This window comes from Lonchura striata, chromosome 6 (genome assembly GCF_046129695.1).
Source record: "Lonchura striata isolate bLonStr1 chromosome 6, bLonStr1.mat, whole genome shotgun sequence".
Lineage (NCBI taxonomy): Eukaryota > Metazoa > Chordata > Aves > Passeriformes > Estrildidae > Lonchura > Lonchura striata.
The window spans coordinates 919,503-1,200,093 of NC_134608.1; the positions used below are offsets into that span (position 1 = coordinate 919,503).

Sequence of the window (280,591 nt, forward strand, 5' to 3'; positions counted from 1 at the left end):
CATTGTCTTTATGGATTTTAATTTCCTTTTGTAAGGAAAAATTTAATTTAAAAGCCAAAATTAAATTTCCTTTAAAATCCATAAAAACTCCATGGTGCAAGGCGAGAAAGCTCCTGCACCTTGGGAATTGGGGAAGTGGCGCCTTGGGAAAGGAGAAAATCCTGCAGGATCACAGGAGATAAATTTTGGGGAGAAGGTTGGAAGCACTGGCTCCCAACACCACCTGGGGCCCACAAAGCCTCAATAATTGGTCAATAACTGGTCAATAACTGGTCAATAACTGGTCAATAACTGATCAATAACTGGAGCAAGTTGCCTTGGACAGGGAGAGCTCAGCTGGGAGCTGCAGGATCTGGGGAGCTCCTGGTGGAGCTGGGGGGCTGGCAGTGACCCAGGGAGCAGAGAGTCCTCGTTAAGGAACCCTTTTGTCTTTTATTGTACAATTTCTATTTCAGATTTGTAAATCTTCCCAGTTGCTTTCATCTCCTGCTGCAGGTTTCGAACATTTTGTCTTTTTGTTGCGCTTCAGAACATCAAATGGGCTTGCATTGGAGAGGAGGATGCAGATTTCCAGCACAAACCACACTTTTATGCTCACTTCTCCCTGAATCCCCTGCTTCAAAAAGCAATGCCTTAGTGCTGCTGTAAATTTCCTTTAAAATCCATAAAAACATAAAACTCCAGGTTCAAGGGAAGAAACCAAAAGCACTGTGTCGCCCTTCAGAAATAAATCAGACATAAACCCACAACTAAGTGTCTGAAATGAAGTCAAAAGGCTGCCAATGTTCCTGAAATTGGCTTGAAGTCGTGGGATCTAAAATCCTACTGCAACTCTTGGGACGTCTTGTTTTCTTTCCGGAATGTAAATCTTTAGGATGTGTCTTTTCAAGCGTGATGGGTTTGCTTTGGATCCAGAGCCACCTGTAAAGGTTTAGCGCACGGTGAGAAAGCTCCAGCACCTTGGGAATTGGGGAAGTGGTGCCTTGGGGAAGGAGAAAATCCTGCAGGATCACAGGGAGAGGTGGGGGAAACCAGAGCAAGGGAGAGGACATTTAATGGATTAAAGGGATTCTTTATTTCATACACAAGGAGGAGGTTTTTACAGTGAGGGTGGGCAGGCCCTGGCACAGAATTCCCAGAGCAGCTGTGGCTGCCCCTGGATCCCTGGCAGTGCCCAAGGCCAGGCTGGACACTGGAGCTGGAGCACCTGGGACAGTGGGAGGTGTCCCTGCCAGGGCAGGGGTGGGGTGGAATAGGATTTGAGATCCTTCCTACACAAGTCTGGGATTCCATATGGGAATTTGTTGTAAATGCAGGTGAACCCAGTGGGAAGAAATGCTGATGTCTGACTCCAGTTCAGAAGGTTGAACGATTTCTTTATTATAATTATACTATAAAACATTAATAGTCTATTTAAAGGATATACTAATACTACAAACCTACTTTTTGTAACTCCCATATCTAACTCACTCACAACTCATGACCCTCTCCAGAGTCCAGCCCCAGGTGGGTTGGATTGGATTGGATTGGATTGGATTGGATTGGATTGGATTGGGTTGGATTGGATTGGATTGGATTGGATTGGATTGGATTGGATTGGATTGGATTGGATCGGATCGGATTGGATTGGATTGGATTGGATTGGATTGGATTGGATTGGATTGGATTGGATTGGATTGGATTGGATTGGATTGGGTTGGATTGGGTTGGATTGTGTTGGGTTGTGTTGGGTTGGATTGGATTGGATTGAATTGGATTGGATTGGATTGGATTGGATTGGATTGGATTGGATTGGATTGGATTGGATTAGATTGGGTTGGGCTGGCTTGGGTTGGATTGGCCACCAGCTCAAACAATCCTCACCAGAATCCAACCAAGCAACACCCCAGGGAAACAATTCTCCAAACACATTCCACATGGGAAAACAAGGAGCAGAAATATAAATTGTTTTCTCTTTCTTCTCTCTGTGCACCTCAGTGAAAAATCCTGACAGAGAGAAGAATGTGCCTGACACAGGATGGAATGGAATGGAATGGAATGGAATGGAATGGAATGGAATGGAGTGGGATGGAATGGAGTATTTCTTCATGCCCAATCTGAGTCTCATTCCAGAGTGTTTTTCTGGATGCCCCCAGTGCCCTCCATGCCCAGGGTGCCCATCCCACACATTCCCTAACCACCGCCCCCGTTGCCCCCAGCCTTCCCCTCCCTGTTCCCTGCTCCCAGCACACAGCATTCCCACAACCCCCATTAATAAACTATTGCCTTTTTCTCATCATTTCATAATTACAAAATTAATTCAGCCCTTTAAAGCCTCGCTCTTCACCCGGCTTTGTTTTGCTCAGCTCGTTCCAGCAAAGCCTCTTCTCCAGGATTCCAGCAGGGTTGGCTTCTCCCAGCCTGCAGCTGAGGGGGAGCTGTAATTCCTGAGCCAATAACCATCTCACACCCGTACGTGCATAATTTCAAATAAAAATATTGAGCGCCCCGTGGCTGCCTACAAAGACGTAGATGAACTGCGAGCCTCATTTGTGCTGTGTGGATGCCCGAAAATCCCTTTTTAATTTGCTCTGTCACAGTTAAATATGATTGCTCAGACAGCACCGAGCATCTTTTACGGCGGGGAGACAAAGAAATCATTTGGATGAAAGAAGTGGGGAAACAAATTTCCAGCCAGATCTCGGCGCAAACGAAATCCCACTCCTGGTTCATGGTACATAATCAAGGTTTTATGAGTTCTAAATCAGCTCGTATGAATAGAGGGATAATGCAACCGCTGGGTAAAAATAGATTTTGGGGGAATTAACAGCACAAGAACACGGAGCTGCTGAAAGGAACAGCGCCCAAGGAAGGAAATGAAATCTCGTGGAGGTGAAAGCTGTGGGCTGCTGTGGTTGGTTCCAACAGGAGCTGGAGCTCGCCAGGAGCCCTTCCTGGAGCCTGGGCATGTCTGGGGTGAAATTCCCTGGAAATGCCAGCAGCAGCCCGGGCAGGGCCCTGCACAGGAGCAGCCGCTCTGCCCTCGCCCTTCCCAGGGAGCTGCACCAACAGGGAATGGCTTTAGAGCACAAGGGGGTCAGGTTAGGTGGGAGATTGGGAACTGGGAGTTCCTGGCTGGGCTGGCATTCCCAGAGCAGCTGTGGCTGCCCCTGGATCCCTGGCAGTGCCCAGGGACAGGTTGGACACTGGGGCAGCCTGCGACAGTGGGAGGTGTCCCTGCCCTGGCACTGGGTGGGGTTTGAGGTCCCTTCCCAGCCAAGCCATTCCATAATTCCCTCTTTCTTCCTCTGTCCCTACTTCCATCCATGTGACCACTTTGCTTCAGAGCCACAAACGTCACTGAAATTGAGACTGAGAGCAGCCACATTCCCTGTTCTCAGCATCCCAGCAGATCACAGCCCCTCTCCCCACACTCGTTTCCCCAGGGACACTTTTCCAGATGCCACCAAGGCTGCTGAGCGCCAGACACAGGAACAAATCCCTGTCCATGGCAAGGTGGGGTTGGCCATCAGCATTTTCCTTCCAGACCTCCCAAGAACCCTTGGATTTGAATTTCCTCGTAACAAATGACATTTTAACCAAGATTTTTAGATTCCAGATGAAATCTGGTCATGCAGAAGGTCAGGGGAGAAACACCCAGGCTTGCTCAGGTGTGGCACTTGGGGACATGGGGCAGTGGTGGCCTTGGAGAGCTTTTCCAACCTAAGCAATTCCATGATTCTTTAACCCCCACCACCATTAGCTTACAGTTAGATTTCTGTGTATATTAAGATATGTGTATAATCTAGATATAAAAAATTATATATATATACATTTAAATATATTTTATATTTATATATTTATTTATATTTTAATATGTATATATTTATATATTTTTGTATATATTTATTTTAATATAAAATATATTATATATTTAATATATAAATATGTATATATTTAATTTTTTTTTGTATCATATATAAATATAATATAGTCATTATAAATATAATCAATAAATATAAAGCTTATATATAGAGAAATGTAAATATCCTATTTTTAAAATGTAAATATATATAAATATCTATCAATCACAGTGAATGTTATTCTTGGAAACCAGGCCAACCATAACACCAGTTTTTCTCCTCTCCTTATGAAAAAAACTCCAAGGTAAAAGTTCTCCAAATTGCAATAATTCCCTGCCAAGGAAGTTCAAGGGAACGTTTGGAGCAGCCCCTGGGGCTCTCACACGGGAGAAATCCACACCTGCCTGGATTGGACAGGGATTTTTGAGGCTGTTGGATGGTTGGGTTTGGGATTTTCGCAGAACACATTCTGTAAAATCGTCTGGAAAGGCTGTCAGCTTTGCACATGGAGGATCTGCAGGATGATTAATTAAGATCAGCCTCCCCCCTGTTCCGTGGGAGCAGAAAAGATTGCAATATTTACACTGATCAAAGAGAACAGCCCCACATCCGTTTGCTTCTCCGGGCCCTTTCCAAGGGATTGAGGCACCAAGACTTGATCTGCTCCCACCCAGCCACTGCTCAAAGACAAAAATCCCTGAATTTTCACCCATTTGTACAGCCCAGAGACATTTCAGTGATGGTCTGGGCAGTGCTGGGTTGGTCTGGAGCTCCAGAAAGGAGGAAAATGGAGCAAAGACCTCGAATTGGCATGGAAAGCCCAGCCTGGAAAGAAAAAAACCTCTGGAAATGGGATGGGACAGGGCAGGAAAGCACAGAGAGGGGAAAAAAATCCCCTCTTGCTCAGGTTAGAGGTGATCCTGTGGAATGAAACCCTCTGGAAAAGGGATGGGACAGGGCAGGGATGCACAGAAAGAGGAAAAAATCCCTCCTGGCTCAGGTTAGAGGTGATCCTGTGGAATTATCAGGCACTGAGCTGAAAATAAAGCTGAAGGGGGAGTTAATCACAAGGTGCATAATTAGCTTGTGGAATTCACTCCTCCACAGAGCATTAGGGAAACCAAATCCTGAGGAGTTTCCAAAGGTCTGGACAAATGCAGGAAAAACAGATCCGTTGGTAGATATTAAATGATGCCATTGCCTTGAAATTCCAAGCAGCTGGGATGAAATGATGCAGGAAAATCCTTTTTTTTCTGTCCTCTTCAAATTTTCCTGGATTTTTTCCCTGCTGTCTGTGTGAGAACAGGGCCTGTGCTGGAAATATTCCTCAGGGATTTTTTTTCTCCTGGGAGCTGCTGCTGGGATCACTCTCCACCATCCCAGGGTGGAAGATTCCAGCCAGGAGCTCGGGGATGGATCAGGTTTGAGCAGCACAGGAGCTGCAGGATCCCAGCAAACCAGAGCCGTGGTGTTCCCTGGGGAAAACCCTGGTGCTGCTCACACAGACTCATCCCTGTCTCCTCTGTAAACAAAACTCGTCCCTTTAAAAAAATGAAAATTAATTATTTTCTTTAATTGATGACTTAGTTCCATACCTTTGCTTTCCAGGAGTGAATTTATATTTCTCACCATTAGAAATGGCAGATTTTTGAGGGAAAAATTACAAAAGCAAAAAAAAATAAAACCTAAAAGAGGTTCAGTTAATTATTCCAGCTTGTAAACACAGGATCATTAAAGTTGGAAAAGGTCCCCAAGGCCACAGGGTCCAACCTGTGCCCCATCCCCACCCTGTCCCAGCCCAGAGCTCTGATTCCACCTCCAGGAATTCCTTGGGCACCTCCAGGGATGGGCACCCCAAACCTCCCTGGGCAGTGGCAATGCTGATGAGTGTCCCAGAATTAAGGAAGCTTCTTTTTTTTTTCCAGGCATGCTCGTATTTTCAGTTAATAAATGGAATTATGTGGGAGCAAAGGCAAATTGCAGCGAGTTCTTAGGGATCCACATCAGCTGGTGATGGACAATTCACTTCCTCCCCCTGGGGGAACGCAGTGCCTGAATTTTTAGGAGCAGATGGAGCAGAAATAGCATTAAGAACAGGGAATTTTCCTAACCCAGAATGATTGTTCACTGCCAAAGGAAATCCTTTGACAAGCCAGGCCCGGCTCAAACAAGTGGAAATCAGGTGGAGATGCAGAACTTTGATTTCCACCTCCACGTTGGGATGTGCTAATTGTGCCCTCTGGGATCTGAGCCCTTTGAAGGCAGCATTTCTTCATCCATACATGAAATAATTCCTGGCTGTTTCAAACACAGCCTTTATGTCTGAGGTAAACATATGTTGATCAGTTATTTCTAGAATAATGCACCATCTGCTATTTGACAACATGTTCCTCTGAGTGTGGTGATTAGTGAGGGGTGAAAGGGAGCAAACATCTTCTGTGAAATTTTCCTTGCTCGCAGACATCTCGGGAAAGTTGGAATCTGCAAATATTAATCCTCCAGGAGGATCAAGAGGTTGTTTGATCCAGGCCATGGCACTGAGGCAGGAACACCCTGACAGATGATTTTAACCTTCTCTTGCAAACACAGCCAGGAGGACACACCAGAGCCCCCCCAGCATGCTCCTAGCCCAAAAATCTGAGAAGCTTTGTCTGTTCTGAACAATTTCTGTGGAAAAATAAATTGTCATTTTTTTTTCCCTGATTATTTTAGTAAAATATTACTGCAGTGAACATCAGCTGGGAAAGGAAGACACATTTTCTTGATGCTGCCCTGAGACCTCAGCTGGGCTTGGACACACCACAAAGAAAGTCCCCTTCACTCTCCTGGTGCATATGGGACATATTCCTAAAACAAAACCCCCTCACATGGGGGGTTTACTCGACATAATTTCAGGGGTTTATTTTGACATAATTTTAAGGTTTTATTTTGACTTAATTTCCTCCATCAGTGTTCCCAGAGCAGCTGTGGCTGCCCCTGGATCCCTGGCAGTGCCCAAGGCCAGGCTGGACACTGGGACAGCCTGGGACAGTGGGAGGGGTCCCTGCCATGGCAGGGGTGGGATGGGTGGGATTTAAATCCTTTCCAACCCAAACCATTCCATGATTTTGTGCAAAGCCCACAGTGGATGGCTGAACTCTCCCTGCAGGAAACTCAAAGGACTGCCCAAATCTTCTTCCCTTCTCTCTGGAAGTTCTGGTGGAACAGGCTGCTCCAGGAGGGACACTGGAAGAGCTGTCAGGGGTTTTTTTTCCACAAGTCAAGTTGTTTGAACATTATTTCAGATTAATCTGATGCCCGATTTAAACAAAATCGAATCATTCTGTGAAAGGGCAGAAAGATTGGATTATAACTGCAAGAAATGTTCCAACAAAATCCCATTCAAACTGTAAAGAATCAGTGATTTAATTTCACAAACACAGGAGCCAAGGATCACCAGCACCTGCCTGGAGAGCAGAGAGGATGGTTTTGAAAGCATTAGGTAAATAATCACTTCAGTTTTCAATGGAATAAATCACAGACAACTCTTCTCCAGGAAGAAATCCTGGAGCTTTCAGAGCAGAGTGAGAAAATGGGAGATAAAACACCCCAAATCTCCACAAAAGCACGAGCCAGCATGTTGGTAGATCATGAAAAGTGAGTGAAAACCTCCACCAGACCTGCTGGGGAACACTCTCTTCATTTTTCAACTACAAAACCACCTGAGCAGGGCCTCAAATCCCTTCTCCTTCTTCATCCTGGGGTGGAACAGGAACAAAGAGGGAAGGGCCGTGAGCCCTGAGCACAGCTCGGGGTGAAAGTGCTCCTCAGTGCCCAAATCAGGGATTTCAGCATGGGCAAGAGGAATTGGAGTGCTGGGAGCTCGTGCCAGCCCTGCTGCTCTCCTGAGGATGGAGAATGGTCCCCATTCCAGCCAGAGCTGTGGGAATCCAGACCAGATCCACTCCTGGCACCCCTCCATGGAAGTGGGGCTGGCTCCAGAGATGCTTTCACTCTTAATTTTCATATTTCCCAGGCTTTGCACTGCACTGGTGAGTAACTCTGAGCTCCACACAAGTGCCAGCAGCTCTGCTCACAGCTCAGCACACAGAACAATCCTGAACCAGCCCAGAACCAGCTCAGCACACAGAACAATCCTGAACCAGCCCCAGAACCAGCTCAGCACACAGAACAATCCTGAACCAGCCCAGAACCAGCTCAGGCACACTGAACAATCCTGAACCAGCTCAGCACACAGAACAATCCTGAACCAGCCCAGAACCAGCTCAGCACACTGAACAATCCTGAACCAGCCCAGAACCAGCTCAGCACACTGAACAATCCTGAACCAGCCCCAGAACCAGCTCAGCACACAGAACAATCCTGAACCAGCCCAGAACCAGCTCAGCACACTGAACAATCCTGAACCAGCCCCAGAACCAGCTCAGCACACAGAACAATCCTGAACCAGCTCAGCACACAGAACAATCCTGAACCAGCCCAGAACCAGCTCAGCACACTGAACAATCCTGAACCAGCCCAGAACCAGCTCAGCACACAGAACAATCCTGAACCAGCCCAGAACCAGCTCAGCACACTGAACAATCCTGAACCAGCCCAGAACCAGCTCAGCACACAGAACAATCCTGAACCAGCCCAGAACCAGCTCAGCACACAGAACAATCCTGAACCAGCCCCAGAACCAAGGACATGCTGCAGCTCCAGCCCCAAGAAGTGCAACCAGCAGGAATGGAGGAGAGCAACCTGGGAGGTGGGACTGCAGCACCTGGAGCTGGAATTGGACAATGAACCCCAGTGTGGAAAGGACCAAAACTCATAATGATGCCTCAGGTTTAGAATTTCTATTTTTCACACTCTGTGCTGCTTCAGTGTGTGGGTCTGGGCTCCAGATCAGGGGATGCTGAGCTCTGTGCACAGAGCAGGGACACAAAACAATTCCTGCTCCAGCTGGGCACCAAGGACAAATGATCCAAACCTCAGCCCAGCAGCACAAACAGCGTGGGCTGGAGAGAGAAAAACAAGCAGGGTGGGACTGATGGGCTGGAGCTGGAATGGGACAATGAACTCCAAGGTGCCAATGGAGCAGAACTGATCCCAGGGAGAGCCCCAGGAGCGCTCGTGCATTTTGGGACCATTTTGGGTCATTTGGGTGCAGCCCTGGCTGGGCTCTGGTGCTGCCCAAGGTGGATCCATGGAGGAGATCCTTTAATAAATCCTGATTTATTCTGTGACTCCATCCAGCCTCTGCTCCAGGGAGCCTCACAGGCATCACCAGAGCCTGCACGTCCCCAGTGTGCCACAGGAGCTTTTTGTGCCTGTCTTAGGCTGGAAATGTGGGTGTGTGTTCTGTCCCCGTCTGCCAGAGCTGGGGCAGCTCTCTGCTGCTCTTTGGGCAGTTTCTTTATCTCTGCCACAGCCAATCCTCCCTCCTGGAGATCTCTGCTGTCCATGGGCCATTAATTATTAATTATCTTCTGTTCATGGCCACTGAGTGTCCCTGCGTGGCTGAGAAAATTCCATCATCCATGGGGAGAGGCTCTGCCCAGGGGTGGAGCATGTCCCAGGGGTCAGGGCATGTTCTGACTCTGGCAGTGTTTGTTTTCTTTTTTGTACAATTCCATTTGTATTTTTAATTTCCCTAGTAAAGAACTGTTATTCCTATTCCCATATCTTTGCTGGAGAACCCCTTAATTTCAAAATTATTAGGGAGGGTTTTTACATTCTCCATTTCAGGGGAGGCTCCTGCCCTCCTCAGCACACACCTGGCTGTTCAAGCAGACAATTGAGCTGAGGTTCCCCTTCACCCCATCATCCCTCCCTCTTTCCCAGTCTTTTTCCATGTCCCTCACCTAACAGATTTTTGTTGGTTTTCTTAAGGTTATGATTAAATATGTGTGATGTATTTTTTGTTTGGATTCAGATTTTTATTAGTTTTTATTTATATTATAGTTTCACAAGTTGTGAGTTATATAACACTTTCATAAATTAAAAATGGAGATGTATTTCTTTTTTAATAAGGCTTTTAAGGCTAAGCTGTCTAATTACCAAATTACATTTAAATTATATTTATTTTTAACTTAATAATTAGCTGTTCGGGGTTTGTAATGTGGATTTTTCAATTTAATTACATATAAATATATTACAATATATTTATATAAATATATACAATATATAACAATATATTTATATAAATATATACACTATATATTACAATATGTTTATATAAATATATAATATATATATTATAATATATTTACATAAATATATTACAATCATATTTAAACCTATGAAGAAGAAGGTGAAGAAAAAGGTAAAGGAGAAGGACTGGTTATTGTCTTAAATTTTTAATTTTGTTTTATATAATTATATTTTAAAACTTTCAACTCTCTTTTATTATGTGATATTACATACTTTTATTTAAACTACACACTTATAATCTTAGTTCAATTATGTAATTCTGGCAGTTTTTTCTGTGGTTTCAGGTTAGATGCAGTGTTTTCCTGGGGGTTAGTGCCTGTTAGCACAGAAAGTTTGAAATTCTCGGTAGCCAGGGTGCAAACACTGCAGAGACCCTGGACCCCTCTCCAGGATCTCCACAGAGGGACACACTGACCACTGTGAACACTCAGATTCGATGGATTTGTATTTTGCATTTGATGTATTTTACATTTCTTATATCAAGGGATATCCACGCGTTGCCTCATCCTTAAATTTCCTCCCTCCCGTGTCCTGGGAGCGCCAGCCAAACTCGCTTTTCCCTGGAAGCACCACTGTGTCTCTATGGAAATGCTGCCCTGCCTTGCCCTGATAATTACCATCTTTCCAGAAGGGATTATTCCTTTCCAAGCTTTCCTTTTGTCCCCCACACCTGGAGCTGGCAGTGGCACAAAACTCTGGCCCTGTCCTCCCTCCCCTTCCCCTCGCCACCCCTCAGAACATGAATATCATATTTGAGGCACTGCCCTCTTCCCCATGACCATTTTACTCCATATTAACACATTTTGCAAAATACCCTGACAAATATCTCAGGTCCACATCCATTAATCTGCAGCAGAAGTCATTAAACAGCATTAAGTAACTTAAATAAGCAAACGTTTCTCACAGAGCAGGTCGGGTTGAAAGGATTTTAAAGCTCAGATCATTCTTGCCCCTCGCCACCCCTCCAACACCCTCCCCTCCCAGCTGGGATTTGCCTCCCCGCTCACAAGGACCTGGCTGGGAGATTTCCTGAGAATGAAAGCAGAGCGTGCAGGGACTGGGAAAAGCAGCAAAGCAGAAAAAAAGCGATTTTCTGGTTGTTTTTCCAGCTGGTTACACACAGACCTGCGGAGAGCGCTGCTGCAGGAGGGTTCAGGCAAGAGGCTGAAGGTAAAAGGAACATTTCCAGGAATAATGGCCCCTTCCCTCTCGGGTGGCTGGGAAGGTTCCCTGTGGTCACCCAGTGCTCTCCTCAATCCCACAGCTCCCCTTTGCTCTAAATGCTCTAAAATGGGAAATACTGGACATGGATCCCCATTGGATAATGTACAAAGAACCAGTTTTTGTGGGTAAAATCAGGATGTGCTGGACACACATTTTACAGAGACTGGGGTGGGAAACCAGAAAACTACTCCAAAAATACATAATATATTGTGTGTATATTAATATATTTTGTTTATTTTGATGAATGTATTTTATGTTTGATATATTCATATTTAATAGAATATTTCAGTTGCAAGGGACCTATAAGTCTCTGGTCACAGCTGGACAGGGCTTGGAGCAGCCTGGGACAGTGGGAGGTGTCCCTGCCATGGCAGGGGTGGCACTGGGTGGGTTTAAAGTCCCTTCCAACCCAAACCCTTCTGGGATTCCACACTGCTCATCTGCTCCAAATCTCTGATCCCCTCAGGGCTGCCCACAGCTCTTAAGGCCCCACAGGGGATTTTTGGGGTGTCTGGGAGTTGGGCTGGACCATCCCTGTGTGTCCTGTCCAGCTCAGGACATTCCTGATGCTGTGACTGTCCCAGTCTCGCCAGGCTTGGGACACCAAGCCCCTCTCCAGGGACTGTTCCACCTTCTCCCAGCCTAAAATCTGAGCTGGAGGGAGACAATCTCCACTCACCAGGGTGGGAGCTGCAGTTCTTGGGTCTCTTCACCATAAACTGTGGAGTCTTATCTTCTTTTCGCCAGGGTCGGGATTAAATGAGTGAGAAGGAATTTCTTGGGACTCAGATGTTTGTTAATTCATATCACTGTGACAGTCTCACAAACCCTGAGTTCTGCAGCACTTCAGCAAACTAAAAATGGAGCCCATCTCTCTCTGTAAAGCCTTTTAAGGATGAACTGTCCCATTAAGAAATTACACCTCGATTATTTTCAGGTTTAACCCAATAACCAACCACCTGTGCCTGCAATGGGGACTTTTTTATCCAATTACACAAAACCACCCAAACCCAGGGAGGAGAAGGAGAAGGAGAAGGAGAAGGAGAAGGAGAAGGAGAAGGAGAAGGAGAAGGAGAAGGAGAAGGAGAAGGAGAAGGAGAAGGAGAAGGAGAAGGAGAAGGAGAAGGAGAAGGAGAAGGAGAAGGAGAAGGAGGACCAGCCACTGCCCTAAAACCTCCATCTTGTTTTATATCTGTTACTATATTCTAAACCCTTAAACTCTGAGTTTCCCACCTGTGACATCACACACTTCTATTCAAACTCCACCCCCACAATCCCAGTTCTGTCATTCCATTCTGGAAGCTTCTCCACGGCCTCAGGTCAATGCAGAGTTCTCCTGGGGGTCAGTGCCTAAAAACACAGAAAGTCTGGAATTCTCAGTGACCAGGGCTCCAGCAGAAGGCTGCCAAGGACAGCAGCAGTGGCTCAGAGTGCCCAAGCCCTGTGGCAATACTGGGAGTCTGCAGGGAGCCAGGAGGCCGTGGAATCACGGAGCCGTTTCCCTTGGAATGGGCCATAAAGCACCCAGGAAAAGAACAAAACTCGAGGAGTGTGCCATGGCCAAATCAGGAGCAAAGTGTATCAAGTTTTATGCATTCCAAGAGTGGCCAGAGCATCCATTAATTAATCCCAAAAGGTTCCTGGGAGTCACTGAAATGACTGTGTAAAGTGTTAGTAACTCCTCAGTTATTATTTTCCTTGGTTTATTTGTTTCCACGACACATAAATGTTCTGATTGAACACTTAATGACCACAAAATACCTGAGCAGCACTTTTCCCCTAATAATGACACTTCCCATGCTCCTTATGGCCGTCAGCCCGGAGCTGCAAAAGGCTGGAACAATCCCAATATCTATTGCAGCCGTTTAGTCGCAGAAATGGAGCATGAAATAAACACTTGAGATGATTAGCCCTGCTACAGCAGGAGCTGCAATCACCCCTAATCCACCTGAAGCTGGGACACACCTCACCACAAACCCCTGAGGCTGCCGGGATCCAGCCTGGCAGAGCCACAGGTGCTCCAGGGAAAGGTTTTGGGAGCAAAGAGGCTGAATTTGGGTCCATGGGCACTGCCCTGTTCCTCTGCTGCCCTTCCCCAGGAGGAGAGGGAATGGCCTCAGGCTGGGCAGGGCAGGCTCAGGGTGGGCACAGCAGGAATTTCCCCATGGAAAGGCGGCTCAGGGATTGGCACTGCCCAGGGAGGTTTGGAGTGCCCGTCCTGGAGGTGTCCCAGGAATTCCTGGAGGTGGCACTCGGAGCTCTGGGCTGGGGAAGAGGCGGGCATCGAGCACAGCTGGGACTGGGAGGGCTTTTCCATCCTCAGGGATTGTGGGATTCTTTTCCCTGTTTTTATTGGATATTCCCCCATCTCACAGCGTGGTCCTTCCCCGGGAGGAGGTGATGGTACCACTGTCAGGGAAAGTCAGATTTATTGATGGAACAGGCACAAAACCGCCTCAGTTCATTAAAGCAAATGGAGGAAAACCAACACGTGAGAAAGGAACTGATTCCCACCAGGGACTGCTCCTCCCCCTCACTCCAGATTTTGGGAGGTGGCACAGAACCCTGGCTGGGCTGTGCCCGTAGCTGCTGTGGTGCCAGGTTTGGAGTCCCTGGCTTTGAGCAGTTCCCTCTTGCTTCATACCCACCTTTATTTCTCCTTTTTCTCCTTTTTTGCCATCCCTGGGTGTCGGTGGTGGCTGTCAGGGCACCCCACAGTCCCCACGTCCCCCGTGGGAGAGGAGGTGCCAGAACACCCAGAGCAGCCCGGAGCAGGGCTAATCCAGCCTGAAAGCTTTGTCTTCCTTTTTTATCATCTCTTGTTAACAATAACCCGGCAGTAATGAGAAAATTATATCTGCCACAGAGGCTGTTGGAGGCACTCCAGGACAAGAGAATATTTCAAAATGTGTTCAGCAAAATACATGCAAATGAGCTGCAGAGAGAACTCGACGTGCTCTGCCTTGCTGGGTGGAAAATGTGACAGCTTCCACTGAGGATGGCAGGGATGCACCTGGGACAGGGAATTCGGGATGTGTTCATGGACAGCTTGGTCAGGATGGAGAAAAGGAGGCTCGGGGAGCCCCTGGGCTCTGCACCATCCCTGACAGGAGGGGGGATCCCAGGGAATGGGGACAGGACAGGAGGGAACAGCCCCAGGGGAGCCTCGGGTTGGGATTTGGGAAAATTCCTTCCCAAAAGTGGCACAGCTGCCCAGGGCAGGGGTGGGGCCCCATCCCAGGAGGGGTTCAAAGCCCTGTGGATGTGGCACTTGGGGACACGGCCAGTGTGGCCTTGGCAGGGCTGGGGATGGTGGGACTCAATGGGCTCAGAGGGCTTTTCCAGCCTGACAATTCCACGATTCCATAAAGTTGTGGTTTTGTTCCACACTTGGCAGGAGCCAGACCTTCCCTAGAACTGGGGTTTAGGTGGGAGCCCAAATTTGGGTGCTGAGATCAGCCCTTGGCTGTTTGTTACTTCTTCCCCCAGACATCCAGCAAATCCCCTGGTGGAAATGAGGAATAAAGGCCAGTTTGGGGGAACACCCTGCCCCAGGCAGGGGCTCCATCTCCTGGAACAATTCCATGCCAAACCATGGAAAATGCAGCTCCTGTTCCCATGTTCTTTCCATCCCAGTACCCACTAGGGCAGCAAATGACCAAAAAAAAGGTGTTTAGGTCCCATTTTCCTCCCCTGCAGGCTCTCCCCAAAAGCCAAGGCTGATGTGTCCTGTGCCAAATTAAACAGGAGCTGTATCCAGCAAGGGAGAGGCAGCATTCCATGGAAGTGCCCCCTCTGGAGTGGAAGGGACCAGGGTTTATCAGCTGTGCAAAAAAGGCAACGTGGGGGGAGCTGCAAGGGGAGCTTTTCCACCTAAATGCTGAAGTGTCTCACTGGAAAGGAGGCACTGGCTCGAGATTTGCATCTTTTATTACCTGGATATTCCATTTCAATTAAAAATTCCTCAAACAAAGTGAATAATTCCTCTTAGAACAGGCAGGAATCATCTCCCAAGGAGGGGATGGATCCAAGAGCAGCAGCCCCAAGGACACACCAAGATTGCCCAGAACATCACATGGTGAGGCTTCAGCAAAAGCTGCCACACCCTGCAGAGGTTTTTGCTTCCAGCACAGAGCAAAGGATCTTCCAGGTCTGCCTGGGATATTCCAGCTGATTTTTCCATGAATTCCCTCATGAGCAGGATCTCCATATCTGTGTGCTCCACCCAACGAGCACCCAGGGGAGGGCAGAGGAGCACAGAGCCCGGGGAAGCAGGGGTTAAATGCAGGTTTTTGGGGTGGATCCCGAGGGCTCAGTGGGATTCCAGCCCAGTCCATCCCTGTGCAGCCCCATGATTCCCACCTCAGAGCAAAAGGCAGGGAAGGAAAGGGTAAATGATATTATACTGCATTTTTAAAGTGGAACCGTGCACGAGGAAGCAGAAAAAGGAGCAGAACCCAGCTCCTGGCAAACCACGAAAAGCTGTGGAGGACATTTGGTGGTGATTTCCCTTCTGAAGGGAAAACAATATTAGAGATCTGCAGGGCCTGAGATTTGCATCTTTCCCTTCCTCATCTCCGTTCCCCCTAAATCTTTTATGGGGATCATTAGGAAATGTTGTGCACTACCAGTGCCATCACAAATAAGCTTCTGCCCATTACCCAGTGCCTGGGGCGCTGCAGGGAGCCAGAGAGATCCATCAGAGCCTGGTGCACAGCAGAGCTGCTCCAGGGAGGGCAGGGCTGTGAGCACAGCCCGGGCTGAGGGAGGAATTCAGCCTTCCCTCCCAAAATTCAACTTCTCCCTGCTGTGCCTGTGACCCTCGGCTCAGCCCCATCGCCTCCTGCTCAATTACTGCATAAAAAACTAATTAGAGCTCAGTGCCCAGCGCAGGTGGGAGGAAACACACAATGCCAGAATGGTTTGGGATGGAATGGGGTTAAATCCCACCCAGGGCCACCCCTGCTGTGGCAGGGACACCTGCCACTGTCCCAGGTGCTCCAGCCCACCCAGCCTGGCTCTGCTGACCGCGGGCTGCACTTGGAGCCTGGGATCCTTGCAGGAGGAGTTTAGGGGCACCACAGGCTGCTGCAATCCCTGCCTGCCCCGTCGGATGCTCCCAAAGCCAAGCTGGGCTCTGTGCTGCTTTGATGAGCTCTGCCCCAGCTGAGCGGGGGGAGAAGCACCGGGATTTGTTCAGATCCTTGCAAACAAATCTTCATTAGCTACTGAAACTTGCAGATGGAAAATCCTCTTCCATCAAGTGCTGGGTGCTGTTTAATGAAGAGAAATGAGGCAGCCAGAACTGGGGCTGAGTGACTTCCTTCCCTGGGCAGTCGTTCCCTCCTCCCAGCTCACTGAGCAGCGTTTTCACACTCCTGCAAGCCACAGCCCATGGAATCATGGAATGTCCTGAGCTGGAGGGAACCCAGGGATCATCCCGGCCCCATCCCTGCCCAGCTCCCCAAAATCCCACCCTGTCCATCCCTGGCAGCGCTGCCTAAAGCTCCTGGAGCTCTGGCAGCCTCGGGGCCGTGCCCGTGCCCTGGGGAGCCTGGGCAGTGCCAGCACGCTCTGCTAATAAAAGATGGTCCCAGAACTCTGCCCAAAGCTGGCCCAGGTGATGCCCACCAGCCCCAGGGGCTTTGTGCTGGTCCCATAAATCCGTGGCTGCACCTTCCCCATGCCATGGCCTGGGGCAATCTGAACACCTGGCTCAGCTCCTGAGGACACGGAAGCCACAAGTTTGCAGCCAGCTTAGCATCCATCATCCAGAATAAAGAAAAAATCATGGCATTATCTTTGCCTCATTTTCAATGCAGCCGACAAGAGCGATTTCACTGCTCCAGGCCAAGCAAACTACACGCGATAGAGGATTGCAGATAAAATATTGGGCTGCATTCAAAATTCACTTTCAATTTTAATGCATTTGAGCTTGAGCTGGCAATTCATGGGGAAAGAAATAATAGAGCCGAGCAGCATGGTCGGATGTGCTCAGTGCAGAGCCTGAAGGGCTCTGCTTGGAGCTGCTCCTGCTCCCTCTGCTTCCCATGGAGCTCAGGAGAGCTCCAGGGCTGGAGCCCCTCTGGAGCCAGGCTGGAAGAGCTGGGAATGTTCTCCTGGAGAGGAGAAGCTCCAGGAGAGCTCAGAGCCCCTGGCAGGGCCTGGAGGGGCTCCAGGAGAGCTGGAGAGGGGCTGGGGACAAGGATGGAGGGACAGGACCCAGGGAATGGCTCCCAGTGCCAGAGGGCAGGGATGGGTGGGAGACTGGGAATTGGGAATTCCTGGCTGGGCTGGAACTGCCAGAGCAGCTGTGGCTGCCCCTGGATCCCTGGCAGTGCCCAAGGCCAGGCTGGACACCCTGGGACAGTGGGAGGTGTCCCTGCCAGGGCAGGGGTGGCACTGGAGGGGATTTGAGGTCCCTTCCACTCAAACCAGTCTGGGATGATGATTCTGTGATGGGAACCCTGTGTGGACAGGGGGGTACAAGAGCCCCACCCCAATGGAGCTGGAGTAAGGAGGAGAATTTTTGGTTTAAAATGTCCATGTTCCTGGAGCTCAGGCCAGTTTGGGACATTCCTTCATGGAGAAGATGAATAGGTTCCTGCCAAAACGATTTGGATTGAAAGGCATTTAAAATCCCATTGAACTCCACCCTCAGAGACACCTCCCACGGTCCCAGGCTGCTCCGTGTCCCAGGGTCCAGCCTGGCCTTGGGCGTGCCAGGGCTGGAATAATGCTGGAATGGTGGAGCCTCCATGGCATCACCACAGGAGGGTCTCCTGGGCTGTCCCCACCAGCCCCGAGCTGGGCTGGAGCAGCCTCCCCCCTCCCCTGCGCACAGCCAGCCCCGTGGCAGCCCTTTGATGAAGCTTTCCACTTTTTTAAATTGAAGTATTTCTCATGCCTGCTCACACACCTCTTCCAGAGCCCTGATATTTATCTAACATATTGAAAAATTATTTTAATTTTCGGGGATTTTTTTTTCCCCCTCCCTCCTTGGCAACCTGGCAGAGATAACAAAGCCATGAACAAGCCTCATTCATTTCATGCATTTCTGAACATCATGGCAACCACTGTCAGAAAATTTAATCATGTCGCTTTCATAACATTTATTTTGCATATTTCCGCCGTCGCTCCGCGGAGCGTGGCCGTGGCCAACACGGCATGCCCCAAGGCAAATGTGGAGATGGCCAAAAATTCATCCCAGGGTGGGCCTGGGTGAGCCTGCAGGGAAACATTCCCTGCACCCTCCTCATGGGCTGCCCTGATTTTTAAAAGTGTTTTTTTTAATAGTTCTTTTGAAAGCTTTCAAGTCCCCATAAAACTTCTTCAGCCTTCTGATAATGTTTACATGCTTGAGAGTCAGAGGTCCCACACAATTTCATGTATAAATAGAATAGTTTACATGTTTCTCTCTGGGTAGGGAGAAATGATGGATTGAGCTTCGGAGCAGTGTGGTTGCAGAGGTGGTAATTCCATCCTCCAACCCACGGTCACCTCTGGAATTGTATAAATACCAGATGTTTGAATAAAACTGGCTCTTTTTCTCATTTGAACTCACCAAGATTTGTGTGCTCATTTCATGTCCAATAGTCACATTCATGCTCTGCCCTGCACTTCATTTGAAGCTTCCCAGTGGTAAAGAGGTCGGAATTTGCATTTCCTGCAGGTGTGGGGAGAGGGGGAGTGAATCTCAAAAGTATCATGGAATCATGGAATGGTTTGGCTCCAAGGGGTCTCAAATCCCACCCAGGGCCACCCCTGATATGGCAGGGACACCTCCCACTGCCCCAGGTGGCCTCAAATCCCAGTGTCCAACCTGGCCTTGGGCACTGCCAGGGATCCAGGGGCAGCCACAGCTGCTCTGGGAATTCATCCCAGCCAGGAATTCCCAATTCCCAATCTCCCAGCCATCCCTGCCCTCTGGCAGTGGGAGCCATTCCCTGGGTCCTGTCCCTCCATCCTTGTCCCCAGTCCCTCTCCAGCTCTCCTGGAGCCCCTCCAGGCCCTGCCAGGGGCTCTGAGCTCTCCTGGAGCTTCTCCTCTCCAGGGGAACATTCCCAGCTCTCCCAGCCTGGCTCCAGCCCTGGAGCAGCTCCGTGGATTCCTCTGGATCACTCCAGCAGCTCCAGGTCCTGTGGCTGCTGGCTTCTCCAGAGCTGGATGCTGCATTCCAAGCTGGATCTCACCAAAACACCCCATGGACAAATGATTTGGGAATGAAAAAGTTGTCTGTTCACAAAAAAATAAAAAAGATGTTAATGCAAAAGAACAACTGTACAAAATCTCATTTTTGGTCTCACTGTGTCCAAGACCATTTTGTGGTTTAATGTGATCACTTATAATCTGAAGGCAGAAATCTCAAGCAATTTGATTTACATGAAACCAGTCAGAAATAAATTCTGCGGAGATGGAGAACTCGGAAATGTCAAACGCAAATGAATTGTCTCGAGGGGAAAGCGCTCTGGGAGTCAGGGTGGGACCTGCAGGTCCTCGGGGCTGCTCCACAGGGCTCCTCAAGATGGAATTTGTCAGGGTCTGGGACATCCCTCTGGCTGCCCTGGCTGCTCCAGACCCTGGCACAAAGTCAAAACCACCTGTGGCTTTCATTTTAGCCCGTGGAAAAAGTTGCCAACTCTGTGTGAGGAATTACAGACCACAGGGGTTTGAGCAGTGTGGGAGTTGAGTTAACACAGGGTGGAAAAGTAGAATTTTGGGTTTTTTTAGAATAGGGTTCAGGGGTACAAAATGGATGGATTTGGGCAAGTCCTGACCTTCCTCTCCTCCTCCTTGCCCTCCATGCCTTGCTGTGCTGGTGACACTTTTCTGTTGGTTTAAGGCACAGACACACTGCCCAGCACAAATGACAGATATTGGCACGTTATTGTAAACGTGGCACAGGCAGTTTTTGGTATAAAATGCAAACAGCCCTGAGGGCAGACAGAATGCCATGGCCGAGCTGCTGGCCAGAGCTCAGCAGGGCAGAGAGAGAATGTTCTGGAGAAGGGAAAATAAACACCCTTGAGAAGCTGATCCTGCACATTCAGACTCCTCCTTTGGCTGCAGGGCTGGAAACGAGGATTTTACACTCCTGGGGTCAGCCCAACACCCAGAGCCTGAGAGGAATTTGTTGGTGTTGCTGAGCAGGGTCAGGGCACAGGTGGAGCTGCAGACACAGAATATTCCTTTATTTCTTTCTGCTCACTTCAGGGGAGTGCAGCTGATTGAGGATCTGGGGCAGTTCCACAGCTGGAGCCAGGGCCAGCAGCTCCAGGAGAGGTTTCACCTCAGAGGAGCAGAGAGAGGCTCACAAGGACCTGGGGAGACAGGACCCAGGGAATGGCTCCCACTGCCAGAGGGCAGGGATGGGTGGGAGATTGGGAATTGGGAATTCCTGGCTGGGCTGGAATTCCCCGAGCAGCTGTGGCTGCCCCTGGATCCCTGGCAGTGCCCAAGGCCAGGTTGGACACCCTGGGACAGTGGGAGGTGTCCCTGCCATGGCAGGGGTGGGATGGGATGGGATTTAAGGTCCCTGTAACCCAAATTCCAGGATTCTCTCCTGGTTTTGGCACGGGGCTGCCTCCCCTGCCCTGGTCAGTGCTGGGGCTGCTCAGCCCAGGGATGCTCCCAGTGCCTGGGAGGGGCTTTGGGAGCTGCAGCTGTGGAGACAGGGCAGTCCTGAGCTCACACCTGGGGAAACTCCTCTGGTCAGCCCCAGGAGCACCTGGATCCTTCCCTGTGATCCAGGTGGGATCACCCAGTGCCACACCCAGGCCCAGTGACACAGTCCAGCCCCTGGATGCCCCAGTTCCCCTCCAGTCCAGGCTGCCTGAGGCTGCTCTGTTGCTGTTGTTTCCTTTAATTAGGCAGGAAAACATTTCCCTGAGCTGCAGGTAATTGGAGGAGCAGCCCGGGCACTTGGGAACTTGGGGAAAATAAATGCAGGAGGCTAAATTAGCTCCAGCATTTTTAAGTTGCAGAAGTGCAAAGACGAAATAAGAAAAAAAAAAAAAAAAAAGAAAAAGCCAACAGCAGCAGCAACAAATATTCCCAGAGAGCTCTGTTTGCTGGAGGCAGGGAGGGAGGAGGAGCTGGAATTCTGGATTCACAGCCAGGCCAGAGCCAGATCCCAAATCCAGGAGCTGCAGTGGGAATCTGCAGGCACAGCTCCAGACCCTCCTGTCCTCTGGGCACCTCCAGGGGCAGCTGCCGGGGCTCACCCTGGGTCAGGGGCTCCGTGTGGTGGAAATTCCCTCCTCCAACCCGAGCTTCCAGGGAAAGGCTCAGCAGCCTCTGTTGTACGGTCTCAAGGCAGTTTATTGCAAGTTATCTCAGAGATTTTCTTCTGGGGCTTGCTGTGGTTTGCTCAGAGCTCAGGCAGAGGCACACACACACCCTGACATCCTCTCTGACTCCTTCTCCTCTTCCTCTTCCTCTTCCTCTTCCTCTTCCTCTTCCTCTTCCTCTTCCTCTTCCTCCTCCTCTTCCTCCTCTTCCTCCTCTTCCTCCTCTTCCTCCTCTTCCTCCTCTTCCTCTTCTTCCTCTTCTTCCTCTTCTTCCTCTTCTTCCTCTTCTTCTTCTTCTTCTTCTTCTTCTTCTTCTTCTTCTTCTTCTTCTTCTTCTTCTTCTTCTTCTTCTTCTTCTTCTTCTTCTTCTTCTTCTCTCTCCCCGCCCAGGGCTGCTGCTCTCTTTTATATGGGACATTACGTGTGACATGGTTACAGTTTTCCCAATGCCTATTACCTATATTAAATGGTGATTTTCTATCTTTTATATGGCACATTACATGTTACATGTTTACAGTTTTCCCCAATGCCTATTACCTATATTAAATGGTGCTTTTCTACTCTAAACCAATCTGTGAGTGCCAACATCACCAAGAACATGGAGGTGAGGAAGGAGAAAGAGGGAGGACAGGGCAGGCCCAAATCCCTCCATCTTATACCCCTGAACCCCACTCTAAAAAACCCCAAAATTCTACTTTTCCACCCTGTGTTAACTCAACTACCACACTGCTCAAACCCTTGTGGCTGTAATTCCTCACACAGAGTTGGCAGCTTTTTCCACGGGCTAAAATGGAAGCCACAGGTGGTTTTGACTCGTGCCAGGGTCTGGAGCAGCCAGGGCAGCCAGAGGGATGTGCTGGGCTCCCCCAGGCAGCCTCTCCTGCAGGGCTGGGGGCTCAGGGGGCAGAGTCCCCTTTGTCACCCCCGTGTCTGGGACACCCCAAGCAGTGTGGATATGGGATATAGGATATAGGATATAGGATATAGGGGTACAGGCCAGGCAGGGAGGAGCTGCTGGGCCTCATCTGAGCCACTTCATTGTGCTTCCAGCGAGGCTGGACCCAGAGAGTCCAGGCTGAGTCCATTTGGCAGCGATCACATTGGGTTTTCAGTTTCATCATTCCCATGGCTGCTTTCCCCTGCAGGCAAGGAGAATCCCAGGATGGTTTTGGTTGGAAGGACCTCAAACCCCACCCAGTGCCACCCTGCCATGGCAGGGACACCTCCCACTGTCCCAGTGTCCAACCCGGCCTTGGGCACTGCCAGGGATCCAGGGGCAGCCACAGCTGCTCTGGCAATTCCAGCCCAGCCAGGAATTCCCAATCTCCCATCTAAATCCCTCTTCTTTCAACTTAAACCCCTTCCCCCTGCCCAGCCTCTGCTTTCCCTCACAGAAATTCCCTCTCCAGCCATGGCAAGATGCTTTCATGACTTCCAAAGCCACCGAGAAGCTTTGATTCCCAAGCTGAGCCATCAGAGCGAGCAGGCAGATTGCTTTTGTTCTCCTTTCCTGCAGATTTCCCCCAGAACAGACAGAAGCAGTGACACTGATTACTTGTTACAGCATTAATATTTAACAGCTTGCCGTAATAAAATATTTAAACTCAAATATATTGATTTTTAGCACGTTAATACAGTTGCAGCACAAACAGGATTAGCAAGGTCTCATATGCGGAACTTTAATTAAATCCATAAACCACACTTTTTTAATAAGGTCTCACACAAAACTTAACTTCAAATAAATGCTTTAAAATGGGCAGGGAGGCTCTGCAGGAGCCAGAGAGGTTTTTTGGACCCAAACATGTCCCACACTTCCTGATAGGAATTCCTGCCCTCCTGGGAACCTCAGTTGACATTTTCACCTGCTCTGAGCAACCTAAATGTTGTCTTCAAGAAAGAAATAGGAGTTTCTTCAATAAATAATAACGATTTGGCAGGTGGTGGGAGGAGATGGGCTTTAAGGTGCTTCCACCCCAACCCAATCTTGGATTTTATGGTTCCCCAGCACAAGGAATGGGGCTGGAGGGCTGGGAACACGCTCAGGGATCAGGAAAATATCATGAAAATAGCAATTTTCTACCTTTCTTGGAAGTTTTCCTGTGCTGCTCCCATAAGTGGATGCTCAGATACAAAGACAGCAGGCAGGTGGTGGCTGCAGCCACACTCAAATCAAACCATGAAGCTTCTGGGGGCAAAAAGGCAATTTTAGCACCCTGCACTTGCCTGTGGCCTGATGGACACACAGAGGTCACAGAAGAAGGTCAGGACCTTTCCCCTCTGTCCTGTTCCATCAATCCAATCTGCTAAGGGACCTTCCCAAGAGGTTTGCCATCAAACCTCCTCCCTGAAATCCTCGGCTCTTTGCAGTGCCTGTGCTGGGGGAATGTCAGATTATCCTGCAGGAGCAGAATCCCAGTCCCGGGGCTGAGATCCCATCAGGAGAGAGCTGAGTTTATCCATCCTGGGAAGCCAGGGAATGGCCAGGGAGGAGCCAGTTTGATGCCATCAAAGCCCAATTCCAGAGCCAGCCAACCTCCCTCCCTGCCCTGGAGCACCTGCACAGGGGATTCCTGCCTGGGATGTGCCTCTGGGATGCTCCCAGCGTTTTGGGAGAAGGAACAGCCCAGCCCCCACCACCCTTTGGAGCCCTTCCCATTGTTATCCCTGTTTTTAAAAAGCCCATCCTGAGCATTGCCACAGTTGTGTACAAAAGGGAGGGTCCAGGGTGGGGATAAGGCTCTGGGCCCATGGAACAAGGACAGGACGAGAGTGAAAAGCCTCAAGCTGCCCCAGAGGATGTTTAGATGCTGGGGAAATGCTTAGATATTAGATGTTTATTATTAGATGTTTAGACATTGGGGAGATTCCTTCATGGGAACCTTGTCCAGTCCATGATGGGTGAGGTGAACACCTCAAATCCCTGAATTCCTGCCTCACTTCTCACCAGCACTATACCAGGAATGTTATTTCTGCATTTCAGTTTGCATTTCCCAGTTGTTTATTTTTTTTTTTCTAATGAAACAAAACAGTGGGGGAAAATGACCTTTTCAGGTTTTAAATGTTCTGGAAATGGGAAAAAAAAAACCCAACTAAGTGATTCTGCTTTAAAAGCCATTAAAATGTTCCAATGGAGGAAGCTCAGGGATCCGTAATTATTTCCAGTGGCAGGGGTTATTTTTCCTGCTCTTGTTAGAACCTTCTTCACAACTAACAGCCTCCTTCCTGCCAAATGAGATCCTCTGCTTTGCCTCCAGGGCTTGCTGTGAGGAGAAGCAAATCCTTGCAGCTGAAAGGGGAGCCAGCTCCCAAATTCCTGAGGAGCACAGGCAGCCCTGGGTGCCCCGGGTGGAGGGGCTCAGCTGGTGGGACCCCAATTACCCAGCACCACCCCAGGTGGGCATTTCAAGGTTTTCCCCATAGTTTTCATGGTTTTTCCCATCATTTCCCCACAGTTCTCCTCCAGGACAGCAGGAATTCCTGCTGGACCCTGAGCCAGCAGCTCCCCTGGGAGCATTGCCAGGACCTGGCTGGACCTGCTGGTGGCCACTGCAAATCCTAATCCCTGCTGCAGCCAGGCCTGTGCCAGCACTGGGACAGCAGATCCCAAATAACCTCTTCCCTAAAGCTCTTTAAAACAGACAGGGGCTGCTGGAAATGCCTTTTCATGCCCCGGCACTTGTGGCTCTGGAAATCCCTTCCCAGTGCTCAGCTGTGAAATTGTAAATCTGCTTTAAGGGGATCAGGATTGTCACTGAACCCCCCGAGAGACCTCCAGGTAAATCCTGGCTCCTCGTCAGCAGCCAGTGTCATCAGTCTGGGATCCAGGCTGTGGATCTGCTCCAACAATCCAGGATCCAAGCTGTGGATCTGCTCCAACAATTTGGGATCCAGGCTGTGGATCTGCTCCAACAATTTGGGATCCAGGCTGTGGATCTGCTCCAACAATCCAGGATCCATGCCATGGATCTGTTCCAAAAATTTGGGATCCAGGCTGTGGATCTGCTCCAACAATCCAGGATCCAGGCTGTGGATCTGCTCCATCAGCCTGGAATCCATGCCATGGATCTGCTCCAACAATTTGGGATCCAGGCTGTGGATCTGCTCCAACAATCCAGGATCCATGCCATGGATCTGTTCCAACAATTTGGGATCCAAGCCATGGATCTCCTTCCTTGGTTCTGCTCCATCCATCTGGGTTCCATACCATGGATGTTTTCTCCTCAGTCCTGCTCCATCAAGCCAGGGCCCATGGTCATGGAACTCCTTCCCTGGTCCCACTCCACCATTCCCAGGTCCATCCCATGGATCTCCTTCCTCATTTCCCCTCCACCATTCCCAGGTTTTACCCTGGATCTCATTCCTCATTTCCCCTCCACCATTCCCAGGTTTTACCCTGGATCTCGTTCCTCATTTCCCCTCCACCATTCCCAGGTTTTACCCTGGATCTCGTTCCTCATTTCCCCTCCACCATTCCCAGGTTTTACCCTGGATCTCGTTCCTCATTTCCCCCCACCATTCCCAAGTTTTACTCTGGATTTCCTTCCTCATTTCCCCCACCATTCCCAGGTTTTACCCTGGATCTCGTTCCTCATTTCCCCTCCACCATTCCCAGATTTTACCCTGGATTTCCTTCCTCATTTCCCCTCCACCATTCCCAGGTTTTACCCTGGATCTCCTTCCTCATTTCCCCTCCACCATTCCCAGGTTTTACCCTGGATCTCGTTCCTCATTTCCCCCCACCATTCCCGGCTCCATCCCCGATCCCCCTCGCAGGGCAGCGTGGCTGCGCTCCCGCTCCTTTTCCCTCCTGGAAAGACGAGCGGGAAGCATTTTCGGGAGCTGGAGCCGCAGCGGTGGAGCTCTGCTACCACCTGCAGGAATCCTGCCCGCCGCTCCGCAGAGGTCTTGTTCTCCCTGCTTTCATTCCTGGCGGAACTCAAAATGTCCTTCAGACATTTTTGGAGGTTCCACGCCCATGTCAGAAGCATTTGAGACCCTGGCAGGCAGCTGGAAACAGCTGGGATTTTGGGTTTGAGACATGGAATGATTTACCAACTTTGAAGGTGGAACAAGCAGTCACAAAAGTTTAGATATTAGAGTAGAAGTAGTTACAAACTAAAGGGAAGATTGTTTTAGTATTGTACAGGGGTTTTTTAACACCTGTACAGGGGGGTTTTACTTTGTACATGGGGTTCAGAGGTTTTAAGATGAATTTGGGATTTGGGCCTGCCCTGTCCTCCCTCTTTCTTCTTCCTCACCTCCATGTTCTTGGTGATGTTGACACTCACAGATTGGTTTAGAGTAGAAAATCACCATTTAATATAGGTAATAGGCATTGGGGAAAACTGTAAACATGTAACATGTAATGTGCCATATAAAAGATAGAAAAGCACCATTTAATACAGGTAATAGGCATTGGGGGATAAACTGTAACCATGTCACACGTAATGTCCCATATAAAAGAGAGCAGCAGCCCTGGGTGGGAGAGAAGAAGCAGTCGGGGTCAGAGAGGATGTCAGGGTGTGTGTGTGCCTCTGCCTGAGCTGTGAGCAAACCACAGCAGCCCCAGAAGAAAATCTCTGAGATAACTTGCAATAAACTGCCTTGAGACCCAACAACAGAGACTGCTGAGCCTTTCTTTGGAAGCTCGGGTTGGAGGAGAGACTTTTCCACCACACGGAGCCCCTGACCCAGGCCGGGGTTCTGACATTCCCGGAGGTTTTCCCTCGCTCTGTGACCCCGGGCAGCTCCCACACCCCGAGCTGGCTTGGGAGTGGGAATGCAGGAGATGCTTTTCTGGTGCCCAATAGAGCCAAGGCCACGGAACAAGCCCAGCCCGGCCCTGCCCTGGCACCCCCAGCACCCCCAGCACCTCCAGCACCCCCAGCACCCCCAGCACCCCCAGCACTCCCGGCACCCCCAGCACCCCCAGCACCTCCAGCACCCCCAGCACCCCCAGCACCTCCAGCACCGCCAGCACCCCCAGCACCCCCGGCACCCCCAGCACCCCCAGCACCTCCAGCACCTCCAGCACCCCCAGCACCCCCAGCACCTCCAGCACCTCCAGCACCCCCAGCACCCCCAGCACCCCCAGCACTCCCGGCACCCCCAGCACCCCCAGCACCCCCGGCACCCCCAGCACCCCCAGCACCCCCGGCACCCCCAGCCCAGCCCTGCCGCTCCCCGCAGAGCCGCCCCCGGCCGCGGCACAGGGCAAGGAGCATCTCCAAGGAGATGGAGCACGCCGGGCTGGGATTCCCCCTTTCCCTTGGGAATGAGGGGAAGGACGGAGTGGCAGTGCGGCAGGGGGTGCCCAGCTGAGCTCAGCCGCACACCTCTGCCGTGCCCGGGTGCCCGCAGCCTCCCGGGCTGTCTGATCCTGATTCCCACCCGCAGGAGCTTCCCTCCCTGCACCAGCGGACAGCCCCGCCCTGCCCGGCGGCTCTGGCCGCCTTTCCCGAGAAATTCCCGGCTGGAAATCAGCCCTTCCTCCCGATCTGCTCCTGGCTGAGGACAGACCTCACCCTCCTTCCCCTGCAGCCCCAGCCCGACGGCGGCTGCGGGCAGCGCCCCCGGCCCGGATCCATCGGGGATCTCTCGGGGTCCGGGCTCCGGGGTGATGCCAGCCTGGGGGGCGAGGGGCTTTGCCCTGTGCGGGGCGGGAGCAGCGCCTCGAGGCGCTGGAGTGTCCCCGGCTGTCCCCGGCTGTCCCCGGCTGTCCCCGGGTCCCCCTCGCCCCTCGCCCACCGTGCCCGCATGAGGCAATTCCATGGCACAGACCGGGACAAACCGGAATGGGAATGGCTAAAAGGGAATTCCGGCGGCAGAGCCGACACCAGCGCGCACCTGCGGGCCGTATCCCCCGGGAACCGGAGAGGGAACGGAGGAGAGGGAGGCTCGGAGCGAGAGCAGCTGAGGAAAGGGACTGCCCTGGGGCTGGAGTGGGAATCACCGCTGGCATCATCCCTGTGCCCCGCTCCTGCCCCGCTGCATCCCGCTGCATCCCGCATCCATCCCAGATCCCACATCCCACATCCATCCCGCACCCACCCGGGATCCTGCATCCATCCTGGATCCCGCATCCATCCCAGATCCCACAGCCCGCATCCATCCCGCACCCACCCCGGATCCTGCATCCATCCCGGATCCCGTATCCATGCCGGATCCCGCATCCATCCCGGATCCTGCATCCCAGATCCCAAATCCGGCATCCCGGATCCCGCATCCTGTATCCATGCTGGATCCCTCACCCATCCCGCACCCACCCCTCACCCATCCCTCACCCATCCCTAACCCATCCCGCACCCATCCCTCACACATCCCTCACCCATCCCTCACCCACCCCTCACCCATCCCTCACCCATCCCGCACCCATCCCTAACCCATCCTTCACCCATCCCTCACCCATCCCTCACCCATCCCTCACCCATCCCTCACCCATCCCTCACCCATCCCTAACCCATCCCTAACCCATCCCTCACCCATCCCTCACCCATCCCTCACCCATCCCTCACCCATCCCGCACCCACCCCTCACCCATCCCTCACCCATCCCTCACCCACCCCTCACCCATCCCGCACCCATCCCGCACCCATCCCGCACCCATCCCGCACCCATGTGTGGGTCCCGGGGGCCGTTCGGAGCCCCCGGGCCCTCCTGCGGGCTGCTCCGAGCTCGCTGCGGGATTCCCTGACCGCAGCCCCGCCCGGGCTCGGTCACTTTATTCAGCACGATCTCCGCAGCTTTTATCCCTCAGCAGTGACCTTACGACAGTGCGCTAAGCCTACACACACAGCACTTGTAATTAATCTATTTCCATAAGATTAGCATGTCAAATGTCACAGGGATGCGTGGAAGATCCCTCCGGAGCCTCCGATCCTTCTGTCCGAGCAAACAGCGGCCGGGGCTCCCCACGGAGCCTCCCTGCCCCGGAGCCCTCGGCTCGGCCGGGGCTGCCCGAATCCGGGGCCGCTCCATCCCCCCGCGGGGCGAGGCCGCAGCGTGCTGAGGCTGCCCTGGCCGAGGGGACAGGCCCTGCGTGGCCGAGGTGAGGGTCCCAATGGATTCTCACCCTCCTTGACTCCCATCTGCCCCATCCCATCCCATCCCATCCCATCCCATCCCATCCCATCCCATCCCATCCCATCCCATCCCATCCCATCCCATCCCATCCCATCCCATCCCATCCCATCCCATCCCATCCCATCCCATCCCATCCCATCCCATCCCATCCCATCCCCTCTGCTCCAGGCTGCATCCTTTATAAACCAGCAGCAAAACGATGCCAGGGGGATCCGAGGGATTTGTTTTATCTTCCTCTGGCATGAAAACATCTTGTACTGAGTCCTTACCTGTCAGGAAAATCCCTTTTTTCTTCCAGCACCAGACATTTTTATGTTTAATTCCGTGTGTTCACCCAGAGGTTGGTGGGAAACACCCCAGATCCCACCAGGGCTCTGCTGGGAATTCTCTGCTCATCCCAACATTTACATTTCAGCTCAGCCACAGCTGATTTGGCAATTCCAGCCCAGCCAGGAATTCCCAATTCCCAATCTCCCACCCATCCCTGCCCTCTGGCAGTGGGAGCCATTCCCTGGGTCCTGTCCCTCCATCCTTGTCCCCAGTCCCTCTCCAGCTCTCCTGGAGCCCCTCCAGGCCCTGCCAGGGGCTCTGAGCTCTCCTGGAGCTTCTCCTCTCCAGGGGAACATTCCCAGCTCTCCCAGCCTGGCTTGGTGGCAAGAGGAAAAAACTCTTATTTCCTAAGCACCATCTTCCTCTCAAAAACTCCCCACTTTAATTGGGTTCTTTGTTGAGTGAAGCTCTTTCCTTTTGAGCAATTAAAAACGGTGACCTTTACTAATTAAATTTAATAATTAAAAAGTAATTTTGAAAGCAGGTTTCTCAAATAAGGCTATTTATGTCTTTTCATTCTGCAGAATAAAAGAATTTTTCTATCATCAAATCCTCACTGAGGCTGATTCAGGGGGGGAAATGCTCCTCTCTCATTCCAAGAGGGGGATTATCCCTGACCCTGGTTTCTGTCACCTCATCCAGCCCCAGGCCATGCCACGGACAGGCCAGGCCACCCACGGGCCACCTCTGTCTCCACTGTGTCCCCTGCCATGTCCCCATCCCAAATCGCCTCTTCCCATCCCTTTGCTTCCTCCTGGAACATCCCAGGGTAAATCCCATGGAATCCCACACCCTGTCCATGCCCAGGGTAAATCCCATACAATCCCACAGTGTGTCCATGTCCGGGGTAAATCCCATACAATCCCACACCCTGTCCATGTCCGGGGTAAATCCCATGGAATCCCACACCCTGTCCATGTCCGGGGTAAATCCCATGGAATCCCACACCCTGCCCATGCCCGGGGTAAATCCCATACAATCCCACACCCTGTCCATGCCCAGGGTAAATCCCATGGAATCCCACACCCTGTCCATGCCCAGTAAATCCCATACAATCCCACAGTGTGTCCATGCCCCAGGGCTGTCCCAGAGCTGCTCTGGTGCCCTGCAGACCCCCCCAGCTCCCTCCCAGGGCTGTCCCCAAGTTGCAGAGGATGCCAAGCTCAGTCCCTCCCGCTCCCCTCGCTGTCATTCCCCAGGGACCCCACAGCTCTGGGCACTGCCCTGGCACCCCCACAGCCCTTGGAATTCTCCCTGCCCCCATCCCCAGCATCCCTGTCTGGGTTTGAACAGCCAGGTGTGTGCTGAGGGAGGCAGGAGCCTCCCCTGAAATGGAAAATGCAAACCCCCTCCCTCTGAATTATTGTAATTTTGAAATGAAGGGGCTCTCAGGAAAAGATATGGGAATAGGAATAACAGACCTTTATTGGGAAAAAAATTAAAAATTAAAAAATATATAAAAATAAGAATGCAGTAATACAAAACACCACTGCCAGAGCAGCCCTGTCTCCTGTGGGTCAGGGAGTGGCTCAGCCCCATCCCAGGGGGGCTCAGCCCTCCTGCAGTGCCAGCTGTGCTTCTGCTGGAGCAGGATCTGCACAAGGGGGGAGTTTTCCTTGGAGCTCCAGGGCTGGGGGAGATGGGCCTGGGCTCCTCTGGGAATGCAGGGGGATGGAAGCTGCTCCTCTGGGAATGCAGGGGGAAGGAAGCTGCTCCTCTGGGAATGCAGGGGGAAGGAAGCTGCTCCTCTGGGAATGCAGGGGGAAGGAAGCTGCTCCTCTGGGAATGCAGGGGGAAGGAAGCTGCTCCTCTGGGAATGCAGGGGGAAGGAAGCTGCTCCTCTGGGAATGCAGGGGGGAAGGAAGCTGCTCCTCTGGGAATGCAGGGGGCAAAGGCTGCTGTGCTGTTCCCAGGTCAGATTGGATCCAGGTAGGAATGTTTGGCTCCTCCCCTGGGCAGAGCATCTCCCCATGGATGATGGAATTTTCTGAGCCATGCAGGGACACTCAGTGGCCATGAACAGAAGATAATTAATAATTAATGGCCCATGAACAGCAGGGATCTCCTGGAGGGAGGATTGGCTGTGGAGAGACAAAGAAACTGCCCAAAGAGCAGCAGAGAGCTGCCCCAGCTCTGACACACCCCCGGGTAAATCTTTCAACCCCAGACACCCCCAGAGCCTCCCCCAGCTGAGTTCCCCGGAGCTGCTGTCACGGTGAGGCTGACATGGAGCAGATCTGGCGCTGGTTCCACGTGTCCCAAATTCCCCCCATGTCACCACTCATCTCCAGCATCTCCAGGCAGTATTAAAATGCTTTTCTCTATCCCCATTTTCTTCCTCTCTTTCTCTTCCTGCTGCTGGAAATTCAGGATGACACAGTGCGATAAGCTCTGTCACTTGGAATTAAAGCAGCTGGCTGGGTTTATCTGCAGCAATGTGAATGCAGATAAAATGTGATATCTCTGGGAAGTGTTACACATTATAATATTGGCTTTTCCCAAACACTGAAATGGATCCTGTGTGTGCTGCCCCAGCACCTTTGCTCTCCAGGCACAGTTTGTATTTCTGCTGCCCACGGGGCTCAGTGCAGCAGCTGCTGTCCCTGTGCCTGTGTTAAAATGCCTGCTGGGATGGGATACCCCAATGGGCACAGGATGGGCACAGCTGGACAGATGTGCCCCCACAGCACTGCCCCTCTGCAGGCAGCGTGGGCCAGGGCCCAAACCCTGACAGTGATGGTAAAAAAGGACTGAAACCACAGCCCAGGCACCCACGGGCTCTACAGGAGCAGAGCCAGAGAGGAAATCCATGGGCAGCTCCTGGGCCATGGGAGCTGCTGGGGCAGGGTTTGCTGTGCAGAAGGGTCTGTGGGTGTGCAGCAGCTGCTGGAATGAAAAGGTGTTTGAGGGGTGTCCCCGAGGGTGCCAGGGTGCTCCTGCCTGAGGGCCAAGCTGCACCGGCCCTGACAACCTTTGCTCTGTGGGCTTTTCCTTTTCCTTTTCCTTTTCCTTTTCCTTTTCCTTTTCCTTTTCCTTTCCCTTTTCCCGGGAGCAGCCTGGGACAGCGGCTCTCTCCTCGGGAGCGCTGCCGCCGGCTCTGCTGCTCCCGAATTCCCGGCACTGAGGCGGGCAAGGCACGGACGGGCGGCTCGGAGGAGCCTCAGCCCTGCCCGGTGCTGCGGGGCCGGGGCACCGGCACCACCCGTGTCATCCCGGTACCACCCGGGTCATCCTGGTACCGCCCGGGTCATCCCGGTACCACCTGGGTCATCCCGGCACCACCCGGGTCATCCCGGCACCGCCCGGGTCATCCCGGTACCGGCACTGGCACCGCCTGGGCTGGGCGGGACGCGGGGCAGCTCCGGGCTCTGCCCGGTTTCCTTCCCCCGGGGATGGAGGAGCTGAAATCCCTTCTCCTGGCCCGGAATGTTCCCCTGGAGAGGAGAAGCTCCAGGAGAGCTCAGAGCTCCTGGCAGGGCCTGGAGGGGCTCCAGGAGAGCTGGAGAGGGGCTGGGGACAAGGATGGAGGGACAGGACACAGGGAATGGCTCCCACTGCCAGAGGGCAGGGATGGGTGGGAGATTGGGAATTGGGAATTCCTGGCTGGGCTGGAATTGCCAGAGCAGCTGTGGCTGCCCCTGGATCCCTGGCAGTGCCCAAGGCCAGTTGAATATTGGGACACTCTGGGACACTGGGAGGTGTCCCTGGGGTCCTCCTGGAGCCTTCTCCAGGCTGAACAATCCCAGTTCTCCCAGCCTTTCCTTGGACATGTCCCATTTTCCAGAGCAGTAATAAGAGTTAAAATCCCAGTGCTCTGCTCCTGTGTGTGCTACCCCCTGTGTGTGGTAAAAACCAGGATTTGATCCCAAACAACATGGAAAAGTGGGAGAGAAGGGGCAGCAGCCATGGAATGAGGAGATTCCATGGGAGGTGGGAGCAGCTCCAGAGGCTCCAGCACTGAGCACCAGACAAACCAGGATTTCCCAGGTTCATTTCATTAAAGAGCTTCACACCCAACGGAACCATCACAACAATGCTTGGAGAGCACCAGAACAACACCCTGGGAACTGGAATTCCCACATGGCTGGGTTCTCATCCCGTGGAACTCAAAGGCCACTTTTGTAGACAAAACAAAAACCACGATGTTACTGCTACAAAAATACATATAAATATTTACAGGTAAAACCACAAATCTACAGGGATCAGTTCTTACCCTCAACCAAAGCACTCTGGCCAAGCCCCAGTACAAAATTCCCTGTGCAGTTTTTACATCCTGCTAAAAATCTGAGTTTTCCTTGGGTTTAAAATACAGTACACTACATAAGGCAAAAAAAAAAAAAAAGATAAAAAATAGGAATTATCATGCAGTTCTTTGTGTTTCAGGTCAATGGAAAGAATTGAAGGCAATATGGGATGTTTTCCATAGTTTCCTACAGTGAATGGGGTCTTATGGATGGGAAGTTCACTGAAGCAATATTATCTCCCAGAAACAATATTTGTAACATGGACAAAAATTCCATCAGTTTCTGGAAGGGAAACATGCCTAGGAGGAGCTTGTATGTTATTATCTTTGACAAAGCAGAAATTCTGATCTGTATGGACACAAATAAATTCATTTAAACCATTGTAAAGTGCAATTAGAGAGAGAAGGAAGTGGATGAAAATGGGGAATTGTCACATCTCAGCTGCAGGTTGTGGTTTTGCAGCTCCCAGGCAGGCATTCCCAGGGGATCGCTGAGTTTTCCCTCAGCTTTACCCCAATTGTTGTGCCTGGTCTCCCTCTGCCCAGGCCCTGAAGGGACAGGACAGAAATGGGGATGGAGTGAATTTGAGGGACACCTGATCCCTCTCCAGGTAAGGAGCTCAGCAGTAACAGCAGGAAAACTCTTCAGGCATTTCTCCTGCAGAGTAAAAAACAGTTCCTGCTGCTCTCTCCAGTGAAATGTCACATCCACAGCACAGGATCAATCTGGGGGCATCATTCACCTCCTCTGACCCCATTCCAGGGAAAGGATTCCCCATGGAAAGGGGTGGAACAGGGTGGTCTTTAAAGTCCCTTTCACCCCAAACCGTTGTGGGGTTTTTCATTCCCACTGCCTGGAGAAAGGGAATGAAACATTTTGCAATTTTCAGTGCTTTGACTTCCATAAATGGAAGATGATATAAATAATTACCATAATATGGATTTTTTTGTTCTGATTTATAGGGTTTTTTAATGATGTTTTTGTTGTTTGTGGATTTTTTTGTTGTGATCCATCCCTGGCAGTGCCCAAGGCCAGTTGGACACTGGGGCTGGGAGCACCTGGGACAGTGGGAGGTGTCCCTGCCATGGCAGGGGTGGCACTGGGTGGATTGTAGGTCCCTTCCAACCCAAACCATCCTGGGATTCCATGATTCCTTCTCCTCTCCACACACACAAACATGGAAACACAGCCAAGGAGCCCCTCCTGTCCTGGAATAATGAAATCAGGCTTTTACTGCTGTCACTGGAATGAATCCATGTGGGTCAAATTAACAATTCCAGCATTTTCAGTGCAGTTTCTTTTACTGACATTTGAAGTCCTGCTCAGTTCCACCAAATCTGAAGGAGACCTGCAGGATTTTATGGTCTGTGCAATCACCTAGGATAGCTGAATGATGTTTTATGGTGACAACACCCCCCTGGAATGGTGAAATCTCAGTGGCTGGAATGGAAGAACTGGAGCAGCCCTGGCTGCAACCAGCTCTGCATGAATTCAGGACAAACCCAGAGCACTCAGCCCTCCCCACTCAGCAAAATCATAAAGAAATGGCTTTTAAAGCAGCTATTTCAAATATTATTGCACCTTTCAAAATAACACCGTGTGGGTTTGGAAAACAAACACCAAACATGTTAAAATAAAGGGAAAGAAAACTCAGGAGGCAAAAAAAATCCTTAGTACCAGGCCTGCCAACGGGCAGCCACCACAGAAATTTAAGGTAATTGAGATCAGAAGACAACCCAAAATGTGCTAAGTTAGTTAAATTCCACTTTAAATGATGGTTATAACACACAGCATCACTTTCTCTGTCCCAGTTTTCACTGGGCTCAGGGCTGTGTGATTAACCCAGTGGGACTGTGGTTAACCCCAGGACCTGCCCTCAGCAGGACACACGTTTGGGATGAGCCCTGTCTGCACTCCCTGCACTGGTGTGAAAGGCAGAACTGCCTGAAGAACCCGAGCTGGGATCTCCCCGTTTGTGAGAATGGGAACAATAACCATAAATCTGAAAAGCCCCACTAAATACCCAACGGGGAGCTCGTTCCACAGGGGTGAGACTGCAGAGCTGCAGGGGCATGGGGGATGGAGCAAAGAAGAAACCAAACCAGTGGAACAATCCAAACATGCTTTATGCACCGAAACCAGCAACAGCCTCGGGGGTACCCCTACATTTAGCACCATTGTGAGATGGGAACACTCAGAGGAAGCAATCATACAATCCTTGAAAAAAGGGGAACACGGACACACTCAGGAGGATGGGGTGGGATGGGATGGCTTGGAGGTTTGATTGGGAATCATGCTAGCAGTGCTGCTGCTGGGATTTCTCCTCGCATTCCAACTGAAAGCACACGGCAGGATGAAGTCAGTTCATCTAGCACTCGTTTCTCCAAGAGCGGAAAACAGAAGGGAAAAAGTTAAAAATGCAAATTCTCTTCGTCAGATCCAAAAATGTCCCGAGGAGGCAACAAATTTGCCTTGTAAATGTCTCCAAGGATCATCCCAGCCCTCCTACCAGGAAGCAGGTGACAAAGGAGAGTACAGGCAACATCCTATGGCATTTATTATGTACAAACCTTGAGATACAGAAACAAGGCAGCCCTTGAGTTACCGGTGATAAAAAACCCCGTGAAGCACCGGCGCTTTCCCGGGCACAGCCCCAGCCCTGGGGTCACCCCGCTGTGCCCACCCCGCTGCGCCCACCCCGCTGTGCCCACCGCGCCTCCCCAGCACAGGGAGCCCCGCGTCCCGGAGGGAAAACAGACCAAAGCTCTGCAAAGGGATGGACGGGCACGTCTCCAGCTGGATCCCAGCTCTCTTGGGGGCGCCGAGGGCAGCCGGGCGCTGCCGAGGATGGCGGCGAGGAGCGGCTCAGCCCCGGCCACGCCGGGCGGGCAGCGGCCTCAGAGGGCCGTGAGGCCGAAGTTGCAGCGGCAGTACATCATCCCCGCCGAGTCCAGCCACGAGTCCGAGATGGGCTCGTACCTCTGCACCGTGTTCAGGTAGGAGGAGCCCGAGTGTCCCCCCACCACGTACAGGTGGTTGTCGATCACCGCCGCGCCCACGCCTGCGGAGGAAAGCACCGGCGTCAACCCCTTGGGAAGCAGCGCGGCGTTGTTCCCACAGCCCCACACCCCCGGGCTGAGCCCGCGCTCCTCACTGCCCAGAGAAAAGGGCTGTAAACGAGGAGCCCCCTCTGCTCGGCTCTGACACCCCTTTTGTGCTGTTCTCATCCCCTTCCCTACAATGAAACTACCTCCCCCTGTCCCACTGCCCCATCAGGGAGGCTGTGGGACAGAACCATGGAATATCCCGAGCTGGAGGGACCCCAGGGATCATCCCAGCCCCACCCTCTCCATCCCTGGCAGCGCTGCCCAAAGGCTCCTGCAGCTCTGGCAGCCTCGGGGCTGTGCCCATGCCCTGGGCAGCCTGGGCAGTGCCAGCCCCTCTGGGGAAGAACCTTTCCTGATTCCAGCCTGAGCTGCCTGGCCCAGCCCCAGCTGCTCCCTGAACCCTGTCCCTGTCCCAGGGAGCAGAGATGGGAGCTGCACCACAGCCCTGCACCCCGAGTCTCCACACCCAACAGAGCAGTGAGCACAGAACTGCTGCAACTCATCACTGCTGAAAGCACTGAAAGAACAGGAGGCAGAATAGAACTCCTACTTCCTGTAATTTCCTTACAGCTCAGCATTAATAAACCGAACTTGGAGAAATCAAGATCCTTTTACAGGGAGGTGAAGTGACCCTCACCCAGAGCTGCAGTCCCTGCCACTCTCCCTGCAGGCTTTACCAGCTCAGAGGCCCATCTCTGCCATGTCCCACCTGTCCTGGGCTCCTTCATGGGCCGGCACACCGTCCACTGGTTCTGGTGGGGGTCGTACCTCTCGATGCTGGACAGGTGGGACACCCCGTTGTGTCCCCCCACCACGAAGATGAAGCCCAGCATGACCCCCACCCCAAAGTTTATCCGTTTGTCAGCCATGGAGGCCACGGTCTCCCAGGAGTTCTTGCTCGGATCGTAGCGCTCCATGCTGCAAAGCAAACACAGCAGTGAGCCCGGGAGCTGGGATGGGATTCACTCCTGGAGTGGCACAGGCACAGCAGTGAGCCTGGGATCTGGGATGGGATTCACTCCTGGAGTGGCACAGGCACAGCAGTGAGCCCGGGAGCTGGGATGGGATTCACTCCTGGAGTGGCACAGACACAGCAGTGAGCCTGGGATCTCAGGGATTCACTCCTGGAATGGCACAGACACAGCAGTGAGCCTGGGATCTCAGGGATTCACTCCTGGAGTGGCACAGACACAGCAGTGAGCCTGGGAGCTGGGATGGGATTCACTCCTGGAGTGGCACAGACACAGCAGTGAGCCTGGGATCTCAGGGATTCACTCCTGGAATGGCACAGACACAGCAGTGAGCCTGGGATCTCAGGAATTCACTCCTGGAGTGGCACAGACACAGCAGTAAGCCTGGGATCTCAGGGATTCACTCCTGGAATGGCAGACACAGCAGTGAGCCTGGGATCTCAGGGATTCACTCCTGGAATGGCACAGACACAGCAGTGAGCCTGGGATCTGGGATGGGATTCACTCCTGGAGTGGCACAGGCACAGCAGTGAGCCCGGGAGCTGGGATGGGATTCACTCCTGGAGTGGCACAGACACAGCAGTGAGCCTGGGATCTCAGGGATTCACTCCTGGAATGGCACAGACACAGCAGTGAGCCTGGGATCTCAGGGATTCACTCCTGGAGTGGCACAGACACAGCAGTGAGCCTGGGAGCTGGGATGGGATTCACTCCTGGAGTGGCACAGACACAGCAGTGAGCCTGGGATCTCAGGGATTCACTCCTGGAGTGGCACAGACACAGCAGTGAGCCTGGGATCTCAGGGATTCACTCCTGGAGTGGCACAGACACAGCAGTGAGCCTGGGATCTCAGGGATTCACTCCTGGAATGGCACAGGCACAGCAGTGAGCCTGGGATCTCAGGGATTCACTCCTGGAGTGGCACAGACACAGCAGTGAGCCTGGGATCTCAGGGATTCACTCCTGGAGTGGCACAGACACAGCAGTGAGCCTGGGATCTCAGGGATTCACTCCTGGAGTGGCACAGACACAGCAGTGAGCCTGGGATCTCAGGGATTCACTCCTGGAGTGGCACAGACACAGCAGTGAGCCTGGGATCTCAGGGATTCACTCCTGGAGTGGCACAGACACAGCAGTGAGCCTGGGATCTCAGGGATTCACTCCTGGAATGGCACAGACACAGCAGTGAGCCTGGGAGATAGGATGGGATTCACTCCTGGAGTGGCACAGACACAGCAGTGAGCCTGGGATCTCAGGGATTCACTCCTGGAGTGGCACAGACACAGCAGTGAGCCTGGGATCTCAGGGATTCACTCCTGGAATGGCACAGACACAGCAGTGAGCCTGGGATCTCAGGGATTCACTCCTGGAGTGGCACAGACACAGCAGTGAGCCTGGGATCTCAGGGATTCACTCCTGGTGTGGCACAGGCACAGCAGTGAGCCTGGGATCTCAGGAATTCACTCCTGGAATGGCACAGACACAGCAGTGAGCCTGGGATCTCAGGGATTCACTCCTGGCATGGCACAGGCACAGCAGTGAGCCTGGGATCTCAGGGATTCACTCCTGGAATGGCACAGACACAGCAGTGAGCCCGGGAGCTGGGATGGGATTCACTCCTGGAGTGGCACAGACACATCAGTGAGCCTGGGATCTCAGGGATTCACTCCTGGCATGGCACAGGCACACCTGGCTCTGCCAGGCAGAATTACCACACAGGAATAATGGAACACAGAGGAAAGGGCTGGAGCTGAGGGAATATTCCATGATGCAGTTGTTTGGTACAACCCAACAGCAGCACCCAGAAACTGTTATCACCTGGGAAGCATCAATCACATCCCAGGGCACTTCCACAACCAAAGCAGCCCAACAGTGTTGGCAAAATGCAGTTTTAACCTATTTTTATAATATACTCAGTCAAAGGTTGGGCTCAATGATCTTAAAAGGCTTTTCCATCCGAAATGGCTCTGTGATATTTCTCCCTGACACAACAACTGGTTCAGCCTCTCCCATGTCCTCCCTGTCCTGGATCTTCAGGTCACACCCTAATACCAAGAGGTTCCTCAGAGCTGAAAGCTCCTTCAGGATGTTGGGTGCAATTTTTAAAATGGGAATTGAAAATGTATATCACATAAATAACAATCTAGTAAGATAATAATCTATTAAAATAAAAATGTTGTGAAACTGAACACAACGCAGAGCTGAAGTGTATTTCTTTGGCTACACAGCAAAGCCAAAACTGCCTTAAGGTTGGCCTGAAAATAACATGCAGAGAGAAAAAGCATGTGGAGAGTGTATTTATATTCCTCAGGAAAAGCAGCAAAGAGGCTGCTGATCAAAACACTGAGGGCAGGAGAGGTTTCAGGATCAAAGGGAAATCAATTCTCATTATTAATATTTTTGATCACCATACAGATGGTCAGTCATTAACATCCTCATGGCTCAGAGCTGTTCCTGCCCAAGCATGGAGGGGCAGGAAAAAGGGGAAGAGGAGATCAGCAGCAGCCGCACAGAGTTTGGAAAAGGGGGTTCATTACCCAGTGTGAGCTTCATTTAATGCCAGAGCTTGCAGGAACCTGGTGCTGCTTAGTACTCACTCCTCCAATCATAATAAACCCAGGATTATTCACAGAATATGGAACACCCTGAGTTAGAAGGATCAAGAAGTCCAAGGATCCTTTTTCTAATAGAAAGAAGAACCTTTTCCTAAAAGAAGAACTTTTCCTGATATCCAACCTAAACCTCCCCTGACTCAGCCTCAAGTAAAAGAATCAATGCAATTCATTATTACAATGCCTGGTACCACCCTGTTGAACAATCACTGTGTCCCTTCCTAGGAACAGGAGTTTCATTCTTTTTTCAGCTCTTGCACTTGTAGTTTATTATTTTCCTTCCTGGAGGAACATTCAGCTGATTTGTTCCCATTTTAATGATGGAAACTGATTCCTTTGGATATAACTGGATGTCCCTGGACATCCGAAGGGAACAGAGGAGTTAAAGAACATGGTGGTAGCAGGAAAATTCCTTGGGAATTCCAGGTCTGAAACAACCCCTGGAGTCAGAGCAGTAACCCCCCTCCTCAATTCTGCTATGAGCAGCAACACTAACTCAAGATCCCACCAGAATGATGTATTTAATGTGTGTGTAGTGAGCCTGAGAATACTCCTATTCACCTCAAATCAGGGCTTTTGTGGCAAAACTCTGCACCCACCCTCAGATTTTGCAGGCTTGAGCTCCAAGGCTCAGTAATAGGCAGGCATGCCTTTGTTTTTACCATTTTGGTAAAATCACCTTTTCGGTGATCTAAAAAAGGGCCCAAACAAGGTGGAACGCACAAAGTGAAGCAAAAATAAAGATTTCCTGTTTGAATTATGGGACTGATATGACAGTACAGGGATTAATGAGGCCCAGGGTCTATTGGAGATAATTTAATTGGCTGCCCAGGGGGTTTGGAGGTGCCCAGGTGGATCACCCCAGCACGTACCTGTTTTTGTGGGCAGGGGAAGGATGTAAAAGGCTGCCTGTGGGGTTTGCTAGTGCATGTACCTGTTCTTGGGGGCAGGACAAGGATAAAGGAGGCTGCCCAGAGGGTTTGGAAGCACCCAGGTGGGTCACCCCCACCACATACCTGCTCATGTGGGCAGGGGAAGGATGTAAATGCTGCCTGTGAGGTTTGCTGGTGCCAGCTGGGCACAGCTCACCCCAGCAATACCCGCTCATGTGAGCAGGAAAGATTAATGAGGCTGGCCAGGGGGTTTTGCTGGTGCCAGCTGGGCACAGCTCATGCAGCACGTACCTGTTCATGTGGGCAGGGGAACAATTAGAAAGGCTGCTCGGGGGGTTTGCTGCTGCCCAGGTGGGTCACCTCCAGCACATACCTGCTCATGTGGGCAGGACAAGGATTAAAAAGGCTGCCCAGAGGGTTTGCTGGTGCCCAGCTGGGCACAGCTCACCCCAGCAATACCTGCTCATGTGGGCAGAGGAAGGATAAATGAGGCTGCCCAGAGGGTTTGCTGGTGCCCAGCTGACGCAGCACATACCTGTTCATGTGGGCAGGACAAGGATTAAAAAGGCTGCCTGTGGGCCCTGCTGGTGCCAGCTGGGCACGGCTGACGCAGCACGTACCTGTTCATGTGGGCAGGACAAGGATTAAAAAGGCTGCCTGTGGGACCTGCTGGTGCCAGCTGGGCACAGCTCACCCCAGCAATACCTGCTCATGTGGGCAGGACAAGGATTAAAAAGGCTGCCTGTGGGCCCTGCTGGTGCCAGCTGGGCACGGCTGACGCAGCACGTACCTGTTCATGTGGGCAGGCCCGTAGCCCCCGATGGCGTAGATCATGCCGTCCAGCACGGCGGCGGCGAAGCAGCTGCGTGTCCTGCTCATGGGGGCCACCAGCTGCCACTCCTTGACCTTGGGGATGTACTTCTCCACGCTGCGCAGGTAGGACTGGCCGTCGTAGCCGCCCAGGGCGTAGAGCTCGCCGGCCAGCACGGCCACGCCCAGCGTGCTGCGGCTCTCGAACATCCTCTCCAGGGAGCTCCAGGTGTTGGTGTCGGGGTCCCAGCACTCCACCGAGCTCTCGTGCTTCCTGTAGCTGATGCCCTGGCACACGTGGGTGGCGATGCCCCCCACCACGTACATCTTCTGCTCCAGCACGCACACCCCGAACTCGTAGCGGGGGATGCTCAGGGGGGCCAGCCCGATCCACGAGTCGTTCTGGGGGAAATACATCTCCATGCTGCAGGGGGAACGGGGAGCGGGTGAGCAAAGCCACAACTGGAAAGGCTGAAAATGTCACCCACAGGGAGAGGAGAAAACACAAAAAAACCCCACCAAACCAGCCACAGAAACGGGAGAGAGAAAAGCAAATTGGAGAGAGGGAAGCACACATCTGCATTTGCAAATACACGTTTAGAAACTACAGCTTGCAGTTTATAAATATGTATTTTACGTGCAGGCTGTAATTTAAACAAAACTTCAACGTAGCACAAACTAACCTGAAAAATATGTCCTTAAAACAACTTATTTCTTTTAAACAGCATTTTAAACCTTAAATCTATACCTTAAATCTATACCTTAAATCTAAACCTTAGTCCCAAACCTTAGTCCCAAACCTTAAACCCAAACCTTACACCTAAACCTTAAAATACCCTTTTCTTTTAATTATACTCGGTGCGAGAACACAGTGAGTCTAGCTTGCCCCATATAAAGTCTAGCCAATCTACCTGAATAGTTTAATTAATAAATTAGCTAAATAATTAAGAGGCTATCAGGTACAGAGGAAACGTGATCTGTTCAAAAACCATACAGGAGCAAGAGGCCCCTGGAGAGCAGACAGGCACTGAGAGCACAGAAACAGGATCTGCTGAAACACCAGAGAATGGAGATTAACTATATTCTAAGTAATTTGTTATCATGAAGCACCAAAAAACTGAAAATAATCCAAATTATAGAGATAGGCTACATTTTTATAATCACTGAAGAAGGTGGGAAAGAAGCAGAGCTGAATAGTATCAGGGAATTACCTTATTCACTCAAACACCTTTTATGAAGCACAAATCTCCCTTTACTTTTTAAGTCTAGAAACCCAACAATTCCTAGCTCAAACATCTGGTTTAATATCAGTGACTATCACTGGGAAAATCAACTCTAAATGACTTTGATGCCTCTGAACACAGGGAAAAGAACACACAGCTCTCCCCGGGTTTTTACATGTCTTTCTCTCTGCAAGCACAGAACTGTCCCAGAAAAGGAGATCCCAGAATATTATCCAGAATCCAGCTGTGGAACCAGTTCAGGCAGTCTGCCTGGGCACAGGGAGCACTCCTGGGGCTGCTCACAAAGCTCTGTCAGTGTAAGGATAAATGTATTAATGTATATCTGGACATAAACAGCCCACACACAGTTTAACCAGCAGCTCTGGGAATGTTAATCCCATGTTCTGAGCATGCCCAGCCACACCAGCTTGGGGCATAAAGCTGTTTTTCTCTCTTTTTTGTTCTTTCTGCTCCCAGGAGGAGCCTCAGGGATGCTCTCCAGGGGGTTCATTCTGGAATGCAGGTGAAGGAGGAGGGGCACCCACCTGCCCAGCAGCTGGGATTAAAGCCATGATCACATCATGGCCCAGAACTCCTTCATGAAATCCCAGGATCACTGAGGTTGGAAAAGAGCTCCAAGACCAGAGTCCCAGCTGTGCCCCATGCCCACCTTGTCCCCAGCCCAGAGCTCTGAGTGCCACCTCCAGGAATTCCTGGGACACCTCCAGGGATGGGCACTCCAAACCTCCCTGGGCGGCCAATTCAATTTTCCCTTGAAACAATTCCTCCTGAAAATATCCTATAATCCCTCAGTGCAGACAAAGGCAGAACTCAGCTCTATGCCTCTCTTCTGGATGGAAAAATCCAACAATTCATTCCCAAAATCTGGGAATGGCAGCCACTCAGTAACACGGGATAACTGCTGGGGAGACAACTCCTGCTCCCAGAGAGGAACTTTTTGTCCTGAATCACATCCCAGGATCATCAATGCAATGGAAAAACTGGACTGAAACCCAACCTGGCATTACTGAAATATGTTTAGATTAGATTGGGTATTTCATCAAAATCACCCAAAAATCTTATCAAAATCTTATCAGTGAGCCCTGAGCTGTAACTCCCAGGGACAATTTTCCATGGGGAAATTCCTGCTGTGCCCACCCTGAGCCTGCCCTGCCCAGCCTGAGGCCATTCCCTCTCCTCCTGTCCCTGTTCCCTGGGATGATCCCAAATCCCCTCCCCAGCTGTCTCCTCCTGGCAGGAGCTGTAGGGAAAAGTCTCCTTCACTCTGCTCTGATTAAGTCTATTTTAATTCCAAGAATTTTTTAATTATCAGGAAGCACATTTGTCAGATAGCAAGTTAATTTTTATGATTTGTTTGAAATAATCACAAATCAGGGGAAAATTAAATAAAATTTAAATACCTGGAAGGAAAAATAAGAACTGTACAAACTTAATTAACCATGTTATTAACTCAATCAACAGGATGAGAATTATTCCAGAGCTTTTTTGTTTGCACAAACAAATGTCTAGCACAAACAAAACCCCCTAACAGTGCAAATTACTCAGGAGATAAAAAAGCATTTTGAACTTGGGGCTCATCCTTGTTAAAAAAAGAAAACCTGCTGAAGAGTTTTTATGGAAGAACCTGGGGATCATCCCTGTTAAAAAAAAACCTGCTGAAAAGTTTTTATGGATAAACTTGGGGCTCATCCATGTTAAAAAAAAACCTGCTGCAGATTTTTTATGGAGAAACTTGGGGCTCATGCTTGTTAAAAAAAGAAAACCTTCTGAACATTTTCTATGGAAGAACTTGGGGCTCATCCTTGTTTAAAAAACCTGCTGAAGAGTTTTTATGGAGAAACTTGGGGCTCATCCTTGTTAAAAATAATCTGCTGAAGAACCTGGGGCTCATCCTTGTTAGAAAAAAGGAAACCTGTTGAACAGTTTCTATGGAAGAACTTACTTGGGGCTCATCCTTGTTAAAAAAACCTGCTGAAGAGTTTTTATGAAGGAACTTGGGGCTCATCCCTGTTAAAAAATGAAAACCTTCTGAACAGTTTCTATGGAAGAACTTGGGGCTCATGCTTGTTAAAAAATGAAAACCTTCTGAACAGTTTCTATGGAAGAACTTGGGGCTCATCCCTGTTAAAAAATGAAAACCTTCTGAACAGTTTCTATGGAAGAACTTGGGGCTCATGCTTGTTAAAAAATGAAAACCTTCTGAACAGTTTCTATGGAAGAACTTGGGGCTCATCCCTGTTAAAAAAATAAAACCTTCTGAACAGTTTCAATGGAAGAACTTGGGGCTCATGCTTGTTAAAAAATGAAAACCTTCTGAACAGTTTCTATGGAAGAACTTGGGGCTCATCCCTGTTAAAAAATGAAAACCTTCTGAACAGTTTCAATGGAAGAACTTGGGGCTCATGCTTGTTAAAAAATGAAAACCTTCTGAACAGTTTCTATGGAAGAACTTGGGGTTCATCCCTGTTAAAAAATGAAAACCTTCTGAACAGTTTCTATGGAAGAACTTGGGGCTCATCCCTGTTAAAAGAACCCCACTGAACAGTTTTTATGGAGGAAAGGAACGACCACACCCCCCAAACTCTGGTGGGACTCCCAGATCTCCTCCAGCTGCAGAGACTGGGGGGATCCCAGCTCCCAGAGCCCTGCCCAGGGGTGCCAGGCACTGCCCCAGGGCTGCTCCTCACCTCTCCAGGCAGGCGAAGAGCCCGGCCTTGCCCCCCACGGCACAGAGCACCTTGGGCGCGCAGCGGGGCCGCGTCAGCAGCATGGTCTGGTGGGACAGTCTGTGCTCGGGCATGAAGTGGTACTTGAGGGCCTCGTTGAGCAGGTGCTTGCAGGTGTGGTCGTCCCGGATCAGGTGGTTGGCCTCGTAGAGGCGCGTCAGGAACTTGACGCTGAGCAGGGGCAGGCGCACGCAGTGCAGCAGCTGCGCCAGGTACTTCTGGCGCTCCTGCACGTCGTACTTGATCCAGGACTCCAGGGCGTAGAACACCGTCTCCTCCGTCACCACGTTCAGGCAGTCGCTGGACACGATCTCGTCCAGCTCCGAGTGCGTCAGCTCGAAGAACTCCTCGGTCTGGCACACGTCCTCGAAGTTCTGGCAGATGAACTTGTTGGCCGCCAGGTAGAGCTCGTGGCAGCCGTAGGTCTCGGCGAAGCGCGAGATGCCGATGCAGTTGCCGGGGTCCAGCTGGCTCTCCAGGAAGGCGCAGCACTCCTTGACCACCAGCTTGACCTGCAGCAGGTTGGCGGCGGGCAGCAGCGACTCCACGGTGTCCTGCGAGATGAAGACGGTGCCGGTGTAGGCGTACTCCACGATGGCCTGCAGCGCCGCCTCGTCCACGCACTGGAACTCCACCTCGGCGTTCTCCTTCTCCGACAGGTTCCCGGTGAACATGGCCTTGAAGTAGGGGCTGATGCTGGCCAGCACCACCTTGTGCGCGTGGATCTTGGCCTCGCCCACGCGCAGCACCACGTCGCACAGCTCCTGGTGCTGCCGCAGGAGGTTGAGGCCCTGCAGGAGCTGCTCCGAGTGCAGGGGGGTCAGCTTGGCCAGCAGGAACGGCGGCGACGACGGGTCCATCTGGGGCAAACACAGTTTGGGAGGCGTCACTTCACCTTTATGTAACTGAGACGTGCCACACGCAACACTTAAAAGGTATTTTTCCATCTCGGCTTTTGACTTAATACGGTTTCTTACTTCCCAATTCCCTTTTCAACCCTTACCTGCTGCTCTTTTTCATGCAAGTGAAATCCAAGACCTACAAATGTTCATTAACAGTCTATGTTAGATTCAACTCTGAATTTAAAAAACCCACAACCATCACTATTTTTTTTTGTTCTGGAGTAAATGATCTGATTGTTGGGGTGCCTGTGCAGGGCCAGATTCTGGACTGATGATTCCTGTGGATCCCTTCCCATTCAGGATACTCTGTGATTCTACATCAAGGCTTTGAGAGAACTGAACAGTGGCTGAAATAGAAACAAACACAGAAAACTAAAGAATACAACTGGCTTATTTGAGACAAAGTTTTAAAAGTTCTTAAACTCCTTTCGTGCAATTCAATTCCTGGGGAGCAGCCCAGTCCTGCTGTGCCTTTCTCTGGCCAGGCTTTGGCAAGGAGCAGCTTCCCATTCCCATTCCCTCTGCCAACCACCCCCACGGAGCCAGTGGGGCTGGAGCAGATTCCTGTGCTGTGGATGCACAGAGGAGCACAGGGGAAATGGGGAGATCCTCACACCGTGCCAGGAAATCCCTGCTAGGGATGGCTCAGCCTCTGGAGAGCTCAGAGCTCCCCAGGTGAGCTCCCTGGAAGGAAATTCCTGCTGGGGACTTCTCAGCCTCTGGAGAGCTCAGAGCTCCCCAGGTGAGCTCCCTGGAATTCTCAGCACTTCCCCAGCGCTGGCAGCTGCCCACGCTCCCCAGGAGTGCAGAATCCTCACTCCTCCACACAACTCCTCTGCCCAAAGTCCCGTGCACATCGTGACACCAGAGCCCTGGGTAGCTGCCCTAATTAGAGGCACCTGCTCTAATTTCAGCTCTTTGTTCAGCCCCCAGCACTGCGCTGCTGAGAGGTGGAGGGTAGGAATGTGTCAGGATCCTGGGCCACAGGGAAAGAATCCTATTGTTCTCCAGGGAATTTTGATTTGCTAAATGATCTGCCAGATCTCGCTTCTTTTAGCTTAATAATCAGTTCATCGTTTGCACAGCTCCTTAAATGACACCTTGCTTGCAGGTGAGCCCACTTAAAAGTGCTTAATTTGAAATAATCAAACGGGTTGCCAACGTTCAAATAGAGAATACAATAGCAGTGACAGGGAAGGGAAGGGCCTGGAAAAACCTCTTACCCACGAAGAGATAAATAAGCTCTCCTATTATCACTCTACACTGGAAAAAATGACTGAAAGAAACTAACTTAAGTGCATCTGCAAAAGACAAGATCAGAGACAACAATATTTTCCCTATCGCCATTTTGGAGCACAAATTATACATGGAAGAATTAAAAAAAATAAAATAAATAATACAAAAAAGCTGTCCAGCAGCTAAAAGAATGTATTCCCCTTTTGTGCTTGTGTTCAGCTCCTAATTTGATCATATGAACACACAAAAAACAGGCAATGCAAGGCACCACCACAGGGAAACAGGAATGCTCCCAGTTCAGCTGCAAAACCTGACAAAACACCTGTAAATAACCGTATTTAAGGTATTCTGCAGCAATAAACCTTCGTGTACCGCCCTGGTAGAACCTCTCACACCCCTGCACGGCGAGGCTCGGCCATACCATGGATTTGCTGTTATTTATTTTACTGTTTAGCAAGAAGCCAGCAGCTGGAACACGAAGCAGCCCTGGAACTGCATCCCAGCGATCCGTGCTGGGGACACCAAACGGGCACCCCCGGGCTGCCGGGTCCTTCCAGCCCGTGGCTCAAACTTCTCTCCGACAGCAGCAGGGACTGCGAATAAGGAGGGAAACCGGCGCAGCGAGCAGCCGAGCTGCGGGAAGTGGGCGTGCTGGGAGGCAGCAGAGGAGCTGCGGGCTCTGCTCTGCTCTGCCCCGAGCAGGGACGGATTTGGGACGGGCAGGGGAGCGGCTCGGCTGGCCCGGAGAGCGCCCGCCCGGCCCCGACACCGGGGGAGGGCGGCAAAGCTGCCCCGCTCCTGCAAGCGCTGCTGTCCCCGCGGCCGTGCCCCAGCCCGGTGCCCCAGCCCCGCTCCCGGCCGCGGCCGGCGCTCGGAGCTCGCCGGGCTGACAGCGGGGTCCCTGCCCGGGGTCCCCGCGGCGCCGCCGCTCTCCCCGCGCCGGGCGGGCTCCCCGCGCACCCTGCCCGGGACACGGCAGCGCCGGGAGGCAGGTCCCGGACAGGTCCTGGCGGAGTCCCGGCCGTGCGCGGACAGGTCCCGCCGCCCCCGCTCCCACCTGTGCCGGGGTGCCCCGGGCCCGGCCCGGCCGCGCCGCCGCCTCGTTCCGCCGCTCCGCCGCCGCCCGTCCGTCACTTCCGGCCGCGCCGCCCCGCCAATCAGCGGCCGCGCCGCCTCACACACCCACACCGCCGGTGCCCCGGGCGGAACCACGCCGCGCACCGCGCGGGGGGCGCGCCGCGGCTTCGTTACGGCCCCGTCCCCGCCGCTCGCGCGACGCTGCTCTCCGCTGTTCTCCGTTTCTTCGCCACCGCGCCCCGTCCCGTCCCGCCCGCAGCGGCCTGAGGAGAAGTAGGGGAGGCAGGCGTGTGCCACCCCCCGCTCGCCGCGGCGTGGTCGGCCCCGCGGCGCGCGGCGCCCCCTGGCGACGGCGGCGTTGCCGGGCGGGGCCTGAGGCCGCCCATGGCCGCGGCCTCGGGCCATGGCGGAGCCGCCGCACAGAGCCGCCGCTCCGCGGGGCCGCGCCGGGCAGCGCCGCGGCTCCGCGCACTTCGCTGGGGACGGCACGGAGCCCTCCGGCTCGGGCACGGAGCCCTCCGGCGCCGCTTTGAACGGCTCGGGCACGGATGCCCTCGGCCCCTTTCACTACGGTCCGGGCACGGAGCCCCCCGCTAAGGACGGGCCGGGCACGGAGCCCCCCGGCCATGGTCACACCGGTTCGGGCACGGATGCCCCCGGCCCCGTTCACGACGGCTCGGGCACGGAGCCCCCCGGCCCGCAGGAGGACGCGGAGCCCCCCGGCCCGCAGGAACACGCGGAGCCCCCCGGCCCGCAGGAGGACGCGGCGCCCCCCGGCCCGCAGGAGGACGCGGCTCCCCCGGCGGGCGCGGAGCTGTCGCTGGTGCCGCCGGAGCTCCGCGCGCGGCTGCTGGACCGGCGGGACTACCGGGGCCGCGCGCAGGCCGTGGAGCAGCTGCGGCGGGCGCTGGAGGGCTGCAGCCCCGCCGCGCTGGGCGCCGCGCCCGCCGCCGCGCTGCTGGGGCTGATCGCGCTGCTGGACGCGCTGCTGCACGACCCCAACTTCGCGGTGGCGCGGGGCGCGCTGGAGGCCACCCGGCTGCTGGCGCTGCGCCTCGGCCGCCGCGTCCCCGCCGTGCTGGCCCCGCTGGTGTGCGCGGCCGCCCGGGCGCTGGGGGACGCGCAGCCGGCCATGCGGCGGGACGGCGGGCGGCTGCTGCTGCGGCTGATGGCGGCGGCCGGCCCGCGGGCCGTGCTGCGCCTGCTGCTGCAGGAGCGGCTGCTGCGGCACCGCAGCGCCCGGCTCCGCGAGGAGCTGCTCAACACGTGCACCGCCGCGCTGCTCGCCTTCCCCGCCGCCGAGCTGGACCTGCCCCAGCTGGCGGCCGCGCTGGCGCCGGCGCTGCTGGACGCCAAGCGCCGGGTCCGGCACGCTGCCATGGAGGCGTTCGCCGCGCTGGCCGCGGCCCCGGGCCCCGGCAACGCGGGCGCGCTGCTCCGCGCCCTGGACGCGGTGGAGCTGCGGGCCGGCGGCGCGGGGGTGGCGAGCGCCGTGCGGGCGCGGCTGGCCAGGAAGGTGCTGCCCCGGCTGGGCGAGCGGGCGCTCGTGGAGTACGGCGTGCCCTTGCCCTCCTCCGGCCGCTGCCGCTGGACCTGCCCGCCGCCCGGCGCCGACACCGAGTGGCTGCTGATGGGCAGCAGGAGCCGGAGCGCGCACGGCCGCTGCGGGCACCCCGCCTGTGCCCCGCACGGCCCCGCCGGTGCCCGGCGCGGGGCGAGCCCCAGGAGAGTCCTGAGCGCCGGCAGAGCGCTCAGAAACAAGCTGCCCTGGGAGAACGAGCCGGCTGCGGACAGCGAAGGCGGCTCGGGGGTGAGGATGCCCGTCACGAAGGGTGTGGAGCAGGTACGGGACTCCCTGGGTGCCTTGGTCCTTCAGGCATTTCCAACGGGAGGATGGAGAGTTGTCGGGGGCGTGTTAAGTGAGAGATGTGCGGGATCTGTACATGGATCTGTACACTCAGATTGCTCTGGGAAGGTAAATTTGGGGATTTGTTATGTCAGATTCAACCAAGCAATCTACCCAATTGACCAGACTACTTATCGCTTACGAAAAAATATATTAATCTTTTCTCGAAGTTGGCTGGACTGCCTGAGACTCTCCTTAGGTCTGACAGCAATGACATGACTCTGGCATGTCAACAGTGACAGGTGGTGAGCACAAAACTGGGGAAAACAGCCTTTATTTGTATGTTTATGTTTGGAGGCGTGGGACTGACTGCACAGAGTTTCCTGTTTGGGGGAAAACTGAACAACTCCTTCAGCTCAGGCTCTGAAGGCAGAGCTGCGGGATGGGGCTGAGCCAGGGCTCTTTGGGATAAACCTGGTGGCTGCCAAGTGCCTGTGTGGCTCTTGCTCCTTGGGCTGATCCAGCCAGGAAAAATGTAGGTCAGGCTGGAATAACGATTCTGGCTGAGTTTGGGTGTAATCATTTACTGACCACGTCGGCAGCTGAAAAGAGGAGGACCTGTGGAAAACTGTCCAGGTTCTTTTTCCTTTGCCAGTGGTTCTCTGATGTGTATTGGATACCACACATGGGGGTGTATCTCTTTGTGGTATTTTTTTTCTGTTGTGTTTTTTTTTTGGGTTTTTTTGGTTTTTTTTTTTTAAGTGGACACGTTTGTTTTATCAGAACTTGATCTCCTGTGAGGAAGCTGAAGCAAACAGAGCTCCTCAGGAAATCAGAGGCTGTGCAGAGCAGATTCCTCAGTGCCACATTTGCGTACTGGGATTTTAATTCTCAGTTGCTTGGTAACTTGTTGCTGGGCTGGATGAGGTCATGGACAGTGAGTGCTCCTCTGCAGCCTGGCTGTGGGGCAGGTCCTTAACCAAATAAACTCAGTTTATGTTTCTGTACTGTCAAACCTTGAAGTTCATGCCTAGACTTGAGTGCTCATCTCTTTCCTTGGTGGCTGTGGTAGCTCTCCTGAGGCTCCTGAAGGCATCTGTGTCTTCCTGAGCTGGTGAATCAGTTCCCTTGGGGTATCTGCAAGCAGGGTTGGAACAACAAGATGTGTAGGAAACACCTCTGGAGCAAGAGGGGTTTCCTTTTTGGAGCAGTTTTTCAGTATTAACTAATACAGCTTGTTAAAAAAGCCCAAAAAACAGTGCCAGTGTTCTCTTGGGAGGTTGGACAAAGCCCTGTGCTGCTGCTGTTTTTCTGCAGCTGTGAACAAAAAACAACACAGGCAGCAACTCCTGGCTGGGGCTTGGAAAGGAGGAAAATTCCCTGCCTAGGACAGCCCCTCTCCAAGGAAGTCAGGGAGGGGCTCTGGAAATGGTCCTTTTCTGAAAGGAATGAACCCCTTGTACATGTGGTTGTGTTTATCTCTGTAACGTGGGAGGAGTTTCCAGCCCTGCAGAGGGAGAGAAAGCAAGGAGCTGATGGGTTCTCTTTGGTTGGTGTGTAAAGTGCCTTTGGATAAATTACCAATTCCTGGAATGCTTTGGGTGGGAAGGGACCTCAAATCCCACCCAGTGCCACCCCTGCCATGGCAGGGACACCTCCCACTGCCCCAGGCTGCTCCAACCCCAGTGTCCAACTGGCCTTGGGCACTGCCAGGGATCCAGGGGCAGCCACAGCTGCTCTGGGAATTCATCCCAGCCAGGAATTCCCAATTCCCAATTTCCCATCCATCCCTGCCCTCTGGCAGTGGGAACCTGATTGGGCACAGGATGAATTGGAGTCCTGTTGGCCAGACCCCCATTACTGCAAAGGAAACTTAAAAGACTGGGGTGGTTTAATAGTGGAATATTTACCTGATTGCTGTAGTTGATACCTTTGCTGCCCCTTCTTCACTTCCTGATCCTTTGTCTCATCACATCTGACTGAAGCTCTCCTGGGCACGGGACACTGTCCTGTGATGCTGCTGACCAGAAAGAACAGCTGGGGCTGAGCCAGGGGGAATTTAGGTTGGATTTCAGGAAAGGCTCTTCCCCAGAGGGGCTGGCACTGCCCAGGCTCCCCAGGGCATGGGCACAGCCCGAGGCTGCCAGAGCTGCAGGAGCCTTTGGGCAGCGCTGCCAGGGATGGACAGGGTGGGATTTTGGGGATCTGGGCAGGGACAGGGGTTGGGGTGATCCCTGGGGGTCTGTCCAGCTCAGGATATTCCATGGATCTGACTTGGATGCAGGAGGTGAATTGTGTTTTCAGCCTGGGAATGCAAACCTGGCTGGTGCTCCCTGGGCTGGAGACATTCCAGGAGCTGTGTCAGGCTCCTGTCCCTGGGCCATGCTGCAGTCAGCATCTGCGTGGGCAGTTAGCCCTGGGCCTGCCCTTAGCTCCCTCCTTAAAGAAAATGCATTTATTGTGCATAAATCTCAGGTACTCGACTGGTTTCTGGACATCTCAAATATTAATTATTAATTCAGACATTCCTTTGAAATGAATTTGCTTAAAAATTAACTTATGGAGTCATTCTGTGGCTGAAGGGATGCATGGAAGTAGCTTAATGTTTAAAGCTGTTTCCCTGCCAGATTTTTAGGGTCCTGTTACAGGGTGGTTGTCCAAGGCTGCGTCTAGACTTTCCTGATCAGATAAGGTGTGAGTAAAACATGTGTAAGTTAATGTGTGCTAAAAATAAAAGGTAGATAAGGCACACTGACCTCAGGGGTTTGTCTGGCAGCCTCTCTGCAGAGCTGTGGGCTCTCCATCCCTGCAGTGTCCAGGTGTTCAAGGGCAGGTTGGAATATTGGATATTGCAGGGTGGAAGTTACCCCAGGGACACACAGACCCTGCAGGCCCTTCTCTGCTGCTGAAGGAACCTTTTGGTGCCAGAGGCTCCTTTTGGGGGGAAACAAAAACATTTGAACATTTCACTGGACATTTAAGCCCTTCCACAAAGTTCATGCGAGCTGTGGGATCTCCCCTCACTTCGAGTGGAATCTTCTCATTTCCATATTGATCTGATAACTGGAGAAGGTGATAGCTGGGCTTTGTGGAGTGGTCAAATGACCTGGGAATCTGATTTATGGAGCAAAAACTCTTTGTTTTCCAAGAGGGACACAGACGGTGACCAGTGTGTGGGATAAAGGTGTCCCTCTGGGACCTGAGCCCTGGTTTTTCTGGAGCTGGGAGAGGATTTTGGGGAGAGATTGTTCTGTCTTTGTGTGGTGATGGTCTCTTCCTGGGAGAACATTGCTGATGCTGCTGGTGGTGGATGAGGAGCACCTTTGGTGTCTCCCAGTGGCACAGCTCCACAGGGAGGGAATGTTTGCTGTGAGTCCAGCTTGGACACTGGGACTTGGAGCAGCCTGGGGGATGGGATGGGATGGGATGGGATGGGATGGGATTTAAGGTCCTTTTCCACCCAGACCATCCCAGGATTCCACCATGGGTCCCTCTCAAGGGTTGTGCTTTGATAACCAAGTTACCAATTCCTGTGGTGGATGGATTCATGTATTTCCCATCATTTGTGGAATTTGAAGGGATCGGAGCCCTTTGGAGAAATCCCTTTGCTTGGATCTGTTATCTGCCCCAGGGAAACATCTGGCAGCTTTGGGTTTGATGTATTTCCCACCACCAAGCCTGTGTTTAGTGAATTTGCAATGCTGTAATTATAATTTGGGTACAAGAAAGCAGAGTTTTCACTCCTGGGGCTGGGATGGGAGCAGCTGAGCAAAGCTGTAGAGTCATGGCAGTGTTGGAATTCATTCCTTCTGCATATGCTGCTTCATCTGTGTGGAAAAATGGGATGAAAGTTTATCCTGCACCAGCTCCTAAGCAGGAAATTCCCTCTATCCCAGCTGAAACCAGGCTGTGGTGATTTGCACAAGGAATATTTCTTTATGGACTGAAGGATCTGTGAATGGGATGATGTTTAGTGATTTCAGGAGTGGGAATGTCAAGGTCTCACATCTTTTTTCCCAACTTGTAATAACCTGGAATAAACCACTTCAGCATTTTCCTGCTCTTCTTTTCCTCCTGTGTCCCTCAGAAATGAGAAGAGAGTAAATACAGCTTGAGAATTATTTAAATCACTGATTTTGCTAATTAAATCAGAATCTATTTAAAGCATGACCTTTTCTTCGTTAAATATTGGTATTATTGAGATTTTCTCCCTACCTGTATCCAGTTCTCAGTAAAAGCTGCTGGTGTTGCCAGGCACAGTTTTAGACTGGAGTGTGTGGTTTGCAAGAAACTGTTCCATTCTGGGATTTTGGGTTTCTCCTGTCTATTTAAACACTTCCCTGTCTAAAGCACGTAATTCAAATGCTCAATGTTTAATCTTTGAAATTTAATTTTTAAAATAGTTCAATTCTCTACCAGTTTATTTTGTTGAGCTTTTTCCCCTTTCAGTGTGAAAGGGAAAACCTTTAACCTGTATTTTAGTAAGACCAGGAAAACAGCTAAAATGCTTTCTAATGCTTAAAACATTTGAACGTTGGGTCGGTGTGGAAGAGAAGCTTGTGTGGAAGTGTTTGTAACGGTGCAGTTTGCAGGAGCAGGGCTGGGCTTCATTTTGCACAGTTTATTTTGCTTTTCCCCACAGCTGGCTGATGATTTCCTGCACTCCCCGAGGCTGCAGCCCTCGCAGGGAAGCCCAGGCAGTGAGGAGCTGCTTTTCAGCAGGAGCAGAGCTTCCAGGGCTCTGTTGCAGCCCCGTGTGGAGCTGAACTCGGAGCTCTCTGCCCTTGGTGCTGGTGAGTGCAGGCACAGGCATGTTCTGGCTGCCAAGGCAGAATTCAGTGTTTCAGTCTGGGAAAGGAATCTGTAGAGAGAAAACCCATCACTCTATGAGGCAGAGATGTGTTGTCCCATGGGGAGTGAAGATAGAAGTGGCTTTTTGATGGAAACCACAACAATGCCTGCCACTCTGATGCTATCACAGAAAACCAATCAGCCAATTTGGATAGATCAGTGGCCTCTTGAACAGAAAAAACTGAATGCTCTCAAAAAATTAGTAAGTGAACAACTACAAAAAGGCCACATCAAACCTACAAAAAGTCCCTAGGATTCCCCAGTTTTTGTCATTCACAAGAAGACTTCTGATTCCTCGAGTTTACTCCATGACCTAGAGAAGATCAATGAAATCATGGAGGACACGGGGCATTTGCAACCTGGACTTCCTTCTCTTCACTGATTCCAAGAGACTGGTCTCTTGTTGCCGTATACATTTCAGTGGCCAGAAGGATCTGGGCAGCCTGGGCAAGACCAGACCTGAGGGACTGTCCCCACGGCCCTGGGCTCTGTCCTTGGCCCCTCTGGGGAGTCCTGGCCTTGCCAAGTCTGCTCCCTCGCCGTGGTTGGGTTTGGAGGTGTTTGCTGCCCTTCATTGTCACATACTCAAAGAGGGGATTGTTCCTGGGCTTCTTTTGCCCCCATGCAATTCCCAGCTGGAGCAGTGCCCTGGAAGAGCAGCCAGTCCTTTTCCCTTCTTCCTCTGAGCTGCTTTCTGAGGTTGCTTAGAGACTCTGCAATGAATTACTTGGAGTGTACTGAGTTTCACACTCAGCTACACAGAGTCTGCATTCCATAGAAAATATTGTTGGATATTCTCTGTTGGACACCATGTGTGAAGTACTGATTTGGTTCTTTGTGTTCTCTTTTGGAAGGTGCTCTGGGCTCTCAGCAGCCCCAGATTTCAGGGAAATGTGGGACACTTGGATACCCACAGGCACGTGGGAAGAGTGGCAGTGTGGGCTCTGATCTGCAGTTTTTGGGACTGAGTAACTGTCAGCAGGACAAAGGTACGTGGCTTCTGCCAGCGGCTTAACATCACTTTGGAGTTGTCTCTTTGTTCCTTTGCTTCCCTAAGAAATAGAAACTGTTATGGCCCCTCCTTCCTGTGAGACTTCATTAGTGGTTGTTAATTCACAGCCCCACCTTTGATCTCTTGTGGCAGCGTGTTAGAGAGAAGCTGCTGCTTCTCTGTGGGAGGGTCACAGCAGTGTTTGATCTACTTGCATCACTCTGTTTTTTGTCTGTAGCTCTCCAAAACATGCATGGGAAATCGATTCAAGACTTAAACTCACATTTGGAGGGGAATGCAATTTGCAGAACGAAGTTGGTTGATTTGTCTGCTTGCTTGGGCAAAACCTTCAGGCTTTGATTGCCTAGTGGTGCATTATTTCATGGGAAATTATTCTTATGATGGATGATTTCATTGGAAATTATTTTCATGGTGCATTAGTTCATTGGAAATCATTATTATGGTGTATTATTTCATGATAAATTCTTATTACAAGACCCAGTTACCACAAGCGCTCTTTTGTTTTCCTTTGCTCAGTTTGTTCCAGCCTCAGTTTTTCCAGCAAGACCCAGAGAAGTTTTTGCACTCAGGCAGAGCCCACCATGTCCTTCCAAAGTCCCAGTGCCAGCCAGGGCACCTTCATCCTGCCCTCCTTCCCCCTGTCATCCCCCAGGAACAGCCCCAAGCACCTCTCAGCTCCTGCTGCCCCTGCAGGGAAGTCCCAGGAGGATCCCAGGAGCCTCTCCAGTTCCTGGCCTCTCAAAAGCTTCCAGGGGCTGCCTAAGCCTGGTTGCCAGAGGCAGCTGCTCCGCCAAAAGCCAGGAGACAACACAGGTGGGAACGTTCTCCATGTGATAAAAAGGGATTTGGGGGTTGTGTTTTGAGGGATTTCTCAGTGGTCAGAAAATGCACAGTGGCAGGTGAGAGGGAATTGGGCAGTGCCTCAGGGGCAGTTAGGAATGGAGGGATTTATTGATTGATTTATTTACTTATGGCTTCACTGCTCACATCCCTGCAGGCTTCTCTTCAAAAGTGGAGCCTTTGATTTGTCACAAAGCAGAAGATGCTACAGCTCTGCTTTTCTTAATGTCTCAGGGCAAGGTCTGTCTTCCAACTCAAATAACCCCCAAAACGGAGCACTTTTAGGCAAAGTCAGTACAGAAACACCTGTTATTGTTCAAACCCCAATTAAGCCATGTGCAAGAAAAGAGTTACTCAGCGCATTTTGTGTTTTTGCCTCTTCATTTGAGTCATGGAATCCCAGAGTGGTTTGGGTTGGATAAGACCTTAAAACGGATCCAGTTCCAACCCCGTGGGTAAAAATACCTTTATTTTTTATTTAGGTTAAACTGCTTCCTGAGCACTCGGGAGGTTTCTGAAACAAAGTAACAGTTTCCACACAAAATTTTGCACTGATTAAAGAAATCTGTTTGAAATTTCATCTTCACTGAGACCCATATTTTTGTGCATATATAGAAAATTTCCAATTGAGTGCTTTGGGAATTTCCTGCCCTTGGCATGTGACTCTGCCTTGTAGATGCATTTATTGCTTGCTTTTTTATTTTATTTATGATTTACTTTTTATTTTTTATTTATTTATGATTTGATATTGTATTTCTCATTTACCATATGTTTTCCATACACATTTTGATTTTTTCTGGTTCTTTGGACTGCCTTTGTTGTTACAGCACCTTCCACAGAAGTTTGGGGATGAGTTTTTTTCTCTTAATGAAGAGAGTTAATTAATTTTTAAAGGGACTAAGGCCATGTGCATGGACTTTGGTGACCCTTGTGTGTCCATTCCAGCTGAGGATATTTTGATTCTATGTTAGTGTGCACATGCATGAAACACTTATGTTTCCTAAAGCAAGGAGACACTAAAATTGGAATAAACTGATACGTGAGCCTGCACAAGTGTGTTTTTAACACTCATTCCATGGCAGAAGGAGTTTTATAGATACAGAAGTGAGAGGTGAAGTTCGTCCTGGTGCTATCCCTGACAGTCTCTGTGTGTTCCAGGGGATAGCCCGCTGGAGAAGCATTCCCTGCAGCTGGAGAAGCCCCCCCTGCAGCTGGAGAAGCATTCCCTGCAGCTGGAGAAGCATTCCCTGCAGCTGGAGAAGCCCCCCCTGCAGCTGGAGAAGCATTCCCTGCAGCTGGAGAAGGCTCCCCTGCAGCTGGAGAAGCATTCCCTGCAGCTAGAGAAGGCTCCCCTGCAGTTGGAGAAGCATTCCCTGCAGCTGGAGAAGGCCCCCATGCAGCTAGAGAAGGCACCCCTGGAGCTGGAGAAGCATTCCCTGCCGCTGGAGAAGCATTCCCTGCAGCTGGAGAAGGCCCCCCTGCAGCTGGAGAAGGCCCCCCTGCAGTTGGAGAAGCATTCTCTGCAGCTGGAGAGGCAATCCCTGCAGCTGGAGAAGCCCCCCCTGCAGCTGGAGAAGCCCCCCCTGCAGCTGGAGAAGCATTCCCTGCAGCTGGAGAGGCAATCCCTGCAGCTGGAGAAGCCCCCCCTGCAGCTGGAGAGGCATTCCCTGCAGCTGGAGAAGCCCCCCCTGCAGCTGGAGAAGCATTCCCTGCAGCTGGAGAAGCCCCCCCTGCAGCTGGAGAGGCATTCCCTGCAGCTGGAAAAGCCCCCCCTGCAGCTGGAGAAGCATTCCCTGCAGCTGGAGAAGCCCCCCCTGCAGCTGGAGAGGCATTCCCTGCAGCTGGAGAAGCCCCCCCTGCAGCTGAGGACCACCCTGGGCAGAGCCGCGGGGCTGCGGGGCGCCCGGCCCGTGCCCCCCATCCCGCGGCTGCCCAGCCCCCGGGAGCCCCCCGGCAGCAGGGAGGGCACGGAGCTGGCAGCGGGGCTGGCAGAGCTGCAGCTGCAGCCTGAGGAGGTGGACCAAGAGGAGGTGGGTGAGATGGGATCAGTGCACTTTTCACAGTGCTCCCCATCCCGGGGAGCGTCCAGGGCTTTGGGGCACCCTGGGCTGGTGGGAGGTGTCCCCGCACGTGGGACAAGGTGAAATTCCTTCCAAAAGTTCCTTCCATCCCAAACCAGTCTGGGATTCTGTGAATTCCTGGCTTTGCCTTTCTTTCTGTGCTTTCCACCCTCTGGTTCCCACTGAAGGGAACCTGAGGTGTTAAACAGAGGAGAAATTTCTAAACAAAATATGAAAAATACTCAGCAAAAAGAGGGGATAATGCTGCAGCACGAAACACTAGTAATTACAGATTTTCCTGCTGATTTGAGTAGGATCTCTGCTTGCTGGACACTGATTGCATGATTTACAAGAGGTTTAGATGGGATATTGGGAAGGAATTCCTGGCTGGGAGGGTCTGGGATGAATTCCCAGAGCAGCTGTGGCTGCCCCTGGATCCCTGGCAGTGTCCAAGGCCAGGCTGGACACTGGGGTTGGAGCAGCCTTGGGACAGTGGGGAGTGTCCCTGCCATGGCAGAGATGGAATGGGATGATCCTTAAGGTCCTTTCCAAACCATTCCATGGTTCTGTTTTTAGTAAGTGCAGATTTGCTGGGAAAAACCTGAGGTCTCACTGTGTGTGCTGGCAGCCATCAAACCCCTCCTTTAATCCACTGAAAAGCACGGATTTGGTGTGTTCCAGCAGGAATCTGTCCCTGTGCCCTGAAGAGGGAAGCTGGGGCACAGCACTGCTGTGAAACCGTGTTTGCTTGCAGGATAATTCCTGTGAAATAAATCAGACAGCACTGACAGAACCAGAGCACACAGCCTTAAGCTGTGCCAAGGGAAATTCAGGCTGGATATCAGGAAGAAATTCTTTATGGAAAGAGTGATAAAGTTCTGGAATGTTCTGCCCAGGAGGTGGTGGAGTCACCACCCCTGGGTGTGTTTAACAAAGCCTGGATGTGGCACTGGGTGCCAGGGTTTGGTTGAGGTGTTGGGGCTGGGTTGGACTCGATGGTCTTGAAGGTCTCTTCCAGCCCAGGGATTCTGTGTGAAGCCAGGAGAGGGATCATTATAATTGCCCAAAAACCGTGTGTGTGCTGATCACACTGCCCAGCAGGGCCTCGTGCACCCCATGAACAGACCTCATTTAGCTGCAGAAAGCTTTTTCCCTCTGCAGTGAGTGTCCCTGTCCCTTCTCCCCGCTGTGCAGATGCAGAATTCCCTGAGGTCCCTGCGGAACAGCGCGGCCAAGAAGAGGGCAAAGCTGAGCAGCAGCATCGCCGACCTGGAGAGCCCCGACTCCGGGGTGAAACTCGAATTTTCCGGGGACTGCCCCTCGCAGGGCTCCTCCCCCACCGGCGAGAGTGGAATTTCCAGCCAGGAATCCCTGGGCTCCCCCGTGGCCACGCTGCCCCCCAGGAGGAGAGTGATGTGAGTGTCACTTGGTGTCACCTCAGCCTGGAAATCCCCGCACAGCTTAGTGAAATCATGATTTTAACTGCTACGTGTTTAATAGAGGATTGCGTGCTTAATAGCCTGATTTTTCTCTGTGAATTATGTTCCTCTCTAAAAAGACAAGAGCTGCTAAATGACATTATTCTGTTTTTTTCTGGCTTCTAACATGAGGCTGCAGTAGGCAGGGCAGGGAGGCAGTGCCAGGGGCAGTAAATATTTGATAAAGACATTGCCTGGCACTGCAGGAACATTGCCAGAGCTGAACGGGGGAGTGAGAAGGACAAGAGGGAAGAGGAAGGATAAGGTCAGGTTACTGCAGCTTGGAAATTGAATTGGTTTTGTTGAGAAGAGGAAGACAATGCAGATGTTTCTTATTGTGGATCAAAAGCTGGTTCCATTTATTCCTGAGAGATAATTGAATTTAAAATGCCTTCCCAGAGCTCTCCTAAATAGAAATTGGGTGGTGACAAATGCTGCTCTGATTTACAGGGCAGCAACCCAGTTGGTTATGAGCAGTATAAGCTATTGTTTAATGAAATAAAAAGAGTTTTGAGGAATTCTGCAAATTTGCCAGTCCAAAATCTCCTCTCTGCTCTGAGCCAATGATGAAGCTCTTGGTAGCTCTTCTCTGAAGATATTTCTGTGTGTACTAAAAGCAGCTTTTGTAGATGCACAGAATCCCAGAGTGGTTTGGGTTGGAAGGGACCTGAAAAATCACCTAATTCCAGCCCTGCCATGAGCAGGGAATCTTACATATAACTGACACAGAACTGCATTAACAACAGAAAGCAAAACAGGAAATGTAAAAACCAAAGGGATTTGAGGCAGAAGGAACCTGCAGTGATTCACAAACAGAAGGTTTTCTGTTGTGCAGCCCAGAACTAATTTATATTCACATCCCTTCCTGGTGTGCATTACTGCTGAATCACATTTTTAAAAATAATCTTTAAAATCCCACATTCAAGTGCTGAAATCCTTCAGAAGTCAAGTGGAGCCCTGGGTGTGCTGGTTTGTGTTGTTACAGGACACGAAAAAGTACAACACGAGCCACCACGATGACGAGGTAAAAAAAGGAAGTTTGTTTATTATTTTGACTCTAGGTTTTATACTTTTTTAAAGGTGATAGTGGATTGGAGAGTGAATGGGTTACCTCTTTAAAGACATTGGATAAACTATTAGTATATTAAATTTTTCTACCTTTACGAAGGAATGTAAAACAATATGTTGTTTATAGAAAATGTGTGGGAAAGTTTTTTAACAGAATGTAAACTTAGAAGGCTTTAGAAAATCTTAAGAATCAAGGTAACAGGTTGGGCTGAGCCATGCTCTGTACAACATTGCCACGTCCATTATCCAGTGCTTGGTACTTCACTGCATCCTCAGCCAGGGGAGTTCTGAACCAGCCAGGAGGAGAGGAGAGACCTGGCAGTCACCTGAGATAGGACAAGAGTCCATCCCAGGGGATGCTGAAAGCCTTGGAATGCTCAGAAAAATGCCAGGGGTCAGCTCAGGGGGTTTGTGAGCACTGGCACAAACTGACATTGTCTATTCCCAAAATCTGTGGCTGGGCACCAGGAATGGGGGTTTTGGAGTATTTGCTTTGGGAAGGGTTTGGTTTGTCTGCTGATAAACTGCCATGAGTGATGGGACACAGGAATTAGGGACATTACTGGAGCTTGGGCCTTCCCCTGGACCTTAAAAGAGTCTTTAGTTGTGGGTATTACACTGGCTCTGGGTTTCATCTTTCATATCCAGAGAATCATTTTAAATTTTAAGTCATTTAGAAGTTGTTCTTGTAGATAAGAGCATTTTCCTGGTGAATGTCTCTGCTGAGCTGGGAACAGCTCATCCCTGTTGTGGCAGGAGGATTTGGTCACTGTCTTTGGCCAGGTTGGATCCAGCATCATCAATCCCCAGGCCAAACAATTCTTTACCTTATGGGTGTTTCCTAAATTTAGTCCTAGTGTAAGGCTTTTCATAAGGGTTTTCTTGAGGGTGTTCTTCATAATGGACCTGCTCATCAAATAATTTCCACTGAATTCTGTTCCTGCTCAGTGTGAACATTTGTGGGAATACTGGAAATAGTTTTGCCACAGAGAAACTGAAATCTGTTGTTGTTTTTGGCATGACTTTGACTGTTGTGCAGAATTGCACCTATACAATGTGCTTATCTGAACAGGTCAGACACTTTTCCAGCACTTGGCAGCAAATCCCATCCTGCAAAAGTATCTCCAGCAAGGCCCAGAGACACAGAGGGGGCAGAGCATTCCCCCAGCACAGGTATGTTCCTGTCGATACTCACCTGAGGAACCTTGGTGTGGGCAGTGAGCCCACATCCCCCAGCTCTTAACAAATGGAATTTCCAGCTGTTCTGGGGCCAAACTGGGATTTCAGGGTGCTCAGGTGAGGAGATCCAGGCTTGCAAGCAGCTCGTTTCCAGTGGGGAATTGAGGTGAAGTGCTGCTGGTGTGTTTCACCCTCCCAGGGCAGTGCAGGTGGGATTATTTGTGTTTAATCAGTTTTGGTTCTACTGCATGGAGGAAAGGAGCTGAGGGAGCTGTGTCCACAGGCTGTCCCTCCATCCTTGTCCCCAGCCCCTCTCCAGCTCTCCTGGAGCCCCTCCAGGCCCTGCAAGGGGCTCTGAGCTCTCCCTGGAGCTTCTCCTCTCCAGGGGAGCATTCCCAGGCTGGCTCCAGGCTCCTGCCAGTGGGATGTGAACTTCCCTCATGTGGGTGTTCAACAGATCCTGCTGCCTTCAGTAACCTGGCAATGCCCTGGTTCAGGAAAGGGATCAGTCAGATGTGGGGTGACATTTTAGGAGGATGAAACACATCCCAAAGCATGACCAACACGACTGACAGTGAATGCTCTTTGTGCTTTCAGGCCCTGCAGAGTCAGTGTCTGGTTTTGCACCCAGGAACCATCTGGGTTTCACATCTGAAGACGTTGCTGTTGTTGGCAGAGGTACTACAGACCCCAAATCATCCTTTGTGTCTCTTTGAGTCACGAAATGAGGGAAAATGTGCCTTTCTGGAGTGGGAAAAGAAGATCTGTACAATGTTGTAGATTGTTCACAATCCCCAGTTCAGTGGGAATACAAAGAATTATGTTTGAAAGTGTTGCAGTTCCTGGATAGACACTTCCAGTCGTGGCATCTGTGGAATGAGATGGTTTGCTGTCCCTTCCATCCCAAAGCAGTCTGTGACTCCGTGTTCTGCCCTCCAGGTGTTTTTGGGAGCCCTCCTGCCCCAGCTCCCATGCCCTGTGTGGCCAGTGAGGATGCCCAGGATGCCAGGGAGGGGGCAGAGGCAGCCCCAGGGAGAAGCTTCCAGCAGAACAGCCCTTCCCATTCCCGTTGCCATGCAGGGAATGAAGGAGAGGTAAGCACTGCCCAGCCTGGGGGTGTGGGGTGCAGCCTGCTCAGTCACACTCTGTGTTGGGGCAGCAGGAGTTTGACTGGAACAGCCACAGCCTTCGAGCTGCTGCTCCTGATTTTCTTTTGGTGCCACCTGGATGGCAGATGGATGTGCCAGGAGCTTCCCACCGTGCTCAGATCCCTGGAGAAGAGCTGCAGGAAGGAGTGGAGCTGGGAAATGCCCCCCCTGACTCCCACAGCACAAGCAGATGTGGAAGGAGGGGTTGGCTGGGTTGGATCAGGTCCGGTTTTCCTCATGGATGAATTAATCCAGCTCCAATCAGAAGTTTTTCTTAAAAACCTTCCTGAATATTTGGCCATAATCTGATCTCTGAGGAGTGGTGCTATTTGTTAAAAGCTATTTGCAAATGTAAATGGAGCAAGATTTATCTAAGTGAAATGTGATACAAAGTCAAAAAAAACATTGAAATGGAACTCCTTCTGCAAGCCTTTAAAATAACATTTGAAGAATACTAATACTTGAAGTTTATGATTAACAATGTCTTAATTTTCTGATTTCCCCTGAACATGTGAACCCTTGGCAGGATCAGATTCAAATCAGTAAATTGATTAAATTTACTAAACTGAACATAAATTTAACTGGATTAAATTTATTTGCTGAGTTTTCCTGGGGCACAAAAGGTGTCATAAACACAGGAGAGAGAGAAGGGTCAGATCAGAGAAAATCCTGCTTTTCCATGCTGACCTTGGCCAGCATGAGGAACTGGGGAATCAGTTCTGGGGTAACTTATGCATGATTTTATTTTGCAGATAAAAGTGACCTTGTCAAAATCTGCTCAGGAGAAGCTGAGGAGGAAGAGGAAAGAAGACAAAGAACACAACCATAAAGAGCAGCAGGAAGGCAAAGATGTGGAAGGGAAGGAGGAATTCCCTTGGGAAAGGATTAGACTGAGTATGAGTGAACCAGAGAAACTCACAGCAGAAAGTGAGGATGAGGATTTGTCTTAAATGAATATTCCCTGTTCAATGCTGCTGAAATGGAAATTAGGGCTGGTAATACTGGGTTTTAACTTGGTTTTGGTTGATTTTATTGTAATTCAGACATTTCCTTCTTTCCTAGGGTTTAATCTCTGTGGGGATTTATTGACATCGCCAAGAAATGGATCTTTGTCCTTAGAAAATGTGGCCTTGAACCCTCCCCTGAAAAGAACATCCAGTTTGAAGAGGTCAAAGTGTTCATCCTTGCTCGATTCTGGTAAGCTGGGACAGTAAACTCTTCACATATTTGTGCAGTGGAGTGGGACAATTTCAAAATGTAATCTATTTGTGCAGTGAACAGCCTGAGGTGCTTGGGAAGATCAGTACTGTGGGGCTGGGGCTGGAGGGGTTTTAATGCCTCACTGGGGATTCAGCTGATTGTTTTTCATCTAGAATTTGTTAGGGAGATTCATGAAACATCAGAGGGTTTTAGTGTGATCAGGATCTGAAATTTTACAATGCATTAACAGCAGACTGACTCCCTCCTGTCCCCAAAACCCCTTTTCTGGGTACATTTTGGCACTGAATTGCCTTTAAAATATCCAGTAGGAAAATGTTAAGAGTAGAAGCTCCTACTGATGGTGCTCAAAAGGTGGCCAGAATTTGTCTAGTGTCCCTTCAAGGTTTATGATGTTATTAGCACACTGTGCACCTGTTTTTACATTGAACAACCACTACCTTTGTGTTTGTGACTCTTAAAAGCAAAGGTTGTGTGCAAAATTGAATTTACATGAATTAAACTCTGATTGAGGCTGCCCCTGGATCCGTGGAAGTGTCCAAGGCCAGGGCTTGGCCTGGCATGGTGGTGATGCCTGAGGGGCCTCTGGAGCAGAGGCTGGGCAGAGGTCAAGGATAAAGCAGGGATTTATTAAAAGCCCCCACAGGACACACCTTGGGCAGCGCAGGAGCCTGGCCAAGGCTGCACCCAAGATGGACCCTGGGTCAGGAGTTCTCACACTTCTATGAGTTTTGGTCCTTTCCACACTGGGGTTCATTGCCCAATTCCAGCTCCAGGTGCTGCAGTCCCACCTCCCAGGTGGGAGGATTGTTCTGTGTGCTGAGCTGGTTCTGGGCTGGTTCAGGATTGTTCAGTGTGCTGAGCTGGTTCTGGGCTGGTTCAGTATTGTTCTGTGTGCTGAGCTGGTTCTGGGCTGGTTCAGGATTGTTCAGTGTGCTGAGCTGGTTCTGGGCTGGTTCAGGATTGTTCTGTGTGCCTGAGCTGGTTCTGGGCTGGTTCAGGATTGTTCAGTGTGCTGAGCAGGTTCTGGGCTGGTTCAGGATTGTTCTGGGTGCCTGAGCTGGTTCTGGGCTGGTTCAGGATTGTTCAGTGTGCTGATCTGTGAGCAGAGCTGGTGGCACTTGTGTGGAGCTCAGAGTTATTCACCAGTGCAGTGCAGAGCCTGGGAGACACGGGAGCTGAAATGAAGGCACCAGTTCCAGGGAGGTGGCCCTGCCCACGGGTGGCATTTGAGCCCCTTCCAGCCCAGACTCTGGGACTGTGTCTTGTGCCAGCCTCAGTTCCTGCAGCAGCACTTGGGGCTCAGTCTCGTCCTGTGGCTGCAGCTGGCGGAGCCACTGCAGGTGTGTCCCCTGTCACTGGTGCTGTCTGTCACTGTCACTGGTGGTGTGTGCTGTGTCAGAGCCGCTGGTGGTGTGTCCCATGTCACTGATGGTGTGTCCTTGTCACTGGTGGTCTGTCTCCTGTCACTGGTGGTGTGTCCTGTGTCTCGTGTCAGAGCTACTGCTGCTGTGTTCCCTGTCACTGACGGTGTGTCCCGTGTCAGTGTCACTGGTGGTGTGTCTCCAGTCACTGGTGGTGTGTCCTGTGCCCCATGTCAGAGCCACTGGTGGTGTGTCTGTGTCCCTGATGCTGTGTCTGTGTCCCTGTCCCTGACGCCGTGTCCCTGTCCCTGACGCCGTGTCCCTGTCCCTGACACCGTGTCCTCTCCCCAGGGGAGCTGTGTCCCTGTCCCTGACGCCGTGTCCGTGTCCCTGATGCCGTGTCCGTGTCCCTGACGCCGTGTCCCTGTCCCTGACGCCGTGTCCCTGTCCCTGACGCCGTGTCCCTGTCCCTGACGCCGTGTCGTCTCCCCAGGGGAGCCGTGTCCCTGTCCCTGACGCCGTGTCGTCTCCCCAGGGGAGCCGTGTCCCTGTCCCTGACGCCGTGTCTGTGTCCCTGACGCCGTGTCTGTGTCCCTGTCCCTGACGCCGTGTCCGTGTCCCTGACACTGCCGTGTCCCTGTCCCTGATGCTGCCGTGTCCGTGTCCCTGACACTGCCGTGTCCCTGTCCCTGACACTGCCGTGTCCCTGTCCCTGATGCTGTGTCCCCTCCCCAGGGGAGCCGTGTCCCTGTCCCTGACGCCGTGTCCCTGTCCCTGACGCCGTGTCCCTGTCCCTGACACTGCCGTGTCCGTGTCCCTGACGCCGTGTCCCCTGTCCCTGACGCCGTGTCCCCTGTCCCTGACGCCGTGTCCCTGTCCCTGACACTGCCGTGTCCCTGTCCCTGACACTGCCGTGTCCGTGTCCCTGACGCCGTGTCCCTGTCCCTGACACTGCCGTGTCCCTGTCCCTGACACTGCCGTGTCCCTGTCCCTGACACTGCCGTGTCCCTGTCCCTGACGCCGTGTCCCTGTCCCTGACGCCGTGTCCCTGTCCCTGACGCCGTGTCCCTGTCCCTGACGCCGTGTCCATGTCCCTGACGCCGTGTCCCCTGTCCCTGACGCCGTGTCCCTGTCCCTGACACTGCCGTGTCCGTGTCCCTGACGCCGTGTCCGTGTCCCTGACGCCGTGTCCCTGTCCCTGACACTGCCGTGTCCCTGTCCCTGACACTGCCGTGTCCGTGTCCCTGACGCCGTGTCCCTGTCCCTGACGCCGTGTCCTCTCCCCAGGGGAGCCGTGTCCCCGGGGCCGCTGCCGGGAGCCGCCGGTGCCGCAGAGCCCCGAGGTGCTGGACGCCGCCGAGCTGCTGCCGCTGCCCCGGCCCGAGCCCGCGCTGGCCGCGGCGCTGGCGCTGCTGGCTGACCACGACTGGTGCGTGCCGGGCTGGGCTGGGCAGGGCGGGCACGGGGAACACCCAGGGAAATGAAAATTCACCTTTTCACAAAGATCGGTAGGGAACAGCGTTGGAAACGCAGGCGAACCCAGTGGAATGAAATGCTGATGTCTGACTCAATTCAGAAAGCTGAATGATTTCTTTATTATAACTATGCTAAAATACATTAATATACTATATAAAAATGAGGATACTAAAACTACATGCTACTTTCTCTAAGTCTAACACACCTCGTGCCCCTCTCCAGAGCCCAGCCCCAGGTGGGTTGGATCGGCCACCAGGCTCAAACAATCCTCACCAGAATCCAACCAAGCAACACCCCAGGGAAACAATTCTCCACACACATTCCACATGGGAAAACAAAGAGCAGAAATACAAATTACTTTCTCTTTCTTCTCTCTGTGCACCTCTATGAAAAATCCTGAGAGTGAGAGAAATGTGCTTGCCACAGAACAATATGTTTATTTATAGCGCTGTGGACGCATGTGGGGACTCGTTTTTTAATGGATGTGCACACTTTTGAGAACTTTTGATCTTTTCTTATTACTCTGACTAATTTGTGGAATAAAAGCATCTCTTTGGTGCTTCCCGACTTGGGATATCCTTACAGAGCTGCTGCCTTCAGTTTGGGGAAGGAAATAGATCCTGGAATTGCCACTGGTGCCAGCAGTGAACAGAACTGTGGGACTCTGCTGAGAGGCTGCAGTGCTGGAACAGTCCCACAGGAAAAGACAGATTTGCTTGGAAAGAGTTTCCTGCATTATTTCTTGGCTGGGAGGGTGGGCAGCCCTGGCACAGAATTCCCAGAGCAGCTGTGGCTGTCCCTGGATCCCTGGCAGTGCCCAGGGCCAGGCTGGACATTGGGATTTGAAGCCACCTGGGACAGTGGGAGGTGTCCCTGCCATGGCAGGGGTGGCACTGGAGGGGATTTAAGGTCCTTTTGAACCCAAACCATTCTGGGGGTATTTTTCATTGCTTTATTTTACTGTCTAATTTGTTTGCTATTTGATTCCTTAGAATTTCACATTTTAGTGAATATTTTAATGAAACTTGACAAATGGATGGAATTTAAGTATTATTTTTTTCACACAGGGAGAAGAAAATTGAAGGTCTGAACTTTGTCAGGTGCTTGTCTGCCTACCATGCCCCTATTCTGACTGCAAAGCTCCACGAAACAACTCTGGCTGTGGCTCAAGAGGTTAAATTTTCCTATCACAATATTCCACTGGCTCTCTCTGTGTGTATATATGTATTTTACAGCTCTCTGAAGTGATTTATGCTCACCTCTGGTGAGTTTTCCTCAACTGGGCAGTCTCAAGGATGATTTGAGACTCAGAGGCTGAGAAAATGTAGATTTTAACTTTATAACATTTTTATGAGTGTGTATTTTAATTCTCACCCGTTGTGAATCAAGCTAGAAATGTGTTTCTCAGTTGCTTGTAATGTTGCTTAAAAATGACAAAGGGCAAACATGAATATTTATTTTAAAGTCTCTCTGATAAACATTATTCATTGTTTTTTGGGTTTTTCCTGTGTGCAGGTCAAGAATTTACGCTCAGGTGTTTCTCGAGCTGCTGTGGTCTGTTTAGGGGATTTGTTCACCCACCTGAAAAAGAGCATGGATCAAGAACTAGATAATGCAGTAAAAGTCCTTTTGCACAAAGCTGGGGAATCCAACACTTTTATAAGGGAAGAGGTAGACAAGGCACTGAAGGCCATGGTTAATAATGTGACTCCAGCACGTGCACTTTGTTCTCTTATAAATGGAGGGCAAAGGTAATTCCTATAAAGACTTTATAAAGAATATTGTGAATAGAATAAATTTATCAAATGTAGGCTTTTTAACATCAAATCAGAGTACAGTAGACAGAAGTTTGAAAACGAGTAAATCAGCTGTGCTAAACCTCTACCCAGGGCACTGTTTGTTGGCATAAATTGAATTAAAGCCCCTCTGTTCCTTTCTGTGCACTATGTAAGAGGTTGGCTGTTGATTTTGGAGCTTGGTGTATTTTCTGGCTGTTTTGCACCACTTCAGTGATTTTATTTGCTGTTACTGTATATTCCTGGGGAGCTGCTGTTTTGCTTTGCCTGGTAAAGCTGGCATAATGTTCTTTCTTTTCCTCCTTTGCTCTGCAGTCAGTTCCTGCCTTGGCCAGTTTTTTGCACCCCTCTTTATTTAGAAAACTGATTTATAACTTACAGTTCTCTAGCTGCATCTGTCGTGCTTGATTCCTCCTCTCTAGGCTGAGCCTTTGTGTCTGCATTTTAATTTCCTTCCAGTGCTGGTGGCCATTCTTTTCTGGAGTTAATTCCCTTCTTCCCCTGGCCCTGTTCAGTCTGTTTTCCTTTTCCATCCTCATTCACTGCTCACCACATCTGAGCTGGGTGCACCCCTGGTGCTTTCCCTCCTCTCTGCCACCCCTTGGTGACATTTCTCAGGCTCCACTTCCCTTCATGACACATTTCAGGTGCTCCATTCAAAACCTCTCCACAGATTTCCTGCACAGCTCCAATCCTCAGAGTTATCCTTGACTGAAAATGTTCTCTTTTATTTCCTGGGCAGCTGGTTGTTGGGGGTGCATGGATTCTGTCTCCTGACAGCTCTGCTGCTCTTTATACTGAAAGGCAAAAATCAGCCTTGGGGTTTCCATTCTTTATGAATTACTGGGATTCAGACTGACTTGGGATGGATGCCCCACCCCTGGAAGTGTCCAAGGGTGGGCTGGGGGTAGGGGAAGGTGTCCCTGCCCGTGGATTTTTGGTCCCTCCTAACCCAAAGCAGGCTGATTCCATGACTTTGTGAATTTAGGAGCAGCAGGCAGTACCTGCCCATGGCTTTCATTCAGCAGCAAGGGGAAGTGCCCTGTTTGGGGTCTCCCTTCTTGGCCTCAGAGACCCCTGGCCCTCCTGGTCAGGTGTCCCCACCTTCCCTGGCAGATTCAGACTCACCTGCTGAGGGGTTTTCTGGAGGGATTTGTCCCCTCCAGTTTGTGAGTTTGCATAGGTCTTCTGCTATCTAAGGCATCAGAATTAAGCTGAATACAGCCTTTGGGCACAGATTAATCTATTCACAGCTCAGACTTTCCTAGTTCATGGAGTAAAGGATGTTTTTAATGGATAACACATCAGGGCATGGCCTAAAGTTGCAGCTTTTCTAGGCCTGGCTTCAGGAAGCTCTGGCCATGTCAGCAGAAAAGCTCCTGGAGCACAGGGCAGCTCCAGCTCCAGAGGCTGTGACAGGAATATGGAATTATCCTTCAAAGGGCAAATTTGTGTCTCACTAGGAACTGAGAAGGATTGTTTGACACAACTGTAACTCCACAAGAGACGTTCTCTCTAAGTTGGGCTGAGTTGCTTAAATTCACCACAACATAATCCTTCAGTTATGGTGTCACTTACAATTCATGGGACCTCTTAAAATGTACCTGGTTTCTGCTCAGCTCCTTTCAAGCCCTCTGTGATCATGACTAATGCTGGCAAACCTGACTAGACAGAAATACTGATTCTTCATCAGCTCCAAAGTTGGGTTTGATTTACCAACAAGAATAATTCCAGTGGGAGGTGTCCCTGCCCATGGCAGGGGTTGGAACAAGATGAGCTTTAAGGTCCCTTCCCACACCAGTTTGGGATTCTGTGAGTAGATTCATGATCCAAGAGCATGATTCCAGGGGTAGAGATGAGAGTGATTTTACTTCAGGAATTTTAAAATCCTGTTTCATCCCTGTATATACTGTGTTTACCTCCAAGGTGTTGTGTGCTCATAAATGTTTTCCAGCTGTTTCCATGAGCAGGGGCTTGTTTGCTTCATGGCCTGAGGTCTCTCAGCCTCTCAATTCTTGTTTTTCCCTTGAAAGTGCAGCAGGAGTTACAAATTGTCCTCAAAGTAGCATTTTTAATCCAAATATAAAATTGGAGACATTGGAGTTTGCAGGATTTTGTTCTTGAGCGCAAGTGGGATCAGCAGGGGCAGCTGGATTTAGATAAAAAGGGTCATTTGCTGAAGGAGTTTGAAGGCTGATTTTGGCTGTTCTCCCCTTTGCATCAGCACAGGTGTTTATTTTGTACAAAGCAGAGATCAGGAGACTCCTGCAGGATCTTTAGAGGTTGATTGAACACTGCTTTTTAGTCAATTTTACAGTGACACCAAGTGCCTAGGACGTGTCTCTGAGCGCAGGGACTGGTTTTTCATAGGGCTCATTGAAAGAACACTCATACACTTCACAAAACAGAACTACCTGAAGGAAAACTAGAACAGAAATGGCAAAAGCCCGCTGCCTGCATCCAGCCAGAGCAGCTGCAGGGAGGTGTCCGTGCTGGGGACGGGCCCGGGGCGCGCTGGGGGCTGCGTGCCCGCGGGGCTGTGTCCGGGCAGGGCTGGGGGCTGCCCTGCAGGGCCGTGCCTCAGGCCTCGTTCCTCCCTCCCCAGCCACCTGCACTCGGCCGTCAGGAGGTGCACGGCCCAGCACCTGGGGGACATCCTGGAGCGCCTGGGCCCCGAGCGCGCGCTGGCCGCGGGCCGGCCCGTGGCGGAGCGGCTGCTGCCCGCCGTCGCCAGGTTTGCCCAGGACAGCTCGCAGCAGACACGGTGAGTGTGCCCGGGGAGCAGATTGTGCCTCTGGGCTGGGCTGGGCTGCAGGGGAGAGACCTCGGGGAGCAGCAGGGCTTGGAACAGGCCTGGAGCACCCCGGGCTAGTGGAGGTGTCCCTGCCCCGGCACAGGTGGGAGGGGACGGGATTGAAGGTCCCTTCCAAACAAAGCTTTGGGTGCAGCTGTTATCCCAGCACTGTACCTCCCACACACCCTGGCTGCAGGAGGAGAGGGGTCACAGGATGGGCTCTGCTGGGCACAGAGGTGATGGAGCCACACAGGGAATGCTGGCTTTGGAATCCACACCTGGAGCTGATCCATGCCTCAGGCTGACAAGGCTGGACTCACCCTGGTTACAGCCAGCAGAACTGGAAGGCTGTTCTCTTTAATTTGGTCAGTTAATTAAAGTGATCCTTGAGCACATCCTCTGGGGGAGAATGGAAAGGGGAGTCAGCAATCTTAGAGTCATGGAATTGCTGAGGTTGGAAAAGACCTGCAATAACAGTGACTGGGCACTCCAAACCTCCCTGGGCAGTGCCAATCCCTGAGCCCCCTTTCCATGGGGAAATTCCTGCTGTGCCCACCCTGAGCCTGCCCTGCCCAGCCTGAGGCCGTTCCCTCTCCTCCTGTCCCTGTTCCTGGAGCAGAGCCCGACCCCCCGGCTGTCCCCTCCTGGCAGGAGCTGTGAGAGCCACAAGGTCCCCTGAGCCGCCATTGCTCCAGGCTCAGCCCCTTCCCAGCTCCTCAGGAACTCTCCATTCCCTTCCCAGCTCCTCAGGAACTCTCCATTCCCTTCCCAGCTCCTCCGGAACTCTCCAGCCCCTTCCCAGCTCCTCAGGAACTCTCCATTCCCTTCCCAGCTCCTCAGGAACTCTCCATTCCCTTCCCAGCTCCCTCAGGAACTCTCCAGCCCTTTCCCAGCTCCTCAGGAACTCTCCATTCCCTTCCCAGCTCCTCAGGAACTCTCCAGCCCCTTCCCAGCTCCCTCAGCCCCTCCTGGGGCTCTGTTCCCTTCCCAGCTCCTTTCCCTTCCCTGGACACAATCTCCCTGCACCTTTCCATTTTGGAATCGCACACCTGGAATGACAAAACCAGGTGACAAAGTGGCAAAGGCAGTCCCTGTTCCTGGATGTCCTGGTGCTCTCCCTGCAGGTACTACGGGCGGAGGATGCTCTTCAGCATGCTGGCTCATCCTGACTTGGATAAAATCCTGGAGAAGTTTGTGCCAGCCAAGGATTTGCCTTACATTAAGGAAACTGTTGACAGCCTACGAGAGAAGGTGTGTGGCAAAGCTCTTGTGTAGCACCTGGGGCAGGTGGAGGTGTCCTGGGGGCTGTTGGGTGTAGACAATTCCAGCAGTGCAGCCCCAATAATGCCCTGTGGTTCCCTTGTTCCATGAATTCCTGCTGTACCTTTGTGCAGGGCCTGGGGGAGATGCCCTTGGATACACCCTCAGCCAAAGGAAGGCGTTCCCAGACTGGAAATGTTGGACATTTGAGGTCGTCCTCTACTTGCAGAGATGCTCCCATCATCCCAGACAGGTAATGAGCTCCAGTGCCTATCCTGTGAGAAACCTGGCCAAGGAGGGAGCACAGCAACAGCCACACAGGGCTGGGAAAGTTAAACATCCCTCAAGGAAAAGGAAAATCTTGCCCTGTTTCAGAGAAATTCTTAAATAGAGTAACCAGTTATATTAAAATGGTTTTGTGCATTTTGAAGTTAATTTGTCTACTGACCATCTATGAAATATACACAGTACACCTGGAATTCACTGTATGGAATCACAGAATCATGGACTGGTTTGGGTTGGAAGGGCCTCAAAGCCCACCCAGCACCACCCCTGCCATGGCAGGGACACCTCCCACTGTCCCAGGCTGCTCCAAGCCCTGTCCAGTGCCCTGGGGCACTTCAGGGATCCAGGGGCAGCCCCAGCTGCTTGGGATGTAGATCCAGTGGATCCATGGCAGCATCATCCCAGGTGCTGCTGTTCAGACTCACGGAAAAAACGTTCCTGGTTGGAGCCACAGCACAAATTACTCATTTGTACACAACTGTGGACACCAAGGACTTTGTTGGGTGTCCTGACTGGGGATGCTGGAGGGTTTAGATCATATTCTGACCACTTTCAGTTTTGTTTTATCTTCTTATAGGTTTTATATTGACATTTTTTAGGTTTTGGATATACAGTAGCAATTTTGGGGCTGAAATAGATATGAACACAATGACATTATGGATAACCCCAGGACATTCCACCCCTTCTCTTATATCATTTGATTGATGGCCACATGAGTACATTTGAACTCTAAACACACATATCTATACATTATAAAACACACATATCTATACATTATACATACATACATATATATGTATATATATATATATATATATATATACACACACACAAATACAGTAATTTCAGTGGTCACTGCCCATTGAGGATATCCCAGGTAGTTCTGGTAGGACTGGAGCAGCCCATGGTAGTTAAACCATGCAGTGGTAGTGACATTCAGCAGCCAGGGTGCCCTGGCATTCCAGCATTACAGGCTCTCCTCACCCCAAATCAATCCCCCTGCCCCAGATCAATGCCCCTGATGTACACAAGACATTTCTGCCTCACCCACCAGGTGCAGCCAGGCCCTGAGCAGAGCCCCATGGATGGGATTGGCTTTGCCCGAGGCAGGATTGATCCACACAGGATTAATCTGTGTGCACCACAGGGCCTCCCCGTAGTTCTCCTGAGACCCCAGACCACAGGGTCGGTCCCACTTGGCCTTGGTGGCAGCTCATGTTTCATGGATGCAGTCATGGATTACCCGGGATACAGTGACCATGGTGAAGGCCACCTCTTGGTCTCGTGCCCACGTAGAGGTGGCACCTCTTCCCCAATGACCTGAGGCCCCACAAGCTGGAAATAACTCCCTTGTTTGCAGTCCAGATCTACCCATGGCATTTCACTCTTGCAGCCTGATCCAGCTGTTTGTTGTGACGTTCCTCACTAGCCCAGCTCTCAGGCACAGGATGGACGTTCACTGTCAGCCCCTCTGCCTGGCCAGGGATGTTCTGTGCTGCCAATTGCCCTTTTCCCACTTTTCCAGCCACTCCCACAGAGCACCAGCCACCAGGCAGTGGCCAGTTGGCCACTTCCCTTGCTCAGGGATGTCCAGAGCCAGCTGGAGGCTTTCAGCTCTGCAGCCCGACTGGGTCCACCTTGTCTTTCAGCAGCTTCCATGACTCCCCATGGATGGATGGAGCTGCTTCCCATTTCCTGCTGGTTCCACCAGTGAGGAGAGTGTGTCACCTCCCACCCTCTGCTGGCTGGTTCTGTGTGGGGCCTCCTCAGCACTGTCACCTTGTCTTGCTTGGAGACAGTTCAAGGAGGTGAGCACTCTGAAATGAGCAATCCTTGATTCCAATCAATCCCTTTCTCCCAATAAGGAAAAAATAACACTTCATTAACAGAATGCCAACAGGCCGAGGGAAAAAGATGTAAATAACTGCTGGATAGCAAAGTGCTAAATCTCATGAACTCCTCAGGAAAAAGGAGAGACCCAAAATGCTGGAAATACCCATTGTTATCAGGGATGGCCTCAGGCTTTAGGACAAAGGGACAAGCTGGTGTCAGATCCCTCTTGGGAAGCCTCCTGGAGCAGTTCCAGCAGCAGACAAAGGCCTGGCAGCTCAGCCAGGGTCAGCCTCCTCCCACAGCAGGGCAGGGCCAGGCACCAGGGCTGGGGCCACTCGGGTTCTCTGTCCCTGGCTGCTGCCGCCCACAGTGATGGGCAGTGGAGCTGCTCTGCTCCTGCTGGCTTTTCTCAGCTGTGAACAAGCACTCACAGAGTTCATCCTTAAGGCAGCTCAAACCTGCTCACTGCAGTTCCCTCCAAGCTGAGGGAGAAACCAAAAATGGAAAGGGAACCTGAAAAGGGAACCCAAAAAGGGAAGAAAAAAGAACAAATGCCTGAGCAAAGACCAAGCAACTGCAAAGCCAACACCACACAAAGAAATCCCACAAAGTGTCTGGGTGGGGGGATTTTACAAACCCCCAGGACAGCACCACACACACACAGTGTTCCTGGCTGAGCTAGATCTGGAATGCAAGGACACTAAGGATCACCCCAGGACACTTCACTTTATCCTTTCTGGGAGGTGGGCATGAATTCCCAGAGCAGCTGGGGCTGCCCTGGGATCCCTGGCAGTGCCCAAGGCCAGTTGGACACTGGGGCTGGAGCAGCCTGGGACAGTGGGAGGTGTCCCTGGCATGGCAGAGGTGGCACTGGGTGGGATTTCAGGTCTCTTCCAACCCAAACCATTCCATAGTTTGTGATTGAATGAGCTGAAAAAGAAGCACCCCCAAATCTAAAGCAAGCCAAAAAACTGCTTCTGAGAACACAGAGTTCAGAGGGCTGTGACTGCAGAGTCTCTTCAGGACCAGATTTCTTTAACACATCCTCCACAGTTCAAAATAATAACTGGTTCTACATTTACTGATAAATTTTGACTTCTTATTCCATTTCTCATCCAAGCCTTGTCTTCAAGAATTAGGAGTGAGGTAATGACTGCCTGGATGGTCTGGAAATACCTGGACAGACAGGTGATTCCACAGGCTTTAGAATTCTTTCCACGACTCTAATGAGATCAGGTGCCACAGGAAATTTATTTTTAAATATTATAGGAACAGCTGTTGGGTTTTCACCTCAGCATGGAGTGCTGCTGAGGTCACACCTGGTCTGGGGTCAGTCTTTAAAGTACTTTGGGAATAAAGAATTAAACTACAGTAGGTTTGGGGAGGTTGTGACCCATTGATGTAAGGGAAGTTCCCATTTGACCCTGGTCACAAAAGCAGCTGCATTTGGAGCAGAGTGGATCTAAGACTTTGGGAACAATTGCTATTAGGTGATTTTTATTTATTCACCACGTTTAAAGTGAAACCTTGTGTTTACTTTTGATGTTTGCACTTAGATGGGCCGAGAACGTGTGGGATGAGCCGGTCCAACTCACAGAATAACATTTCCCTTCCCCACAGGGACAGCACGGAGGCCCAGGAAGCCCCAAGGAGAGCAGCTCCTCGCAGTGCCCTGGAGAGTGAGGACTATGTGCGGGCCATGGTGGGGTTACTGAGCGCCAGGGATTTCCGGGAGCGCCTGGGCGGCGTGCGGCAGCTGCTGCTGGACACCGAGAGCAGCCCGGGCCTGGTGCTCGCCAACGTCGTCAGGGTAACGCTGCCAGAGGCTGGGAGCTTTTGGCTTTTCTGTTTTCACATCCTGAGCTGCTTCAGTGTGTGGGTCTGGGCTCCAGATCAGGGGATGCTGAGCTCTGTGCACAGAGCAGGGACACAAAACAATTCCTGCTCCAGCTGGGCACCAAGGACAAATGATCCAAACCTCAGCCCAGGAGCACAAACAGCGTGGGCTGGAGAGAGAAAAACAAGCAGGGTGGGACTGATGGGCTGAAGCTGGAATGGGACAATGAACTCCAAGGTGCCAATGGAGCAGAACTGATCCCAGGGAGAGCCCCGGGAGCGCTCGTGCATTTTGGGACCATTTTGGGTCATTTGGGTGCAGCCCTGGCTGGGCTCTGGTGCTGCCCAAGGTGGATCCATGGAGGAGATCCCTTGAATAAATCCCTGATTTATTCTGTGACTCCATCCAGCCTCTGCTCCAGGGCAGCCTTCTCAAGGCATCAGAGTCACCAAGTTTTCTGAGAAAAGTCTTGGATCCTCCTTGTAACAAGGACGATTGACAGAGAGCCTTGAGGAGCAGGGAGTCTATGTGAGTCACCAAGGGAGGAAAGAAAGGCAACAGGAGGAAAAGTGTGAAATTTTTCACTCAGGATACTTTTGAGCCACTGCCCTGAGGAGCTGTGTCTGTCCCATCCCTGGAAGATTCCAAGGCCAGGTTGGATGAGGCTTGGAGCACCCTGGGATAGTGGAAAGTGTCCCTGATGATGGCAGGGGTGGGGTGGGATGGGCTTTAACATCTCTTCCCATGAGAACCAGTCTGTGATTCTGTGATTTCTGGAATCCTCGCGCTGTTTTTCACGCCACTCTTGGGTAAATATCAAAATAGGGAATAGTGAAAACAGCAGAAAGGATTAATGAAGAACTGTAAAACTATCGCTGAAGCAGAGTTACAAGATTTTGTGTGGGAGAAGGTGAGGAAAGTATCATGCTAAATTTATTGTGGTAAAGCTCAGGATGAGGATCCTGTCCAATAGGAAAGGAGGTTCTGAAGAAGAAAGAAATGTCCAGCAGCTGTAAATTGAAGACAGATACAATGAAAGGAAACCCAAGCTTGTCCTCCAGCAGTGCCATATCTTTTTGTGGAAGGATGGAATTCTGCTGTGGAACCTTCTGGTATCCAATCTGTGGATGGGTTTGAAACTTTTCAGATGTTTCCCTTGCTGAACAGATCCATGTTTCTCTAAAAACACTGGCTCATAGGAAATCTGGGTCACCGGGGGAGTTACTGTGCCTGGAGTCCATTGCACTGCAGGGCTTCAGATCAGATTAATGCACGGGGTTAAAATAGCAAATCTGGCTTGACTTGCTCAAAAATTCATCCCAGGTATTTGCATATCCCAAAATCCCAGAATCTCAGAGTGGTTTGGGTCAGAAGGGACCTCACAAAATGTGAAAAACACCAATCATTGTTTTTAGAATTTTTAAAAGTTTAATAATAATAAAATGGTTATGAAATAGTAATACAATTAGAGTGATAAAAATTTAGAGTGAGGACAATTACAAGACAATAAAAAGCAAAGAATTACGGATGTCTGGATGTTTTTGGGCACTAAGCTGCCAAAACCATGCCTTGTGAACAAAGGAATAACCCTTAAAAGCAACAGGCTGTTGCATATTCATACATCTCATACATTATGCATAAATTCCTTGCAAATTAAGAATTTTTCTGGTTTTTGTCAACTCTTCCCCTTAATCTTGGTGGTTCCATAAAGACGGAGAGAAGGTGGAAGAATGTTTGTCTGTTCTGATAAGGAGGCTGTAACTCTTCAGGTTTTGTGTTGCTTTATCTCTGTGCAAAGAGTTTCTTGATTATCTTATCCCTTTTCTTGAACTAGTAAAATAGTATCTTACATAGCATAGTTTCTATTTTAACATTCTGTTATAACATAAAAATATATTTAACACACTACTTAAGCTAATTAATACAGCATAACTTTCTAACATTACACATATAATATTCACTGTAACATTTGTGAGAAGCCAATCATAAAATACACATTTTTCACACAGAACATCTATTTCCAACCCCTGGACATAGCAGAGCCATCATTTGCCAAGGTGGACAGTTGAAGGGTAGCAATAAAAAGGGTGATGGGCTTTATTGATTCCCAGTTCATGGGTGATGCTTGGATGCTTTTGCAGATCTTCGATGCTTTCAAGCCTCGCTTGCACGACTCCAACAGCAAAGTGAACCAGGTGGCTTTGGAGGCCATGCACAAGATGATTCCACTGCTCAGAGACAATTTAGCACCTGTGATCAACATGTTAATTCCTGCCATAGTGGACAACAACCTCAACTCCAAAAATCCAGGGATTTATGCAGCTGCCACAAATGTTATCCAGGCTCTATGTCAACACTTAGGTAAGCAACTTACTTTTTCTTAACTTGAAACTGTTTTAATTGTGGTGATTAAGTTGTAAATTGAAAATGTTACTCTTTCCAAGAGTTTCACAGCGTTGCTACACTGTGTAAAAATAATTTAGTTTATTCTCACCACACAAATCACCTTGATATTGCTCCCTAGTGCTTTGGTTATTTTTCCATAGCATTTTCTTATTTACCTTTTCCCATATTGTGTTTATTTCCAGAAAACTTCATTTCCATTTAAGAATTTAACGTGTTTTGTTCTTTGCCTTTAGATACCTCCCTGCTCCTGCAGCCATTCTGCACAAAAGCCCAGTTCCTGAGTGGAAAAGCAAAGCAGGACCTGACAGAAAAGCTGGCTGGTAAAATGCTCTTTTCCTTTGCTTGTTTGGTTGGTTTGGTTCCCTTAATTAGGGAAATTAATTGCGAGGTGGAGGTGTGTCTGTACCTTCCCTTCTGCCTCAGGAGGTTGTGCAGCAGTTGTCACATTTCAGCTCTTTAAGGGAAATTGGAGCTGTTGCTGACAAAACAAAGGATTAGTATTAGCATTAGCATTAGTGTTACAGAGTCAGATGGAAGATCTGTAACAACCTGGGATTTATTATAAATATTTATAAATATATTAAGGATTTAATTTAAATTTAAATACCTCATATATTTAAATACCTTAAGGATTAACATTTATAAATACCTTAAGCATATAATAATTTCAACATGGCATTGTATTCCTTCTCCCAGTGTTCATTCCCTCATGCTCTTGCCAGAAATCCAGACTGGTTTGGGTTGGAAGGGACCTTAAATCCCCTCCAGTGCCACCCCTGCCATGGCAGGGACACCTCCCCCTGTCCCAGCTGCTCCAGCCTGGCCTTGGGCACTGCCAGGGATCCAGGGCAGCCACAGCTGCTCTGGGAACTCCATCCCAGCTCCCTCCCACCCTCCAACCAGGAATTCCTCAAGAAAAGCTGAATTTCCATGCTTTAAATGAACAAGGAATGTCTTTTTGGGAAATATGCTTGAACCAAACATTTCTTTGGCTCACTTTCAGAGTAGTTCTGTGTGAAATGGGACTCAATAGCACAGTGGTCAGGCTGTTCCTGAAATATCCCTAAATTTGTGCTTTCTGAGGGTGTTAAACAGCCTTTAAACAGCCCTCTCTTGCTGGGATTTTTGGAGTGGTTTGTGTTATATATCAGAAGAGGCTGTTCTGGCAGAGAGGGAAACATTTGCTAATGAAACACTGAATTCATTATTGAGGAAAATATTTAATCCTATGAACATGTACATTTATTTTTATACATACTTTATATATATTTGTGTAGGGCCAGGAGTTGGACTCATAATCTTGTAGGTCCCTTCCAGCTCAGGATATCCCATCATTCTATGATTCTATGTTTACAATATAAGGCTGCTTTTTTCTTAAATATCTACTGCTTATTTGTGAGATAGAGGGGAAATTGGGAATACCAGACCTTACACGGTGAGAAATAAAGGTATTTATGAGACTCCTAACTGAAAAAAGACCCCAACCTAAAATCCCCTTTATTTATTTATTTTTATTTTTTTTTTTAGCTTAATGGAAAAGTACAATTATCAGCAGCACTGGTGCTACTGTGCAAACTCCTGGGACAGGATAAAAGGAGTGGTTGTGGGAAAAAGCTGGATTTTTTTATGGGAGCTGATGATGTTGCAACAGCAAACTCTTGTGTACAGCAGCAGTTTGAGGAGATGATTTAAGTGCTTTTAAACCCCTCTCAAGGCAGGGATCACATCAAAATTTTAATTTAAATGAATGTTTTATCCTGAGCCCCACTTGCTGCCTTGCAGAGTGAGCTCTGGAGCTGTACCCCTATCAAAGCTGGGGATCACATCTAAATTGTAATTCAAATTATGATTTTATCCTGACCCCTGGCTTGCTGCCTTGCAGAGCTGGTACCAGAGCTGTACCCTTCTCACAGCTGGGGATCACATCTAAATTGTAATTTAAGTGAATATTTTCTTGTAGAGCTGGTGCTGGAGTTGTACCCCTCTCAAAGGCGGGGATCCCATTGAAATTGTAATTTAAGTGAATATTTTCTTGTAGAGCTGGTGCTGGAGTTGTACCCCTCTCAAAGGCGGGGATCACATGGAAATTGTAATTTAAATAAATATTTTCTCCTGGCAGAGCTGCTGCTGGGGCTGTACCCCTCTCAAAGGCTGGGATCACATTGAAATTGTAATTTAAATGTGTGTTTTCTCCTGGCAGAGCTGCTGCTGGGGCTGTACCCCTCTCAAAGGCTGGGATCCCATTGAAACTGTAATTTAAGTGAATATTTTCTTCTGGCAGAGCTGGTGCTGGGGCTGTACCTCTCTCAAAGGCTGGGAACCCATCCGAATTGTAATTTAAATTAATATTTTCTTGCAGAGCTGGTGCTGGGGCTGTACCCCTCTCAAAGGCGGGGATCCCATTGAAACTGTAATTGAAATGAGTATTTTCTCCTGGCAGAGCTGGTGCCGGAGCTGTACCCGCGCAAGCCCTGTGCCGTGGAGCAGAAGGTGCTGCCCGTGCTGTGGCACCTGCTGGGCAGCTCGGCCAGCGGCGGCTCCGTGCCCGGCCCCCGCACGGCCACGGCCGCCTTGGCCCAGGCGCTGTGGGCACAGATGGGCCCCGGCCTGCTCGCCCACGCCGCAGCCCAGCCCCCGCACGTCAGGAAGAGCCTGGAGGAGCTTTTGGAGACAGGAACGTAAAATTGTGAAATGGCCATCCCCGCAGGTGAAGCTCCAGCGCCGCCTGAGCCGGGCACACGGACGGTGCTGCCGGGAACAGCCCCGGGAATGGCCACGGTGCCTGAGCGAGCCGGGCTGGGCTGGACTGCACCGGGAGAGAGCCCGGAGCCAGGCTGGGAGAGCCCGGAGCCAGGCTGGGAGAGCCTGGAGCCAGGTTGGGAGAGCCTGGGAGAGCCTGGGCACCTGAACTGGGCTGGGAGAGCCCGGAGCCAGGCTTGGAGAGCCTGGGCAGCTGAACTGGGCTGGGAGAGCCCGGAGCCAGGCTTGGAGAGCCTGGGCAGCTGAACTGGGCTGTGCTGGGAGAGCCTGGGTACCTGAACTGGGCTGTGCTGGGAGAGCCTGGGTACCTGAACTGGGCTGGGAGAGCCTGCGGAGCTGAACTGGGCTGTGCTGGGAGAGCCTGGGCAGCTGAACTGGGCTGGGAGAGCCTGGGCAGCTGAACCGGGTTGTGCTGGGAGAGCCTGGGCAGCTGAACCGGGTTGTGCTGGGAGAGCCTGGGCAGCTGAACTGGGCTGTGCTGGGCTGGCTTGAGGGCTTGAACTGGGCTGTACTTGTCCAGTGTGAGGGCCTGAACTGGGCTGTGCTGGGCCAGCCTGCTGGACTGAACTGGACCGTGCTGGGCAGACCTACAGGACTGAAGTGGGACACTGTGCGGGGCTGAACTGGGCCATGCTGGGAGAGCTGTGCTGGGCACTGTGGGGCTGGCTCCCCTCATTGTCACCAGCATGGCCATGGAGGAGCCGCTCCAGCCCATCTGTGCTTCCCTCCAGAGGCTCCAGCCCAGGACCTGTCCCTGGATTGCCCGTGAAGAACCACACGGTCACATCAGCACTGCACTTTACATGGAGAAGTGGAAGAGAATCCTGGACACGGTGATGCAGTGCTGTTAGTGAAAAACGTGTATTTTGGTACCCCCACAGGCAGTGGTGCAGTATTTGTTGTCTCAGGGCTGGGCAGTGGGGAGAAGGAACCCCAACCCTTCTCCTTCCCCAGCTGCGGGCTCTGGACACACTTGACGTTGAACACAATGAGATCTATAAATAAAAGGATTTATTTCTGTACAGGGATGTATTTCTGCAGAGGGGTGGTGGGGAAGGACTCAAGAGCTGCTCTGCGTGAAGGAACCTGGTGACAGCGGCTGAATGTGAACCCAGGTGTGCCAAGGTGGGCAGATGGCCTGGACCAGGAATAGTGTGGCAGCAGGGCCAGGGCAGTGGCTGTCCCGCTGTGCCAGCACTGCTGGGGCATCTCCAATCCTGGGATTGATCTGGGCCCCTCACTTTAAAAGGGATATGGAGGAGCTGGAGTGTGTCCAGGGAAGGGAACGGAGCTGGGAAGGGAATGGAGAGTTCCTGAGGGAGCTGGGAAGGGGCTGAAGAGTTCCTGAGGAGCTGGGAAGGGAATGGAGAGTTCCTGGGGAGCTGGGAAGGGGCTGGAGAGTTCCTGGGGAGCTGGGAAGGGAATGGAGAGTTCCTGAGGAGCTGGGAAGGGAATGGAGAGTTCCTGAGGAGCTGGGAAGGGGCTGGAGAGTTCCTGGGGAGCTGGGAAGGGAATGGAGAGTTCCTGAGGAGCTGGGAAGGGGCTGGAGAGTTCCTGAGGAGCTGGGAAGGGGCTGGAGAGTCCCTGAGGAGCTGGGAAGGGAATGGAGAGTTCCTGAGGAGCTGGGAAGGGGCTCAGCCTGGAGCAAAGGGGGATCAGGGGGACCTTGTGGCTCTCACAGCTCCTGCCAGGAGGGGACAGCCGGGGGGTCGGGCTCTGCTCCAGGAACAGGGACAGGAGGAGAGGGAACGGCCTCAGGCTGGGCAGGGCAGGCTCAGGGTGGGCACAGCAGGAATTTCCCCATGGAAAGGGGGCTCAGGGATTGGCACTGCCCAGGGAGGTTTGGAGTGCCCATCCTGGAGGTGTCCCAGGAATTCCTGGAGATGGTGTGGGTGACTTGGTTTAGTGGCTTCAGGGCCGCAGTGGCAGTGCTGTGTGGGCAGCAGGATCTGCGTGAATCTCTCCAAATGATTCCAGGATGCGTTTCCAGAGGGGGCTGTATTTATTCCCACACAGAGCTGTACGTATTTAATTCCCTTTATCGGGCTGTATTTATTCCCGTACAGAGCTGTGTGTATTTAACTCCCGCACCGGGCTCTGTCTCATCTCCCCGCCCCTCAGGGCTCCGCCGCCATTTGGCGGGAAGGGGCGGGCGCTGGGGCGGCCGGCGCGCACGCGCGGGGGCAGGCGGGCGCTGTGCGCGTGCGCGCTGCGTGAGGCCCGGGCGAGGCGGCGGCGGCTGTGGCGGCCCCGGCTGTGGCGGCCCCGGCAGGTACCGGCGAGGGGCGGCGGGCTGCGGCGCCGCGGGGCCCAGGGCAGGAGAGCGGGGCGCTCCGACAGTGCTCGGGAGCGGCCGGGCTGAGGGACGGCCTGGGCGGGAGGCCGAGGCGGGCGGGGGCCGGGCCGCGCCGCCCGCGCGCGGGGCCCGCCGAGCGCCCTGTGGGCCCCGCCGCGTCCCGCGGCCGCTGCCGGGCTTGGGGTGTGCCCGAGAGGTGAATGTGCCCTGGGGGGGTGTCCCGGTGTCGCTGTTGTATCCTTGTATCCGTGTTTGCTGCGCTGAACGGCCGCTGGGCGAGTAACGGGCCCGCGGGAGCCCCGGTCGGGGCCCGCGCGGTCTGTGGCGTTACTGCTCGGGCCGGGCCCTGGTCCGGAGGGAACGGCCGCAGGCAGGGCAGGCCAGGCTCAGGGTGGGCACAGCAGGAATCTCCCCATGGAAAGGGTGGCCAGGCCTTGGCACTGCCCAGGGAGCTTTGGAGTGCCCATCCCTGGAGGTGTCCCAGGAATTCCTGGACGTGGCACTCCGAGCTCTGGGCTGGCGGGGAGGCACGGCTGGGGCTCGATGGCCTTGAAGGGCTTTTCCAGTAGATGGTTCCGTGATTCAAACCTAATCCCGGCACAGCCGCGCCGGGCCTGCCCTGCCCGGGTGGATCCGGCAGCGCCTTATCAGAGGCGTGAATGGAGCGCTCTGGGCAGAGCTCCGACCAGGCTCCGTACTCCTGCCCCTCTGCAGTTTCCCTGTTTGCCTTCCTTTAGTTCATTCACGTTTATGAGCGGCAGTTTTGTGTACAGCAGTCTTGTGCTGGCAACAGGCTGAGTAATGTATGTTGGCATCAATTATTTAATACCAGGTTATGTGTAGCTGTCTGATACTCTCATTCAGTTGTTTAGCTTGTGTGATGTCAATCCCTTTGGAGTTAAGGTGGAAACCCCGGAATTAAGGTGATAACCCCGGAATTAAGTTTCCCTAGTGTGCCCCACCCCCGGATTTTCGTGGCCTGTTGCATTGGCTGGTTTAAGCCATGGAGTGCTGCCAGATTTTGGGATATGCCAGGGATCAGACTAGAAGAGCCGTCAGACTGTCTTGGTTTCAGTTTGAAGCCACGTGTGCCGGTCCTTGTGAGTTTTCACAAGCTCAGACCTTGTGTGCCAATCCTTACGGCTTCTCCCTCATTCTTTTTTCCTTCCTAATCTGAAGATGGTTGGATTTGGTGAGCTGTTTTTTTTTAAGATGGAATATGTCTTCTGAATCAGCCAGAGGGAGAGAACATCTCTTGAACACCAGGATAAGTTTAGGTTGTGAATTACTGCATTTCTATGTTGACAGAATTCGTGGAATCATCAGGAATGATCATTTAGTCCAACCATTCTCCCGTGCAGCCAGGGCCACCCCGTGTCCCCAAGTACCACATCCACAGGGCTTTAAATCCCTCCAGGGATTAAAAAAAAAATCCTCCCCAGGGATGGGGACGCCAGCACTGCCCTGGGCAGCTGTGTCAGGGCTGGACAGCTTTGCATGAAGAAATTTCCCCAGTATCCAACATGAAACTCTCCTGGTGCAATTTGTATCACTAGTTACTTCTGTCACTGTTATGTCAAATTTTACAGCTGTAAATAGCCTTTAAACTACTTTTCCTAGTGCTGTGGCTGCAGTTTGTGTCACTCCCTCCTCTTACTGCTGGATTTTAGAACCTGCACAAGGCCCTCTCTTGCAGTGCAGCAGCTTTTGAGTAATTCTGATCTCTGCCTGTTGCGCTGGGAAAGGCACAGTGATGCTCTTTGATACTTAATGTATAACTTCAAGTTACAAATGAGGTTTTTTTGTCAAAATCACAGTCACAGAATGGTTTGGGCTGGAAGGCACTTCAAAGCCTCCAGTTTCACCCCCTGCCTTGAGCAGGGACACCCATCAGACCCCAGGCTGCTCCAAGCCCGTGGCTGCCTGATGATGCAGAGCAAAAATACTTTACAAAGCAGTTGTTAGAAAACTTGTAGGGTAGACCACATGGACTCTTGAACGTTGTGCCAAAGTTCCTTGGCTTGCTGAACTCCTGGGAGAACATGGGCTGTTATCATAGGAGTTGAAGCTGCTGAAGATAAGGGAGAGAGATTTTTCCTTTCTGGCAAGTTCACCCCAGTATGTAGTGGTGTCTTCTCCACGCCCTTGTTGAAGTGAAAGCAGTGGTCTGGGTGTTGTCTCTTAAGGCTTTCGGTGTGAAAGAACCCTGGAGAGTTCTGGGGTGCGGACTTGTGCTTTCTTTTTGAAATCCCAAATGTATTTGCCACCTGCTCCGGGGAGAGCACAGGAGGAGCCAGGAGTGTAGTGCAGCTTGTTGCAGCCCAGCACTGTCCCTCGTGCCAGCTGCACTCACAGCTGGGAGCTGTTGTGTCCTGCAGGGTGGTGTTCCCTGGGATCCCTGAGCTGGCGGGGCACGGAGCAGGCTCGGCTCAGTGCTCCGGCTGGGAAGGCCGGGATCAGCCGAGGCTGGCTGGCACCCAGCCAGGTCAGGCTGGCCTGGCGCTGGCACAGCAGGGCAGGGCCAGGCAGTGGCTCCTGGCAGGGACATCAAAGGGAGAGTGGGAGGAAGCAGGAGTCTGTCCCAAGGGCCAGGAGGCAGCGCCTGGCACTGGGTGTGGGTGGGAGTGAGGGGCTGCAGGTCAGGGGCTACCAGAGCATTTCTGTGGCACTCTGGTGCTGCTGGGTGTGTTTGGAGTTCACCAACTGAGCTGGTGCTGACAGGAATTCTTGTCTTTGCTTTACCCTGGTGTTGAGGGCACCCTTTAACACCTGTTTATTTCACAAATAATTTACTGACTTGTACTAAGTAGGAAAATGTAATGACTTTAGGGACATGGGTCCAAGGTGGCCCTGGCACTACTGGAATGACTTGGACCTGATAGACAGCTTTTCCAGCCTAAATGTTTCTATGGAATTTGAAAATAATTCTTTATTTAAATTAACGTCCTCCAGACTCCTACAGGAAAACTTTAATGATTCACTTTTATACCTCGTTAGCTCCCTGCAATAGATTTTTAGAAAGCCGCAATGATTGTATGTGCAGATGTGGAAATCTATGAGTGCTGTTAATATTTTGCATTGCTGAGCAAGGCTGATGGATGAGGCAGGTGTCATGGGGGTTGTGTGAAGTACGGGGTGCCTGCAGCACCCGGGCCGCTCTGAGCCTGGCAGCGCAGGAGTGCCGAGCGGTGCTGTTCCCGCAGGATCCAGTCGCACAGCGCTGCCATGGAGAACGCCGAGAGCACGGAGGAGGAGCAGCCCACCGTGGGCAATGAGAGCGCGGAGCCCCGCGCCGAGAGCGCGCCCGAGGAGCAGCACATGGACTTCAGCACCGAGATCATGAGTGTCACCGAGATGGAGCAGTCCCCGGACAGCTCCCCGGACCTCAACGAGGACAACACGCAGGAGAGCGAAATTCCAAACATTGAGAGCTTGCAGACCACAGACATTGAGGCTGACTTCCCTCCGGATTTTGACAAGTTTTGGAAAGTAGTAGAGGACAATCCGCAGGATTTCACAGGATGGGTTTATCTACTGCAGTACGTAGAGCAGGAGGTTAGTACCTGCCCCTTTGTCCTCAGTCTCCCCAAAATAAATAAACAAAGAAAACTAAAGTAATGGAATTCCAGTGGCAAATGGGGAATGGACATCAGGCTATCTCTGATGCTGATTTAAGGCAGCTGCCCTTGCCACTGCTGTCATTTAATCATAAAATGCTGGGATGGTTTGGGCTGGAAGTGACTTAAAAAGCTCATCCAGTTCCACCTCCCTGCCATGTTCAGGGACACCTTCCAGTAGCCCGGATTGTCAATGTCAAAATAACAGCAGACATCTCCAACACAGTGTTAATAATTGTATTTAAAATAACCTGAAGCTGTTGCTAAGGGAAGCACTGATTGTGCTCGCTCTGTTTCCCACAGAACCACTTGCCAGCAGCCAGGAAAGCCTTTGACAGGTTTTTCTCACACTACCCCTACTGCTATGGGTACTGGAAGAAATACGCGGACCTGGAGAAGCGCCACGACAACATCAAACAGTCAGATGAGGTACGTAGGGCCCGGGGCCAGCGCTGCCACCAGTCCCAAAGCCAACAATGACTGTCCCACTGCGAGTCATTGGGCTGCCAGTGCCTGCCCTGCACGGCCAGGGCTCGAGGGACGTGTTTGCACGTGTCACAGCTGTGGCATTTGGAGCTAATGTTCTCTCTCTTTGTTGGCAGGTGCGTTAAACCTCTACAGTTTGTCAAGCTTTGCAGTGCAAGCCTCTGTATTACACTGCAGCTTAACAAGTAGGGCAGGGCTTTTCTGTCACTTCCATTTATTACTCATTTTCAAAACAATAATAGTTGGTTTGCTGGTCACAATTGCTCCATCTTATTGCATTTTTGGTCAGACGCTGTCAATGATGCTCTAATGGGTCTGTGCCCTATGGTCTGTACCCCAAAGCCTGCCCACACAACCTGGTCAGAATGCAGGGACCGCTGCGCTTTGAAGATCAAGACTCTGCACGTGGAGATCAGAACATTGCCATGTTCTATCCAACCTCCACCCGAATGGTAATGGTAGATTATTTAAACAAAATTCCAGTAATTAGTATTTCTAAGGTTCACCGGATAACACAGTGTTGCCTCTCTCTTAGGACCCCATTAAGGATTTGAAGTACAGTTCATGTTCTCTTCATAGGTCTATCGCCGAGGGCTTCAGGCAATTCCTCTTAGTGTTGATCTTTGGATACATTATATAAACTTCCTAAAGGAGACGTTGGACCCTGCTGATCCTGAAACTAACAGTACCATCAGGGGGTGAGTTGGGAGCAGCCCGATGTCCCTACACACCACTGGGATCAGCTCATTGTGTTTTTTAAGACAAGGGGCAAATCCGTAACAACCTGGTAAGGCAATTCATAACAATCCACTGTAAGGATTTTTAAATGAAGAGGTGATGAGCCAATTTCCTTAAGAAGGGAGAGACTGTACAGTGTGGTACGAGGGGCAAAAGCATGAGAGCTTCAGTCTGGATGTTAAGAAATACTTAGTGCAGCATTTGGAATCCTGGAATTTAATTCCTTGGAGTTTCCAGGGTATGGCTAGGATGTGTCTGCTTGCTGTGGCTGGCAGTGGACCTGGTTAAAGGATAGGGCTAGAGTTTGATCAGAAGGCTTAATTGAACTGGAAACGAATCTGAATCAAGCTGCAGAATTGCTGCACACCTTTTGGGTGTTACACTGCTGCACTGGTGGGTTTGGGGTCTATACAAGACAAAAGTGGTAAAGGTTGTGTATTCTCCTAATATCTTATGTTCCTGCCAGTGGCTTTTGCTCTTGCCTGTATTTGTTCTGTTGTGGAAGTGCTGGAGGAAAAAAAATGAGTGTGAGCTTTCAGAATCTCTAGACACATTGCTGCAGATACCTGGGAAACGCTGAAGAATGTACATAATTACTATAAGTCTAGTTTCAAATAAATGAGGGTGCTCATAACATTTAATAAGAGCCAGGACTTTTCTTCCTTGTTCTATCCTGGCATCCAGAAACCAGTGTAAAACCTTTCCTTTTCCAGAGCCTATGAGCATGCAGTGCTGGCTGCTGGGACAGATTTCCGTTCTGACAGACTCTGGGAAATGTATATAAACTGGGAAAATGACCAGGGAAACCTAAGGGAAGTTACATCCATCTATGACCGTATCCTGGGAATCCCAACGCAGCTCTACAGCCACCACTTCCAGAGGTAAAGGGAAAACAGGGAGGTAATGCCATGGGAGAGGTGTGAATACTCAGCACAAGAACCTGGAACAGTTGTAGGTAGTTATTTACTTACATACTCAGGCAGTTGGACTCAGTGTTTCAAGGTACTGATGCACATTTGAGGAATTTGATTTCAGAGGCTTTGTTGTGGAATAAGAACAGGCCTTGGAAGTGTGAGGAGGAAAAGAGGATGTCTTTGAGAAATCAGAATGAGCAGTTTTGGACTTTAGTACTTGTGCAGTGCCCATGTATGGTGAAGCACCAGTTTAACTGACTAAAGAGGAATCCTGGTTAAGTTTTAGATAGCTTGCTGCTCAAGTCTCCCTACCAGTGAAGAATTCCACTAAGTTAAATTGCACACAGTCTTCCCCAGATCTCTTGTTGTGGGAAATAAAGTATTTCCTTTGTAACTGATTTTTCTCTTTTGCATGGCAAGGGTTCTGTCCCTTTGGCACAGGGTGATGGTGCTGGCAGTTCTGGGTGTGAGCTGGCAGCGCTCAGTGTCACTCAGGAGCCATGAAGCAGAGCAGAACCCCCTGGGATTTACAGCTGTGCCCTGTTGGGCAGCAGTGCAGCGTGAGACAGCCCCTTTGCAGTGCCTCTTTGTGGCTGTTGTTAGGTTTAAAGAGCACATCCAGAACAACCTGCCCCGAGACTTCCTGACCACGGAGCAGTTTGTGCAGCTGCGCCAGGAGCTGGCGGCTGCCAGCGGCCACAGCGGCGAGGACGGGGACGAGCTGCCCTGCGGCACCGAGGACATCACCGACCCCGCCAAGGTACCCGCACGGGCTGGGCACAGACTGCCACCCTGTCCTTCCCTGGGGCTGGGCTGTGCCCAGAGAGCTCCTACATATCAGTGCCCTGTGGCACCAGGGACATCACTGACCCCACCAATGCATCTGCATGGGGTGGGCACAGGCACCTCTGCCCTTCCCTGGGGCTGGGCTTCCACTGCACCCCCTGAGCTGTGCCCAGAGAGCTCCTGCACGTCGCTGCCCAGTGGCTCGTGTGCTAACAGGACAGCCCCTTCCAGTGCTGGCAGAGCTGTTAAAGAAACTAGTTAGAAAATGAAAGAAGCCATGTACAAAATCTTAGGAACAAATAATAATTATTCCAGGTCAGCAGATTGAGATCTGTGGTCTAAGAAAGCTCCTCATCAGCAGTGGCCTGGGCAGGTTCAGACTCTTGCAGGCCTAGGAAAGCCTGGAGCTGTCCAAAGGAATTGCTGGTGGTGAAAACACAGACAGACTGAAAGCAGGGCTGACTTGGATCCAAATCCATCCTTAATCTCCAATTAGCTTTAGCACAGGATGAAAACCAGTTCAGCTGTGTGTGCTAAGGCCCAGGGCTGCATCAGGCAGTGTCCCAGCCCTTCCCTGGCTGCTCAGGGAGGATCCAGGCATGTCACTGGCACAGGGAAGCACTTACAAAGGTGATACCAAGTCTGCTTGTGTTACATTTTCTAACATTCTGTTCTAGCTAATCACTGAGATAGAGAACATGAGGCACAGAATCATTGAGATCCATCAGGAGATATTTAACCACAACGAGCATGAAGTCAGTAAGAGGTGGACGTTTGAGGAAGCGGTAAGTGGGGTTTGTGTGAGGCAGCACCAACAAGTGGTTTGGGAGCAGGGCTGGGAGCTGGGAGTTCTGTGAACCAGCCTTAACTTAAACTGCTGGGAGGGGAGTGAACAGAAACTCAAAGCTGGAAGTTTCACTTCTCTGCAGTTTTTCTTGTGAAGAGGCACCTGGTGACGTAAAGATCCCAGAGCAGTGTTTGGAGAGAGGCAAGGTGCTGTAATGTTTGCTAAGCCAGTGAGTCCTGGGAGTTAGTGCTGCTCATGCCCTGGGGTGGTGCAAAGGCATGAGGGGATGGAGGGGATTCCCTCTGAAAGGTAAGCCTGTGCTCAGAGGAGAGTGAAATTCCTGTGGTTTTGTATTGCAACATTGCACACTTAATCAGGTAGCTTTTGTTTTGGACCTCCTATGTATAATGTATTAAAAGTAATTAATTAAATAATTTGATCACTGCAAATATACAGCTTTTGCTGTAGAGTTAGGTTGGATTCTGTTTGAAAAAAACAGGAGGTTTTCATTCTCAGTCTTGATATTTTTCTTCCTGGCAAACATGATCCTTGTTTTAAATGTACTTCTTACTCTAAAGAGTCCATTGTGTTACCCAGCTGGGACAGATTTTCAGAGACTCTTCACTGGTTGGGTGATGCCAGAAGTGGTGGGTGATTGACTGCTCTGGGTGGGACTGGCCGGGTGCCTCGACAGCCCAGGAGCTCCCAAGCAGAGTGGGGAGCCATTGTCACTGAGCTCTGTGCCAGCGACCCGTGGCACGAGGGAGCAGAGCAGGCAGTGCCCCACATTCCTGCCTTGGGAAGCCTTCAGCTGCCAGTCTGTGGGACCTGGGAGAACACTGGAACTGTGGGCACTGGGCAGGAAAGGTGTGGGAAACAGAGTGTCCCCTTGCTGCTGGCCACAGTGTGCTCTTGGGACCACCAGTGTCTGCTCTGGCACCCAGGGGCTGGGAGGAGCAGAGCCCAGCCTGTCCATAAAGGACAGCAGTGAGGTGGCTGGGCACAGAGCCCACCCGGGGCTGGGGCTTCCTTAGAGCTGTTTCCAGCAGGAATGGGACTGTGAGCTGGGCAAAATGGCCACAGAGTGTTGGGTTCCACACCAGAGATCAGTGAGGAGCCTGAAGGGAGGGATTGGCTTTAAATTTCAGGTGGCTTTGAAGAATTGGATTCTCCTTAATTACTCTAAGTCCTTCATCCATGGGTTTGGATCTGAGAGGAGATTGCAGCACAGGAGAGAGATAATCAAATGCAGTAAGGATGGTGAGAAAAAGCAAAGGATCTCTGGCAGGATGCCAGACAAAGCAATTTCAATTCAGAGCAATGTTTAATTTTCTGTGCTGAGCTCTGTCCCACCCAGCCCCCTCTTGCAGCCACCAATAACAACACAATGTGCTAAATTTGTGGTCTTACTATATCCAGATTGATGTAAATATTTGATAGGAAGTCCAGTTCAGTGCTCTGTCTTTCCTTGTCAGGATTCTCAACCAAATCCTGAGTTGAATTTGTGGGCTGGGTGTCCCACAGTGGGCACTTCACTTGTGTGGATGGATGAGGGCAGTGTCCAGTGTGTCCATAATGTCACTGACACTGGGCTGCCTTGGGTCCTCCCCCAGCATCTCTAAACACTTGCACTGCAAAAGCTCTCTAGGAAAGGAGGTTTCTAGTCTGGAATGGCACTGCAGTAAATCCCTTGATCCATACCTGGGTACCCTGGATTGAGTTGATGAGGAGGTGTCACTGGAGCCCTGATCACTGAAACGGCAGGAACTGAGTTGTTGGCTGTGTGGCTGTTGATTGTTTGACCCCTCTTGGTGGTGTGTTTGTAATCACCAGTTGCATCCTGTGACTCTTGCAGATCAAGAGGCCTTACTTTCATGTAAAACCTCTGGAGAAAATTCAGCTGAAAAACTGGAAAGAGTACTTAGAGTTTGAGATAGAGAATGGCACTCACGAGCGAGTCGTGGTCCTCTTTGAGAGATGTGTCATTTCATGTGCCCTCTATGAGGACTTCTGGATCAAGGTAAGGGAGGCAGCTCACAGCTCTGCTGGTGCACACCTTGACCTGGTGACTAACCCTTGTACCCTGTGGAACGTTGTTCATCTATAACTATATCTGTTGCATTAGGAGATGGTCTGCTTGCAACCAGATTTGACTGCTGCATTTGCCAACTGCGTTGCCTCTCTACGTCCTTCCTTACAGAAACTAGTCTAGTGGTTCCATAAAGGTGCTGAATGGGTTTAAACAAAAGAATTTTATCGTTCTGGCATGTTCTTGGAGACAAATACAAGCTTTAACCTGGCTGGTCTCTGCTCTGTTTCCAACCCTAGTATGCCAAATACATGGAGAACCACAGCATCGAGGGCGTGAGGCACGTGTACAGCAGGGCCTGCACCATCCACCTGCCCAAGAAGCCCATGGTGCACATGCTGTGGGCAGCCTTCGAGGAGCAGCAGGGTAAGGGCAGCCCTCCCTCTCGGGGGGGTTCTGCTGGGGAGCTCTGGGGTCTGCCCTGTCCTAAAGCACCTCCCTGCTGTTGCAGGCAACATTGATGAAGCCAGAAGGATCCTGAAGACGTTTGAGGAGTGCATCCTGGGGCTGGCCATGATCCGCCTGCGCAGGGTGAGCCTGGAGCGCCGGCACGGCAACATGGAGGAGGCAGAGCAGCTGCTGGAAGATGCTGTCAGGAATGCCAAGTCCATCAGTGAAGCCTCCTTCTATGCCATCAAACTCGCCCGGCACCTCTTCAAAGTGCAGAAAAACCTGCCAAAGGCAAGAAAAGTGCTGTCAGAAGCCATAGAACTGGACAAAGTATGTGTTCCCTCTCGGCTGTCTTACCCAAAACTCAAACCACCCCTGGTGTCTTTCTCTCTCTAAAGCATTTTGTGAAACATGGCAACAGTGATGACAGGAGTTGTAACTGGATGTAATGTCCCATTACTGCATGGAGACAACAGTCCCTCTAAACTGACGTTGCCAAGGTCCCAGTTCAGGGATCTGGAAGTTTGCACCCTTTTCCCATCAGAGGCACAATGTGCTTTGCACCTTTATTTTAATTTTTAGAATCTTAAACATTGTCAGTGTGTTCAGTGTTATTGGTGTGGGGGCAGTGTTTGGTGGCTGGCTGTCAGCACAGGAATATCTAGCACTTGGATGCTGCCAGCAAAGTGCAGCACCTGGGTTTGTGGTGTTGGTCACTTCTGGTGTGTTTGTGCAACAAACCAGCCCAGGGGGAGGAAAATCCCTTTATTGCCTGTCACTGTGTGTTCCTGGGGTGAATTATGGTGTGTAACAGTCAGAGTTAAGTACCTGCTGTGAGGGTCAGGCGTGCACCTCCTAATGCCTGTTTTGCACAGGAAAACACCAAACTGTACCTGAACCTGCTGGAGATGGAGTACAGTGGTGACCTCAAGCAGAACGAGGAGAACATCCTGAGCTGCTTTGACAAGGCCATCCATGGGGCCTTGTCCATCAAAATGAGGATCACGTTCTCACAGAGAAAAGTGGAATTCCTGGAAGATTTTGGGTCTGATGTGAACAAGTAAGATGTCCTGTGGGCAGTAGACAAACTGGGGTCACTGGGAGAGTGCTGGGAAAAGGGTGGGGTCAGTGGCTTCTGTAAAATTATTTCCTCTTTGTAAGGAACAGCTGCTTTTCTAAACCAACCTCCTGGTGTTAAACAGGAATAGATTTATAAACAGGAATAGATTTTAATACAGGAATCTCCTTTCAGATAATGGCCCCTTTTACCTGAAGTGCCCAGCACCTCACTGAGCAGAGCCCTGCTGCCTGCCAGGTGTTCCTGTGGTTGGTTTCCCCTTGCTAAGCCCTGTGAAGGGAGGTGCTCCCCAGGGGAATGGGACAGGTCTGTGGCACAGGTGTCCTTTGAGACTCTGTTCCCTGGGTGCTGCTGCTTGTTTCCAAAACTGCACCGGTCAGATTTTTCAGTGTTCAGCACTGTGTCAACAACTGTGCACTTATGTGGGAGGATACACCAGAAATGCAAGTTGTAAATTCAATGTTACAATATATTTTTTCTCTTAATTGTCTATTGTTTTTATTTACATTTTGCAGCTAAATAACGTGGAAGGATTAATGACAAGTCAATTTTTCTGCTTTGTATGTTTTTAACAATAGCTGTCCTTAAATTCTGCTGCCTCTGCCAGTCAGTACAAGTTTGAGATCTGAGACAGAGTAAACACAAGGAATTTTGCAGTTCCCAAATAATCCCAGAGCACAGAATGAGTACAAGGAACTCTCTTCACCCAGAGCACACTGTCAGAAGCTGCAGGTTTTGTGAGATGCCGCAGATCAGGGGGTATTTCAACATGAGAATTTTAGCCAGGACTCTCCTGTGCTGAATTAACCACACTTGATCTTCCCTGCTGGATGAGCAAAGGCTGTAGGTGCTGCTTTGGGATTGGAATAATTTCCAGTGTTAAACACTGATTCCCACATCTCTGTGCTGCTGTGGGTGGCATCACCAGCAGGCTCTGAAGGAGCAGCTGAATCACAAATCACTTCTAGACAACTTCTTTATAAAGGAGCTTGATAAAAACTGCATGAAGTGTGAGGGAAGTTGAGCAGGTTGTGAACTGGAGCTGTTGTGAATGGACCTGAGTTGGCTTTCCCCTGTTGGTGGTGTGTCACTCATTAGAATGCATTACTGTGCAGTTTGCTGTGTTGTTAGTTTGCAGTAGGCATTGCTCGGGTGTTTCAAACCTGGCAAGGCTTGACTGGCTGTGCTCTCCCCAGGCTCCTGGATGCCTACGACGAGCACCAGGCGCTGCTGAAGGAGCAGGAGACGCTGAAGCGGCGGGCGGAGAACGGGTACGGACTGAGCCCCGCTGCCCTGGGGCAGGGCAGGGAGCAGCCTCCCTCTGGGGGGTTCTTGAGGCTCTCAGTGGAGGTGTTTGTCAGCTTTGAACCCACTGATGTGTGAATAGAATCGCTTTATTTTAGTCCTTTGAAATGTGGACTAAATAGGGCTGTGCTGCCTTAAATAATCATAGAATTGTTTGCATTGGAAGGGACCTTAAAGCCCTAAAACCTGCTTTGGACAGGGACACCTTCCATAGGCTGCTCAGAGCTCCATCCATGCTGGCCTTGGGCACTTCCAGGGATAGAAGCAATTTTGGAAAATAAGTTTTTGAGTTGTTGAGTTGAGCCTCTCAAGAGAAACGTGCCTTTGCTGTCTCAGTTTGGGCACCGGCTTAAACCCAGCCTGTCCTGAAGCACATCCCTCTCCTTCCCTGACCCCAGTTCCCTCTGCCCGCTGGGCCAGGGCAGCCTGCTGAGCTCAGTTTTAGCTGCCAGCGTTCCTGCCAGGTGCCAGCCCAAGGCTGTGTTCCCTTGCAGCTCGGAGGAGCCGGACGAGAAGAAGCTGCTGACGGAGGAGGCGGGGCTGGCGTCGGCGCAGCTCATGGACGGGGACATGCAGGTCAACCAGGCCGCCTACAACTACAACGCCTGGTACCAGGTACTGGGGCAGCCTGAAACTTCCTCCTCCTGGGAAGCAAACTCAGCTCCTTGGCCTGCTGCCACCTCCTGGGTGTTCCGTGTGCAGCGAGGAGCAGTGTGGTGGCTGTCCTGTCCCACAGGGAGGGGACGGGGGAGGGCAGCAGGGTTGTGGTGTGTGGAGCTGTTGTGCCCAGATTGGCCTTGGGGTGCCCCTTTCCTGTGTGCCTGGATAGTGACTGTCTCCAGGCAGTAATCCCTGTAGTGCCTTGGAATGGGTTCTGCTGGTACACAGCACCAACAAAATCAGCTTGTCCTCTGAGGCTCTTCCTCCAGGGCATTTTTGCTTGGAATAGAATTACTGAGGTTGGAAAAGCCCTCTTAAGACCATCCAGACCAGCACTGGCAAGGCCCCCACTGACCCAGGTTCCTACTGCCACATCCATGTCTTTTTTAAATCCATGGACGTTTTGAAGTGGTTTTATGGAAAGTGTTGTTCAGACTGTGCAGAGCCCCGAGCTGGGAGAGCAGTGGTACAACTGGGGCACAACCCCTGGGTAGCCCTGCTGTGGGATTGTCTGCAGCCAGCTCGGGAATTCCCTCCAAAGTCAGGCAGTGGGAGGAGTCTCATCCAGCGCAGACTGTCCAGTGCTAGGCCAGGAGAACCGCCCTGACTTTCCCACACAGCACTGCAGGAATGGCAGCTTGAAGCTGGGCCAGGCAGCTCAGGCTGGAATCAGGAAAGGCTCTTCCCCAGAGGGGCTGGCACTGCCCAGGCTCCCCAGGGCATGGGCACAGCCCAAGGCTGCCAGAGCTGCAGGAGCCTTTGGGCAGCGCTGCCAGGGATGGACAGGGTGGGATTTTGGGGAGCTGGGCAGGGACGGGTTTGGGGTGATCCTGTGGGTCCCTCCAGCTTGGGATATTTTGATTCTGTTGTGATGAGGATCCATCCTGTGGCAGCGCCCTGTGGTACCTCCACCCCTGCCTTTCCCAGGCTGTTCCAGAGGGAATGGCAGCGCTGTCCTGCATTCCAGGGGTGCCGTGCTGGGCACGCGGGGCTGGGGGAGCTGCGTGGGCTGTGCCCCCCGGCAGGGACATGGTGCTGATGCTGCTGCTGTGTTTGGTTCCAGTACAACTACCAGAACGCCTGGAATTACGGACAGTATTACCACACAACCTGATCCCTAGAGGGAGTGGAGTTCACTGTGCTGCAGTTTCAACAAAGATGGAATAAAAAAAAAAAAATTATATTTTTCTAATTTTGGGCTGTGAAGGAACTGTTGTGCCACCTGCTTTTGGTCCTCTGCATGTGAACCGAGCCGCTGCTCACGGGGTATGTGTGAAGCAAGATTCGTGTGCTGGTAACTGATAAATGGTCTCTGTACAATTCTCATTTACCATAAATGATTTTTTTAATTCCCTGCACTAATTTATGGAGTATCAGAAGAATTCTCGTTGGTCTCACGATTCCATAATTGGGTGGGTGAAGCTGTGGGGGTTTGGGTTGGTTTTGCCCCAGAGCTGCTCTGCTGCCTGGCCCAGGGCTGGAGCCAAGGCTTGTCCCACTCCCAGCCCAACTGCCAGGGAGCTGTGCTGGAACTGGGGGCCTTGGCAGAGCCGCCACACGGGTTCTGTAGTGTGGGAGGGAGCAGGGATTAAACCACCTTCATTCTTTTTTAAAAGCACAAGCTGTGTTTGGGATGAGTTTTGTATTTAGAGTTTTTCATGTACACGGTGTGAGCAAAACTTTTTTCATTTTGATCAAAGTGATCATTCCCATTTTTGTAATAAAAGCGAGGAATTCAGTAGTGCTCTGAGCTTTCTTGGATGGCCTCATTCGAGCCAGGAGGGAGAAGAGAATGCCTGGGTTGAGCTCTGGCAGTGTTCACAGGAGGGGCTGTGGCACAGGAACATCTGGGAACACCTGTGGAACAGCTGGATCTCTGCCAGCAGAGCTGCTGTCAAATAGATGGGGCAGGAATGCTGTGGGGTGGAATGCACTGTGGGATTGTGGGGTTGGAATGCACTGTGGGATGGGAATGCTGTGGGGCTGGGCTCCACAGGAGGGAAGGAGCCCTGGCAGGGGGAGCACAGACACAAAGAAGGGAGGCACTGGCAGGTACAAACTCTGCTTTAGTGGTGGGGCTGTCACTACAGCAGCGGGGCAGGGACAACACTCGGCGCTCATCTCCACAAAGGCACCGCTGGAACCGGAGCCAGGAGTTACAGCAACGCCAGCAGGAAGCTCTCTGGCAGAAATGGATTCCCAGCAGCACAGGGAATTCTTCATTCAATATCCACCAGCTCTACTTCAAAGAAGAGTTTTGCATTTGGTGGGATCCTGTAGGTGAATGTTAAGGAAACTGAAAGGAAAGAGCCCCTGCAGTGACCCCTCCCTGGGCAGGGAGGCCCCAGCCGCTCCCCTGCCCCTGGGATGGCTCTGGTCGGACACCCCGGATCCAGCAAGGAGCTGTCAGGAGACAGGGCCAGCTGCATGGACAGCACACCCTGCTCCTCACCGCCCTGAGCTGCCCCAGCCTTGTCTGCAGGCATGGGGCAGTGGTGGGGAGGTTACACTGTCCCACTGTCACAGGGGAGACGTGGCCAGGCAGCCCTTTGGAGCACAGCATTCCAGCACTGGAGAACAATCCCCTCCCCTGCTCCAGAAGGGCTGGGAAGAAGAAACAGGGCTGCATGAAACATGTGGGATCGCTCCTCAGCTGTACCCCAGAACCAAGTGTAACTTCCCTGCTCCCATTCCCCTACACGGGTTAGGATCCCCATCAGGCAGAAGCAGCTGGAATAAAAACGCAGGTGGAAACAGCAGCAGGTTCCTCCTGCGTGAGTTTTTCTCCAAAGAAAAGGGCAATTGCACCGCCAGGAAGTGCCCTGAACTCCGTGAGCAGGAATGCCCTGAGCATGCTGTGGGTAATGGGAACCCCTCTCCTGTATCCCTGTCCATACAGCACCTCCTGCCCCCAGCATTCCCAGGCTCCCTGAGGAGTCAGAGGGATGAAGGATACTTGGCATCGGGCTGCCCCTTCTTGCCATAGGCCCACTCGGGCTCGATCTCCAGCTGGGCCTTCTCTCCTTTGCTCATGGTCAGCAGGGCCTCATCCCACTGCAACGACAGAGCAGCTCCAGCAGTGACGGGACAGCGGCCACTGCGCTTCCCAGCTTTTCCTGTGGCTCCAGGAATGCCACACAGCCCAGGGGGACAGTGGCCACTGCGCTTCCCAGCTTTTCCTGTGGCTCCAGGAATGCCACACAGCCCAGGGGGACAGCGGCCACTGCGCTTCCCAGCTTTTCCTGTGGCTCCAGGAATGCCACACAGCCCAGGGGGACAGTGGCCACTGTGCTTCCCAGCTTTTCCTGTGCCACACAGCCCAGGGGGACAGCGGCCACTGCGCTTCCCAGCTTTTCCTGTGGCTCCAGGAATGCCACACAGCCCAGGGGGACAGTGGCCACTGCGCTTCCCAGCTTTTCCTGTGGCTCCAGGAATGCCACACAGCCCAGGGGGACAGCGGCCACTGCGCTTCCCAGCTTTTCCTGGAGTTCCTGTGGCTCCAGGAATGCCACACGGCCCCAGGCGTCCTCCCCAGCCCCGTGGAACACTCCAGGGGTGTTCTCTGCTCCCACACCAGCCCCACAGAGCAGATCCGTGCTCCCGTGCAATGGGAACGCACATCCCATCAGCATTCCCAGCTTCAGAATTCCCTTCCCAGGGAGTGCCCAGCAATGGTGCTGTCCCCACTGAGGGAAGGCTCTGGCACCCACACCTGGGATAAGCACAGGGATAAACCTGGGCCATGCTGCTCCTGCAGCGCTGCCCCTGCCCACGGACACGGCCCCTTCCCACATCAGGACTTCCTCCTGCCCAGCCTGGAGCAAAGGAGGCTCAGGGGACCTTGTGGCTCTCACAGCTCCTGCCAGGAGGGGACAGCCGGGGGGTCGGGCTCTGCTCCAGGAACAGGGACAGGAGCAGAGGGAACGGCCTCAGGCTGGGCAGGGCAGGCTCAGGGTGGGCACAGCAGGAATTTCCCCATGGAAAGGTCTGGCACAGAGTAAAGCCCAGGGAATGTAAACAGGGATGAATGGATGGGATGAATGGAGCCTGGGGATCAGTCTCAGCTGCTGTGAGACACTGCCAGGGCTGATCCCAGGGAACAGAGCCTGTGTTCCATGCACTGCCTGAGGAGGGAATGACTGAGGATGAATGCTCCATCCTCCCAGTGCAATCCTTTGCAATCTGCCCCCAGGAGAAAGAGCCCAAAAAACTGCACCCCAGTCATAAACCACAGAACAAACCTGCCCCGGGACTCTGAGAGAGCCCTGAACACTTTACTTACACCTCGGATCACTTTTCCTACGCCAACTTTGAAACTCAAGGGCTTGGCTGCTTTTTTCTTCTTTGAACCTGGAAAAGAGCTTTATGTTCATTTCACACATGCACACTCCACGCTTCTGTAGGAAATGCCATTACAATCATGCTTCGTATAAATAGCTGTTCTTCTAATAGTATTTTTAGCCCAATATCAGACTTCCAAGGGAAATATTAACACTGTGCACTAAAAACATCATTAAATGCTCAAGCTGCACCAAAGCACCTTTCAAACCCCAAAAACTCCTTCCTGAATTACTCAAGTTGACTGTACAAGTTATGGACATATTAAGGAACCAAGAAAAGTCAAGAGGGAACATACAAGTATGAGGAATTACAGAGAGTATTCCAGTGACTCTGGAATACTGCTCCTGGGCATGGGACATCACTGCTGGGAAAGCCTTTCCAGCCAGTACTGCACCATTTCATACCCCTAAACCCCCTGATCTGTCACAAAAACACCAGCAGGGAAGATTGCACACCGGAGTATCCGAATCCCTCTAATTCCAGTGCCTCCATATTTAAAGATTTACCACAGAACGGCCCCAAGATGTGTTTATTTACAGAAATTCAGGACACTGCTGGTGCTAGAGTTCCCTAGGCACCATCTCCCCTTTGGATTGACTCCCTGCATTCCACATTCCCTGGGGCCTGGAATGCCAGAGGGCAGGGCTGGCAGGATGCAGCCCTGTCACTTGACACCAGCCAGCCCTAAAATACTGCCCTCGCTAGCTCATGGAAAATCAGGATCATGGAGCTGCAGGGCAGCTCAGCACCACCATGATAAAGCTGTTTGTCAGGAATGCTCCCAGACACACTTCCAGGGGCAAACCCCTGCTCACATCTGCTACAGGAGCCCAGGTAATTCCCTGCAGGAGCATTTGCAACCAACCCCAAGAGTTTATCTGCACAATTCTATATCCATAACCTTACTTGATTGAATATTGGTATCGAAGACTGTCCCATCCTGCAGTTTTCCTGTGTACCAGCAGTGGACAGTGTCTCCCTTCTTTGGGAAGTTGGTTTTGTCGCCCTTCTTTAAAATGGATTTGGTATACTTTGGTGGCCCCTATGGTTATAAAAAGAGAGTTATGGCTGGTGGGTTAAATAGTCTCAGATATCCAAGACTGAACAACCACTGAGTTTAAGGAACCAAATAAGACACTGTTAGTGAATGATGTGTTCATGTTACTGCAGGGCTGCAACATTTGGGGGAAATGCAGCTTAAGGTTAAGGTGGGGCATGAACACCAGATTTCTTGATGTAACCAGGTTTTTAAGACTTGGGATCACACAATCGCCTGAGCTGAAAGGGATCGTTGAGTCCCATCCCTGTCCCTGCCCAGCTCCCCAGCAATCCCACCCTGTCCATCCCTGGCAGTGCTGCCCGAAGTCTCCTGGAGCTCCGGCAGCCTCGGGAATGTCACCATCCATTCCCTGGGGAGCCTGGGCAGTGCCAGCCCCTCTGGGGAAGAGCCTTTCCCTGAAATCCCCCTAACTCCGAGACAAGCCGCCCGTATAATTTGGTTTTCCAGGAGAAAAACGCGAGTCGAGGGCATCACACCAACCTCCTCCACAGCCTCCTCAGCCTTCACCGCCTTCCCCTTGGCCTCCTCCGCCTTGGCCGGCTTCGCCTTCTCCGCCGCCTTCTGGGCGCCGTCCGTGCCCTTGAAGCGCTGCGAGGGGAAGGATGAGGAGCCGCATCCACGGGCCCTGCCCTGCCCGAGCCCGGCTCCGTCCCCGCGCCCTCACCTGCGTGTGGAAGAGCTGCGTGTAAGCCGCGATCAGCTGCTCCTTATTCGCCGTCTTCGCCACGTTCTTCACCTGCCCCAGCAGCTTGTGCTCCGCCAGGAACTGCGGGACACGCGCGCCAGGCGGTGAGGGCGAACCCGAACCCAAACCCGAACCCGAACCCGAACCCAAACCTCCCCTCACGACCCCGAGCCGCGCCATTACCGCCTGCGCCGCGTGCTCCTGCAGGAACTTGATGATCTCCTTCTTGGCCAGCGCCTCGCTCCGCAGCTCCTCGGCGCTCCAGGGCTGCGCCGGGCCCGCGGCCGCCGCCATCTTCCCACCCGCCTGCCGCTCCTCCTCCGCGGAGGAGGGCTAGGGGCGGGCCGGGGAAAGGCAGCGGAGAACGGCAGGCTCCGGGGCGGGTCCCGGGGAGGAGGACAGGGGAGAACGGGAGGCTTCAGGGCGGGTCCCGGGGAGGAGGACAGGGGAGAAGGGGAGGCTCCGTCCCCCTCAGCCTCGGCCGGGCTTCCAGCGGGCTCTGGGGCGGGGCGCTGAGGGAGGGGCGGACAAGATGGCGCCGCCTCGGGGCGCGCCCTGAGCGAGGGAGCGGCGGGAGCTGCCTCGGGCTTGGCGGGCGCCTCAGAGCGGGGGAAGAGCCGGGGCACGGCCGGAGGGAGGGCCGGGGGGCGGTTCCCTTCCCGTCCCGTCCCCCGGGCGGTTCCCGTCCCGTCCCCCGGGCGCTGGTGTCCGCGGCGGCCGTGAGGCGGGCTAAGATGGCGGCGCGCGGGGCGGGATGAGCGGCGGCCGGCAGCGCACTCTCCCTCAGGTGTGGCGGGCGCCCGAGGCCCGAGGCGAGCGGAGGGATGCGGGCGGCGACAGCGATGACGAGCTGCTGCTGGCGGCCGCGGCCGCGGCCGACCCCGGCTCGCCGCGGGGCTTCAGCGAGGCGGCGGGCTCCATCTGGATCTACCCCACCAACCTGCCCGTGCGCCCCTACCAGGAGCGCATGGCCGGCGCCGCGCTGCTGGCCAACACCCTGGTGTGCCTGCCCACCGGGCTGGGCAAGACTTTCGTGGCCGCCGTGGTCATGTACAACTTCTACCGCTGGTTCCCCTCGGGCAAGGTGCTGTTCCTCGCCCCCACCAAGCCGCTGGTGGCTCAGCAGATGGAGGCGTGCGCCCGCGTCATGGGCATCCCGGCCCGGGACATGGCGGAGATGACAGGTACGGCCGTGCCCGCACCTGCGGGGCGTGAGGAGCCCGGCGAGGGGGACACAAAACCTCAGAGAAAATAAGACGTGTTGGAAGGGATGGCCCTCGGTTTGTAGGTAAACCCCCAGTCGCCTGTATAAAGGGCGAAGCGCTGCGGTGCAGCTCCGTGGGTCACTGCGTGCGCAGAGTGCTGTGTGATGCTTAAGCCAAAGAATAATGACACTTTTAACCCACTTTGGAGCTGGTTTTGCCCCTCCTTCTCCCCCTCTCGTCGCTTTCCGTGTCGCTTTCCTTGTCACTTTCCATTCATTTTTAATGAAATTCTCGCAGCCACCCTGAGCCGCAGTTTAGTCCTCACTGCGGTAACAGCCTTGATGACTGAACCATAACCTGTTTTTAGTCCCAGATCTTTCCTGGAGGTGTTTTTTAAATGACGTTTAAGGCAATAGGCATCTTGAGCTTCCCAGCCGTGATTTCCATGGTTCTGGATTTATTTTTTATTGCAAAAAATTAAAATGAGTCTTCTTATTCATTGTATTGCACCAAGGGAAATTTAGGTTGGATATCAGGAAAAGGTTTTTCATGGAAAGAGTGATAAAGTTCTGGGATGTTCTGCCCAGAGAGGTGGTGGAGTCACTATCCCTGGGTGTGTTTAACAAAGCCTGGATGTGGCACTGGGTGCCAGGGTTGAGTTGAGGTCTTGGGGCTGGGTTCTCAATGATCTTGAAGGTCTCTTCCAGCCCAATGATTCTGTGAATATTCTGTGTTCAGTGAGGGTGGGCAGGCCCTGGCACAGAATTCCCAGAGCAGCTGTGGCTGCCCTGGATCCCTGGCAGTGCCCAAGGCCAGGCTGGAGCAGCCTGGGACAGTGGGAGGTGTCCCTGCCATGGCAGAGGTGGAATGAGATGGGCTTTAAGGTCCCTTCCAGCCCAAACCATTCCATGATTTTATGTGTCTGTCAGCCCTGTCACTGTCAGATCATGGACCATACCTTGTTGTTCCCTAACGCTGTTTCTTTAATTTCCAGGAGGCACCCAGGCTCTGGGCCGGCGGGAGCTGTGGAACACCAAGAGAGTCTTTTTCCTCACACCTCAGATAATGGTCAATGACCTCTCCCGAGGCACCTGTCCCGCTGTGGAGATCAAATGTCTGGTTATTGATGAAGCCCACAAAGCCCTTGGCAATCATGCCTACTGCCAGGTAGGGCTGGAGCCATCCCACTCTCTTCTCCCAGTTACAAAAACCTTCCCCAGAATTGCTTCCAGGATCTCCATACAGCATCACTGTCATTGCTGTGGGGAGGTTGTCTTTGAGGTCCTTAACTTTGAAAGACATCCAACGTGCCTGTGTGTGGTTATTGCCTTGTTTGTTAGTAATACCTGTAAGGTATTTTTGCAAGGCCTCCATTAAATTGTAATTTTGGTTCAAAAATCGTTTTGGCTGGGCAATGTTAAAAAACCCAATGTTTTTATAAGGTTCTTTAGTCAGTTCAATATTTCTTTTTAAATTTGGGGTTTGTGTTGCTTAGCCAAGACTTTGTTTCATTATCATGGGTTGATCTCCTGAGAGCAATAGGTGACCTAAAAGTTACTTTGATACACTGGGGAAGTTTATTGGATATTTGTGGAGTTCAGATTACACAGGATTAATAATCTGTGAATTAGGTTTTTTAGAGTTTTTCTTCAGACTCCCTTTTTGACAGCTTACCCTAGTTAATGGGCTGTCAATACTTTTGTTAAATCAAGTGAGAAATCATTTCTTAATTTTTCCAGATTGTTCTTGGTACATTTCCAGGATACCCCTGGATCCCTGGCAGTGCCCAAGGCCAGGTTGGACACTGGGGCTGGAGCAGCCTGGGACAGTGGAAGTGTCCCTGCCCATGGCAGGGGTGGCACTGGATGATCTTCAGAGTCCCTTCCAACCCAAACCATTCTGTGATTCAGTATTTTTGGAATGTTTTGTTAAGACTTTCCTACTTAGTGGGTGTTTTCATTGAGGCAGTTTGTATGAGGCAATAATCTCCTTTAAGGATACTAATTAAGCTTTCCTGTTCTTAGGTTGTGAGGGAACTGAGCAAATACACCAATCAATTCCGGGTCCTGGCCCTGAGTGCCACCCCAGGCAGTGACACCAAGGTGAGCCACAGCTGCTTGTATGATGTAAAAAATCAAGGTGGAGTGGAAGCTCTTTTCTTTTCCTGAAGCCTCTGCATGGTCCTGAGGAATTCCACATCCAGACTGAATCACTTTACAATCCATTACTTGATGAGGTTTGGTGTTTCTCATGCCATAAACCATATATTATTTATATATAATGGGATACATAATATTTATATAAATATATAATATTTATATTTAGGGGGAGGTGTCCCACTATATATGGGGATGGATGGGATTTAAGGCTCCTTTCCAATCCCCAAGTCTGGAATTCTACTTCCTGACCTTTCTTTCCATTTTTATTGTAGATAGTGGGTGCATTTTATGCATTTTATGTAACCCCTGCTAAAACATGGAAATAGTTACTTTGTTTTTGTGATTTTACCAGGCTGTGCAACAAGTTATCTCCAACTTGCTGATTGCTCAGATAGAGGTGTGTGCTGAAGATTCTCCAGAAATTCAGCCTTATTCTCATGAGAGACAAGTGGAAAAAATTGTAGTTCCACTTGGGGAAGAACTGGTAGAAATTCAGAAAACTTACATCAAGGTGAGTGACTGCATTTCATTTTTGGTCAATGGCCAGTGACAGGAAATGTTTTATCATCTCTGTCTAGACTTGCAGTGTTTATAACGGCAACACTTTCTTATGTAATTAACTTTGATTATAGGGTAAATTAAGCACCATGGTTTCAGCTCCAGCACCTGCAGTTTCGTTTTGCACCAGTGACACCTTTTACCTTGCAGTAACTTGAAAAGCTCAGGTGGAAAACTTGGAATTGAATTTTCCTCACCCTCTTTCTGGAGTCTCTGCAAAACTGGCACCAGATGTAAACTGAGGTTTCTGCATTTGGCTGAACTCAGTATTAAGATATTGGGAATGCCTTGAGGAATCTGTTTGGACTTGAACATTTTCTCTGATAAATAACATTCTTTAGAGCTTTAAGTCATCTGTGAGTGTAATTAGTTCTCCTGGAGGTTTTTTTTCTTTATTAGTTTATTTGACTTATTATTTATTGGCCTATTTCTATTACTATGATGATGACTTATTTTTCTTTTTCACCAATCTTTAATGCCCAAATAGAAGATATTTTGGGGGGGCCGAGCTGTTTGTCAGTTCTAACTTAGTGATCTGTGCCTTCCCAGGAAGATACTTGTTGGCAAATGATGTGACATAAAATACCACTCTGGAAAGTTTAAAATATCTGCTCTTTTTTTTTTTGTTTAGTGGCATAAAGGTTAGGATTAAGTTCTATATCGGACTGTTGACCTCAGAGCATATGTTTTTAAAAAAAGCCTGGTTGTGGCACTGGGTGCCAGAGTTTAGTTGAGGTGCTGGGCTGGGTTGGACTTGATGACCTTGAAGGTCTACTCCAACCCAGTGATTCTGTGGTTCTGTTATTTTGGTTAAAATAAATTGATTTTGATGTAGCTTTGTGAAGAGCACTGGAAGGCAAACTTGTGAGTGCATCAGCTGTTTTCAACCCAGTTACCCGAGAATGTTTAAATGAGGAACTTCCACTGATAAAGAGAAACTCTGAAGTAGTTTTGCATCACTGCAGGTGCCTCTGAAGGCTCTGTTGAATGCAGGGCTTTGTTTTGGGGTGTTTCACTTGGGGTTTAAGCTGTGGTGAGCACCTTGGTTTGGCTCCACCAGCCTTGCCTGAGCTGCCCTGTGGCTGCAGAGCTTTCTGTTTCCTTCCTCTGGTCTGGATTTGCATTTCAAGTGCCGCTGCTTTCCTGGAGAGCACAGCCTCTAGGAACACCCATGGCTGCAGGGAAGGTTTGCAGCCTGTGCCAAGGCCAAGCCTCAGTTCTGGAGGCCTCAGCACTTGGGGAAGTGGCTCCTGGACCTCAGCTTCTGGGCCTTGAGGTCACCATTTCAAATTTGGGGCTTAAATGGCTTTTATAAAATCAGAGCAGCATCCCAAGGCAGGAGAGCAAAAGCACCTGTGTGTGCTGCAAGAATGAGAGCCAGGTGTCCTGTGCACAGTAAAACCATTCTTTAATTGTGCCAAACAGTAAACAAGACAACATTTCAGTGTGAGCAAAGGACAATGTCAGACAGCACAGCACAACAATGCCAGAGGAACTCTGTGGAGATGTCTTTACATACCATAGGCAAGGCCCTGAGTATCACAATAGCTGGAATCAACTTTTTAGGCACTAACTCTGGTTTGGAAAATACACAGTATGCAGGACAACACTTATCTGTTAAGGCTACATCATTTAATCTTCCAAAAACAGGGGTGAATGCTGATTTATTATCTCCTTTCATGAGTGGAAAGTGAATACCTTCACACTAAAACTGAAAATCCACGAGTGGCTCCCAAAGTAGAACCACGAATGGATAACAAAATACCTGTTTGAGGCAATCTTGCTTGACATGATGTTGTCAGATGTGAGTAACAGTGATGTTTGCTTGGCATTCAGTGGTGTAACAACTAAACTGTATTTTGTGTCAGCTAAACACTGGAGCTGTGCTCCTAAGGGCCAGTGACAGCTGTTGGTACCAAGCCATAAAGTGAATCTCCAAACTGGAGCTGAAGTAGTTTGTTTTTGGTTTTTGTTTTTGTTTTTTTTTTTTTTTTGGGGTTTGTTTTTTTTTTGTTGTTGTTTTTTGTTTTTTTTTTTATTTTTCTCAGCAGCAGAAGCCATCTAACAGAAGTCAAAATAAATACTATCTTGGGATTCACAGTTTGCCATAAAGAGCAGGGAATGCTGGGCTGCAGGTGGGATGTCAGCACACTCAGATCTGCTTGTGCTTCAGGGATGTTTCTAGAATGTCACCCATGGGGAGCTGAGCCACGGGAGGGGGTGGCAGGGACATTAGACACAGCAGATGCTTTTGCAGGAGAGGTTTAAAATGTGAATTATGTACAAACTGATGCTCTGTGGTGAGAGGATTCCACTGCTTCCAGGAGCTATCCAACATCTGTTGCACCAAAGCAGCATAATGAGAATTTTCCTCACTGGCAAAAGCAATCAGATGGCAGAAATTTCTTTAATTTGCCATAAAATCTTGTCAGAGATGAAAATTACTTTTATGTGCTCTTATAAAAATCTGGGGGAGGATATGAGAACAAAACCTTTTATTTAATGCCTCCCTGGGCCCTGTATTCAACTCAGTTTTAAAAATATTTTCACTGTTTTTATTTAATTAAAAGCTTTTAGTTTAATACTGGCTGGCATTTTAAATTTTCCTTCTCCCAGGCTGTGACACTGTGTTTAATTTTAGTTTATTTGGGATTTTCCCCACTCCATAAAGATGCTTGGCTTTTTTGTGTTAAAACTGAGGCTTTTGTGTCCCTATGTTCTGTTTCCTTTTCCCCCTCCCCTTGCTGCTTCCCAAGGAATCTCTGTGCCCAGCAGGCACCAGAGGGCACCTTGGTCCTGCTTAAGCCAGAGCCACCCTGATCCTGCTGCTCAGGGAGAGGTTTTGGGTTGAGCACGGAGCCCTCCCTCCCTGTGGGACCAGGAGGCTTTGGGTTCTTTCAGAAGTCCTCCACAAATCCATTTTTGGAGTTGTTAAATCTATTTTTGGAGTTGTTTTTTCACCCTGCTCTGAGCTAGCAGCCACTGGCTCTGGTTGTTGGTCTGTGTGTTGGAATTAAAGAGCACAGAGGTTCTGTTGGAACCCTAAATCCTGTAACCAATAAATAATGCTGGTGATGTACTCAGTGAATTTTACATAAAAAGACACTTACTTCTATTAAGAGTAAACTCTACCATCCTGTCAGTAAGGGGAGACAATAGGGGGGGATTTTGGAGAGCAAAATTGTTTGCTACCCTGACTCTAAAGTGCAGCAGGTGCTCTTGGGCTGTGTGGAACAGTGGGAATGCTGCTCCCACACCTTCTGGGGGCTCTGGAATGTGGGAGCTCGGCCTCTGCAGCGAGCCAGGCTGGCAGCTGAGGGCTTATCACAGGGGTGAAGGGCAAAACAAACAACAAATTGATACTGGGAAGAAAAAGCTCTCACAGTGAGGGGGGCAGATGCTGGGGCAGGGCCCAGAGGGGCTGTGGGCTCCCCATCCCTGGGGATGCTCACACCCAGCTGTGCTGCCAGGAGCAGCAGCCCTGCTCTCACAGAGGTGTCTGCCCCAGGTCACTCCCAGCTGAGAATGTGGATATTTGTGTCACTTATTCTATTAACAGCCAGAAGTACTGAACAATTTACTCCAGCTGCAGTGCTTTAGCACCCAGCAAAGCTGTGAGAATAAAGTGTTCCGAAAACTGCAGTTAAAAATAACCAGTGTCTCCTTAGGAATGCCAGAGCCAGTCCTGGGATTCCTGGGGGGGTGTGATGAGGATAACCTGTAACTTTGCTGTCAACACTTGAATGAGCAGTAGGACTGTGGTGCCTTTTTGGTCTCTCTCCACACTGGGGGTGCTTTGGTTGGGAGCTGTCTGAGGTAAGCTTTGGGGGTCTCTGTGCCACAGCTGCCAGCACAGGCCTGCTCTTACTCCACGCTCTAATCCCAGGGGGCTGAATGGGGTAGTTCTCCTCAGGAGCTGAGACCTGGACATTCTCTCTGTGTGAGGTGGGTTTGGTGGTCACACTGAAAGCCCCCGCGGGGTCTTTGCGCAGTGCCAGGGCTCTAGGATGTCCCCAGGGACCATCCCGAGCCACAGGCAGGCTGGGGGTGCCAGTAAGTGCACGAGGGAAGAGGTTTCTGCCTCCCTACCTGGTCAATAAGATAGATAAGGTGAGCTAACGTTTCAAGTGCTAAAACCTCCATGGAATCAGCGTGAGAGCCGTCAGAGTTGCCGCAGGGATCTGTGGCTGGGGAGCTGAGCGGGGCTGCTCGTTCCTAGCCCAGCTGAGAGCCCCGTGCTGGCGGGTGAGGGGGGACACCTGGGCTGCCCGGGTTACCCGTGGGAGGAGGAGCTCCCGGGGCAGCGGCAGGAGCTCAGGGCCGCTGCAGGAACCAGATCTCGTTGTGGCGGTTGGCGGCCGCCGGGTTGGTGTAGCCGGCGATGATGAAGGTGTCCCGCAGGCACAGCTCGGGGCTCTCCAGGATGGCTGCCAGCAGGTTGATCTCTCTCATGATGGAGTCTTCGTTGGTGATGCCTCGGAAGCTCCTGCAGTGGTCACTTCAGATCAGCCTCAGCCTCATCCACAGCTCCCTGACACAGCTGGGGGTGGCTCTGCGCCCAGGGAACAGCGACAGGACAAAAGGGGACCGCCCTAAGCTGCACCAGGGGAGGGTTAGGCTGGACATGGGGAAAAAGCTCCTCACAGAAAGAGTGGTTGGGCATTGCAAAGGGCTGCCCAGGGGGCTGGTGGAGCCACCATCCCTGGAGGTGTTTAAGAAAAGCCTGGATGTGGCACCAGGTGCCATGTCTAGGTGACAAGGTGGGGTTAGGTCATAGGTTGGACTCGATGATCTCAAAGGTCTTTTCCATCCTAGTTAATTCTGTGATTCTGGTTTTCCAGAGCCACTGTTTCATTTTTCCAGAGCCACTGTTTTCATTTTAAACCCACTGTTTTTCCAGAAATGCCTTCTGAATTACTTGGTGGTGTTTTACCAAAGTACTGCCTGTGATTAATCCCAAACTATTTTTTCTTAAAGTTTTCAGTGCCACGTCAGATACTTTGTTCCTGACTACACAGAATAGTCTGAGGGTGTTTTATCACACCTTTACCGATGTATCATTTTACCGAGTAATTGATATAAATATAGAATAACCTGAGCTGGAAGGGGCCCACAGGGATGGTGGAGTCCAATCATGGTCCTGCCCAGACCCCCAGCAGCCCACCCTGTCCATCCCTGGCAGTGCTGTCCAAAGGCTCCTGGAGCTCTGGCAGCCACAGGCTGTGCCCATGCCCTGGGGAGCCTGGGCAGTGCCCAAAACTTTTCCCTGTTATAAATTCGTAACCTTTATTTCCTGACCATGCCATTCATAAAATAGACAGCTTTTGCAACTCCTGAAAATGAAATTTTACCATTTGCTACCTTTTACAAGGTCTAAAAATCAGAACGTGGCCAGACTGGGAGCTGGATGCTTTTGCTGTGTTTAGCAGAGGGGAGTTAAAGCATTTCTCACCTGCTGTAGACGATGGTGGCAGGCCACTCCTCGATGATGATGTCGGAGTCGAAGGGGTGCGGGGGCTCGTCCTGCAGCACCTCGGGCAGGTAATAGGCCACGGTCACGGCCTGTGTCATGGCCGAGTGCGCCTCGTTGGTGTGCACGATGGTCACGATGGGCACGGTGATCCCCAGGTACAGCCCTGCCCACGCACAGGAGAAGCTTTGCACGCTGCGCCTGCCTCCTCAGCTCGTGCTGAGTTGTTTAAATGTTTAAATCCACGGGGATAATGAAGGGATTTCACTGCGATGCTTTAGGCAGCGCGGGGTGTGCTCCAAGCTGGGAGTAGCAGTGAGTGCCCAGAGCAGCTGTGGCTGCCCCTGGGTCCCTGGAAATGTCCCAGACCAGTTGGACACTGGGGCTTGGGGCAGCTGGGACAGTGGGAGGCGTCCCTGCCGTGGCAGGGGTGGAACAGGAAGATCTTTAAGCTCCCTTCCCACCCAAATCTCCCGTGACTCCAAGACTTCCCTGTGCTTTGTAGTTTGTGTGTGTGCAAATGTTTGTGCATTTGTATCCAAAACACGACATTTGGTGAGCTCTCTCTTCACAGAGGGCAGGGAGTTTGCCTGAACCTCCTAAAAGAGTGATGTTTATCTTCAAACTGACCTTGTGTCATGGTTCAAATATTTGGGAACAAACTGCAGGCAAGAGAAGGGGCTGCTCTGTGAATTCAATGAAGGTTTGCTGTTAAAAATGTTGCAGTAGTTTTTGCACTGTTGTTTGGACTGCAAGAGGCAGAGGGAATTTCCCTTCTGTACAGCTTGATAACAACCCTGCAGTTCTGGAGCTAAAATTACTTTTAAACCACATTAAAATGTTAAAAAAATGGGGAAGTTACCTGGGGAAGGAAAAGCTTTTGTAATCAGTGTTTGTATTTTCTTGGAAAGATACTTAAGGGCTGAGTCAATTGCAGCACAGAGCACTGAGCTTGGCAAAACTTGATAGTAACTGGAGGATGAAAGATATGAGAACTGATGTCTGGAGGTGAAAACCGGGTTAAATTGGATTGGACACCAGGTGCATATTTTACAGGCAGGCACAAGCTCTCAAGGACGTGGTGGATTTGCCATTATTTTGAGCTAAAACTGGATTATTTTGCTGGAAAACGTGCTTCAACCACAAATTTGCCGAGTCCATTGGGACAGGGACAATTTAATATCTTGAACTAAAGGGAAAGAGGCAGAAAACTCTGCTCTCTTTTGGTATCACACTCTGCCAGGTGATTTCAGTGCTGCTGTGAAAATGAAACCCTCAAAGTCCTGTAGCAAATGCCAGATTTACAGCAGAGAGCTCGGAGCAGCCTGGGACAGTGGGAGGTGTCCCTGCCATGGCAGGGGTGGCACTGGGTGGGATTTAAACTCCTTCCAACCCAAACCATTCCAGGATTTCTATGGTTTTTCTGGAAAAACATCCCTATAGGGTGCGTATTTGGGAAAAGCTGTTCAAAGCATCTCCCTAATTAGGAGAGAGGGCAGAAATACAATTTTCCAAGTGCTGTGGGCTCGAGGTGTCCATTACCTGAGGAGTTCTGCTCACAGATGTACCTCATGAGCTTCATGAAGCCAAGGCAGATGCTCTGCTCGTACTGCTTCTCTTTCATTTTGATACAAGCCCACTTGGCTTTCCCATACTGCCTCTTCTCATAGAGCAGATCTCCCAGCTGCAAACACGCAGAGAAGAATTTGGGATTGTAGTTTAATCATCTAAAAGCATCAGCCAAACCAAAAAATACAAGTTGAGCACAGGAACTGCATCTTTTCAGCTCTCAGTGACATGGGCTTGAAAAAAACATGAATTTTAATCCTTCCTCCTATAAACCAAGGAATACACTGCTGATTTTGGATCTTAACTGACTTCAGCAGATTTCTCCTTTAAAATAAGGATCTGTCATCTTTTGGAGTGGCACTATTAAACATTTAGTTGCAATTAAACACTGAATAACCTTATTTTTTAGCTGTAGTTGTTACAGTAATACTGTAACATTTAAAAATGCATTCAACATCAACAGTCAGGAGTCCCAAACTTCATTTAAACACACTTGAGTGTGTTTGAATGAAACACACTCAAATGATAGCATTTAGAAGTATGAATTATTTTAATCTACTTAAAAGAAATGTGGCCAAAAAATCCTCGTAAATGGTCACTAAAGGTTTTTTGGTTTTTGATTTAAGTTAAACATTTGTTTGCCCATTTCCTAAGCTGGAAGCAATTTTCTGTACATTAGTTTCATTTTTTTATTAGAGAATAAGATGGGTTTATAAATTGCTGCTTTGTTTCATAATGATCTGTGATATAGAAGTACATTTTTGGTTTCAAATTCAGATATTCATCTCTTTCATGTACTCTGCTAAGCTTTTATCAACATGACTATAAAAGAGCAAATGCACTGATTTAAGTGAATAAAATGGGCAATTTAATTCAAATGGCAAAGTAAGAGGGGTTTTTCTTAAATTAATTATGTCTCAAAGGCTGTAATTCCTGGCCATCTTCTGGCTTGCCTGATAGCTCCTACCTTGCAAAAAAGAAAATTACACATGTAGAAGGGATGAGATGTTGCAAATGAGAGGGAGTGGCACAGTTACAAGGCTTTGCACTCGATGTCCAGAATCCCAATCAGTTAAAAGCCCATTCTAAGGAGTTAAAAGTTTAAAGTTCTAAGGAGTTAACATTAAAAGGCCTTTCTAAGGAGCCAGGAATGGCAGCCCTGTGCAGCTGGGAGGGGCAGCAGTACCTTCTCCTTGCGCTGGATCAGGGTGAAGGGGATGCTCTGCCTCTCCTGGGGGTTGTTATTCCTGGTCAGCTGCTGGATGGGCTCTGCCATGTCTGCAACAGAACCACACAGGTCCCATGTGAGACTCCAGGCACGAGGCTGAAAAGTGCTTCATTCCCTTGGGGTCTTGGTCACTGCTTCTGTTTGTTCTTTAGGCCAGGAAAAAGGAGACGTGACCTGGGTTCTGCCCCTGTGCTGTCAGGAACAGGCTTCCCTCTCCCATTCCCGAAATTTCCAGCTACCCAAGTGTCCACGGAAAGCTTTTGGCTGGGCCCCATTTCCTGGCCCTGCACAGGGGACATTCCCAATTCAGCAGTTCTTGTGCTGTTGGGTTCAGGTGTATCCACACGAAGAAAATTAGGTTGGCTGCTCTTGTTGGAGGCTCAAGGAAATAGTGCTGTGGGAATTAATTTCCAAAGGATGTTTAATGTCTAAACTTCTAACTGTGGTTGCCCTGACATCAATTCTAGCTGAAGGTCATGAATAAATTCTGCTCGGGAGGTGATCCCTGACAGACTGGCTTGGAAACTGTGGATCCAAGGTCAGCATGGAACTTCTCTCTTCCACAAGAGTTGGTCCCCTGCCTTCCAGAGCTGAAGTGAGGAAGGCATTTGTGTACTTAGAGGATTAGAAATTTGATTTTATGTGCAGTGTTTGACAGTCTGGATGTGACCTCCTGCCCTGCTGCCCCATGATGTGTTCTGGACATGCAGAAAAAAGAGGAGTTTCAGCTCCCAGAGCCCTTTTTGGGAAGTTTGAGGTGCCTCAGGGTTTCAGTGGAAGAGGCAGGATAATGGAGAAAGAGAGTATTATCCATGTTTGAGAGGAGAGGAGAATTAAGATGCAGGAGAATTAACTTGGCCGAGGTCACTCAGTAAATCTGTAGCTGAGCTGGGAATCAAACCTCCATCTCCTGGCATCCAGTCTAGGGGTTTAGCCTTAAGACTATTTGGAATAGTAGGGATCCTTAAACAAATGGGAGGGGGAAAAAGCTACATTGTAGTTAGTTGTAAACATTTTTTTCTTTGCAATATATCACTGGGAAATATTTAAAATGTAACTAATAACTTACATGTAAATGGGTCTCTTTGGAGACTGAGGGGGAAAATAAAAGTAGATCAGAGTTCAGCACTGAATTTTCCAAGAATTAGGAAAGCTTTCAGGACTCTATAAAACTTAATTCTATTTTTAGATTACTTTATCAGTTAGTGTGGGCGGGTTATGTTTTTTGCATTCTATATTAATGCAGAGGATGAGGATTACAACTGATTAAAGTCCTTTGGGAAGTTTTATCCTTCAGTTTATGAATCTGTGCTTTGTGTTGTCCCAGTGTGGAGATCCTCACCTGCACAGGCAGGCAGCAGCAGAGGGACAAGGACAGTTGTGTTTTCTCAAGGCATGGTTTCAGTGATGCACAGGGATCAGCCAGTGCAGCCCTGTCCCTGCCCAGACCCCCAAAAATCCCACCCTGGGCATCCCTGAGGGTGTTATTCAAACCCTCCTGGAGCTCTGGCAGTCTTGGGGCCGTGCCCATTCCCTGGAGAGCTTTTCCAGCGCTGATTCCACCCTCTGGGGGAAGAGCCTTTCCTAAAATTCACCCTGAACATTCCCTGGCTGTTCCCTGGGTCCTGTCCCTGTCCCAGAGAGACAGGGACATGGGCTGCTCCTTGTCACAGGGGGTTTCTCCTTCTGGAAAATCCCTTCCTCCTTCAGCCCTGGACAGGACCTCCTATTACTTTAAAAACCTTGTACTATTCTATCTTAATTTTGTAGCATGTGCTGAGTGCCACAAAGCAAAGCTGTAATACTGTATAACTGTGTAACTAAAACCTGGTCACACGCTGCTTTTGACATATTCCTTGGATTTTGTATCCCTCTTCCCTCATGGAATTTAGGAATTCTGCTTCCAGGCACCAGACCAGCAGGTAATTCTGTGGGAAGGGCTCTGGTTTTCTGCTGCTCTCAGGAGTGTTGAATAGGGACCCTGTGTGCCCTGGGGAGCCGGGAGCTGTCAGGTTCCAGCACTCCAGACACAAACCCCTGGCTGCTGGAGTGAGCACAGACACTCTGGGGTGGCACTGGGCATCCAGAGACCCCTCCAGGGGCAGGGAGAAGAGGCAAGGCAGGGAGCTCTCTTCAGACCCATCTTACCCTTCTTTTAGCACGTTAATTAGCATGAAAGCTTTACAGAGTTAAGATGAGACTTCAAGGTGTGGCTGGAAAAGGATGGACTCTATTTACTGTGTTGGAATATAGAAAGAATTTTTAAAGAACAGTAATTTAATACCGGTAATGTCTAGTGCAGCCTGGGCAAGGTTTGGCTCTCCCCACCTCGGGGAAGGTGAGTTACCTGCAGGGCAGAGATGCTGCAGATCTCTGCTCGTGTGGCCAGGACAGGGCAGAGTTAAATCTGACCGAGCTGAGCCTGTGGTGACTCTCTGCTGTTGGGAGTTCTCTGACTCATCAGTCTTTCAGATTCTCCAGTTTTAAAATTGAAAACAACCAATTTCTGACTGAGATGAGCCTGGGAGCCTCGCTGTCAAAAGCAAATCAATTCTTCACTGGTTTACTCTGTACCATTTTTAAACACGGCCGTCCTTCCTTAAAGAACTATATCGGGGCTATTTTTACAAATAACGCTTTTGCAGGGAGTCGGGTTAATATTTAATTAGCTCTGAAAACTTGCACTGATTGCTTTTAGTGCAAATAGATCACTTAATTAGATCTGAAAACTCATGCTGATTGTTTTTAGTGCGAAAAGATCACTTCGGTCTGAAAACTCGAGTTGATTGTTTTTAGTGCAAAGAGATCACTTAATTAGGTCTGAAGACTCGTGCTGATGGTTTTTAGTGCGAATGGATTACTTAATTAGGTCTGAAAACTCGCGCTGAAAACAATCAGTGCGAATAGGTCACCCCAGCGCCGCTGCAGCCGCTGCCCTGCCTTGTGGAAAGCTTTGCATCCCCTGGGTGAAGCCTTAGCTGCTTCAGAGCCGGCCTCCGGTGGCCCAGGCTCACGCAGGACTTCGCTGCCTGTTCGCTGCCGCGCCCCGCATCCCGGCCCCGCATCCCGGCCCCGCATCCCGGCCCCGCATCCCGGCCCCGCATCCCGGCCCCGCATCCCGGCCCCGCATCCCGGCCTCACCTCGGGGCACGTCCACCTGGTGCCCCCGGCCCACGCTCTGCCAGTAGCTCAGCAGCCGCTCCTGCTCCTCGTCGTCCATGCGCTCGGCCGCCTCCTCCTCCAGGCTGCTGCCGTGGCTGTGGTACGCCGAGTCGGGGCTCTCCTCGGCCAGCCCGTCCAGCTCCTCCAGCGTGATCGCGGCCGGGCCGCCGGGCCCCGCGCCGCCCATGCGGCACCCGCCCGTCTCCATCGCCGCGCCGCGCCGCGCCGCGCCCCGGGGCTTATCTAGGGACCGGCACCGGGCGGGGGCAGCGCGGGCACCGCCTCTGCCCGCCCAGCGCCGGGCTGGGCACCGGGCATGCAGGCATGGGGGACCCGGGCACCGCCTCTGCCCGCCCAGCGCCGGGCTGGGCACCTGGGAATGGATGGATGGAGGGATGGGGACCCGCCTCTGCCCGCCCAGCGCCGGGCTGGGCACCTGGGAATGGATGGATGGAGGGATGGGGGACCCGGCAGGGATGGATGCATCCAGGATGGATGCCCGCCTCTGGTACCTTCACACCATGCTGCAGGAACTGAGCAGAGCTTACACCAGTTTGTGTTCTGGCTGTTTTCCCAATCATTCCTTCTCTCCCAGCTGTTCTCTTTGACGTGTTTTCCCCTCTGCTCTTCATGTCCTGTTAGTTATTCTTTATTATGGTTTTATTTTGCTGCCTTCAAACTACACTTTAAAGATAGATCTTTGACTTTATTTGGGAGATCTCTGAGGTCTTGCCAAAATATTAGGAATACAGAAACTCTGGAATATTTTATTACTGAAATCCAGCTTTGGAAGTTTTCAGCTGTGTAATTTTGCAGCTGCTGAGACAAGCCTTTGAACGAGGGAGATGAGCAGCCCTGTTACGGGATAGATATGGCAATTAAAGCAGGATCTGGAGTCTGTGTGGACTCTGTCTTTTATTCCAAATTTAACATGGAATGGTTGTTGTGGCCTTTTTTGTGCAGGTAGGAAAGGGAATCCTGGGGCATTTAGGGGTTTAGAGTAATAGGAAAAGAATCCTTTCCTGTGCACTGTTCCAGGGAGAGCTGGAGGTTGAGGATGTGACTTGCGGTGCTTCATCCGCCCCCTCTTTTTTCCCTTTTTCTGGGCAGTCCCTTTCTCCCGGCTCAGCTTTGGCTGCCCAGCCCCAGGGGCTGAGCTGGCTGTGAAAATGAACCCCGAATTGCCTCAGAAGCTGAGGTGTGCCAGTCCTGATGTGCTCCTGGCAGGGCAGACCCAAATCCTGCTGTGCTTGGAAGTGCTCCCTGGGGAATTCACCGTGGGAGACGCAGCTGGGAATGTCCTGAGAGGGTTTTTGGGGTGCAGGGGTTGCAGGGAGTGGAGCACAGGTCGCTGAGGGGGGTTTGGCTGTGAATCAGCACCAGAGGCTCTGGAATTCACTGGGAAGCCAAATCTTGGAGCAGCGCTGGAGCTGGTGCTTGTTGAAGTGTCTGGCTGGGCGCTGCTCCGATTTCACGGGCAGCTGCCCCAGAGCAGCAGCACGGGCTCCCTGACTGCAGGGAATTCTCTGGCAGTGCCCACATTTCCCTCTCAGGCCTGGCTGAACCCTCAGGCCCTGAGGGGAGGCACAGTGGGAACCCGTCCCTGCCCCAGGTAAATCCCACATCACGCACTCCAGTGCTGGGGATGAGGAATTTTCCACTGAATTGGGGCAGCTGCGTTGTCAGTACAAGGGAGGCATCCTGGAGATTTCTTCCAGGAACTGGCATTCCTGTTTGAGGCATTGTGTGGATGTTCTTTTTCTGCCCACTCTGTATAAATAGTTCATGGAAAACACAATTCATGGAATTCATTCAAAAGAGTCCCAACTCTTCTGCTTACACATTAATTATGAGAATTAATAGTTGCTTACATGAAATGATTTCTAAGTATGAAGCATCTTTGCTGGAGATGAGAGAAAAGACAAAGAAAAACCAACCACCAGAAAAAGAGTTTAAAATGACAGCTAAATTTCTCTGTATATGTGAAATGCCACAGAATATTGACTGTGAGAAAGAGGCTGGGAGGAGTTTAAAATCCTGTTTTAAAAATCCATCTGTAAAAATTACTCTGTGTGTATTTAATTTGTTTTTGATTCCAAATGAGCTTGGTAATTACTTCATTTGATATAGAGTATTCAAGATGTGAATACTCTATCAAATTCAAGCTGTGTCTGGATAGATAACAGAGGAACTTGTTACTGCAGGTGTAAAAAGCTGATTTTTTGTTGTATTTGTTGTGGGTTTTTTCCCAAAATTCGTTAATTTTTGTGTATAACTGCTAGCTAATAAACAGCCACTCTTTGAGAAAACACAGTTTTGGTAGTGCTGTGTTCTCTGTGCATTCCTGGCAGGTTCTATCTCTGAATAAAACAGAAAAATTGATATTCAGCCTTTAAAAATTTCAGGTCAAAACCATCCTCAGTGGATAGATGCTCCTTTCTATCTGACAGTCACTTACTGAGTGGTGGGTTGATGTAGAAAAGCCACTTCTCTTTTAACATTTCTCAGTAAAAAGTAAAATTGTCCATGGCCAAATCTCATTTAACATTTTTCAATAAAAAGTAAAATTGTCCGTGGTGAAATTAGTTGAAAAGTAAAAACTGAAGGTCTTGTTTTATAATCTTTAGGAAAGGAAAAATGCTGTAACAGGAGAAAACTCTGTTAGAAAAAAAACAAAGTATTGGATTTTTTGGCTTGCAGGGACAAACAGTGGATTTTCAGTGTGTCTCATGTCCCTGGAAGATTGAGAAGGGTGTGAATGAGTTCATATAAACTTAAACAAAACTTTGGTGCCAAGATCATTACTGGGCTGAGCAGTATTGGGTTTGGAGAGTGACAGGATCAGATAAAATCCACCCTACCCTGCTGTGTCCTGCTGCTTTCCTTCCTTTATTGGCCAGGTGAGAAAACATCAGGCAGGAATTGCACAAAATGCACTTTTCTGCCTGGTTCAGAGTTTGTTTGTCACGACTCTGAAGTTTTACAGGAGAATAACTAAAACTCAGTGCCAGTCAGAGCTCCAGAGCCTCCCCAGCTGGCAGACACTAAACGTGATTTTCTCCTGGAAGTTACTTTTGGGAATACTGGCTGCAGTGTGGACACTCCTCAAGGTAGCACACTTGGGGAACCCAAACCTTGCTGCTTTCAGTGCTGAAACAGCAGGGAACGCTCTGGGTCTTCCCCTGCCCTTCCCTGGAGCAGTGGGAGGCTCTGGCTGCATTCACACTCCCTGCAGGATCTCTGCCCTGCTGTGGGTCCCCTCCTGAGCCCCATCTGCAGCAGAGCCTCCTCCTGCCCTGCCCTGCCTTCCTTGGCTCTCTTCCTGGGGAGTGGGAGCGTCTGGAGCAGCTCAGTGCCCGTGAGCTGCACGGCCAGCACGGATCTGGGCTTGTCCTGGAGCTGTTGGTTGTTCCCTGCTGCTGGTTTGGGGGATGCCCTCAGGGTGGAGCAGGGGGTTGGGGTGTGGTGCTGCCTCACTGGCACCACCTGGGCTCCTTTCCTTCACACCAGCTCAGCCCCAGCACGCTGGGAAGGGATCCCTGGATAGCCAAGGCCAGGTTGGACACTATTGTAAATGCAGGCAAACCCAATGGGAAGAAATGATGATGTCTGACTCAATTCAGAAGGCTGAATAATTTCTTTATTATAACTATGCTAAAATACATTAATATACTATATAAAAAGGAGGATACTAAAACTACATACTCCTTTCTCTGACTCTAACACAACTGGTGACCCTCTCTGAGAGCCCAGCCCCAGATGGGTTGGATTGGATTGGATTGGATTGGATTAGATTGGATTGGATTGGATTGGGTTGGGTTGGCCACCAGCTCAAACAATCCTCACCAGAATCCAACCAAGGAATCACCCCAGGGAAACAATTCTCCAACACATTCCACATGGGAAAACAAGGAGCAGAAATAGATACTGTTTTCTCTTCCATTTCTCTCTGTGCACCTCTATGAAGAATCTTGAGAGGGAGAGAACTGTGCTTGCCACAGGACACTGGGGCTTGGACACCCTGGGACAGGGGAAGGTGTCCCTGCCATGGCAGGGGTGGGATGGATGGGATTTAAGATCCTTCCAACCCAAAGCAGTCTGGGATTCTCTGTTGAACACTGACAGTGCTGGAGCCAGGGGATTTGGAGGAAGATGCAGCTCTCCTTCAGCCTAGTGTGGCTCTGTAAAACGCAGTCTAAAATCCCTCTTAGGGGAGGCTGGGAACACTTGGGGAGTTCCTGAGGAGGGGATGCACCTTTGGAGTCCCTGTTTGTGGAGGTCCTGTCTGCTTGGCAGCAGGTTTCTGCCACCCCTCCTTCTCCACTGGGAAAGAAAAGCCACTCTAACACTTATTTTTGGGTGTTTTTCTTTGGGAAAGAACCCCTGCAAATCTGCACTAAAATAATTAGGTCAGGGCGTTAGTTTAAAGCCTTTGTTTTTTATTGTGCCAACAGAAAACAGATTAGGAGCAGTTTTTAGTGAGGTGTAGCTGGCACAGGAGCAGCTCTTTGCCCTGTACACAAGCCCTCAGCTCCTGTCAGAGCTCCAAAAACAGGTTCTAAGCTCATCATGGGCTCCAAGAACTCGCTGTGGTTTGCTGTGGGAGATACCTCAGAACAGAGGAAGCCTTTGTGCTCTTGGCAAGTTCAGTGCAGGATGGGATAACTCTGCCAGTTGTCTTTTATCTGCTGGCTGGAAATCTGTCAGCTCTGAGCTCCAGCCACTGAGCTGCAGAAAGCCACGAGTGCTCCTGAGCAATTAATCGGAATTAATTCTACGGCTGTGTTTGGGTAACACGACACTGAAGTGTTTTGGAAAGGCTGAGGAGACTTTTCCAGAAGTATTATCTTTTTAATTAAAAATGAAGGTATAGAGGCAAGATAAATGTAATCAGTGAGCAGTGCCTGCTGCTGAGGCTCTCCTAAGTAGGTTGTGTTTACTGTTCCCTGGGAGTTCTGAAGCTCCAGGTGACTGGAACCTGCTGCCTTTCATAACAGCACCAGGGTTGTTTTGCAGAGGGTGATTAAATCAGACAGGGGTGTACATTGAGCAAACAGGGACAATATCATTTTCTTATATGTTAGAAACTAGGTCAAGGGATGAAACAGAAAAGTACAGGTAATGGAAATTGCTTTTTAGAAGAGAAAGCTCTGCAACAAGTGTAGGAAATCATAAACCAGTGCTGAAATATCAGATTTAGTGGCCATTACTTTTTAATGAAAATATTAATTTATTTTCAAAAGGAACATTTGTGAAAAGCCTGAATCTGTTTCTACTACTTGAGACATAGTTCAAACTTCATCTTCAGCATTTCAAGTCTGCTCATGTCCAGCTGTTTGGGGTTTGATGGGAGGGTAATGAGCTATTCCAGTGGTATCTATTCAAATAAAAAGCACTGAGTTCTTCCTTCATGGTCAGTATTTTGGATTATTTGGTAAATGCCTTTTCATGTTAGCTGGCACAGACATCTCTGTCTCTGTCCTTTTAAAAGGACTCATCAGGTACAGCCTGGATTGAAAAACAGCAGAACAGTAACAAACTCTGTGATAAAACACCAAGTTATGAATTTTAAACCCTTAAAACTAAACTGCATTTTTAATTTTGTTCTCACTAATATGAGAAATGAGCTCTTTGTGCATTCAGCCTTCCCAGTGACTTGGTGAATGGTTTTGGCTGTATTTTAAGAAAACAACGTTTGATTTCTTCATTTATTTCCCCCCTTTCCTCCAGAAATTCCTGGCACTACTGTAACTGCCATTTGGTGTTTGCTTGTTGGTGGTGTCAGAGGTGTTAGTGGTTTCTTTGGCTTAATTAATCCACAAGCCTTAATTAGAAGGAATGCCTGGGGATGGAGTGTCCTGCCTTGCTTTCCCTGGGAGTGTGAGGCCGTGACCCAGCTCCCCTGGGGATAAAGGAGACCTGGAAGGGCTTGGGAAGGCCTTGGAGTGTCCCAGGTGCCACCTTTGGGTGTCCCAGGTGCCCCGGGGGACACGGAGCAGGCAGGGAGGGGCTGCCCCAGGCCTGGCTCCCATCCCATGGCCCAGGATAAAATCAGAGAATGGTTTGGCTTGGAAGGGATTTAAATCCCATCCAGTGCCATGGGCAGGGACACCTCCCCCTGTCCCAGCTGCTCAAGCTCCAGTGTCCAACCTGGCCTTGGGCACTGCCAGGGATCCAGGGGCAGCCACAGCTGCTCTGGGAATTCCAGCCCAGCCCCTCCCATCCTCCCAGGGAAGAAGAGCAGCACGGGATGCCCCAAAGCACTCGGAATCCTGGCTCCATGTCTGTGAGTTCCCTTTATCTGCTGTAAGCTGCTTATCCTGCTGCCTGCAGCGTGCAGTGAGCTGTGGCCGTGGATGGGCAGGGTGGAAATTGCCCAGCACGGGTCCCCGCTTCAGCTGGGGCTGCCTCAGCTCTCCCTTCACCCTTCCAAACTTCTCCCCACGCTTTTGATTCTTTGGGGGATTAATGCTGATGGCATTGATGATGGCAGTTACTCCCACTCCGTTCCTTAGGATTTTAGATTAGATTTAGATTAGATACTGGGAAGGAATTCCTGGCTGGGAGAGTGGGGAGAGGCTGGGCTGGAATTGCCAGAGCAGCTGTGGCTGCCCCTGGATCCCTGGCAGTGCCCAAGGCCAGGCTGGACACTGGGATTTGAAGCCACCTGGGACAGTGTGGATATTCTCAGCTCAGTCAGAAAACGGAAAGTTTCTAACCATGTAGGAGCCTGAGAAACAGTTGGGACAGAATGTAAATAATTCTTTATCTCTCTTGTTCACATTGTTTATAGATAAGTTCTACCACTGAGCATCATTCACTGCACACCAATGGGTTGAGATGTTTTTACTCTGGGACCAATGGAACTGGTCTGGACAATGCTCTCTATAAAAGAGTGATGTATTTGAAATAAATCAGAGTTTTACTCTCAAGCCTTCTGAATTGGAGTTCTTTCATACCATCCTGCCTCAGTGGCGTCAGGACAGTACAAGGTGTCCCCTGCCATGGCAGGGGTGGGATGGGATTTAAGGTCCCTTCCCACCCAAACCATTTTGTGATTCTGTTTTCATTTTAATGCCACACAGGTTCTGGACACAGAGTAAGAAGATAAAAGAAGGCCTGTAAATAAACAATATTATTAACTGATTTATAAACTAAACTATAGGAATAATCAAAGCAAGCAGAAGAAGTTAAACTCAGCTGGCCCTGCACTGCCAGAGCTTCAGCAGCATGTGCACGTTAAGGGTTTTTGTACATCCTAACAGGATCTGGGAACCCAGAACAGGAGCAGTGCCTGGAGTAACAAACTAATGGAATGTTGTTACTCAGGGATAAACACAGGCTGAGCTCTACACGTGGCTTTCTTTACCTGTCAGGACACTTTCTCCCCACCAACTCCACTGCTGGGATCAGTGTTGGAAGGCTGACTTAGGCCTGGCTTTATTGGTTTAGTTGGATGTTTTTCAGTGATCTGAAGAGACACTAAAGGGATTAAGCATTTGTTGCACTTTAGCACTCTTAGGGCAGGGCAGCTGGGCTGCTGCTGGAGTGCCTGGAACACTTGGGGAACGCACTGTGCATGGAGGTAGCACTGGGAAACTGTGTCAGCTTTGGAGAAGCTTGTTCCTGTGCACTGGGTTTTTTGGGGCCCTTGGCCAAGGGGGCCAACAGTGTTTGTGGGACAAATCTGATTACTGCAATTATGGCAGAGTTAGTGCTCAGGCCAAACCAAGTCTGTGGAAAAATCCTGACCACCTAAGGCTGGGAAGCAAAGAGGAAAAACAGGATTAAGATGCATTAGTGCAGGTTATTGTCCTTGCTGCAGCGAGGTGGAAAGCAGGTACATGTGATGTTTGAAAACAAGCTGTGTTTTGGGGTGGGTTCTGCAGGAAACGGGACACGCTGCTGTGCCCGTGCCCGTTCCTCTCTGCTCGTGTCTCCCAGCTCCCATCCCTTCCACACAGACCCTGGATGTTGGCCAGTCCTTCACCCAGTTTAGTCTTCCCAGAGGTGAATCCAAGTGTTCGTGGGATCAAGGTGCCATTGGAGTGTGAGCAGTGAGAGGGGAGCTGCAGCCCCTGCTCCATACCTGGGTGTCCATCCCATTCCTCTCCCTCCCTGCTGGCTCAGCCCTTGTCCCATTCCAGATCCCGGAGGGATTTTCCCCTCCTCAGTTCCTGGGTGGATCCAGGGTTATCCTGGGGCATGGAGGGTGTGGGAAGGGATCCCCAGGGATCAGGGAGTCCAACTCCTGACCTTGCACAGAATGCCCAACAATCCCACTCTGTGCCTGAAAGCCTTGTCCAAGTGCTCTGGCAGGAATTTAGGGAATTAACCTAAAACCAACCTGATTATCACTGAGGCAGAGCACCTGGTACAGTGACACAGCACTACGAATTCAGCACAGCTCACTTTGAAAAATCCTGTGTCTCAAATCAAACCAATGAGCTGCTCGTGTTCTGTTGTGTAGGATCTGTAAAAATAAAATCATTTCAAAGGGCTCATCCCCCCTCACCTCGGCTGGGTTTTGGTTGCAGGTGCTGGAAGCATTCGCTGGGCGCCTGATTAAGGTGGGAGTTTTATCCAGGAGGGATATTCCCAACCTGACCAAGTACCAGATCATTCTGGCAAGGGATCAGTACAGGAAGAACCCCTCTGCACAGAATGCAGTAAGTTCTTTATTTATTTCATGCTATTAAAGTAGTGAATAAATAGGAATAATCCGTTGTTACAATATTTCCGGAGACATTTTAAGTAGATTTCTGTTTTTAGCCATAGCATCACATCACGGTTTGGGACGGAAGGGATCTTTAAGGTCATTTAGGAAATCTAAAAAATATTCCTAATTGTTCCACATTTCTGGATGCCAGAATAGAAGAGTTAAGGAAAAGATCAAGCACTCCATGTACGTGAAATTGCTTTGAGAACTGACATTGTAATCGCTGACAGCCAAGTTTTCATTTTCCCCTCAAAGGTATATTCCTGCTCCTTTTTTTTTGGTAAATCCTCATGGAAAGGTCAAATTGTGTAAACTTAAAGAAATTGACTGAAAAAAGACCATGTGTCTCAAAAAGAGCAATGGGAAATCTCCCTCAGTGTAAGCAAGGCAGCTTCCCTGACTTAATTCTATTCATGAGTGGATGTGCCAGAAATCCCTGGTTTTCCCAAATGCTGTCAGAGTCTGAGGGTTGATGAGCTAATTTTGGGAGATAATAGAGATATTTTTGAGAGTATTTTGGAGGTGGAAGAGGATTGCCTTCCCTGAGCATTGTGCAGTCTGTCCCCTGGGGGCTTTGATGGACAAACTGCTCCCTGGGCATCACTTTGTGGTTTTGGACAGGAATTGCAGTGGGATTCCTGCTCCTCAGCTACTTCCTAACTCCATCAGAGTCTGCTTTTCTCCCCCAGGGAATCCATCAAGGCATCATTGAAGGAGACTTTGCCCTTTGTATCAGTCTGTACCACGGGTACGAGCTGCTGCTGCAGATGGGAATCCGCTCCTTGTTCATCTACCTGTGGGGAATCATGGATGGATCCAAAGGTGAAATCTCCTCAGGAGCATCCTTCCTTTCAGCTCCACTCTTCTCCTTTCATTTACCTCGCTCTGTGGCTGCTTTGGCACAAAACACCTTAAGGAATAACCTCAAATGAGGGGTTGCAGATGGATTTGGTGTTTTGTTCCACTTATTCACAGAATCACAGAATCCCTGGGCTGGAAGAGACCTTCAAGATCATCGAGTCCAACCCAGCCCCAACACCTCAACTCAACCCTGGCACCCAGTGCCACATCCAGGCTTTGTTAAACACACCCAGGGGTGGTGACTCCACCACCTCCCTTGGCAGAACATTCCAGAGCTTTATCACCTTTTCTGTAAAAAACTTTTCCTGATATCCAGCCTGATTTTCCCTGGGCACAGCTTGAGACTGTGTGCTCTGGTTTTGACGGTTCCTGGAGAAAGAGCCCAGCCCCAGCTGAGCTCAGGCACATTTCAGGAGCAGTGGGGAGTGCTGAGGTCACCCCTGAGTCTCCTTTTCTCCAGGCTGAGCACCCCCAGCTCCCTCAGGGGTTCCTCACAGGGTTTGTGTTCCCAGCCCCTCTCCAGCCTCCTTGCCCCCTCTGGACATGCTGGAGTGTCCCAGGGTCCTTCCCAAGCTGAGGGGCCAGAGCTGGGCACAGGGAGGTTTCTTAAAGTCTGTTTGGAAAGCAAACGGAATCCTGAGGCGTTCCAACTCTCTCCAAAGGGTTGTCCCGCACCAAGAGCGAGCTGGGGCGCAACGAGGACTTCATGGAGCTCTACCAGCAGCTTCAGGACATGTTCTCAGACACTGCTGTGACTCCTGAGGGTGGAGGTGTTTGCAAGAGCACAACAGGTCAGGATTCCCCCCTCAGGGACAGAATATTCCTGTTTTAAAGTTGTGCTGCACTGGCTGCTGCTCTTTATTCCAGATTGAGTTCCCAATGTTCTGTTTCTCCATCCTTCTCACTCTTCCCTTGGTGGTTTTAGCTATTTTCAAGGAAGTTTTCTATGCTTGAAGTTTTTTATTTGCTCTAAAATGAAGGTTAAAATACAACTGTTTCACCGTGAGTCTTTTCCGGTGTGACTCTAACAAAAGTAACACCACTTTCTCAAAAACTGGGCTTAACAAATGTTCTTCTGTCAGCAGTTTATTGTTTTGTTTAGAACCAATATCTAAATATCAATATCAGGATTCGAGTCTGACTGAGATAATTACAGTGGGAGGGAATGAAGTTCACTGAACCTTCCTGCTTGTTGCAGGTTAATTTACATCTTTCATTACTTTATTTCCTTTCCAGCATTGGAAAAGAAAAAGGAATTTGTCTACAGCCATCCAAAGTTAAAGAAATTGGAGGAAATTGTGATAGAACACTTCAGATCCTGGAAACAGAGATGTTCTGGTGAGTACCAACAGTTCAGAGGAAAACCTGGGAATGGAAACAAGGAATATCCTTCTGACTGATTTCCTCCTTTGTGCTGCTTTACTGCTTTGATTGTTTGTGAATCTTCCCCTCTAGAAGAACTTCACCATAAGATTTCTATGAGATAAAACTTCCTATAAATTCTCATTACTAATTTGATATAAACTGCTCTAACAGCTGAGTAAAACAGGGATAGGAAACTCATTCCTGGGGCTACCACCTTTCCTGCTGGTCCTGTCCCAGTGTGCCTGGCAGCCCCCCTCAGTCCCTGCTGCAGAGTTCCATGAACACGTTTAAGGACCTTAAGGATAAAAGTTTTGATATCCAGCCTGAGGATAAGAATTAACAACTCTGAGGCATCAATTTGAAGTTCAAACCCTTCAGTTACATTCCCCTGTCCCTCATTCTTTTTCATCCTGATGAAGACATCATTCAGATCTCTGTGGTTTTGAGATGTTTCAGTTTCTTGATTCCAGCCTTTAGAATATTACATGAGTAATAATAACATTTGTTTTGCATCTTGTTTGCTTTTTATCTTGCCTGTTTGGATCTTTGTGCTCTGTGAAGTTCTGACAATTTCTGACCTGCCCTTCCCTCTTTGTTTTTGTGGTTTTTTCTCTCTTGGATGCCCTGTTCTCAGCAAACCTTTGAAATGACTGATGTTTTCTGGTAGGCAACTTTGTTTCCCAGTTGTGTGTTTGTAACTTTAGGATATGTCCCAATGCATTTCAATGCTGTTCACTCCTTTTTCCCCTTCCCCTTCAGAGTTCTTTCTGTCCTCCCAACCTCCCTCCTTTTGACTCCACTTTAAAAACCCTGCATTTGAGGTGGAAAGGGAGGGATTCATGCCCTAAGTCATCAACCATAGCTGGAACAGCACAGCCCTTTCTGTTCCATTCATTGCCCCTGGACCCCTGGCAGTGCCCAAGGGCAGGCTGGACATTGGGGCACCCTGGGACAGTGAGAGGTGTCCTTTCCATGGCAGGGGTGATTTAAGGTCCCTCCCAACCCAAACCAATCTGGGGTTCTGGGATTCTGGTTCTGCTGCCCTGAGGGTCCTGAAATGGATTTGATGGCATTGTGAACTTCATTCTAGAATGCTTCCCATCCAACCCCAGCTTTACAAAGTAACTTTAGTAAGGGTGCCTCATATAAAGACATTCTCATTCTCACATTCTCCAAAATCAGAGCATGCTTCGATCCAAAGAGGAATTTTTCCAGGAGGTAGATCTTGGAGCATCGTCTGCCCATTTTCTCTTCCCATTAAGTGAGACAAGAGCTGTGAGTGTGAGTGTGAGTGTGGGGGTGCCTCATCCTTTTTACAGATGGTTCTATTAAAACCTGCCATTCTCAGATCCAGCAGATGAGGAGAAGAGTGTGGGCTCGGCTGGGGACACGAGGGTGATGATCTTCTCCTCGTTCCGGGACAGCGTGCAGGAGATCGCCGAGATGCTGGCCCGGCTCAGCCCGGCCGTGCGGGCCATGACCTTCGTGGGACACTCCTCGGGCAAGAGCACCAAAGGCTTCACCCAGAAGGAGCAGCTGGAGGTGAGGCAAGAGGAGCTTGGACTAGGGATTAGTGATAAGGAGTGTTAATTGTGTAAATGACTCCAGGAGTATGGACTGTGGGCAGTGGCTGAGCTATAAATGTCGTTGGTAAATCCCCGTGCAGTCCTGTGGTTTCCAGAGTATCCAAAATGATATTTATTGTAAATGCAGGTGAAGCTGGTGGGAAGAAATGCTGATGTCTGACTCCAGTACAGAAGGCTGAATGATTTCTTTATTATAACTATGCTATAATACATTAACATACTATTTAAAGGAGATACTAAAACTACAAACCTACTATTTTAAACTACCAAATCTAACTCCCAGCTCGTGCCCCTCTCTGAGAGCCCAGCCCCAGGTGGGTTGGATTGGCCATCAGGCTCAAACAATCCTCACCAGAATCCAACCAAGCAATCAACCCAGGTAAACAATTCTCCAAACACATTCCACGTGGGAAAAACAAGGAGCAGAAATAGAAATTGTTTCTCTTTCATTTCTCTGTGCTCCTCTATGAAAAAAATCCTGACAGAGAGAAGAATGTGCCTGCCACATTATACTCACTGAACAAAATAGACCAATAATTTATATATCTTTATTATAAATAAATTAAAATTATATTATTTATATTATATTAACAACCGCTAAATTTAGATGTCAAAAATCTGGAGAAATATGCAAGCACATACTGTGGGAATTTTTCTTCTAGGTAGGAAAGATGAGATCAAGAATTAAATTATGATCTAGCAAAGCTAAGAAAAAGATAACTCCTAAAGTATTTAATTGCTAAGTTGGGAGGACCAGTTTTATAAGAATACCATGGTCGGGGACAGAATAAGGTGTGCTTTCTTCCCTTTATTTTAGAATTAAAGAGTTGAAATGCTGATGTTGGTCACACTGGATTGTAGTGTTTGATCACAAGGAAGCAGATGGAAAATTTAAAAAGACAGAATTTGTCATTTTAGAATTGTCTTTGAAAAAACAGGCATCTGCTGAGGAAGGCAGAAGCCTCCCCTGAAATGGAAAATGGAAACCCCCTCTCTCTGAATTATTATAATTTTGAAATTAAGGGCCTTTCAGGCAAAGATATGGGAATTGGAATAACAGTTCTTTATTAGGGGAAAAAAACAGAATTAAAAAAAAATTAGTAATGCAAATGAAACCGTGCCAGAGTGAGAGCAGCCCTGTCCCCTGTGGGTCAGGGAGTGGCTCAGCCCCATCCCAGGGGGGCTCAGCCCTCCTGCAGTGCCAGCTGTGCTTCTGCTGGAGCAGGATCTGCACAAGGGGGGAGTTTTCCTTGGAGCTCCAGGGCTGGGGGAGATGGGCCTGGGCTCCTCTGGGAATGCAGGGGGAAGGAAGCTGCTCCTCTGGGAATGCAGGGGGAAGGAAGCTGCTCCTCTGGGAATGCAGGGGGGAGGAAGCTGCTCCTCTGGGAATGCAGGGGGAAGGAAGCTGCTCCCCTGGGAATGCAGGGGGCAAAGGCTGCTGTGCTGTTCCCAGGTCAGATTGGATCCAGGTAGGAATGTTTGGCTCCTCCCCTGGGCAGAGCATCTCCCCATGGATGATGGAATTTTCTCAGCCATGCAGGGACACTCAGTGGCCATGAACAGAAGATAATTAATAATTAATGGCCCATGGACAGCAGAGATCTCCTGGAGGGAGGATTGGCTGTGGAGAGATAAAGAAACTGCCCAAAGAGCAGCAGAGAGCTGCCCCAGCTCTGGCACATCTTAAACCCAGGACAGGAATACAGATCAGTTTTCCATGCTGCCCTGCTCAATGCCGTTCCCGCTGTCCGTGCAGGTGGTGAGGCGTTTCAGGGAAGGGGGGTACAACACCCTGGTGTCCACCTGCGTGGGCGAGGAGGGGCTGGACATCGGCGAGGTGGATCTGATCGTGTGCTTCGACGCGCAGCGCAGCCCCGTGCGCCTGGTGCAGCGCATGGGCCGCACCGGCCGCCGGCGCCACGGCCGCATCGTTGTCATCCTGGCCCAGGGCCGCGAGGAGAGGGTGAGTCAGGGGCACGGCCAGGGTGCCTCACCCTCAGGGAGCATCCCAACACAGACCCCCAGCAACCCCACCCTGTCCATCCCTGGCAGCGCTGCCCAAACCCTCCTGAAGCAGCCTCGGGGCCGTGCCCATGCCCTGGGGAGCCTGGGCAGTGCCAGCACCTCTGGGGAAGAGCCTTTCCTGAAATCCAGCCTGACCCTCCCTGGCCCAGCTCAGCTGCTCCCTGAGTCCTGTCCCAGAGCAGAGAAGGGAGCTGTCCCTTGGGACAAAGCTGCAGCCCCCAGGGAGTCTCTGCTCAGCCTCCTCATTGACTGTTACAGGAAAATCCCACACAGAGCCCCAGAGTGGTTTGGGTTGGATGGGACATGAAAGATCCTCCAGTTCTGCCTCCTGCCATGGCAGGGACCCCTCCCACTGCCCCAGGCTGCTCCAACTCCAGTGTCCAACCTGGCCTTGGGCACTGCCAGGGATCCAGGGGCAGCCACAGCTGCTCTGGGAATTTCAGCCCAGCCAGGAATTCCCAATTCCCAATCTCCCACCCATCCCTGCCCTCTGGCAGTGGGAGCCATTCCCTGGGTCCTGTCCCTCCATCCCTTGTCCCCAGTCCCTCTCCAGCTCTCCTGGAGCCCCTCCAGGCTCTGCCAGGAGCTCTGAGCTCTCCCTGGAGCTTCTCCTCTCCAGGGGAACATTCCCAGCTCTCCCAGCCTATCATATCCCCAGATATTAAACTGAAGCTCAGATACTCCAGGGCTTTCCAAGGGTGCAGAGGAAGGTGTGGGGCGGGGGCTGGAGCTGGGAGGGGACACTGGGAGTGCTGGTGGTGACACTGGCTTTCAGACTGGTGCTTACTGGGCCGGTGACGCCACTGGCACTCAGAGCTGGCTTTAGTGGCCGCGCTCTTGCGTGTGAGCATGAGGAGATCGGCTTAGGTGCAAATCCACTTTGGCTGGGTTCCTGCAGCCCAGCACTCAGGCAGAGCATAATTAATCATCTCTGAGTACATACTGTCCCTCAGGATGTCCCTGTCCCACTGGAAATGTGTCCCACCACAGCTGTGCCAGCTGCATCCCACAGCCCCGCAGGGCTCACCCTTGGAATGGGACAGGGCAGGATTTGGGCACTCCCTGTTGCCATCACCAGTGAAAGGGGGTGAAAACCAGTGAATCCAAGATCTGTGTAAATCCAGTATAAACCTGAAAGTTCAGATTCTTGGAGTTATTTCATTTATTCCAGTCAGTGCTTTAGCTCTGGTTGGCATTTGTGGGTGGCAGGGATTCAATTCTGAATGAGACTGCAAAGCATCCTTGCTAAGGGGAAAAATGTTTCTCTTTTGAAGGGATGAGAGTTAAAAATTACAAACCTGAGTAGAGTTTGTAAATAGATATTTTTTTGTGCTGCCTATGGAGGCTGGTTACTATTGAAAGCTCTGCTCTGTGATGGGATATAAAATAGTCCCTTAAATTCCTTGGAGCTTCATTTAAGTAGTTGGATTACTGTGTTGTCCAGATTTTCTCAGATATCTTTGAAGCAGAACCTCCCCCCAGGTAGAATAGTCATTGTATACATTTTTTTTTTTTCTAATTTTGGGTCAGGAAATAAATTTAATTGCAAACCAATATTGTCTTGGTGGGTTTGTTTGGTTTTCCTTGAGGGTGTCCTTTGGGGTTGTTGTTGTGGTTTTTAAGTTTAGCAGAACTGGAAAGAGACTCAATGTGGAAGTTTTTCCCCATCACTTAATTTGCCGCTAAATAATTAATATCCATGTATTAATTTATGGGAATTTGTTTGGGGGGTTTTGTGTGTTTTTTCCCCTGTTTTAGGTTGGGGATATTTTTGTTTGTTTGTTTGTTTTGCTTGGTTTAGCTTTGGGGTTGTTTTTAATCAAACCACTTCAGATCAATGACAAAGCTTTTGAAGAAGTTTTATTGGGAGAAAGGGGCCAGTGCAGGTCTGGGAGTGTGACGTTGGCAGGAATTTCCGTGAGCTCGGTGTTTATTCCATGGCTCCCATGTCAGCCTCTCCACGTGGAGCTGCTGGGATGGGGCTTGGGATGTCCCCTGGAGCTGCTCAGCCCAGGGAAGCACAGGGGAGGGAAAAGCCAGTGAAATCACAACCCTGTGATGCTGCTAGTTTGGTAAAACCACGTTTTTCTGCCGTAAGAACACTGGGATTTGACTGTTCTAGGATTAAAACGTTACTTTTTGGAATGCCTGGAGGAGTTTATCAGAGCTGGCTGTGGGCCACTTCTAGTCATATTCAGGGAAATTATTTATTTATTTATTTTATTTTTGCTCCCTGAAATCATCTCTGTCAGGTGGCAGCTGCCCCCCTGTGACACTCAGGGGCTCACAGGGGCTCAGGGAGGAGCAGAGCACAAAACTTCCTCAAGGAAGGAAGAGGGACTCCCACTTCCAGATGGAGGCCCCAGTTTCTCTCCTCACATTCCCCAGCTTTGCCATGGTTTCTCCGTTGCACAATAAACGGAGTGTAATTAAAAGGACTCACTCAGAGCACTCATGACATCAACAAATCATCTTAGGCCTTTTTTTTATGGCTTGAGCTCCTTTCCCTGTTTCTGATGTAATCTAATTTACATCATCCCTGTATCAGTGACAGCTTGTAACTTCCCCCAGGCAAGGGCTGTGCTCCTTTCTCACTCTCCAGTGCTGTGCCTGCTTCTGGTCCATTAAAAATCCCCAAACCAAACAACACCTTGCTGAGGGAACAGAAAATAATGAGAAACCCCACAGACACTGAGGTGTTCTTTTAGTTTTGATCGAATGCTGTGAAAAAACTAATCAGCAGATGATTTATCCATTTACCTTCTCTTTCAGAACTACAACCAAAGCCAGTGTAACAAAAGGAGCATCCACAAAGCCATTTCAGGGAACAAAACCCTTCGTTTCTACCAGCACAGCCCACGGATGGTTCCGGAAGGCGTCACTCCCAAAGTGCACAAAATGTTTATCACAGTTGAAAAAGAGGAGCAGAGCACCTCGAGGATGCTTTCCAAAGAGAGGAGATCCAGCTCCCTGCAGCACAAATCTGCTCTCTTTGCCTGTGTCACTGGTAAGAGGATTATGGTGTTTCCAGCACTTCCAAGCCTCCCTCCCGGGGGCCTGGGGCTCTCAGGGTCACTCTGTCAGCTCAGACACTGCCCAGGGCTTTTCCTGGGCATCCTCACAGCTCTGAGTCAGGCCTTGGTTCATCTTCCTCCATGGAGCCACTCACTGAAAGTCAGAAACTCCAGCTGCACACACAGGAGGCAAATGTTCATCCCAAAATCCCAAAATCTCAGACTGTATTGGGCTGGGGGGACTTTAAATTCCCATGGGCAGGGACACCTTCCCCTATCCCAGACTGCTCTAAGCCCTGTCCAACCTTGGACACTCCCAGGGATGGGGCAGCCACAGCTTCTCTGGGCATTGTGGCTTTGTAAATGACAATAAAACAGAAATGCCTGAAAACTGAAGGATTTTGATGTGAGGAAAATGAGAAATCAAGGGGAGGATATTTATAAATTGTGCAGACCCTCTTGGAGGAAAATTGGGAAAATTCTCTTGGAGGCTTTTCAGCTGATACAGTTCAATGTCATGAGAATGCTCAGGAAACTGAGCACAATCCTAAGACAGGAGAAAAGAGCTACTTTTATAAATACCTGGGAATTTTCCTGCTCTGTCTCTTTGTTAGTGCTTTCTGTAAAGACCAACAGCAACTTCTTGAAAGAAGAAACTCAAAACCTTGGGAAAGTTCCTATTTCTGATTAAACAGACACAGCTGCTGGAGAACAATCAGAGCCGAACACAGAATGAAAAGAATGATTTTGGAGCATTTGTTGGTCTGTCTTAGAAAAGAGAAACGAGCAGGCAGGGCACAAAGGAAAGGATGATGCTGGGAATGTTCCTGCTGTGGGAGCAGCACTGGGGGCTGCAATTACCCAGTGCCTTCTGTGTGAGCCACGTGGGCAGGGCTGGGGACTCTGGTCCCCAGAGGGACCAGGGCTGAGTGGCCAGAGGTGGCCAGGGTTGAGTAGCCAAAAGTGACCAGGGCTGAGTTGCCAGAGGATGACCAGGGCTGAGTAGCCAAGGTGATCAGGGTTAAGTAGCCAGAGGTAACTAGGCTGAGTCCTCAAAGTGACCAGGGCTGAGTTGGCAGAGGGTGGCCAGGGTTGAGTAGCCAGAGGTGGCCAGGCCAGGCCTGAGTCCCCAAGGTGGCCAGGGCTGAGTCCCCAGGGTGGCCAGGGCTCAGTCCCCAGGGTGGCCAGGGCTGAGTCCCCAGGGTGGCCAGGGCTCTGTCCCCAGGGTGGCCAGGGCTCAGTCCCCAAGGTGGCCAGGGCTGAGTCCCCAGGGTGGCCAGGGCTCTGTCCCCAGGGTGGCCAGGGCTCAGTCCCCAAGGTGGCCAGGGCTGAGTCCCCAGGGTGGCCAGGGCTCAGTCCCCAAGGTGGCCAGGGCTGAGTCCCCAGGGTGGCCAGGGCTCTGTCCCCAGGGTGGCCAGGGCTCAGTCCCCAAGGTGGCCAGGGCTGAGTCCCCAGGGTGGCCAGGGCTCAGTCCCCAGGGTGGCCAGGGCCGAGTCCCCAGGGTGGCCAGGGCTCTGTCCCCAGGGTGGCCAGGGCTCAGTCCCCAGGGTGGCCAGGGCTCAGTCCCCAGGGTGGCCAGGGCTCTGTCCCCAGGGTGGCCAGGGCTCAGTCCCCAGGGTGGCCAGGGCTCAGTCCCCAGGGTGGCTAGGGCTCAGTCCCCAGGGTGGCCAGGACTTTGTCCTCAAGGTGGCCAGGACTCTGTCCTCAAGGTGGCCAGGACTCTGTCACCAAGGTGGCCAGGGCTCAGTCCCCAGGGTGGCCAGGGCTCTGTGCCCCTCCTGGCAGCCAGGGCTGCCCTGTGCATGTCACTGAGCACCACCCTTGTGTGGAATCCCCCCTGTTTCTGGGTAAACCAGGGGCTGCTCCTGATTTTAGTGACCCTCAGGATAAAACTCCAAAAGAGGACAAAGAAAGGAGTTGAGTTTTTTGCATTTTCTCTTCATTTCAGTGCCCGTTTCCACGATAAAAAAAAAGGGTAAAGCTGGCAGCAGTGAGTGAGCTGGGTGTGTTCTTATTTCTGCTATCACTTTGTTGTTGAGGTCCAGTTCATGCTCATGTTTCTCCATGGCAGAAACAGAGCTGTCATGGGCTGAGTTATCACAGGAATGTCAAGCATTCTCCATGTTTTTTTGAAAAAAAAAAATACAATTTTGGAATCATTTAGGTTGGAAAACTCTGAGTCCATTGAGTCCAACCATTCCCCAGCAGTGCCCAGGCCAGCACTGCCCCATGTCCCAAGTGCCACATGCACAGGGCTGTAAATCCCTCCAGGGATGGGGACTCCACTGCCCTGGGCAGTTCCAAGGCCTGGCCACCCTTTCCATCAAGAAAATTCCTCCCCATGTCCAATCTGAACCTTCCCTGGCACAGCTTGAGGCCATTTCCTCTAGTCCTGTCACTCATTACCTGAAAAAATATTCATTTCCTGTTCTTCTCAATTTGATCCAATTTCTATTAATTTTACAGCCCTCTTTCACTTCAGAACCTCTTCCATAACTTTTGTCTGTCAGCCCCAGAAGAATCCAATATTTCGTGCTGCCCCATCATTAAGCAAGTCTCCTTCAAAAAGTGCAGCAAAAAATCCCTTTACTTCATAAGCCTCTTATATAACTCCTTGTATTTTAATAATCCTTTTTTCTCTGATTTTTGGATTTTGTTTATTTGGGGTTTTTTTTAAGAGTTTGTTGAAGTGAGGAGCATGTTTATATTGTTGCTCCTGGGAGCTGAATCTCATTTCAAGCTACCAGTAATTCCTTCTTTTTGCTTTTGTCCAGATGAAACCTCATTTTCTCAATTCTTCTGCTGGTTCTCCACAATTCTTCTACTCCCTCATTTCAGATGGATCAATTTTGAGTTGTCAATAACCACAGCTTTTGCTTGATTTTACAATTTCATGTTATTTCTATAATTGCTGGGTTTATCCTAATGATAATTTGTTTGGAATCACTTTTTAAGATTACCAACACCTGCTTTAGCGTTTAAACACCTGCTCTGTGGGGGTTTCATGCCTTGCCTGTGGCTAATTCTTGCTCTCTTCCCACTTCAAGAGCAATGAAAATGTGTTGGTTCTGGAGAGAAACAAGGAAAATACCACTGATGATTTGAGTGCTGTGTTGGTGTCTGGTAGGGCCTGGCATCCCTAACTCAGAATGTTCTGGAGGATAATTTCCCATGGGACAGCACCAGCTGCTTCCCATGGAGGGGAGAGGCTGTGCCAGGGACTGCAGGAAGTGCTGATTCCCAAGCCTGATCCTAACAGCCTTATCAGCCTCCCTGAGGATGGGAATGTCCTCCCTGTACTCCATTCTCCGATGGCAGCACTCATGTTTGTCCAGGTCCCTCTTTCTTTGTGTTTGGGAAATGTTCTGGGCAGCCCCAGTCCTCCCCAGCAGGGAGCCCAGAGCTCTGGGAATGATCTGTTCCCAGGTCCTGCAGCTGCTGCAGGGCTCCTTGCCTGGCAGACTGCAGCATGGCTCAGCTGGGCTGGTATCACGGGATCATCTCGTCCTGTCCCACGGGGCTGGGACACAGCTCTGAACTCGCTGTTCCCTGCCAGGGCTGGCTGCAGCAGATCCTCAGGAGCAGGGCATGGGCACAGCCCGAGGCTGCCAGGGCTCCAGGAGCCTTTGGGCAGCGCTGCCAGGGATGGACAGGGTGGGGTTGGTGGGGGTCTGGGACAGGGGTTGGGATGGGTGGTCTTTGTGGGTCCCTTCCCACTCAGGATATTCCTGATCCTGTGATCCCTGTGGGTCCCTTTGATGCCTTGAGAAGGCTGCCCTGAGCAGAGGCTGGATGGAGTCACAGAATAAATCAGGGATTTATTCAAGGATCTCCTCCATGGATCCACCTTGGGCAGCACCAGAGCCCAGCCAGGGCTGCACCCAAATGACCCAAAATGGTCCCAAAATGCACGAGCGCTCCCGGGGCTCTCCCTGGGATCAGTTCTGCTCCATTGGCACCTTGGAGTTCATTGTCCCATTCCAGCTCCAGCCCATCAGTCCCACCCTGCTGGTTTTTCTCTCTCCAGCCCACGCTGTTTGTGCTCCTGGGCTGAGGTTTGGATCATTTGTCCTTGGTGCCCAGCTGGAGCAGGAATTGTTTTGTGTCCCTGCTCTGTGCAGAGAGCTCAGCATCCCCTGATCTGGAGCCCAGACCCACACACTGAAGCAGCTCAGGATGTGAAAATATAAAAGCTAAACCTGGGGCACACTTTCCCACGCAGCATTCTGTGATTCTGTGATCCCTGTGGGTCCTTTCCCACTCATTATTCCATTATTACAAATTCTTCTCTAAGAATTGCTCGTAATTTCCTTTTCCTTCAGGTCTCTTTTTTCCTCCTGTGCCAGGTCCTTGGACTGGGTGTTATCTCTTCAGGAATGTGACCTGCACCCTTGAGTGAGAAATACCCCAAAGCAGTGTTCATCTTCTGGGATCTTTAGTGATGGCCTGAAGAATGTCAGTGTTGGTTCATTTTCCAGGTTTTCCTGAACAGGACGTGAGCAGGACTCTGGACTCAGGGTTTGCTCTGTGCAGACACAGCCTCTGGCAGCTGGAACTTGAGAGGCTTGAGAGATCCAGGCTGATTCCTCTTCTGTGGCATTAATTCCCAGAAGAGCCTGGGCTGCAGATTCACCCCGGATCCTGGCAAATTACCTTCATTATTTTTCTCCCAGCTTCACACATCTGGCCTGAAAACAACCACATTCTCAACTCTGATTCTTTGGAATCACTTCCCACCCAAGGCTGTTTGGATTTGACATTATTTGGGATAGTGATTTATATCTGTCTCTCTCTCTATATTATGCCCTCGCCCAAAACAGTTGTTTAATGATACTTATCCATATAAAACATTAACACTCTTTGGATGCTTGTCCCTGGATTCAGATTCTCTGCATCTGCTCTTGGTTGTGGCTCAGAGATGTCTTTTGTGCCTGGTACCCCACACCAAGTTCTTTTATTCTGTGCATCCCTTTCCCTACAGCAGGTAACATTTTCCTGTTGTTTTCCCCCTCACAGGCCAAAAGCAAATGAACTCCCACGAGAGCTGGTCCTTGTCACCTGAGGAGTTTGAAATATGGGACAGACTCTACAGAATTAAGGAAAGTGATGGGATAAAGGAGCCAGTGTTGCCTCGAGTTCAGTTTGAAACCTTAGAAAACCTGGAGGAAACACCAGTGAGTTCCATGCAGTGCTTCCCGGGACACGAGGCCTGAAGGATGCTGGAAATACCAGAGTTAACTCTGGATTTGAAAGAACTCTGTTACAAAAATGCCTTTTTGAGATTTACATGTGGGTTTTTGAGGTTAAGAATTTAGAAATTGGATGTTTGAAATGGGTCTTTGAGGTTGGATCTGTAAGTAAAAAGTTAGGTCTGTAAATTAAAAGTTGGGTCAATAATTTAAAAATATATTAGGAAGTCCCAGTTCTGAGACATTAAATTCTGCTCCTGTTTCTAAGAATTCCATACAGGATGCTTTATTCATAGAGTCCCAGCGTGGTTTGGGTTTAAAGGAATCTTAAACCCATCTCATTCCACCCCCAGCCCTGGGCAGTGACACCTGGGCACCTTCCCCTAGCCCAGATTGCTCCTGATGTTTTTATTTTAGTCCAAACTTAAACCTGTGTGATAATATTTAAATCCTTCTCTGCATTTCTGTGTTCATTGTCCCTGCCAGAGAAGTTTTACTAAACAAATCCCTGATAATAATATTTAAATCCTTCTCTGCGTTTCTGCATTCATTGTCCCTGCCAGAGAAGTTTTGCTCAACAATTCCCTGCTGAAAATGTTAAAATCCTTCTCTGCATTTCTGCATTCATTGTCCCTGCCAGAGAAGTTTTGCTCAACAATTCCTGCTGAAAATCTCCTTTTCCATCCCAGTTTTCCCTGCAGAAGCCCGAGGAGGGGGCAGCTCGGGAGCTCTCCCTGTCTGAGTGGAGCATTTGGCAGAATCAGCCTCTTCCCACATCCCTGGTGGATCACTCGGATCGTTGTCACCTCTTCATCAGTGCCATGGAAATGATGGAGCTGATGAGGCAGCAGCAGGTAATAAACGTGCCCAGGGACTGAATGCACAGTTAGAATAGTGTAAAAATAATGATTAAAAAAAAAAACAAAACAATAATTGTGAAATTAATTATGTGTATGTAATCTTGCTTCAAAATCTCTCTCATTGCTATGCTGTGATTCCTAATCTTTTCCAGAGAAACTGTTTAAAAAAGGGGGAAAAAAACCCCAGCCTTAAATCAGTCTTTTCTTTAATGGATTCCAGTATCAGTTTGTGACAGAATGACATTAAATACAGGAGCTCCAGATGCCAAGGAGCAAAGCCACCACGAGGGACATCAGAGCTATTCCAGGAATTGGGAAGAGTTTGGTATTGTGTGTACATCAAAAGCATCCCAGGAAAGTCATGCAGGAACACATGGCATGTTTTAGGGGATTTGTTTTAGGCTTTTTGAGTTTGTTTTTTTAACTAAAAAGCCAGTTGTTCCTAAGAATTAAGGGATAAGAGAAGCTAAGCCAAACAAACATGGATGGGAACTGTCTGGGAGATGGGAATTTTGTTTTCTGACAGGGATGGATACAGAAATCCTTCTGGAAGGCACAAGGAAGTGGGTGCAGAGGTGGATGGAGGCTTCAGTTCTTCACCACCTTATTTTTCCCTCCAGCTGAGCTCCCCAAGTGTTGCCTTTCAGCAGTGGAGGTTTTTTAGGTCATCAGAAGCTGTTGCTATGCTGCCAGAGTTTCCTGAGTAATAGCAGGGCTAATCAAGGAGGAGAATGGAGACATTGTAGTTGTGCTCCTTGGGTGTGAAAGGGAGGCTTGATCAGACCTGCCTAGCTCAGAAAAGCTGCTCCATCCCACCAGGAACGTTCCTGACTCCTGTGCTGTCAGGTTAGACCTTTATCTGACCCAGAGATGGGGCAACTGAGAGGCTTTTTAACAACTTTTATTCCATTTTCAGTCTCATGAGAAGGGTGAGACAATACAGATGTTATAATTCATGCTATCACAATTAGAAGCTAACTATTTCTTAATTACAATACACTATAAGTGTTTCTTGGCCTATCAGCTTTAGCTACACTATGTTGTAAATGCCTTAAAGCTAATTATCAAAAATTACTCTTTGTGGGTTTTACTACAATGCATCTTTCATAGTTCTGGTTCTCTAAAGTATTAAGTCTTATTTGTAAGGTCACCTTTTGAATCTTGTTTCTAATTTAATTTTTTTTCAACAATGTCTGTCTTATTCTATGGCATTTTTAAGTCAGTATTTCTTATTTCCATGTTTGTATACAGATGTATACTGTGTGAGCCTTCTGCCAGCCTTTGAGAATTTTTTACAAATCTATTTCCCACACTCTGACAGTCCCTGTCCCCAGTGGGGTCAGGGACACACTGCAGAGGGAGAGGGCAGGGATGGGCACAGGAAGGATGTCACAGAATCACCAGGTTGGAAGAGACCTCCAAGCCCATCAAGTCCAACCCAGCCTCAACAGCTCAACTCAACCCTGGCACCCAGTGCCACATCCAGGCTTTGTTAAACACACCCAGGGGTGGTGACTCCACCACCTCCCCGGGCAGAACATCCCAGAACTTTATCGCTCTTTCTGCAAAAACCTTTTACCTGATATCCAACCTGAATTTCCCTTGGTGCAGCTTGAAATGTCAGGAGGAGGGAAATGGTTCAAGAATTAGCAGGTGCCCCCTGAGCCTCCTTTTGTCCTGGCTGAGCCCCCTCAGCTCCCCTTGTGCCCCACGGGGTGAGCAGGGCTGGGTCTTCTCCATTTGTGTGAGCAGGCAGAGCTGCAGGTGTGGGGCTCCCTCTGCAGAGGAGGAATCCTCCCAGGGTGTCCCCAGGGTGCCCCAGGAGCACAGGAGGTGACCCAAGGTGACACTCATTCTTTGGAGCCTCCCAGGGAGAAACAAAGCACTGGCAGGGCTGGAGTCAGCACTGACACCAGGGTTTTAACCTGCAGGGGTTCCTGGGCTCTTTCTTACACTGAACCAACTGGTGCCAGTCCAGGGACACCAAAACTGTGCCACAAAAAGGGAAGATGCAGCATTGTCCTGATCTGATCAGGCAGCTCTGACACTGAGCTCTTGTCTGAGAGTTTCAGTAACATTCCCTCAAGTCATCCTTGCCTTCCCTGGGAGGCACTGACAGCGTTCCCAAGGCTGGGAATGTTCCCACTGCAGTTCAAAATGTTCACCTGGAGGAGAGAAAGGTCCTGGGAATCCTCAGAGCCCCTGGCAGGGCCTGGAGGGGCTCAGGAGAGCTGGAGAGGGACTGGGGACAAGGATGGAGGGACAGGACCCAGGGAATGGCTCCCACTGCCAGAGGGCAGGGATGGGTGGGAGATTGGGAATTGGGAATTCCTGGCTGGGCTGGAATTGCCAGAGCAGCTGTGGCTGCCCCTGGATCCCTGGCAGTGCCCAAGGCCAGGCTGGACACCCTGGGACAGTGGGAGGTGTCCCTGCCATGGCAGGGGTGGGATGGGTGGGATTTGGGTCCTTTCCAGCCCTTCCATGATTCTCTGGTGGAAGGGTTTGCATGGATGTGCATCCAGGCTCCTGCTATAAATATTCCATGGCTAATTGCACCCAGCTGATCTGGTGACGTTCATTTACGGTGCTTAATTACCAGAGGGGTTTAACACCAATACAAGTCAAAGCTCTTTCCTTAAATACCCAAGAGAGGGAACCTCAAACTACAATTTTATTGATGATTATCATACTGGAGGGTAAAACATAAAACCAGGCAAATCAGTATTGTACAGTGAATTACCAAGTGATCTGGAAATTTCTGCTTATTTATTTCTTGGGCAGAATTTCATTCAGAGATTTGTCATGACAATACAAGCCAGCACAAGAGGTATTTTTGGGTGTTTTCTGTTAGATAAGAAATTCACTGATGTGTGGCTTTCCTTTCCTTGTACTCAGTGATTCAAGAAATTTGTATTTTATATTATTGTTTATATTTTGTATAATAGCTTTTAAAAAGTCAATTTAAAGGCTTTTTTTAATAGATGAAGTGAAAATGATTGCAAAAAATGATACATTGTATTTATATGCTCTTAAAATCTTAGAGAAGAAGTTGGCCCAGTCAAAAGCAAATAAAAAAGTCAACGAAGCCCCAGATGTGACCCCTGGAAAAGGCACATCCAGCAAAGCCTTTAATGCCCTGGGGGCTTTATTGCTACAGCAACGCCTGTGGGGCAGATGGGGGATTTACTCCCAGGGGGATTTTTGGTGCAGGATAGGAACTAATCAAGTAGTCCTTCTGCAAAATTATTCTATCTCTTTGAAGCATTTTTTACAAATTAAAGTCTGCTGTTTGGAAATAAGGCTGGGCAGAGTGATCCTTGTAGGGGGGTGGTGTTTGTCTGGGTTTCTCAGGGAATAGGGAAGTGCTTTGTTTTTCCTTAGGAGAGGAGGAATGCTTCATTTTAGTGTCCACAGTGGCAGGGTCACTCTGGAGCTTTCCCACTTCCAAGCTGGCAGTGGGAACTCGCAGCTTTTCACAAGAAAAACAAAATAAATCCCAAAATCTTTGGGATTGTCTCAGTTGTTCACCCTCTGACTCCACACACCTTGGGAGGAGAACATCTCCTAACCCCGGGATGACCCTGGGGCTGCTGGCTCTGGAATCAGCTATCATTTATCATCTGGCTGGGGCTGCCTCAGGGGATCCTCCAGATGAACTCTCTGCCAGCAGGGAAAACCTTCCCAGCACACTCTGCAATCCCAGTGAACCTGGAAGGGCTTCCCAAGCTTTTGGAGTTTGAAATCAGATGTGTTTTGGGGGAAAATTTGGTGTTTTCAGCCAGCTGGACCTTTTTGCTCAGGAAACCCCAAATGAAAAGTTAAAAATGGTTCAAGTAAGGACAATCAAATGATTTTATCTGTGTTTCTTAGGCCCTCATTGCCTGTAAATTCTCTGTGATTAAAATCCTCTTCTGAGATGTGTCAAAACTTCTGCTTCCAGAAAAGGTGGAAGGGTTTGGGCTGGTTTTGAAAGGTGAGATGCCAGGGAGCCCCAAAATCTCAGCTCTCCAATTCATATAGTTCCTATGAATTGCTTCTTCTGATCTCGTTGCTAAATTTTCTGAGTCTGAGCATTACCTGAGGCCAGGGCTGGGTTGTTCAGACCTGGAATTGCAGGTGCTTGGTGCTTTTCCTGGGGCTGGGCTTGTGCTCCCAGAGTGATTTGGGAATGGGACTGGATGGTCCAACCCCAGCCATTCCATGAATCCCTGCCCTCAGTCCCAGCTCTGCCATGCCAGTGCTAAACACAAAGAGAGCAGGGGCAGGGCATGTTCTCAGCAAATGGGATTGTTAGTATGGAATCCTGGAATGGTTTGGGTTGGAGGGACCCTAAATCCCATCCAGTGCCATGGCAGGGACACCTTCCACCATCCCAGGCTGCTCCAGTCCTGTCCAGCCTGGCCTTGGACACTTCCACAGCTGCTCCAGGCACCCTGATTCATTTCCTGATGTTCTTGAACATCCACCTCTTCAGCCTCTTTATTGATCCTGCTCCCATATTTGCCAGGGCACATACCCTGGATTTTGTAATCATCTTTCTTTTTGGGGATCTTGGTTGTTTTTATTGGGTAGCAGAAGGCAAAACCCAAGAGAATGAGCAGATCTATCAATAATGTGATGCCATTAGGGAGAGAATTATCTCAGTGTGTTCGAAGGAAATTGGTGTTTCTGTGTCCCTCAGGCTTCTTCCATGACTCAACTAAACACATTTTCAAAGATCATCTCATGTAATACACTTAAACCTCCAAACCCAAGTTTTTGACAGTGCTTCTTGCCCTGAAGTGTGTTCTGGAAAGGGAGCAGTGGTGGAGCAGGGACTGATTCCAGTTCCTGGAAGGGGTGATGAGTGAAAGGCTGCTCTGAGCTCAGGGCGGGCAGCAGGGCACTCACAGGCCACCAGAACTTCGGGCACACATCACTGGTGCTGCAGCACAGCAGCAGTTTTGGCAAAATATGGAAAATATGATCAGAAAAAACTCCTGGAATCACAGAAAAGTTTGTGTTGGGAAGGAGCTGAAAGCTGTTCTGAGGCCCTGGAGGAGAGGGGATGGGGAGGGCTGGGGGGGTTTGAGTGAGGAGCAGCATCTGCTTGGCCAGAACACACCAAAGGGGGAATTCTGCGTGCTTCCACTCAAAGGAGTGCTAATTGTTCCAAATCCACACTGTACCTGCCTACGGATTTATCCTGAATTCCCAAACAGCAGCAGCCCCAGGGTTTCATCAGGGTGCTGAGTCTTGTTAGAAAATGTGCATCCAAAGCAGCTCAGGGGGAGAGAGGGGGTAATTGCAATTTTGGTACTTGATACCTGAAATTTAAATACTGGGAACCAGAATGGGTATAATTACACATATATTTACATACAAAAAAATGAACATTTTAATATCGTATATTAATATAATTGCATAATATTAGAAATTATAATATTATAATACAATAAAATAATAATTTGATACATTATGTAATACATAATATTATAATAGCTATAATATAAAATACTATCATCGTTATTATAACTATATAGTTATAGTTATATAGCTATATATAGCTATATGATAATTATATAGTTAGAGTTATAATAATATTATTGTTAGATATAATAATATAATATAATATAATATAATATAATATAATATAATATAATATAATATAATATAATATAATTAATATAATATAATATAATATATAATATATAATATTGTAATATAATGTAATGTAATATATAATGTAATATAATATATAATGTAATATAATATATAATGTAATATAATATAATAATACATTCCATAATAATATATAATATAAATGTTATTATTGTAATAAATTAATATAATTTTCTATTTAATATTAAAATGTAACCTTTCTGTTCCTATTTTCTATGCTAAAGTATATTTTGTTTTTTCAAGTGAATGAGCGGCTCCAGGCAGGGTCACTGATTGAGTACAATAAGCTCAGAGCTGTTTTCCTGCTCCTGACCTATTTTCTGAGGAGCTGGTACACCCTGGAGCTCTGGGCGGGAGGGGAGCTGAGCAGGTACTTTAAGGTTGCACACTTGTGCCCGCTCGGGCCGAGCTGCTAATCCCAAATGTGCCCTTTCAGTGTGGCAGCACGGGCTGGCTGGGCTCGGCCTTCTGTTCAGGAGAAAGGCTCTGGGAAGTGGGGCACTTACACAAGGCCTGAGCCCAGAGCGGCTCACCCGCTCTGCCCCAGCTGCTAAATTTGGCACTGGGCTGTGCCCGGCCCCAGCGGCACTGCCAGGCTCCAGGGGGCTGTGGGGACATTCCTGGGAAAACTCTTCTCTGATCCTGCCTGTGCTGGCATCCCACAGTCGCAGAAAGGTTTGGGTGGGAAGGAGCTGAAATCCCATCCCATCCACCCCTGCCACGGCAGGGACACTTCCACTGCCCCAGGGAGTCCAAACCCTGTCCAGCCTGGCCCTGGGCACTGCCAGGGATCCAGGGGCAGCCCCAGCTGCTCTGGCAACTTCATTCCTATGGGGTTTGTAGGTTTTAGGGGTTGTATTTCCGTGGGTTTGGGTTTGTAGGTTTTGGGGGTTGTATTTGAATGGGTTTGGGTTTGTAGGTTTTGGGGGTTGTATTTGAGTGGGTTTGGGTTTGTAGGTTTTGGGGGTTGTGTTTTAGATGGGTTTTGGGGTTGTAGTTCAGGCTTTGAGTTTGAAGGTTTTGGAGGTTGTGTTTTCATTTGGTGTGGGTTTGTAGGTTTTGGGAGTTGTGTTTTAGATGGGTTTTGGGGTTGTAGTTTGAGTTTTGGGTTTGGAGGTTTGGAGGTTTCGTTTTCATTGGTTAGGGTTCGTAGATTTTGAGAGTTTTAGTTTGATTTGGCTTGGGTTTGGAGGGTTTAGAGGTTGTAGTTTTATTTTGGGTTTGTAGGTTTTGGCTGTTGGGGTTTGGAGAGTTTAGAGGTTGTAGTTTTATTTTGGGTTTGTAGGTTTTGGCTGTTGGAGTTTAGCTCTGGGTGTGCAGGTTTTGGGGGTTGTGTTTTAAATGAGTTTTGGGGTTGTAGTTTGTGTTTGAAAGTTTTAGAGGTTGTGTTTTCATTTGGTTTGGGTTTGTAGATTTTGAGAGTTTTAGTTTGATTTGTCTTGGGTTTGGAGTGTTTGGATGTTGTCACTTTATTTTGGGTTTGTATGTTTTGGGTGCTGGGGTTTGGCTCTGGGTGTGTAGGGTTTAGGGGTTGTATTTTGATTTGGTTTGGGTTTGTAGGTTTTGGAGGTTGTAGTTTAATGGGTTTGTGGTTTGTAGGTTTGAGGTTTGTAGTTTGATGGATTTGGGGTTTGTGAGCTTTGAGGATTGTAATTTGGTTTTGAGTTTGCGGGGTTTGGGGTTAGTTTTGGGTTTGGGGGTTGTACTTTGATTTGGTTTGGGTTTGTTTGATGAGTTTGAGTTTTGTAGATTTTGGGGTTGTGCTTTGATTAATTTAGGGTTTGTAGGTTTTGGGGTTGTACTTTGGTTGATTTTGGGTTGCAGGACAATATTAGGCCAATCCTGAGCAGTGCTGCACTCTCACCCTCTCTGTGTGGGTGGGCAGGGGCAGCACCTCCTCCCATTTCACTCATGTTCAGTGGTTTGGCAGCTAATTAACCCTTAATCCCTTTAATTTCTGTCTTGTTTGTGCAACGCTGGCATGCTTGAATTGAGCCCTTGTGCAAGGGGCAGTGGTTCCTGAGATAAACCCAAACAGGCAAAACAGATAAAGCTTTATCAGCCCTGTCACTGTCACTCCAGTGCTCCTCTGCTCGGGTGGCACCTGGGCTCTCAGCCAGGTTTGGTGTTCCTCTTGGATTTCAGACAAAGAATTCCACGTCTTGAGTCTGTGTTCTGACCAGGCGTGAGGAACAGGAATTATTTACAACCTGCCAGATCAAAATCATCCTAAAACCCTCTTGTGACAGTTCTTCTCCTCGCTGTTTTTACTAAGCTTTCTCCTAAAGCAGCTTCAGTAGAAAAATCCAGACTTGGAGTTACTTTGGATATCTTTACAAATGGATGGTTTAAGCATCAGCATCTGTGTGAAATTGGTGTTGAAATGATGATGATTGATGACAAAATCTGTTAATGGTGAACAGTTTGCTTTGCCTGCTGCAACCACAGAGGATCCCCAGTCCTGTCAGGGATCAGTCTTCAAATTCCTGGAAGGTGGCTTTGGAGCCTGCTTCCAGAAATCTCTTCAGACAAGCCAATCTCTAATTATAAAGTCATTTTTCTCACCCTCTATAAAGGTAATTTCAGGGATTAAGGAATCCAGAGATTCGTCTGCCTGAACTGCCAAGAAAAGGTTGTTCTGTTCAGATCCTCCATGTCCAGGTGCTTTTCCCAAGTGCACGTTTAACAGAGCTGTTTCCTTTTGAACAGCAGATTTATAGGCACCCATGAAAGATTGGTTCAGAGTCTGTGGGGAGTTCTGCAGGAGAACAAAACCTTTGTCCCTGTTTGGAGCCTGGCTGCGAGCAGCCCTGGCTGTGCCTCTGGTAACCTCTGCCCTGTGTCCCCAGGGAGACTGCAGCTATGAGCAGGAGCTCCAGCCTCACCTGCGGATGGAAGATGTGAATGTTGCAGGGAACAGAAGGAATCCCTCCGTGGCCACCCTGCCCTGGGATCAGAGAGGTCGCTGCTCCAGGAAGGACCTGGCAAAATCCAAAGCAAAACCATTCCCGCCCGATGCAGCTGATAACGACAGTGAGCTCTTCACCACCTTTAAAATAACCAAACCCAAGGCTCCCAGAAGAGCTCCTGCACTCAGTGAGGAGCTGCCTGTGCTGCCTCAGGGTCCTCCTGCCCCTCCCTCAGGAGCAAGGCTTGCTGTGGCTGGACACTCTCACCCGGGCAGTGACAAGGACGAGGAGCTGGAGGTGACGTTTGACTTAAATGCGTTTATTGACCTGTGTGACAACAGTGACAGCCCTGGAAGCCCTGCCAGCCCAGCAGCACAGGAGAGCAGCCCTGCAGGTAAAGCCTGTGGGAGGATCCACAGGGACTCGGGGTATGAGACCTCCCCCATAGCCCCAGACCTGTTTTATCTCCCCGAATCCTGCAGGGATTCCTTCATGCTCCTGGGGCCACCCCAGGAGCCCCCAGAGCTGGAGCAAACATTTTCCCAGGTGCAAAGGCTTCTGTCACAGCCCCCTCCCTCTGGGGATGAACTGGAGCGTTTGGAGAGCATGATGAGAGATGAAGGAACAAGATCACCTTCCCCAAATGTTCTGCCTGATGGACATTCAGAGGCACTGCAGGACAGCATCTCTCCTGCGTCCCCAAAAGCTGATCCTTCACTGCTGCTCCTGGAGAACCCCAAAGTGACAGTTCCCAGGGAATTCTGTGCCTCAAGAAGTGCCCATTTGTCCAAAACTGTGTCATCTACTAAAGCTGATGCTGTTGAAGAGGAGCAGCTCTGGAATGACAGCTTTGATGGATTGTTTGACAGTGAGGAATTCCCTGAAATCCCAAACAACACTCCCTGCAGGGACCACCCCCTGACAAACGGCCCTCCAAAGGATCCTTTCCTTCCCAAGGACACAGCAGAGGCTGCCCTTGACGTTCCTGATGTGGAGCAGAGTCTCCATTTGTTTGAGGATGAGGCTGGTGAGGACCTGGGCGAGGGCAGCCCCACGAGCACTGAGCCTCCAGCCAGGGCAGGTGCAGCTGGGGCCATCCCTAGGACAGAGGGAGAGCCAGGCAGGGAATTCCCGGGTGTGAGCCCCACCCAGCCCTGCAGGGAGCCCACGGCAACATCGGGAGTGGCCCTGGGGGAGGATGATCCCTACGACTGCTCCCAGGACCTGTTCTCCGTGACCTTCGACCTGGGCTTCTCCATCGAGGACAGCGGGGATGAAACCCCTGAGGAGAGCAGGGATGCTGGTAACCCCAAACTGAACGGGGCCCTGGGCAGTGCCCCGGGGGCTGGATCCACTGAGGATGCAAAAATGTCCCTGAGTGATGGCTCCAGGCTGGAAACCTCGCCAGGGTGGGACTGCAGAAGGCTGGAGAGAAGGGACGTGTCCACACCGTTGTCATGGCAGAGCAGGGGCAGGCATGGCAGGGAGGGGAGCGAGGGTGCTCCTGCTGCAGGGCCTGTCCTCAAGCCAGCAGGCAGCAGAAGGGGAATGGAACCCCCAGAACCTTTGCCTTCAGCACTTCTGACCCCAACAGGCAGGACGGATGTGAATATGAAAGCTGTCAAAAGAATTCCTATGAAAGTCTTGCCGAATGCCAGGGAGCAAGTTCCAGGAGTGCCTCCTGTAGATCGAGTCAAACAAAGCCCATGGAGGCAGAACTTTGGGAGGTCAGCCATGGATTCCCCTTCAGGAAGGACAGAAAGCCTGGAAGACTCCAAACTCCATGGATCCCGTGGGTCTCCTGCTGCAGGTAGGGAATTTCCTGGGACAGGAGTGAGACCTTCACGGTTAGGAAACAGGATCCAGGGTCTTTTGGATCCTCCCTTTGGTGTTATGGCTGGGCTGGGAAGGTGGAAAGGAAGAGGAACAATGGCTGTGATGCTGGAAGTTGGGTCAATGAGGGGACATTCCCTGGGTCCTGTCCCTCCATCCTTGTCCCCAGTCCCTCTCCAGCTCTCCTGGAGCCCCTCCAGGCCCTGCCAGGGGCTCTGAGCTCTCCCTGGAGCTTCTCCTCCAGGGGAACATTCCCAGCTGTCACAGGGATTTGTGTCACAAAGCACTGCCACAACTCTGCCTCTTGCTCAACTTTTAATGGCTTCTTTTCTTGGTGTTCTGCTTCTCTTCCCTTTTTCTGCCTCTGCTGCCTGGGGTAATCATTTCCCCCTGGGACTCTCCAGGGAAGCAGGATTTATTGTCCATCCCAGCTGGAGATTATCTCTTTTGATTAACAAGGCTGAAGAGAACAATATTTGCCCTGTAGATCAATAAATAATCTCCTTTGGAGGTGCTTTTCTGGGAGAGGCAGGGTTTGATTGCTAAGCTATAACAAAATTGTGTTGGGAACTGCAATTCTGGTGAATGTTGTTTATTCTGTTTTCTGCAGGACCCAGCAGTGACAGCGAGGAAGAGATTGTTTTCCAGAGAAAAAAGAGGATAAAAAAGAATGTTTTGAAGTCTCCTGATGTGAGTCTTAGGGAAAATGATAGGCAAGAGAAGCAAAATGGCAATTTAAACAGCAAAACACAAAAGCTCTGTGCTCTGATGTCTGCTCTGTTCCCACAGGGGATGGATGAGAGCGACCTGGAGTCCCCAGCTCGGGTCACCAGGAAACGCCGGCGCCCTCTGAGCGTGGTCAGCAGTGAAATGGAGAGAAATAATGGGAGCTCACTCCTGCTTCCCTTCAGTTCCTCCCCAGGGTCTCCACAGTGCACGGGATCCACAATGGGTTGGGTTGGAGGGACCTCAAATCCCACCCAGTGCCAGCCCTGCCATGGCAGGGACACCTCCACTGTGCCAGGCTGCTCCAGCCCCAGTGTCCAACCTGCCAGAACTGGGGCTTTTGGCAGTGAAACATTGCAACAGCCAGGAAAGGTGCAATAACCTGCCTGCCACGGGGCTCTGGACCAAAAAAAGCAAATTCACAGCACATTTCAGCTGATTTTTCTTCCAAATCCCATTTTCCTGCCCTGTCAGTGGGAGGTTATTGTAAATGCAGGTGGGAAGAAATGATAATGTCTGACTCCAGTTCAGAAGGCTGAACGATTTCTTTATTATAACTATGCTATAATACATTAATACACTATTTAAAGTAGATATTGAAACTACAAACCTGCTTTCTCTAACTCCCATATCTGACTCGCAACTGGTGACCCTCTCCAGAGACCAGCCCCAGGTGGGTTGGATTGTCCATCAGGCTCAAACAATCCTCACCAGAATCCAACCAAGCAATCACCCCAGGGAAACAATTCTCCAAACACATTCCACATGGGAAAACAAGGAGCAGGAATAGAAATTGCTTTATCTTTCTTCTCTCTGTGCACCTCAGTGAAAAATCCTGAGAGAGAGAAGAATGTGGCTGCCACCGAAGGTGTCCCTGCCCATGGCAGGGGTGGCACTAGAGCCGCTTTGAGGTCCCTTCCAGGCTGGGGTTCAGGGATGTCTGGGGGTGAGGAGTGGTGCCAGTGCTGCAGCCCCGCTCAGTGCTGTGTTCCTGTTGCAGTCAGACACATCCAGCGAGGACAGTGGGGATTTCCAGCGGGACAGGCCCCGGCCAGGAGCAGCCAAGCGTGCCAGGAGCCGGGTGACAGCCAAGGTGGGTGGCACTCTGTGCCTCTGGGGACACTGAGGTCGGCTGTGGGGCAGCTGCAGCTGGAACGTGGGGCTGGGGCTCTGCTCTGCCACAGCAGCTCCTGGCAGACGCTGGAGCTGCAATTTGGGAATCTGCTACCTCACCTGCAGGGCTGGGTGGCAGCTGTGAAACCAGGGAACAGCTTGGAGGGCAACTCCAGGGATACCCTGAGAGGAGCTCAGGGTCCTGTCCAGAATAAGATAATAATAATAATAATAATGATAATGATAATAATAGTAATAATAATAATAATAATAATAATAAATCACAATAATAATCACAATAATCATAATAATAACAATAAACTATTATATAATATATCTATATTATATTATATTATATTATATTATATTATATTATATTATATTATATTATATTATATTATATTATATTTATTTTCCCTGTGAATCCCCTGCAGATCAGGGTATTCTGGGATTCTTTGTTATATTATGATAATATATTGTATTTATATATTTAGACAAAATATAATAACAAAATATTAATATGATAACAGCAATAACTATAATAAAATTTAATTTTTATTATTTTTAAAAATTTTATTATTTTTATTTATTATTATCATTATCAGGACTGGGCTGCTTGCTCATATGAATGATTCCCACTAATGGCTTCAGCCCTGGACACTGAAGGCAGCAATGTCCCTCAACCCCAAGTTTTAAACCTCATCTCAGTATTTAACACTTCAGCAGGGATGGAGGCAGGAGAGGAGGCAGCACCAGACTTACTGAAGCTAAAAAACTCTTAAAAAATTCATAACTGTGGTTGCACTGGGCAGAAATTGCCATAATCAGTACTCCAGGGCACCATATGTTGAGCATTTTGTAACTTTTTAACAATAATTTTCATTTTTAAGACTTCCCTTATGGTATAATTATTTTGGGGCTAATTTGATGTTTTACTTTAGTAATTTACAGCTGAAATTACAGGAGGAATATGAATTTAATATAAAATACCTCGGACAAAACACCTCCCTGAGTTAACTTGTTTTGTTTCTGTGTGTGACCTCGGGAATGTTTTGTTGCCTGGTTTTGATGGAATTTAGGATCAAGCCTCCTGCACTGCAGTCACAATGGAAGTGCCTCATCTGAGCTGCACCATGGGTGGGATCCATTTGATGAGTCCAAAATCCTGAGCAGAAAGAGCAAACCAGGGTGGGGTCTGTGTCTGACATCCCTGCTGCACTTGGGTTTGGAGGAACCAAAATCAAACCGGAGATTTGAAAGCACAGGAAATGAGTAAAACTGGATTTGTGAGTTCCAAAGTGACCCGCTGTGTGTGCTGGGCACCCTGTGCTGGGCACCCTGTGCTGGGCACCCTGTTCTGGGCACTGCCTGTGCTGGGCACCCTGTGCTGGGCACTGCCTGTGCTGGGCTGTGCCTGTGCTGGGCACCCTGTGCTGGGCACCCTGTGCTGGGCACCCTGTGCTGGGCTCTGCCTGTGCTGGGCACCCTGTGCTGGGCACCCTGTTCTGGGCACTGCCTGTGCTGGGCACCCTGTGCTGGGCACTGCCTGTGCTGGGCACCCTGTGCTGGGCACTGCCTGTGCTGGGCACCCTGTGCTGGGCACCCTGTGCTGGGCACTGCCTGTGCTGGGCACCCTGTGCTGGGCACTGCCTGTGCTGGGCACCCTGTGCTGGGCTCTGCCTGTGCTGGGCACCCTGTGCTGGGCACTGCCTGTGCTGGGCTCTGCCTGTGCTGGGCACTGTCTGTGCTGGGCACTGCCTGTGCTGGGCACCCTGTGCTGGGCACCCTGTGCTGGGCACCCTGTGCTGGGCACCCTGTGCTGGGCACTGCCTGTGCTGGGCACTGCCTGTGCTGGGCACTGCCTGTGCTGGGCACCCTGTGCTGGGCACTGCCTGTGCTGGGCTCTGCCTGTGCTGGGCTGTGCCTGTGCTGGGCACTGTCTGTGCTGGGCTCTGCCTGTGCTGGGCTCTGCCTGTGCTGGGCACTGTCTGTGCTGGGCACTGCCTGTGCTGGGCTCTGCCTGTGCTGGGCTCTGCCTGTGCTGGGCACTGTCTGTGCTGGGCACTGCCTGTGCTGGGCTCTGCCTGTGCTGGGCACCCTGTGCTGGGCACTGCCTGTGCTGGGCACTGCCTGTGCTGGGCACTGCCTGTGCTGGGCTGTGCCTGTGCTGGGCACCCTGTGCTGGGCACCCTGTGCTGGGCACTGCCTGTGCTGGGCTGTGCCTGTGCTGGGCTGTGCCTGTGCTGGGCACCCTGTGCTGGGCACCCTGTGCTGGGCTCTGCCTGTGCTGGGCTGTGCCTGTGCTGGGCTGTGCCTGTGCTGGGCACCCTGTGCTGGGCACTGCCTGTGCTGGGCACCCTGTGCTGGGCACTGCCTGTGCTGGGCTCTGCCTGTGCTGGGCTGTGCCTGTGCTGGGCACCCTGTGCTGGGCACTGCCTGTGCTGGGCACTGCCTGTGCTGGGCACTGCCTGTGCTGGGCACTGCCTGTGCTGGGCACCCTGTGCTGGGCACCCTGTGCTGGGCACCCTGTGCTGGGCACTGCCTGTGCTGGGCACCCTGTGCTGGGCACTGCCTGTGCTGGGCACCCTGTGCTGGGCTCTGCCTGTGCTGGGCACCCTGTGCTGGGCACTGCCTGTGCTGGGCTCTGCCTGTGCTGGGCACTGTCTGTGCTGGGCACTGCCTGTGCTGGGCACCCTGTGCTGGGCACCCTGTGCTGGGCACCCTGTGCTGGGCACCCTGTGCTGGGCACTGCCTGTGCTGGGCACTGCCTGTGCTGGGCACTGCCTGTGCTGGGCACCCTGTGCTGGGCACTGCCTGTGCTGGGCTCTGCCTGTGCTGGGCTGTGCCTGTGCTGGGCACTGTCTGTGCTGGGCTCTGCCTGTGCTGGGCTCTGCCTGTGCTGGGCACTGTCTGTGCTGGGCACTGCCTGTGCTGGGCTCTGCCTGTGCTGGGCTCTGCCTGTGCTGGGCACTGTCTGTGCTGGGCACTGCCTGTGCTGGGCTCTGCCTGTGCTGGGCACCCTGTGCTGGGCACTGCCTGTGCTGGGCACTGCCTGTGCTGGGCACTGCCTGTGCTGGGCTGTGCCTGTGCTGGGCACCCTGTGCTGGGCACCCTGTGCTGGGCACTGCCTGTGCTGGGCTCTGCCTGTGCTGGGCTGTGCCTGTGCTGGGCTGTGCCTGTGCTGGGCACCCTGTGCTGGGCACTGCCTGTGCTGGGCACCCTGTGCTGGGCACTGCCTGTGCTGGGCTCTGCCTGTGCTGGGCTGTGCCTGTGCTGGGCACCCTGTGCTGGGCACTGCCTGTGCTGGGCACTGCCTGTGCTGGGCACTGCCTGTGCTGGGCACTGCCTGTGCTGGGCACCCTGTGCTGGGCACCCTGTGCTGGGCACCCTGTGCTGGGCACTGCCTGTGCTGGGCACCCTGTGCTGGGCACCCTGTGCTGGGCTCTGCCTGTGCTGGGCACCCTGTGCTGGGCACCCTGTGCTGGGCACTGCCTGTGCTGGGCACCCTGTGCTGGGCACTGCCTGTGCTGGGCTCTGCCTGTGCTGGGCACCCTGTGCTGGGCACCCTGTGCTGGGCTCTGCCTGTGCTGGGCACCCTGTGCTGGGCACCCTGTGCTGGGCACTGCCTGTGCTGGGCACCCTGTGCTGGGCACCCTGTGCTGGGCACCCTGTGCTGGGCACTGCCTGTGCTGGGCACCCTGTGCTGGGCACCCTGTGCTGGGCACTGCCTGTGCTGGGCACCCTGTGCTGGGCACCCTGTGCTGGGCTCTGCCTGTGCTGGGCACCCTGTGCTGGGCACCCTGTGCTGGGCACTGCCTGTGCTGGGCACCCTGTGCTGGGCACTGCCTGTGCTGGGCTCTGCCTGTGCTGGGCACCCTGTGCTGGGCACCCTGTGCTGGGCTCTGCCTGTGCTGGGCACCCTGTGCTGGGCACCCTGTGCTGGGCACTGCCTGTGCTGGGCACCCTGTGCTGGGCACCCTGTGCTGGGCACTGCCTGTGCTGGGCACCCTGTGCTGGGCACCCTGTGCTGGGCTCTGCCTGTGCTGGGCACCCTGTGCTGGGCACCCTGTGCTGGGCACTGCCTGTGCTGGGCACCCTGTGCTGGGCACTGCCTGTGCTGGGCTCTGCCTGTGCTGGGCACCCTGTGCTGGGCACCCTGTGCTGGGCTCTGCCTGTGCTGGGCACCCTGTGCTGGGCACCCTGTGCTGGGCACTGCCTGTGCTGGGCACCCTGTGCTGGGCACCCTGTGCTGGGCACCCTGTGCTGGGCACTGCCTGTGCTGGGCACCCTGTGCTGGGCACCCTGTGCTGGGCACTGCCTGTGCTGGGCACCCTGTGCTGGGCTCTGCCTGTGCTGGGCACCCTGTGCTGGGCACCCTGTGCTGGGCATTGCCTGTGCTGGGCACCCTGTGCTGGGCACCCTGTGCTGGGCACCCTGTGCTGGGCACCCTGTGCTGGGCACTGCCTGTGCTGGGCACTGCCTGTGCTGGGCACCCTGTGCTGGGCACCCTGTGCTGGGCACTGCCTGTGCTGGGCACTGCCTGTGCTGGGCACCCTGTGCTGGGCACCCTGTGCTGGGCACTGCCTGTGCTGGGCACCCTGTGCTGGGCACTGCCTGTGCTGGGCACTGCCTGTGCTGGGCACCCTGTGCTGGGCACTGCCTGTGCTGGGCACCCTGTGCTGGGCACCCTGTGCTGGGCACTGCCTGTGCTGGGCACTGCCTGTGCTGGGCACCCTGTGCTGGGCACTGCCTGTGCTGGGCACCCTGTGCTGGGCACCCTGTGCTGGGCACCCTGTGCTGGGCACTGCCTGTGCTGGGCACCCTGTGCTGGGCACTGCCTGTGCTGGGCTCTGCCTGTGCTGGGCACCCTGTGCTGGGCACCCTGTGCTGGGCACTGCCTGTGCTGGGCACCCTGTGCTGGGCACCCTGTGCTGGGCACCCTGTGCTGGGCTCTGCCTGTGCTGGGCACCCTGTGCTGGGCACTGCCTGTGCTGGGCACTGCCTGTGCTGGGCACCCTGTGCTGGGCTCTGCCTGTGCTGGGCTCTGCCTGTGCTGGGCACCCTGTGCTGGGCACCCTGTGCTGGGCTCTGCCTGTGCTGGGCACTGCCTGTGCTGGGCTCTGCCTGTGCTGGGCACTGCCTGTGCTGGGCACCCTGTGCTGGGCACCCTGTGCTGGGCACCCTGTGCTGGGCACTGCCTGTGCTGGGCACCCTGTGCTGGGCACCCTGTGCTGGGCTCTGCCTGTGCTGGGCTCTGCCTGTGCTGGGCACCCTGTGCTGGGCACCCTGTGCTGGGCTCTGCCTGTGCTGGGCACTGCCTGTGCTGGGCTCTGCCTGTGCTGGGCACTGCCTGTGCTGGGCACCCTGTGCTGGGCACCCTGTGCTGGGCACCCTGTGCTGGGCACCCTGTGCTGGGCACTGCCTGTGCTGGGCTGTGCCTGTGCTGGGCTCTGCCTGTGCTGGGCACCCTGTGCTGGGCACTGCCTGTGCTGGGCACTGCCTGTGCTGGGCTCTGCCTGTGCTGGGCACCCTGTGCTGGGCACTGCCTGTGCTGGGCACCCTGTGCTGGGCTCTGCCTGTGCTGGGCACTGCCTGTGCTGGGCTCTGCCTGTGCTGGGCACCCTGTGCTGGGCACTGCCTGTGCTGGGCACCCTGTGCTGGGCACCCTGTGCTGGGCACTGCCTGTGCTGGGCACCCTGTGCTGGGCACCCTGTGCTGGGCTCTGCCTGTGCTGGGCACCCTGTGCTGGGCACCCTGTGCTGGGCACTGCCTGTGCTGGGCTGTGCCTGTGCTGGGCACCCTGTGCTGGGCACCCTGTGCTGGGCACTGCCTGTGCTGGGCACTGCCTGTGCTGGGCACCCTGTGCTGGGCACTGCCTGTGCTGGGCACTGCCTGTGCTGGGCACCCTGTGCTGGGCACTGCCTGTGCTGGGCACTGCCTGTGCTGGGCACCCTGTGCTGGGCACCCTGTGCTGGGCTGTGCCTGTGCTGGGCACCCTGCGCTGGGCACCCTGTGCTGGGCACTGCCTGTGCCATTCCCTGCCCCTTCCCTCCCGAGGTGGATCCCTGCGCTTGGAGCCGTGGGGCGGCTCAGGCAGTGCTGGTTCATTAGCGCGGTGCTAATTGCCCCGCTGTGTGCAGGCTGCAGGCAGGCAGTTCCTGGAGGAGGAGGCCGAGCTGTCCCTGCTGGGTGCCCAGGGGATCTCCTCGGACGAGAGCGATGGAAGCGGGGAGGGGCCGAGCCCGTCCCTGGCCCAGTTCCTGGATGATGAAGGGGAGCCCACCCAGGCCCTCAACGGTGAGTGGGGAATTCCCAGAGCATCCCTGGGGTGGGAGCAGTGACCTCCTCACCCGGGCTCAGGAGCTGCTCCAGCCACGGCATCCAGGGCTCTGCCAACCTGGAAAAGCTCCTGCATCCTGAGGGAGCAGCTGAGCTGGGCCAGGCAGCTCAGGCTGGAATCAGGAAAGGCTCTTCCCCAGAGGGGCTGGCACTGCCCAGGCTCCCCAGGGCATGGGCACAGCCCCGAGGCTGCCGGAGCTGCAGGAGCCTTTGGACAGCGCTGCCAGGGATGGACAGGGTGGGGTTGTTGAGGGTGCAGGGACAGGGATGGGATGATCCCTGTCAGGATATTCTGGGATTGAATGGCAGCTTCCATGACACAGGCTGGGTACACTTGGAATCCCAGGATGGTTTGGGTTGGAAGGACCTCAAACCCCACCCAGTGCCACCCCTGGATGGCAGGGACCCCTCCCACTGCCCCAGGGTGTCCCAATGTCCAACCTGGCCTTGGGCACTGCCAGGGATCCAGGGGCAGCCACAGCTGCTCTGGCAGTTCCAGCCCAGCCAGGAATTCCCAGTTCCCAATCTCCCACCCATCCCTGCCCTCCTTCATCTTAAATCCTTAGGCCTGGGCTTTGGGATTTCCAGAGATGGCTGGAGAATTGCAGAATATTGCTTTGGGAAATACAGCTCTTCGGGAGACCATAAAGGAATATGGAAAACACAGTGTACCAGGTGTGAATTAAAACTTCTAATCCTGAATTCTTTTGTTTCTTGTTTGTTTCAGAGAGTGAGATGAGGGGAGTTTACCTGAGCTCCGTGCGCAGCCCCGCCCTCGGCAGCCGATACAAAATGGTCCATCGGGAATTCAACCCCTCAGCCATCTTCTCCCAGGTGCGAAGGGCAGGGGCTCCTCTCCTTGGGGAGCTCCCCTTGTGGGACCACAGCGAGGGTCTGCTTTGAAGAGCAGTTACAGCCTTTTTTGGTAAATTACAAGTTCCAACACAAAACTTCAGCCAGGAGAAGGGAAGGATCCAAGAAAACCTCAGACCCCCTTGCAGGGCCTGGAGGGGCTCCAGGAGAGCTGGAGAGGGACTGGGGACAAGGATGGAGGGACAGGACCCAGGGAATGGCTCCCAGTGCCAGAGGGCAGGGATGGGTGGGAGATTGGGAATTGGGAATTCCTGGCTGGGCTGGAATTGCCAGAGCAGCTGTGGCTGCCCCTGGATCCCTGGCAGTGCCCAAGGCCAGGTTGGACTTTGGGGCACCCTGGGATAGTGGGGATGTCTCTGCCATGGCAGGGGTGGCACTGGGTGGGGTTGAAGCCCATCAGCCCCAGTATTAGTGTGTGGGGAGGGCTGGATAAGCCAAGGCCAGTTCTGGTGAGGAGCAGCTTTCCCAAACTCCCTGCCTCTGTTTCCCCCCAGATTCCCGAGCAAGATGTGACTTATGCTGAGGACAGTTTCTGTGTGGGGGATGAGGAGGAGGAGGCTCAGAGTGGCTGCAGTGAGGAGGAAGTGTGTGTGAATTTTGACCTGCTCACCGCTGAGGGCAGCAGCAGCAGCACGAAGCCGTACCTGACCCGCCGCAGGACGAGGCTGAACCAGGCCAGGCTGGCAGGGAATGCTCCTGCCCCGGGCCAGAAGAAAAAACCTTCCCGAATTATTGTCCTGAGCGACTCCAGCGAGGAGGAGACGGGAGCCAGCAGGGAGGAGGCCCTGGAAGCAGGGCAGGGCAAGGGGCAGCTCCCCAGGGCCCTGCCCTCAGCCCCCTCTGCACGGCACAGCAGCGGGGCTGGGGAGGCCACAGCTCCCCAGGCTGGGGGGCAGGACACGGAGAGGCTGCTGGGCCTGGAAGCTGCAGAGTTTGGGATGCTGGATCCTCCCCCGGAGCAGCCAGGCAGGAGCACGCCCGTCCCCCCAGCTGCCTCTGGCTGCAGGAACTCGGATCTGCAGCCTGCTGGGCAGGTCAGTGCTCAGGGAAAGCAGGGAGCTTCCTTGTGGGAGAGAATTCCTGGGCCAGGGCTCTTCTGAGGAATCAGGGAGTCGGGGAATCATGGAATGGTTGGGGTTGGAAGGGACCTTAAAACCCTTCCCAGTGCATCTTCCATGGACCAGGTTGCTCCAACCTGGCCTTGGACACTTCCAGGACCATCTCCCTTTCCTTGCTGCTAGAAGCTTTGTTACTCCCAGGGTAACCTGCAGTATTTTAGGACTGAACAAATTAAAACTGGGGTGAGTCTCCCTTGGTCTGACAGTCATGGAGGATCATGGAACAGCCGTGTTCACTGATTCCTTGGGTTTGTTCAGAAGATCCTGGTTCACTGTCTGAATTCAGGGCTTTCAGCACCTCCCTGAGGTTGGTTTCCTGATTTCTCTCACTTCCCAGCCTGATCTCAGTCCTTTACAAGATCCAGGTTTTGTTGAGCTTCTTAGTGAAAGCTGCTGCTTTTGTCATCCAAACTCTGGGATAATAAGCTCAGCTCATGGGGGAGACCGATACAGGCATTAAAGTGTCAATGTGGAAGTGTTGATACTGCAAAACATCCTTTTATTGATTTGATATAAAACCCCCACAATCTGTGATTTTCACCACTCACAGGTGTACAGCTCTTTGAAGAAGACCCACGGGAGCAGCTCAGGCTCGGCGTGTCCTGCTGTCCCAAACCCTTCCTCGGCCACGGCTGGGATTTCCTGTGATCCCAGGGAGCACAGCCTTTCCCTGGCTGGGAATTCCCGTGTTCCCGGGGAGCACAGCCCTTCCCTGGCTGGGAATTCCCGTGTTCCATTGGAGCAGAGCCCTTCCCTGGCTGGGAATTGCCGTGTTCCCGGGGAGCAGAGCCCCTCGCTGTGCATCCTGGCGGACAGCCGGGAGATCTGCTCGGGGCCGGAGGTGCTCTCGTGCCTGCGGGCCGTGCACGGGCTCCGGGTGCACGTTTGCTCCCTGGGCACCAGCGACTACATCGTCAGCAACCGCCTGGCCGTGGACAGGATGCTCCAGTCGGAGCTGCAGAGCCCCGGGAACAAGAATAAACTCGGCCAGAGGCTGCAGCGCCTGCAGGGCGTCTTCGAGAGGATCTGTGTGATTGTGGAGACCGACAGGGTCAGGCCAGGTGGGTGATGCTCTGAGGGACAGCGGGAATGGCTCCCACTGCCAGAGGGCAGGGATGGGTGGGATGCTGGGAATTGGGAATTCCTGGCTGGGCTGGGATTGCCAGAGCAGCTGTGGCTGCCCCTGGATCCCTGGAAGTGTCCCAGGCCAGGTTGGACACTGGGGCTGGAGCAGCCTGGGACAGTGGGAGGTGTCCCTGCCATGGCAGGGGTGGGATGGGATTTGAGGTCCCTCCCAACCCAAATCATTGTGGGATTCCTTGTCAGGAACAAGCACAGTTTTATCCATGCACAGACATTTATTTTAATCCAAAAATCCAAAGTCTGCAATGAAATTACTCCACTGTACAATAACAGGGTCTTGCTTTCCTGTACTCCCATTCTTCAGGAGAAACATCCCGCTGTTTGCAGAGGACTCAGTACTATGATGGAGTGCTCTCAGCCTTGGTCCAGGCTGGAGTAAAGCTCCTCTTCAGCTCCTGCCAGGAGGAAACTGCAGCTCTGCTGAAAGACCTGGCTCTGCTGGAGCACAGGAAGGACGCTGCCATCCAGGTGCCAACGGAGCCCGAGGGGCACCAGCGGGACATCCTCAACTTCTACCTGAGCATTCCCAACCTCAGCTACGGAGCTGCCCTCAACCTCTGCCACTCCTTCAGCTCCATCACTGCCGTGGCCAACAGGTAACGCCAGCACAGGGCCTGGCAGGGGCTCCAGGGCCCTGCCTTCCCCTCCTCCTCCTCCCCTGGAACCAGGGAGAGCCTTCCTGCACCTTTCCTGCCGGGATAGCTGCTCAGGGACTCCCTTCCTGCACCTTTCCTGCCGGGATAGCTGCTCAGGGAATCCCTTCCTGCACCTTTCCTGCCGGGATAGCTGCTCAGGGAATCCCTTCCTGCACCTTTCCTGCCGGGATAGCTGCTCAGGGACTCCCTTCCTGCACCTTTCCTGCCGGGATAGCTGCTCAGGAAGAGCCTTTCCCACCCTCTCCCAGGAGCTTTCCTGTCCCATCTCTGCTCTTTGCACATTCCTGTCTGTCCCGCTGAGCATTCCAGGGCACTGACACGGGCTCTGCTTCCACCCTCCCTCCTGCTGCCCCGTGCTCGCTTTCCCTCCGGCATTCCCTGTTTTCACTGCTCAGGTGTGCTGCCAGCCCTTGGGCACCTGTACAGAGGTGACCACAGCAGCTCTGGGTACTGCCCCATCCTGGGCTCCCGGTGCTGCCCCATCCCGGTGCTGCCCCATCCCGGTGCTGCCCCATCCCGGGCTCCAGGGGCTCCCGGTGCTGCCCCATCCCGGTGCTGCCCCATCCCGGGCTCCAGGGGCTCCCGGTGCTGCCCCATCCCGGGCTCCAGGGGCTCCCGGTGCTGCCTCATCCCGGTGCTGCCCCATCCCGGCTCCGGGGCTCCCGGTGCTGCCCCATCCCGGCTCCGGGGCTCCTGGGTTCCCTCTCTCGCAGCTCGGTGCCGGCGCTGGCGGCGGGGGCGCGGCTGAGCCGGCCCCAGGCCGAGGAGCTCCATCGGTTCCTGCGCCACGACTTCGACCTGCAGCTGCTGCCTCAGCCCCCGGCCGCCAAGAGGAAGAGCTGAGCTCGCACTGCGGGCCCTGCACTGCACTTTACCCAGTCGGGATTGATGTAAATGATGTAAATAAACACTTGCCAAAGCTCAGGGTGTGGGAGCTGCACCGCCCCGGCTGGCCGTGCCCCGTGTGTCCCCAGGGTCCCCGGGCCGGGGCAGAGCAGAGCTCTGGGACAGGGCTGGGAGTGATCATCCCCAATTCCGCTAAAAACCACAACGATGGCTCGAGTACCGGGCCAGGCTTCGGGCAGTGGCGGCGAGGAGCCATCAGTGCAGCACCGAGCCCCGCGTTCCCAGGGTAAAACGGGATTCGGAGCTGTTCCGTGTTCCCGGACCGCGGCGGCTCCTGGGGCGCCGGGGCAGCGCGGCCCCGTCCCGTCCTCGGGGCCTCCGGCCGCGCTCCGGCGCCCGATCCCGCCGCAGCCTCTGCTGCCACCCGCTGGAAAAGGATCGGGATCGGCATTCCCGGCCCTTCGGGCGGCAGCGCTTCCCGGGAAGAGGCTGGGACAGGGAGAAATCCATCCCTGGAGCAGGAGCTGTCCTACGGTTCAGCCACTCGCACCAGTGTGCCCCGCTCCGGTGAGACGCCCCTGCAGAGCTGCCCCAGCCCTGCACGGAGCCCGCAGGAATCCACGGAGCCCCTCCAGGGCTGGAGCCCCTCTGGAGCCAGGCTGGGAGAGCTGGGAATGTTCCCCTGGAGAGGAGAAGCTCCAGGAGAGCTCAGAGCCCCTGGCAGGGCCTGGAGGGGCTCAGGAGAGCTGGAGAGGGACTGGGGACAAGGATGGAGGGACAGGACACAGGGAATGGCTCCCACTGCCAGAGGGCAGGGATGGGTGGGAGATTGGGAATTGGGAATTCCTGGCTGGGCTGGAATTGCCAGAGCAGCTGTGGCTGCCCTGGATCCCTGACAGTGCCCAAGGCCGGGTTGGACACTGGGGCTGGAGCAGCCTGGGACAGTGGGAGGTGTCCATGGAACTGGGTGGGATTTAAGGTCCCTTCCCACCCAAAGTATTCCATGATTCCAAACCAAGAGGATGAAGCCTTGCAGGCACCATTCTAAGCTGGACAGCTCCTGGAATCTGCTGGCCCACAACTCTGAGTAATCTGTGAGTAAAAAGCTTCTCCTTGTTTATTACACTAAGGAAATTTAAAAAATCAAGCTGCCCCTAGAGTAAATTAAAAAGCAATTTCAGTTCCTTCTGGACTGCTCCTGAATTTATTATACAGTCATATCCTAGAAGCCACTTCTTTAGCTTGAAATGTATCAGAACTTGGCAGTCATTGGTTTCTATGTACATTTCTCCTTCCCAGGAGAAGCAGGACACGGAGAGGAGGAGCCTGGACAAGGAAATGCTACTTTGTACACATGGAAAAGTCAAGCATTGCTGGCAGGGTGGGAATGGAGGTAAAACATAAAACCAGAGCAGGGCAACTTTTCCAAACTGAAATCATTCCAGCATTCCTTCCCAGAGGGGCAGCAGGAGGCCCTGTGCCAGTGAACAACACATCCACAGAATCCATCACATGGAAAAGTAGGAATCCTTCTCCTCACTGGACGACTCTGGACTCTCGGTCACAAAGAGCTTCCCCACCACTGGGGCCGGGGTCACTCCTGCAATAAAAACAGGGATCATCAGGGCCAGAGAAGGTTCAGAGAGCACAAGGCTGATGGGACACAGCCCATGGTGGTACAGAAGAAGGGAAGGAGCTGGGAATGAGGAGGAGGAGCCAGGAATACTCACTCTTGGTTCTGCAGGAAGGTGGTGTCTCATGTGCAGCTGTGGCCTGAGGGAGGGAAGGAAGGAAAGAGCCTCAGCCAGGATTAGCACCAGCTCAGGGACCCATTTCCCAGAATTTCCACAACTGCTTTCCCTGAACCACAGACACAAGCTGCTCCCAGGATCACAGGGTTTTGTGGAAAAGCCAAAGGAGCTGCAGAGCCTGGGAGAGTGGAAGAATTGATACCTAAATTCAGGGATACAAGGTGACTTATGGTCACTGTTAGGAGTTGGACCAGATGATCCTTGTGGGGCCCTTACGGGTACCTCAGGATATCCTATGGTTATTGTTCCTTTTCCCACTGTTCAGAAGTATTTAACAAGAACCTAAAGATCATGGAATTCCAAAGCAATCCCAAATCCTGACTAAAAGCAACGGAGTTAAGCCTGAAAGCGAAGAGCTCCCTTCTCACAAAGGAACCTCTCTCCACAGCAGCAGACACCAAACCCAGGGAGGGTTCCCATTTTTTCCAGAGCACCCAGGGGGCTGTGATCCCGGAGTTCTGCCTCCTCTGGCCAGGCCGTGCCTGCCTCAGCTGGCAGTGGGCAGGGGAAGCAGCATTACCGACTTCTTCTTGACCTTGTCCCAGGTGCCTCGGGTGCCCTGCATGTTCTTCTGCATGCGGAACACGTGCCGGTCGTAGTCGTTCCTGGACACGGGGAGCAGGGCTCAGCGTGCTGCCACGGACCCCAGCCAGCCCCGGCTCCCACGGGGAACCAGCAGGGCTGGGTCAGGGCTGCAAATCCCACTGCAGCATCACACCAAGCCCCAGCCCCTTCCCGGCCCAGCCCACGAGACAAAACCCCTCTGGCTCTGGGTTCCCAGGGGGGTCCCTGCCTTGGGGCAGGACTGGAGGCTCTGCTGAGGCTGAAGGCCAACCAGGCCGTTCCCAGGGCTGGGAGCAGGAGCTGAGCAGCTCCAGCAGCACCCGGGGCTGCAGGGAAGAGCTTTCCCCAGGCAGACCAAGGCCGCAGGAGTGGCTGGAAGTGAACTGCTGGCCCAGCTCCAAAGCCATCTGTCTCAAAGGCAAAAAGGGATCCTGGGCAGTGCCGAGGCTCCCAGAGGGCTGCTGGGCGAGCTCCTACCTGTTGATGGGGACCAGCATTCCTGGGCTGATGTGCTCACACTGTGGGGTTTTCACAGGGGGAAAGAGGCCTGAGGAGGGGGTGAGCGGGAGCTCTGAGAGGGTGAGATCCTTGGTGTCCCCGTCCTGGTTCCCTCGCAGTGCTGGCAGCTGCAGAGCACCTCAGAGCTGTCAGTCACTGAGCCTGCAGTGCCCCTCTCCCCTTCAGCAGCCCCTCCGTTCCTCCCTGCCCTGGCTCTGACTGCCCCTGTCCCCTCGTGCCCAGAACTGGACACAGCCCTGCATCTCCACGTTGGTCCGAGTGCCCCTCCAGATCATGCCCAGCACTTGGCTGAGGGGTTTTGGTGCTGCCACACCCTCAAAAAACCATTCCTGGTTCCAATCCCAAGCTCCAAGCTGCCCAGGACTGCTCAGAAGGACAAGTACTCAGGTGGTGCTGTCACCATGCAGAGGCCTCTCCCAGCCTGTCCAACCTCACTGCCACCAGCCAAGGGCTGCTACAGCACGTGAAGAAAGAATCCTCTTCCCACAGATCCCCAGGATTTTACTGGTGGGACTGGAGCAGCCCTGGCACACCCAGCAGGAGAGCAGCCCCACAGGTGCTGTTGGCCCAGGTTTACCTGGACCTTCCTCTTCTGGAAGGGCGTCGTAACGAAGATGTCGTCGTGGTTGTCCTTGGCCAGATGGTCCATGTACTCCCTCATCTGCTGCTTCCGCTTGAGGGTGCCCACCTTGGCAGTGATCACTGGCTCCCTCTTGTCTGCAGGATCCAAACAGGAATTGTCTGAGACAGCAGCTATGGGGTTAAAATTCACTGCCTGCAGTCAGTGCCACAGCCCAGTCCGTCCTCTGGTGAAATCTCTTACAGCTTCTTTAGGATCCTTCCGTTCTCTCACACAATTTTTGCTTTCCAAAGCAGTTTCCCCACTCCATCTTCAGGGGAGGGTCACTGCAGAGCCTCCAGAGCCACTTCAGGGTCACACATCAGGTTCATGGTGACAGAATGACACACACAGTTCACTGTGACAGTGACAGAACTGTGCTCACACATGCCTTGCAGAGAGCAAACCCGCGGGTGTGTCCCCATGTCAGGAGGCAGCAAGGTTCAAGGGCTCTGCTGCTCAGGGACACTTTCACTGAAGCCAGGCTCCACTTGTATCCGTGGCAAACCTTAATCCAATCCAGCCCCCAGATGAAGCTGCAGTGTGGGGATGGCAAACACCAGAGAATGGGACTGGGCTGTGCTGACTCCACGCTGCCCTTGGGCATCCAAGAAGCCAAATCCCATCTGGACAGAGCTCTGCAAGGAGCTTGGGACCTGCTGGGCCTCAAGGAGCCTCTCAGGATGTCATGAGCTCTTTCCCCTGAGGGGTGAAGGCCAGAGAAAGTCTTCCCCTCATGCCAACAACTGGAAAACTCCACAAGAAGAGAAAGGTTCTTTCCTCTCTGTTTTTGTCACCTCAGTCATTCATGACATCCTCCAGCCTCCACACCAAAAGGTGACCTGGCTCACAGCCACACCCTGATGTGCTCTTGTGGATTTATTCCATGGGAGCAGAATTGGTGGGGCTGGAAAAGCCCTCCCAGCCCATGCAGTCCAACCCTTCCTCAGCACTGCCCCATGTGCCCAGGTGCCACATCCACAGGGCTTTGAAATCCCCCCAGGGATGGGCACTCCAAACCTCCCTGGGCAGTGCCAATCCCTGAGCCCCCTTTCCATGGGGAAATTCCTGCTGGTTCCACCCTGAGCCTGCCCTGCCCAGCCTGAGGCCGTTCCCTCTGCTCCTGTCCCTGTTCCTGGAGCAGAGCCCGACCCCCCGGCTGTCCCCTCCTGGCAGGAGCTGTGAGAGCCACAAGGTCCCCTGAGCCTCCTTTGCTCCAGGCTCAGCCCCTTCCCAGCTCCTCAGGAACTCTCCAGCCCCTTCCCAGCTCCTCAGGAACTCTCCATTCCCTTCCCAGCTCCTCAGGAACTCTCCATTCCCTTCCCAGCTCCCTCAGGAACTCTCCATTCCCTTCCCAGCTCCTCAGGAACTCTCCATTCCCTTCCCAGCTCCCTCAGGAACTCTCCATTCCCTTCCCAGCTCCTCAGGAACTCTCCATTCCCTTCCCAGCTCCCTCAGGAACTCTCCAGCCCCTTCCCAGCTCTGCTCCCTCCCCTGGACACGCTCCAGCCCTCAGTGTCTGAATCCAAATTATTTTCCACCCACACAACACCCAGAAAGAAGACGCTGGCACCTTTGTTCTCAGGTTTTCCTGAGGTGGTTCTCCTGGGCTGCTGTTTGGAGCCTTTCCCCTCCTGCTCCTCCAGGTACTTCCCCTGGCACTCCTCGGCCGAGCGGGACCCCACGGCCATGGCCACCTCCTGCCAGAAGCCACTCCTGTGCTTCGGGAAGGTCGCGATGGCCCTGCAGGGACAGCACAGCACAGCGTCACCAGGCAGGGCACGGGGCCACCAGGCAGGGCACGGGGCCACACGGTGTCACCAGGCAGGGCACGGGGCCACCAGGCAGGGCACCTGTGGGGCACAGCCCTGGCACCTGCCTGGCAATGACCTGGGCCATGGATTGAGGCAATCTGGGCTCTGCCTCTGTTGGCTCTGGCCTCTCCTTGCCCAGAGCAGCTGTGGCTGCCCCTGGATCCCTGGCAGTGCCCAAGGCCAGGCTGGACACTGGGGTTGGAACACCTGGGACAGTGGGAGGTGTCCCTGCCATGGCAGGGGTGGCACTGGGTGGGATTTAAGGTTCTTCCAACCCAAACCATCCTGGGATCCTGTGGTGTCTTTTCCTCAGAGCAGGCAAATTTATTTGAACACCTTCAACTGACAGATGTGTCGCAAGATAAATTTCATGCTCACTTGTGCAGGTCCCCTCAGACCTCAGCTCCTGCTCATCTAAAAGAGGTAAACCCAAATTTGGCCATTTTACACTCTGTGTCTATTAAATATTGCCCAGTGGTTTAAGTAATTGGATGATGGATTAATTAAACACACTTGCAGTTAACCTGCCCTTACCAAACCTGCTCACAAAACCACACCATGTTTAACCTGTTACTGCAGTTTGAGGAGGGAACCTGCTCCCTTTTCACCTGTGGCCTTCACCATATTATACTGATGTTCCATTTGTAAAGAAAATTAATAGGGAATTATAATTCTAGTTATTATTAGGGAATAATAGGGAATAAAAATAAGGAAATAAGAAATTAAATAGTGAATATTTCTAATAGGGAATTCAAACATCAAGGAAATCCGGGAAATCATTAATCTGAAAACCCCCAGTCCAGAACATTCAACCCCTTTTGATGCCTATGGGAAACTTTTCCTCTGAACACAGAATGAGCCCTTACCTGTGAAGGTTCTGTAATTCCCTCTCAGACCAATCATCAGCTGCCCTTGGAAAAAGTTCCAGAGATTTCTGCCCTTTTGCCTCTCTCAGTTTTGCTGCTGAATCCCTGGCACTGTTGGAGACTCCATGGCTTGTTTTCATCTGGGGTACTCTGGCATTCCTGTCCTTGCTGTGAATTTCCTCCTTCTGGATTTCGGGCTCGGTGCTGGAATCGACCAGCCTGGTCTGGTTGGCTCTGTCCTGTGCCCTCCTGGGTTGAGCAGGCAGGAGGGAAGCACTGGACTCAGAGGATGTTATCCCCTCAGAAGAGGACTCAGAAGACTCATCGCTGGACTCGGTCTCTCTCAGCCTCACCAGCCCGTTCCAGGAGGCCTTTCCTGTCCTTTGGCCACGGGAATTGCTTGCATTGTCCCAGGAACCTCTGGGGCCAGAGCAAGTTTTCCTCCTTCGAGACCCTGGTTTTAATCCAGACGTGTTTTTCCTCTTGATCACCAGTGGAATGCGCTCACTGGACTGCTCACTGCCCTCACTGGGTGAGTGCTCCTCCTCATCCTCTGAGGGTTCCTCGGTGAGGAGAATCCTCTCCTTTCCCGGGAGGCGCTGCCTGGCTGACCTGAGGGAGTACCTGTAGCCCTGCTTGTACGTGCTCGGCTCTCCAGAGCCTGCTGCTCTCTTTGCTGCCTCCGGGGCTCTGCTGCTGCCTTGGTTCAGCCCCCTGGTGTTTGAGGAAGCCGCCCTGGCAGGGAGCTGGGATTTCGTTTGTGTGCTCCTGATTCCAGGATCGTTCTCATCCGAAGGGAAGCGCCGTCCCTTCCTGCTGCCGGCAGATCTGGGGTGTCCCCTGGACGTGGCTCCCCTCTTGCTGCCTTTCCCTGGAAGAGGCAGCCAGAGCCCGTCAGGGGCGCGGGGCGGGTCCTGCTGTGCTCGCAGCACAGGGATCTGCACCCCTCCACAGCTTTACCTGCCAAACTACAAACTCAGAGCTGCTCTCAAGGGCTCTCCGAAACTCTACTGACTGAGCAGGCACATCCCCAAAACTCTGCTCTGTTCCAGAGAGCTTTCTGCAGGAAACATTGCAGCTGCTTTAAGAGAGAAACTTCTGCTTTATATTGCACATTCTTCCCAGGCTTCTAGCACCACCCAAACTCTACTAAAACCAAATTTTTACTAAAAATTCTATTAATAGATTTTCTGGCCAACATTTCATTTCTTCCATCCACGTTAAAAAGCAGGTCACTGGATTGGTGAACTCCAAAAAATCCAAATCCCTTCATTTCAATTTCCAGAATGAAATCCCTGTGTTCCCGTTATGTAATTAACAAAGTGATTTACAAACACAGTTCTTGTTTGGAGCTGTGAAACTCCACATGAATGCTACTCTGATGACTCTTCAGAGAAAAAGCAGTTGATCATTAAAATATTTTAATCATTTCTTTGCATTAACAGACCGAACCCTACTGCTCCAGCACCCACTCAATTCCACCGATTCCATCAATAATTTGAAAATAGAAAAAAAAATTAGTTTTTACCTTTACTTTGGCTTTTTGGCATTTCCTCTGTTGTCTTCATGTCTTCCTTTTGTTTATTCTTCTTGGAGTTGGAACTGGTCTTTTTTGGGGGTTTTTCACTACTAAGCATCTTCAAAATAAAACAATTTACTCTAAAACTAATTTAATCTCCTTTCCTCCAGGCTGAGCCCCCTTCCCAGCTCCCTCAGCTGCTCCTGTGGATCCAGCCCCTTCCCAGCCCTGTTCCCTTCCCTGGAAATACTCCAACCCCTCAGAGTCTCTCTTGCAGTGAAAGGCCCAGGACTGACCCCAGGATTTGAGGTGGGACCTCACCAAATTCCTGTCTGATAAAATTATCTTTCAAAACACCATTTTTTTCCCCAGAAAGAATTCCCCATTATGTCAGATTTAGAGATCACAATTATCTGATAATATGGACATAAGACTATTTTTGGTGTGTTTTCTAATACTTTGATCATGTTTCCAAGATTTCCTTTCTCTTCAGGTGCCTCTAAGAGCTGCACCTGTTCTGTTCCCTACCTGGCCAAGTTTAATAATTCTATTTAAGTCACACTTAAGAGGATCTTACCAGGCTGAGATAATCCACCCCTCCCTTTTCTATGGTGACATTCAGGTTCTGATCCACAAACTCCCTCTGCCCACACCAGAAGTTCAGGGGGGGTTTGATGAGGCGCCCGCTGCGAGTGTAGACCCTGTCGGAGTCATTCCTGGAGCTGTAATTTGGTGTTATGGCTGCAAGGGAAAAAAAGCCCAAAGAAAGAAGAGTTTTATCCCAAACACTGCATGGAAAATTCAGTTTAGCAGGTTTCACAAGCAAGAGGAACAATGTTGTATTTAAACTGGACTACAAGGGAAATGTAAAACATCCCCAGTTGTTCTTTTCAAAGCATTGCAATAGAAATAACGGGACTGAAGTAAGAAGCTTCACAAATGATAAAATTTACTGTGGTGAACTTTTTACTTTTACTTTGTTTAAAAGGTTATAAATACTGTGAAAGTCATTTGAGGAGGGAGAATGATAAAGAAAAGTTGTCACATGCTGCTCACTGAGACAAATAAGAGCGAAATATAAATGGGAGTAATGAGTGAAAAGCTTTTACAGTGCTAGCAAGAAAACCTGATTCCAGCACTAACAAACAGCACCATGGGGTTTGGGAAAGGCCCATTGGACAAGGAAAAGTTAAACCCCAGAGCCGAGTTAAACCCCAGAGCTGTCAGTGCCGTGGTGAGGCAGGCACTGCACTCAGAGGCTGAGCCAAAGCAGGGGCCTTTACAGCTTTACAGCCATTTCCTGGAAACACAACCAACACAACCCACTCCAGACAGCCCCAGTGTCTTTTCCAAAGGAAAGGATTGTTAAATACTCACAGATGTTCTCATCATTCCCTGGTGATACCTCATAGGTGGAGTTTCTCAGTGCAGGTCTCTTTGCACTGCTTGCTGAGCTTTCTGTGGTCTCCAACACATCAGTTCCCCCCATGGAGTCACTCTTCTCGTTTTCCTCCCCACAACTATCTTGAACTCCTTCTTTCCTGATGGTTTGGAGTTTGAGACAAGAAATAACAGCCACTGAGGAAGCTGTTCTTTAACAAAAGGGAGGATGTGAAGCCCTGGTGGGCAGGAGCCTGGTGGCCCAGCACAGCAGAGTGGTTTCATGCCCACATCTAAAACATTTCACACTCCTCTGCTGTAATACCCTCAAAAAGCAAAGCCTCAATGAACACTTAGAACACTGCAATGATAGAGAATGTCCGAAGAAGTTACCTCCTCCTTTCCTCAAGAAACTCCTCCACGTACTCCTTCCACCTTCTGTTGAAGCCAAAGGTGAACTTCTTGATGAAGCGGTAGGGGAACCCTGAGGGGAGCACAGGGGACACGAACAGCAGCTCAGCAGGGCTTGCACTCCCTCGGGGCACCGGAGAACCCCCAGAGCCTCTTGAACCCCAACATCAGAGGAACTGGCCCAGACTATTCCATCCAGCACACTCCACTCACTCTTGGGTCTAGGAAACCTCTGCAGCACTAGAGCCACTCTGCTCACAAGCCTTATGCTGCTACTTTTCCTTCTCAGAATATTAATATAGAAACAAATATAACTTCTTAGCAAAGTAATAAAATCTTCAATGGAGCAGATGAAGAACAAAAAGAAGATCAGACAAAACCGACAAAACCCAAATCCTCTGTCTTGTCTTCTCTCCACCTCCATACTAAAAACCCAAAACTCTAAATTTTTCACTCTGTGATAAACTATACTACTGTTGACTTCACACACTCAGATTCCAATTCATCCCAAAGTCTTGGAAGCTTTCTCTATAGACAAAGGTTAAAAGCAGTGTTCTCCTGGGGATCAGGATATCTCAGGACAGGCAGAGAAATATTCCCTGTGCCCTGGGTTCCATCCATGGGCCTGAAAGAGCCCACAGTGAGGGAGTGTTGTGTAAATATGGTGTAACACACCTGGGGCACACCTGTGTTAGGGGAAGTAATGCTGAGGGAACGGCTGGAGCTGGAAGTGGGGTGGAGGCTCAGGCTGGAATCAGGAAAGGCTCTTCCCCAGAGGGGCTGGCACTGCCCAGGCTCCCCAGGGAATGGGCACAGCCCCGAGGCTGCCGGAGCTCCAGGAGCCTTTGGGCAGCGCTGCCAGGGATGGACAGGGTGGGATTTTGGGGAGCTGGGCAGGGCTATGATTGGGATGATCCCTGTGGGTCCCTCCAGCTCCATGATTCCAACTAATCTTTGTGTCCTCAGAGCTGCCTGTGAGCACTGACAAGCAGCTCATTCCCAGCCAACGTGCCAGAGCAGCACACAGAGCAAGGAGAACAAGTCCTGTATTTCCATCTGCATGGAAATCCCATTTCCTTACAAATCCCACATGCTCCAAAGCAAGCTGAAAGAGTCTGTTATTTGTAAGGCATTCAGAATCAGCAGCTCACCCTCCTTCCTCATGGCAGCTGTGTCTATCTTGCCCTGCAGCAGGTAGACAGTTCCCGAGGAGGTCTGCACCTGGTTGTGAGTGATGCGCTCGGTGACGGCGCTGCTGTGCCACAGCTGGTTCGTGTCCCTGGCAAAAGACACAACAGCAACCACGGAAATCACCTCCAGAAGGGACTGCAGTCTGGAATGCTGGCACTCCATCAGGGAGGGGTGGTGATCCCTGCTTTCTGAGGGATTCAGGTGCAGGCAGGATGTGCTCTGGGCTCAGTTTTCCTTCTTAGCCGGGAATGACACAGCTCTGCCTCTGTGCCTGACACCGGGGCAGGGACAAAGTGAACGAGTCACCGCTGCAGGTGTCACTCGTGGGACAGCAGCTGGGATGAAGCCAGCTCATTACTGCAGCCCAGCTTGGAGGGGGCTTGGAGCAGCCTGGGACAGCGGGAGGTGTCCCTGCCCTTGGCAGGGGTGGGGCTGGATGGGCTCTAAGGTCCCTCCCAACCCAAACTGTCCAGAGCTATTTGATACTTGATTTATTTCTCTGAAGCTTTCTGATTATCTCAGCACAGGACTCTGAAATGAGTTCACCAGTAGCTCCCTGGATGCTGGCTCTCCTCCTCTTGCCCACACAAAGGAATTGTCTCTCTTCCTTGACAAAATCTAAGCTCTGCACCATTACCTCATGTTTGATGTCCATGGTTTACTTTACATTTAAATAATAAATTGGTTCTTACTTCCTTTTCCCATCCACACAGATTGCCATGTTTCCAGGCAGCACTTTAATCCTCCAACTGTTCAGGCAGATGTTTTTCTGTTTCAGATAAAAAAAAAGAAAATAAATCATTTAGAAGTATTTATTACCTAGGCCCCCTCAGTGATCAGATCCAATAACAGAAGTATCTCTTTCAGTATCTTCTAAGCTACAAATCTGGAATACTAGAGGATATCTGATCCTCGGCTCAGTCCTGAAGGTAACTTGGTTTAGTTCAGAAACAAACACTCTAGGCCATGGTGAGGAAGAAGAGAACAAGTCCCTTGCAATCCCAGATTTCCCCAGAGAACAAGGAAAGCACAGGCCTTGGGCAGGTGTGCTTGTGCCAGGGAATCCCAGGGATGCAGCACTGCTCTCCTAGGAAGAGATTCTGCTCCAGTTAAATTGATCAGGAGGCTGGATGCTCCATAGGAAAGCCAAGCCCTTCCCCTGCCCAACAGCGCATTCCTGGATGGATTCATGCCCAGCTGGGAAAGGTCTCTCCTCTCTGGATCTGAGCAGGCAGCCAGGAGCTGGCAGGGCCCTTGATCACACCATGGCTTGTGCACACTAAACCAAAAGTGCTTCTTTTACATAAAAAAATCCAGACCCTCAACGTTTGTCATCTTGGAGCATGGAAAAAAAGGAACCCTTTGCACGGGAAAATTTACTGGTAAAATCTAATGGAATAACAATTTATTCTCCTCTCAGTGTTCCTTGCTTTTGACAAGAAAAAGAATAACTTCCAGCTATCAGCCCAGAGGAATTTCTAATTTTCCCTCAGGGATTATTTTCTCCCACCTCTTTGTGTGCTTTGCCAGCAGGTTGATCAGTAGGAGGTTTATCCGAAGGGGCCTTGGGTTCTTCTGCCAGCTTCTGCTTCCTTGGGATTTGGACTGGAGAGCAGAGCATGATGCTACAGAAGCGCTGGGGGGACTTTTCAGGATTAGCCTCGGGTGCCTTTTCCACTGCTGGAGCAGCTGGTTTTTTGCTGGGCTGCAGCTCTCTCCTGTCTTCATGAAGCTCTCTATGTTCTCCATTTCCCCACCTTCCTCTCGCCCAATCCCCGTTTTTCAAAGGGGTGGAGTTCACTTGCAAAGGAGTAGACACTGCACTTCGAGACATTTCTCCATCAGCATCTACTTCTATAGATTCCACCAGGAAAACATCCACATCATCCTTATCAGAGTCCACATCCTGTGCAGGCTCATTCCCTGGCTGCTCAGCACCAGCAGGCTGCCCTGAAGGATTCTCTGCAGTTGTGGGAGGAGGAACATTCTGCTGGGTTTGGGTTGAAGGTGTTCTAGCTGCCCATTTAAATAAAAAAAAAAAGGAATAACAAAAAAATTAGGGATGTTTAAGCATGGGAAGAGGCTGCCTAGGGGGTGGGGGAGACCCATGCCAGGAGGGATTTAAAGCCCTGTGGATGTGGCACTTGGGGACAGGGGAGAGTCCTGGGGGAACAGTTGGACTTGATGGCCTCAGAGGGCTTTCCCAAGCTCAGCAGTGCCATGGCTCTCTGCCTGCAGGGAGTTTGTGTTCTCAGAGCAAGCCCAGTACCTTGTTGCTGCTGCAGCAGCTGCCACTTCACCCGCAGGAAGAACTTCTGGGGGGTTTCCAGCACGGGAGGCTCTGCTGGGGGCTCTTCCCTGGGAACATGAGGCAAAATTGGCTCTGGAAAACAACCAGACAAACAAACCCCAAAACCCTCTTTAGATTTATGGAAGAAAAACATTTCATGGGGGGCGGAGGTGGGAACAATATGATCTTTTATATGCTTTTTATTAAAAAAATCCCCACAGAGTCCCAGAAAGGTTTGAGTAGGAAAGGACCTTAAAACCCATCCCATTCCACCCCCTGCCATGGCAGGGACACCTCCCACTGTCCCAGGCTGCTCCCAGCCCTGTCCAGCCTGGCCTCGGGCACTGCCAGGGATCCAGGGGCAGCCACAGCTGCTCTTTTCCTCTCTTTCCTCTCTGTGCCAGGGCCTGCCCACCCCCATTGTAAAAAAGGGTCACATCCAGCTCGGTGCCAGCTGCAAACCTGCTGAGAGGGCACTGGATCTCACCATGTCATGGATAATGATAAAAACCAGCAGGGAGAGCCCAGGAACGTACCCCAGTGGGATTTCAAACCCCAGGCACGGTTCCATGAACATTTCTCTTCCCTGCACAGACCATAAGGAATAGCTACAGCAATTTTGGTTTTAGTTACAAGGTGTTTTTGAAGGTGTTGCACACATCCAACCCACTCATGAACACAACATAAAGAACAATTAGAGCCATAGCGAGGCAGAGGGGAAGGAAACCCAAAGGGAGGGAATCCTCTACGATACAGAGCAGGGAAGAGACATCAGCACTGCTGCAGACATATTTCAGCACTAAAAAACTTCACCACCCAACTTTTTTTAATCCCAGCAGCTGGGGTGCAACCAGTGCTGATGTTTTCTACAGCCACCAAGGGGCTCTGGCTGCTCTTCTCAGATCCTGGAAGAGCCATGAGCGGGACCAGAGGGAAAATGTTCACACCTGAGACAGCTCTCCTGGAGAAGCTGTGGAACAATCATTGCTTCCCAAGGTGTTGGTGTCAAGGGGCTTTGTCCTCTCCATGGGCCTTCCAAGGAGAAAGGATTAAGGCAATTGCTAGCAGCTTTGAGAGCTCTTTCCTTTCAACAGGAGACTCCAGTGTGCTCCAAAATAATAAAAACCGTTCGGGAAAAAGAACTGCTAATAATTCCTGTAATTTGGCATTGTGGACTAGTGTAAAGAATGAAGAGGTCTAGGAGAACGTGAAAATCAGGGATGTCACTTACTACAACACAAGACGCCTAGAAGTTCTGTGACCCAAACTCAGGTTTACTTACACCTTTGCGCTCTTTATTCCAGCTATCCACACCGGCATTCACACCATTCCCGTGGAGTCACCGGGGGCTCGTACAACTCACCTGCTCCGGGCTGGGCGCTGCGGTGCTGCGGGGCCGCGGGGCTCAGGATCACGTCGGGGGCGACAGCGCGCTGCCGCTCCGCCCGCGCCTTCATCCGCTGGAAGATCCTGAGCGGCGACTCCTGCGCGGCCGGCTCCGCAGCAAGGCTCCGCTGCGGCGGCCGCTCGGCGGCGGGCCCGGCCCGGCCCGGGAGATCGGGCCCGGCCCGGCTCCGGAGATCGGGGCCGGCCCGGCTCGGGAGATCGGGCCCGGCCCGGCTCTGGAGATCGGGCCCGGCCCGGCCGTGGAGATCGGGGCCGGCCCGGCTCTGGAGATCGGGCCCGGGCCGGCTCTGGAGATCGGGCCCGGGCCGGCTCTGGAGATCGGGGCCGGCCCGGCCGTGGAGATCGGGCCCGGGCCGGCTCGGGAGATCGGGCCCGGGCCGGCTCTGGAGATCGGGCCCGGCCCGGCTCTGGAGATCGGGCCCGGCCCGGCTGTCGCCATCATCCCGGCGCTCCGGCTCCCCGAGCTGCGAGCCCGAGGCGCGGCCACCCGCGGCCGCGCCGCTGCCCTGGCCCTGCAGGAGCTGCTTCAGCGGGGTGAGCGTCCCCGCGGGAATGCTGCTGAGGAACACCGAGCGCACTGGCGGCTGTCCACAGGCGGAGCGGCGGCTGGGGGTGGCGATAATGTCGCAGACCCCGCCGCGGCGGTCCCCGGCGAGCCCCGGCCCCGCCATGGCCGCGGACAGGCCCGGCGGCGCTCCCGGCCCGCCGCGCTCCCCTCACGGGCCCGCGCACAGATTCGAGCGCCGCCGCCGCGCCCGCCGATTGGCGGAGCTGCGGGCCGAGACCACCGAGCGCGGGCGCGGGGGGGTGTTACGAAATAAAAACCTTGCCGGATGGCGTTGAGGCAGGCGGGAGCAGGCCCGGGCTATGCTCGAGCTCCCCTCCCCTCGGCATGGTGGTTCGGTCCGCCTGTGGGCGGGCTCCGCAACCGTTAGCGCTGAGAGGGGCGGGCTGAGGCGGGGACGGAACGGGGCCGGGCCGAGATGGGGCTGAGGCGGGACCGGAACGGGGCTGAGGCGGGGACGGAACGGGGCCGAGGCGGGGACGGAACGGGGCCGAGGCGGGGACGGAACGGGGCCGGGCCGAGATGGGGCTGAAGGGGGAACCGGATCGGGCCGGGGCTGAGGCGGGGCCGGGACGCGGCTCCACGGGAAGGTCCGGAGCTTACGAAGAGCCCCGGGAGCGCCGCGGGGCGCAGCCGCGGCTCGCCGGAGCCTTTGCGGTGTGCGGGAGCCGGCGGAGGCAGAGCCCCAGGCCTGGCAGGCTCTGGTGTGTCCCGGCCGGAAGATCGTGTAGTAGGGGTTCAGAGGTCAAGCGGCAAACAGGGGAAGTTACTTGAATAATGCATAAAAAATAGAGGATAAATTGGAGTCACAGGTGTAGCCAGCTGTAGTCCTGCTAACAAGCAGCTGCAGTGGGATCAGGTGTGTCTGATTCCCAAATTAATCCCAGCAGGTGAGTTAGAAACTCAGGTCTGGGTACAAAATTACTTCAGTGTGTGCCTGTTGATAATAAACAGCTGTCTTTAGAAACAAGGTGTTAATTTGGGGTCCTGTTTGCTGCTTTTCAGCTTGTTAAAATAATGAAAGACTGGGTTCATTGCAGGAGATGCACGTGCTAATTAGCAGGCCAGTTAACAGAGCAGAGAGGGAGCTGTGCTTGCTGCTCCCCAGAGAATTCGGGAGAAGGAGCCCCCAGGGCTGCAGTGCGGGATCAGAGGCAGGTGAGTGTCAGGGGAGGGGGCCATGGAAACACAAGGGAGCTTTGCATTTCCTCTGCTGGCATCTGCCTGGCCTTGGCTCCTAGGCTGCTCCTGTCTCAGGGTCTCGGTGCTGGGCTGACCCCAAGAGTGTAAAAGCCCTTGTTTCCCAGGCCATGCAGCTAAAGAAGTCTGAATGTGCAGGATCAGCTTCTCAAGGGTGTTTATTTTTCCTTATCCAGAACATTCTTTCTCTGCCCTGCTGAGCTCTGTCCAGCAGCTCGGCCATGGCAATCTGCGTCTCACCTCGGGCAGAGTTTACATTATATACTCAAAAGTTATGTGTGCTATATTTACAATATATTTACAATGTGCGCTATATTGGCTATATTTACAATATAGCCAATATCTATCATCTATGTTGGACAGTGTGTCTGTACCTTAAACCAACAGAAAAGTGTCACCAGCACAGCAAGACATGGAGGGCAAGAAGAAGGTCAGGATATGTCCAAATTCCTCCATCTTGTACCCCTGAACCCCATTCTAAAAACCCCAAAATTCTACTTTTCCACCCTGTGTTAACTCCCACACTACTCAAACTCTTGTGGCTGTAATTCCTCACACAGAGTTGGCAGCTTTTTCCACAGGCTAAGATGGAAGCCACGGGTGTTTGTGACTTTGTGCCAGGGTCTGGAGCAGCCAGGGCAGCCAGAGGGATGTGCTGGGCTCTGACAGTCCTGCTGGAGCTTCCCAGGGAAGGAATGGGGCTGGCAGATGTGTAGGTGGAATAGAGAATGAGACCATGGAAAAGTTACGACAGGGATAACAAGCTGTGTTTAGGGTTTGCATCAGTGAAATGTCTGATTGTGGTTTCTGATGCACTGACTTCACACAGTTGGCATGGCTGCATTTGGTTCATGTGTCCTTAAAAAGCACAAAACCCCCTGTTCAAGCCATCATTTACTCCTTACAGATATTTCTTAACTCCTTATCTGCTCAGCTTTTGCCTAAATGATCAAAAGCAAAGAAAATTCGTTTTGCTCCAGTTAGTTGCAGAAGCCACCATTGTGCTTCATTCCAGGAACAAAAAATCCACAGGAAGTCAAGATTTAAGATCCCAAAAAGCTGAATAAACATTTATTTTTATACCTCTATACTCAATATACAGGATTGATTAATTAACTGACAAGACTTGTCAAAGGAACCTTCCAAAAAAAGGGAAAAACTTTAAACATTTCTATGAAAAAAACACAGGAAAGCACACACCCTCAGCCCAATTTCCCAAGGAGAAATTCCTCCTTTCCAGGAACAAACGCGTGTGTGAGATTTGTGGGTGTAATTTGGGTAGCTGTGGAATTCCTACAAATTTTGTTAGAATTCCTAAGATACATTAGCATGGCTGAGCAGGTCCCCTCTTGTTTGTGTTACCAGATGCCAGTGGAGCTTCCCAAATGGAATCCCAGGATGGTTTGGGTGGGAAGGGACCTTCAATCCCACCCAGTGCCACCCCTGGATGGGCAAGGACACCTTCCAGTGTCCCAGGCTGCTCCAACCCCAGTGTCCAACCTGGCCTTGGGCACTGCCAGGGGTCCAGGGGCAGCCACAGCTGCTCTGGCAATTCCAGCCCAGCCCCTCTCCAACCTCCCAGCCAGGAATTCCTAAATCCCAATATTCCATCTAAATTTCCCCTCTGGCAGAAATACATTTTTTTTTCCCATAAATGGCATTTCTTGAATATATTTTAAGCTTGTTTGCTGTTTGTTCCATAAAGGAAGAGATCGGGTCTATTATTCAGAAAAGAAAGACTAATCCAGATGAAACAGGAAAAGCTGTTGAGGGTAAAAGAGATAATTTGATTTTTGTTGAGTGTCAGTGGTTCTGGGGCAGAGAGGTGCACCTGGAAACAATAAATGCAGATTTAGCTCAAGGCCTCTAAGTGACTTCTGAGCCTCATCGGCTGCTTGTGCTGTGGGTTTAGAAGGAGGAAAGTGGGTTTTACTGGGATTTATCCATGTGGATCTCTGCAATTACCAGGAAGCACCTAAAACTGGGAATCCTGCTGCTTCTCTTTGGGAAGGTGGCTGATGGCAATCAAAATCTTCATGGAAAAAAAAAAAAAAATTCATGGGGCAAGGATGATGATTCCATTCTAAAAACTTTTCCAAGTGCCCCTTCCAGACTTCTGCCTCTTTAGGTCCCAGTGGAGGTGCAACCCATGCAGCTGAAGTTTCTGCCCTGGGTGGATCAGCAGTTTTGGCAGCAGCTGCAGAAATTCCACCCCAAAAGTCTGTGGTGTGGGTTGTACAGCCCAGACACCTCGGTGAGATCTGCAGTGTGGGGATAAACTGGGGAGAAACCCCAGAACACCCCTGCATGCTGTTTGGCTGAGGGGGGTGTGCTTTTCTGTGTTTTTTCATGGAAATATTTAAGGTTTTTCCCTTTATTTGGGAGGTTCCTTTGACAAGTCTTGTCAATTAATCAAATCCTGTAAATTATATATATCAGGTATAGAGGTATAAGAAAAATATTTATTCAGCTTTCTGGGATCTTAATTAATTGCATGTCTGGAAGCAAAACCCAAATGTTTATTTTGTTTGGGGCAGCTGGAAGAAAATACTTATATTTCATATATTTATACATATATAGGTTTGATTTATTAGTGAATAGTCTTCATTAAACCTAAGGAAACGTTTTCCTGCTGGATTTCATTGTATCTCTGTGAAGAAGCAGACTGACAGAACACCACACACTGTGCTTAGGGTGTTTTATTCTTATTTCATCTTTTCCTCCTCTGGTTTAGGATTATTTATGTTCCCAGCCAGCAGCTCGGGGGGTGGAAGGAGGGAGTGGGAAAGGAGGTTGTGCTTTAGGGATAGCAGAAAAATAATGAACAACAAAAAAAATGAATTACGAGCAGCTGTGCCCGGGCTGGGGTTCCTCTCGTGAGGGAACATTTCTGCATGCCGGGGGAAGCCCAGCGTTCCGGAGGGAAGGAGAAGCGCCCAGGTGCGATGGGAGAGGAGCGCTGTCCCCACGAGGTGGCAGGAGCTGCCTGCCCGCATCCATCCATCCCTGCCCGCATCCCTGCCCGCATCCCTGCCCGCAGCCATCCATCCCTGCCCGCATCCCTGCCCGCATCCCTGCCCGCATCCCTGCCCGCAGCCATCCATCCCTGCCCGCATCCCTGCCCGCATCCCTGCCCGCATCCCTGCCTGCAGCCATCCATCCCTGCCCGCATCCCTGCCCGCATCCCTGCCCGCATCCCTGCCGCTGCCAGCGCCGCGATCCCGCTCCGCCCGGGAGCAGCCGCTGGAGCCAGGCTGCGGGACGGGAGCGGGCCGGTGCGCGGCACAGCTGAGCCGGCCATTCCCGCAGCTGCCTCGGGAAAGCTGCGGCTGCTCGTCGCTCACACGGAGCTGCTGCTGCCGCCCTCCCGCTCGCGGTCCCCTCGCACCACACGAGCGTTTTGGCTGATTTTGCTGCCACGTGAGGCACAGAAATGACACTGCCAGGGACAGCACCCCGGGAGCAGCTGGGGCTGGGCCAGGCAGCTCAGGCTGGAATCAGGGAAAGGCTCTTCCCCAGAGGGGCTGGCACTGCCCAGGCTCCCCAGGGCACGGGCACGGCCCCGAGGCTGCCGGAGCTGCAGGAGCCTTTGGGCAGCGCTGCCAGGGATGGACAGGGTGGGATTTTGGGGAGCTGGGCCGGGATGGGGCTGGGATGATCCTGTGGGTCCCTCCCAGCTCAGGACATTCTGGGTTTCAGTGAATGATTTCTGACTTGTAAAGGAAACAGCCCCAACTCTTAGGCAGTTGTTCTGGTGACTGTCACCTCCGTGAGAAAACTGTGCCTTCCTTCCCTCCTACCTGGAATGGTTTTGCTTTGAGTTTCCAGCTGCTCCCCTGCCCAGCAGGGTTCCCTAGGAACACGTACCCCCACGGGCTCCTGAGTGCTGCCCTCAGTCCTGTCCCACAGCTGTCACAACCTGAGCTCATTTTTAATTCCCCTCTCATTTTCCCACTGCTGCTGGAATGCATTCCTTAATATTCCCTGTAGTGCTTGGCTGCTGCTTTCTTGTTTCGGTGTGCGAGTGTTCCTGGCTAGTTCCTGAGCCCTGGTTCTCGTGCTGGCCCCGCTGATTCTCTCCTTTCCCAGAGATTCTTTCCCTGGCTGTCCCTGGAGAACAATCCCAGCCTGTCCCAGCTGGAAGCACTGAGCCAGGCACTGCTGCAGCTTCTGGACCGGTTTCTCTCTGAGTTTGGGGATTTGAAGCTTTGCCTGCACAGGAGCAGGAGGAATTCCCTGTCCTCCTGGTGAGCATCTTCCCCTGCATCTCCTCAGAATGAGAATTCCGAGTTTGGTTATTAATTACAATTCTGGCTGTGTGTTGGAGGGAGCTGCAGCTAGTCCTAAGTTCTGTGCTCTATTTCTGAGGCCTGCTTTCACAGCTTTCTGAAAGTCTTCTTACTTTTATTATTTCCCACGTGGCTCGAGACGTTTCTGTGGGGCATTTATGGGAATGGAGAGCAGGGCTGGGAGCTGCTGAGCCGCTGACTGAAGTGGATGTGCTGACCCTGGCGGGCCAGGAGGCTCTGCCAGCAGCGCCCCGAGGAGGAGAACGCTGTGCTTGCCTGGGCTTGGCACGCAGAAAATGCCAGACCTGTGCGGGTTTGTGCAAAGCTGTGATGAAGCAGTGTTACTAAGGAACCTAAGTGTTGTGGGTAGTGCTATTTTTAGCTGGAGCTGCAAAGGTATAAATACTGAGCTTTTGGAATCTCTGAACAGCTTCCTGTGTGCCAGCCATGGGGACCCCATCTCTTCTATCACTCGCTGTCAGCATTCAGGTAGAGATTTTTCTAAAATCCTATCACCATCCTGGGCATTAATCTGCCACCCCAAGCCCCCTCACTGTCAGCCTGCCTCGTGTTGCCTGGCTGGCCAGTCCCATTTAACGTTCTGGAGCTTTTGGGGGCTGCTCACAAGTTCTGTGAAAACTGTGGTAAGCTCAGGTTGTAGTCACTTAATAATCTTATTTAAACAGTGACTGAATAGAAAATATTTAGTTGCTAGTATAAAAAATGAATATTCCCCTCAGCATCTTTGCAAGCACAAAAGATAAATATTTGTTTTATGCATTCTCTAAGAATTACTGTATTGATTCCCAATAACAAGTCTAAGCTATTACAATAATTTCACCTGTTAATTCTTTTAAAACATCCTTGTTGTCTTTTCCCTTATTGGCAAAGTTTTATTTTTACTCGTCTCTGTAACTTTCCTTATCTTTTGAGTGTTTTTGCTAAGTGATCCCTTAGAGTAATCTCCACTGGCTGCAAGGCTGATTTTAATTTAAAGACAAATTTGTTGTGCCTGTTATTAACACACAGCACATTGTGATGATGGAGTGCCCTGGTTTGGGCTGGGATAGAGTTCAGTTCCTTCCCAGGAGCTGGGAGTGATTTGGGTTCAGGATGAGGATGATGAGTTGGGGTTAAACCACCAGAGGCTGACATTTCCCTGTGGGGCGAGATGTTCTCCCAGTGCCATAACCTGCCCCAAGATTTAGCAAGAAGTTATGCAGAAGTAACAAATGAAATAAAAAAATTCTTGTGGCTCATAATTAGGGCTGTTTTAAAGAGGATTTTTCTCTGGTGGTCATTTCCCAGCAGTGTTTTCATTCATGGAAGAGAAATCACCTCAGAAATAACAAATAGATCAAACTTGTGCATCTGAGCAAGGCCTGAGCTAACATGGTGTAAAACAGAACCATGCTTAAAGCAGAGCCCTGTGCTTTTCTGTTTTGTTTTTCTTCACCAAGGCCTAAGCCACTGCTGGAAAGACTCCCTGTGTAATTCCCTGCTAACTGGAAATGGGGAAGAAAACGTTCCCCTCAGTTCTTTGAACCAAGAGCTGTTGGTAGTTTCATTCTCTCCTGGAGTGTTACTCCAGTGGTGATGAGATTCAGCCTAATCTGCATTAATGTTGCCTTTTAGCATCGGTTCAGGAAGGAGCCCAAAACCCCACCTGGAGCTCCACGGGGCTGTTCTGGAACGGGCACAGAGCTGGAGATCCATCCTTTGTAGGGGATAATAAATGTTAATGCACTCCTTAGCATTTCAATGTCATGATTAAATATTCCAGAGCCTTATTAATTGAATATTTTATATTCCTGCAAATGGCCTTGATCCTCACAATGGCATACTAATTCCAAGGGAAGGGAGAGGGAGCAAGTTCAGATTCCTGCAAGGAGTCCCTGCAAACAAGGCTTTTGAACTGACAGCACGAATGGGTTCTTGGGCAAGTTGCTGTGCATGAAGCAGGACCTGGAGGCAATGTGGCTGTGTTTGCATTCTGGATTTATGGGGTTCCAGAGTCACGTGGGTGGTTTGCTGCTGGTACTGCAAGGGGAAGCTCAGTAATGGATTATCCCAGGGGATTAAAATCCTGTAGGTCTCAGTCACCAACCCATCAATGACACCAACGTCATCATTCTGGGCTGCAGAGATGAACCTTTCTACTCTTGTTAGAACTGAAGGAAATTCCAGATTCCTCCTCCCCTGAAGTCACAAAGAGTGGGAAGGTTTGCCAAAAGGGAACTCATGGCTCTGTTCAAGAGATGAGGAGGAGGAGCTGAGGGAGCTGGGAAGGGGCTGGAGAGTTCCTGAGGGAGCTGGGAAGGGGCTGGAGAGTTCCTGAGGAGCTGGGAAGGGAATGGAGAGTTCCTGAGGAGCTGGGAAGGGGCTGGAGAGTTCCTGAGGAGCTGGGAAGGGAATGGAGAGTTCCTGAGGAGCTGGGAAGGGAATGGAGAGTTCCTGAGGAGCTGGGAAGGGGCTGAGCCTGGAGCAAAGGAGGCTCAGGGGACCTTGTGGCTCTCACAGCTCCTGCCAGGAGGGGACAGCCGGGGGGTCGGGCTCTGCTCCAGGAACAGGGACAGGAGGAGAGGGAACGGCCTCAGGCTGGGCAGGGCAGGCTCAGGGTGGGCACAGCAGGAATTTCCCCATGGAAAGGGAGCTCAGGGATTGGCACTGCCCAGGGAGGTTTGGAGTGCCCATCCCTGGAGGTGTCCCCTGGAGGTGGCACTCAGAGCTCTGGGCTGGGGACAAGGTGGGCATGGGGCACAGCTGGGACTCCCTGGGCTGGGAGGGCTTTTCCAGCCTCAGGGATTCCAACATTCCCAATTCAATTTTCTCCTGGCAGAACTTCCATGCAGGGTTACAGGGAGTATATGTTGTTGTAGATATCAAATACATTTCTTGCTTTTCTTTCTCACATACTGCAAAAATAGTAATTAACAAATAAATAAGCCATTAAGACTGTGGGAGGCAGCCAAATCTGCCCCTTCCTTTTGTGGGGCTGAAGTTCATCAGTCCATTTCTGGTGAAATTTAGTGTCAGGTGTGGAGTTTTTGCTCCACACTTTTATGGCTATCCCAGCTTTCCATCCACTAAGACTCCGCACTGGTGGTATCTTTTTCCTTCCTCTCTCTCCTATTTTGATAAAATCTGATTTTGCTGAAGCACTTTCTAGAGAAAACAAACAAAAAAAACCCAACAAAAATAAAACAAAACAAAAAGTCTGTTAATAAAATTGTTTTCCAAGAGCATTGGTGTCCCAGCTGGGCCTGGGAATTATCCAGGAGGCTGGAGAAGCAGCAGCTGGGAGGGAAGCAGTGATGCAATGAGGAGGGAAGCAGGGAGCCACTCGGGGTTGCCATGGCTACTCCATCGTGGTGTCCCTTTGGATGGCTTCATTCCAGAGCTGGGGCACTGCTGGCACTGAGCCCACCAGGGCTGGGCACACTCGGTGCCACCAGTGCCAGGGCTGGGAGGAGCAGGCAGAGCACTGGGGGTGTCCAGCAGGGCACGGTGGGGTTTGGAGCTGCTCGTGAGGATGAGGAGGAGCTCTGTGGGACGTGGGATGGGTCCCTGAGTCAGGGCTGCTGCCCAGCTCTGGCTCGTTTCCCTAGGGAAGGGGGAGTGACACCTGGAACTCTCGATTTTCAGGGAATTAAGGTCCCTTGAAGCATTCTTGCTGCAGGATTTGTGCAGTTTATCAGGGCAGTGGTGCTGGCACTGATCCCTCCCCAGCTAGTGCTGGCATCCCTGTGCTCCAGAAGAGAACCCTGAGGCCCCCACGAGGGTCTGCTGCTAAAGGAGTTTGGGAAGAGATGATCCCAGGAGCTGGTGTGTGAGACAAAACAGGAGTTGAGATGGGATATTGGGAATAAATTCCTGGCTGGGAGGGCGGGGAAGGGCAGGGATGGAATTGCCAGAGCAGCTGTGGCTGCCCCTGGATCCCTGGCAGTGCCCAAGGCCAGGCTGGACACTGGGGCTGGAGCAGCCTGGGACAGTGGTGGTGTCCCTGCCATGGCAGGGGTGGCACTGGTTGAGATTTAACATCCTTTCCAACCAAAACCAGTCTGGGATGTGATGAAAATCAGCTTTGCCAATGAGCAGATAAAAAAAAAGGGAAGGAGCAGAATTTGGATTATAGTCTAACTGTAGAGAATTACTGGAATATTCTGGCTTCTTTTTGAAGCATTAGCAACAGGTCTAAAAAGACAAGACACTGTGGCATTTTAGCCTGTGAGAGGCTGCAGAAGGGGAGGTTTCTGTGCTGGGAGGTGATGGCTGATGCTCCTTGCTAAGTGCTTTTATTCTCTCGAGGTGTCAGGTGCAATAAAGCCAAGCCCTTCCCTCTGCCAGCCACTTGCACCTCACCTGGTGCTGCCCTTTCCTCCCGCTGATCTCTGCTGGCCACAGCAGGGCACGAGCCCTAGATTGACAGATGCTGCCAGATCAAATCTCTGTTTGCCTGCTGAGGGCAAGGCAGCCCTTGGAAGGTCCCTTTCCTCCGGCTTGATGGGTTCAATTGGGCACACGGCTCCTTTCCTCCGGAGCTGTGAAGGATTTCAGAGCATTACAGCTTCATGGTCTGTGCCTTCCACTGGAGTTATTGCTCTGTAACCCCTGGAATGTGTTTACCTCAGCTCTCACCGGCAGCGCTCCTCTGGAGCACAAAGAGCAGCACGAGCAGAGCTGGGGAAGCAGAAATGTGCCATTTTTTCCATTGCCAGCCCCAAAATGTGGGATTCAGGCACTGCTTCACCTGGGCAGTGCTGCCAAGGAGGTGATTTTTGTTTCCTGTCACAGTGTGCTGGCAGGGTCTGACACTGGGTGGGTGCTGCTGATCCTCCTGAGGATAACTTCCATTCCTTACAGTCCTGGAATGGTCTGGCCTGGGAAGGGACCTTCAATCCCACCCAGTGCCACCCCTGCCATGGGCAGGGACACCTCCCACTGTCCCAGGTTGCTCCAAGCCCTGTCCAGCCTGGCCTTGGGCACTTCCCTTCCAATCCAAACCATCCTGTGGTTCTGTGACTGCTCCCAGGGCAGCTGGGGGATCTTGGAGCCCATTCCCTCTTTCTGTGGGAGTGGACAGACAGCTCGGGATATGCTCAGTGCATCCTGTAGGGCAGGGACAGGAGCCTAAAGCATGAACCCAAATGGCTTTGGGATGATTCCTGCCTTTCTGTGTTAGTCCTCTCTGGAAAACGAAGCTGAGAATCCCATTTTTTATTTTTTGAGCCTGGGTTTGTCTGTGTGTTCCCAGTGCCCCAGAGCTGCAGCTGAGCCATCACTGTGTGACAGAAAATGTGCCTTGGGGTGGGATAATGATGCTGGAACAAATCCCTGCCTTTTTGTGTCTCCACTTGAGCTCTGGAGTTGTGCCTTGTTGACCTGTGTGAGCCAGGCCAGGCCCTGCACTGCTCCTGAGGGAACTGAGCCTTTTCCAACCTAAACAGGATGGGAATTTCCACAGGATCTCCTCAATCCTTCCAACAGCAGGGAAAACCAACCTTCCCCTCCTGGCACACTGCTCACACCTGAGCTCATTAATGGCACTCCAAGCTCTTTACTCATGGTGACATCTGGCAGGACAAGGAGGTTGTTTCATGCTTTATATTCTCCTCATCTCAGGGTATTTTCCCTTCCAAAATCACTTGGGATGCCTGGAGGGAGATCACTGGGGTGTCACAAGTGAGTTTAGCACGTGGGACTGGGGAGCAGCTGGAAAAGAGTGCTCAGGGAAGTGGAGGCACAGGTTGGCTGCTGGTGTGGGGAGAGAGGGAATGGGGAGCTTCACTCAGCTGGAGCCTTTCACAGCCTTGTGAAAATATGATGAAAATGAAAGCAGGAAAGAGTGCAGCACTCCCTGTTAGTGATAAGTTACATTATTGAGGGATTTTTCAGCACCCCGTGCTGTGCATCGTGAAATTACAGTGAGATAAGCAAAGTTTTATTTGCCCACTGTCTGGGAGACAAAGTCTCTTAGTTGAGATTCAATTTCTACCACCCATGTTTCTGGAATTATAAATGTAATTAACTGACTGTGGTGTGACAATAGCAGCTTGGAAGTGCTAAACTGCTGAAGTTTTGTATGGAAAAAAATCCATCCTTGTGCAAGCTGGAGGGGGGCCTTTGCTGGCTGCTCTCCCTGGGAAAATGAAAGTGAAAAGCCATTTTTTTGCCATAAAGGAAAAACAGTTTTGTTGTTTAAAGGCTCTGGGATGTTTCCAAATTGTTCTGTTAAGAAGCTGCGAAATAAATACATATTGTAAAATGAATTTAATTTGGGCTGGCACTAAAATTCATGATGAAACGAGAACCATAAAAAGGCTGTGAGAACTCCAGGCTGTGAATGGACATTCCCAGGCACCTCTGTGAGCTCCATATTGCCTGGAAAAGAGGAGTGCTTTTGGGAATGGCACCAGGTAATGCCAAGTTTATTGCTGGAAGAGCCCTGGAACGAAGATCCTGAGTGTGTACAGCACCCAGCACCTGCACTTCCCACACCCACTGTGCCTTCACCTTCCCTTGATGTTTTCTCTGCAATTGTTTTTAGAAATAGAATCCCAGAATCCCAGACTGGTTTGGGTTGGAAGGATCTTCAATCCCACCCAGTGCCACCCCTGCCATGGCAGGGACACCTCCCACTGTCCCAGGCTGCTCCAAGCCCTGTCCAGCCTGGCCTTGGGCACTGCCAGGAATGGGAATCCCACATAGCCTGCTTCTTGTGGGGAAAATGTCCCAGGAGGACCAGCTTGGGACTGACCTGGCACAGAAAATGTAAACCACGCCCAATTTATAAGCACTGAAAAGGTCCTGCAGTGAGAAACACCAGGTAACTTCCTTAAATCCAGTGGTATCCTCCTTTTTTCAGTCATTCTCCCTTCCAGGGAGCAGGGTCAGGCACTGTGGGGCTGTGGGAATGGCCAGCCAGGGATCCCAAATTCCAACTCCAGTTCTCTTTCCCAGGATCCTGCCAGCCCTGAGCCCAGGGCGTGGGGACAACCCTGGAGCACTGCAGAGATGAGCCTGGGTGTTAAGCAGCCCCAGCTGCTCCTGGCCTCAGCAGGGATCCATTCCACAGGAAAACCTTGGAGAGAAGGAATGGAAAGTGCTGGGAGTGGATGTGGGATGGGTGCCCAGTGCAGTTCAGTTGTTTGCACAGAGCCTGGTTTTGTGTTTCATTCTGACAATCCAAACCCAGCAGCACTTTCATTTTATAGATCAAGAAATATCAACAATGATCTGATTTGTGTGAAACTCAGCTCCCTCCCACCTTCCCAGAGCTCGGGGTTCAGCTGGGCTGGGGTTTGCTGCACTGACCTCTCTAATTCCACCCCAGGGGAGCTCCACCACCCCTGGGAATTCCCTCCACACCCTCCAGGCCGCTGCCTGCCCCAGAAGCTCCAGGATGCAATTTCCCACCATTAAGCACAGGAGCAGCAAGTCAGCCCTGGAAGTTTATTTGTAGATCCTGGAGATGCACAGTCCATGCATTCCATTAACCAGGGCAGGAATGGGGCGAATTCTTGGTCCAGTGCTGTGAAAAATGCTGTGGATTTTGTGCTGGAGTCTCCACAGGTTTAACCTGTGCCAGGTGATTGATGATTCTGCTGCCAGAGGGTCGCTGATGGCTGCTGTAGGGTGTGGGGGGACAGCAGAAAGTACTGTGGAGGTGCTAAATGATGTTGGCATCTTGACCTTGGTGGGCCAAGAGCCCTGGGAACAGCAAACAGAAATCGGAAGGAAAAAGCAGAAAGAACGTTGTGCTTTGTTTTATCATGCAAGACTACGGTTAGGCAATGTTGCTAAGAAACATGAGCTGTAAGAGTATATAAACCGAGCTGTGGAAATAATAAATTGGCTTCTTGCTTGCACCAGAAGGAGGCCCCTTCTCTCCATCTCTGTCAGCAGGGCCTGTGTGGAACACGTGTGCTCAACCACCTCCTGCTCCTTCAGCACATTAATTTCGTCTTGTTTATGATAATTAGCCCAAATGTTCAGCATCCCCACATTTGCCAAGAGCTGTGTAACCAGCCTTGTTCATCTGGAGAACGTGTCTGCAGCAGCAGGTCCTGGAGGGCAGGAGGCCAATGCTTCCTTCTTCTCCTGTTCTCTTCCCATCTATCTTTTGGGCACAGATCGAGGTTGCAGGGCTGGAAGGATCTGCCACCGCTGCCCTCAGGAGCATCCCTGAGTGATGATCACTGGAGACTGGAAAGGGTTTGGTCCTTGCCCCCGTGGGCAGCAGGGTTCTGCTGACTGTCCAGCAGAGATTTATGAACGTTTTGGAGGTTCTTCCTGTGGTTTGGTCTGCTGGGCCACAGCTCTCTATAGTGTCACAGAATCCCAGAATCCCTGAGGCTGGAAAAGCCCTCCCAGCCCAGGGAGTCCCAGCTGTGCCCATGCCCACCTTGTCCCCAGTCCAGAGCTCCGAGTGCCACCTCCAGGAATTCCTGGGACACCTCCAGGATGGGCACTCCAAACCTCCCTGGGCAGTGCCAATCCCTGAGCTCCCTTTCCATGGGGAAATTCCTGCTGTGCCCACCCTGAGCCTGCCCTGCCCAGCCTGAGGCCGTTCCCTCTCCTCCTGTCCCTGTTCCTGGAGCAGAGCCCGACCCCCCGGCTGTCCCCTCCTGGCAGGAGCTGTGAGAGCCACAAGGTCCCCCTGAGCCTCCTTTGCTCCAGGCTCAGCCCCTTCCCAGCTCCTCAGGAACTCTCCATTCCCTTCCCAGCTCCTCAGGAACTCTCCATTCCCTTCCCAGCTCCCTCAGGAACTCTCCATTCCCTTCCCAGCTCCTCAGGAACTCTCCATTCCCTTCCCAGCTCCTCAGGAACTCTCCATTCCCTTCCCAGCTCCTCAGGAACTCTCCAGCCCCTTCCCAGCTCCCTCAGGAACTCTCCATTCCCTTCCCAGCTCCCTCAGGAACTCTCCATTCCCTTCCCATCTCCCTCAGGAACTCTCCATTCCCTTCCCAGCTCCTCAGGAACTCTCCAGCCCCTTCCCAGCTCCTCAGGAACTCTCCATTCCCTTCCCAGCTCCCTCAGGAACTCTCCAGCCCCTTCCCAGCTCTCTCTTGCTGTGAGGAGCCAAAACTGACAGGGCACTCGAGTGCCAGCTCGGGGGACACCCAAGGCTCATTTGTGGCTCTGAGGAGCACCACGGGCAGGGCAGGATGGCAGCAGGACAGTGACCGTCCCCTGCCAGTGCTGCTGAGGGACCCGGGGACATGAACAGAGCCATGGCCCAAGCACCCTGCTCACACCCTGCACACATCCCCACTGGAGAGCAGCAGGAAGGGCCATGGCAGGCAGGGAATGTGGCTCTGGAGCAGAGGGACAGGGAATGATGGCAGACAGGGAATGTGGCTCTGGAGCAGAGGGACAGGGAATGATGGCAGACAGGGGATGATGGCAGACAGGGGATGATGGCAGACAGGGAATGTGGCTCTGGAGCAGAGGGAAGGGGAATGATGGCAGACAGGGAATGTGGCTCTGGAGCAGCTGTCAGGGTTTTGGGAAGGAAGACTCTCCAGTCTCAGCACGTGCAGGGAGACTCGGTCTCCCGAGATCTGAGAGCCATTAATCATGTGGAATTAAGGCAGTTAATCAAGTCTCAGGAACTGACAAAAGATTGTCCCTGAGGCTTTTTACCTCCGGTCTCTTTGGAAAATGATGGTTTCAGCTTTCCACTCGGCTGCCCCCGTCCCTTCGGCAGAGCCCAAGGTCAGCCGTGGTGCAGCGCTGGCACTCGTGAGCCCAGAGCCCTGCTGGGACTGGCACTGCCACGCTGGGGCCAGCCCGGTGCCAGCAGGGATTCCAGCAGGTGCTGCACACACCCGTTCCCCGCCTGGAAGCTGAAGGATTTCCCAGCTGGTGAGCCAGAGGAGCTGTGGGAGGGATGTGGAGCTGGAGGCTCGGGCTCTGCTCACGCTCTCCGAGTTCATGCTGGAACACTAATTCAGCTCATCTTTTCTCATTACATAATTTATGCAATTAATTTCAAACTGAATTGCTCCAGATGCTGATTCTGCCCTCCTGGCTGGCACTTGCTTTCTCCTTGTCAAACCCGACCAGGGGTCGATGCCCCAGCCCAGGGCTGTCCCTGTGTGGTGAATGCTCCAGGGGCAGATCCCACATGGACACAGAGGCCACACCTGGCACAGCTCTGGAATGTGTGTGGCAGGAGGTGGCAGGAGCCCTGTCCCAGCTGAGCAGTCACAGCACAGAGCTCAGGGATGCTGGAATGAAGGAGCAGGGATTTGGTGAATCCCCGGGATGTCCCTGTCACCCCAGAGCTCCCGGGGCTGGTGCCGGGAGGTCCCCGTGCAGATCTCGGGGGTTTGTGGCACTGTGGGCAGCACAGCTTGGGGACAGGGACACGGGGAAGGGACACGGGACTTCAGGTGGCCATTGGAGACTTTGAGAGGCCACGGACACAGGAATGGCTCCCACTGCCAGAGGGCAGGGATGGGTGGGAGATTGGGAATTGGGAATTCCTGGCTGAGCTGGAATTGCCAGAGCAGCTGTGGCTGCCCCTGGATCCCTGGCAGTGCCCAGGGCCAGGTTGGACACTGGGACAGTGGGAGGTGTCCCTGCCAGGGCTGGGGTGGCACTGGGTGGGATTTAACCCAGCCCAGCCCATTCTATGATGATCATGTGATGATTTATCTGGCCTACCTGCCACATTTCTGGCTCGAATTTTCCCCAAAATTACATATATTTAACCTCCTTTTCTAAGGAGACACTTCAGATTTTTACCTGTTGAGGAATTATAAAGGAAGAATATTCAGTGTTCATAAACATAATAAAAATATTTCCAACTGCACATCCCTGAGCCCCAAGTTTCCCAAATGGATCCTGCCCTTATCCCAGGGGGAGAAATCAGACACGTCCAGAAAATGGACACCAATTCCTTGGAGGCTGATCCTCATCTCAAGCAGTAAAACAGCAAAAGGTTTTTTTCTCTCTCTGCATAAAAGAACATATAAAATATATTAAATAAAGATTTTTCAGAAAACAGGGATGGATGGGAAAATGGGAATTCCTGGCTGGGCTGGAATTGCCAGAGCAGCTGTGGCTGCCCCTGGATCCCTGGCAGTGCCCAAGGCCAGGCTGGACACTGGGACACCCTGGGACAGTGGGAGGTGGCCCTGCCCATCCAGGGGTGGGATGAGCTGACATTTAATGTCCCTTCCAACCCAAACCTCTCTGGAATTCTGTGACTGCACACCAAGCAAGTTGCACACTCCAAGGGTGGATCATTACCATAAAAATCTAAGGTTTCATTGTGCTAATTCAACATTCAGAGACCAGTTCTTTTATGCAGAGAGAGAAAAACCTTTTGCCGTTTTACTGCTGGAGATGAGGACCAGCCTCCAAGACGTTGGTGTTCATTTTATGTCTGATTTCTCGCCCTGGGATAAAGGGAGCAGAGGGCAGGGCAGCTCCGGAGCGGGGCCATTCCCGCATCATTCCCGCGTGGATCGGGGCTCGGGAGCGTTTCCCCACGCGGTCCCGCTGCGGTCCCGGGACATCCCAGGCATCCCATCCCGGCCTCCTGTAATGGCCAGCGGGAGCGGCAGGTGGCGAGCCCAGCCTGGATTCATCGCTGCTCCCAGCCGCAGGAATAGCCGGGAACAGCAGCTGTTATTCCTCCAGGCCTGGCACTGCCCTGGGAATGGCTGTGCCCGCCCCTGGGCAGCGCTGGGACAGGAGGGGACAGCTCCTCCTATGCTCCCGGTCCAAAGGCTTTCCTCGGATTTGCCTCGCCTCGTCCCTCTGAACAGAATTCCCAGCCTTGTCCACCCTGCCTGGGACCGGGATTAATGCTTCAGCTGAGTGCGGGAGGTTCTGCTGGATGCTCTGCTCCAGCTGCTTCACCTCATGCCCGAAATTCTGGGGTGGGGTTTGGAATTCACAGAATCCAAGAGTTTGGGTTGGAAGGACCTTAAATCCCATCCAGTGTCACCCCTGCCATGGCAGGGACACCTCCCACTGTCCCAGGCTGCTCCAGCCCCAGTGTCCAACCTGGCCTTGGGCACTGCCAGGGATCCAGGGGCAGCCACAGCTGCTCTGGGAATTCCAGCCCAGCCCCTCCCACCCTCCCAGAAACAATTCCTTCCCTTTATCTCACCTAAATTTCCCCCCTGTCAGTTTGAACCCATCCCCCCTTGTCCTGTCCCTCTACTTCTTGTCCAAAATCCCTCCCCAGGTTCTTTGCAGGCCCCTTCAGACACTGGAAGGATGAATTGCCAAGCAGCCCTTGGAGTTTTCAGCTACATTAAACCTCTCCAGTGATATGAATTGCTGTTTTTCATATTTTTTATCAGTCTGTGGAGAATAAATTAGCTGAGGTAGGAGATGTGGCTGCAGGGAAGATAAAGAGGTCAGGGACTGTCCCTTCAGGTGTGTGGTGCCTGCTCACAGCCCTCCTCGACCTCAGGGAAGACACAAGTTGGTTAATATTGGAGTTACTCCGTTTAACTGAGATAAACAACCACACACAGCACAACGAACCTCTCTTGGACAAATCCATTTGAATTAAGTTGCAGGAATAACTTATATTTTTCTGTGGTTACCTCAGGGGGGAAATTGAAAACATTTTTTTGCAGAACGTGGAAAGGGATGACCTCAACACTTCCTGGGAAAACCTGAACAATGGAGACATTTGGATAAGGCTGGAAGTGCTGCCAGGGAATGAGGTCATGCTTGGACAACGCTCCCAGGGATGCACAGGGGGCATTGTGGGGTGTCTGTGCAGCAGCAGGAGCTGGGCTGGATGATCCTGGGGGTACCTTCCTGTCGGGGTCACTGGGCAAGACCCCAGCACTGTGAAAGTCCTTTTTTCCCCAGCCCAGATGCTGAAGAAAAGGTCTGGAATGTGTGAAGCTGAGTTTTCAAGGTTGTTTATTTTTCCTTATCTATGATAGTTTCTTTCTGACCTGCTGAGGTCCAGCTAGCACAGGAACCACGGCAGTCTCCTCCCAGCCCCGGGTGTCTCCCACATTATATACCCAAAATTCCGTGTACCACGTTTACAATTCCCATACCAATACCTAAAACCTACGTTGGACAAGGTGTCCCTATCCTAAACCAATAGAAAAGTGTCACCATCACGCCCAGACATGGAGGGCAAGAAGAAGGAAAAAGAAGCTAGGGCGTGCCCAGATTCCTTCATTTTGGACCCCTGCATTTCATTCTAAAAAATCCCCAAAATTCTACTTTTCCACCCGGTGTCAACTTCCTTATTACATCGTTCAAACCCTTTTTGCCTGTAATTCCTCATGTGAGGTCGGCAGCCTCTCCCACGGGCTGAAATCGAATCCACGGGTGATTTTTGTTTGCTGCCGAGGTTCCTGGGCTCTCTGCCAGGGGCTCATCCAGGGCAGCCAGAGGGATGCTCTGGACTCCGGCACCTTCCCACTCAGGATGTTCCGTGACTAAGAGCAGGATTTGGGTTGGAATTCTCTCCCCTGCTGTTCCGTGCCCCCCTTTGTTAGCTGTCCGTGCGGGGCTCCGTGGGGAAGGGAGGCGAGGCTGCGCTGCTCCCACCAGCCCTAGAAAGAACACGGCAGCAGGAGCAAAGGACTGAGGAGCCTTTTGGAAGGGTTTGAAAGCCCTGTTGCACATCAGTGTCCCCACTCCATTAATATTCCAGGGAGAGGAGTGTAACGGAGCCATCTCGTGATTACTCCGCTGATTACGGGGCATCATTATCCGTCCCTCTCCGAGCTCTCAGCCAGCTCCGGGCTTTGAAGCTGCAGACAAATAATGAAGGTGCAGAGCAGAGAGCACCCTCGCTGTGCCTCTGCCCAGGTAAAACACCCTCTGTGATTTATTAGCTCCCCTTAAGAAAAGCAGGACATAAATTACGAAGCGTTGCCAAATCTTTCGGCTCTCATAGACAAGGCTATTTGCTAAATAGTCTGTGGGAAGGTCTTTTGGATGCTGCCAAACATCCTAACAGAATTTACCTGGAAACAGGAGCTCTTGATGGGTTTCATTATTAATCTATATAAAGGAGTTGCTTTTCTTGCTCAGAAGATGTGTCTGAAATGGAAAACACAGCTCAGAGCTGCTAGCGGCAGCCACGATCCCACCTTCAGTGGGTACAGGCTGAGAGGGTTCTGTTACAGTAAAAAATTAGTGGATGAAAAATTAAAACTCTGCAATTCTAATAAAGATTTGTGGGGAATGGTATGTTTATTTATAGTGATGGACGTATGTGGGGACTCACTGCTTTTCAATGGACATGTGCACCCCTGAGAACTCCCGATCCTTTTTTATTACCCTAATTTCTATATGCATAGAATTTGACAATAGGTTCATGCATATTCATTCTGCTGATTGTGTTACACTTACAGCTAGTTACACTTGTATTCAGTTTTTTGAGAAAGTACAGAAAGAACTTTTGGGTCACTCTGCCCTGTCTCTTTCAAGGTCTGAGGAGTCTTTCCTCTTATCTTTTAGTGTGAACATTTGCATTCTTTCTCCTTAGCTGGGGTAGTTTTGCTAGCGTTGTAATTACTAGACTAAACAGTATATTTCACTTATGTTAGTAAGCTTAAAGTGGCACATTTCATTTAAATCTAAATGGATTTCTACTCTGTTAAATTTTCACTCTGTCTCACCAGCCTGCTTCTTCCTGCCTTGATTTAGGGGGGATCTGACCACAGGATTTATGGAGAGATCCGTGCCTGGGTTCGGTGTCATTCCGCAGGACAGGCATAGAAAAAGTGAGATAACTGAAAATAAACGTGGGGCAGTGCTGTGAGGCAGCGGGGACATCCTCATCCCTGGAGTGGAAGGAGCCTGGAGATGGACATGGCACCCCAGCAGCTGTGCTTGGCATCACCCAGCTCTCCTGGGCCCCTTCACCCCCAGGGACATCTTGTCATCAGCTAAGCCCACGAAAAGGCTAAAATTATTTCCTTCTGGAGCCCACAGTTCTATTTCCACTGCTTAGGTTGCTCTCTCCTCTGAGGGTCTTGAACTCCACGTTTTCCCATGGTCACTTTATCCAAGGCTGCATCATCCATGAGTTTTCTTCCTGCTGTGAGTACAGGTCCAACACAGCATCTCCCCTGCTCATTTCAGCAATCACCTGCATCAAGAAATCATCTTTAGACACTCTGGAAATCCCATGGATCACCTGCATCCCGCCTGGCAAAGGCTGCCCAGAGTGGCTGCCCCTGGATCCCTGGCAGTGCCCAAGGCCAGTTGGACACTGGGGCTGGAGCAGCCTGGGACAGTGGGAGGTGTCCCTGCCGTGGCAGGGGTGGCACTGGGTGGGCTTTGAGGTCCCTTCCCACCCAAACAATCCTGGGATTCCATTCTATGATAGAGCCCACGAGGCACCGAGATGGTTAAAGCCACCCAGGGGCACCTGGGCCCATCTGTGGGGAGGCATTCCAGGCAGGAATTAACTCCTGGGTCCATGGGCACCTGGCTGGGGCTCAGCTGGAACTGATGACTCCCATGCTCACCCTCCCCAGAGTCCTGCCAGAACAGCACATCCAAATCCACCTCCACAGGGAGCAGGAGTGGTGCCCAGTTCCAGCTGATACAGGAAAGCTCCCCCAGCCTGATCCCATCCATCCATAAATACATCACCATCCATCCATCCATCATCCATCCATCCATCCATCCATCCATCCATCCATCCATCCAGCATCCATCCATCATCCATCCATCCATCATCCATCCATCCATCCATCCATCAATCCATCAAACATCCATCCATCATCCATCCATCATCCATCCATCATCCACCCATCCATCCATCCATCATCCATCCATCATCCATCCAACATCCATCAAACATCCATCATCCATCCATCCATCCGTCCATCCATCCATCCATCCATCCATCAATCCATCCATCCATCCATCCATCCATCCATCCATCCATACATCCATCCATCCATCCATCATCCATCCATCATCCATCCATCCATCCATCCATCCATCATCCATCATCCATCCATCCATCCATCCATACATACATCCATCCATACATCCATCATCCATCCATCATCCATCCATCATCCATCCATCCATCCATCCATCCATCCATCCATCATCCATCCATCATCCATCCATCCATCCATCCATCCATCCATCCAGCCATCCAACATCCATCCATCCATCCATCATCCATCCATCCATCCATCCATCCATCCATCATCCATCCATCATCCATCCATCCATCCATCCATCCATCCATCCATCCATCCATCCATCATCCATCCATCCATCCATCCATCATCCATCCATAATTCCATCATCCATCCATCCATCCATCCATCCATCATCCATCCAGCCATCCATCCAGCCATCCATCATCCATCCATCCATCCATCCATCCATCCATCCATCCATCCATCCATCATCCATCCATCCATCCATCATCCATCCATAATTCCATCATCCATCCATCCATCCATCCATCCATCATCCATCCATCCATCCATCCATCCATCCATCCATCCATCCATCCATCCATCCATCCATCCATCCATCCATCCATCCATCCAACATCCATCCATCCATCCATCCTCCATCATCCATCATCCATCCATCCATCCATCCATCCATCCATCCATCCATCCATCCATCTATCCATCATCCATCCATCATCCATCCATCATCCATCCATCCATCCATCCATCCAACATCCATCCATCCATCCATCCATCCATCCATTATCCATCCATCCATCATCCATCCATCCATCCATCCATCCATCCATCCATCCATCATCCATCCATCCATCCATCCATCCATCTGTCCATCCCATCACCCCCAGCCCTCAGCAGTTTAAGGTGGGCTGGGCTTTGCCAGGCCAGTCCCTGAACATGACTGAAGGCAGGAGCGATGGCAGAGGATGGAAAGGGAGAGGGACGCGATGCCGTGGGGCAGAGGAGCTGTCAGCCGGGGCTGGGGGGCCAGAGCAGTGATTTATTTCTCATTTGGGTGCTTGACAGCTGGGATTTCATTTGTGGCCCCGCAGCTACCCCAAGCAAAAGGCGTCAGCTGCTGTGTCACATCCCATGGGAGCAGAGCTGCACCTCGCAGCGACTCCCTGCAAACTCCGGCTGGGAGGAGGGAGGGAGGGCGCTGGGAAGGGAGCCCGGAGCAGCCTGGCCGGCTCTGGAATGCAGCAGGGAAATGCAGCAGGGTGGCTGTGCCCCCTGCAGCTCTGGAATGCAGCAGGGTGGCTGTGCCCCCAGTGCAGCTCTGGAATGCAGCAGGGTGGCTGTGCCCCCAGTGCAGCTCTGGGAATGCAGCAGGGTGGCTGTGCCCCCTGCAGCTCTGGGAATGCAGCAGGGTGGCTGTGCCCCCTGCAGCTCTGGGAATGCAGCAGGGTGGCCGTGCCCCCAGTGCAGCTCTGGGAATGCAGCAGGGTGGCCGTGCCCCCAGTGCAGCTCTGGGAATGCAGCAGGGTGGCTGTGCCCCCTGCAGCTCTGGGAATGCAGCAGGGTGGCTCTTCCCCTGTATTGTAAATGCAGGCGAATCCAATGGGGAGAAATTCCAATGTCTGACTCAATTCAGAAAGCTGAATGATTTCTTTATTATAACTATGCTAAAATACATTAATATACTATAGAAAAGGAGGATACTAAAACTACACACTGCTTTCTCTAACACAACTGTGCCCCTCTCTGAGCGCCCAGCCCCAGGTGGGTTGGATTGGCCACCAGGCTCAAACAATCCTCACCAGAATCCAACCAAGCAATCACCCCAGGTAAAAATTCTCCAAACACATTCCACATGGGAAAAACAAAGAACAGAAATAGAAATTGTTTTCTCTTTCATTTCTCTCTGTGCTCCTCTATGAAAAATCCCGAGAGGGAGAGACCTGTGCTTGGCACACGCCCTGTGCTGCCCTGGGAGTGCAGCAGGGTGGCTCTGTCCCCTCTGACACCACAGCAGTCCCTGCCAGGCCTCACCGTCTGAAAGAGCCTCACACCCAGCCTGGCTGCAAAGCAGGGACCAGTTACACCCTCCCCATGGGCCAGAGGAACCACTAAATCCAGCAGCCACTGATTTATTAATGGAATAAATGGCACAGAATGACATTAACACTGGAGCTGTGCCAGGGGATGTTTAGGGTTGGATTTCAGGGAAAGGCTCTTCCCCAGAGGTGCTGGCACTGCCCAGGCTCCCCAGGGCATGAGCACAGCCCCGAGGCTGCCGGAGCTCCAGGAGCCTTTGGGCAGCGCTGCCAGGGATGGACAGGGTGGGATTTTGGGGGGTCTGGGCAGGGATGGGGTTGGGATGATCCCTGTGGGTCCCTCCAGCCCAGGACATTCCATGGTTTTATGGCAGCTGCTCTAACCCTGTCCTGCTACCAGCTGGGGGTGGATCACTCCGGCCACTTGTGGAAGTTCAGTGGGAAGAAGAAGCTCAATTCCTCTCTATGTGCCTTTTCCTGCTGGTCTGGTGTGATGCCTCCAGACCTGTTTGCATCAGTTTTCATCATAGAACCCCGGAAGGATTTGGATTGGAAGGACCTTAGATGCCATCCCATCCACCCCTGCCATGGGCAGGGACACCTCCCACTGTCCCAGATGCTCCAACCCCAATGTCCAGCCTGGCCTTGGGCACTGCCAGGGATGCAGGGACAGCCACAACCCCTTTTAGCCTCCCCTACCTCCCCAGCCCGTGCTTGTGCAGCAGGTCCTGCTCTGTGCATTCCTTGCCTCTCCCCACTATAAACTGAAATGATTTTCCCCCATCTGTTTTCCAGCTGTCAGAAACCCTTTGAATTCTCAGCCTGGCTGCCCCAGCTGCTCAGGGACCAGCCCGGCTCAGTGTGGGCTGTGCCTGCCGTGCCTGTGGTGCTGTTCCTCGCCCAGGCTGCTCAGGGAGAAGCCAGGCAGGGCCAGGGCCAGGGAGATGCAGGGGCACGCTCAGCTGTCCCTGCTCACGGGCAGCTGCTCTCTCAGTAGGATGTTCTGGCTTCCTACCTCTGCTTTGTTTTATCCCTGTTGCCCCGGCTCGCTCGGAAATGTCACGCCAAAGAGCCTCAGAAGCATTATTAAAGTCAAAATAAATGACATTTACTGTCTCCTGCTTTCCAAAAGCCAGTTAGGCAGTCACAGGAGGAAATGAGGGGTTTTTAAACCCTGCCTGCCTGATCCTTTCCCTTTTATTACCATGTCTCTTCCAAGGATAAATCCCCTTTGAGTTTTGCTGGGATAAATAACTGCTAAGTCGATGTAATTGTTGTCTGCAGCGCTGGGCACAGGGCCCTGCAGGCAGGGGCTGCAGCACTCGGAGTGAGCTCTGCTCTCTGACACAAACCCTCGGCACCAAGGGGGACCAGGACAGCGCTGCTGGGGACTGGGAGCCCCACCCCAAGCCCTGGAGGGGGTCCCCGAGAGCTCAGGGCCAGGCAGAGCCCCGTCCTCACCACCAGGGCCAGGTCCAAAAGCCTTTGTGCTCCTTAGGATCACTGAATTGTTTGGGTGGGAAAAGCCCTGCTTTTCCATGAATGAGTCCAGCTGCTCCTCAGCACTGCCAAGGCCACCCTGACCCCTGTCCCCAAAGTGCCACATCCACAGGGCTTTGAAATCCCTCCAGGGATGAACACTCCAAACCTCCCTGTGCCAGGGCTGGACAGACCTTTCCAGGAGGGAATTTTCCCAAAATCCACCCTGAGCCTGCCCTTCCCAGCCTGAGGCCGTTCCCTCTGCTCCTGTCCCTGTTCCTGGAGCAGAGCCCGACCCCCCGGCTGTCCCCTCCTGGCAGGAGCTGTGAGAGCCACAAGGTCCCCTGAGCCTCCTTTGCTCCAGGCTCAGCCCCTTCCCAGCTCCCTCAGGAACTCTCCATTCCCTTCCCAGCTCCTCAGGAACTCTCCATTCCCTTCCCAGCTCCCTCAGGAACTCTCCATTCCCTTCCCAGCTCCCCAGGAACTCTCCATTCCCTTCCCAGCTCCTCAGGAACTCTCCATTCCCTTCCCAGCTCCTCAGGAACTCTCCAGCCCCTTCCCAGCTCCTCAGGAACTCTCCAGCCCCTTCCCAGCTCCTCAGGAACTCTCCATTCCCTTCCCAGCTCCTCAGGAACTCTCCAGCCCCTTCCCAGCTCCCTCAGGAACTCTCCATTCCCTTCCCAGCTCCTCAGGAACTCTCCAGCCCCTTCCCAGCTCCTCAGGAACTCTCCAGCCCCTTCCCAGCTCCTCAGGAACTCTCCAGCCCCTTCCCAGCTCCCTCAGGAACTCTCCAGCCCCTTCCCAGCTCCATTCCCTTCCCTGGACACCCCCAATGGGAATTTCCCCAGGACACACAGGTGACCTGGCCACTGGGCTCTCCCCTGCCAGCACCACTGTGGCAGGCACATTTCTCTCCCTCTCAGGATTTTCCATTGAGGTGCACAGAGAGAAATGAAAGATAAAACAATTTCTATTTCTGTTCTTTGTTTTTCCCATGTGGAATGTGTGTGGAGAATTGTTTCCCTGGGGTGAGTGCTTGGTTGGATTCTGGTGAGGATTGTTTGAGCCTGGTGGCCGATCCAACCCACCTGGGGCTGGGCTCTGGAGAGGGGCACGAGTTGTGTTAGAGAAAGCAGTGTGTAGTTTGAGTATCCTCCTTTTATATAGTGTATTAATGTATTTTAGCATAGTTATAATAAAGAAATCATTCAGCCTTCTGAATTGAGTCAGACATCGGCATTTCATCCCATTGGGTTCACCTGCATGTACAATACACCACTTCCCACCTGTGCACACACAAGGAATAAATAGGTTTGGGTTTGGGGTTGCAGCTCCTTCCCAGCATTCGCTGCACGTGCTCGGAGCAGCCCAGGGATTGCAGTCCTGGCAGAGTTTCCTTGGATGTGATTTCCCAAAAGCTTTTAGCTCTACCCTGGGAGTTTGTCTCTAATTGCAGGAATAACAAGATGCCTTTGAGCATATTTATTCACTGGAGTTTGATTTTAGTTACTCATTATAACAGTGTTAATAGCAGCCTGAAGGGAAGGAGCAGAATTGCATTCGAGCCACAGAGAGCCAAAGATGAGTTGGTTTAAATTTTTGCTTAATGGACCATTCTGTCCTCAGAACAGTTTGTCTTTCCTGCAATTTTTATTTCCCCTTTTGCCACTTGATGTCTCAAACCCAGAAATAAAAGCCAACAGAGTTATCTAATAACACAAGTGTCAGCTCTCATAACTTGGTGAAAATCAGTCCTTCAGGGAAATTGAATTTATTGCCAGTTGAAATATGAATGCTTTTATTTTCCCTGGAATGTGAGCCTGCCTTTGTTAGCAAGACTGACCTATTCTCACTGAAGCCAAAGGTTGATTTTGGCTGCTCACAAGTTGTTCAGGGATGGGAGAGAGAGAAAAGACTGCTGGGAGACTCGGGACAAGGAAACTGAGGATGGAATCGCTGCTTTTTGCCAGAAACAACTCTTAGATCCCCCGGCCCCTGACTCCTGCACGTTACTGAGGTTTCAGTTCTGCAGCTCCTGGTCCCTAAACCAGGACACGCATGGACCAGGACAATGCAGGATGGGGATAAAAGCCAGGAGCGTTGCAGTAGGTGCCCGGCTGTGCTTCTTGGGCAAGAAAATGCTGATCCTTTAGAGAATTTCTCCTTTCCACAGCTGATCCTATAGATCAATTTCTCCTTTTCCATAGCTGATCCTTTAGAGAATTTTCCTTTCCACAGCTGATCCTATAGATCAATTTGTCCTTTTCCACATCTGATCCTATAGAGCAATTTCTCCTTTTCCACAGCTGATCCTTTAGATCAATTTGTCCCTTTCCACAGCTGATCCTTTAGAGCAAATTGTCCTTTTCCATAGCTGATTCTTTAGAGAATTTCTCCTTTTCCACAGCTGATCCTATAGATCAATTTGTCCTTTCCACAGCTGATCCTTCAGAGCAATTTCTCCTTTTCCACAGCTGATCCTATAGAGCAAATTGTCCTTTTCCACATCTGATCCTATAGATCAATTTGTCCTTTCCACAGCTGATCCTTTAGAGAATTTCTCCTTTTCCACAGCCAAGGGAGGCTGGAGCTGGGGAGGGAGCTGCTGTTTGTCTGGAGGGGAGCAGAGACCTGGGTCACTGCTTTGGGAGTGTTTCCAGAGGCAGGAACAGTTCCACAGCCCAGGGTCCCAGACTCACGGGGGTGGTTCAGCCCTTCCTGGTGGGAATTGGGTTTTGCCAGGCTGGCTCTGACCCCAGGCTGAGCCACCCATGGTGGGGCTCTGTCCCTTGAGCTGGGATGCAAAGCTTTGGCATGAGGGGAACTGCCTGGAGATCTTCCTTTGGGAATTTTTCATGGATCCAGAGCTCTCAGAGTCCTGCTGCACCCCCTGCACCCAGCTGAGCCTGGCTTGCTTAGGACAGCATCCACCCAATGCTTCTCCCACTCCTGTGGGCTGGGATTGAAACCTGGGCACTGCTTGCTTGGTGAGTTATGATGGATAAAACAGGGCCATTCATCTTCCTGCAAGGCTTCAGGGGTTATTTATACCTTTGGAATTTGTCAGAGGGAAATTTCCGAGTCAAACAAACATGTAATTTATTCGTGGCAGCGCGGAGAGTCTGAAGAGTTTAATTTCTGTGGAGATGGAAGATGCAAGGAGCCCCATTTATCAGGTCAGACAGCAGAAGTGATGCCAGGCTGGGCTGAAGATCCTTGGAGCATCATCCCCAGCTGACCGTGGCTCAAGGCTTGTGGCTCCCAGGGAGCTGCTGCTGGCTCCTGCTGTCCTCAGGCACTGAGCAGGGAATGGTTTTTCCATGGGCTGAACTTACAGCTGGCTTTGAAAACGGACAGCTGAATAAAGATCCTCGTTTGAAAGTGTCTCCAGCCCCAAGAGCCTTTCTGCAGTGTATTGGTTTTCCATCTGTGAGGCTGATAAAGCTCCTCCTGCAGTTTAATGCTGGTTTCATCCTGGCTGATCAATAATAATTCCCTGCAGGACGTGCACGGAGGGGTGATGGGAATTAATGAACTGTGCCTCAGCCCACGCTGTGTTTACAGACAGTGCAAATCACTGGTACTTGGGTGTCTCTTGGCACAGCATCCTCATCAGAATTATTCCCTTTCAAGCTCTTCCTCCACCCAAAAATGCAGCTGCAAGTCCATCCCTGAGCTGAGAAACCTCCTCCGACTGCTCCAAGGGGCTCTTTGAGCATCACAGCCACAAAAGCAGAACCCAGCACAGCACTCTCCAGCTTTTCCTTTTAGCTCTGGGCTTCTCTGAGTCTCAGTCTGCAAATTTTGGGTGTAGAACTGAATTTGCTCGGGTAGGAGACACCACCAGTGTGTTCTTCCACAGGGTGGGAGGGTGACACACCAAAGCTGTTGGAAATTCCTAAAAATAGGAATTTCCTCTCAATTCCTGGAAGATCTTTACCCTTGTGTCCTCCTGCTGAGAAGGGCTGGAAGCAGCTCCACTTGATGCCATCACTGCTGCTCCAGGAATGATCCCAGGGAACCACTGGAGATGGGATTGTATTTAACCAAAGCTCCTGTGATCACTCCACATCTTGGTGCTTTCTCGATGCTCGAAGCATTTCTGTGCCCTTCAAAAACGGTCCTGAAGTTGTTCTGGGAGTTGGGTGAGTCTTGGCAAAAGTTCTGTGGGTCTTCAGGGACCTGACATCACTCCTAAGAGACTCTGTGACCTCCTCCTCCTCCTCTGCAGGGTCAGGCTGGGATAAATCCTCCTCCCGTGGATAAATCACCATGCCTGAGGATGGCTTCAGACATAATTGCTTGGTTACATGGAGACACGGGGCTTTTGTAAAGCAGGGGAACAGACAGGAGGGCAGGATAAAGATGAAGAGCCTGATGATTTTTTTGTCTTTCAAGTGGTCATTTTTCACATCAGGTGAGGCAAAACTGGGCTTGAGTGACATTTCTCTAATGCAATTAATTATTTATGGTTTTCTGCAAGCAGCAATCAAGAGGAGCAGCACTGAAATGGAATTTATATCTCAATTGATTTTTAAAGAGAGGCCTGCAGTGAGTGCAGGGCCTGTGCCAGCCCCAGCTGGGTCTGCCTGGGCTTTAAACGGGGACACACCTGGCCAGGAGCTCCAGCACAGGTGGGAGCTGCTCCTTCCCTGCCTCGGGAATTCCAGAAGGCAAAAATTGTCAGACAATCCCAGACTGGTTTGGGTGGGAAGAGGCTTCAAAGTTGATCCCATGCCACCCCTGCCATGGCAGGGACACCTCCCACCGTCCCAGCTGCTCCAGCCCCAGTGTCCAGCCTGGCCTTGGGCACTGCCAGGGATCCAGGGGCAGCCACAGCTGCTCTGGGAATTCCAGCCCAGCCAGTGTCAGAGCCCAGCACATCCCTCTGGCTGCCCTGGCTGCTCCAGACCCTGGCACAAAGTCAAAACCACCTGTGGCTTCCATTTTAGCCCATGGAAAAAGCTGCCAACTCTGTGTGAGGAATTACAGCCACAAGGGTTTGAGCAGTGTGGTAGTTGAGTTAACACAGGGTGGAAAAGTAGAATTTTGGGGTTTTTAGAATGGGGTTCAGGGGTACAAGATGGAGGGATTTGGGCGTGTCCTGCCCTTCTTCTCCTTCTCCTCGCCCTCCATGCCTTGCTGTGCTGGTGACACTTTTCTGTTGGTTTAAGGTAGAGATTCACAGTGTAACATGAATGTTGGGAATTGGTAATAAATTGTAAACATAGACATGCAGTTTTGAGTATAAAATGTGGGAGCTGCCCAGGACTCGAGGCCAGACTGGCATGGCTTTTGTAGCAGGCAGACCATGCAGGTCAGAGAGAAAGAATGCAGAGATGAAAAGAAAAAAACAACCTTGAAAAGGCAACTGAAAGCATTCCAAGATTCCTTATTTAACTCTGTTCAGGCTAGGGAAGCAAAGACTCTTTTTGGATCTCTCTTGGGGTCACCCTGACCTTCAGGAACCCTGAGAGAGAAGAAATCCACAAGCCAGGAATTCCCAATTCCCAATCTCCCACCCATCCCTGCCCTCTGGCACTGGGAGCCATTCCCTGGGTCCTGTCCCTCCATCCCTTGGAAATTCTCTCTCCCTCTTTCCTGCAGCTCCTTCAGGCCACCCTGAGCTCACCCCAAAGCTCCTCCTCTCCAGGGGAACATTCCCAGCTCTCCCAGCAGAGCTGCTCCATCCCTCTGCTCATCCTGGTGCCTCCTCTGGATCCCTCCAGCAGCTCCAACTCCTCCCTGTGCTGGGGGACCACGAATTTATCCCAAAATAACCAAGTGCTTGCCAGGGTAAACTTCCATTTCCAAGTAAAGTTTGGATGGGGCATTTATCCTCTTGCCTATCTGGAGCTGGGAAAATGAAATTCCTCCTTACAGGTAACATTTGCTGCTCCTTGTTGGTGTTTTTACCCTGTTGGCTGTAGGGACTTTGCTCGAGGAGCTGCTGCCCAGATTGCAGCAGAATGAAAGGGAGAAAAACAGCTTTTTTTTAAATGCCATCTTTTTATTCTTCATGTTCCCCGTTTCTATTTTAATTACACAGTTTCCAGACACATGAGGGAATTTGCATTTGATGGCTGGGATGTTAATGATGATGTTGTGTCTGGTGTAATGAAATGTTTCCCATATGCTGGCTGCAGTGGAAGTGCCTTCCCTGGAGATCTCCAGATGAACTCAGCTTCCAGGTGCCACAAGGAGTTGGTGTGCTCACGAGACAAACACAGACTTAATTTCACATCCACGCTTAGCAACGCCTCTGATTTCCATGGGATAAAGCCAAGCACAGGGATCTCAATGGATGGAGCAGCTTCTGCTCCAGGCAGGGGCTGATCCCAGGAATTCCCAGGCACAGGGGGGAGAACCCTGCCCTGGGCAGGGACTGACACCAGTGACCCTCTGTGGTCCCTTCCAGCCTGATCCATGCTGGAATTCTGGGGTTCTGTGGCAGCTTTGGAGCTGTGCAGGGGGACAGGGAAGGCTTTGGGGAGCGAGGTGACAAATCCTGGCTCTGGGCTCTGCAGTGCTGCAAGTGCTGCAGAGGGATTAAGTTTCAACCAAGGCATTAAAAAGGAAAACTTAAGAAATGTGAAAATCTAAAAGCACAGCAAGAAAAGTTCAATTATTTTGGACACAAAAGCCACGCAGCAGGTTGAGTAAAATTCCTTTAAAAAAACCTGTAAAATTCCTTTATTTTTTGTGCTTTTCAGTGCCTTGCACTCCTTTGGCTTCTTTATTCTCAGCTGTGAGCACATTAAGGTCTGATTCTATCCCATTCTCTGCAACCTCCAGGATTTTAGGGATGCAGGAACAGCTGCCAGCCGTTCCTGGGAGCAGGAATTCTGCAGTGGAGCCCTTCTGAGCTCTGTTGGCTGCACTGCTGCAAACCAGGTGAGTTCCTTGTTTAATTGTTCCCTGGAACAGACCCAGCTTTTCCTGTTCTCCCTGCACACCATTCCAGCCTTGTGCTGTACCAGAAGGACAAAATGGAGAGCTGTGGAGGGGATAATTCCCTTTATTTCCTGCAAACCCCATGAGCCACAGTCCCAGCACGGATCCCTCTGCTCCCACAGTGTGCTGGGGTTTGGGTTTTTCTTTTCCCTCTGTGCTGCCAGTCACGAAATCCATTCCAATAAAAACTGCTGGGGTTGTGGTTTTTATCTGGAATTGCTGTTGGCAGGATTAGGAGCAGGAGGAATTGCTTCCCTAAATATCTCCGAGGTTCTTTACCCACAGCTTGATGCTGGCTGGATGAACCCTGGGGAGGTGCCCATGACCCATGATCCATGATCCAGGGACTCTCTCCCACTTTGGAACCCAGCACGTGGCCTTTGGATTCTCTTCTGCCTGTGAGGGCTCAGTTTCTGTGATGATATTTGTAAAAAATAAGGATTTCTTAGGACCAAGATATGGAGGGGCTGGAGCTGGGAAGGGAATGGAGCTGGGAAGGGGCTGGAGAGTTCCTGAGGGAGCTGGGAAGGGAATGGAGAGTTCCTGAGGAGCTGGGAAGGGGCTGGAGAGTTCCTGAGGAGCTGGGAAGGGAATGGAAAGTTCCTGAGGAGCTGGGAAGGGAATGGAGAGTTCCTGAGGAGCTGGGAAGGGAATGGAGAGTTCCTGAGGGAGCTGGGAAGGGAATGGAGAGTTCCTGAGGGAGCTGGGAAGGGAATGGAGAGTTCCTGAGGAGCTGGGAAGGGGCTGGAGAGTTCCTGAGGAGCTGGGAAGGGGCTGAGCCTGGAGCAAAGGAGGCTCAGGGGACCTTGTGGCTCTCACAGCTCCTGCCAGGAGGGGACAGCCGGGGGGTCGGGCTCTGCTCCAGGAACAGGGACAGGAGCAGAGGGAACGGCCTCAGGCTGGGCAGGGCAGGCTCAGGGTGGGCACAGCAGGAATTTCCCCATGGAAAGGGGGCTCAGGGATTGGCACTGCCCAGGGAGGTTTGGAGTGCCCATCCCTGGAGGTGTCCCAGGAATTCCTGGAGGTGGCACTCGGAGCTCTGGGCTGGGGACAAGGTGGGCATGGGGCACAGATTGATCCTGGAGCTCTTTTCCAACCTGAATGCTCCTGGGATTCTGGGATTCAGTTACATTTGGAATACCCAACTCATTCTCCAGTGTAGGGCCTGTTGAAGTTAATGAGAGATGTTCTGCTTGCTTTTATTTTTCTCTTTTTCCTGATTGCTCATTAATTGTGTGTAAACAGCTTGGGGTCAGTACAAGTTTGTTTATTGGGATTTATTTAATGATTCATTTTGGTGATTCATTTCTCCTTGAGCATTTGGAGGAGATGATTTCAACCACTCCCATCTGTGCTCCGTTCCTGGATCCTGACAAGATGGAGCTGGGAGCTCTCTCATCCCTGGAGGTGCCCCAGGAATTCCTGGAGGTGGCACTCAGAGCTCTGGGCTGGGGACGAGGTGGGGATGGGGCAAGGTTGGGCTGGGTGACCTTGGAGGGTTTCCTCACCCCTGGCCTGTCTCTTGGCCAGGAATATGATCCAGGTGTTTCTCCTTCTCCTCCCTCCCCACACAACACTCGTGTCTCGTTCTGCCTTTAAAGCCCCCAAAGAGACATTCCAGGATGAGAAAGTGGCCACGGAGTGCTCTCCCTGGATTTTGGTGCTTCATGTGTGGATCACCTGGAATGCTGCCCTTGTGAGGAGGCCCTGTGCTGATCATCACTGCCAGCACTGCCACGGCCAATACATAATACAGGGATAATAAAACATACAAATAACGCAACTCCACACCTGGAGAATCCAAAGAGCTGAGGTGGGCAGCGGCTGCATCTCAAACCTGATTAAAACAGGATCCACACAGGGAGAAAAGTCTGAACGTGATCAAAGGATTCACGTCGGAAAAGCTCCTGGCACTGTGCTCTGAGAAGGGATTGATGCCTCCAAAAGGAATCAGAGCTGAATTGTTGGGAGGTCACGGGCTGATTCTGTGACCTGGAATTCAGGAGGAAAGGCTGGGAGAGCTGGGAATGCTCACCCGGAGAAGGGAAGGCTCCAGGGAGAGCTCAGAGCAGGATCTAAAGGGGCTCCAGGGGAGCTGGAGAGGGACTGGGGCCAAGGGATGGAGGGACAGCACACAGGGAATGGCTTCAAATTAACAGACAGAGGTTTAAATGGATATCGGGAAGGAATTCCTGGCTGGGAGGGAGGTGAGGCCCTGGCACAGGTTCCCAGAGAAGCTGTGGCTGCCCCTGGATCCCTGGCAGTGCCATCTGAGGGATCAGCACAAAGTGGCTGTTGCACTGACAAAACCCATTTCAGGCTTTTACAATTATTTTCTTTAAAAGAAATTCTGCTCTCAGGATTTATCCTGTGTCACCTAATGCCACGAGATTGAGTTTAATTATCACCCTGCCAAATTGCAGCGAAGCTGAGGAGTGTCTGCTCCCTTCTCCTCTCAGCACTGCCACGGATTTGTGTGAGAGCAGGAAAGAAAAGCTGGGAATTGCTGCTTTTATGTGCACGTAGCTTAAATGAACCCAAAATTAAAATGATGAGCATATCATGGCTTCCAATTAATGGCCTTAGCAGCTGAAATGACACTTTTGTAAGTGAGTTAAATATCATCTGGGTTCCTTTTGCCTCTGCCCTCGGCAGCCTGGTATTTTCCATCGTCTCACAGACAGCGATTCCTGCAGCATTTAATGGAGCTGGGAGAAAAGCACAATGGAATTCCAGACAGGAGCGAGCTGAGCAGCGGGGAAGGGGATAATGGCTGGTTAATGCTGTTTAACACCTCGTGCCTAACGCTGGCAGCTCCCTTGCTTTTGCCAAGGAAAAGTTTTAAGTGGTTGCAGGTCCTGACTGCTGGAAGCTTTCCCTGGGAATCATCCCCGTGCTGTGCTGGTGTGTCAGTCCGGGAGCGGCTGGGGTGGGGTTTAGGGTCCCTTCCGAGCTGGTTTTTTTGTTTTAGATGGGCACGGTGTCCTCAGGGTGCTCTGTTCTGCTGGGGCTGCCTTGGGAAGGGGAAAAAGGAGGAGATGCTGGGGACAGCCTGGCCTGGGAGAGCCTCACATCTGGCTGCAGCTGCCCTGGGGAGCCTGGGCCAGGGGCAGCCCATCCATCCCCAGCATTGTTTGCCTCCGTTGTGGGATCCCAGACTGCTCTGGGCTGGAAAGGACCTCAAATCCCACCTCGTCCCTGCCACAGGTGGGGACTTCTCTTGCTCTCTGTGGGATCAGAAGAAATCCCTTGAGGCCAAAGAGCCCAAATCCAGCATTTCTCCAGTTCTCTGTGCGATCAGAAGAAACCCCTTGGGCCCAAAGAGCCCCAATCCAGCATTTCTCCAGTTCTCAGCATGATCAGAAGAAACCCCTCAAGCCCAAAGAGTCCCAAATCCAGTTCTCAGCTCATTTCAGGGAACAGAACAACACATGCTTAATGGCCTTTTTGCCAATTAGCATACAGAGCAGAGGAAGTGACAGGGACATGAATATGCATTCATATTTTGTGCATTCTGTAAATAAAAGGGCTTTGTAATTCCTGTGATTTTTGCAGTGTGCATTAGGGAATTATCCCAGGTACTGCCCGGCCGTATCAATAAACACACACTTTCTAACTTTAAACTGTTCCAGAGTTTTTGTCCGTCTCAGTTGGATGTCGATATTAGATCGATATTCATATTTTAGCAAATCACAGGAGCATCCCCTGACAGGGATCCCAGCCCTGGGATAAGGAAATTGGGATCCTGCCCGGGATGGGAAGAGCCTGGTTGGTGTCTGTGGCTGCCCCTGGATCCCTGGCAGTGCCAGGCTGGAAATTGGGGCTGGGAGCACAGGGGAAGGTGTCCCTGCCATGGCAGGGCTGGGATGGATGGGATTTAAGGTCCCTTCCACCCAAAACCATCCTGGGGTTCTGTGGATGAAATTCCCGAGGGTGCCAATGTGGGAGCCGGGATTCAGCAGAGCTCCCGGAGCAGCTTCAGCCGGCTGAGCAGCCGGAGCTTTGCTGAGCCGGGTCTCCCTGATCCCGCCGTGTGCAGAATTGCCCTGCACTAAAGCTGATTGATAAACACTTACAAATAATATTTCAGAATCTCCAAGCTGCTGCCATCGGCTCCGCATTGTGAAAAACGCAAAGAAATCTGCCCAGCCCTTCCTTGGTTTGGCCAGGTGCTGGGAAGGTAAAGTTAAATAAAAAGGGAGAGCAGGCGGCCTCAATTACAGCTCCTTTGCAAAGCAGCATCTAATTAAGCACTTTAGGGCGGGACACTGAGGTGTGAAGTTTATTGAGCGCTTGGTTAACTATTCAATTAGTCTGGCTGTTTTCCGAGCTGGTACAATTCTAATTCATGGCAGGATCAATGGCTTGATTTAGAAGAAAATATAATATAAAACTTTAATTCCGAGAGCAGTGGAAGGTATGTAATTACCACAAATTGATTTTGTTACCATAATCATTACCAATATTCTTCTAATCAGGTAAATACTGCTGGAGAGCTCTGAGGAGACTTCAGGACTTGCCATTAAAATCAGCTTTGCTTCCTCAGATTATTATTTTAAGTGGCAATTGATAAGGTTAATTAAAATTGGCTTAAAATTTTTGGCTCAGTATATTAAATATAGTGTTGTATATGAAAATATATTAATAGATATTATCGATAGATGATATAAAATATACTTAATATCTTATATAAAATAAAAATACAAATAACAATATTATAAATAAAATATATAACAATATAGAGATTACATAAGGTATTATATATTAGAGAATATATATATATTTATAATATAAAAATATTATACATTGAATATATTAAAATATATTCAATAATCTATTAAAATATATGGAATGTATTGGCTTAATATTTATTTTGGCTTAAATATTAAAGGATGATTCCCTCAGAAACACCAGCCTTGTGTTCCATGGGCAGCTTCCACAATCCCAGGGTGGCCTTGGACACTTCCCGGGATCAGCAGCTGCTCAGGACAAGGGATGAGGAAGAATGTACCTGGGATAAGAGGAGGAATCTCCTTCCTGGGGGTCAGGAATCATCCCCAGGTGCTCTGAGCTCATCTGCCTGTTCCACCTGGGGAAACTGAGGCACGGGGGATGGCCAGGCCTTGCAGCAGGGCTCTGGCCAGGCTGGGATCCAGTGCCTGCTCCCTTTTTCCAGCTGCTCTTCCTGGCTCTGCCAGGTCCCTGTCGCCTTCCTGCCCCGCCAGGCAGGGAGGGCGAGTCAACAGCAGCAGCCTGGAGAGGGATTTGGGGAGAAACTGCCAGAGCTGAAGGGTTCCTTTAAGGAAAAAGCCTGAGCGATTTTGCTGGATGGTTTTTTTGGGGATTTTTTTGGGTTTTTTTTTTTCCTCCAGGAGAAGATTGAAATGAAGGGCAGCAGAGATTTGGGAAATAATCCCCTTCTCCACGGAAGCTGTTCTGATGCTTCCCCGTGCCATAACAAATCAGTGAGGATTAAAAACCTCTGTCACTCGTGTAAAACGTCCTGCCAGGATTGGATTCACCCCTCCAGCTTAGCTGGGACAGAGGGATGAGCCTGATGGACACCCCCTCGGGCAGGGACATCCCTGGAGCCACCCACGGGCGCCACACGGAGCTGGAGCTGTCTGCAGGTGGAGCTCAGGGTGTTCCCGGTTCCTGAGTGGCACAAAAAGCTTTGTTCTGGCAGCTGGACCGAGGAGAAAATGTGGATGCATGAGGAGATGGGAGATCAGGGAAAGGTTCTTCCCCCAGAGGGTGGAATCAGCTCTGGAACAGCTCCTCAGGGCATGGGCACGGCCCCGAGGCTGCCAGAGCTCCAGGAGGGTTTGGACAGCGCTCCAGGGATGCCCAGGGTGGGATTTTTGGGACATCTGAGCAGGGACAGGGTTGGGCTGATCCCTGGGGGTCCCTCCAACTCAGGCCATTCTGGGACTCTGTGATTGCCTCGCTCAGGGAAGGAAATCCGAGTGGATTTCCAAAGCACACGTTGCTGTTGGTTTCTGGGGTTGTACAAGTGGTTCCATCAGCTCTGAATTGTCCTTGTTCTGTTCCTCTGGAGTTCATCCTTCCCTGGCAGGGTGGGCAGGCCCTGGATCCCTGGCAATGCCCAAGGCCAGGTTGGAGCAGCCTGGGGCAGTGGGAGGTGTCCCTGCCATGGCAGAGGTGGCACTGGGTGGGATTTGAGGTCCCTTCTGGGGAATTCATCCAGCCTCCGATGGCCCCTGCTTGTCAGGGCAGGAGGGAGCAGGTGAATTCCCAGTGCTGGGAATTCTCCCTTTGCTCCTCCCAGACAAAATGACCTCAGAGCTCAGCAAAGCCACAGATGTGCCACTGAGGCCAGGACCCGTCAGGTGGGGCAGATTTAGCTTCATACGTGGATTAAATCTGGTGGAATATTCATTTTTGCCACAGATTCCCATATTCCTGAGGGCTGGACCCCAGGACTGGACCAGCTGCATTCCAGACTCTTCTCCTGAAGGTCAAAACAGGCTTTGATTCCCCCTTTCAGCCCCACGATTTCCAGGGTGGGAGGTGCTGGAGAGGTTCCTGATGGATTCCTGTGAAGGATTCCTGAAAGGCCTGGCGAGGAAGAGCCCGGCAGCAATCCTGGGGAAGAAGGAGCCCGCGGAGCTGGGAATGATTGGCAGCAGATGGATCAACAAAGGAGCTCGGAATCACGATGCACGGGGGCTTCTGCCTCTGCTGACTGTGCTTTGCTGTCAGTCACAGGCTCTTCCTCAGGCTGGGAAGAGATTCCGGGTGTTCTCTCCGTGGAATCTGTCTGTCCTCAGCAGCTTCTGGAACCTGAGGATCGTGTTGGCTTGGTTTGAGCCCGCACTTGAAAGGCAGCCTGGGATATCCTAAAGTTCCGAATTGGCAGAAATTAATGAGAGTGGGAAAGAGAAATGGGAGCATTTCCATCTCACAGCTCCTCTCCGCGTGGCACAAACATTTCATTTAACTGGGTGAGGTAAAATTCACATTCTAATTAGAGCTGGATGAGAGGAAACTCTGAAAGATCTTTCCTTGAGCTTCCCCAAATAAACCCCAGGGCAGGGTTTGGAGCTGGATGGGCTCTAAGGCCCCTTTCACCCCAAACCCTTCTAGAACTCCATAAAAACAGAATAATTTATACTTTTGGATATTGGGAGCTTCTTGAGAAAATTACCTGCACTGCTGGAGGAGATACTTTTCTGGTGCTGTCTGAGATGACTTTACTTAAATCCAAAACCTTAAACAGAGGATAACTCTTGGTAAACTCTGCCTTCCTTCTCTTGGCATTCCTCTGCCAGGCAAATATATTGGGATAAAAAGAAGAAAGGAGTCCTGTGTTACTACTTATTACAGCAGAACTGTCCTGTTCTAGTTTTCCACCCTGTGTTAACTCCCACACTACTCAAACCCTTGTGGCTGTAATTCCTCACACAGAGTTGGCAGCTTTTTCCATGGGTTAAAATGGAAGCCACAGGTGGTTTCTCCTTTGTCCAGGAATTTCTGGGAGGGGCACAGGAGCTCAGCTGTTGTGCTCAGCGTCCTTACCTGCTTTTTGGTGTCCAGAAATGTTTCCAAACCCTGAATAACTTTTCAACTGCTCTTCAGCAGCTTCAGATCATTTAATTCAATACCCCAAAAGCATTTGATAGCCCAGACTGTTGGTGCTGGTGGATGAAAGTGTGGGATTCCAGTGCTTGAGCACCACAGTGGCTCCTGCAGCAGGCCCTGATGTTCACACCATTCCAAACACCAACAGAGCCACAACATTTATTTCCATAAACCAAACGGCAGTGAAATGACCCTCTCCAGCACCAATTTATTTATTTTATTAGGGGATATCTGTGGGGGAAGTTAATTTGCTCCCCCTTTTTGTGCCATCCCTCCTTGGGGCAGCACATCTGCCCTGCCCAGTTCCTCCTGGCATTTTTGGCTGCACTTCCCATCTGCAGGAAATTCCGTGATGTGGCTTGGTTTGTTCCACCAGCAGTGGCTGCTTTGCACTCCTGAGAGCTCTGGGAATGCTCATGAAATCCCACTGGAGGCCAGAGCAGCCTCCAGAGCTGGTGCTGAGGGTGGGAGGTGTCTGGGCAGAGCTGTATCCACAGGTTTGGGCTCCTCTGCCTTCCATGGGCCTTCAAAAGCCTTGGGAATAAATCTCTGCTCTGTGTTTTGGGAGAGGGGAAGGGCTCCCTCCTCCCTGCTGCTTCCTTGGGGCTGTGGCATGGGAGCCTCTCCATGATGGAGATTGGCCCCATGGCCCCAGCTGGGCACAAATTATTGGGAATTGGGAATTCCTGGCTGGGAGGGGCTGGGCTGGAATTGCCAGAGCAGCTGTGGCTGCCCCTGGATCCCTGGCAGTGCCCAAGGCCAGGCTGGACACTGGGGCTGGAGCAGCCTGGGGCAGTGGGAGGTGTCCCTGCCATGGCACTGGGTGGGATTTGAGGTCCTTCCCACCCAAACCATTCCAGGATTCTGGGATTTTTGGATAAAGCTTTAGCTCTGCCAGGTTTTTAAGGCTGTGTGGCCATCAGGTTCCTTTGGCTGATGGGATGAGGAGCAGCTGGACTCCAAAGAATAAATCCATGAATCTCTCTGCTGCTGGAGGGAAATACTTTAAAGAGAGGGGAATAACCAGTATGGGGGAAATCAACCTCCTCTGATCCTGAAAATGCCTCTCTTGTTTTCCTTTGAGCTCCACAAAACCAGTGGAACTGTCACTGCTGCACTTAGTACTCTTCCTTTTTGATCTGTGACATGAATTAATGCTGACACATGCGGCTTTGGAATTTTGCTTTCCCAGTCCCAGTACATGCAAACAGTGAGTTGTGGCTTCTGCCTGTGATTTCAATGACTGATTAAAAAAAAAATCCTTGCAAAGGATTGCCTGGGAAGATGCAGTCCTGACTTCAGAGACATCAAACAGGAAACATTGTTCTCTTTAGTGGAGGAACACTTTATTCTGACCCTTGTGGCTTTGTCACTGTTTTAGGGCTTTTTAATTGAAAAATAAATACATTCTGTCTCTGCACTCAAAATGTTTCCCTCGCTTTTCTGGAAAGTTTTTCTTCCTCACACATCTTTCTGAGGAATCTGACAGCCGAAGATTTTTTGGAAGCAAATCCAAACCCTTGTGCTCTCTTGATGGCAATAACCTCCTGAAGTGCTGGGAACAGTAGGAGGTGGAATTAATAATTCCCTTCCACCCTGTCCTTCCGAGGGGAGGCGAGGGAGCTGGAGCCACCTTGGTCTAGTCCCTCCGTTCAGAGGTTCCCCATCAAAGCAGAACCTGGGAGAGAATTTTCTCCACATGGTTCAGCATTAATTGGTTTCTGCTCTGCCACGGGGAGTGGAGGGAGCAGAAGAAATCCTGGGAAATGGCTGGCAACAAATCCTGCTCCTCGGTGGGCTGGAGAGCGGGGGTGATGTGTTCCCCTCATGTGAGCTCCGTGTTCCTTCCCTCCCTGGGATGGGGATACAATTCCCAGCCTTCCTGGCTTGGCCAGGAGCCCCTCAGCCCATCTGGGCGGTGACTTCTTGTTTTTGGGAGCTGGGATTAATCTGGGTGAAGGCAAATCTCCTGGAATTGGGATTTGAATTGGGATTTCAGGGTTTCTCTCCTGTTCAGCAGCAGTGCTGAGGAGGTGAAGATGTTGGAGCAGCTCAGGGTGGTCTTGCAGCTTCTCCTCAGATGTTTCCTCCTCCAGCAAGAGGTTGATTCCATATTTCTTCCAGAGGGTGAGTCCAGGAGCCCTTCATCCCTCAGAATCATCAGGGTTGGAAGAGACCTCCAAGATCATTGGGTCCAACCATTAAACCAGCACCGCCAGAGCCACCCCTAAGCCACGTCCCCAGGTGCCACCTCCAGGTGCCCCTTGAACACTTCTGGAGTGGAACAAGATGGGCTTCAAGGTCCCTTCCCTGACCATTCCATGATTTCATGGGGAAATTCCTGCTGTGCCCACCCTGAGGCTGCCCTGCCCAGCCTGAGGCCGTTCCCTCTCCTCCTGTCCCTGTTCCTGGAGCAGAGCCCGACCCCCCGGCTGTCCCCTCCTGGCAGGAGCTGTGAGAGCCACAGGATCTTCATTGGTGGGATGATGGCACCCCTGCGGGACCCCAGCCCCATCCCATGGCCTGTTTTGTGGGAATGCCTTGTCCTTGGAGCGGGAAGGGCCCTTGTGGGTGCCCCAGCGCTCTCCTGGCTGTGCTGCAGCCCGTGGGGCCATGGATGGCACCACGAGGGAAGGCTCCTCATGGCAGCAGGCTGAGGAGCAGCACCAGGAGCTGTCAGGAGCTGCAGGGAAGGGCTCAGGGCACTCTGAGGGCACAGCAGGAGCTCTGGGGCTGCTCCCAAAATCAGGGGTGGGACCTGCACCCAAAATCAACCCCATGGAACTAGAGGGCCAGGCCCAAGCCCTCGGTGACACCCCGAGCACATCCCAGATCAGTAACGAGGAGGTGAAAACCACGTTCAGTCTGCTGAGAAAATGTAAAGTTCATAGAGGCCAGCAGAGACCAGGCCCACAGAGCAAAGGTTGTCAGGGCCGGTGCAGCTTGGCCCTCAGGCAGGAGCACCCTGGCACCCTCGGGGACACCCCTCAAACACCTTTTCATTCCAGCAGCTGCTGCACACCCACAGACCCTTCTGCACAGCAAACCCTGCCCCAGCAGCTCCCATGGCCCAGGAGCTGCCCATGGATTTCCTCTCTGGCTCTGCTCCTGTAGAGCCCGTGGGTGCCTGGGCTGTGGTTTCAGTCCTTTTTTACCATCACTGTCAGGGTTTGGGCCCTGGCCCACGCTGCCTGCAGAGGGGCAGTGCTGTGGGGGCACATCTGTCCAGCTGTGCCCATCCTGTGCCCATTGGGGTTATCCCATCCCAGCAGGCATTTTAACACAGGCACAGGGACAGCAGCTGCTGCACTGAGCCCCGTGGGCAGCAGAAATACAAACTGTGTCTGGAGAGCAAAGGTGCTGGGGCAGCACACACGGGACCCATTTTAGTGTTGGGAAAAGCCAAATTATCACGTGTGTCTGTAACAAGGGTTTTGATGGACTCTCCATGCCCTGGGAGCACACACAGGGAACTCAGCAGCGGGAAAAGGAAACCCCTGGATGAGGGATGGGCTGCTTGTGGCTGTGAGGAGCTGTGGGGCCTTGAGGAACGTTCCTGGAGGGGTTTGGTTCCACCATGCACAGGGAGGGTTCTGGTGTCACCAGTGCCCTGTGCTGGTGTCACCCTGTGCTGCTGGTGCCGGGGGTGCCCAGGGATCCACGGAGCAGGGTACATGTGTTGTGGAATCCTGGAGTCATGGAATAATGGAATCATGGAATCATGGAATCACAGAACAGCTTGGGCTTGGAGCAGCCTGACACAGTGGGAGGTGTCCCTGCCCTTGGCAGGGGTGGCACTGGATGGGTTTTAAGGTCCCTTCCCACCCAAACTATTCCAGGACTCTGGGATTCTCTGGAATAGTCCTGCTGTTGAAGAGGCTGCCCAGGGAGGTTTGGTGTGCCCATCCCTGGAGGTGGAATCAGAACTCTGGGCTGGGGACAAGGTGGGCATCGGGGACAGCTGGGACTCTGATCCTGGAATGCTTTTCCAACCTCAGAAAATTTGGGATTCTGTGGTTTCATGCTGGAGAAGCAGTTTAATGGGACATCCTTTTTTACAGGCTGTTTGAAAATGCTGCTTTGGAAAAAAAAAAAAAAAAAAAAAAAGTGAAAAATCAGGAGCGTGCAGAGCACAGACACAAAGCTTCTCTCTGGGATTCCTGGTGGGAATACCCCACGTTTGGCTGGGTTTTATATAAATTAGGAATTCCATTCCCACACTTCCATTTCCCAGCCACGGGGGTGGCTGGAAACGCTGAGGGATTGTGTTTGATCTGCTGTCAGTGTGCAGGTGCAGCAGGCAGGGCTCCCTTCCGTGGAGCTGAAACAGCAAATTCCCCTTTTGAAGACAGCAGCCACCTCCAGAAAAACTGTGCACACTCTGCTCAGAAAATATTCATGATGATTTACAATATTTTCTGTCAGGAAATACATATTTTGGGGATCATTAGGGAGTTAAAATCCAGGTGTTGCTGCTGTCGTGGTTAAGTGGAGGGCAGTGGAGAGCTTCTGGAAGAACTTTGGGGAATGCAGCATTCATCTGTGGTCTGCTGTTGGTACCTGGAAATGTGGAAGTGGGATAGAATCCCCCCTGGCAAAGCATGGCTTGGCTGGATCTGCTTTCCGAGGGAGTCAGCTGTTATCCAAAGCTTTATCCAGGAGGATTTTGGTGAGATCAGGAGTCATCCACCATGGAAAGGTGGGAAATGAACCCTGGATATCTGGACAGGATCTGCACTGAGCACAGTTCCTACCAAAGCTGTGCAGTGAATCCAACAGACCTCATTCCTCAGGAATAGGGTCGGGATTTGGGAAAAGCATCATCCAAGGTTGGCTTGCACAGGAGTCAGGATGTGCTGAGGGCTCCTGTGCACAGCAGCTCCGTCAGATCCATGGATGCCTCCCCCTTGGGTTCTATTTCCCACTTTTTTATTGTCTGCAAGCTCCTGAAGGTGCATCTCGTGTTCATTTCCTGCACCTCTCCACTGCCATGAAATAAATGAGGCAGATTTGGGAATTGTTCCTTCAGCTGCCGTGATTTTTAGGCTCCCAGTTTTGTCCACTGAACAAATCCTTCATTATCTCAGGGTGACAGAAATACTCTGCAAATCCTGGTGCTGCCGGGATTATTCCTGGGAATAATGCACAGCCCTGTCTCCTGGGAGGATGTTGAGGTTCCCAAGGGTGGCTAAAGGCTCATCTTTCCCACTAAAATCTGCAGATTTATGATTTTTGGAAGCCTTTCAGGATGTGTGCCTGACTCTGGAGCACCAGGAAAAGGCTCCTTCCAAGGAAGTGGCTCCTGGCTTCCCTGGTGTGCTGCTTGTGGCTGTGGGAGGGAAAACCATCCAGGTGTGCTGGGAAATCCATGGGACCTCTGCTCCCAGAATGAAACACTGAAGTGCCCAAGGATGGATCTTGGAGCAGCCTGGTCTGTGGGAGGTGTCCCTGCCATGCCAGGGGGGCACTGGAGGGGATTCAAGCTCCTTCCAACCCTGCTGGAATCCAAAATTCAGGGAGCGCTCAGAGCTTTGGGCCTGTGAGCCACAGCTGAGAACCAAACCCAGGCTGGATCTGAGACCTTGGGAAAGGCTCCCAAAATGAGGTGCCAGCAGTGAGAATCTGGATTTGCAGTTTAAAGTAGAGACACGTTCAGCTAAGGAAAGTTCAGAGTTTTAGAGTTTAAGGTATAAAAATAAAAGCAGTTCCAGAGGTAAACAAGGAGTTTAGGATGCAGCACTGTGGGTTTGTGTCATAACATGACTGGCCAAGAAAACTCACATGTAGCATGGCTCCATAAGATGAAATATTTAAGGATTGGGTTAAAAACATAAATATCCTTGTTGGCAGTGTTTTATTGGTCAATAACTCCTTAAAAAGTCCTGTAACTGAGGGTCTTGTGACCTTCTGAACTGTGCAGTGAAGATGTGATTCCAACTCACCCTTCCTGCTTGTGTAGAAGAAAATAAACCACATCATCAAAAATGGCTCAGAGGTCCTGTCTCTAACCCATTCAAAATTCCTTAAAAATCCCCATACAACCCAAACCATTCCAGGATTCCCTAAGAGGTGACTCTTGGGGAATCATGGAATCATCCCACCATCCCAGAGTGGTGGGGGGTGGAAGGAGCCTTTCAGCCCATCCATTTCCAAGCCTTTCCCATGGCCAGGGCCACCTCCCTGTGTCCCGGAGCTCCTCAGACATTCCCTGCTCAGATCCCGTCTGTCCCCGCAGCTCCCTCAGGCTCTGGGGAAACCATTCCCTGCCTCCCCTGCAGCTCCCACAGAGCAACTCTTTTGTTATTCATTAAATGTCTAAATAAATAATGCACTGCCGTGCTGCTCCAGAGCCTTTTCCTCCTGTTAATTCGGCGATGAAAAGTTGGGAAATTAAAAAGTTTTGCACCCTCCCTGGATATTTAATCCTCTTCCCAAGCCTGTGTACAGGTTTCATACCTTAAGGCTCTGGTGCATGATTACCATACCCCGCTCCCATCCCGGGCTTTTGTTGGAGAAGGTTCTGGATTTTATCGGAAAACACCTTCTCTAATTTTAGTATGCAAAATTCTAATTACAGTATGAATTTTTTATTTCTTAATTCTTTACCGTTTTTGTTCCCCCTCTGGGTACTGAAACATAATTAATTCTCCTTTACTTTTTTTTTCCTAATAGATTTATGTGTATTATCATATATATTAAATTTTCAGTCCTGTAACTTCTTTTTTTTTTTTTCAATTTTTATTGCTTCCCACACTGACGATGTTCACTTCATTAAAAACATGTAATCCCTGAGCTGTGATCAAGACATAATTGCACTTTTTTGGGGTATTATAATAACAGGGATGTTTTTTCTTATTTTATTACTGAAACCCCTCTTATGCTTCCATGACTTTGAGTAACCCCCCAACCTGCAAGGGGATTCCAGGCTGGAACTCTGGCACCAGGGCCCAGTTTCCATGGATTTAAATAGTTGTACTCCCAGAAAACAATAAACTATTGCTTTTTGCCCCCTCAGTTCCCTTCCAGCATTCACAGAAGCCCAGAATGGTTTGGATTGGGAGGGATTTTAGGGATTATCCACAGGCAGGATAATCCAGCTCCAGCTCCAGCCTGGCCTTGGACACTGCCAGGGATCCAGGGGCAGCCACAGCTGCTCTGGATAAAGAACAAATCGTGGATGTGGGGATGAGTTTGTTTTAATTTCACATAAATAGATTTAATTGTTGCATCCAGAGTGAGGATGGGATTTACTCTATGGGAATTTTGATACATAATTAAGAAATCCTACAGAACTGCCAGCCCCAGTATTAATAACTCGTGGTAGAGTTGAAGAAACATGGAAAATGAGTGTGCAGGTAAATTAATTCCAGTTTTTTGATGTATAAAACCAACTTAATCATTACCTTGACTTCCAGTGGAGATCCTGCAGGAAGAGGCTGTCCAGGCAAACATTCAGCCATTTTCTTCTGAAAGGGAACAGTTGTCTGAAATTAGATCTAATGAAACCCTATCTGAAATTAATTCCAATTACACTTCAGACAGTGGGGTGGGAAATTCTGCAGCAGCAAATCTTCCCAAATAATTGTTGAAGAGACATCCAGAAGTTTCCAGAGCGCCAAGTCTGCTCACTCCTTTTTCTCCCTCCTTTCCACATGGATGCTATCCTGTTTTGCTGAGTCTTTAAATAAGACCAGAATGTGTCGGGAGAACAATAAAAAAAAAAAAAAAAAGAAAGAAAAGAAAAAGAGATGCTGTTCCTGCAGCACGAAGCAGGAGTGATTCCAAGCAGAAACTGATTCTATTTTGAGGTTTTCCTCTCTTCCCCTTCCCAGTGGTGCCTGCCTGGGGTTGTTGGAGCAGGGAAGCGATGAAATGGGAGAGTGCTTTGTCCTTGGCCTCTCAACCTTGAGCCCAGGGGATCCTGCAGCTCCAGGAGAGGCTGAAACAGCCTGAACTGGGCTGGGGAGGGAAACTGAGATCAGAGCTGGAGCTTTCCCTGCTGCCCACCCTGCCCGGGGCGCTGCTGCTCCAGGAGATTCGCCCCTGAGAACAGCTTAATTAACCGCTGCAATTAACTGCTGCAATTAACTGTTCTGGCAGCTGCTCCCCCCCCCGTTTCCCACCTGGAGGAGGACTGGGGAGCCTGTGGCACTGGGCAGTGCAAAGCTGATTTCTGTCTGTGCATGCCAGGGACACCTTCCACTGTCCCAGGCTGCTCCAGCCTGGCCTTGGGCACTGCCAGGGATCCAGGGCAGCCACAGCTGCTCTGGGAATTCCAGCCCAGCCAGGAATTCCCAATTCCCAATCTCCCACCCAGCCCTGCCCTCTGGCAGTGGGAGCCATTCCCTGTGTCCTGTCCCTCCATCCCTTGTCCCCAGTCCCTCTCCAGCTCTCCTGGAGCCCCTCCAGGCCCTGCCAGGAGCTCTGAGCTCTCCTGGAGCTTCTCCTCTCCAGGGGAACATTCCCAGCTCTCCCAGCCTGGCTGCAGAGCAGAGACATCTCACCTAAAAAAAGTCATCTTTGTATTCCAATGTGTCCCTCAGGGTCCCATCCTCTTAAAATCCACATTTCATCCTCCATGACCTGTCACCCCCTGTACCTCCAAACACTGAGCTATGAAAATTCCTCCAAGTTATGGAATTCCTGTTGAGAATCAGCCCAGCAGAAGGTTCTGCCTGACTGGGGGAAATCAGGGATGAAATCAGGGAGTTGTTTCGTATTTCTGTAGTTTCCCCGTTTGACTGGAATATTTGTGATTATTTCACTGGCTCTCACCCTTCCCCCTTCTCAGTAAAACAACAGGGGAAAAAAAATCCAGCAAACTCTGGCACTTTTCACCCTTTTGCCTTTGCTGCAGCTTCCAGCAGCCTCGCTGGTGTTCTGATCTAATTTCGGTGAAATTCCCATTGTTCCCAGAGCTCCGGCTCCAGTCGGGCTGTGCCCCTCTCAGGAGCAGTCATCTTCATCTCTCTGTGCCCGTCCTCTGCCTCCTTTCAAAGGAATCTTCCCCTTGAAGTGCATTTTCTTCTCTCCAGCTGGGCAGGGGGGTGGCAGCTGTGGTGGGCACCGGGGAGGCTTTGCAGCCTCTGCAGATCTTCCCTTTCATATTTCCAGACCGGGCTCTGCCGCAGTCGCTCCTTGCGAGGCTCAGTCCCTGCAGAGCCGACCCTGCTGCTCCTGCCGGGCTGGGGAGCCTTTGAAACCCTCCTGGAAAGGAGGAGGGGATGCATGAGGAAGCAGTTTCGTGGTTTTCCCTGCACTCCATAGCCAGGATTTACCAGGAATGAGCAGAGGTCACCTGCTAAGCAGAGCCCTTGCTGTGCCCCCCCACTGCTGCTCCTCCAGGAGCTGTTGGGTTCTTAATTTCATGGAATCCCAAACTGGTTTGGGTGGGAAGGGACGTTAAAAACCTTCCAGTGCCACCCCTGCCATGGCAGGGACACCTCCCACTGTCCCAGGCTGCTCCAGCCCCAGTGTCCAACCTGGCCTTGGGCACTGCCAGGGATCCAGGGGCAGCCCCAGCTGCTCTGGGAATTCCAGCCCAGCCAGGAATTCCTTCCCAAGATCCCCCCTAAACTCATTCTGGTACTGGGAGCCATTCCCTGGGTCCTGTCCCTCCATCCTTGTCCCCAGTCCCTCTCCAGCTCTCCTGGAGCCCCTCCTGGCCCTGCCAGGGGCTCTGAGCTCTCCCTGGAGCTTCTCCTCTCCAGGGGAACATTCCCAGATCTGAGCCTAAAGGAAAGATGGGCAGAGATGGAGAGGACTTCCAAAAGATGGAGGGACAGGACCCAGGGAATGGCTCCCACTTCCAGAGGGCAGGGATGGGTGGGAGATTGGGAATTGGGAATTCCTGGCTGGGCGGGTGGGGAGGGGCTGGGATGGAATTCCCAGAGAAGCTGTGGCTGCAGAAATGGGTGGTGCTGAAGATCGGAGGGATCCACCCCAAGCTGGCTCTGTAGAGGAAAGAGGACTTTTTACCTCCTGTGGGGTTTATGGAGTCCCCAGCAGGTGCCAGCAGTGCCAGTCTGTGCTGGGAGCTCCCAGGAGCCCCAAGAGCTGTGAATTTCTGGGGCCAGGCAAGCTCTGAGGAACAAACATCACCGGGGACGGGCTGGAACTCAGTGTCCTCTCTCCAAGCTCAGGGCCGTAATTCCCATTTCCAAGGGGGATTTTCTCCTCCTCCTTTGATGTTTGACCCCAGTGAGCGCTCAGCCCTTCCCAGGGAGCCGAGGGATGGCAGGAGCCTGCACAGACCCAGAGCTTCTGCCAGGTTGGTTCCATCCCAAAGGAAGGTGCTGGTTTGTCGATGTCTCAGGGTTCACAAGGTCGAGGTGACCCCGAGATCGTAAAGAGTCTTTGCTCCCCAGCCCTGCAGCCAAAGGAGGAGTCTGAATGTGCAGGATCAGCTTCTCAAGGGTGTTTATTTTCCCTTCTCCGGAACATTCTCTCTCTGCCCTGCTGAGCTCTGGCCAGCAGCTCGGCCATGGCATTCTGTCTGCCCTCAGGGGTGTTTGCATTTTATACCAAAAACTGCCTGTGCCATGTTTGCAATAACGTGCCAATATCTGTCATTTGTGTTGGGCAGTGTGTCTGTGCCTTAAACCAACAGAAAAGTGTCACCAGCACAGCAAGGCATGGAGGGCAAGGAGGAGGAGAAGAAGGTCAGGACACGCCCAAATCCCTCCATCTTGTACCCCTGAACCCCATTCTAAAAAACCCCAAAATTCTACTTTTTCACCCTGTGTTAACTCAACTCCCACACTGCTCAAACCCTTGTGGCTGTAATTCCTCACACAGAGTTGGCAGCTTTTTCCATGGGCTAAAATGGAAGCCACAGGTGGTTTTGAGTTTGTGCTAGGGTCTGGAGAAGCCAGGGCAGCCAGAGGGATGTGCTGGACTCCCACACTTTTTGTCCCTGTGCCATGCCAAGTTTGTCCCTCTGCCCTTATCAAACACCTGGAACTGAGCTCTCCGCTCCACCAAACCACCGAGAAACCTCAGCCTGAAACCTTCAGGAGGGTCTCCCATCTGCTGGAGCTGCTGTTCCTGGTGGAGGCTGCTCTGAAGAACAGCGAGGGGAGTGCAGGAGAAGATAAAAAAGAAAAATTAAACTGTTTATGAAAGTTTCATCAAAGCCCTGTTTGTGATGCTGAAGGGAATCTTGGCTTACCTTGACACAAACTTCATTGATAAACTCAGCTTCATTATTTCTGAAAGACTTTGTCAGCAGCTTGGCAGCTCGGAGAGACAAGCTCATGATTTGCTTTCTTCTGTGACTAATCCAGATACTAAACACTGGCATTTGTGTGCTTCTCATCAGCCCGGATCTCTGTGCATGTCATTTCACTTGGCTTGAGTAGGGGAAAAAAAAAACAATAAATAGGAATATTACTGCTGTAATTCCTTCCCTCTTCAGGACCTGGAGCTTCTCAGACATTACAGACTCTAAAAGAGCGCTGAGACGTTGAACAAGAAGCTTGAGATCAAACAGCTCCAGGAGGAGCTCTTGGAATGATTTGGAAAGCTGAGCATGACTGGTAACAAAATTAAACTAAGCCTGGGCTTGATGGATTTCCTGGGAACAGAGATCCACTCTCCAGCCTTCCACACAATTTGAAAAGTCTGGGATTGTCTTTGGGTTTTTAAAGAATAAGTGATTTTGTTTATTCACAGGGAATAAAATTGCAGGATCTGATTCCGGTGGGAATAAATTCTGTTTGTCCCTCAGGCATGTCAGTGGCCACAGCAGCCCTGCTGGGGCAGCACCTTTGATAAGTTCCAGGTAAAATGCATCCATTGGATCACAGAACCCTGGAATGGTTTGGGCTGGAGGGACCCTAAATCCCACCCATTCCCCCCTGGCATGGGCAGGGACACCTCCCACAGCCCCAGGCTGCTCCAACCCCAGTGTCCAACTGGCCTTGGGCACTGCCAGGGAAGGGAAGCCTCATTATCCCTCATGGAAGATCCCTGGGGGTTTGTCAGGAGCTCTTGGCATCATCTGGTTCCCCTGTTCTGGCTGGAGGGGCTGCCCAGGGCCATTTGCTGCCTGTAATTCCTGCTTGGAATTCCATTCCAAGCCTGGATTGGGTAGTTATTCCCAAACTATGTGCTCTGAACATTTCTTCTTTCCCAAACTTTTTATTTTCTTGCTGGAAAAAAAAAAAAGCAAAAAAAAAAAATAGGCAAAAAAAAAAAAAAAGAACAAAAAAGCAAAAATAAAAGATAAAAAAAAAAAAAAGGAAAAAAAAAAAAGGAAAAAAAAAGCAGTTGTCAGGCCAGGCTTGTTTTGCTTTCCCAAATCTGCAGCAAGAAGAACTCTCTCATTCTGTTTGATTAGAGTGATAAATATGGATGTGTTCCAGCCTAAATATTTTATGGGAAAAGAAGTTCTGTTCCCTTAACGCTCCCATTAGTGGCACAGCAGGTCCCCAACCCAGGTGGGGTTTGTACTCCTGGAATTCCTGACAGCCTTTCCTGGACCCCTGCTCCCATGGGACTGGGAAAACTGGTCCCACAGCAAAACTGGGAAAACTGGAGAGGGACTGGCAGGATGGATCTTTTAGGATCCAGCTAGATCCCTGAGTTATTTCTTCCTGTCAAAACCCAGCAAAGTCTCTCCTTTTTCCCAAATAATGAGGGATTTGCAGTGTTCCTGGTGAAAAGCAGGGATAAACCTCCATTTGCTGTGTTCATTCCGCTGGGCAGGACCTTGGATCACCTCAGGTGGTTGGGTGCCAGGAGAGAGCCAGGCATCCCTAGGGAGGTCTCTGTGTTATCCCTGAGTGAAGAACAGCCAAACCCTGGATTGGGATGGGACCTTGGAAGTGGAAGATGCCCAGGGAAGCCCGTGGGAGCTGGGTTGATCCCCCTGGGCTGGTGGGGAGCAGTGGGCATCTCGGAGGTGCTGCGGTGGCTTTGGGGTCAGTGCTGCTGCCTGGTGTCCTTGGAGAGCCTCCCAGAGCGGCCTGAGGAGATTCCAGGCCTGGGAATTCCCACCTTGTCCTAGCCAGGGTGTGGCTGTGCCCCGGTTTCTGTGCCTGGAGAAGATCCTGCAAGGGGGAAAGAAGCCAGGGACCTCATAAAACGGGGGAGCTGGCTGGACAGAATGCACATCCAACCAATATGATCAATGCAACGTTCTCCGTTTATTCGAGAGAAGATGGCAGTTTTATACACTTCTACACAGGTTACAATTCACAAAGGCACTCAATTGGCAGGCTAACATCGTTTATCTTTGTCTTAAGGTGGCCTAAACCTCACACTATAAACCTGTACTGCTTCACACCCAGACAGCCCAGTGCTCCCCACCACACCTTAATACAATTTCTAACTGCTCCACAAATTCTTAATTTCTAACTGCGCCACAAACTCTTAATTTCTAACTGTGTCACAAATTCTTAATTTCTAACTGCGCCACAAACTCTTAATTTCTAACTGTGCCACAAACTCTTAATTTCTAACTGTGCCACAAACTCTTAATTTCTAACTGCACAAGGCCCAGATCTGAGGCATTGACCAGAGTAGCTCAAATCTGATTCCAAACATAAATCACGACCCATGTCTCTCAGAAATGCTGCACCAGGGGAAGGGCTGGATCCCCCTTTTCCCCGTGGAGCTGGGCCTGGCTCGTTCCCCATGTGTGAGTCTGTGGGCCCCACGCTGGGCAGCTCCTTGAGGGCTCCCTTGGCAGGGGAAAACTTCCTTGAAGCAGTTCTTTGTCAGGAAAAGCAGATGCACAGAACTTTTTTGGTCTTTAGGTTTTTGTTTTATTGTTATCTTATTAAGACTTTGCACCCAGACCTTGTGTGGGTGAAAATAACACAAAAATGGTTAACAGCTTCATGTTGTAAGGTCTTTTTGAGTCTAATGTAAAAACTAAACTACTTAATTAAGAAGTGACACTTAGATTGTTTCTTTTTCTAACTCAATAACTGATTCTTAAAGACCTGCAATGTGGATTCTTTTTACTTAATTATAAGTTACTGCTTAAACCCAAGAAGAAGAAGGAAGAAGAAAGAAGAAATGAACTTGAGACAACACACTGTATCCTCCATCTTGTACCCACCTACAATATGCTAAAAATCTTAAAATCTCAATTTCTCACCCATGTGACATACTAAACTAGTCTCTCCAATCTCCACAATCTATTTCACACTTTTGTGGTCTCTAGTTTACCTGGAGGCTTTGGAAGTTTTCTCCATGGGTGAGGGTTAAAGTCAGTGTTTTCCTGGGGGTCAGAGCAGGGCACCCCTGGGTTCCCACACTCATGGATCAGTGATGTCCCTGGGCTGCTCCCAGGGGAAAACCCACCCTGGGAAGGAGCCACCCGTGTCCTCTGGGTGCTGCAGGATGCAGGGACCAGGATTGGCATCATCCCACCACAGAACAGGAGCATGGTGGGTTCTGTGGGCACTTCCTACTGGAGACAACGAGGACTTCTCCACTTCCCTTGGGGACAGAGCTGGCTTTTACTTCCCTCAGGAGCATCTCCAGCAGCTCCACAGATGGGATTTGCAGCTCCAGGTGCCTCTCATAGAGAGGCCTCAACCCTGAACAGAGTCCTGGTGTCATTCCCAGCTGCGTTTCCTGACAGTCCAGGGAGACCTGGAAGGCAGAGCCCAGGGATATCTCTGCCAGCCTGCTGCTCTCAGCTCTGCACACTCTGATTCTCTGTGCCTGCAGATTCCTCCCAGAAAGGCTCATCCCAGCACAAGGAATAACAAAAAGTTGCTCCTTAAAGAAGAAAGGATGAAACAAGATAAAGAACCTCAAAGCAGCTGCCAGCACTGGGTATCTGGAAAGGAGCAAGAAACTGCGAGGCGGAATCTGCCATTCAAATCTCCAAAGGTTTTCCAGGGAGAACACATTGATCTCCTGGACAATGAGGCTCCATAATTTCCTACTTTGTGCCAGTGAAATATCCAACAAAAGCCCCAGGATTTAACAGCTGGACTTGTTGCTTGAGAGTTTCAGATCTCGCCGTGGGTTCAGCAGAAAAAGAGGGTTCATTTTAAAGGATCTAAAACCAAAAGTTTCCTGTCGCCTTAGGAAACTTTTAAAAATACTTTTCACCTTCAAAGGGAACCTGGAAGTTCAATGGAAGGTTTGGAGAGGACACATTAAGGATTGGCCTCAAAGTCTTTGCTTCGTCAGTGGTTTTGAAGATTAACACAAAACCTGTAACAAATTAATCTGCGTACATCGGGCTTGGAGTGAATGAGGAAATTAATCTAGGAATGAATCAAAAGCCCTGTGGGTCTCTGCAAGGACACGGACACAAAGGGTTTTGTCTCTCCCTCATCAGTCCTTGGGTTTCCCAGAGCAGCTGTGGCTGCCCTGGATCCCTGGATCCAAGGACAGGGCTTGGAGCAGCCTGGGACAGTGGCAGGTGTTCCTGCCATGGCAGGGCTGGAATGGAAGGGATTTAAGGTCCTTTTCCATCCAAACCAGCCTGGAATTCTGTGATTCTTTTCCCCCCTGCTTGGCTGGAATTGAAGGGATTTAATGTCCTTTCCCATCCAATCCAGTCTGGAATTCTGTGATTCTTTTCCCCCCTGCTGGTTTGCTTCCTGTCACTGACACCTACACTGAGCTGCAAGGGTAAATAAGATTTCCCAAATCTGACCTTGTTTGGATTCAGTAAATTGTTGTCTCTTTGACTGATTCAGCTCCTCAGAACCAGCTCGTGCAGCCAACAGCTGCCCCTGAGCAGTGGCCCAGTGGCATCGAGCTGATGGAGCAGCTGGAAAACGGGATCAACCCTGGGATCATCCCTGTGGATACTCCAGGAGAAGCTGCTCTGCTCTGTTCCAGTCATATACACCCAGTTCTACCCTTCCTGTAACTGGGAACCTGCTGCTTCTCGTGGCAGATTTACCCTTCTCTGGAATCATCACCAAATCCACAATCTTATTATAAAATACATTTGGAGCACACTAAACAGGTGTCAGGTGCTTGCTGCAGGAATGAATTTAACAAGCATTTAATAAACCAGCTGTATTTAGAATCTGAACTAGAGAAAAGCAGCAAAACTCGAGGATTTGATCATAATCAGTCACACATTTTGTGAGCAGCGAGCACACAGACCTGCTCCCAAAACACAATCAGCCTGCAGTCTGTGTTTATATCTCAGGGTTTTCCTGGAATGGGCTTGGATGGGAATTTGATCAGTGGCTCCAGGTTTCTCAGGAATGCAGCATTCGTGGGGTTTGCAGGGATAACAGGTGGGAAGTTTGCAGTTATTTGCAGTTATTCAGGAGCAGCCCTGAGCGACCTCTCATTTAAACCTCATTTAAACCAAGTCCTGGCTAAGCAGGAATTTGAAATGTCAGGAATGTTGTGCTGAAATAAAGAGGAAAAAAACGTGGCATTTGGGATGTTTGAGGCCATCAGCAGATTTCTGCCTGGGGCAAGGCAGTGAACTTTCCAGCAGTGGAGCTGGGCCAGGATGAGCCCTGCTGGGGCATCCTGGGGATGTGGGAAGGGCCAGGCCCGGATCCTGGGAAAGATGGAGCAGATGTGGAGCAGGACAGGGCTTGGAGCATCCTGCTCCAGGGGGAGATGTCCTTGGAATGACCCGGGAATTGGGTGATGGTGGCTGAGATGGATATTTGGACATCAGGAGGAGACTCAGCTCCTCCTGCCTCAGCTCCCAGATGATGGAGTCTGGTTTTAGGAAGAGAAGAATTCTAATGGAACCTGTGACCTGAGGGGCAGAGAGAAAGCAGTTTGTTTAATGTTCAAAGCAGAAAGCTGCCAGTCCTGCTGGCAGCTCTGCCAGGAGAGCAGGGACATTCCACCCCACCACCCCACGAGGTCCTGGCGTTCTCCTGGGAGTTCAAGCTGTGTGAGATGGGATGGAAAGGGAATTGCAAGGGAGGAGTTTCCCACCTCCTCAGTCTTTCCACCCCTGCTGGGGTGGGAGACAGGCCCTGGAGGCTGATGGCACCACTCCCTGCCTCTCCAGCTGCTCCTGGGGGCAGTTTGGGGCTGGAGCATCCCAAAATCTGGGAATGTCACCCTTCCTCTGGCTGGTGGAGCTGCAAGCTCACCAGAAGGTGGGAATTCTGTCTTTACAAAAGAAGCTTAATTAATCATCAGTCTCCTCTCTTAATGAGAAATGCTGTTGCCATGGTCTGGACTGCTCCTGGCTATGCCTGAGGAGTCATCCAGGCGGACATTCCTGCCTTTCAGACATTATTAATGGCAGGATTTTTACAGCTGTATCAATAATCTGGCACTTCTCCATTCCTGAGTGGACTTTGAAGATCTGGCTCTGCTGAGCAGTCAAATAAAGGGGCACAGGGAGCTGGAATTCATTAATTAATAATTAGTGATGAGCTCTGCTAAGCGGCTGAAGATCAAGATCTACAGAAAAGCTGGGAGAAAGAATCCAAGCTGTCATTTGATTTTAGCCAGCAGCTGAGAACAAACCCCACATCATTCCTGTGTGAATGTTCCTGTGGAAAATACATCCTGAAAGAACTGAGGCTTCACCCTCAGGGTCCTCCTTGGCATCAAAGTCTGGGTGAGGAGCAGCCCAAATGTCACTGAAATTGCAGGAAAAAATCACATTCTCCAACGTTTTTAATGTTAGAGAATCAAGGCATTACTTTATTCTGTATACTTTATTACTTTATCACTTTATTTGTATTTATATTTATATTTATGGCCAGGATGTGCAACAGAAATAATTTCATCCACACATAGCCCTGGTGTGCAGAGAAAGCCATTCCATGACACTGAAGTTTTACTGGATTTTTCCTAAACTTTGTACATTCCAAACCCATAGAAATCCATTGGTTTAATGTTCATTTGTCCCAAGCTGGGGAGTTCCTAGTATTTGGCTTCCTATTGGGTACAGATCTCTTTGCTTCTGGTGTTAGGTTCTCACTCCTGGATTTCCTTATCAGCCTTTTCCCATGTCTTCGGTTGGAAATGCAGGATGTGGCTGGGTGTGTGCTCTGTCCCCGTCTGCCAGAGCTGGGGCAGCTCTCTGCTGCTCTTTGGGCAGTTTCTTTATCTCTCCCACAGCCAATCCTCCCTCCAGGAGATCTCTGCTGTCCATGGGCCATTAATTATTAATTATCTTCTGTTCATGGCCACTGAGTGTCCCTGCGTGGCTGAGAAAATTCCATCATCCATGGGGAGATGCTCTGCCCAGGGGAGGAGCCAAACATTCCTACCTGGATCCAATCTGACCTGGGAACAGCACAGCAGCCTTTGCCCCCTGCATTCCCAGAGGAGCAGCTTCCTTCCCCCTGCATTCCCAGAGGAGCAGCTTCCTTCCCCTGCATTCCCAGAGGAGCAGCTTCCTTCCCCCTGCATTCCCAGAGGAGCAGCTTCCTTCCCCCTGCATTCCCAGAGGAGCAGCTTCCTTCCCCCTGCATTCCCAGAGGAGCCCAGGCCCATCTCCCCCAGCCCTGGAGCTCCAAGGAAAACTCCCCCCTTGTGCAGATCCTGCTCCAGCAGAAGCACAGCTGGCACTGCAGGAGGGCTGAGCCCCCCTGGGATGGGGCTGAGCCACTCCCTGACCCACAGGGGACAGGGCTGCTCTCACTCTGGCACTGGCTTTTTCCTGTTTTTTTATGCTATTGCATTTGTATTTTTAATTTTCCTAGTAAAGAACTGTTATTCCTATTCCCGTATCTTTCCTGAAAGCCCCTTAATTTCAAAATTATAACAATTCACAGGGAAGGGTTTCCATTTTCCATTTCAGGGGAGGCTCCTGCCCTCCTCAGCAGACACCTGGCTGTTCAAACCAATCCATCAGGTGTCTCCAGCTATGCCAGGGGCAGTGTCTGGGGTAGACTTTGGTTGATGTTTGCTCATGGTCATTGATGTTTTGTTGGTGGTTGTTATATTTTGGTTATCTCCCGGGCTATTCCCAATCTGTTGAGATGTTAACTTCATGGAGTGGTGTAACATCCCTTAAAAAGAAAACCCTTTAAAATCCCTTTCTACGAGGCAAAGGCAAACCAAGCCAGATTAAAGAAAATAAAATCTCAAAAAAAAAATTTGAACTCGGTGTATTTTTCTACACAGGGAGCCGGGAAAGGGGCTGAGCCTGGAGCAAAGGAGGCTCAGGGGGACCTTGTGGCTCTCACAGCTCCTGCCAGGAGGGGACAGCCGGGGGGTGGGACAGGAGGAGAGGGAAGATTTGGTGGTTGTTGGTTTATAAACCTGCGTGGAAATGAGGGTGAGGTGGTGGAAGGAGGGGCAGGAGGTGTGAGCTGGACGCTGGGGATGCACCGAGGGTGCTGCTGAGCAGCTCCCAGGCCTGGCTTTGTCTTTCAGGAGGTTGTTAAAGCCCCACAAAAGCCAAAGCAGAATCACACTGGTCCTTGTGTTTCTGATAAGAGCAATCCTTTGAGCAAATTCAATTAAGAGAGCTGCAAACTTTGTTTAAATTCAAATTAGTTCCCTGACAGCCAGACTAGAAATTATAAGTGAATAGATTACAGCTTATTTTCAAGTATTAATAATTGTTTTCCTCATGGAAGAACGGGATGGATTGCTTTGTGTAGTCTGGCTAAAATAACTCTGCCGTGTTCCAGGGTTTGGGATCCAGGCACCAGGCAGAGCTGCCCAGGGAGAGGGGATTGGGAAGGACTGAGGGGAGTCTGGGGGGTTTGGGAGGCCATGGATGAGAGAATGGCTTTGAACTGGGTTAAGAGGGATGTTGGGAATTAGGAATTCCTGACTAGAGGGTGGGGAGGGGCTGGGCTGGAATTGCCAGAGCAGCTGTGGCTGCCCCTGGATCCCTGGCAGTGCCCAAGGCCAGGCTGGACACTGGGACACCCGGGACAGTGGGAGAGGTCCCTGCCATGGCAGGGGTGGCACTGGGTGGGATTTGAGGTCCCATTAACATAAACCACTCTGGAATTCTATGAAAGCTGATTTTGACCTCTCTGTGCAGCAGTTGAAAGTTTTGCATTCTTGTAATCAGTGCCTTAAATTTATTTTTGGAAGTTCACCATTGAAGAGCTCACTTTAAAAAGTGTTTGCTCCCGAATTTGCTCTCCAGTGCCAGCTCTGGCTGGCTCCTGAGTTCAGCAGCCAGATAATGACCTCCAAATTACCAACCCTCCGTGCTTTGCAGTCCATCCACTCACTCCAAGGCAATTATTCCCTGCTCTGGATTGAGGAGGAGAAGAATTCTAATGGAATCTGTGACCCGAGGGCAGAGGGAAAGGAGTTTATTTTTTTTCAAAGCAAAAAGCTCCCAGTCCTGCTGGCAGCTCTGCCTGGGGAGGAGGGCCATTCCACCCCAGCCACTACAGGAGGTTCTGGTGTCTTTTGCTGTCTCTTGCTCCATCTTTTCCTTCTTTTACAGGGAAAAAAAGGGTGCCCAGAGCAGCTGTGGCTGCCCCTGGATCCCAGGCAGTGCCCAAGGCCAGGCTGGACACTGGGGCTGGAGCAGCTGGGACAGTGGGAGGTGTCCCTGCCCATGGAATGGGATGGGATTTAAGGTCCCTTCCCACCCAAATCATTCCAGGATTCTGCAGTTCTATGACAGAAGAGGGTTCTGGGTTCCTTGAGGAGGTTTGTGTTCAATCTGATCAACACCAGAAGTTGCTGTCAGTGGCACCCTGCCAGGCAAAGGGAAGTGCAGATAAGAGCTGCAACCCAGGGCTGAGATTCACACCCTGAGTTGTTTTATCCCGAATTCCTGGTGTTCTCCTGCCCTGTGAGGTCCCGGGACTGGCTAAATTGACACACAAATCAGCAGATCAGCAGCACCTGAGACTGGAGATAAAGAAATGCCTTTGATTAATGGGCATGGCTGAGGCTCAGCAGCTCTGGGGAAAGGGCTCAGAAGCTATAAAATAAGATTGTTTTGGGCTCTGAATTGAGTTATATTTGGATTGTATTAGAAGGGACCTTAAAGCCCATCCAGTGCCATCCCGTGGGCAGGGACACCTCCCACTGTCCCAGGCTGCTCCAAGCCCTGTCCAGCCTGGCCTTGAAAAGTTTTTGGAAGTTTTCCCTGAGCCATGGACATTACCAGAAGCACCCCTCAATCAGTGCAGGGTTGCAAAGATACCTAAAAATGATCTGTCCCAATCCTTCGACACTGCAAAAACCAGGGAATGGTTCCTGACCTCCTGGAACAGCCCCAGCCTCACCAAATTCCTGTTGGGACTCACCACAGCCTTCCCTGAGGTTGCTTCACTGAGTCTGTTTATACCTTTAAGAAAAGCTGTGGAAATAAACTGTAAATAAATACCTGGAGTTCTTTGATCAGGAGGAACCAAATCCATGGATGCCCCGAATCACAACAAATCGATTTGCTGCTGTAATTCTTAGGGACTAAGAGATATGGCCTGGAAAATTTAAAATTCACTGCAATCCCTGCAGTCCTGGCAAATCATTTTTTCTCTGATTAATGAGCATTGTTTACACTGCTGGTATCTGAGTTCCAAAGGAACAAAACCCTTCCAAAGAACAGTGAAATGCTGGATTTAAATCCTGATGTTTCTGAGGTCATGGAAACCTTGTCCAAACTCAGAAAATAAAAATATTGTCTCCCTTGCTCCCTGCAAGCTTGGGATCAGCCTGAGTGGTGTGGAGGGGCTTAATTCCCAATTAACAGGTGTTCATTTACGGCTCCTGCTGTTCCCTGGGATTTATTGTGGCATTGCATGGAAGCTGTAATCAATTCTATTGTGATCAACAAATTAATTCTGTCTGACATCATCCTTGTCAAAGTGTTGCTCAGTTTTTGTTCCTGCTCTTTGTTGCAATTGTGCTTTACTGTCCTCCTCATCAAAGCCCAGAGTATGAAGGGAGCAGGGCAAAGAGAGAGGAACCCTGGAATGGTTTGGGTGGGAAACCCCAACCCCTTAAATCCCATCCCATCCCATCCCATCCCATCCCATCCCATCCCATCCCATCCCATCCCATCCCATCCCATCCCATCCCATCCCAGGACACCTCCCACTGTCCCAGGTTGCTCCAGCCCCAATGTCCAACCTTTCCTTGGACATTGCAGGAATCCAGGGGCAGCCACAGCTGCTCTGGCAATTCCAGCCCAGCCAGGAATTCCCATGTCATAATCTGTGGTATTGATGATCCTGAGATTGTAAAAGTCTCTGTCTGTCAGCCCCCTGCCAAAGCAGAAGCCATAATTGGTCAGTGCTGGTTTCCAGGTTGTTTATTCTGTTTATCTCTCACATGTTCTGCTGCCCTGCCCAGCTCTGTCCTGCAGGGCAGCGTGTGGGGCTCTGCCCTCAGTGGGATGTGACAAACATTAAATACCAGAAACTCCCTGGGCTGCATTTACAAGAACGTGCCAATATCTGTCACCTACGTTGGACAGTGTGTCCCCAGCCTGAACCAACAGAAAAATGCCAACACCACAGTGAGACATGGAGGGCATGAAGAAGGAGAAAAAGGACAAGGCACACCCAATTTCCTCCAGCTTGTCCCCTTTGGACCCCTCATCTAGAATCCTAACATTTTACTTTTGCACCCGTGCCACACTTAATTATTACTGATATCAAACACTCAGAGCTGGTAATTGATCCTGTAAGATTGAAAACTCTTTTCCATGGACAGAGATCACAGCCAGTGTCTCTGGGGGCTCTGTCCAGGGGGGTTCCTGACCCCTGCCAGGGTCCCAGGGCAGCCAGAGGGAAGCCCTGGATTCCCAATTCCCAATCTCCCACCCATCCCTGCCCTCTGGCAGTGGGAGCCATTCCCTGGGTCCTGTCCCTCCATCCCTTGTCCCCAGTCCCTCTCCAGCTCTCCTGGAGCCCCTCCAGGCCCTGCCAGGGGCTCTGAGCTCTCCCTGGATCCTTTTCCTCTCCAGAGGAACATTCCCAGCTCTCCCAGCCCCTCAGGGATTTAGGCAGACTGAGGCAATATCAATCCATGAACTGATTTGTGCCAGGCTTTAAGGCACATTTTTTACTCTCATATAAAGAAAACAAGAGGCCTGTGAGGAGGAGAAGGGAACTCAGTGGGATAATTGGATCAGGAATCCGGGGCCAGCCCAGCTCCAGCTCACAGGGATCACACACAAAGGATTCACACGGAGCCAAGACAAAAGCTCAGCCTTGCACAGTTAATGAGGAAGAAGACACAAAGGGGTGAATTTTTAAGTGCATCCATTAAAAAAGTTCAAAGGAGAGCGGCACAGTTGGGTGGAAGAGTTGGAGCCTTGTGGAGCCTTTGTGATGCACGGAGAGTTCTGCTCTTTGGGAAAAGTTTGGAAGGGTCTCCTGTCAGGAAGGGCATTGCCTGGAAATGGAAACTCCTCTGGGAGCTCTCCAAGAGTGGCAAAGGATCCCTCTTCACTCCCAAAGTGTCGGAATGGTTTGGGTTTGGAGCTGGCACGGGAAGGGTGACATCACTGTTGGCTTCCATCCCAAATTTGAGGGAATTCCTTGGGCTCTGGGAGCTCTGGAGCTGTCTGGGTTTCTGGGAGGTTGGAGGTGGTGGAGTCTCCATCCCTGGAAATGTTCAAAACATGTAGGGATATTGCACTGGAGAGCCTGGAGAGCACGTGGGGCTGGAGAAATCCTGGCCTTGATCCGAGAGGTCTTTCCCAACCCTGAGGATTCTGTGGTTCCCTGAAATGGCAAATCAGCCCAAAAAGGAGAATTTTCATCCTTTCTAGCACTCACTGTTGATCATATCCACCAGCTCTGCCTGGATCCACCCCTTTCCCTCACAGGGAGCTCAGGCAGGGAGAGCAGGAATTTCCTGGATCCCCTGCCCGCTATCCAAGGATTCCTTTGCCATTGGAAGAGCCAAGTTTCCTTTATCAGCTTCATGCTCCAGGTCCCTGTCTGCTGTCCTGGATTCCACCCCGAGTCACATCCGTGTGATCCCAGGGATCCCACGGGAGCACAGCCTGGCTGGGAAGGCTGTGCCCGTGCTTGGGAAGCACCAGGGACTGCCCAGTGCTGCTCATTTATCGCCCGGTTCCAGGCAGGGAGCAGAAAGGTCAGGGAAATGACAAGTGCTCCGTCTGGTTTTGTGATTCTGGGCTCTGTCACATTTAACGAGGGGCAGCAAAGCCCTGGCAAAGGAGATCAAACAATTCCTCTGCCGCAGGAGGTCGAGTGCTTTGGTTGTAAACGCTTTGATGGCTCCACTGACGGCTTCCCACATTTCAATCCTACAGCCACCCCGAGGTTTCCTCACCAGCACTCGCCTTCTGAGCTGGAATTTTAAGCAGGATCCATTGAGGCGACAGCTGGAAGCTCCAAAATGTCAACTTGTCCCATGGAAAGGACAGGGAAGGTGGGACCAGAGATGCTTCCTGAGCCAGTCCCCATTGGAGACCCTCTGGAGCCAGGAGCTGCCCCCCAAGCTCCCTGTGGGACCCATCTCCTCCTCCCCACATTTGATCTTTTAGAAAAGATTTCAAGTTCACTGAAATGATCCTTTTGTCTCACCTGGGCCAAGGGAATAAAGCACAGCAGGAAAAAAATGGGATGACATCCTTCCCTGAACTTCTCCAGACTTTGTTATTTTAAATAAGCAAATGTTGATAATTTTCTGTCCCAAAATCTCTGTGCCCGATGCCCACCTTGTCCCCAGCCCAGAGGTCTGAGTGCCACCTCCAGGAATTCCTTGGACACCTCCAGGGATAGGGACTCGAGAAGATGTTCATGGAATCATGAAGGTTGGAATACACCTTGAAGTTCATCCAAACATTCCCCAGCCCTGCCAAGGCCTGCCCCATGTCCCCAGGTGCCACATCCACATGGATTTGATATCCCTCCAGGGCTGGGAACTCCCCTCTGAACCTGTGCCAGGGCTGGAGAACCCTTTTAGGGGAAGAAATTTTCCCAAATATTGGATCTAAACATCATGGAATCACAGAAAAAACCCCAGGATTGTTGAGGTCAAGCTGAGCCTGATGTCCACCTTGTCCCCAGCCCAGAGCTCTGAGTGCCACCTCCAGGAATTCCTGGGACACCTCCAGGATGGGCACTCCAAACCTCCCTGGGCAGTGCCAATCCCTGAGCCCCCTTTCCATGGGGAAATTCCTGCTGTGCCCACCCTGAGCCTGCCCTGCCCAGCCTGAGGCCGTTCCCTCTGCTCCTGTCCCTGTTCCTGGAGCAGAGCCCGACCCCCCGGCTGTCCCCTCCTGGCAGGAGCTGTGAGAGCCACAAGGTCCCCTGAGCCTCCTTTGCTCCAGGCTCAGCCCCTTCCCAGCTCCTCAGGAACTCTCCAGCCCCTTCCCAGCTCCCTCAGGAACTCTCCATTCCCTTCCCAGCTCCTCAGGAACTCTCCAGCCCCTTCCCAGCTCCTCAGGAACTCTCCAGCCCCTTCCCAGCTCCTCAGGAACTCTCCATTCCCTTCCCAGCTCCTCAGGAACTCTCCAGCCCCTTCCCAGCTCCCTCAGGAACTCTCCAGCCCCTTCCCAGCTCCTCAGGAACTCTCCAGCCCCTTCCCAGCTCCTCAGGAACTCTCCATTCCCTTCCCAGCTCCTCAGGAACTCTCCAGCCCCTTCCCAGCTCCTCAGGAACTCTCCATTCCCTTCCCAGCTCCTCAGGAACTCTCCATTCCCTTCCCAGCTCCCTCAGGAACTCTCCAGCCCCTTCCCAGCTCCTCAGGAACTCTCCAGCCCCTTCCCAGCTCCATTCCCTTCCCTGCTCCAGCCCCTCAAAGTCCTCTCTGAATTGGGTCCAGGACTGGGCACAGCCCTCGAGGGGCTCAGCAGTGCCAGCCCAGGGGACAGTCACTGCCTGGTCCTGCTGCCACATTGATACAAACATTTTCCTTTCCTTCTTTCCTTGCTTTTAGTTGCAATTCCCTCTCCTCTCTCCATGCTGCCATTTCCTCCCCGAGTTCAGCGAGGCAATCTCGGAGCTGAAGGATTTTCACATTCCTTATTCTCAGAGGTCCCCAGGTAGCAGAGCAGCACCTCTGGAGTCTCCCTGCGGGTGAATCTCATCTCAAATCATCGGCTAAATGTGCTTTAAAGTTGTCTTGGATTGATTTGAAAGGGTTTAAATTGAGCTCTTGAATAAGGAGTGAGCATCCCACTGGATCCTGCATGGAGAGGACTCCCAGCATCTCCTTTCCCACAGTTAAAGCTTCACAAAGCCTGCAACCTTTTGGTTTTGTCCCACTGATGCAGTTCCATCTATTTCCATTTTGATCCAGAGAGAGAACAAATGGCCTCAAATCGTATTTCCAAATCCTGGGATGGATGAGAAACGCCTGGAGTCGGGCTGTGGGCTGTGAACACACAGGTCCCTCTTTGTCATTGAGGATGTTGGGAGGTGAAAATAAATATTATCGCTTCCTGTGAGGCAGTTTTTGCTTCTCCAGATGAATCCCAGAGATAAAGCAGGTGTATTATATATATTAAAAGTTGTCAGGTTGTTTATTTCCCTTCCCAGTGGCAGAGATCCATTTGGAGTAAACAAATCCCTTCTCTTATCGGAGTGCTTGGTGTTGGCTGTGTTTGGAGATAAAGCCACACTGATTTATCACCACGGGGAGAGGGTGCGAGGTGCCCGCGGGGGCTGGGAATTCATCTGGAACACCTGTGTTCTGCAGCTTCTTTTATGCTTTTCCTTCACACCTCTGTGAAATCAAATCTTGGAATTGTTAAGGTTGGGATTAGGATCGAGTCCATCAGCCCAGAACCACGTTCACCACTAACCCACGGCCTCAAGTGCCACATCCACACGTTTCTTGGACATTTCCAGGCATGAGGACTTCACCACTGTATTTAGCATTTTGCTTTATAATCTTTCCATGACTTTTTCCCCAATATCCAACATGAACCTCCCCTGGCACACCTTGGTGCCCATAATAATGTTATGAGTTCAGTCCCCATTTATTTAAGAGTTGGATTCAATTTTTGTGGAGCCCTTCCAACCTGGAATATTCTGTGAATCTGAACCTTGAAGTTGTCCCTGGAGCAGAGCCCGACCCCCCGGCTGTCCCCTCCTGACAGGAGCTGTGAGAGCCACAAGGTCCCCTGAGCCTCCTTTGCTCCAGGCTCAGCCCCTTCCCAGCTCCTCAGGAACTCTCCATTCCCTTCCCAGCTCCTCAGGAACTCTCCATTCCCTTCCCAGCTCCTCAGGAACTCTCCATTCCCTTCCCAGCTCCTCAGGAACTCTCCATTCCCTTCCCAGCTCCTCAGGAACTCTCCAGCCCCTTCCCAGCTCCTCAGGAACTCTCCAGCCCCTTCCCAGCTCCTCAGGAACTCTCCATTCCCTTCCCAGCTCCTCAGGAACTCTCCAGCCCCTTCCCAGCTCCCTCGGGAACTCTCCAGCACCTTCCCAGCTCCCTCAGCCTCTCCCAGTTCTCCAGCCCCTTCCCAGCTTTCAGATTTCTGGGGCTTTGAGCTGTGGCTTTGTCTCTGTCCCAGGGAGCTCAGAGCTGCTCCAGGTGGATTTGGGGATAAACCCCGCAGACTTCCAGCACTCAGAGCTTCTCCCACGGCCCTGCAGTCCATTTGCTCCCCTATTTCATGTGACATTCCTTTTATTTCTTTCAATTCTGCTGGGAGAGGCTTCCCCCTGTTGAATTGCTTCCCTTGTTCAGGTGTGACACAGGAACAATGGAAACACTTCCAAAGAAAAATATTTTGGCACAGGCAGGACGCAGTGGTCACCAGAGGGCAGGGGGAGGGGTGTTTGCAGAGCAGCTCGAGGTGCTCAGATGTCGGGTTTAAAATATAAATGAACTTTTTTTCCCCAAAATTACAGGGATCTGATGGTGATTCCTTAAATCTGAATGCCCAGTTAATGACAGACAGCAGAATTCTCCTCCTTTAGCCTCAAAAATCTCACTCATTCCTGTCAAATTCCTCATCCCAGTGGCAGGGGACGGAATTCTGCTGCCTCCAAAGGAAGCCTGAATTGTCTGAGTCCTTTCTGAGTAATTTGATAACAGAGTTTGGTTGGCAGGGGATGGCTCTGGCACTGAGAAAGGCAAAACCAGAGCACGGCGAGGATTTCCTTCCTGGCATCCCCTGGACCTGCAAATTTATTCTGAGGGCTCACAAGAGGATGATTTGCTCCAAACAGGGGCTGGGGTTTGTTCCTGTTGAGCTCCTGACCTCACCTGGGGTCATCATTCCCAGAGAATTCATATCCCACAGTCTGGGCTTGGCTTGGAAAAGGAGCTGAGCTCTAAAACAATTCCTCAAAGAAACAGAAACCCAAACCCCACTGTGAGCAAACTCTGAGCGCACGGGAGTGCCAGTCCCAGAATTCCTGACTGGTTTGGGTTGGAAGAGCCTTAATTCCCATTCCTCCACCCCTGCCAGGGCAGGGACACCTCCCACTGTCCCAGGTGCTCCAGCCCCAGTGTCCAGCCTGGCCTTGGGCATTGCCAGGGATCCAGGGGCAGCCACAGCTGCTCTGGGAATTCCAGCCCAACTCCTTCTCACCAGTGACAAACACCCTCCCACTGACTGCCCTGGTCTGCAGAATGATCCAAGATCCCTTTTTTCCATTTGCCTTTCTAAGTTTCCAGATAATTTGTTGATTACGGCTGACATGGCCGAGCTATTTCCAACTCTGCCTAAATGAGCTAATTTGGGAGTTATTAACAGTTAACAAATTTCATTCTGGAGTTGCAAAACCCCCAGAAGCCCTTCAGGAAATAAATCCCTCACAGAGCCTGAACTGCAGACAGACTGAGAGAGATAATTACATACTCAGCTAATTACTGGCTTTGGCCTGTCTTGGAATAATTATGTCCAGGCCATGAGATGAAGCCAGTGGTGAGTGCAGGGACTCGGAGTGGGAATTCTGGGTGTTGTGGGATCCATCCCAGTCTGCAGCCTGGTTTGGGGCGTGTAGCAGGGCAATTCCACAGTCCACAATTGCTCCAATTCCACAATCCACAGCTCCAAATTCCACAAGTGCTGTTTGGATCAGCACTGGCTGCTTTGCCTTCGGTCGCTTCAGTGGTTTTCCCTCTCAGAGTGGTTTTTGCTCAGCTACCACGACCTCTCAGAATTCCCAAACCACTCTGAGCAGTAATTTGGGATGTAAATACAGAAGCAGCTCAAACCTGGGTAGGCTGGGAGCTGCCTCCCCAGGTAATGTCTGTGCTGAATGCCTCCCATCAGGAATGCTGGAATCCCCATTAGACTGGGAAAAGAATTTGTAGGAACTCCCCTTAGTCTTGGAAAAACATCTGCAGGGATTTCTGTTAGTCTGGGAAAATAATTTGCAGGAATTCCCATTAGTCTGTCAGTCTGGGAAAAGCATTTGCAGGAATTTCCCTTAGTCTGAGAAAAGCATTTGTAGGAATTCTCCTTAGTTTTGGAAAATAATTTGCAGGAATTCCAGTTATTCTGGGAAAATAATTTGCAGGAATTCCTGTTAATCTGGGAAAAGCATTTGCAGGAATTCCGGTTATTCTGGGAAAAGCATCTGCAGCTCAGCCGAGGCCGTTATTGCCGGGCTGAGTTGGGGTGGCGTTAATTGGGCTGGAGAGCACACCAGGCTCATTAAGCTCAGCCTAAAGGAGCACAGAGAGAGCTGAGCTCTGAGCAGGGCTGGGGCTGGTTCCCAAAGTGCCTTTGGAGCACAGTTCCTGTCCCACGGCAGATAACAGCAGGAGGAAGCAGCAAAGGCAGGAATTCGGCTCTGCCAGGGTGACTCCTCTCCCCAGGACTGCAACCAAGCGCTGCCAACCTTCGGCCTGAAGCTTCCTGGGATTTCCTGGGAGGCTGAACTCGCTCAGGTGAATTCCTGCTGCTCTGTTCCCAGGCAGCTCCTCTGGGCTGTGGTGGTTGTGCTGCTGGAATGTCAAACCCAGCACATCCCTCTGGCTGCCCTGGCTGCTCCTGACCCTGGCACGAGTCAAAACCACCTGTGGCTTCCATTTTAGCCCATGGGAAAAGCTGCCAACTCTGTGTGAGGAATTACAGCCACAAGGGTTTGAGCAGTGTGGGAGTTGAGTTAACACAGGGTGAAAATTCAATAGAATTTTGGGGTTTTTAGAATGGTGTTCAAGGGGACAAGATGGAGGGATTTGGGCATGTCCTGACCTTCTCCTTGCCCTCTGTGTCTTGCTGTGCTGGTGACACTTTTCTATTGGTTTGAGGCAGAGTTTCACTGTTTAACACAGGTGATGGGAATTGGCACAAATCTGTAAACTTACCACACGTAATTTCGAGTATATAATGTGGGAGCTGCCCAAGGCTCGGGGCAGAATGCCATGGCTTCCTTTCAGGACAGAGCTCGGCAGGTCAGAGAAGGAATGTTATAGATCAGAAAAAATAAACAACCTTGAAAACACAATTGGAAGCATTGCAGGCTCTTTCTTTGGCTGCACGGGTTAGGAAGCAAAGACTCTTTACAATCTCGGGGTCACCCTGACCCTCAGAACCCTGAGACATCGACACTGGAGGACAATGAAACCTCAGGAACATTTCCATAGGAACTCTTGGGAGAGATTGCAGGACTGCAAGGGAGAGATTTAGCCCCGAGGAATTCAGGCCATGGAAGTCCAGGATGCACAGAACAATATCCAGGTGTTTTTGACTGAGAGATGGGAGAATAGTTTGGAATATATTATTTCAAAACCCCAGCTTTGCTCCTAAATACCTTATTTTTTGAATATTTTCTGGAGGAAGAGCCTCCTGCTCATGGAGGTTGGACTAGAGGACCTTGGGAAGGTCCCTTCCCACCCAAACCATGCTGGGGTTCTGTGACAGGTTTTATAAAGGGGCTGCAGCACCTTTCCCACAGCCTGGAGGATAAGGGAGGTGTTATCCCCATGGATAAAGAGGGAAGGAATTCCCTGTGGGAGGGGAGACTGAGGATGGAACCTAACTCCTCTCAGCTGTGCCCACAAGAACATGCACAAACAGGACTGAAATTCCAAAAAAACCCTGTTTTCCCACTCAAACACCAGCATGGGTTTCCCAGAGAAGCTGTGGAGGCTCCATCCTTGGAGATAGCCCAAACCAAACCACACCTGGCCCTGGGCAACCTGCTCTGGGTGGCCCTCCTGGAACAGGGAGGATGGAGCAAATCCTCCTGGAGGTCCCACCAATCCCAGGAATTCCCTGAGAGCCCAGCACATCCCCCTCTCCAGCTGACCTTGAGAGTGACCATTCTCATGCCAAAACAATGAAGAATTCATTTTCCACCTTAAAAAAAAAAAAAAATCTGGATCTGCTTTTATGTGAATCTAAAAAAGGATTTATGGCTTGAAACCTCCCAAGAAAATCTCCCAGCCACGCAAACCATATCCACAGCTAATTTTCTTGTAACTTTTTAATTTTCCTTCTGCCATATGGCTCCAATTGTGTGTGAGTTAATATTATTCATAAATGCAGGACAAGTAGGAATAAGACCAGTTGGAGCAAAATATTCCCCATCTTTTAAATCTCCAAGGTTCTGGGGAAAGCTGTTCTCTTGCAAATTTAATATCTTAACCAAAACCACGTGGGCTGCAATGTTTGACTCCTGCCCTGTGCTTCCTGTCAAGTTGGCAATGTTTTGCCAACAAATTAACAAGGGGAGGGTTCTGGTGAATTTTGATGAGCCAGAGGGAATCTGCCACTCTCCGGGAGTGATTTGGGTGTGGAAAGCTCCAGATCAGGGTTTGTGCTCTCCCAGCTGTTGATTTTCTGTTTCTTTGCTGTTAAGGTTGGGATTAAATGTGTGAGACAGTGTTTTTTGTTTGGATTCAGATGTTTATCAGTTCTTATCTATGCCACAGTCTCACAAACTGGGAGTTTTACAGTACTTCATTTTAACGAGTTAAAATGGAGCTGTATCTTTCTCTTTATGAGGCCTTTTAAGGATGAACTGTCCTATTAAGAAATGACACCTCAATTATTTTTAACTTAATAACTAACTACCCGTGAGCCACAATGGGGACTTTTTTATCCTATTACAAAATACTGCCCAAACCCATGGAGAAGGAGAAGGAGAAGGAGAAGGAGAAGGAGAAGGAGAAGGAGAAGGAGAAGGAGAGAAGGAGAAGGAGAAGGAGAAGGAGGAAAAGAAGTAGAAGAAGAAGAAGAAGAGAAGAAGAAGAAGGAGGAGAATCAGCTCCACCCTAAACCCTCCATCTTGTTCTATATCTATTACTATATTCTAAACCCTTAAACTCTGAGTTTCCCACCTGTGATATCACACACTTCTATTCAAACTCCACCCCCACAATCCCAGTTCTGTCATTCGATTTTGGAAGCTTCTCCACGGCCTCAGGTCAGTGCAGAGTTCTCCTGGGGGTCAGTGCCTAAAAACACAGAAAGTGTGAAATTCTCAGCACCCAGGATTCCCACATCCACCAGCACTGGCCTTCCCTGCTCTTCCAGGGATGTGGGAATTGCTCTGGGCACTCTCCAGCCATGGGAGTTCTCCTCTAAATCCACGATTCTGCTGCATTTCTGAGGCCTGCTCAAAAATGGATCCCTGTGGGGTGATTCCATCCTGGTAAATCCCCTGAGGTGGCCACCTGGAATTGCCTCACATCCCAGCTCCCTCTCTCCCAGCAGCCTCATTCCCATGGGATTTAGGGAAGAAGAGGCACAGGCAAATCCAGAGAGGGATGTTTCCATGGATCTCTTGCTGCCAAGCACCTGCAGCTGGGGAGTTCCATAAGCAAAAATTCTTGTCTGCATTTTTAAAATCTGATTTTCCTGGACTGACCATCTTGGATAAACTCCTGTGTTCCAGAGGAGGGCGAGGGCACTGCAGTGGTCGGGGTGGGGTTTGGGATTCCATATTTAGGGAGAGAAAAAGAGGAGCCTCTTCCTCCTCTGTGGAGACAGAGAGAGCTGGGGTGGGACAGGGGATGGAGGGACAGGACACAGGGAATGGTTCCCACTGCCCAGGGCAGGGTTGGACGTGAGGGTGCATTCCCAGACTCAGCATGGATCCAATCCTAAAATGTCACAATGGACAATTCCTCCTTTCTCCCCTGTTTTGGGCAATGGAAAAGCTCCTTCTGCTTCTCCAAGGAAAATCAGTTTCCTGTAGAAGCTGAGACAACCTGGCAGTGACCAGAACTCGGGATCCTGTGGCAGATCCATCCATCGTGGCTGTGTTTAATCATTAAAACCAAATCTCCCAATCTGAGAATTCCTGAGAAACCCAGCGACAACATTTGGATACCCAGAGTTGATCTTGTGAATTTGAGGGAAGTTGTGAGGAACAGCAACAAAGATTTTCTAAGTTTCTAGGTTTTTCTAGGAACCAGTTCTGAAATGAATGAATCCATGTGGTGCTCTTGGTGTTGGACACACTCCCTGCATCAGTTCCAGCCATGGGAGTTGGGATGGAGGGGAAAATGGGATGGAAAACAAATAATGCATCACTTTGGAGTTGTACTAAAGCCTGGTCTCCAAGTGGCCCTTTTGAATCATTCCAAGACTCAGGGATTGGAGGGTATCACCACTTTTCCATAAAGACTTCCTTTATTCTGTTATTCTGTTCTGTTTTTATCCTGCCCACTTCTGAGGCAGAACCTCCAGGTTCCCAGCCAGGTTTGAGGTGGTTTGGTTTGAAATAGAGAATATCTGTGGTGAGCCTCGATAAACTGCAGGGAATTCCTGGTGGAGGGCATGGAGTGGGACAGGAGCTTTCATCTCTCCTCCCTCTCCAGCTCCAGTTCCTTGCAGCTGGAATTTCCATTGGAAATCCTGCTCCCTCTCAGCCATTTGGATTCTTTTTCCCTCTGAGCCTGGCTGAAGTGAAAGGGTTTGGTTTAGTGTGGTGAGCTGTGGGACAGCCAGGACTGTGGTGGGGGTGTAGGAAATACCTGCTCAAAAACTCCCTGAATCCCATCCTCTGGCACACTTTAATTGCTTTTGCCTGTGATAGGAGAGCAAAATGAGCTGTGGACTAACACTGATATTCAGACTTTGGGTTGGATCTCACTGCTGATTGCTTGATTTTATACCAGAATGGAATCATGGAATGGCTTGGGTTAAATGGACCTCAAATCCCACCCAGTGCCACCCCTGGGTGGATGGGACACCTCCCACTGTCCCAGCTGCTCCAGCCCCAGTGTCCAACTGGCCTTGGGCACTTCCAGGGACCCAGGGGCAGCCACAGCTGCTCTGGAAATTCATCCCAGTCCCTCCCCACCCTCCCAGGGCAGGTGGAGTGACTCTCCCTGTCCCTGTGACCCTGCTCCCATCCATCCCGCTGGATCCATGGCTCCCTGCCCCTCTCTGATATTTATTTTCCTTCTCTTTTGAAACTCTCTCCTCCCTGCTCTCTTTTCTCATCTGGGCTGGATTAGAAATGCTCTGTTTGCTGCTCAATTCAAGCGGCCTCGCAGACACTGCAAAGTTCAAACAGTTTTAGCTTTTGCCTAAAATATCTCTGTCTGCATTTAATGGGCTTTGCAGGCTGCCGTTTCCAAGCGGTTGTTAATGGGATTTGGACAAGGAACTCTTGCTTTGTGCTGCTAAAATGATCTAAGAAATCCTTGCACTGGCTTTTAATTCCACCCATCCAGGCCTGTCAGGTGTCACAGAAGGCCTGGCCTGTCCGTGAGGGGCTGGAAATCCATCAGCCCCATAATTAACTGCAAATCCAGCAGCCCCATAATTAACTGCAAATCCAGAGGCCCATAATTAACTGCTAGCAGTGCCTTTTCCTCCCTTTAATGCTGTCCTGTGAAACCCAGGGCACTGGGAATATTTCTCTGTCTGCTCTGGGGTGTCCTGACCCCCAGGGAAGCTCTGACTTTGACCCTCATTCATGGAGAAACCTTCCAAAGCCTCAAGGTAAACCAGAAACCACAAAAGTGTGAAATAGATTCTGTAGAAAGTAGTGTAGTGTGTCACATGGGTGAGAAATTTAGGTTTTAGGATTTTTAGTTTGTTGTAGATGGGTTCAAGATGGAGGATATGGGGTGTTGTCTTGAGTTCTTTCTTCTTCTTCCTCTTTCTTCTTGGGTTTGGGTGGTACCTTGTAATTGGGTAGAAAAATCTTCATTGTGGGCCTTTAGGTGTCAGTTATTGAGTTAGAAAGAGAAATAATTTAGGTGTCGCTTCTTAATTAAGTAGTTTCATTTTTGATTAGGCTTAAAAGGCCTTGCAACAAGAGATTGTTGGCCATTTTTGTGCTGTTTTTCCGGCATGCAAAGTCTGGTGCAGGCAGTGTGCTGAAGTTTTGATAAAATAACAATAAACAGAGGTTAAGACCAAAAAAGTCCAATGTGTCTCTTGTTCCTTACACAGAACTGCTCCAGGAGGGTTTCCCCACTCAGGGGAGCCCCTCGGGGCCCACAAACTCACACTGTTCCTGTTGTTATCATCCCCGAGATGAAAGGGATGAAAGAGGAGGAGGGAATTGGCAGCTTGGAAAGAAGCAGGAGGGAGGTGGGACATGGACCCTCATCTGTGAGCCAGGGAATTCCTGCAGGGCATGGAGACCTCAGGAAGCAGGGCAGAGGCTCCTCAGGATGGGACAGGAAACCTTGGGAAGCCTTTTCTAGAGGAGAGATTTGCAATGATGAGTCTCTAAAGTAACATGGAAAATTATAAACATCTAAAGGAAACCAGTGGGAATTTCCCAGGACAATCCCTGGGAAATTCCCAGCTGGAATTTCCCCAAGGAAAGGGGGCTCAGGCCTTGGAACTGCCCAGGGAGGTTTGGAGTGCCCATCCCTGGAGGTGTCCCAGGAATTCCTGGATGTGGCACTCATGAGGTGGGGATGGTGCACAGGTTGGACTTGGAGGTCTTTTCCAGCCTGAATGACTCTGGAATTCTTTGCTGTGCCCTGGGGAGCCCAGAGCAGTCCCTGCTTTTGAGCTGAAATCCTGGCAAAAGGGTGATGGTGGGAAGCGGAGCGTGCCCAGTCAGCCCAGTTCCCTCAGTCTCTGCACAAACTGGGGGACACTGAGGCACAGCTGTCCTTTATTAATGAGCAAACCCCAGTGACGGCCCTAAATGAGGGGAAGCCTAATTAGGATTAGACCTGCAGGCCTCGCTGCCCACAGCTCGTGAAATGCCGCTGCCTCTGGAATCAGCGAACCCTGGAATTGCGGCTGGTTCCGAGAGCAGCTCTGAGGCGTCGTCCTGAGGATGGCAGGCGGGAGGAAACGTCCTTCAGCGTGATTGATACCGGAGATCAGGCCCAGCGTGTGAAAACACACCGAGCTCAAATCACCGCCAGCCTTGGAACGAGAGCAGGGGAGGTGGCGGCCCCGTGCAAAGTAAACTAACAAAGTGCTGCTCATGGACTGAGGTGCAGCCCGTCCAAACAAACCTTGGGATTTAATGTGGTCTGCTTGGGGATCCGGTGGGAAAAGGGGCTGGAAATTGGGCATCTCCCAACTGCAACTCCAAACAGCTCAATGGGAAACCAAATGCTGCACAAAGACTCAAAGGACATCGGGAACTGGTGAGAAATCGCTTTAACTGGGAAATACTGGGAGCTAAAACATGGCTGGGCTTAGTTAGGAGTTGGCCTTGGTGATCTTGAGGTCTTTTCCAGTCTAAAAAATCCTGGAATGCTGATCCTGGTGGAGCCTGGAGGGGAGTTGCCATGACAACACCCCCATGCCCTCCATTAGCAAGGCAATATTTAATTAGACCATTCCCTCGTTAGGTGCCTGGGTCATCCCTGCCTTCCCTGCAGCAGATTATTACTACTACTACTACTACTACTACTACTACTACTACTACTACTACTACTATTATTATTATTATTATTATTATTATTATTATTATCATCATCATTATAATTATAATTATCATCATTATTATTATTATTATATTAATGTTTACAATTATTAATATAATATTAAATCTAACTATAATCATTAACATAATAACAACAATATTAATATTAATATTAATATTAATATTAATATCATAAATAATTTGTGATCAGCTGCAAGAGACTGGCCTGGATATGCAGCTCTGCAACCCTGCAACCTCAGCTTTTCCTGTTGTTTTGTCTTCCTTGACAAAAATGAATCAAAATCTCCAAATTCCTGCACTAATTCCCAACGATGGCAGTGCTGATGGACCTTGGCAGCCTGCCTGGAATTTTGAGAGCATTCAGGAAAGAGTTCCAAGCCAGGCTGGATGGGGCGTGGGGCAGTGAAAATGGCTATTTTTCCCCCAAAATAGCATTATTTTCACAGTCCCTGCAGACAGCATTGCGGATAGAACAGGAATCCTTGGAAGCGGCGCGGAGGAGCATCCCGAAGCCCCGTGCACTCGAAGCTCTTCCCAGCTTCCCCTCCCTGCTGCAGGACAAGAACTCCAGGCTCTTACCACAACTTTTTATCACTTTTCCATGCGGGAACGCAGCCAAAGTGTAAATGAGTCAATAGTGGAGTCACAAACGCAGCTAGCAGAGGGTGATTAGCTAATAGCAGTTAATTACTCTGACAACAAAGCAGCCAGGCCCGACAGAGGCTGGAAAAGAAATTATTTTGTCACTTGGTGTCTAAGAGCGCCCAGGATCCCCCTCCAACCGATTCTTTGTTTGCTTTACAGGCTGATACCTGCTGATAAGATGCTTTCTTTTCAAGTGATAAATTATCTTAATTAACGTTAATTGTTTGGCGACAAATTTATGCAAATGGAGCCATTCCAGGAGCTGCAGCAGCAGGAATTTGGGAGGTGGCAAAGGAACGCTGAGCTTTGCTCCTGTCAGTGGGGGAATGGAATCATGGAATGTTTTCCCACCTTTCCTCAAAGAATCCTGGAAAGGTTGGGGTTGGAAGGGACCTTAAATCCAACCCAGTGCCACCCCTGGGCTGGAAAGGGCTCCAGGAGAGCTGGAGAGGGGCTGGGGACAAGGATGGAGGGACAGGACCCAGGGAATGGCTCCCACTGCCAGAGGGCAGGGATGGGTGGGAGATTGGGAACTGGGAATTCCTGGCTGGGCTGGAATTGCCAGAGCAGCTGTGGCTGTCCCTGGATCCCTGGCAGTGCCCAAGGCCAGGTTGGACACTGGGACACCCCAGGACAGTGCGAGGTGTTCCTGCCATGGCAGGGGTGGCCCTGGGTGGGATTTGAGGTCCCTGTGAACCCAAACTGGATCTTGCTGAGGCACTGCCGGCTCCACGGGCATCTCCTGAGGGAATTCCACACCCCAGCTGGGCACCAAACCTGCCCCTCATGGGTTTAATAACAGGGCTAAACCAAGATGAATTGGAAAGGACACCAAAGTGAAAGGGGAGGGACCCACACCCTGCCTCAGTTTCCCCATGTGAGGTCTTGCAGGTGTTGGTGGTGCTTGGAGATGACTCTGAGCCCTCAAATGCTGGAACGGTTTGGTTGGACCAAGGGAAAGGAAAAGGGAAAGGAAAAGGAAAAGGAGAAGGAGAAGGAGAAGGAGAAGGAGAAGGAGAAGGAGAAGGAGAAGGAGAAGGAGAAGGAGAAGGAGAAGGAGAAGGAGAAGGAGAAGGAGAAGGAGAAGGAGAAGGAGAAGGAGAAGGAGAAGGAGAAGGAGAAGGAGAAGGAAAAGCTGTGCCTGAGCATCTCCTCCAATGCTGATTTTCCCACCACGGGATTGGGACACTTTCTGCTCCTCAATGACTGGGTGAGACCCAGGAAGGTTGGCAGGTGCTCTTCACAACCAGAACTTCCATCTCCATAATATTTTCTGTGAATCAGAGACAGAATTAAACACCCTCTTTAATTCCTCCCATTGCAAACTCTTTTTCTGGCACCCTGATTATATCAAGCACAAAACAAAATTATCTCCTGACCTGTGATCTTTTCTTGCAGCAATTACCTCGCTGACCTTTTCCTGGGGTTTAAAGATTGAAAACAATCACAGTTTCCCTGCCTCTGGGGTTTGTAATCTCTGCTTAGGATTCAGGAGGCAGAGCTGTGCTTTATGCACTGAGCCAGGGATGGTTGAGACTCTGCTCTCCCCTTTTCTGACCCCGAGCTCGTCAGAGCCTGCCCAGCCCCAGCTCTGCCTCTCCAAATGAGCTCATTGGGATGTTCAGCAGCTCCCCTGGCTGGGAGGAGGCATTGACATCCCCAATTTAAGTCAGATGGGATGTGAGTTGTAAAAAAATGATATATTAGTGAAGCCTGGAATTGAGAGAAGTCAATTCTCATCCAGCTCTGTTTGGGTGAAATCAAAAGCATTAATTGCAGAGGGAAATGGGCCGTGGGACCAGGGCGTGCTCAGGGCTTTGTTTATCACTGGGACTTTGTAGGGTTGAAAAATGATTTGCATCAGGTCAAGAAGCAGCTTCTGATTTCTGGAGGAAGCTGTAAAATTATTTTCTCTCCTTTTCCTCAGTCAGAGCTGTCACAAAAGGCACAGTTGGAAGCCAGTTCTTTTATTTCTTTTTCTCACTCAGAATTCTCGTATTGCCTGAGGTTATAACTCGAGCCCTTGGCTGTGATTAAAAATCATTTGAGTGTTGATTGGGATCAGTCAGAGGAAGAGATGGAAGGGGTAGAAGCAGAGGGAGGTTGTGTGTGGTCAGAGTTTGGTGCTGCAGAGCAGGGAGAGGATCCCAGAGATGGAAATGATCTCAGGGATGGAGCAGATCCCAGGGATGGAGCAGATCCCAGGGATGGAGCAGCTCTGCTGTGGGAAAGGCTGGGAGAGCTGGGATTGTCCAGCTGGAGAGGAGAAGCTTTGGAGTGACCTCAGTGTGGCCTGGAGGAGCTCCAGGGGAGCTGGAGAGGGACTGGGGACAAGGATGGAGGGACAGGACCCAGGGAATGGCTCCCACTGCCAGAGGGCAGGGATGGGTGGGAGATTGGGAATTGGGAATTCCTGGCTGGGCTGGAATTGCCAGAGCAGCTGTGGCTGCCCCTGGATCCCCTGGAGCTGGGGATGTCCAGCTGGAGGAAAGGAGACTCAGGGTGACCTCAGCACTCCCCACAGCTCCTGGAAGGTGCCTGAGCTCAGCTGGGGCTGGGCTCTTTCTCCAGGAACCGACAGAACCAGAGCACACAGCCTCGAGCTGTGCCCAGGGAAATTCAGCTTGGATATCAGGAAAATATTTTACAGAAAGGTGATAAAGCTCTGAAATGTTTTGCCCAGGGAGGTGGTGGAGTTTAACAAAGCCTGGATGTGGCACTGGGTGCCAGGGTTGAGTTGAGGTGTTGGGGCTGGGTTGGACTCGATGACCAGCCCAGGGATTCTGTGACATCCCTGGCAGTGCCCAAGGCCAGGCTGGACACTGGGGCTGGAGCAGCTGGGACAGTGGAGGTGTCCCTGCCATGGCAAGGGTGGCACTGGGTGGGATTTAAGTTCCCTTCCCACCCATTCCATGATTCTGTGGTACCCAACCATCCCTCACTGCTGCCGGTGTGGCTCCATCACCTCCATGGGGATGGAGAGCCTGGAATTTTTGGGGAATCCCTGAGGTGCTGCCTGGGCTGTTGCAGCATCTCCCAGCAGTGAGGAACAAACCAAGAGGAGACAATTAAAAAAAGAGATTTTTAGCTGCCCTGAGGGGCTCATGTCCCTCAGGGGGCTTAGGAAAATCCATGGAGCAGGACATGGATTTGTGGGAGTGCTGGGACAGAGCTCTGGAACAGCAGTGACAGCTCCTGGGTACCTGGAGGGGTCTCATCCACTCCCAACTCCCCCTTTTATCCCCTAGAAATGTCCCAAACCAGCCTGGGATCCCATTTTCCAGTCTCTGTTCCCCTGGGGGGATCTCTCACCCAAATCCTCTCACAGGTGGATTTCTTTTATTGTGGTTTTTATTTAAAAGCAACATCCAGTGGGAATTCCTTCCTGAGGTGAAGACTCAGGTGATTCCATCCAGGTGGATGTTTTTTACCCAGAGCTTTTGAGGAAAAGGAGGGAACATTTCCACTGGGAACCTGCAGAGGGAATTTGGAAAGTTCTCTACCTACTTTATAAATTCCATCCCATGGCTGTGCTCCCGTTCTGCACATCCAGAGTTTGTATCCAAACAAACACTTCAGGAACAATTTCTCTGTTCCAGGATGGTTTTTTGTGCTAATTTGGAATCAAAGAACTTTAAGATAATTGCTTATTCAAATAAGAACCCAGTTGCATACCAAATATTTTGATTAATTGGGGAATTAATTGCTTATCTCACAACGCTGAAATCACCGTTTCCTGAATCTCTGGGATGAAAAGGAGCTCTCTGAGGACTCCTGAAATGGAGAGACTGTGTGGTCTTTAAGGGTTGCTTAAGTTTAAAGGCTCTATTTAAGAATTATTTAAAATTATTTAAGCAAAAACCAGCTATTGCAGCACAAAAACCCTTTAATGCAGGAAATGGGAGTATTTGAAGAGAAATTCTGCTGTTAAAACCTCCTGGAACTTGAGGGAAACTTGAGGAGAATTGATGTGCTGGGGCTAAACTCTGAATTTCAGAGTTTGTTCCCTCATTCCCTCCCTTCCAGTCTGTTCCTGCAATGAGGAGCTTTGTTTTATTTATTTTATTCATTTTGCTGGGTGGTGTCTCTGCTGGAAATGACTTTTTAAAAGCAATATTTACCTGAGGACCTTACTACTGGAGTTGACTTCAACCTCCCCACTTCCACCCAGGAAAATCTGGTAGGGTCAGGAGGGAGCTGGGAGAGGAACTGCTGCTCTCAGGGGGATGATGGCACCAAAAGGAAAATCCAGGAATTCTCTGTCTCTTCCTGGAGCCTTTGTTCATCTCCAGATTTCAGCTTTGCACATCTGTGATAAACTCAATAGTGGTTTGGGGGATTCTTTGGGTATTTGCATGTGGATGTAGGCATGGAAGTGAGACTGCGGGCTGTAAACATGACAGGAAGGGAAATTAAGTTGGGATATTGGAAAGAAATTGCTGATTTTTAGGGTGATTCTCAGGGTCTGGGTGCTGGGCTGACCCCAGGAGTGTAAAATCCTCGTTTCCAGCCCTGCAGCCAGAGGAGGAGTCTGAATGTGCAGGATCAGCTTCTCAAGGGTGTTTATTTTCCCTTCTCCAGAACATTCTCTCTCTGCCCTGCTGAGCTCTGGCCAGCAGCTCGGCCATGGCATTCTGTCTGCCCTCAGGGCTGTTTGCATTTTATACCAAAAACTGCCTGTGCCATGTTTGCAATAACGTGCCAATATCTGTCATTTGTGTTGGGCAGTGTGTCTGTGCCTTAAACCAACAGAAAAGTGTCACCAGCACAGCAAGGCATGGAGGGCAAGGAGGAGGAGAAGAAGGTCAGGACACGCCCAAATCCCTCCATCTTGTACCCCTGAACCCCATTCTAAAAACCCCAAAATTCTACTTTTCCACCCTGTGTTAACTCAGCTCCCACACTGCTCAAACCCCTGTGGCTGTAATTCCTCACACAGAGTTGGCAGCTTTTAAAGCTCATCCAGTTCCATCCAGCCGCCGAAACTGGACAATCCCAACTCTCCCAGCCCTTCCCATAGCAGAGAGCTCCATCCCTTGGATCATCCTCTGGAGTTGCCCCATCAGCTCCATGTAATTTTTATAAAAATCCATATTTTATTTAATAAAATTTTATGTTTAATAAAAAAAATATTTAATTAAAGTATTTATTTTCAGCATGGAATGAGCAGAACCAACACCAGCTCCAGGGAAACTGCAGCTTTTCCCACCTTAGCAGCAAACAATTCCCGAACAACTGCTGCAGGTTTTGTATCAAGGAGAGGGAAAAGCTCTTTGTTATGGCTGGGAGCCTCTGGAATTCGAAGAGGTGGGAAAAGCTTTGTAAACAAGCAGGAAATCAAAGTCAAAACGAATTCCAGCCAAGGATTCTTCAAAAGGAAGAGTCACGAAGTCACTGGTGCATTTTAATAACTGCTAAAAGCAAAGGGATAAATACAATATTCAGTTTATGACTTCTTTCTTCACACTCCAGTGAACATAAATTTGGGTAATTGTATTTCCTGGGCTCGGCTGTCTTGGAAGATAAGGAAAAATTACATCCCTGCCTGATGGGAAGGAGCCTCCAAAATGATCCTTTTTTAATGCTAACAATCCTGTAATATTGGAGTTCAGGGTGGTGTCAAATACTGACAAGAGAAAACATCAGCGAGGAGCAACTTGTACCAGCTTGGTGTGATCTGAATATTTTGTATTTCCACATTTTCATTGTAATTATAATTTTACCCAGCCCTGAGATCCCCCAGCCCTCTTTGCCTGGGTTTCTCCACTGAGTTTTTCCCTTCCTTTCCCAGTTTTTATTTGCTTTCCCAACAGTTCCGTTGCCTTTTCCCCACCTTGGGGATTTCTGTCCATCAGTAGGAGGCATTGGAAAGTTCTCTCAGGGAACTTGGATTGGAAAATGGTGTGGAAGTCCTAAATGTGATGGTTTTGTGGTGAAGAGATTCCATGGAATTCTACATTTATTGCTTGGGAAATGATCCCACATCACCTAAACCTCCAGGCAGGAGGACGGAATGTGGGGATACCTGTTCTTATTCTGGGAATGGCTTGGGACTGAGTGTCCAGAGGAGAATCCTGGATTTCCTGTCCCGTATCCCAGCAATACCCTGAGGTTGCATGTGCCAAAATTCTCTTTATTTTCCCCATTTCTCTTGCCTTGGACCATTTCACCCTCTCAGTACCCTCCAGATGTTGTTCACACCTTCCTGGAAATCACTTTTTCCTGGTGGGGCAGGAGACCCAGGGTGTCAAAGCCAGCTGGGATTCCTGTGGGATTTAATAACCTGCTCCCAGACCAGATCTGGTGACTCCACAGTAGCTATTGGCACTTCACATGAATCCTAAATTTATTTCCCTTATTTCAGCAAGAATTGGACCCAGCTTTGCTAATTCTTAGGTTTTTTCCCCTTCTATTTGAACACTGCAGTGTTTTTTACCCCATAAATTCATGTGCTGCTTGTAAGAGTTTAGAAACAGCAGGTTTAGGAATGTTTTTAGTGTTTTTGTTACAATTAATGCCGATGCTGTAATTGCCATGAGGAGTTACTAATTTAAATACTCTGGTTACTGAAATCTATTTCTCTGCTCTTTGGAAATGGACCAGGTGATGAAAGGAATGGTGCACCCAGGGAGGTTCAGGTGGGATATTGGGAATATTCCTTCATGGAAGGGATTGTCCACTGCCCACAGCTGCCCTGGGCAGGGCTGGAGTCCCCATTCCTGGGGGGATTTGAAGCCCTGTGGATGTGACACGTGGCGACCTTGGTGAGCTTAGCAGGTTTTTCCAACCAGAGGGTGACTCCACCTGCCCTGGGTGGTTCTGGAAGCTGCCCACTTCTCTGTGTGCAAAATTATCCAAGTTTTCTCCCTAAAACCCTCTTTTCCAGGTTGGGCCACAGCCCTGCTTTGCCAGGGGAGCCTTTTGCAGGGAGGGGGAGGAGAAGACGAAGGTCTGCTGTGCTTTGGTGGCACCCAAAATGCAGAGAGAGGGTGACTGAATGCCTGGAAATTCCTCCTGACATTCCTAAAGCCTTCCCTGCGCTGGCAGGAAGCCGATAATGAAGGACAAAGAGCAGGAGCCTTCAGCAAACTCCTGCCTCCTCTTGCTCTTTAGAAAAGGGGATGAACTTTATTCAACTTTGTTCGGAAGGTGCCGAGGATCCTCCAGCCTGAGCAGGAGCTCGTTGTGTCGTGGACAAAAAATCAACAACCTCTCAAGGCCTGACCTTTGAAAAGCTGAGCTTTATTTTCCCCATCTTCGAATTTTTTTATCAGTGAAAGAGGACCTGGAGTGAATTCCTGATTTCCCAGGGTGGGTTTGGGGCTGGGGATGGAGGCTGCAGGTGATCAGTGGTGCCCAGGAGAGCTGGCCTGGGACAGGGAGTGCAGGGACAGGGACCCTGCAGGATTCCCATGGGCAGCAGGATAACGAGGGACAGGACCTGAGCAAGGCTGGGAGAGCTGGGAATGTTCCCCTGGAAAAGAGGAGAAGCTCCAGGAGAGCTCAGAGCCCCTGGCAGGGCCTGGAGGGGCTCCAGGAGAGCTGGAGAGGGACTGGGGACAAGGATGGAGGGACAGGACCCAGGGAATGGCTCCCACTGCCAGAGGGCAGGGATGGGTGGGAGATTGGGAACTGGGAATTCCTGGCTGGGCTGGAATTGCCAGAGCAGCTGTGGCTGCCCCTGGATCCCTGGCAGTTGGACACTGGGATAATGAAAGTTGTCTCTGCCATGGATGATCCTTAAGGTCCCTTGGTCCAACCCAAACCATTTGGGCATTTGAGGGCTCAGAGTCATCTCCAAGCACCACCAACAGCTGCAAGACCTCACATGGGGAAAATGAGGCAGGGTGTGGGTCCCTCCATTTTCACTTTGGTGTTCTTTCCAATTCATCTTGGTTTAGCCCTGTTATTAAACCCATGAGGGGCAGGTTTGGTGCCCAGCTGGGGTGTGGAATTCCCTCAGGAGATGCCCATGGAGCCGGCAGTGCCTCAGCAAGATCCAGTTTGGGTTCACAGGGACCTTAAATCCCACCCAGTGCCACCCCTGGATGGCAGGGACACCTCCCACTGTCCCAGGAGCTCCAGCCCCAGTGTCCAACCTGGCCTTGGGCACTGCCAGGGATCCAGGGGCAGCCACAGCTGCTCTGGCAATTCCAGCCCAGCCAGGAATTCCCAATTCCCAATCTCCCACCCATCCCTGCCCTCTGGCAGTGGGAGCCATTCCCTGGCTCCTGTCCCTCCATCCCTTGTCCCCAGCCCCTCTCCAGCTCTCCTGGAGCCCTTTCCAGCCCCAGGCAGGCCGGGAATGTTCCTGCAGCCCCGGGAATGGGACACCCCAAATCCGCCTGGAAATGGTTCCTGAGGGGCTCCCTCCACCTGGGCACTCCCAGTTTCATTTTCTCCCAGGTGTGTTGTGGGTAAATCCTCCCAAAGCGCTTCCTCCCTCCCAAAAAGTAACCATTTTGTCCTTTTAAAAAGTTATTTTAACAGTATCCAGGCTTAGCGAGGAGTGAAACCTTTTCACGTTGAACAACGTCGAGGAATATCAAACTTTTTATCACTTTAATGCTTTTTAAATGACATTTTTTATACATTTGCAGTGAAGAATAAGAGAGATCAGTCAGGGAGATTGGGCATGAGCAGATACAGAATTCAGCAGTTGTTAAATAGCGGTGGTCTGCAAGACAGCAAATCTTCAGCTCATGTGTATTTTTATAGAATTTATTCTATATTTATCACTCTTTTCATGGCCTGCTGCAATAAATCAACCTCACATATCAGGATGAATTCAAAATAAAATTATGGGTTCTATAAAAAATATAATTTGGAGATTTTAGTCTGGTTCTGCCTTTCCCTGATCAAAAAAACTCGAGTTTTTTCTATAAAGTGATGTGAGTTTAAGGCCCTTTAATTCTGTGACTCCAAATCTCTGGTTCCATCTTTCATCTGGAAAGGTTTTTCTTTTTAAGGGGGGGAATTATTTCTTTCACTGTGAGAAGTAACAGACTTGGCTTTAAAAATATTTCTCTTTTAATCTCCCAAAGCTCTGTTCCTAATGAACCTGAAAGTTCAGTGCAAACACTAAGCATGAATTTAATTCACATTTGGAGATGGATTTGCTTTGCTTAGCACTTGATGTATTAAATATTTTTGGTTGCTGCTTCTTGTAGTCCATAATTTAAGGGAGAACTAAAATTTTAGGAGTATTTTACATTTAAAAGGCTTTGAGATTGAAGGTCCTTGATGTGGAAAGTTGTCGAACAGGTGGGGAAATGCAGTTTACAGCTTAAATATCTGAATTTAAAATTGGAAATAGAAAAGAGCTGTAAAATAATTTAATTTCAGCTGCTGTGGGGCTGTGCTTTGCATCTGTGCTGGGTTGGGCTGGGATGGAGGTAATTAATTTGATTTTTTTGATGGTGTAGGGCTGTGCTTTGGATTTTTGCTGGAAACTGTTGATAATTCAGGAATATTTGTAATTTCAGGGCTTGCACGGCCCCAGGGGCTGCTCTGCTCCTCTCCCACCCCACCAGTGATCCCAAAGCATCCAAGGAATATCCCAGATTTTTAACACACCGACTCATGTCAAGGAACTGCTGCTCAGAGGAGTTTCCTGGGATAAATCCATCACAAGAGAGATTTATTTGGGATCAAACCCAACCTTTCTTCTCCAGCCTCCCTGATTTATTTTTTAAGATGAGATTTCCAAACTTGGGTGTAGAGTTCCTCCAATTTATCGATCCCAACTGAACCTGTGGACTCGGATTCCTGAAATCCAACAGCTTTTGGTGTCCTTGGTTGTCTTTGGCCATCCGGGGATGAAGGACAGGATTTTCCTGGAATTCAGGGTGATGTTGCCACGTGAAGGTTCTGTCATCTTGTCCTTTTTTCTCCTTGGTTGCACGTTTTGTTTTATCCTGGTTGCACAAAACACCAGAATTTTTCCAGCTAATGGCCCAAATCCATGTGGGATGTGCTGGGATGGGAAGGGCAGATGGAAGGACACAGCTGCCAGGCCCAGCTCAAGCTGTCCCTGAGCTTCTCCTGAGACCAGACAAATCCATTCCTGCCCTTCAAAAATGAATTTTCCTCCTTCTAAATCCTTGGTTTCTCCAAAAGTCCAAGTACTGTGAAATATTTTTTCTTCCTGTAATTATTTATTAGGAAGCAGGAGCAAATAATGGCCTTTATTTTGAAATTTTGGGTCTTTTTATTGCCAGCCCCACTGGTGCAGATTGAGCTGAAGAGAAGCCAACACCGCCCAGTTTATCTCCTTTATCAGCCCCTTATCTCACCCCAGTGGGACCTTTCCAAACAGGGGTGTTGGGCAAAGAGGGAAAAGCTGCATTTTCCAAAGCTTTGCTGCTTTTTGTGTCCTTTTTCTCTCAGCTCGTTGCCCACAGCACTGCTTTGGTTAGTTTAGGGAAAATGCTGCAGGAGAAAATTGCTGTTGGGATAGAAACCAGAAACTGGCTCCTGGAATGGCTTTCCATGGGAATTTCCAGGGAGATTTCAAGGCTGCTGGGTGGTTCAAAAGCAACGTTCCCATTTGGGATCCAGGGGTTTGGTGGTGTTGGAGAAATATCCTTCAGAATCCACAATGGGAGCTCAGCCTGGGAACAGCTCAGTTCTGCTGCCATATGGACCAGACAAGGGGGGAAACTAAAAGTTTGGGGTTTTATTGTTATTTTCCCCTCAAATTCTACCTTTTGGAAGCTTTTGCAAAGTGTGATACTGCACAATCACAGAATGGTTTGGGATGGAAGGGACCTTAAACCCATCCAGTTCCAGCCTCAGAATTTCCTCCTAATAATTTAAATATCTAAATAATATAATGATTAATTTAAATATTTAAATATTTTTGGTGCAAAACTCCTCCCCCATGTCCTGTCCCTCTCTGCCCATGCACAAAGTTGATTTCCCTGCCTTTCTAAGCCCCCTTTAAATACTGGAATTTTCGTGTCTTGTAGTTGTGTTCTCAAATTCGAGGATGAAATTGTTCCTGGTAAAATATAAAATCAAAATCCCACTTGGATTCCAAACTGATCTTTATGGAACCCACAACTCCTCTGAAGCCTTGTGAGGGGCTGGCACCTGCTGCTTTAGCCAAGACCTTCTCCTGAGGCCACCTAATCCCAGGATTTCAGAGCAGGAGCTACCTCCCATCCCTGCAGAAGTTCCCTGCCCTGGCCGCAGCAGCAGTGCCATTCCCAGAGGGATTTTCCATCCTGGAAATGTTGAGGCTCCATGTGGGAATCCACAGCTTCCCTCTGGCTGCCCTGGCAGGTCTGGAACCCCCTGGACAGAGCCCCAGAGACACTGGCTGTGATCTCTGCCCATGGAAAAGAGTTTTCAATCTTACAGGATCAATTACAAGCTCTGAGTGTTTGATATCAGTAATAATTAAGTGTGGCACGGGTGCAAAAGTAAAATTTAGGATTCTGGATAAGGGGTCCAAAGGGGACAAGCTGGAGGAAATTGGGTGTGCCTTGTCCTTTTTCTCCTTCTTCATGCCCTCCATGTCTCACTGTGGTGTTGGCATTTTTCTGTTGGTTCAGGCTGGGCACACACTGTCCAACGTAGGTGACAGATATTGGCACGTTCTTGTAAATCCAGCCCAGGGAGTTTCTGGTATTTAATGTTTGTCACATCCCACTGAGGGCAGAGCCCCACACGCTGCCCTGCAGGACAGAGCTGGGCAGGGCAGCAGAACATGTGAGAGATAAACAGAATAAACAACCTGGAAACCAGCACAGAGCAATGATGGCTTCTGCTTTGGCAGGGGGCTGACAGACAGAGACTTTTACAATCTCAGGATCATCAATAACTCAGGTTCCGACATCTCCACGCCCCAAATGTCCCCAGGGCCGTGTCCTTGGTAACCCAGCCCCTCACAACCACCACTTCCTGCTTCCCAAATCCCAACAGGATCATCCGGCACATTCCCAATTCAGCTTTGCCCGTGAACATTTCCCTGGCTGTGGCAAAATCCCTGCTGGGAATATCCAGCAAAAACTGGCACCACTTGGTGGGGGCTTGTGGGGATTGGATTTGTCGGGAATTCTCCAAGCCTGGCAGACAGCTCACATGGTGAGCACCGGTGTGCAAAGCTGGGGATAAGAAACGCTGCCTCGGAAATGCCGTGGATGGACAGACATTGCTGAGGAGGCAGAAACAATTTCAAAGGATGGCCTTGCAAACGAGACTGGGTCCTTTGGAGAAACAGAACTATGAGAGATGTACGTAGCAGGACCCACGAGGAGTAATTTTAGATTATTGGCTTTAAGGCAAAAGCTGATAGGCCAAGAAACACTTACAGTGTATTGTAATTAAGAAATAGTTAACTTCTGATTGTAACAGTGTGAATTATTACATCTGTATTGTCTCACCCTTCTCATGAGGCTGAAAATGGAATAAAAGTTTTTAAAAAGCCTCTCAGTTGCCCCATGCCTGGGTCAGAAAAAGGTCTAATCCAAGAGGTGCTGAACCCTATTCCTGCCTGCTGGGGGTTGCTGGAATCCGAAATTCAGGGAGCGCTCAGAGCTTTGGGCCTGTGAGCCACAGCTGGGAACCAAACCCAGGGCTGGATCTGAGAGCTTGGGAAAGGCTCCCAAAATGAGGTGCCAGCAGTGGGAATGTGGATTTGCAGTTTAAAGTAGAGACACGTTCAGCTAAGGAAAGGAAAGTTTAGAGTTTTAGAGTTTAAGGTATAAAAATAAAAGCAGTTCCAGAGGTAAACAAGGAGTTTAGGATGCAGCACTGTGGGTTTGTGTGCCATAACATGACTGGCTAAGAAAACTCACATGTAGCATGGCTCCATAAGATGAAATATTTAAGAATTGGGTTAAAAACATAAATATCCTTGTTGGCAATGTTTTATTGGTCAATAACTCCTTAAAAAGTCTTGTAACTGAGGGTCTTGTGACCTTCTGATCCGTGCAGTGAAGATGTGATTCCAACTCACCCTTCCTGCCTGTGTAGAAGATAAAAAAATAAACCACATCATCAAAACCAGCTCAGAGGTCTCATCTCTAATTCAGATTATCTCAAATAATAATTCAAATTATTTAAGTATTATCTCTAATACTCTCTTATTCAGAACTCCCCACAAGTAAAACATCACAGGGCTGATGGCACATCCTGGGTGCCAAAGCCACATTGGAATTTGTCTCCATTGTTAATTGGAGGGATTTCATCACCCAGCCTTGATTTCCTCTCTCATTTGTCCTCATGTTCCCTCATTTTAAATCCATTCATTTCTCATTTCCATCTTTTTTTTAACAGCACAGTGATTTGCAAATTTGAATTTATTCCAAGTTTTTACTGCCCTCATTCCCACATTTTTTCCTGGGATTATTGCCATGACTGGGCTGATATTTCACCAGGAAGTGTTTTATGGGATCCCAGGGACTCTCTTCTTGTTCATTCCTTGTTTTTCCTTTCCCTCCTCATTAACAGATCCATAATCACCACATGAGAGTGGCCCAAACTCTTTGGTTTTTATAAACCTGCATTAAAAATAAACTTTTTTTTTTTTTTTTTTTTTTTCTGGCAGATCCTTAATCCTGTGTCTCCTGAGGGCTGGGTGATCTTGGCAAGATCAGAAGATTCCTCAGACCATCTGTCTTGTGCTTCCTCATCCTCTTCCTGTATCAGACTGAACAGCTGAGCTCCAAATTTTCCCCAGCCCAAATTATTCTTTCTTCACTGGTTATGTCACAAAGGTAAAAACAGAGTTCAGCACAGAAAGAGCTTTGGTTCTTACCATAAAAATAGAGAAATTAAATGATGAAAAGTAGGATTTTAAAATCTGACCAATATCCTCAGTAAAGCTGAGCTAGAAACATGAGTGTCGCAAATATCAGCATTTTATTTTCTATGTAAAGACACAAAACTGGTGCAAAACCAACCCAAAATGGGCCTGAGAATCAAAAGTCAACAGGAACTCAATTTTATGGTCAAACCAAGTCCCATTAATACAAGACAATTTGGATTGGGATTTAAGGGAATAGACTGGCAACTGCATGAAGAAACAGGCTGGAAGTTTTAAGAATGGGTACTGAAAAAAAGAACTCAAAAACAATCTTGTAAAAACCAGTTTAATTAACCCTAAGTAAATAAAAATACACACAGACCACCCTCTTCCCTCATCCCAGGAGTCAGAACAAGATATTCAGGAGCATCCAAGCCAGCAAGTCCTAGTGAAAGTCTGGAAATTTAAATAAAAACTAAACTTGCCTAAAAAATTTTGAATAAAACCGAAACCTTGCAATATTTTTCCTCCATTTTCTGCATTTTTCGTGGCTTAGTTTTCACAATAATTGGAAACTAAAATCTGAGCTTTGGTTGGATGTTAGGAAGGAATTCTTGGCTGTGAAGGTGGGGATGCCCCATCCTTGCAAGTGTTCGTTGCTTACAGTCCAGCTTTAACTGGGCTGCCTGCCTCAGTTTCCCCTCAGGAACTGGGAAAATGTTTCTATATTTGTGTCTAATTCCTGAATCCCTGAAGATGAACGTTTTCATATTTGTGTTTTGTTCCTGAATTTCTGTAGGTAAATATCTCCAATTCTTGTTTTGTTCCTAAATTCTTGCAGGTGAATGATTTAGTATTTGTGTTTTATTCCTGAATTCTTGTAGGTAAATGTTTCCATATTTGTGTTTTATTCCTGAATTTCTTTAGGTAAATATCTCCAATTTTTGTTTTGCTCCTAAATTCTTGCAGGTGAATGATTTTGTATTTGTGTTTTGTTCCTGAATTCCTGAATGTGAATGTTTCAATATTCGTATCTTATTCCTGAATTTCTGTAGGTAAATATTTCCATATTTGTGTCTTATACCTGAATTCTTGTAGGTAAATGTTTCCATATTTTTGTCTTGTTCCTGAATTTCTTTAGGCAAATATCTCTAATTTGTATTTTGTTCCTAAGTTCTTGTAGGTGAATGTTTCCATAGTTGTTTTGTTCCTAAATTCCTCTGGGTAAATATTTCCATATTGGTGTCTTATTCCTGAATTCAGGTACATGTCTCTGTATTTGGTTTGTTCCTCAATTCCCCATGGTAAATGTTTCCATATTTCTGTCTTATTCCTGAATTCCCCCTTTATGTATAAACCCCACGCCAACCCAAAAAGTTCCTTAGGGGTGGATTAATGAGATGTGGCCCAGAATGTTCCAAAATTCAGCTTCCAACCCTCTTCCTAATCAGGCACTGGAGCCACTAATCCAATTTTAGCCAGTGACTGAACCCATTCCTGGCGGAATAAAACACGCTTTAAATCTCATTTAAAAGCCACCGAGATGCTCCTGACAAATTAAAATCTGAAATTAAAAATCAATTTTGGCTGTTTCTGCCTCATTAAGGCGCTCCTTGGTGTGGCTGAGCCCAGCCCTGCGTCCCTGCCTTGCTTTTGAAGGGTTTTTGCTGCAGAAATGAGGAGTGGAGCCCTGTTGGCCTCTCCGTGGTTTTGGGAAGCAGCTGCTGGATGTGGATCAGGACGGGAAGAGAAGGAGTGGAGTTACAGGGTTGGGGATGTGGGATGAGGAGGAGGAAGAGGAGGAGTTGAAGGAGTGGAGTTCCAGGGATGAGGAAGGGGATGGGGATGTGGGATAAGGAGAGGAAGAGGAGCTGAAGGTGGAGTTAGAGGGATGAGGAAGGGCTGGGGATGTAGGATAAGGAGAGGGAAGGAGTGGAATTACAGGGATGAGGAAGGGCTGGGGATGTGGGATAAGGAGAAGGAAAAAGAGTTGAAGGAGTGGAGTTATGGGATGAGGAAGGGCTGGGATGTGGGATAAGGAGAAGGAAAAGGAGTTGAAGGAGTGGAGTTATGGGATGAGGAAGGGCTGGGATGTGGGATAAGGAGAAGGAAAAAGAGTTGAAGGAGTGGAGTTATGGGATGAGGAAGGGCTGGAACAGGACAGGGATGAGGAAAAGGAGCTCAGGGATTCTGTGGAACCAGTGCAGAACCAGCCTGGACGGGAACCGAGCTGGGAGAAGAAGAAATATAGAAAGAAAAGGGAAATAAATATTCCTGGGAACTCTTTTGGAAGCTTAAGGGATCAAACATAAAGCTGTGGCACTTTGGGGTGTGCTTTAGTGGGCACAGCAGGATTGGCCAAAGGTTGGGCGTGATCATCTTGGAGGTCTTCCAACACTGATCATTTTATATCTTCATATATTGATCTTTAATCCATTTTATATGCTATACATCATATGCTATACATTATATTTACATATATTAATACATATAACATCATATTATTATATATAATCTATTATATATAATTATAGATAACATACTATTATATAAAATATAAATAATATATAAAATATATTAACACAAATATATATTTATACAGATTCATATTAATACAAATTTATATTATACTGATATAGATGACTATATAGTAATGATTATGTATATTTATATATTTTATGATCTTCAGTATATGTTATATGGTATATATTATATATACACAACATATATTAATGTAAATATCTATTAATACAAATTCATGTTAATACAAATTTATATTATACAGGAATATGTGACTATATATTAATTAATATGTATAATTATATATTTTATTGATCTTTAATATCTGTTATATACACAACATATATTAATGCAAATACCTATTCATACAAATTGATATTAATACAAATTTATATTTGACAGATGTATGTGACTATATATTAATGGTGGATCCTGTTGGCTTTTCCCTGGTGCTGGAAAAGAGGGTGGCAGGTGAAAGTTCCCTGTCCAGCATGGCCACTGCTCCTGAAAACAAAAATCAGGGAAACTTTCTCCAAGAATTCTTAAAGATTTTTTTTCCTCCCAGTACTGCAAGAACAGCAAATTGGCTTTTCTTGGTAAATCGAAGTGCAAAATAGAACCAAAAAAGTTGGTTTATGTCTACTTAGAGAAGTTATATATAATATATATCAAAGGGGACTCCAAGGTATTTTCCCTGGGAAGAATCTTTCTTGGGAAGAGGGTTATTTACTTAAAACTGGCCTGGGGAAAAAAATTTAAAATTTTATATATAATATATATGAAACAAGGGGCCTATAAGGTATTTTTCCTGGGAAGCAGGTTTCTTGGGAAGAGGGTTATTTATTTAAAACTGGCCTGGGGGAAAAAAAATTCCCTGGGGGAAAGATAATTTTTCAAAGTCTGCTAAAATTCAGCTTCATTTAATTTATGTTAGATCTCCTATGAAAAGTTTGTGATTAATGCATAGAAAAAAATATATTTGGAAGCTGGGCACCAGTAAAATAAGGAATGTTTCTTGGGAAAAGAGTGGAAAAAGAATCTTTGAAGGGTCACTGTTGTCCCTGGGATACAGAGGAGGAGGTGGAGCAGCGAGAGGCTGGATCTGAGGATGGGTTTCTTGGAGAAATCCCAGATTTGGGTCTCAGACCCAAAATGTTGGGACATTCCGAGGTGGTGGAGGTTGGGATCAGGGCGAGGATTGGGGTAGGGCTGGAAAAGCCCCGTGGAACATCCGTGGGGCTGCACATCCTCCCTAATTCCAGCTCCACTGCTCGCGTGGGATGCCTGGAAAAGTTTCCCCAGCCTGGCTCAGCACTCTCAAACCCAACCTTGTGCTTCCCTCTGTTAATTAACATTTCATAGATGGATCAAATCCCTGGAGTGGGAGGCACAGGGAACAACAAGCTGGAATTCCACCCTGGATATGTTCCTGTGGCCCTAACTGCTAATCCTGATTTTTTATTTGAACTTGCTGTTTGTAGCACATGGGGAATAATCCACGTGCCATGAAATGGAGAAACCTCCTAAAATCACAGGAGCATCACTGTCCTTTCAGAGTGTTTTGTGTGCTGCTTTTCACATAAAATCCAAAATTCCTCCCCAAGTGGAGCAGGACAAGCTTCCATGGATGCAAGCAGAGGGTAAATGTGTAATAGTTTAAGAGCTGCTTCTTAATTTGGATAAATCACAGGGCAAAATGGGTATTTATTGATGCTCCAAAGGATTTGGAGGGCTTGGATTTCCTTAGCATTGATTTCTCTGTGGTCCTGGCACAGCCACTTCCAGGCATGGAAAAGCTCCTGAGTCAGAGCTAAAAATCCATGGAACTGTTTGAAGTTAGGGAATACTAATGATGGCAAGGCCTGGATTTATTTCCTTCCTGTGTTCCCATTTCCTGGTGGGATTGGGTCGTGTTGGGAAGGTTTGGGGCCAGCTGGGAGGGGACAGGGCTGGGTTGGCTCCAGCTCTGAGATGTCCCATCCTGCTGGGACACCTGGAGTGTGTGTGCCACCTGCCTGTGCCCTGGGAATGGGTTAATCCTGATGGGATAGAGCCCTGGGAATGGGTTAATCCTGATGGGAAAGAGCCATGGGAATGGGTTAATCCTGATGGGATGGAGCCCTGGGAATGGGTTAATCCTGATGGGAAAGAGCCATGGGAATGGGTTAATCCTGATGGGATACAGCCCCTGGGAATGGGTTAATCCTGATGGGATGGAGCCCTGGGAATGGGTTAATCCTGATGGGATGGAGCCCTGGGAATGGGTTAATCCTGATGGGATGGAGCCCTGGGAATGGGTTAATCCTGATGGGATACAGCCCCTGGGAATGGGTTAATCCTGATGGAACAGAGCCCTGGGAATGGGTTAATCCTGATGGGATTGAGCCCTGGGAATGGGTTAATCCTGATGGGATACAGCCCCTGGGAATGGGTTAATCCTGATGGGAAAGAGCCATGGGAATGGGTTAATCCTGATGGGAAAGAGCCCTCGGAATGGGTTAATCCTGATGGGATACAGCCCCTGGGAATGGGTTAATCCTGATGGGAAAGAGCCCTGGGAATGGGTTAATCCTGATGGGATGGAGCCCTGGGAATGGGTTAATCCTGATGGGAAAGAGCCATGGGAATGGGTTAATCCTGATGGGATTGAACCCCTAGGAATATACATTATATATATATATATATATATAAATATACATAATCATTAATATGTAATCACACATATCTGTATAACATAAATTTGCATTAATATGAATTTGAGTGATGATGTATTTGCATTAATATATATTGTGTATATATATTATAAACCATATAACATACATTCAAGATCAATAAAATATATAAATATACGTAATCATTAATATATAGCCACATATACCTGTGTAACCTAAATTTGTTTTAATATGAATTTGTATGAATTGATACTTGCATTACTACATGTTGCGTGCATGTTATATATACACCATCTAAAATATATTAACGATCAATACAATATATATGGCCAATTCCAGAGGGAATTCTGGAATTGCCATCACTGGCGCTTTATGGGAATAATCTGGGCACATTCACTGGCACAGGAGCCCAGAGCAGCTGTGGCTGCCCTGGATCCCTGGCAGTGCCCAGGGCCAGGTTGGACACTGGGAGAGTGGGAGGTGTCCCTGCCATGGCAGGGGTGGCACTGGATGGGTTTCAGGTCCCTTCCAACCCAAACCATCCCAGGATTCAGATCCCAGGTGTGCTTCGGGCCTCAGGGACTCAGAGAGGGATATCTGGGTACTTTTATCCACATTCACTTTGATTTGAGATGTTTTGATTTGGGATAATTTCATATTCTAACAGCAGTGGGAGCAGAAGACTGGAAAATTGGGAATCTTCTCTGCTGGATATCTCAGCATGGACAATTTATTGGTTTTATCAGCCATGAGAGTGAAGCCCCAAAACAGCTTCAGTGGGACCCCCGGTGGGAGGAGATGAAGCACAAGGAGTTTGTAAGTGGGATTTAATGGCAGCGTCCCTCATCAACCAGGCTGGGATTTAATTACCTTAATGGCCCCTGTACTCCCAGAAACAGCCAATTAAGGCATTTTTAATGAAGTGTGATGGGCACAAGGTAGGAATTGCACATTCTTTTGGTTGGGATGGCCCAGGTGTGGAGAAGATTCCATGTTCTGCGGGTGGGCAGCCCGGTGTTGTGTCCAGGTGTTCCTGTAGGATTGTTTTGCTTGGGAGGAGGATAAAGGAGCAGTTTTATCCCGGCAGAGGCAGTCCCAGGAAGCTGAGTGGCCTTTCTGCAGGCTGGGCTGGGATTTTGGGATACCTGAGCTGGCAGGAGCACTCTGGATTCAGCTGCCAAGGGGGATGATCCCAATCCCAGCCTGGCACTGTCCCAACAGTTGCTTGGCATTGCCCAAAGAAGAGTTTTTAAAATCCATTCAGATTCCAGCGTGGATTCCTGGCCATGGTGCAGATCCTGCCAGTGCTCCCGGGGCTCCCTCTGGATCCAGCACAGGGATCCTGGGCTCTGGGCAGCTGCAGACCTGGATTTATTGTGGTAAAACCCCTGCATTGATGATTCTCTTGGTCTGAACAGCCAGGTGTCTGCTGAGGAGGGCAGGAGCCTCCCCTGAAATGGAAAATGGAATCCCCTTTCCTCTGAATTGTTATAATTTAGAAATTAAGGGGCTTTCAGGCAAAAATATGGGAGCAGGAATAACAGTTCTTTACTTGGAAAATTAAAAATACAAATGCAATAGTACAAAAAACCAGAAAACAAAGCAGTGCCAGAGTGAGAGCAGCCCTGTCCCCTGTGGGTCAGGGAGTGGCTCAGCCCCATCCCAGGGGGGCTCAGCCCTCCTGCAGTGCCAGCTGTGCTTCTGCTGGAGCAGGATCTGCACAAGGGGGGAGTTTTCCTTGGAGCTCCAGGGCTGGGGGAGATGGGCCTGGGCTCCTCTGGGAATGCAGGGGGAAGGAAGCTGCTCCTCTGGGAATGCAGGGGGATGGAAGCTGCTCCTCTGGGAATGCAGGGGGAAGGAAGCTGCTCCTCTGGGAATGCAGGGGGAAGGAAGCTGCTCCTCTGGGAATGCAGGGGGAAGGAAGCTGCTCCTGCAGTCACAGCCCCTCCAGAAGGGACAGCAAATGCTGAATATTTTGATGTATTCCTTTGAATTCTGCACAGGAACACATTTGAAAGGAGCTGCTCCACCTGTTGGAGGTTTTGTGGCTACTGGAGGCAGTTTGGCCACTGATGGATCCTGCAGAAAATGGGAATTTGGCTGGAAAAAGGAAAATTATCATAAATATGCATAAGGAACATAAAAAAACCCAGTTACTTTGGCCTCAAAAGCTGGGAAGAGTTTAGCTGAACAGATGGGTTGTACAAATCTGGCAAAAATGAGGGCAGGAGGGA

At 50.8% G+C, this 280,591-nt stretch overlaps 7 protein-coding genes and 1 non-coding gene across 13 annotated transcripts; 4 read left to right on the forward strand and 4 right to left on the reverse strand.

Moving 5' to 3' along the window:
- Positions 1 to 36,314: 36,314 nt before the first annotated feature.
- On the reverse strand, positions 36,315 to 49,849 carry KLHL28 (kelch like family member 28). 2 transcript variants are annotated; one of them, XM_077783862.1, is made up of 5 exons: positions 49,768 to 49,849; positions 46,534 to 47,432; positions 42,583 to 43,026; positions 38,026 to 38,234; positions 36,315 to 37,270 (listed from the first exon to the last, which is right to left on the reverse strand). In XM_077783862.1, exons 2-5 carry the CDS (start codon positions 47,430 to 47,432, stop codon positions 37,107 to 37,109), a joined length of 1,716 nt encoding a protein of 571 aa, XP_077639988.1. In that variant the 5' UTR covers positions 49,768 to 49,849; the 3' UTR covers positions 36,315 to 37,106. The 2 variants fall into 2 exon arrangements, with proteins under 2 accessions (XP_077639988.1, XP_077639987.1); XM_077783861.1 differs by having other exon boundaries at positions 46,534 to 47,821; positions 49,768 to 49,844.
- Positions 49,850 to 50,190: 341 nt separating this feature from the next.
- On the forward strand, positions 50,191 to 84,425 carry TOGARAM1 (TOG array regulator of axonemal microtubules 1). The gene is made up of 23 exons (XM_077783843.1): positions 50,191 to 51,630; positions 55,859 to 55,864; positions 56,276 to 56,426; positions 57,339 to 57,473; positions 58,013 to 58,309; positions 59,495 to 59,973; positions 60,100 to 60,366; positions 61,591 to 61,811; positions 64,015 to 64,115; positions 64,719 to 64,799; positions 65,061 to 65,215; positions 66,022 to 66,196; positions 66,332 to 66,466; positions 69,139 to 69,280; positions 70,395 to 70,500; positions 70,843 to 71,078; positions 73,729 to 73,887; positions 75,042 to 75,168; positions 75,312 to 75,430; positions 78,916 to 79,105; positions 81,274 to 81,493; positions 81,772 to 81,858; positions 83,979 to 84,425. Exons 1-23 carry the CDS (start codon positions 50,191 to 50,193, stop codon positions 84,218 to 84,220), a joined length of 5,271 nt encoding a protein of 1,756 aa, XP_077639969.1. The 3' UTR covers positions 84,221 to 84,425.
- A 2,063-nt stretch (positions 84,426 to 86,488) lies between these two features.
- Positions 86,489 to 101,185, forward strand: PRPF39 (pre-mRNA processing factor 39). Of its 2 annotated transcripts, XM_021542457.3 has the most exons (14): positions 86,489 to 86,570; positions 89,798 to 90,149; positions 90,515 to 90,640; positions 91,277 to 91,395; positions 92,149 to 92,316; positions 92,953 to 93,109; positions 93,813 to 93,920; positions 95,778 to 95,942; positions 96,251 to 96,377; positions 96,463 to 96,731; positions 97,277 to 97,461; positions 98,676 to 98,750; positions 99,279 to 99,399; positions 100,508 to 101,185. In XM_021542457.3, the coding sequence occupies exons 2-14, from the start codon at positions 89,820 to 89,822 to the stop codon at positions 100,556 to 100,558; spliced, it is 2,001 nt and encodes a 666-aa protein (XP_021398132.1). In that variant the 5' UTR covers positions 86,489 to 86,570; positions 89,798 to 89,819; the 3' UTR covers positions 100,559 to 101,185. The 2 variants fall into 2 exon arrangements, with proteins under 2 accessions (XP_021398132.1, XP_021398133.1); XM_021542458.3 differs by lacking the exons at positions 86,489 to 86,570; positions 89,798 to 90,149; positions 90,515 to 90,640 and adding an exon at positions 90,687 to 91,149.
- On the forward strand, positions 96,814 to 96,899 carry LOC116183775 (small nucleolar RNA SNORD127). The gene has a single exon (XR_004148468.1). It is a non-coding gene; the product is annotated as a small nucleolar RNA SNORD127 (small nucleolar RNA).
- A 307-nt stretch (positions 101,186 to 101,492) lies between the features above and the next one.
- On the reverse strand, positions 101,493 to 105,882 carry FKBP3 (FKBP prolyl isomerase 3). Of its 2 annotated transcripts, XM_021542460.3 has the most exons (7): positions 105,714 to 105,881; positions 105,510 to 105,611; positions 105,326 to 105,433; positions 104,692 to 104,827; positions 103,727 to 103,794; positions 102,401 to 102,498; positions 101,493 to 101,718 (listed from the first exon to the last, which is right to left on the reverse strand). In XM_021542460.3, the coding sequence occupies exons 1-7, from the start codon at positions 105,822 to 105,824 to the stop codon at positions 101,664 to 101,666; spliced, it is 678 nt and encodes a 225-aa protein (XP_021398135.1). In that variant the 5' UTR covers positions 105,825 to 105,881; the 3' UTR covers positions 101,493 to 101,663. The 2 variants fall into 2 exon arrangements, with proteins under 2 accessions (XP_021398135.1, XP_021398136.1); XM_021542461.3 differs by lacking the exon at positions 105,510 to 105,611 and having other exon boundaries at positions 105,714 to 105,882.
- Positions 105,883 to 106,284: 402 nt separating this feature from the next.
- On the forward strand, positions 106,285 to 167,795 carry FANCM (FA complementation group M). Its single transcript, XM_077783844.1, has 23 exons — positions 106,285 to 106,714; positions 107,730 to 107,902; positions 108,760 to 108,837; positions 109,247 to 109,405; positions 129,419 to 129,550; positions 130,290 to 130,422; positions 131,124 to 131,252; positions 131,698 to 131,799; positions 133,175 to 133,368; positions 135,169 to 135,375; positions 138,210 to 138,444; positions 143,468 to 143,625; positions 144,330 to 144,494; positions 153,011 to 154,880; positions 155,514 to 155,593; positions 155,693 to 156,001; positions 156,630 to 156,722; positions 162,883 to 163,039; positions 163,809 to 163,915; positions 164,449 to 164,988; positions 165,623 to 166,133; positions 166,520 to 166,811; positions 167,585 to 167,795. The coding sequence occupies exons 1-23, from the start codon at positions 106,285 to 106,287 to the stop codon at positions 167,712 to 167,714; spliced, it is 6,384 nt and encodes a 2,127-aa protein (XP_077639970.1). The 3' UTR covers positions 167,715 to 167,795.
- Positions 111,461 to 121,105, reverse strand: LOC110477054 (heme-binding protein 2). Of its 2 annotated transcripts, none has more exons than XM_077783863.1 (5): positions 120,861 to 121,105; positions 117,678 to 117,769; positions 116,465 to 116,606; positions 114,905 to 115,088; positions 111,461 to 111,827 (listed from the first exon to the last, which is right to left on the reverse strand). In XM_077783863.1, exons 1-5 carry the CDS (start codon positions 121,087 to 121,089, stop codon positions 111,605 to 111,607), a joined length of 870 nt encoding a protein of 289 aa, XP_077639989.1. In that variant the 5' UTR covers positions 121,090 to 121,105; the 3' UTR covers positions 111,461 to 111,604. The 2 variants fall into 2 exon arrangements, with proteins under 2 accessions (XP_077639989.1, XP_021398139.1); XM_021542464.2 differs by lacking the exon at positions 111,461 to 111,827 and adding an exon at positions 113,761 to 113,938.
- Positions 167,796 to 168,810: 1,015 nt separating the features above from the next.
- Positions 168,811 to 182,240, reverse strand: MIS18BP1 (MIS18 binding protein 1). Of its 2 annotated transcripts, XM_077783865.1 has the most exons (16): positions 182,065 to 182,240; positions 180,681 to 180,794; positions 179,922 to 180,427; positions 179,104 to 179,180; positions 178,372 to 178,499; positions 177,203 to 177,293; positions 176,807 to 176,970; positions 176,007 to 176,170; positions 175,439 to 175,547; positions 173,911 to 174,781; positions 172,804 to 172,973; positions 171,189 to 171,328; positions 170,570 to 170,718; positions 170,049 to 170,133; positions 169,448 to 169,490; positions 168,811 to 169,317 (listed from the first exon to the last, which is right to left on the reverse strand). In XM_077783865.1, exons 1-16 carry the CDS (start codon positions 182,156 to 182,158, stop codon positions 169,226 to 169,228), a joined length of 2,997 nt encoding a protein of 998 aa, XP_077639991.1. In that variant the 5' UTR covers positions 182,159 to 182,240; the 3' UTR covers positions 168,811 to 169,225. The 2 variants fall into 2 exon arrangements, with proteins under 2 accessions (XP_077639991.1, XP_077639990.1); XM_077783864.1 differs by lacking the exon at positions 182,065 to 182,240 and having other exon boundaries at positions 180,681 to 181,253.
- Between the last annotated feature and the right edge of the window lie 98,351 nt (positions 182,241 to 280,591).

Excerpts from the sequence above, each read along its gene's own strand:
- KLHL28 (XM_077783861.1), bottom strand. The coding sequence starts at position 47,519 with ATGGAAAAATACCTTTTAAGTGTTGCGTGTGGCACGTCTCAGTTACAT. Across the intron at positions 43,027-46,533 it reads CTCTTCGCCTGCCTGGAGAG|CATGGAGATGTATTTCCCCC; the intron begins GTGAGGAGCAGC and ends TTCCCCCTGCAG. Across the intron at positions 38,235-42,582 it reads GGGCCTGCCCACATGAACAG|CATGGAGCGCTACGATCCGA; the intron begins GTACGTGCTGCG and ends TTTGCTTTGCAG.
- TOGARAM1 (XM_077783843.1), top strand. The coding sequence starts at position 50,191 with ATGGCGGAGCCGCCGCACAGAGCCGCCGCTCCGCGGGGCCGCGCCGGG. Across the intron at positions 56,427-57,338 it reads GCTCTCTGCCCTTGGTGCTG|GTGCTCTGGGCTCTCAGCAG; the intron begins GTGAGTGCAGGC and ends CTCTTTTGGAAG. Across the intron at positions 70,501-70,842 it reads CTCTGGCTGTGGCTCAAGAG|GTCAAGAATTTACGCTCAGG; the intron begins GTTAAATTTTCC and ends TCCTGTGTGCAG.
- PRPF39 (XM_021542457.3), top strand. The coding sequence starts at position 89,820 with ATGGAGAACGCCGAGAGCACGGAGGAGGAGCAGCCCACCGTGGGCAAT. Across the intron at positions 93,921-95,777 it reads GGTGGACGTTTGAGGAAGCG|ATCAAGAGGCCTTACTTTCA; the intron begins GTAAGTGGGGTT and ends TGACTCTTGCAG. Across the intron at positions 97,462-98,675 it reads TTTGGGTCTGATGTGAACAA|GCTCCTGGATGCCTACGACG; the intron begins GTAAGATGTCCT and ends TGCTCTCCCCAG.
- FKBP3 (XM_021542460.3), bottom strand. The coding sequence starts at position 105,824 with ATGGCGGCGGCCGCGGGCCCGGCGCAGCCCTGGAGCGCCGAGGAGCTG. Across the intron at positions 105,612-105,713 it reads AGGAGCACGCGGCGCAGGCG|TTCCTGGCGGAGCACAAGCT; the intron begins GTAATGGCGCGG and ends CGTGTCCCGCAG. Across the intron at positions 104,828-105,325 it reads CTGAGGAGGCTGTGGAGGAG|GGGCCACCAAAGTATACCAA; the intron begins GTTGGTGTGATG and ends TTATAACCATAG.
- FANCM (XM_077783844.1), top strand. The coding sequence starts at position 106,285 with ATGAGCGGCGGCCGGCAGCGCACTCTCCCTCAGGTGTGGCGGGCGCCC. Across the intron at positions 129,551-130,289 it reads ACCCCTCTGCACAGAATGCA|GGAATCCATCAAGGCATCAT; the intron begins GTAAGTTCTTTA and ends TTTCTCCCCCAG. Across the intron at positions 133,369-135,168 it reads CCCAGAAGGAGCAGCTGGAG|GTGGTGAGGCGTTTCAGGGA; the intron begins GTGAGGCAAGAG and ends CTGTCCGTGCAG.
- LOC110477054 (XM_077783863.1), bottom strand. The coding sequence starts at position 121,089 with ATGGAGACGGGCGGGTGCCGCATGGGCGGCGCGGGGCCCGGCGGCCCG. Across the intron at positions 117,770-120,860 it reads CCAGGTGGACGTGCCCCGAG|ACATGGCAGAGCCCATCCAG; the intron begins GTGAGGCCGGGA and ends GTTCTGTTGCAG. Across the intron at positions 111,828-114,904 it reads GCCACCATCGTCTACAGCAG|TGAGGAAAATTCTCATTATG; the intron begins GTGAGAAATGCT and ends TGCTTTTGCCAG.
- MIS18BP1 (XM_077783864.1), bottom strand. The coding sequence starts at position 181,122 with ATGGGGGTGGGCAGGCCCTGGCACAGAGAGGAAAGAGAGGAAAAGAGC. Across the intron at positions 176,171-176,806 it reads AGGGAATGATGAGAACATCT|CCATAACACCAAATTACAGC; the intron begins GTGAGTATTTAA and ends TTTCCCTTGCAG. Across the intron at positions 172,974-173,910 it reads GAATTACAGAACCTTCACAG|GGCCATCGCGACCTTCCCGA; the intron begins GTAAGGGCTCAT and ends CTGTCCCTGCAG.